Genomic DNA, 278,929 nt, shown 5'->3' on the forward strand with positions numbered 1-278,929 from the left:
TTCATTGCTGTTAGTGCACTATCTGAAGAGAATTCTAGGTTACTTATTTGTAATTAGGATTCAGACAAATGCCCATTTCTAAACACCACACAAAAACTAGCACAAGTGGCAGAGACTGATTCTACTTCCTGTCTTCAAAAGACAATGATCGCTACAAAAAGTCAATGTGAACCACAGGATTTTGCTTTCTACCTTGCCTGAACAAATTTCATAAATTCAAGAAAGATCCTTGAGCTTTAAGCAGTTCTCACTCTTTGGGGAAAGGCAAAGGTTAGCAGCTCCTCTGCGGTAAGGACATAAGGCAGTTGTCAGGAGACCTGGGCTAAAACCCTGGCTCAACCCAAGTGCCCCTGTGACCTTACTTGACCTCCTTGATTCTACAAATTAGTTTGATCTAAATTCTCCCCAATGCTAATCTGCAGTTCACAAGTCCTATGATTCTCAGGAAGGTGTGAGGCTGGAAGAGCATATTGGATTATACTAGTGATTCTCAAAGTGTGGCTCTGCAGCATCACCACCTGGGAATTTGCAAGGAATGCAGATTCTTGGACCTCCACCCCGATCTACATAATCAGCAATCTGTGTCTTCAGAAGATTTGCAGAAGATTCTGATGCACATCACAACGTGAGAACCAGTGGACTAGACCAAAACTACATTTAAGAGATTCAAAGTTCCAAATGCAAGGTAAAGGAAATAAATCTAAACTCCATCATCAGACTCAGTTTATCAGATCCCATCACTGCTGCACAACGCAGATAATTAATTTTCAGGACTATGGCATTGAAGACATCTAAACCACAATTTAAATACTGAATAATCTGAGAAAGAAATGAGGCCACAGAAGTAAAAATAAGGGCATTTTTAGCTATTAATAGTCAACAAAACTTAATTATATTTCTAACTAGGCATGTTAGGATTTTGATTTTATTTATTCTTTTTTGAGACAGTCTTGCTTTGTCGCCCCAGCTGGAGTGCAGTGGCTCGGATCTTGGCTCACTGCGGCAACATTTGCCTCCCAGGTTCAAGTGAGTCTTATGCCACAGCCACCCAAGTAGCTAGGATTACAGGTGCATGCCACCATGCCTGGCTAATTTTTGTATTTTTTCGTGGAGGTGGAGCTTCGCCATGTTGGCCACGCGGATCTCGAACTCCTGACCTCAAGTGATCCACCCACCTCAGCCTCTCAGAGTGCTGGGATTACAGGGGTGAGCCTCCGCACCCAGCCCTAAATTATTGGCGTGAACCCGGGAGGCGGAGCTTGCAGTGAGCTGAGATCTGGCCACTGCACTCCAGCCTGGGTGACAGAGCGAGACTCCGTCTCAAAAAAAAAAAATATATTTTTTTATATTTTCAAAGCTATTTATTGTTTATGAAAAAATCATTTCCTAACTATAAAGAATTTCTCCTTCAATCTTGTGAATATTTAATAAAAAGTTTTATTCAGGCTCATAATGTATGCTAAAGTACTTCATTAATATAAAATATAATAATATGTGGTTAGGAATTTTTACACTGCTAACATAATAAATTGAAACATTTGAGTCATTCGGCACATTATAGTAACTGTAGTTACTTTTTACACATGACTATCTTGGCGTTTAATTTCTAATTTTGTAAAAGCCAAAAACAAATTCATATACAGCCAGTCCTCTATATCTATAGGTTCCATATCCACAGAGTAAGCCAATCTCAGGTAGAAAATATTCAGTAAATAATGAACAATTTTTAAAAAGGCAAATTTAAAAAACTGCCAGGCACAGTGGTGAGTACCTGTAGTCCTAGCTACTTGGGATGCTGAAGTGGGAGGACTGTGTAAGCCCAGGAGTTCGAGACCAGCCTGGTCAAAGTGTCCCATTGTGAGTCCTCATCTCCTAGAACACACACACAAACACATACACTATATAGTATAACTGTTTACACAGCATTTATATTTATATTGTATTAGGTATTATAAGTAATCTAGAGATGATTTCAAGTATACAGGAGGATGTCTACAGGTTAAATGCAAATACTACCCCATTTTATACCAGAGATCACAGCATCTGTGGATTTGGGTATCTGTGCAGGGTCCTGGAACCAATCCAAGAATACCAAGGAACAACTAACTGTATGGACATAATCTACTGTATGGCTCCATAATCTACTCTCTGAAGAAGTGTAACTATAATAAAATATGTAATTGTTTTATACATAAAATATACAAAACAAAAAATAATAGTTTATAATTTTATAATTATAAATAATTAAATAAATGATTAAATACTTTCCTTGCTAAGTTATCCTGATCTTTCCTAAATTTGGTTACCACACGAAGAGGACTAGGTCTACTTCACAGTCTATTTGATCTTTGTTTTCTGAGATTAGGAAGAATTAGGCTAGTGAAAAAGACCCCTTTTCAATTGCTCCATACTACGTTTTTAAACATGGCTCCCCAAACATCAAAAAGAATTGACACTGTTAATGAAATACTTTAAATATTACAAAGAAAAACCATTGATTTGGAAAACGCAAAACTCTGAAATCCATCTCTATCATTTCTTTTCAATTGTAACAGGTTAAAAACACTTTAGGAAAAAGTGAGGAGGATATGTGCCAAAACCTAAGCCCCTGAATCCTGGCGAAAATCTGCAATGAGGTATCTTTTGGAGGTTGTTTTATTATATCAGAAACTTAGTTCTTAAAACACTTAGCCAAAGTCAATGGATTTGCTTTATTTTATTTAAAAATAAAGTCATTCCTGCAGTAAGAAGGCTAAAACCCAGGTAGGTATCACTACAAGAAAGGGTTTGGCCGGGCGCGGTGGCGCACGCCTGTAATCCCAGCACTTTGGGAGGCCAAGGCGGGCGGATCATGAGCTCAAGAGATCAAGACCATCCTGGCCAACATGGTGAAACCCTGTCTCTACCAAAAATACAAAAATAAGCTGGGCGTGGTGACGGGCGCCCATAATCCCAGCTACTTGGGAGGCTGAGGCAGGAGAATTGCTTGAACCCGGGAGGCAGAGGTTGCAGTGAGCCGAGATCATGCCATCGCACTCCAGCCTGGGTGACACAGTGAGACTCTGTCTCAAAACAAAACAAAAACAAAAACAAAAACAAAAAAAGAAAGGATTTAAATGTACTGCAGTCATCTAGGATTCTGATACCAGCATCAGCACGCCCTAAATCAATTCACTTCAGTAAGTCTAATAACACAGCACAGCTCACGAGATGCTGAATAAGCTCAACAGACAAATGCACATTTAACATCAGATCATCTCCTCACTGCATTTTGCAAGCTTCTTAACAAACTATTCAACTGCAGTGATACACTTTAGGTATATCCATGAGGCAAAGTATTAGAGAAATGGGCTTTCAGATATATCTCTTATGATAGGTGTGGGTATACCTCTATCATAACAAAATTTAAGACTAGCATATTCAGCTTTTTTTTTTCCTTTTAATGAGACAGTCTCACTCTGTCGCCCAGGCTGGAGTGCAGTGGCGCTATCTCCTGGGTTCAAGTGATTCTCCTGCCTCAGCCTCCTGAGTAGCTGGGATTACAGGCACGTGCCACCACTCCTGGCTAATTTTTGTATTTTTAGTAGACAGGGTTTCACCATGTTGACCAGGCTCAAACTCCTGACCTCAAGTGACCCACTCACCTCAGCCTTCCAAAGTGCTGGGATTACAGGCATGAGCCACCATGCCCAGCTAACTTTCTTAAAAGCAACTTTTTATCACTGTGTCCAATTCTGGGTTTTTATCACATTCTCACAAAGTTCTATACATCAAATAATCTGAGCTGGTTAAAGAAGATGACAAAATGAATGCAACATTTAATACAGTTTTATTTGTTTAATTTGGTAAATGTAGAATGTAATGGTTTCAAGGCAAACCCTGGATTACTTCAGTCACAACCCAATAGTTAACATGATTCTGAAGAACAGTCTTATCTTCAATATCTACCCACTTCTAAACAAACACATCTATAGAAATCCATGTACATATATATTAGTTTTCAACAACTCAGGATTTTCAACAACTCTAAAATTTCAATTTTATATTCTGAACACACTTCAAAATTATCCATTTGATGCAGGATATAACCATAGGGAGATAAAAATTCATGCAATGATACTCAGGTTTTTTAAAGGTAAATCCAATATTTGATCATTCAATGCTACATAAAGTGCACTGAATATCTAAAATAAAACAAGTGCCAATTTTATCATTAATTAATAACATATTTATTGTCTTGAAACCAAACTGGCCCAAGTTACTTTTTGTCTTTTTGAGTCAGCTCTGTATAAACTCATTTCTCTCAAGTTTCCTGTGAAATAAAAACCAAGATATTCCATTTCTTCTTTGCGGTTAACAGGAGATGGTAGCGGGCTCAAGGTAGGTATGTTCTTGATAATTCAGAGTCAGAAAGCACTTCTTCTTGAGCAGAAGGTTCATAATCTCCTACATTTTCAGCCAACTCAATATCTAACTCATCATTACTTTCTGCACTGTAATCAACTTCTTCAAGGAATCGAGGTTCATCTTCATCCAAAACGTAAGTGGTAGGGCTGCAGCCAAAACACACAGACCATACAAGACTTTGTTAGGTCTTAAGGTCCTAATGTAAGATTATTTCACCATACTGGACTAACTCTTTGATTCCAACATGATATAAGCTGCATTAACTTTAAAAATCTTATCCAAATGAACAAGTTGAGATTTATAATAGGTGAAAGTTCCTTGTATTGACAATAAGCAGTGAAATGTGAATTATTAATTATATTACAAGAGTATCGACATATATCCTAACATTAGATAGCTTAAAAAAACAGTGAACTCTCTCATCAGGTTATTTCTTTGAAAGACTTCACCAATTTGCAAGCTAAGATTTATTTTTAAATTCTACTTTAGTCACTGTAAATCAGGCAAAAATAATTGCAACAGTCCTTACAAGAAACTGTGAGCATTTAATTGGCTTCTCGAGCAATGCACTAAAACCACTCACTCTAAGTCTATAAAGTGATTAGCTGCCATAAAAACAGCCCATGTACCCACCCCCCGAGTTTCTGTAGGTCAAGAATAAAAATGAAAAACAAGTGAACACTCTATACCCAGATTAATACTTTCCCTAAGGACACAGAATAAGACATTTGCTTAAAAGCACTAAGTGCTTCTAAATATTTCATGAAGTAAGTCGTTTGGGACTGAGACAACTTTTCTACTAGGTTCTGTAACGTATTCTTTCCTAGAAAATTATCACATCATTCTGATATCTCCCTATTTGTGAGATACACCCCCCCACACACAGTATCAAAGAAACACTACAGAAACATTTCAAAATCTCTAAAGTAGTGCCCAAAACTACCTTAATTTCATATAGATGTATGTTTATTTATTTCCCACCTGTTTCCAAAAAGGATTTCCTATAACTGATGCATTTAAAACCTATAAAATCAGACAATGAAAAGGGAACAATAATCTGTTAAAATAAGAGAGAAGCAGATGTCATTAGGCACCTAAAATGAGAGAATTCATGCAACTGAGTATGAAATTCAGTCCAGATATCTGGAAGTTAAGGTGGGATGGGAAAGTTAATAGATTACATGGTTCTAATTTTCGGAGAAGTTTGCAAGACTTTATCTGGCAAGAGTACCTTTTTTCCTATACTGGCTTTAATCTTGCTCATTAAAGAGAAAAATACATTGCAAAACCACCTTGATTTAATGTAGCAAACTTCCTCTTAAAAGTTCAGAGCTTGCAATATGATAGAGTAGTCCAAATAAATCAGGCTAAGTGGCTTGGAGGATTGTGTGAGACTCAACAACATACCTAACCCTCACAAGAACAATTTTAGTTTTTAATTTGCAACTAAAATATTTAGTATGAATCTGTTAGGTCTTTAGAGAAACAAGTTAGGTTAAAAGAAATGATTATTTGTGTTTTTTGTTTTTGTTTTGTTTTTTTTGAGATGGAGTCTTTCTCTGTTGCCCAGGCTGGAGTGCAGTGGTGTGATCTCGACACACTGCAACATCTGCCTCTGGGTTCAAGCAATTCTCCCGCCTCAGTCTCCTGAGTAGCTGGGACTAAAGGCTCCCGCCACCACACCTGGCTAATTTTTGTATTTTTAGTAGAGATGAGGTTTCACCATGTTGGTCAGGCTGGTCTCGAACTCCTGACCTCAAGTGATCTGCCTGCCTTGGCCTCCCAAAGTGCTGGGATTACAGGTGTGAGCCACCGCGCCTGACCTTATTTGGCCTTTTAAAATGACTTACCATGTTTCTTTTGAAATACAATAATTCATTCTTCCTCCTTGAGTTTGTATTTCAAATTCTCAGAGGAGTCCCAGGTGATTCTTAGAATAAATGGAAAACTAACTGAAGCAAAGAAGGGGAAAAGAGGGAAGGGAGAAAAGACAAACCTTCTCTTGCCACATACTTATTTTCTTCCTGGAGACAGTCATAACAAGAAGAAATGATAATGGAAATGTGAGGAAGAGACACATACTAAAAAGTTATGCACTGTGCCAGCACAGGGGCTGGGGGCACCCAGAACTACAGAGGCTGCTTCCAGATAGACAAGAGTGGCCAGCGTCTCCCCACAGGTGGGAAGAATACAAAACCCACGTGTTGGGTAGGTGGGCAGGGAAGCACGCACTGTTCAAGAGATCTATGGACAGCGGAATTCCAGCCTACCTTTCCCATCTGAAAACAGACTTGGCATAAGTGAAACTGGCTGCTGGGAGCCCAGCCACTGCACTGGAATCAGAGTAAGGATCTCGTTCTCCATGGGAAACTGAATATTAGAGAGTTAATCAATTCGAACAAAAGGAAAGCGTTTACAGAAAAAGCCTACTCTTATAAGCTGAAGTCAGTGAGGAAACAGAATGACAGAAGTATGATTTAGGAGCAAGAAGGATGTCCAGGATGGAGCTAAATAAGCTCCTTGACAGTATGGAATCGTACAGCAATGTTTGTATCAGATGTTGATGTGCACTTTTAAGACAAAGTAGCACAACCTGGAAGGCAAGCACCTGGAAAATTAAAAGAAGCATCTTCACAAGAAATGCTCAGGAAAATAATCTGATCCTGTCAGTTCTTGATCTTGGCTCATCCATCATGTTGACTATGAGAAGAACTCTATTCATTTATTGAAATCACCCATTCTCGTAAGGGTATGGAACTGGTCCATTCCTCTGATTCCACTCCTATAACCCACAATGGCCCTAACATTTGACTCTTGTTTCTCCAGGTGCTAATAAAATAATGTTCCTAGCCACAGCTTCATTAAGGTCTACATTAGAGCTGAAGTATACAGCACACGTCGAGTTATTGTGATGGGCCGACCAGTGCTAGCTCAGGCACATCAGTCAGGCTGAGTGTGCAAAGAGGAGGAAGTTCATGGTGGAAAGAGGTATGCACAAGTGTGTGTAAGAGTGAGTATGTGTGAGAAGGGGAGAGAGAGAGAGAGAGAGATATTGGGGGATCTCGAAGGAGCTAGGGAAATAAATACTGAGACAGGGGAAAGAGAAAAACAGAAGATTATAACCCCCAACGTTTCACTAAAACCAGCATTCAGACTGCTATTCCAATCACCATTTTCCAGTCCATTTTTACTAGCTCTTTCCACTGTGCTTCATGGTGGTGAAAATTCTGATACCCTTCTATTCTAGTTTGCTTAATTCCTTTCTGTCCCTTCTCAATGGTGATCACGTGCTCCTCATCCTCTATGTATTCCTCAAACCTAGGCACTGTATTTATAAAAATGCTTTCTTAACCAACAGCTCTTATAAGTATCCCGTCTTTGAACAAGTTCATCTATTTTAATCTGTATTCTGATTACTTCCAAATCCAAATTTCTAACCCCAACTTCTCCACTGAATTTCTGTAGATGCATAGACTTGCCAGTTGCATGACTGTCTCACGTGCACCTCAAATGTAGCATCTGGAGAACTCACTGTTCTCCCCAAGCCCAATCCTCTTCCAGTATGCTTGGTATCAGTCACTCTGAGAGTCATGCAAACCAGTTTACTATAAGCAAGTCTTGCCACTCAATATCCTGACCACTCCATGCCTCACATTTCATATTGCAAGCCTTCACCAGCACTGTTTCCTCTGCATAAGGTATTGATAGGGTTTGGATGTGTGTCCCCTCCAAATCTCATGTTGAAATGTAATGCCCAGTGTCAGAGGTGGGGCCTGGTGGGAGGTGCTTGGGTCATGAGTGGCTTGGTGCCTCTCATGGTAATGAGTTCTCACTCTGTGTTCATGCAAGATCTGGTTATTTAAAAGAGTGTGGCACTTCCCCCTCTCACCATGTGACATGTCTGCCCCTGCTTTGCCTTCCACCATGAGTAAAAGCTCCCTGAGGCCTTCCCAAAAGCCAAGCATACTGTGGCACCATGCTTCCAGTACAGCCTGCAGAACCATGAGTCAATTAAACCTCTTTTCTTCATTAATTACCCAGTCTCAGTTTATAAGTACCCAGTTGCTACAAAGGAATATCTTTATAATGGACAAATCCAGGTATACTTCACATCTTTCTTCCCCTAAATACTCTTATTTTTTCAAAACACAGCTCAGTCTCATCTTCAGATGTTCATCCTTTAAGCTCATCTTGGGATATGTGTACTTTTCCTGTATCCCCTTTGTACCTTGCACATTCTATCTGATCACTTTATATATGCAATTGAAACCACTCATTTGTGTGCCTATCTTCTCAGTGTTAAATCACAAGCACCTGTAAGATCAAGAACTGTGACTTACCCATCTGAGTACCTCCTGTCAGCTTCCAGAAGGGCATGACACATTGCAGGCACCTCAATAAATGTCTGCTAAACTCTTTATGAAAAGCCTTGAGGTTGACAAGATCCTCAGTTTTAATCCCACAGATTTTATTTAGTGAGCAAACTTCAAGGCACAAGACCAATCACAGCAATTCATCTTTGCTTTTATTAATAATTTCAACGTATGTTTTGAGCACTTTACAACATAGGAAATGCTTTCATAGACATTATTTCCTATGATTCTCACAAAACCTTCACTTAAGAAAAAGACTTCAAGGTCACTTGCCCTATGTTTATAAAATAATCGCTTAAATAAGCAGATACGAGTCCAAAAATTCTTACAATCATAAGAAAAAAAAAGTCTAACCAGTACTTAATTATTTCCCATCATGATTACTTTGTTTTAACGCCACCATTTCCTTGCGTCCCCCATTTTCTTCACATAAGTTTACTCCTTTTGGCTTGTTCTGCTTCATTCTCTGACAGCTGCCCTGTGTACACCTGCCTTAATATCCATCCTTCTACTCTGAATAGACTAAGCCAAAAGCAATTAAGAAATATTTCATCTTAAGGAAAACAGCATTTTAGTCCAAAACCAAATACTGTCATGCTGCTTCAAGAAAAACATCGTAACTTTCACCCAAAGAGCCTTCCTCACAGGATGAATGCATTGAAATTCTCCGCTGTATGGTGTCATTATGATGCAGAAAAGGTTTATAATTTCAACTGATTTCTAAAGAGAACAGAAAAAAATTTTACTTCATGCAGATTCAGAAATTTTTCTGGCTACCCTCACATTAAGCTATTAAGTGTAACCCAAAACTAAACCTAAAAAATTCACCATCTCCCTCAAATATACGCCATCTCCTTCCACGAGAGCTGATTTGACATGCAAGACACCAGAATGTAGACCCTCAGCTCCATCACCTACAACAGGCACAGCGAAAGCAAAACACTGCCCATGGAGTTGGAAATTCTGGGTTGTGCCTCTACTGTATTTACCAGTTGTGTGACCCCAAGCAAGCCATTTCCCTTCTCCGAGCACAGGTTTCTCAGTGTAAAGCAGAGATAACAATATCAGTCCTACCCATCTTACAAAGTTGCTGTGTTCATAGTATGACAATAATAAAACCTATCTTGTTCAAGAAAACAATAAATCAACCTTTCTCAATTCCTAAAGAACCCAGACAATGGCCTGTCTCAAGCCAACAGGATGAAAAATACTCCATCTACCTTTGCACCTCAGAACTCTGCACTCTGAACTCTTGAGCATAACCCACCTGTTTTAAGATAGCATAATAAAATATCACGGGGGAAAATTCTTGAAAATGATGCACAAGCAGAAAACTATGCCATTGCCTAAATTATCAGCATTTGTGACTTGCTGAGTGTGTCTGATTTTCTTGTATTGAAATGTCAGATTTAGTGTGAAAGAAAATCTTTCTATTTGCACAAATACCAGAGGATGTTTCATTTATAGAATTTATAAAATTTTATTCCTATCTTGTGAAAGATAAATACAGCATCTCCTAAAAATATCACAAAGTAAACAAAGTTATCCATAGAAAATGCAAGTAACAATTTCTGTCAGGCTTAAATAGCTACAGCATATAGACACACATGCATACACACAGAACTAGCGTACCGAATATCCAATGAGAGAGTATGTCTATTTGAAAAAAAAAATTGCTAATTCATTTGTACTTTTGTTGAAAAGAACAATACAGTCCCTGACTTGTAGTAGTTCAACTTAATTTTTTTTGACTTTACAATGTTGCGAAATCATTGTTTTTTTACTTTCTGTATAATACTCAATAAATTACTTGAGATATCCAACAGTTTATTATAAAACAGGCTTTGCCTTAGATAATTTTGCCTGACTGCAGGCTCCTGTTTAAGTGTTCTGAGTATGTTTAATGTAGGCTAGGCTAAGCTATGACGTTTGGTAGTTAGGTGTAGGAAATGGTCTTTTAACTTCCGGTATTTTCAACTTACGATGAGTTTATCGGGACATAATCCCACTGTAAGTCAAGGAGCAGCTGTATCACTAAACTGGCTTTGGGAAGCGGCAATTAACTATGTCACTAAGCTCCAACTTATTTTGCCATTGATTTAAAATATTACTTACACATAATGAAAGTGTTAAATGATTAAATTATCCAAATTATACAACAGTATTTCAAAAATTGAAACCATTATATTCTAGTAATTTTGGTTATACACTTGGGGGACAGAAGATACAATAAAGGAACATGAATTTTAGAGTTAGACCTCAATCCAATTCCTAATTCTGACAGGAATTTCTAGATGGATGGCCTCAGGTAAATTTCCTTCTCTGAGCCTCAGCTGCACACATCCATAAAAGGATCACAAAACCATCTGTCTCTGATCATTCTCAGTAGAACATTAGAACCTCTGGGATAACCAACCTTTACAGAAATGGAGAATGAACATGCTCATCAGGGGTCCCAAGACCACCTTAGGGTTAGTGATTTGCTAGGACGACTCACAGGACTCAGCACACAGTCAAATTCAGTTATGACTTATTACAGTGAAAGGATACAAAGCAAAATCAGCAAAGAAAAAAAGGTGCGTGGGGCAAAGTCCAGTGGAACCCAGGCCAAGCAAGGGCAGCTGTTAGAGGCAGAGAAGTCATCAGAGCTTTCAGCAATTTCAAAGGATTGGAGGCAAAAACTGAAGTTCAGAGCTGCCAAGGTTCCTGAAAGAAGGGAGGTGCAGACATGTGACCTCAACACTTGACAGTTTTCCCTTAAAGACATTTGACAAATTTTTAAATTACATAGCAGAAGAGGCTAAAAACCAATGCATAAAGCAGCAAAACAACTAAAACAAAAAATAAAAAAGTGAGCAACAGAAATTTCTGGTAGTCCTGTGGTGCTGGGGAGAGGAGGAGCCTAGACCTTCAGTTGTGACCTCTGGAGGGCTACAGCTTTCAAGAGTGAACCAAGAGTTAAAAGAGGTTTCACACATTTTGCAACCCTACCTTAAGGCAACTCAGTGGCTCTCTGGACTGAGGCAATCTGCCCTACTCTAAAAGCCTACCAGAAGATAAAATGAATCTTCCGTGAGGGAAGATATCCAGAGCCTCTGAAGTTTTTATACATAATACCTGGCATTTGACCTAATATTACCAGACATATTAAGAAACAGAAACAGGAAAAGTATTTCAACAGAAACAGACCCAAAGGTAGTTCAGTATGGGGTTTCTCAGGCAGGAACTTTAAATGATAACTGTAATTAATATGTCCAAACAGATGATGAAATGAAGAATTTCACCATCTATTATCTATTTAAAGCGAATCAAATGGAAAGCCTAGAAGTGAAAAATATTTAACTGAAATTAAGAACTCAATTTTTTTGGACAGAGCTGGAAAGAGAATTAGTGAAGAAGAGATAGGTAAGTAGAAAATGTCCAAACTGAAGGGAAGAAAGCAAAAAAGGATAGAAAACTTAAATCTCCACATAAATTAAGCCTGCTGAGGAGAACTGAATGTGGCAGATGTAACATTTGAAGAACTAAGGGCTGGGAATTTTCCAAAAACAATGACAGACTCAAATCACACATTTAGGAGGGGCTACAAATCCCAAGTAGGATAAATATAAAGAAAACCAACTCTCAGCACTCATAGCAAAATTGCTAAAAACCAGAGACAGAAAAACCTAAAAGCATCCAGACAAGACTCATTACCTTCAAAGGAGTAAAAAATAAGACAGTAGGCCAGGCGCAGTGGCTCCCGACTGTAATCCCAGCACTTTGGGAGGCTGAGGCGGGCAGATCTTGAGGTCAGGAAATCGAGACCATCCTGTACAACATGGTGAAACCCCGTCTCTACTAAAAATACAGCAATTAGCTGGTTGTGCTGGCACGTGCCTGTAATCCCAACTACTCGGGAGGCTGAGGCAGGAGAATCACTTGAACCTGGGAGGCAGAGATTGCAGTGAGCCGAGATCGTGCCACTGCACTCCAGCCTGGCGACAGAGCAAGGCTCCATCTCAAAAAAAGACAGTTGATTTCTCAGCATAAACAATGGAAGCTCAAATTTAATGCAGTGGTCTCTTTAAAGTGCCAGTGAGGGGGGCGAGGTGGCACTAGGGGGAAGACCCACTTAGAATTCTATACTGGAGATACAGTCTTCAAGAGTGAAGGTGAAATAATAAGAACATTTTCAAATAAATAAAAATGGAAATAATTTGTTGTAAGCAGACATGCACTAAAAGAAAAATAATCTTAAACCGAAACACAGAAATAGAGGAAGAAATGAAGAACAACGGAAAAGTAAATATAAGTGAATATGACTAACTAAAACATTAATAATGTGTAATTAGATTTAAAATATATGGAGTTCAGTTTAACAAACCCTAGGGCATACTTTAGCGTGGAAAGTGGGAGAACAGAAAGGATCAGAAAAAAATAACTATTAGTCTTAGTACCCGGGTGAGGAAATAATCTGTACAACAAACCCCCGTGACATGGATTTACCTATGTAACAAGCCTGCATATGTACCGCTGAACCTAAAAGTTTAAAAAATACTAATAAAAAATAATAAAATAAAATATATAGAGTTCAATTAAAATATATGACAATAACACAAATGGTGAAAAGGTGAGTAGAATACATCCCAAGGTCCTAGCATTGTCTGTGAAGAGGCAAGAAGAGTACTTTTTATTATACGCTAATAAACCAAATATCCATGTTGTCATCTCTAGAGCACCAGTAAAAGAATAGTAAAAGAGAATGGAACAAGCTTATAGAGAGACAAAACTGGAATAACAATAAAATGTTTTGAATTAATCTCAAAGAAGGTGAGAAAAAAAACATAAAACAAGTGAAACCAATAGAAAACAAATATAGTAACTTACAAGCTTAACTGTATTAGTAATTCATTAAATGGAAATGGAGTAAATATTTCAATTAAAAGACAAAGATGACTAACTGGATTATAAAATACAATTACATGATACATACAAGATTCCTATCTTAAATATAAAGAGAAAACTGGGACTAAAAGGATGGAAAAGATATATTATGCAAAAACTAACCAACCAAAACTAGGACAGCTACACTAATGCAAACCAAAGCAGGCTTTTAAGCAAGAAGCATTACCAAAGAAGAGACGTTTCATGATAAAGGGATCAATCCACCAGAATGATGTAATGATTCAAAAGCTCTACACATCTACTATAATAATACATAAAGCAAAAATTGACAGAACTAAAAGGAAAAGTGGACACATTCACAGTGATAGGGGAAACTTGAAAACATCTCTCTTAATACCTAATAGAACAAACAGACCCAAAAACCATTACAATGTGAAAAATCTGAACCACAGATTTAAAAACTTGATCTTATCAGGAATATATAGAATGCTACAATCAGCAACAATGAAAGAATATACATTATTTTCTAATATGAATAACACTATGTATTCTTCCTTATGCTGGTATATTCTTATTTTGAAGTCTTACTTATTGTGAGAGAAATAACTTCTTCTTCCAAGAGGCTACCAAAAATATAAATATCCATAAATCTTTACAATCATCAAATTCCTTATACAGCTAAGTCTTACAGACTAACAATCACTAATTTGAAAGCTATTTACATCTGTTTAATCGTTCAGATAACAGATAAAATAAAAATTCCTTTTGCTAAGCACAAAAATACTATAGCTATTTGCTTTTATGAGTCCTACCAGTATTTCCAGCTTTGACCTGAAAGAGAAACACCTACCCCAGGAAAAACGTAATGCAGACTTAGTGTTGCATCAGATGGAATTTTTATTATACAACACAAATGGGTAAAATTAAAATGACTTTTGTTTGGTAATTACCAATAAATGCCCTGGGAATATATAACGTAATGAATATTCAACAATGAACATTATTGAAAAGAAAGTTCTATAACTTTTGGTAAACACAGAGGATCTAACATAAGCATTTATTTCTGATCCCTTCTTAATTACTACTATGATGACAGTAAAAAATAAATAAATAACTTTTTTTTTTAAGGATAAATTCATAGGGAGAAAACAAATTTTCTATTTTCTATATTCTATTCCTGTCTCATTGTTAGAATGAGACAGGAATAATACAGGGTGGTCACAAAAGAATAGAAAATTCCAGGCAGCAGTTTCACATGACTAGCAAAAAGAAACTGCTGAAATGGCTGCAGAAACTAGGGACTGATAAGACCCTGAAAAACCAGGGTGTGGACCTGGCTAAGACCAACTGGACCCAACACAGCACTGGAATTGACCTAGGTTTTACCTAGGACCCCATCATATGCTTATTAACATACTAAGTCACACACCCACCAGTGTCATGACAGTTCCAGGTACACCCATATTTGGTGTAAAAGTGGGTGGCACAGCAGTTCTGAGAAATCTCCACCTTTTTCCAGTTATCTTCACAAATATTCCACCTTTTGATTAAAGAAAAGATAAAAGATAAAAATCCCAGACCCCACTGTGGGACTGTCTCTTGAGTATGCCTACAGTCCCCTTTCTTGAATGTATACTTTTGTTTTGCAATACATCTCTGTATTTTCACTATTTTCTGACTCATCCTTCAATTCCTTGGCATGCTGGTGTCAACAGCCTGGACACAGACACTGGCTGGGGTCAAGGTCCCATCAGCATTTGGAGACCCCCTCCAGCATACCAGTATCAAAAGCAAACAAGAGATATCAACAAAATGTTGGAAGATGGAGGCAGGTGGAGGCAGATGGATGAAACTAATGGTCTTGAGTTCCAACTTCCTTCACTTTGCTAAGTACCTACAGTAGGGAGAGAAATCAAGGGGAAAAAATGCTGACTTACATTACAAAGCCCTAGAAAAGTTCAGCAATTGGAGACGGTGGTTATTTTTAACAAATGGGTTTTAGGGTGGAATTGAAAACAAGAACCACCTAAAAGATTTATAAAGAGGAGTCAGACCTTCAAATTCCCTTCATCAGCCCATCTCCTATTTCACTAAGATGGGAAGTTGGCTTTCAAAAGATGCTTCAGAGAGGCTACGCACATAGGGCCAAAAGGGAGAAGTAGCAGAAGTACAATCCAGAAAATGGGGGTGCAAGTGGGGAGCGCAAGTCAAAGTCTGCTCGAAAGTAAAACCTATCGAGCTCCCCAAATGCTGGCTTATGCCCCAAAGGCAATATTTCTCAAAAAAAAAAAAAAATTCCCCTAGGGAGTCTTTGTAGATAGATGTTTTTCCTAACTCCCACCCCTTAATTAATTACATCAAGTATTAAAAAGATAAATTTAATGTCAGCTAACACCCAGCTAAACAAAGAATGGGTAAATCAGAAGGTGGGTTAGGAAAAACATCCAGAAGAAAGCACAAAGAGATAGAAATCTATTTTCTATAAATAGAAAGGACAGAAATTTATTCATAAGAGAATAAAAGACACAGAGGATATAGTGAAAAGATCTAATGTAAACATAAGTGGAGTCCCAGAAGGAGAGGTAATGAAGGCAGGAACAATGTTTGAAGAGAATATAGCTAAGAATTTCCCAAAACTGATAGAAGACATGAAGCTCCAAATTTAAGAAACTTCGGGAACCTCAAGCAAAAATAAAAAGAAAATCCTATCTATGTATAAAGCTCCTAAATATGAAAGACTAAGAGAAATTCCTAAAAGCAACTTAGCCTTAAAAGACAGACCATTTTCAGCCAGGCATGGTGACTCACGCCCAGCACTTTCAGAGGTGGGGGCGGGCAGATCACGAGGTCAGGAGTTCAAGACCAACCTGGCTAACATGGTGAAACCCAATCTCTACTAAAAATACAAAAACTAGCCAGGTGTGGTGGTGCGCGCCTGCAGTCCCAGCTACTTGGGAGGCTGAGGCAGAAGAATTGCTTGAACCCAGGAGGCAGAGATTGCAGTAAGCCAAGATCGTGCCACTGTACTCCAGTCTGGCGACAGAGCAAGGCTCCATCTCAAAAAAAAAAGACCATTTTCAAAAGGGCAACAATAAGACGAACAGCTAACTGGACATCCCAACAGTGGAGATGGAAGACAACAGAATCATGTCTTTGATGTATTGAAAGAGAGTAAATGTCACCTGGATTCTCCAGCCAGTGAAAATATCCCTCACAAGTAAAGGTGAAGAGATAACAGTGTTCTTTGGGAAAAAGAAAAATGATCTCAGATAAAACCCAAAATGTAGGGGAAAAATGAAGAGAAAAAAGATCAGGGGGTGGAATGTGTAGTGAGAGCTAATGGCTACATTAAACAATAATATCTATAAAGTTAAAAATACTCACAGTACCTGAAAGTATCTAACAACAGCAACAGGTATGTTGAGGGGGGTTCAATGGACTTAACATGCTCTAAGAGTCCTGTATTGTCTAAAAAAAGATAAAAGTACATTTTTTTTTCTTTGAGAAGGAGTTCTCGCTCTGTCACCCAAGCTGGAGTGTAGTGGTGCAATCTCAGCTCACTGCAACCTCAGCCTCCCGGGTTCAAGCAATTCTCTGCCTCAGCCTCCCAAGTAGCTAGGTGGCACCTGCCACCACGCCCAGCTAATTTTCATATTTTTAGTAGAGACGGGGTTTCACCATCTTGGCCAGGCTGCTCTTGAACTCCTGACCTCCTGATCCACCCGCCTCGGCCTCCCAAAACTACAATTTTATGTTAAGAGTTTGATAAAGTGAGACTGCATGAAGTAATGCCAAGTGTCCATTAAAATCAGTTAAGAAAATAAAACCAATATAAATCTAAAATCAACCAATCTAAAAGAAAGAAAAAAAAATAGAACAGATGGAACAAATAGAAAGCAAATAATAATCTGGTAGATTTAAACCTAAATATGTCAATAATTAAAATAAATGTAAGTGAACGAAATGCTCCGATTGATAAAGAATAACTATATTCTGCTTACAAGACACATTTAAATTTAAAGACACAAAAGGCTAGAAACAAATAATAAAAAGATAGCTTACATACATAGTAACACTAGCAGGGTTAAGATTCTGTCAACTTTGTTAACTCACACACTCAGAAGTTTCAAGCTTTTCCAATTAAAATAATTTTACAGATTAGTAGTTTTAAGCTCTGTTTAATTTACACCTAATTTTTAAATCTCCATTGTTATTTAAAAGACTAAACTTATCTTTCACCAAATAAAGCAATGGTGTAGAAACTAAATGGAATGACTGGTGACTTATTTTTCATAATTATCACAGATTCACTTTGAATAAGTCTGTTACCTTTTTCTTAGTTTATTTAAACAAACTTAAATGTTACATGCCAAAAACCTGATGGTTCAGTGTTGTAAAGAATAATTACATAATATCTGAAATTGGGCAAATATTTACATCCCCCTTCCCACCCCAATTCATATGTTGAAACCCTAATTCCCAAGGTGATGGTGTTAGGAGGTGGGCCTTTGGGGGGTGATTAGGTCACGACAGCAGAGCCCTCTTGAATGGGATTAGTGCCCTTATGAAAGAGACCCCATAAAGATCCCTCACCCCTTCTGCCATATGAGGTTACAGTGAGATGACCACTGTCCATCAAAGAAGCAGGCCCTCCCCAGACACTGAATCTGCTGATGCCCTGATCCTGAAATTCTCTGTCTCCAGAACTGTGAGAAATAGATTTCCGTTCTTCATAAGGTACCCAGTATATGGTATTTTGTCACAGGAGCTCAAACAAACCAAGGCAGAAATTGACACCAAGAATTGGGGGTGCTATTGTAACAAACATGTAAAAATGTGGAAGCAGTTTTGGAAGTGGGTAGTGAGTAAAAGCTGTAAGAGTATGGAGGTGCATGCTACAAAAGGGATACATGGCTGTGAATGCCCATAAAGAGTGATTCTGATGAGGCTCAGAAAGAAAACAGGAAAGCTACAGAGAAAGCTTCAGACTTCTTAAAGAATACTTAATAATCCTGATAGAATGTTGGTAGAAATGTGACAGTAAAGGCCATTCTGGTGAGGTCTCAGATGAAAATGAGGATATTTGGCCAAGGAATTTCTAAGCAAACTGTTGAAAGTATGGCTTGGCTTCTCTTGATTGCTTATAGTAAAATGCAAGACTAGAGAAATTAAAGATGGAATTGTTCATGAGAGAGGAAGCAGAACTTAAAAATTTGGAAAACTCTCACCCTGTCTATATTGTAACAAACGAGAAAGAGAGTTTGGGAGAGAATACCAAGAGTGTAGCCAAAGGACCAACTGATAAGGCATAAAGTCAGTCAAATAAACAGTGCCAGGAGCTACTGTCCAAGACAAGAAAAGAATGACCACCCTCCCCAACAGGCAATTCAGAGATCATTAGAGTGGTTTCAAAAGAGGAGCTGCCTGTGCCTGTAGGCTCGCAGACTCCACTCCCTGCAATCTGGCACCCTGCTCCTCAGCAGCACAAGGTGAGGCTCTGGAAGGTCCAGGTGTGGTACACACGCAGTGGTCACCACTGCAGAGGGCACAGGCATTTGGCAGCATTCATGTGTGCTGTCTCTGCTGAGCCCCAGAATTCACCAGCCTGGGGAGCATGGCTACCTCCACCTAGATAGCGAAGGATGGAGCCATAGGCACACAACCCAGGCAAGGAACCACAAGGGCAAGGCCACTGCAAAGAGCTGCTACCAGGGCAAGGCCCAGCAAAGCCGTGGGGACAGGACTGCCTGGAGGCTTAGGGATCCAACCACTGGCCAGCAAAACTATAGGGATGGAGCCCCCACTCGAGCGTGTCCAGAAGGTGGAACGGCAGCCCCAGTGGGCCTGAAGAGCAGAGAATGCAGCTAAAGATCATTTTCAAACCTTCAGGTTTTGGACATGCTCAAGAATTGTCACTCCTTTTTCTTTTTGGAATAAAAATGTCTGTCCTGTTCTTGTCCTCCCATTGTATTTTAGAAGCACCTAACTTGGTTGATTCCACAGGCTCACAGCTAAAGGAAAATTTGCCTCAGGACAAATTATATCTTGAATCTCACCCATATCTGATTTAGATGACACAGTTATATGCTCCAATGATGTTTCAGTCAACAATGTCATGCATACATGACAGTGGTCCCAATTATAATACCATATTTTTACTGTGCTTTTTCTATATTCAAATATGTTCAAATTCAGAAATACTTCCAATTGTGTTACAATTATATATAGTATTCCATACGGTCCCATGCTGTACAGGCTTGTAGCCTAGGAGCAATAGGCTAGACCATATAGTCGAGGTGTGTGATGGGCTATACCATCTAGGTTACTGCAAATACACTATATGATAGTCATACGATGGTGAAATCACCTAACAACACATTTCTCAGAATGTATTCCTATTGTTAAATGATTCATGACTGTACTCACATGAGTCTTTGGACTTTAAACTTTTGAGTTAATGTTGGAATAAGCGAACGCTTTGGGACTATTGAGATGGAAATGACGTATTTTGCTTGTGAGAAGGACATGAATTTTGGGATAAGAACAGAGATGAAAGGTAATGAACTGAATGTTTATGTCACGTGAGGTTACAGTGAGAAGAAGGCCACCTATGAGGAAGCAGGCCCTCACCAAACACCAAATCTGCTGTTGCCTTGCTCTTGGACTTCACCACCTCCAGAACTGTGAGACATGAATTTCTGTCATTTATAAGCCATCCAGCCTATTGTACTTCATTATAGCAGTCTGAGCGGACTAGGATAACATCTGTCAATGAGTTACTACTTATGTTGAAAAAGACATTTAATGTAAACATTTATTCTTATTGCTGCAATGATCAAGCATATTTGATATACATTGCCTATAAATGAAAATAAATTAATTTATAACAGATACAGTATCTCGGGAAATAGTTAAAACCAAGAAGGATAAAACTGAATTGAGGGCTCATTTGTGGAATAACACGATCCACACTGCATACAGGTTGAATAAAGCAAAATTCTGGCAGGGAAAGATGGATTTGAAAGATTATAAAAGGGTGAACTCAACTAAAAAAAAAGTTGGGGGAACTTGTATTCATTAACTTGATACCTCAGTTTCACATTAGGACCACGAAATAGATTAAAAATTATAAGGACAAAGAAGGGATCCAGAAGAGCACAGACAATAAAGAGAAAAGGACAGGAGGGTGATCTTAGTAAAAGTTAAGTGGTCTCCTAGTTCCATCTCTAATACTGTCATTTACCCTTTTCACTTACACTTGGAAATGTGGCTTCCCCTACTCTGATTCCATATTCCTCATTACGACCCTCCAATGCTACCTAATACTACCTCCTCAAGCAATCATTGCCCCTTATCCTCACTATTCTTTTTTTTGTTTTGTTTTGCTTTTTTTTTTTTTTTTTTGTTTTAAATTGCTTTACTCTTTACCAAACATAATTATTTCATGAAGATTGTGTCTTTTTTTTTAAATTTATTTATTATTATTATACTTTAAGTTCTAGGGTACATGTGCATAACGTGCAGGCTTGTTACATATGTATACCTGTGCCATGTTACTGTGCTGCACCCATCAACTCGTCAGCACCCATCAACTCGTCATTTACATCAGGTATAACTCCCAATGCAATCCCTCCCCCCTCCCCCCTCCCCATGACAGGCCCCGGTGTGTGATGTCCCCCTTCCCGAGTCCAAGTGATTTCATCGTTCAGTTCCCACCTATGAGTGAGAACATGCGGTGTTTGGTTTTCTGTTCTTGTGATAGTTTGCTAAGAATGATGGTTTCCAGCTGCATCCATGTCCCTACAAAGGACACAAACTCATCCTTTTTTTATGGCTGCATAGTATTCCATGGTGTATATGTGCCACATTTTCTTAATCCAGTCTGTCTAGGAATCCAACTTACAAGGGATGTAAAGGACATCTTCAAGGAGAACTACAAACCACTGCTCAGTGAAATAAAAGAGGACACAAACAAATAGAAGAACATACCATGCTCATGGATAGGAAGAATCAATATCGTGAAAATGGCCATACTGCCCAAGGTTATTTATAGATTCAATGCCATCCCCATCAAGCTACCAATGACTTTCTTCACAGAATTGGAAAAAACTCCTTTAAAGTTCATATGGAACCAAAAAAGAGCCTGCATCTCCAAGATAATCCTAAGTCAAAAGAACAAAGCTGGAGGCATCACGCTACCTGACTTCAAACTATACTGCAAGGCTACAATAACCAAAACAGCATAGTACTGGTACCAAAACAGAGATATAGACCAATGGAACAGAACAGAGTCCTCAGAAATAATACCACACATCTACAGCCATCTGATCTTTGACAAACATGACAAAAACAAGAAATGGGGAAAGGATTCCCTATTTAATAAATGGTGCTGGGAAAATTGGCTAGCCATAAGTAGAAAGCTGAAACTGGATCCTTTCCTTACTCCTTATACAAAAATTAATTCAAGATGGATTAGAGACTTAAATGTTAGACCTAATACCATAAAAACCCTAGAAGAAAATCTAGGTAGTACCATTCAGGACATAGGCATGGGCAAAGACTTCATGTCTAAAACACCAAAAGCAATGGCAACAAAAGCCAAAATTGACAAATGGGATCTAATTAAACTAAAGAGCTTCTGCACAGCAAAAGAAACTACTATCAGAGTGAACAGGAAACCTACAGAATGGGAGAAAATTTTTGCAATCTACTCATCTGACAAAGGGCTAATATCCAGAACCTACAAAGAACTCAAACAAATTTACAAGAAAAAAATCAAACAACCCCATCAAAAAGTGGGCAAAGGATATGAACAGACATTTCTCAAAAGAAGACATTCATACAGCCAACAGACACATGAAAAAATGCTCATCATCACTGGCCATCAGAGAAATACAAATCAAAACCACAATGAGATACCGTCTCACACCAGTTAGAATGGCAATCATTAAAAAGTCAGGAAACAACAGGTGCTGGAGAGGGTGTGGAGAAATAGGAACACTTTTACATTGTTGGTGGGATTGTAAACTAGTTCAACCATTATGGAAAACAGTATGGCGATTCCTCAAGGATCTAGAACTAGATGTACCATATGACCCAGCCATCCCACTACTGGGTATATACCCTAAGGATTATAAATCATGCTGCTATAAAGACACATGCACACGTATGTTTATTGCGGCACTATTCACAATAGCAAAGACTTGGAATCAACCCAAATGTCCATCAGTATCCTCACTATTCTTATTGAAGCACTCATCCTCCTCTCAAATATAAATAATTCCAAACACTTTCCTTAAGAATTTTCTTGCCTCTACCTTGCCAGTTTCAAAAAAATGCATACACTTCTTTCAGGTAAAATGGCATACTTTGTCAGTGGCTTTAAAACTCCCAAATGACTAAAGGATAAAGTCTAATGTGCTTACATGATTAATTAGGGCATATAAGACAGTGCTATTCCCAGAAATCTAATTCCATTGAATTTTTAAATCTTACATAGCTACCTACCTCTTATTCGAATAACTCAATATGTGACTGGCACACATTGCAAGGTACCAGGAATGGCACATTATGCAGTACTAAAGAGCGCAGATACAGTCTCTGGGGTTAACTAAGAGTTAGCCAGGCAAAGTGTGAGCAAAAGGCTTCTCTTAAAAGTTGGTATTAAAGCCAGGCACAGTGGCTCATGCCTGTAATCCCAGCAGTCTGGGAGGCCGAGGTGGGAAGACTGCTTGAGCCCAGGAGTTCAAAACCAGCCTGGGCAACATAGGGAGGGGCTCCCTCTCCACAAAAAAAAAAAAAAAAAAAAAAAATTAGCATGTGTCTATAGTCCCAGCTACTCAGGAGGCTGAGATGGGAGGACTGCTTGAGCCCAGGAGGTTGAGGCTGCAGTGAACTATGATCATGCCACTGCATTCCAGCATGGGCAACAGAGCAAGACCTTGTCTCAAAAAAAAAAGAAAAAAAAAACTGGTATAGAAAAGTACATGCTTTCAGGTTCCTGTTATCCCCGTCCCAAAGACAGAGCAATGATTAGGTAAAATACAAAACAGGATGACAAAAATGACACATATGCATATAGAAATAAGATATACATCTCCTTGGACTGGAAAAAGAACAGAATCACGAAGTCAGGTCATGGGTGTGCCACCAGGTCCAAAAGCAGACAGCAGTAGCTCCTTCAAGGCAACAGAGAGGCTGAGAAAGTGCCCTACAGGCAGGGAGCTAAATTCAGACTTGTGAATGCAGCAGCTGGAGTTAGGCTTCCCACTTTAGAAAGGAGGCTGAGAAAATAAGGCTGAGACTTCTGCCTAAAGCTAAAGCCTTTATAGCATTGCAATTATAAAGTCAGAAAGACAGACAGAGGGAATCACAGCCAGAACTTTCATGAACTCAGTGACTTGTCCTGGAAAATCCCCAATCACTAAAGGATGGGACGTCTGAAATGTCAGTATCATGCTACCATAAACTTGTGCCAGAGCCCTGAGAGGGCCAGGTAGAAGGAATCACAAAATCATTAAAAGGTTACGGGGAGAGGCTTGAAAGGCCTGGGAGTGGGGGACTCTTACTCAAAGTGAGCCTGCAAACTATAGGATCATGAGAAATAATGGATGAATTTACCAACACAATAAAAATAAACAGCACAATCTACAAATGACTTTGAAAGTGCTTAGGGTCCTCAAAGAAGGAAAGAATAACGGTCATAAGATAAACAAGAAAATGCAAGGGCTGGGGTGCTGGCTCAGGCCTGTAATCCCAGCACTCTGGGAGGCTGAGGCAGGTGAATCATTTGAAGTCAGGAGTTCAAGACCAGCCTGGCCTACACGGTGAAGCCCCGTCTCTACTAAAAATACAAAAGTTAGTCAGGCGGTGGCACCTGCCTGTAATTCCAGCTACTCAGGAGGCTGAAGCAGAAGAATCGTTTGAGCCTGGGAGGTGGAGGTTGCAGTGAGTCGAGATTGTGCCACTGTATTCCAGTCTGGGTGACAGGATGAGACCCTGTCTCAAAAAAAAAGAAGAAAGAAAATGTGAAATAAATGCAGAAACAAAACAGAGCAAATTAGATGTGAAATACATAGTCATTAAAATAAAAATCTCCCAGGAGATAAATTCTGGAACTAGTTGGTGAATTATAAAATGCTACTGAAGAATTTACCTAGACTGTAGCAGGAAAAGGAAACATGAAAAAGTGGTTAAGAGATATGCATGGAGAACAGACTGAGAAATTCCAGTACAGGAATTCTAAAAGAACAGAATAAAGGGAATGATAAAGAAGCAATTTTCAAAGAGAAAGTGGTTGAGAACTTCAAAACTGAAGTCAAGAGTCCTCAAATTAAAAGTACTTATTAAGTGTCAAGCAAGATATATTAAAAATAAGTCTACTCCTAAACACAATGTACTGACACTGAACCAGACTGAGGATAATAATACAATCTTAAAGAAGTGGAGAGACAGACATTTTGGTAGAGAAAACCAAAAATGCAAAGACCCTAGAGTGACAAAGAGATTGATCTGTTCTAAAATAAGGCTACTCAAGGTGTGGTCCACTGACCAGTATGGTCTACAAACTCTTTGTTACTGGCCCATGGTGACAAAAGTACAGAAACTGAAATGAAGTGTTCAGAAACCCTTATAACAATTTGACACAGAAATTATAGGTATGGTGAATCTAATAATAATAAATTAGAGCTCATATTTGTATTCTTTGGGGTCCTCTCTTCCATTTTCATAGTATTTCATTCTCATCGCATTTTTACTCAAGTATCAGTACAGAAAAAGTCGTAAAACAGAAACTGGTCCTTTGCCATAGCTGGTTTAGAAGCACTGTTCTGCAAATTCAAGGGTGGTCAGTGCAGTTAGAATGATAAGGATACAAAGTGAGAGTAGGACAAGCTGAAAGAGAAGAGGAAGGTGTAGGTGGCTTATGCTGGACCTCAGAGACTCTGACAATGGATATATTCCATTACACACCTGGGACACTGATAATGGTTTCTAAGCATGAGAGTGACCAGTGCATGCAAAGAAGGTGGAGGATACCAGAAGTAAAGTACATGGGGCAAGACCAGTCAGAAGGTTACTGGAGTCATCCAGGCAAAGGGTAATGGCAGCCTGGACTACTGTAATGGTAAAGGAGATGGAGAGAAATGAATGCTCTGAGAAATATCTTAGAAGATAAATCGAAAAGTTCTGGGTGATGGATTGGGTTAAGGGTAAGAGAGAAAGAGGAAAATGCCAAGAATAAGACATGAGCATCTGGGTGGACAGGGATGGCTAAGAATGAACAGGTTTGTTCTGGGAGCAGCAGTCACAAGCTGAGTTCTAGACCAGTTAATTTTGTGTCCAGGTGTACATAAGCAAGTTGGAAGATGGATCCACAGGTCTGGGAGATTGTAACTATTTTGCAGTTGTCAACATACAGGTAGAATGTGAAGTCACAGGAATGAATATCACCCACAGAAAGCAGGTAAGTTGAGATGTGGAGGAGGAGAAAAAGCAAAAGAAGATGAAGGAAAAAATGCTCAAAGGAAAGTTTATGAACACACCACCCCTGTTTCCCGCTCAACAAATAAACCCAAGTGACCTGTGTTAATTAACTATGGCTGTTGTTACCAAAGTAAGTTTTATTAGTGATCACTGATGCAGAGTACGACTAAAGGATGAATATCAACAGCTAAGAGAAGGAGGTAAGGATAAGAAATATGTACAACATCCCCCACATCACATTACCAATAATGTAAATAATGACAAGAATTTGCACTTATTCCTGAGAAGTTTCCAAGAGCAAGAAAAAGAACAGCTGAATGAATAAGCAATTACTATAAAATAAGATATTAAAATAATAAATAGCAGTAACTAAGGAAAAAAGCTTTGCCAACCTGTATTGGGTGGGGGAAAGCAGGCTTAAAAGCAACAAGTATATACCAAAGATCTGATCTGAAATTATAAAGCTGGCTAGTTTCATCTTCATCCCATAGTCAGAACCTCCTCATCCCCCTTATTTACTCTATCTGTATTACATGAAAAACAAAACAATAACAACAACAAATTTACATTTAAGAAGCAGCGTAAACTGAATAGCAGTACGCTAGTAATGTGTCATATCACACCGGAAGTATCCACCTCAAAAAACAACTCCAGATCGCTCTGCAGCCGCCACTCTCCTCAGAGTACCACATTAGCTGGTGCTTACGTCACAGAAGTACCAGGCTACTATAAGCTTCTAAATGTTTTGAATTAATACATTTTTCATATAGGATGGATCATTTATCATTCCCTACTTAAAGACACACACAATTACTATTTCCTCTTCTGTAAAATCTATACTCATTAGCAAAGAACTGAACACTTGCTCCTCTGATGTTTTCTTCAGTCTTAACTTTTCTAAGCTCCAGATAAGTCTTTCCACCTTACCTAGTCTAGAGTAGTCCCCTATTACCTGCAGAGGACAAGATCAAGACCCCTCTGTTCATGCCTGAAACTGTGGACGGTACCAACCCCATATATCTGGTTTTTTCCATCTGATAACTGAGACAGCTACTAAGTGACTAAGGGGTGCAGGGGGTGGGTAGAGTGTGTCTATAGTGTGGCTACGCTGGACAAAAACAATGACTCATGTCCCAGGTGGAATGGAGTGGGATGGCAGGAGACGTCACCACGTTACTGAGAACAACATGCGATTTACAATTTATGAATTGTTTATTTCGGGAATTTTCCATTTAATGTTTTTGGACTGCGTTTGACCACAGGTAAATGAAACCATGGAAAGTGAAACCAAGGATAAGGGGGCCTACTGTATTTTCCATTGCTAACTTTGTTTCCTTCACGTTCAGCTGCTATTTTTTTTTACCAAACCTCATCTACTATTATCTTTCAAGCCCTACTCTAAAACCTAATGACTTGGGAAAAACTCTCTCAGATAAACCCAGACTTCACTCAGTCACTCTTTTTCTCCAAATGTCTATGTAATTTTTAACTGTTATTTCTGTACTCTTTTATAACACCATCATGCCACTTCACAAACATAAACTGTGCTTTCTCCATTATACTACTGGCTCCCCTCAGGACATGAGCTCTCATTTCCCATTTCTCCTACTTTTGCAGAGATTCTAGCTCAACACTGCCCATAATAGGTTTGCAATAAACATCTAAACATAACGACTCATTAATAGGTCGTTGACAATTATGTCAATTATTCATTGACATAATTGGTCAATGAATAGCTACTACATGACAGATACTGAGATTACAAAAATAATTTTTAAAAAGCTCCCTCCCTTTGGATTGTTGGAGCCTAAGCAGGGTGAGGAAGGCATCCGAGAGAGCAGTGAGATAGAAGATTAGTTACACACAGGCAGGTTGATCAAATAAGTAAAAAATATTCAAGATAATGACAGCCAGGTTTCTCACTGTTAAGGAAGGGAATTAGACATTTAAAATTTTAAAACTAGACTTAACCCTTAGGTGTAGAATCAGAATTGAACATATCACTGTGAACTCAGAATTTTCAGGTTATGTCTGTCTTTATTTGAGCACGCATGTATATGCATGTGTGCACATACATATAAATTCATGTATGTAAATACTTAAATATATTCTATAGCTCTGTCCACTGAGAGGACTTCAGAGCAGTAACATCACAAAAGCAATAAATAACAACTAGCACCGAGGCTTACATATAAATACTGTTTTCCACCAAAAGGAATCAGGGAGCATTGAAGAAATGACTGATTCCAACACTGAGATAAATAACATGCAATGACGGCCTGGGAAATCCTGTTCTGCCAAAAAGCAAGGAAATCCTCAAAGACTGATGGGGACATATAAAAAACATACAGAAGTTTGAAGGGGCCAAATCAGGAAAATTTTGAGCATCAAAATAAACAATGACAGCAATAGATTAAAACTCACTGAATTAAAATTATAAATCATAAACTCAATACATACAAATATAAGATGAATAAATTAAAAGTAGGATGATAAAATGGAATACTGACAGTTTCAAAGTACGTGCCCATAAAAATATTTATTAATTATAAAAGAGGAAAAAACTAACTTCATAATGGAGAAGTTTGGCAGATACCATCTTAATTAAATGATCAAAGGGAACATCTTGAGTAATGGAATAAATTAAAACTGCGTTCTATGATAAGATGCAATGAGAAGCGCACAGTATCCGTGATAGTCTCGCCAAAGATGCATAATCTGAATATAATCATGCAACACAGACAAATGCAGATTGAGAACCTTTAATCCTCAAAAGTGTCAGGATACAGAAGTCAAGGAAAAGTCAGAAGTATGTAAAAAATTCATCTGAGATAGACAAAGAGGAATGGTAGCATGGAGGAAAAAGTGACTAGTTTCCTACATCAATAAACAGGAGAAAGAGCTACAGTAAAATCTCAAAAGAAAACTGAATTTGTAATTGGCCATTATTAGTTGTTGTTGTCGTTATTTTATTTTATTTTATTTTTTGAGGCACGGTTTCACTCTGTCACCCAGACTGGAGTGCAGTGGCAGGATCTCAGCTTACTACAACCTCTGCCTCCTGGGTTCAAGCGATTCTCCTGCCTCAGCCTCCTGAGTAGCTAGGACTACAGGCACACACCACCATGCTTGGCTAATTTTCGTATTTTTAGTAGAGATGGGGTTTTGCCATGTTGGCCAAGCTGGTCTGGAACTCCTGACCTGACCTCAAGTGACCCGCCCACCTTGGCCTTGCAAAGTGCTGGGATTACAGGTGTGAGCCACCGTGCCTGGCTTGGTTTGTATTTTTTTATATATGCAATGATAAGGATGAGGAGCTCTTAACCGTTTTTATGCCACAGTTCCCTTAAAGAGTATGGTGAGGCCTCGCCCATGGAGCCTTACTCACTGCTAGCACATCAGTCTGAGATCAAATTCTGAGGCAGCAGCGAGGCTAGGGGAGGGGTGCCCACCATTGCTGAGGCTTCAGTAGGTAAACAAAGCAGCTGGGAAGCTCAAACTGGGTGGAGCCCACCACAGCTCAAGGAGGCCTGCCTGCCTCTGTAGACTTCACTTCTGGGGGCAGGGCATAGCTGAACAAAAGGCAGCAGAAACTTCTGCAGACTTAAGTGTCCCTGTCTGACAGCTTTGAAGAGAGTAGTGGTTCTCCCAGCACCGAGTTTGAGATCTGAGAACCGACAGGCCATCCACACCAAAAACCCATCGATACGTCACCATCATCAAAGACCAAAGGTAAATAAAACCACAAAGATGGGGAGAAACCAGAGCAGAAAAGCTGAAAATTCTAAAAATCAGAGCGCTTCTTCTCCTCCAAAGGAACGCAGCTCCTCACTAGCAATGGAACAAAGCTGGACGGAGAATGACTTTGATGAGTTGAGAGAAGAAGCCTTCAGACAATCGGTAATAACAAACTTCTCCAAGCTGAAGGAGGATGTTCGAACCCATTGCAAAGAAGCTAAAAACCTTGAAAAATGATTAGACGAATGGCTAACTAGAATAACCACTTTAGAGAAGTCTTTAAATGACGTGATGGAGCTGAAAACCATGGCACGAGAACTACGTGATGTATGCAGAAGCTTCAGTAGCCGATTTGATCAAGTGGAAGAAACGGTATCAGTGACCAAAGGTCAAATGAATGAAACGAAGCAAGAAGAGAAGCTTAGAGAAAAAAGAGTAAAAAGAAATGAACAAAGTCTCCAAGAAATATGGGACTATGTGAAAAGACCAAATCTACATCTCATTGGTATACCTGACAATATACACCTGACAGGGAGAATGGAACCAAGTTGGAAAACACTCTTCAGGATATTTTCCAGGAGAACTTCCCCAACCTAGCAAGGCAGGCCAACATTCAAACTCAGGAAATACAGAGAACACCACAAAGATACTCCTTGAGAAGAGCAACTCCAACACACATAACTGTCAGATTCACTAAAGTTGAAATGAAGGAAAAAGTGTTAATGGCAGCCAGAGAGAAAGGTTGGGTTACCCACAAAGGGAAGCCCATCAGACTAACAGTGGATCTCTTGGCAGAAACTTTACAAGCCAGAAGAGACTGGGGACAAATATTCAACATTCTTAAAAGAATTTTCAACCCAGAATTTCATATCCAGCCAAATTAAGCTTCATAAGTGAAGGAGAAATAAAATCCTTTATAGACAAACAAATGCTGAGAGATTTTGTCACCACCAGGCCTGCCTTACAAGAGCTCCTGAAGAAAGCACTAAACATGAAAAGGAACTACTGGGTGCCAGCCACTGCAAAAACATCCCAAATTGTAAAGACCACCGATGCTAGGAAGAAACTGCATCAACTAACGAGCAAAATAACCAGCTAACATCATAAAGACAGATCAAATTCACACATAACAGTATTAACCTTAAATGTAAATGGGCTAAATGCTCCAATTAAAAGACACAGACTGGCAAATTGGATAAAGAGTCAAGACCCATCCGTGTGCTGTATTCAGGAGACCCATCTCATGTGCAGAGACACACAAAGGCTCAAAATAAAGGGATGGAGGAAGATCTACCAAGCAAATGGAAAGCAAAAAAAAAAAAAAAAAAAAAAAAAGGCAGGGGTTGCAATCCTAGTCCCTGATAAAACAGACTTTAAACCAACAAAGATCAGAAGAGACAAAAAAGGCCATTACATAATGGTAAAGGGGTCAATTCAACAAGAAGAACTATCTTAAATATGTATGCACTCAATACAGAAGCACCCAGATTCATAAGGCAAGTCCTTAGAGACCTACAAAGAGACTTAGACTCCCACACAATAATAATGGTAGACTTCAACACCCCATTGTCAACATTAGACAGATCAACGAGACAGAAAGTTAGCAAGGATATCCAGGAATTGAACTCAGCTCTGCACCAAGCAGACCTAATAGACATCTACAGAACTCTCCACCCCAAATCAACAGAATATACATTCTTCTCAGCACCACATCACACTTACTCCAAAATTGACCACATAGTTGGAAGTAAAGCACTCCTCAGCAAATGTACAAGAACAGAAATTAAAACAAACTATCTCTCAGACCACAGTGCAATCAAACTAGAACTCAAGACTAAGAAACTCACTCAAAACTTCTCAACTACGTGGAAACTGAACAAACTGCTCCTGAATGACTACTGGGTACATAACGAAATGAAGGCAGAAATAAAGATGTTCTTTGAAACCAATGAGAACAAAGACACAACATACCAGAATCTCTGGGACACATTTAAAGCAGTGTGTAGAGGGAAATTTATAGCACTAAATGCCCACAAGAGAAAGCAGGAAAGATCTAAAATTGACACCCTAACAACACAATTAAAAGAACTAGAGAAGCAAGAGCAAACACATTCAAAAGCCAGCAGAAAGCAAAAAATAACTAAGATTAGAGCAGAACTGAAGGAGAGAGAGACACAAAAAACCCTTCAAAAAAAATGATGAATCCAGGACCTGATTTTTTGAAAAGATCAACAAAATTGATAGACTGCTAGCAAGACTAATAAAGAAGAAAAGAGAGAAGAATCAAATAGATGCAATAAAAAAATGATAAAGGGGATATCACCACCGATCCCACAGAAACACAAACTACCATCAGAGAATACTATAAACACCTCTACGTAAATAAACTAGAAAATCTAGAAGAAATGGATAAATTATTGGACATATATATCCTCCCAAGATTAAACCAGGAAGAAGGTGAATCCCTGAATAGACCAATAACAGGCTCTGAAATTGAGGCAATGATTAATAGCCTACCAACCAAAAAAAAGTCCAGGACCAGCAGATTCACAGCCTAATTCTACCAGAGGTACAAACAGGAGCTGGTACCATTCCTTCTGAAACTATTCCAATCAATAGAAAAAGAGGGAATCCTCCCTAACTCATTTTATGAGGCCAGCATCATCCTGATACCAAAGCCTGGCAGAGACACAACAAAAAAAATATACCTGAAGAACATCGATGCAAAAATCCTCAATAAAATACTGGCAAACCGAATCCAGCAGCACATCAAAAAGCTTTTCCACCACGATCAAGATGGCTTCATCCCCAGGATGCAAGGCTGGTTCAACATAGGCAAATCAATAAACATAATCCATCATGTAAACAGAACCAAAGACAAAAACCACGTGATTATCCCAAAAGATGCAGAAAAGGCCTTTCACAAAATTCAACAGCCTTCATGCTAAAAACTCTCAATAAATTCGGTATTGGTGGGACATACCTCAAAATCATAAGAGCTACTTATGACAAACTCACAGCTAATATCATACTGAATGGGCAAAAACTGGAAGCATCCCCTTTGAAAACTGGCACAAGACAGGGATGCCCTCTCTCATCGCTCCTATTCAACATAGTGTTGGAAGTTCTGGCCAGGGCAATCAGGCAAGAGAAAGAAATATAGGATATTCAATTACAGAAAAAGGAAGTCAAATTGTCCCTGTTTGCAGATGACATGATTGTATATTTAGAAAACCCCATTGTCTCAGCCCCAAATCTCCTTAAGCTGATAAGCTACTTTAGCAAAGTCTCAGGATACAAAATTAACATGCAAAAATCACAAACATTCCTATTCACCAATTACAGACAAACAGAGAGCCAAATCATGAGTGAACTTCCATTCACAATTGCTTCAAAGAGAATAAAATACTTAGGAATACAACTTACAAGGGATGTGAAGGACCTCTTCAAAGAGAACTACAAACCACTGCTCAATGAAATAAAAGAGGATACAAACAAATGGAAGAACATTCCATGCTCACGGATAGGAAGAATCAATACTGTGAAAATGGCCATACTGCCCAAGGTAATTTATAGATTCAATGCCATCCCCATCAAGCTACCAATGACTTTCTTCACAGAATTGGAAAAAAACTAAAGTTCTTATGGAACCAAAAAAGAGCCCGCACTGCCAAGACAATCCTAAGCCAAAAGAACAAAGCTGGAGGCATCACACTACCTGACTTGAAACTATACTGCAAGGCTACAGTAACCAAAACAGCATGGTACTGGTACCAAAACAGAGATATAGACCAATGGAACAGAATAGAGCCCTCGGAAATAACACCACACATCTACAACCATCTGATCTTTCACAAACCTGACAAAAACATAAAATGAGGAAAGGATTCCCTATTTAATAAATGGTGTTGGGAAAACTGGCTAGCCATATGCAGAAAGCTGAAACTGGATCCCTTCCTTACACCTTGTACAAAAATTAATTCAAGATGGATTAAAGACTTAAATGTTAGACCTAAAACCATAAAAACCCTAGAAGAAAACCTAGGCAATACCATTCAGGACATAGGCATGGGCAAGGACTTCATGACTAAAACACCAAAAGCAATGGCAACAAAAGCCAAAATTGACAAATGAGATCTAATTAAACTAAAGAGCTTCTGCACAGCAAAAGAAACTACCATCAGAGTGAACAGGAAACCTACAGAATGGGAGAAAATTTTTACAATCTATCCATCTGACAAAGGGCTAATATCTAGAATCTACAAAGAACATAAACAAATTTACAAGAAAAAAATCAAACAACCCCATCAAAAAGTGGGCAAAGGATATGAACAGACACTTCTCAAAAGAAGACATTTATGCAGCCAACAGACACATGAAAAAATGCTCATCATCACTGGCCATCAGAGAAATACAAATCAAAACCACAATGAGATACCATCTCACACCAGTTAGAATGGCGATCATTAAAAAGTCAGGAAACAACAGGTGCTGGAGAGGATGTGGAGAAATGGGAATGCTTTTACACTGTTGGTGGGACTGTAAACTAGTTCAACCATTGTGGAAGACAGTGTGGCAATTCCTCAAGGATCTAGAACTAGAAATACCATTTGACCCAGCCATCACATTACTGGGCATATACCCAAAGGACTATAAATCATGTTGCTATAAAGACACATGCACACGTATGGTTATTGCAGCACTGTTCACAATAGCAAAGACTTGGAACCAACCCAAATGTCCATCAGTGATAGACTGGATAAAGAAAATGTAGCACATAGACACCATGGAATACTATGCAGCCATAAAAAAGGATGAGTTCATGTCCTTTGTAGGGACATGGATGAAGCTGGAAACCATCATTCTAAGCAAACTATCACAAGGAAAGAAAACCAAATACTGCATGTTCTCACTCAGGTAGGAATTGAACTTAAGAACACTTGGACACAGGGTGGGGAATGTCACACACCGGGGCCTGTCGTGGGGTCAGGGGAGTGGGGAGGGATAGCATTAGTAGATATACCTAATGTAAATGACGAATTAACAGGTGCAGCACACCAACATGATACATGTATACATATGTAACAAACCTGCACGTTGTGCACATGTACCATAGAACTTCAAGTATAATAATAAAAAGAAATTTAAAAAAAGAGTCTGATGAGGCCTATAAACTCCTTCTCATAATACTTTTAAATATATAAAACAAAATAAATATGATTACAAAGGAAATCAATTATATGGAAATACAATTATCAAAATGTTAAAACATTTGTGATATAGCAGTATATGTGATTTCTTTAAAATATGTGCTTTTCAAAATATATATACTCCCCTTAAAACAATAAGACCAGTGGAGGGTCTAATCATAACCATAGTTGTGAAGTATTAGTAAGTATAAATATATCTAAAGCACCAGTAACATGTCTGTTGACTATGTTAAGAATACATGAATTAAAACTTGAAAGGAGGCTTAAGTATCAGTGAGAACTGACAATCATTATATTCATTTCTATTCTTGTTTAGGAGGTACTTTGAAGGGTAGAGAATGCAGGTGATTATTTGTCTAAATTATCACATTTATGAAGAATTGAGTTCCAAGTAATGTTTGTCACACCTAAAACTACTATACTGACGTAACAGTGCAGAACAATAAATTAACAAATTTGATGACAAGTTAATACCTAACAACAAAAATCATGAAGGTTCTATAAAATGAGACTATTCTTACCCATATACACAAAACTATAAAATGCTAATCTCTGGCATTATGATTAAGAATTATGATATGAAATTATCTGAGCCTGTAACTTATCAAATTTGTATATACTAAATTTTAGGAGAAAAAGACTACCTATTTAGAAGTATATTTGGCAGATGCTGTTAAATTTTCAAAGGAATGCTAAATTAGCTGTTTCTACTATATATAACTAGAAGGATACTGGACAGCCATCTGATATGTGTAGACATCAACAAAATCTTCTGAAATATTCCTGACTCTAAGCCCTCTTTCTCCTTTTTTTTTTTTTTTTTTTTTTGAGATAGAGTCTCCCTCTATTGCCCAGGCTAGAGTGCAGTGGTGAAATCTCAGCTCACTGCAACCTCCACCTCCCAGGTTCAAGTGATTCTCCTGACTCAGCCTCCCAAGTAGTGCTGAGATTACAGGCATGAGCCACTGCACTCAGCTGTCTAAGCCCTCTTAACTTAGATATTAGCTAAGTACAATATTTCTCACATTGTTCATTTTGGGGTTAAAAGTAAACCAGCACAACCACTAAAAATATTTGAAATATATTTTTATTAAAATCTCATCCAAATATCAACATTAAAAGAATCAGCAGTATAATAATTTGGAATGAATATTAGATGTATTAACTTAATTATATTAATTCTAAACATGTTCTCGCCTGTCAAAATTTCCATGCCTTTTCTATGCTAAGTTATTTTAATGACGTCTAATAACATACTACAATATAATAAAAGAATAAACAATTTTGTCCTACCTAGTTACTTTGCAGCTTGATTCAATTAAATCATTTTCAAAGTCAAGCAGGCTGGAAGGCAGATTATACTCCAGTGGAGAGGTCAGTCTTTTCAAACGTAAAAGACCAACACAAAATTTTGCTCCCATCTCTTCCAGTTCTCGGGTACCAATCTGTAAACCCTTGAAATAAAGAATATTATGCATATAATTACAAAGTTTGCTATCTTCTGGATACATCTCAATGAAATTATATAAAAGGAATTTATATTAATGAAATTAAAAGGCTGGTACTTTGTATGGAAGTAGGACTCAATACGTTTAACATCTTAACAATACAAGATTATTCTAAGTCACAAATGAAACTGTCCTAAAAGACAATTTCTAAAACGTCTATTCTCTTTCACTATGATGCAAACTATTTTCACCATCACACTAGGGGGAAAAATACAGTAACACTTTGTGATTAATGTTACTTGTAGAATTCATGTGAGAAATTATATTTTAACAAGAGCTTGTTAGTATTTCTTGTAATCCACTACTTTGTATGCTAATGTTGAAATATTATAGTATTAAAATCAAGGCTCCAATATGTATACTTGAACAGTACTTTATAGATGCTTTTGTATGATAAGAGAAATTGATCAGTAAAAAGCAAATAAAGGTAACTGTCAAAAAAAAAGAATCAAATCTAAGCCAATGAAGTAGTGGTAAAATAAATTCCTATGGTCCATGTCAATTCAGAATGTTCATTTCAAATTTTGCCTACTAAAGCAAAAAGAGTATTTTATCTTAACCTCCCTATCTTTTTTAAAAAATGGTTTCCCAATAAGTAACATAAGGTTTACCAAAAGTTAAATGTTATCACATAAAACCATAAAAATGGCCTGCAAATTAATATACTCATCATTTTTTTTCAGATATAAACAAATCCCTAAAAAAGGCAAAATTCTTGCACTTATAAAAGTTGTAGCTGTAGATGACAGCTGATATCAATTAGAGAGAAAGTATTTTAAAACAGCTTTTCAGTGACCAGACTAAGTGAGTTCCTATGGCACACAGTAACTGAAGAAAATGAACTGTAACAACTGTTACTTACTCTACAGGAAGCACATGACTTTACAGTAATTTTTTAACTTTTCAACTCTTTGGTTTAAATAGTTTGGCCAACTCCCAAATATTCTAGGAAATAAGACCTAACTGACTTCATTAGAACATTCATTTGACCTTTTGATTTGTAACTTTTAGAAAGGTTATACGTGTTTCTGAATTAGTTCATAGACAATAAAAATAAAGAATACTTACATCCTAAAACTCAGTAAGATAAAAATATTGTTGAGGGTGAAAAAGACTGTTACCTAAAATATTATGAGACTCACATACTTATCAGCTAACAAGTTTAAGAGATGTTAAGTGTGTGTGGAGAGGTTGGGAATGTATGGGAGCTCTGTGTACTTTCCACTCAATTTTGCTGTGAACCTAAAATTGCTCTAAAAAATAAAGTCTATTAACTTTTTTAAAAGTATATGTTATGATCAAAATCTTGCATTTTAGACATTAAAGGAAAGCCCTGGCTTAGTAAGACACTTCTCTCAGTGAGAGTTTTAAATCAATGTATACATTATTTACTAAACAATATCAAAGAAAAATGAGTATTTATTAGGTATCCATTTTGTTTGTAAAAGTTTATATATTTATACATTAAAAACAAAAATGACTTGAAAAAATGATTTCACATTTTACATTTCAAAATATATCTTAGCTTTCTAAAAATCTGTGTTTTTAAAATGACCAAATTTATCAAAATAGAAATCAAAAAACATTTTTAAATTCAATGAAAGTCTATCAGTAGAATCCAAATAGAGTGACAAAGCACTACTATTGTATACTATGGATGATTTCAGGGGTATCCAAGTCAGGTGTCCTGACAGCTTCTTTCTCCACTGCCCAGAAGCTTGTTTCAGAGACAGTGATGCTTTAAGTCACCTTCTGAGCCCAACTGCATAAGTCAACTCTTTAAGAATTAACAGTGTTTCCATAAATCATATAGCCCAAGGTTTTTCCCTAGAAATCACCTATATTCTTATAAAAAGTGATTCTCAAGTTTCTTCCCCATCCCACACACTTATTGAGTGAGACCCTTAACAACAGTTGTCCACTGAAGCAATGATCAGGTGCAGGGGCTGCAAGCTGGAGTGGTACTAAAGCTACATTTTCTCTCTCACCACCATCATGCCCTTGGTAAAACTACACTGACTAGAAGTCACTGTTTTTACAATATTCAGGGAGATCTCATATTACACTTTGGAAGATCACATTGTGATCAACCTAAAATTCAGGGAAGAGTCACTGAACAGAAAGAACTGGAATTTCAGTAAGTTCTACTTTACTACTACTCTTCTTATTTAAGTTCTACTTTACTACAACTATACTTATTTAAGTTCTACTTTACTTAAACATCCCTTGCAAAATCAATGTAATTTTCTTCCAGTTTGTTACAGACTGAAAAAGTCATTATTTAAGCTCTCCTAAAATATTTCACATCAACCATAATATGTTTACATTTTAAATGCTAACCAGTTAGATGTTTCTTTTCAAACACGAAGTTATAACCACCTTTATGTTGAGGTATATAAAAATCATTCTCAGATTCAGTACCCTCTTTCCCCATAACAAAAGAAATGAACAAAATGGAATGAGTGGAATAATTAGCATGACACCTGAAAATCTTTCTGTGCCAAGGCGAGACACAGAAATGCCCAGTTTTGCTCATTGCTTATCTAAAGTCCAACTCATTGCACATTAAGTCTTCAATTTCTAAAATTAATAAATCCAAAATCACCTAACATTTTACTAGTATTTAATTTCAAAAGTACAGTTTAAATTCTAATTATCTCCAGTAAAAGCCTATAGTACCACGAATGAGTAGTCTTAATGAAGAAAAACGTTTACTAATGGGATATGTATTTAAAAGTCACACATAAGGCCAGATGTGGTATCTCATGCCTGTAATCCTGGCACTTTGAGAGGCCAAGGTAGGAGGAGTGCTTGAGGCCAGGAGTTTGAGACCGGTTTGGGCAATATGGTGAGACCTGTCTCTATTTTTATTTTTCAAAATATAAACAAACAAACACATAAACAATAGCTACACATACAAAAACCTAAATATAACAAACCTGCTGCTTTTTAAATAAATATGATGTGTTTATTTTAAATGCATAAAAATATACTTACACCCAATCAATTAAAACAATAGAAAATTTTTAACGTACCACTTACACAGATTAATATAAATTACTAATGAGTAAATGTGTACTCTAATATGCTTGCTTAAAAATTATGAATATAAACAGACTCAACCAAGAATTTAAGGATCCAAGCAAGCTATTTAGTTCAGAGAAGTAAATGAACCAACAAAACAAAAAATTAAAACCTATTCTTAAGACTGTATATGATTCCATTATTACAAATTACATGTAACTCAATAAAACAAACATCATTTAATATATACTTAAAAATCACAAGACATATATGAAAGGAAAGTCTTCAAATATCTTTCGTGGTTAGAAAACCTAAGATGTTTTACCTTGTATTTTCCCTGATCACAGCCACATAAAGTACTCTCCATGGTATAACTTCTTTGTACTCCTATTTCCCTCCAAACTACAACACGTGCTGTGGATTCTTTAGATTTTTCTACTACGAAGCTACAGCTGCTCATGCAAAATGCTGGGGCAATATGGCTCAGTATCTTAGGCAATGTCTGTTAAAAACAAGAATGATGATGATAAAATAAACCAAGAGGTAGTTTTTAATTTTAAATGTTTTTATTTTTAAGAAGTTTTTGATGAAAACACAGTAATCAGAGCAAAGCCATGTGGATGTTCTATTATATATCCCTTGCCATTCAAACAGCAAAACAATCCTCTTAACTAATTTCAAATTTTCTACTTTTCTAAACAAATACAGTATCCAGTTAGAAAACAATGGAAGAATCACATTCACAGTATAACCAGTAAGCAAAATAAAATTATTTGAGAAAACCATGTCTAAAAATATGAAAAAAATGTTTAAAATGTGAAATTTAGTCATAAAAGACTAATTGAGATGTTTAACACTGTAAATGCCAATCATCCCTAACTTAATTAATAAAGCTAAGACAATCACAATCAAAACTACTGCCGAAGTTTTCTGCAACTGAAATTATTCTCAATTTCATCTGAAAGCATAAATATAGAAGTATACCCTGAGAAACTGTAGGGTCGGGGGGAAGGCTGTAACTAGAGAAATAATCCAACATATCAAACTAGCTTACAGACCTAAACTAAGTTAAATTGTGATACTGACACAGGAACAGATGCATCTCTAGAAAGAAAGAGAGTTCAGAATTAGAACCAAATGTATTAAAATTATTAGTAGAGAAAAGATGGATTATTCATTAAATACTGGCACTACTGGATAGCCATTAAGAAAAACAATCTAAAGTCACTCTTCATTAAATTAAGTTCTAGGTGGATTGAGAATATAAACTTAATAAATATTTTTAAATGAAACTAGAAATAGTAAACATGGAACTGTACTTTTAAAACTTCAGAATGGGTCAGGCGTGGTGGCTCACGCCTGTAATCTCAGCACTTTGGGAGTCCAAGGCAAGTGGATCATGAGGTCAGGAGTTCAAGACCAGCTTGGCCAACGTAGTGAAACTCTGTCTTTACTAAAAATACAAAAAATTAGCCAGGCGTGGCGGCAGGCACCTGTAATCTCAGTTACTTGGGCGGCTGAGGCAAGAGAATCGCTCAAACCCGGGAGGCAAAGGTTGCGGTGAGCTGAGATCACACCATTGCACTCCAGTCCAGGCAAAGTGCAAGACTCCATCTCAAAAACAAACAAAAAAATGCTTAGAATGAAAAAAATCTTTCTAAGCCTCAAAACTCCAAAAAACAATTTATGAAATTAACAAATATGATACAATTTTAAATTACTACACATCATAAACAAAAAATTTAAAAATATACTTGTAATATATAAAAAGGTTTTTTGTTTTTGCTGTTTTTGTTTTTTTGTTTGTTTTTTTGAGATACAGTTTCACTCTTGTTGCCCATGCTGGAGTGCAATGGCGCAATCTCGGCTCACTACATCCTCTGCCTCCCAGGTTCAAGCAATTCTCCTGCCTCAGCCTCCCAAGTAGCTAGAATTACAGGCATGCGCCACCACACCCGGCTAATTTTGCATTTTTAGTAGAGACGGGGTTTCTCCATGTTGGTCAGGCTGGTCTCGAACTTCCGACCTCAGGTGATCTGCCCGTCTCGGCCTCCCAAAGTGCTGAGATCACAGGCGTGAGCCACCACTCCTGGCCTATAGAGTTCTTATTTAAAAAACAATAACAATTACATGACCTGAACAAAAGTAAGCAGAAAATATAAGAAAAGACTATTTTAAAAGACACAGATGATAATTGGCCAAAACATAGGAAAACTCAACCTTATTTATAATTATAGGTATGCTAGTTAACAATCAGGTATTATTTTCACCTGACAAAGATGATAGTACAATGTAATAAGGGTGTGGAAAAACAGTACTATCGTTCATGGTATTTGGTAGTATCAATTTGTACATTCTTTATGGAGGACAATTTAGCAATACTTATTAAATGACTATCAACAGAGACCACTAAGTAAATAAATTTGGGTACAGTTTACAAAAGTAACAAAAATGCACAATGGAAATCTTATCTGACTGTTTAAAAGACTGAGACAGATTCAGACATGATGATCTGGAAAGATGACCAATAAATACTATCATGGGAAAAAGTTACTAGGTAGTGTTTAAAATACATAAAAAGACAAAAACTGCATACGCTACTTGCATATCTATATGGATGTGCTCAGTGGCAAGTCTCACAATATACATGGTAAAACTGCCTAGTGTTAAGAGAGTGACTAGGAAAAGATAACTTTCACTCACTTCTTTATATAAATCTGGAGTGTTTCCCCATTTTTTATATAATTCTAATCATTTTATTTATTTAGGAGAGGGGAAGAAGAGAGAGGGCACCCAAAAAGAAAATGTGCTTTGAAGTTCTGCTAAGAGCTGCAGTAGGTTACCGAAAATGTTTTTTGGAAAATAACCTAGGGCGCTGGTTTAGGCATAACTGTAGGAAGAGAGGCACTGTGACAGAATGGAAAGCACACAGGACTTAAAGCAACACAGCTCATTTCAGTCCTAGGCACACCATATTTTGGCCAAGGCCTCAAGCATGTCAACTGACTCAGATGTCTTAGTGGACTTATTTGTGTAGAAGGAATGATGATCCCTACCTACATCACAGAGCATTGTGAGGCTGGCACAGAAAATTCATATGAAAGCTATAAGCACAACACTAAAAGCTGTAAGCACAATACCAATACGGTAATATAATTGTTACATGTTGGTCTATAGGTATAATTAATTCATCCATCCATTCAACAAATATTTACTTAATGCCTACTAAGAATCAGGGATACTCAGTCAACCAAATAAACAAAAGTCCTAATTTACATTATTGTTAGTCATCTCATTCAGGAATGATGATCTACTATCCATAATATTTAGCAATATTAAAACATCCCTAAAAAGCTAATAGTTTTGTTGAAGCTAAATTACATATTTCCATAGCATCATATGCTATGAAGTTCACCTTATTGGAAGGATGCTATGATGTCCCCCTTATTGGAAGCAAATATATGATTTAACTTCAATTAAAAAATCCACTATGTTCCAAATTCCAAATTTTTTTTAATGTCAACATGATGCTCAAAGGAAATGCTCGTTGGAGCATTTTGGATTTCAGATTTTGGGATTAGGAATGCTCAAACTAGCAAGTATAATACAAATATTCCAAGAAACAAAAAAAAAATCTGAAATCAAACACTTCTAGTCCCAAGCATTTTAGATAAGGGACACTTAACCTATAATAATAAATATTTGTTTTGTAAACCTTTTATTTTAAGCTAATTTTAAACTTAGAGAAAAGATGCAAAAACAGTAGAATTTTCATTTTTCTGTCACCCTTAACGTTAATATCTTGACTATAGTTCAGTATCAGAACCAAAGAATTAGAATTGATACAATACTATTGATAGACCTTATTCAAACTTCATCAGTTTTTCTAATGCCGCGTTTCAGGATCCTATCCAGAATCTCACATTGCATTTGGTTACTGTTCCTCTTTAGCCTCCTGCAGTCTGTAACAGTACCTCAGTCTTATAACTTTAATAATCCTAACACTTTTGAAGAGTATTGATTAGTTATTTTTTCAAATGACACTCAATTTAGGCTGGGCGTGGCAGCTCACACCTGTAATCCCAGTACTTTGGGAGGCCAAGGCAGGCAGATCATTTGATGTCAGGAGTTCGAGACCAGCCTGGCCAACATGGTGAAACCCGTATCTACTAAAAATACCAAAAAAAAAATTAGCTAGGAGTGGTGGTGGGCACCTGTAATCCCAGCTACTCGGGAGGCTGAAGCAGGACAATCACTTGAACCCGGGAGACCGAGGCTGCAGTGAGCTGAGATCGTACCACTACACTCTGGCCTGGGTGACAGAGTGAGACTCCATCTCAAGAAAAAAAAGACACTCCATTTATATGTCATAGTTTTTTGTATTTTCCCAAAAAACATAAACACTTGCACTAAAAGGACAAAGCAGTACTATGATCTATCATCAGAAACATAGCACATAGCATTTATGTGTATTAGTCCATCCTTTCCCAACCCATCTGCAAAAAAAAAAAAAAAAAAAGGTTCCATGGTATGGTAGTTGCCATCAAAAATGTCTTAATCACCAGAATCTAGGAATGTTACTTTACATGGCAAAAGGGGCTGTCCATATGTGATTCAGTTAAGAATCTGAGATAGTAAGATTATCCTGGATTATCTTAGTGGTCCTTGCCATCACAAGGGCTCTCATAAGGGAAAGGGGAAGGCAGCAGCAGGAGAGAAGGAGATGTAGCAATGGAAGCAGAGGTCAGATTTGATTCCTGGTTGAAAGGGACCATGACGCAAGGAACACAGACTTGTTAGGGGTGTGGAGGAGAACAAGGAAACACTTCTACCACAGGGCCTCAAAAATTAATGTAGTTGATGACACTTTGATTTTAACCCAGTGAGCCTTGCATTCGACTTCTGACCTGCAGAACTGTAAGTCAATTTGTTTTGCTGTGTTTGTGGTAGTTTGCTATAACAGCAATAGGAACTAATATGATGATAAAATTATGGGAAATACTCCACTTTCACACATGTGCACACACACCCACATACACACCTGCCCCACAATGTAAGCTTCTTACGTTTCCTAAAGAAAAGAAACAAAGTTGGCTGTGTCTAGTGCAATTACCTGATGTAACTAATTACACAACTACTGGTGAGAGGAGGTGTGTATGAAACACCTGTTAACATCTTGAGAAATGAAATTTGGGAGAAAAGTGCACTATTTACTCTAATTACAGCATCATCTTATGTTTCCTTTCACAACAAAATTCAAAAAATTAATCAAAGAAATTTGGGACGAGATAATTTTAATGAAAAAAACTGAGACCAAAGAGAGTTAATTTTATCTTTTTCTCTTTTTTTTGAGACAGAGTCTCACTCCCCCCCAGGCTGGAGTATAGTGGTGAGATCTCGGCTCACTGCAAGCTCCACCTCCTGGGTTAATGCCATTCTCCTGCCTTAGCCTCCCGAGTAGCTAGGGCTACAGGCGCCCGCCACGGCACCAGCTAATTTTTTGTATTTTTAGTAGAGACAGGGTTTCACCGTGGTCTTGATCTCCTGACCTCATGATCCGCCCGCCTCAGCCTCCCAAAATGCTGGGATTACAGACGTAAGCCACTGCGCCTGGCCAATTTTATCTCTTACAATGGAAAAACTCTTTTGCATTTACCTTCCCACATGTCTGTCTGCCATTCATCCAACAACTCACCTAACAACAAATACTTATTGAGTACGTATTATGAATAAGGTATTGTGCTATATAGTGGCAATGTTGACAAAATGAGCAAATCAGACATATTTGCTAGGCATGTGGCGCTTACTGAGAAACCTATTAATCAAATAACAGAAAACCTTACCATTATAATTCTTAAGTGTTATGAAGGAGACAGAATCCTATAGATGTCTGATCTGATTTCGTTTTGGGGACTAAGTGAGAATTCCCTGAGAAGTGAAGTATGATCCAAGCAAAAACGACTGGGTGAGGCAATGGTGGCAATGATGGTGCTGTTCCAGAGCGCAGCCTAGGGAAGGCTCTGTGCACGTGCTCTTCATCTAGCTTTCTCCCATTCTCTGGGCCTCTCACTAGTCTCATTTTCTTACTTTTTTTTTTATCTGGGTCTCAACTAAATATTCCCCTTTTCTCTATCACTGAGGTCTGCTAATGTACTTGGTTTCCTTTATTTAATGCGGTCTAACCTAATAAAACTCTATTTTCTGAAGGTCGTGTGGCAGAAATATTTGTTGACTGTTGACATGTTGGGCATTTTACATACATTCTTGGGCTCTCCCTCCACCTTTATCCTGGGCTTTGTCTCTCTCTTGAACTTAATTTCTGTATGCCTTCCTCTTTCATATATTCCTTTATTTTGGCAAGAATGTTGTCCAGCAGCTTCCAGAGAAAGGCTATTTGTGAGGTAAATTTTTGAGACTTTAGTGTCTGAGAACATCCTTTTTTATTTTCACACTTGCTGATGGTTAGAACGGGGTATGAAAATTACAGGTTGGAAATCTAGTTGAAAATTATGAAGGCTTTCCTCCACCAAGTTTTGCTTCCAGTGTTGCTACTGTGAAATGTGATGCCATGCTTACATGTAATCCTTTGTAGAAGGATCTGAAAAATTTGCAGACATTTTTTCCGAAAACACACAAAAAAATCAATAGCTTTCCTATGTACCATCAATGATCAATTGAGGGGAGGAAGATATGTGGGGAAAAAATCCAGTCCCACCTGCAACAAAATTCATAAAGTATTTGGGAATAAATCTAACAAACATTTCACACCTACGTGAAAAAATTGCATACTTTATCGAATATAAGACTTGACTAAATAGACACATAGGCAATGGTCACAGATAGCAATATTACATATTATTATAATAATTCTCTCCAACTTTAAATTCAAGGCAGCTCTAATGCAGATTCGAACAAAGTTTATCCCAAATGGATCCTAAAATTCACAAGTACAGAGAAAAAAAGTCAAAGCAATTTTTAAAAGAATAAGAAAGGAAAATTTGCCCTACATGATATCAATATTAATTACAAGCCTATAGTAATGAAAGCAACATTGTATGCAAAGAATGAAACAAGAATGGCCATAATAATAGCCTCGCAATACATCCATATTTACGAAATAAGGTATGTAACAGATGGCGTCATCAAACCAACAGAGGAAGGAGGTACAGAGGAAGGAGGTACGAGCTAGTTCATGGTGCAAGCCAACTGGTATTCACAGAGAAAACAGAAATGGATCCCCACATCTCACACAAACATTAATTCCAAACAGACAAAAAATATAAACACAAAAAAACTTTTAAAAATGAAAAATCTGAAACAAAAATGGCAAAATGTCAGTATTTATTGAATTTGAGTAGTTCATATATGTTGTTTTCTGTACTTTTACGCGTGCTTGAAATTCAAAAACTCATGACTCATTTGTAATAATTACCCTGTATCCCGTATCTTCCACAACATCACATGAAGTTGCATTATCATTGGTATGCCACACTGTCTCTTTGATGCTGCAACCATACATAAATACGTTCTTCTTTCGGGAATGGCCATGATAATCACAATAAACCTTGAAAATACGTATTTTAAAAATTAAAAGGCTCCAAGTTCATATGTTGCCAAGTAAAGGTAGTTAATATCAAGCCAATAAACATGTAGGTCTGTGTCCCTTGGTCTTTTTTATTGTAAAAGAACCACCATTTAACAATTAGAACCAATGAAAGTAATAACACCTAGTTTGGGAAAGGATCTATAATTAATTCTAGAATTGCCAAATCCTTTAAAGGTCCTATATCACCTTTGTGTTTACTATTCACGGTTTAAAAAACAATACATTCCATTATAGTTCCAATCTACAGTTGTGGTGATTGCTGCCCCAAATGGCTGTGAAAACATTTACTTAATTTGGCCTGGAGCAATGGCTCATGCCTGTAATCCCAGCACTTTGGGAGGCCAAGGCGGGCGGATCACTGGAGGTCAGGAGTTCGACATCAGTCTGACCAACATGGTAAAACCCCGTCTCTACTAAAAATACAAAAATTAGCTGGGCGTGGCTGTGGGCACCTGTAATTCCAGCTACTTGGGAGGCTAAGGCAAGAGAATTTCTTGAACCTGGGAGGCAGAGGTTGTAGTGAGCCGAAATCATGCCACTGCACTCCAGCCTGGGCAACAAGAGCAAAACTCCGTCTCAAAAGAAAATAAATAAAAATAAAAAATAAATAAAAACAAGCAACAACAAAAAACAAGAAAATGCTCCTATACGAAAACACCATTAAGAAGGGTATGGTTTTAATTTAATTTTTAAGTGCATCATTTTTAAAAAAAATTAAAAATAAAGGGCATGTCAATTTTACTCCTCTGCAAAGTTTTTCTATCTTTCCTAAAGAAAGATTAAATAATATACACACTAACAGGAACATTCTAATCAAAAGCTGGTAAGAACAGGAGGAGCATATGTATATAGTCCAGTCCAGTCATGCCTGGACTACATTTCCCATGTGTGTAGTAGAGACTTAACAGCTTCAGAGCTGACTAGAAAACTCAGAAATAAGTTTCTAGTTTGAGAATCTAGAAGATACATATTGTTACCTTAGCGTTGTTCAAACAGTGAAGTTAAATATCTAAAACTTACAACCAAGAGTTACCAATATTCATAACCAAAAAGGAAAAAAAAGAAGGCTTATGAGAATTAGAAACATTCAACCTTATAAAATTAAGACTACTAACATAATGGATTAATTTGACCTCATGATTATCACACAAGTGCTTGATAATAAAAAATGACATTTTATCTTTAACTATACCAAGTAAAAACAAGTATTGCTACTTACCAAGGGTAAACGCTTCACTGCAGCCAAGTATTGCAACAGCCCCTTAGCATGGTAAATTGTAGGATGTAAATCCGGATTTGGACTTTGCCACTGCCTATTCAAATCCTCTCCACTTAAAGAACAGCGATGACTACATGTACATACACACAAAGACAGAAAAACACTGGTACCAATAAACCCTTATATACACTTCTTAAACCCTTATATACATTTCTGGTTTAACTTTATGATTCTATTCCACTAAGCATTTCAAATAGGTATAGATGGTAAGCTCAACCAAATGCATACTATATTCATTATGTAAACATTTATTGAGTGTTTGCTATGTGCAAGCTTTTATGTCACATGCATTTAACCGTGGTAAGTTTTCAGATTCATAATCAAAATTTTGAAAATATAGAAAAAATTAATTCTTAATTCCAGGGTTTTCTTCCATATTTTATGAAAATGTATTAATAATCACATTTTCCATTCTGACTACATAATAATTTATGTTAGCATGCTATATCTTGACTTTATCAATTAAAGTGCTATCTAGGTGCTTCTTCTGAGAAAGACAAGTATATGAAAAGTATACATTGTTGTAAAAAATCAAATACCTTTTTGTTTATTTATGGGTTTTAAGTAGTAGAGCTATCATGCAAATAAGCAAATAATCATAAAGGGATGACAAATATAAATAGAATTCTAACTGGTCAATATATTTCTCAATTAAAAAGAGACATCATTTTAGTTCCATAACCATAACATATTAAGAAGAAATTCTATATTTAAAAAATTCAGTAATTTCCTAAAATATGAGAAATAGTCATGCTACTTTTATTCAAGTAAGACATGTTATCCTCATCTTTGGAGATATTCATGACAACCAGACTAAATCCCATCTTTCAGAGTGGCACTACAGAGACCTTGTCAAATCACCAGAATAAATGTACTGTACTAACTATAGGCAGCCACCTCTTACAAAGTAATTATCTTCCACTATTCCCCCGCTAAAGAACTCCTGTCAAAAACTACGCCTCATATCAGGAAGAGGTTAGCAGATGGGGCTAACATTCCAAGAGATCCCAGAAGGATCTTAATCTTAGAATAATCTAGGTTCATGCCACTAACAAAAAAAATAAAGGAATATGAGAGGTATGAGTTAATCTTTCTTACAACCTGACATTGTGATTTTTCTAAAACAATTCAAGCATTTTATGAAAGCATATTCCCATGGATACAGAATTTCTCATAATTTCATACCGCTACTAGTATCCAAAATATATTTTCATTTAAAAGTTTATCTTAATTTCCCACCAAAATTTTCTTTATTCTAGAAAAATCACTAAATTTGTTAACCTGGACACTGTTATTTCAACAAGTTTATACAGGACAACCGAAATGGTCTAGAATATATTCTATAACTATTGCTTAACTTACTTTCCATTGATGACACCATCTGGATTTAACATAGGGACAATTTTAAAAATATAAGATTCTCGTAAGCTCTGAGCAGTGGGGTTATTGCTCATGAGATATTCCAACGTTCCTTTCATAACCCAACTTGCATTAGTTTCTCCAGGATGTACCCGAGCAGACAAGAAAACGTAAGGGCGATTTCCTAAAGTACACATAAAATCTCAAATTAAAATGAACAGCTACTAAAAGTTTGTATATTTTATTCCGGGGCTTTAGAAAATGTCTCTAACTCAATTGTGAATTCTGATATAAATTAATAGAACCCAATGGTGCATCCTACAAGCACTGCACTAGGCCCTATAAAATAAACAAATATAAAAACCGATAAAACCATATCCCGAAGGAGCTCATAACAGGACATAAAACAGTAAGTAGTATTTGATCCACTTATTTACTTCCCAATGACTAATTTAACATGTAAAATTAGTTATTTAGTATAATGTTAATTTTATAAAGAACAAGTACTTGGGGGAAGTTTAAAATATAAAACTATTTTTTCATAAAATCATGGGGAAAAGAAAGAAAATATAATTTCAGCCCTGTCTTACAGTTGCTCTGATAGAGAAAAAAGTTTATCTGCTCAGAGATTTAGCCTCCAAAATTTCACTATATACATTTAGATACACAAATCTACAAAATAATCATTCAGCTCATCACTCATATTTTCATACACAATGAGCTCTGTTTCCTGAAAATACTTTGCCTTCTTATCAAACTGAAACAGTTTTATTTTTATTACTACAGCTGTACATTCGAGGCAATTTAAAAAAATATAAATGGCAGGGAAAAATGAGTAGCTATTCAGTGCCAGCTATCAAAACAATTGATAGGTTTCTGGTTGGTTTATTTACAAGTAAAATCAGTTCATTTCTAAATTGATAATATTATTACATGACCTCTTAAAATAATTTGTTGTATTCTACTTTGAATATAATTTCTAAGGATAGAACTAACAACAGCAGTAGCAAAAGAGACCTCAGAGAACATCTCATGTAGCCCCTTATTTTCAGGATAAGGAAACTGAAGCCCAGAGGTGGGCCCATGGCTAACTAAACAATAGCAAGGCCAAGACTAGAGCTCAAGTCTTCTGGTATCTGTTCCTATTATCATTTCCATTATAAAATACAGATGAAGCAAATCAAAGTGGGTGAGAATGACTGCTCTTGTGAGCTGGGAAGACAAACTTACTGAAATGACAGATATGTTCATAATAATTAGACTCTGGCATTGCTGTTATAGTCACCAAGGGGCAGCTGTTTCCGGACAGGGTTTCACATAACACATCTTTCCGAAAATAGATTTGCTGAGGATTGTGTGCTGATTCCAATTTTTGAAGATGCATCTTGATAAAAATTTTAAAACAAAGTATACAATCACTTAAAAAGTCCCCATGATATACAGAAATAACGCATCCAGATCTCCACATAACTAGAAGTGAACCAGATTCTTAACCCGTTATTCAAAACCCTCAGGGCCAGATGTAATCTAAACATCAGTGTTTGGGAAACTTGAAAAAGGCAATACATTGTTTAAATCATTAATTATGCAGCCCCACCAACAGGGTCAGGGGTAGCAATCTGTAATACACACATTATTTGTGCAGCAAAACATATGAAGAATCACCCTAAGTGGAATCAATATTCTAAATAAATTCAGGTCAGGCTTTGCCTCCAAATGAGTTCCAAAAAACCTTTTGGTTTTCAAAGCCTTCTGAATTTTGAAATTGTGAGTGATAACAGACCTGTAACAGCAACAATCTAAAATTTGAAAAATAAAAATTATGTAGCACAAATTTTAACAATTTATTTTCCTGATTTCAAGATTAATATGGGTTTATTGTAAAATGTCTGACAGTGAAAAAAACACAAAGAAAAAATTTTTTTAATGTTTTAAAAATTTAAAACATCCACAATTGCACCGCCTAGATTACCACTAACACAAGGTATGTAAGCAAAACCATGATTACACAAAGACTTTTATAATCTGATTTTATCACTTAAAAATTTATACATACACACAAACACATATATATTCATAATTATGAATACGATACCACATCATTAAACACGTTAAATGTGTATTTTTTGAAAATACAAGTTTTAATGGTCTTATGATGTGGTTATACCAAAAATAAATTGTTCAATTCCCTATTTTTAGATATTCAGTTGGTTTTCAAACTTTTGCCTATGTTCTTTCACATAATCACTATTGACTGAGTGGTCACTATTTTCCAGAAACTACAGGGCATTGGGGATATGACAATGAATAAATGAACCCTACCCTAGGGAAAATAGAGAGTGCTGTGGGAGCCTGTAATAAGGGGAGGGGACCTTAGCCAGGTCTGGGCAGTCAGGGAAGGTCTTCTAGAGAAAACTACATTTAAACTAAACTCCAAAGGATGAGTGAAGAGGGCAGAATACTGCAGGCAGAAGGAAAAATATTAGGAAGACCACAAGACAGAACAGGGCTTTTCAAAGAATTCAGTAAGATTCATTATAGCTACAAAGGTAAGAAACAAAGAATCTGACACAGAATGAAGGGCCTGGTAGACTGGTCTTTCCCAAAGCATAGTATACATACCACTGGTAATCGAGACAACTAAGTGATATTTTAGAAGTTTAATAGGTATATATTTTATGTGAATTAGAAACAAGTCTAGCACATTAAATCTTTCATGGATGTCACAGATATTAACTGAGGATGAGGATATAATTTAAATGATTTCATGGATATTAATTGAGGACAAGGATACATTTCAAAGAGTAATCTATTTTAAAGTCTATTTAAAGATAAAAAATACTTCAAATAGTATGTGGATATGGCAAAAAAAAAAAGGGGGGGATTATTAGAAAAAGGACAGGGTGAATCATGGTAAGAATTTTAGACTTCGTATACAAAGGGCAAGGGAAATCACTAAAGAGTTTTAAGCAGGGTATTTTGTGATAAGATTAGCTATAAAAGAACCCTTTGGCTACAGTCTGGGGTTTGTCGGAGCGGGTGGGGTAACTAATGAAGAGCAAAGCGGGCAAAACTGAATCCTAGGACACCAGTTACAAAGAGGCTGGCAGAAGCCCAGGTGAGAAACAATGGTCATGCCTGGAAAACATCATGGTAGGGGGACTGAAAGAAAGCAGGAGAATTCAAAACATATTAAAAGGCATAATCAGTAAAGAACAATAACATAAAACCAGGCAAATAAAAACAGTGAAAATATATTTTTATGTGCATTCTTATTTGTTTTCCTAGGATAAATTACTCAAAAGTAGAACTACTGAGCACAGAAAGATACATGAACATTGTACCTTTATGGTAGGTTGTAACCTTTATTAAAGTACAGTAAGTCTCATTTAAGGCTGTCAGCCTCATTTAGTCTTCTTAGGTTTGATCTCTCTTCTGCTCTATAGACTACGTTTTTCTTTCATTTTCTCCTCTCTAATAATTTGGGAGCTTGTTTCTAATTATAGTGTTCCAATTTCTTTATTGGTAAATTGATCACATCTTCATGATCCTTGACCATTAGAATAGATATTCTGTTCTGAGAATAAATATCAACCACAGTTGATATTTAATTACTAGACTTGTTTGTTTAGTTTTTTTAGTTTCGTTTTGCCAATATTCAAAATCTCAAAAGGTCTCACACAAAACAACTCTTATACCCCAGATTCTTAAAAATTTGGATCTAGGTCTCCATAATAAAACCATTTCCTTCAGAAAAAGATCTCAATTTTTCCTTTTAAAAAACTCAAATTGCATCCACATTTTCCTAATACTCTATTTTCTATGAGATTCTGGTTAAACATGCAGAAATCTCACCTGGTTAAAATTTGTCAATTATGGAATCTTAGCTCAGAGAACTGTGGATTTCAACAAAAGATGGGAAGTAAAAATCATGTCAAAGTTCCTTAATATTTCTATTAAAAAAAAAATCACATTCCCATTTGACTCCTCAAGAAATATTGTAGTATTTTCCAAAATCTTCAACACTAAACCCTTTTCTTATGTTATGATATTTAACTAAACTTCATTTTCCTTATGTTAGAATATTTAACTAAACTCAATTTTCTTCCATTATCTTACACATATCCAATATAATACAATTTAATTTAGAGTTCTTACCTGTAAAGTTGAATACGTATATGGATAGTGATAAGCAAAGTAGCAAACATCATCTTTATGTGGAAAACTGACAGTAAATGTAATTGTATAGTAGGATTTTCCCTTTTGCCCACCTGCAGCAACTGAACTTCTTGAGAAATGATTTCTACAATAAAAAAGCATAAAACATGTTCATTTCATCCACACAAAAACTGATTTTCCTTGTTACTTTTATTAAATAGAACTTCAGGGAAAAAAGAAAAACCCGAGTCTGTAAAAAGTGTAACTTAAATACCCTACTAAAAAAAAACTTAGTACTCATAAAGCAGTTAACTGTTATCAGCCGATGACACTACATAACTTTTCACTTCTGAATTTACTAATTAAATGAGCTAATACTCTTCACGTCAAAAAAAATTTTTAGAACCCCATTCTTTGACATCCATACACATTATTGAATCTAGAAAATGATCATCAGTGGCTGCTACAATCAAGAGAGGAAAGGCTGATGGACACCTTTACGTGGATGGATCAGGCTACAAGACCTGGGTTCACTAATCAATCTTAAGATTACAAAAAGAGAAACAATCAGAGATGATGATGTTTCCTGACATGATGCAATGGGAATTCATTGCACCACCTATTAAGTATTCTTGCCAAAAGTCAAACCTGAAGTTGATTAAGCTTCTAGATCTAACTAACAGTTTATAGGAAACTGGTGAAACAGAAGTACTTGTTAACACCACAGGGATGCAATCCAGTAAAATCCAAATGTGAAAAACCCTACATGACAATCCAGCTTCTTTAGCAAAATGAGAAATGTAAAAAAAAAGAAAAGGGAAGCCTATAAATTAACAGACTTAAGGGACATGTCAACAAAAATCAAATGTAATGTGTGATCCTTAGCTGGATTATGATTAAATAAAACTATAAAACACCACTTAGAGGCAATTGGGGAAGTTTCAACGTTGGATATTTCATCACAGTAAGAAATTTTCCTAATCTTTCTGTGTTGTGATAATGGCATTGTGGTTAGATTGTCTTAAACAGCCTTTGTCTTTTAGAAATACTTATGTAAGTATATATGGATAAAATACAGTATCTGAAAATGGCCTTAAAAATTCATTGTGGAAGTATGAGTAAAAGTTTTAATTTCCAAAATGTCAACTGGAGATGTGTTCCAAATACAGAACATCAGCTCACACCGTTCATCTTTGACTGTAAATATGTGATCTACGTATAGCAAGTTAGAAGTAAGTGCTAGAGGTCGGGTGCAGTGGCTCACGCCTGTAATCCCAGCACTTTGGGAGGCTGAGGTGGGCAGATCACCTGAGGTCAGAAGTTATTGCCAAAAATCAAACCTGAAGTTGATCAAGCTTCACCATGTGTTGATAATTGTTGAAAATGGGTGATGAATAAAAGGGGCCTCATTATCTTATTCTCTGTTTTTGTAAATGTTTGAAGATTTCCATAATAAAGTTTTTAAAACTATACATTACTTTCCAGACTCTAAATACTGCTGACATATGCTGATTTAAAGATGCTCTAACAACTTAATTTCTAAAATTCTGAATCATCTTGTATCATTTAAGTCATGAAATGAAGAAAAACCAGGGCCTATAGGTTATTTTTTCATGCACATAAATGTTCAAAGTATTTTCAAATTGATATAGTCTTCATTAACTTATGCACAGTATCTTGAATAGATACCCAATGACAGAGTGCTAAGGATTAACAAAAATGCAAAACAAGTTCAAAAACTAGTCCTTGCCAACTCTTTTCCCTCAAAAGTTTAACATTTAATTGGAGAGGTATTTATACTACCACATTATAGCTATATGGCAGTTTCTAGCTTATAAACCAGTGAAACATATATTATCTCATGTAATGGTGAAAAGCAGTTTTATTCCATTTTATAGATAAGACAAACAAGCATCACAGGACTTAGCTGACATGAAAAGTTATGGCACAATGCAAAAACAGATTTTAATCCTTATCATCTAAATGGACTTAGCTGACATGAAAAGTTACGGCACAATGCAAAAACAGATTTTAATCCTTATCATCTAAATTTCAGGCTGGGCACTTTTGTTCATGCCTGTAATCCCAGCACTTTGGGAGGCTGAAGCAGATGGAACGCAACATGGTGAAAACCCAGTCTCTACAAAAAAGACAAAATTAGCCGGTTCACAACTGTAGTCCCAGCTACTGGGGAAGCTGAGGTGGGAGGATCACTTGAGCCTGGGAATGATGATATGCTCTTGAGGCTGCAGTGAGCCGGATCGCACCACTGCTTTCCAGCCTGGGCGATAGGGCAAGACTGTGTTTCAAAAAAAAAAAATTAAAATTAAAATAAATAAACCTATCTCAGGCTTCAGGAAAACAACTAGAATAGAGTCTTACACAGAAAGTGGTTAATAAATGTTTGTTGAATTGAACTCCACTTACAGATCAGGAAGTAGTAGCCAAAAGAAAAGACAGAACCTAAACTAAAAATATAAAAATCCTTGCCATCACCCCTTACATAGAATAGAACAACTTGTCCTGCTACGATCATTCATTTTGCAATGTGAAAAAGCATTCCTTGATTAACAATTTCTAATGTGACAACATAAAGAAGCGTGAAATAAAGAATGCATTTTGAAAAACATTGTTTCATTCTTTAATAGTCTAAATAATTCTGCTAAAATCTAGCCAAGCACTGCTCAGGTAGCTTCACTCAACTTTATGAGAAACAGACAAGTGATCAAAGACTATTTTTATGTTAGTCTACCATTAAAAGAAGTACAAGATGTATTATGGTGCAGATGAATTACATATTACCTTTACTTCTGTTTCTCATTTATTCGCTATTCATTTTGGTAATAAGAGTAAGGAAGAAATCTTACTGAGATGAATCCCAAGGAAGATTTTCTTTCGCAGAAAATAAGAGTACTTAAGACCAAGTTTTTCCCAAAGCCATGTCAAAACAGTTTAATTTTAGAAGCCTTCTTCTAATTGATAAAACTAAAAAAGAGGGGCATTAGTGCCAGTTAAGCACAATCTAAAAAGTCAAAATTCCCCATACAGAAATGTCAGGATTGAACTTAGTAAGAGCAGAAACAGGGGTGCCAAGTGGAACCAGCAATGAACATTACCTGGAAACATTTGCAGACACAGAGTAAAAATGAGAAGCAAGATACATGAGAATCCTCGAGTACTTAGAGGTGGAGCTGAAGAATAACCAAACTGTTCCACAGAAGTAGGAAATGATTTCTAGCACTTAATTCTTTGTATTTTATTTTATTTTTATTTTATATTTTATTTATTTTATTTTATTTTATTTTTTTTTTTTTTTTTGAGATGGAGTCTCGCTCTGTCACCCAGGCTGGAGTGCAGTGGTGCGATCTCGGCTCACTGCAACCTCCACCTCCCAGGTTCAAGCGATTCTCTTCCCTCAGCCTCCCGAGTAGCTGGGATTACAAGCACACACTACAATGCCCGGTTAATTTTTGTATTTTTGGTAAAGACGGGGTTTCACCATGTTGGCCAGGCTGGTCTTGAACTCCTGACCTCAGGTGATCTGCCCACCTCTGCCTCCCAAAGTGCTGAGATTACAGGCGTGAGCCACCATACTCAGCCTCTAGCACTTATTTCTAACTTGCTATAAGTAGATCACATATTTACAGTCAAAGATGAACAGTGTAAGCTGATGTACTGTATTTGGAACACATCTCCAGTTAACATTTTGGAAATTACAATGAAGTAAATATTGTGTGTTAATATAAAAAGGGAAAAACTAAGAGTTATACTTGATATCATAGGAACAACAAAAAGCCACTGCAAATTACTACTCGTAATTCCTAATTTCAGTTTTATTCAATAAAGTTTCCAGAGTTTTAAAGCTGGAAAAGCTGAGGACACATAACTCTCTAAGCGGTGGAGACATGGCCTGGACCTAAGTTTATCTGCCTATACAACACATTTTATTTCGACTATATACACTCTGTAAGTGGATCTCAAGTTCAAAAGGATTTTTTAGAATTACTAAAGCATAGCACCACAATTCAAAGTATGCAATAATAACTCTACTGTTTCCTTTTACACTGAAACAGGATGTACTTAATACTGCCTTCTGTAAGCTGACGTTCTATTAATATTCTTAAAATCCTTACTTATAGTAACAAATGTCAGTCCCCATACGAATCCACCATGGTCTGGCATTTAATGCTTCCTGAACCGAATACATGAGTGGTTGCATACCTTTGAAAGACAGAAAAAAGACAGAAAATTATTTTCAGAATTTTTGAATTAAAAATTAATCTTGACTTTGTAGAAAGCACCAAACATTCAGGAAAGCAGAAATAAATTACATTTCAGTGTTTTAGTATGTATTTTAAAAATCTGATGCATTTCTTAAACATCCCAAGTCAATCAATTATATGCTTTTATTTTTTAGTTTAATAATACAGGATTGCAACTTTAGAGTGAAAAGTCATTAAACTCTTTTCTATTAAATTTTCTACATGAAATCAATTAAAGATAACATATTCCTTATAAAAATTGAAACAGTCAAAACGTACGTAAAGACATAATGTACAATCACCCCTCTAACTCTCCGTGGATTTCCACCTACACTGAAATTAATGGGAAAACGCCACCAAAATGGCATGTTTGCTTTCTTCCCCACTCTTCTCCATGAGGTATGTGTTCGTAGGACAGAAAAGGAAGAGGGACTCAAAAATATAAAGTATATTTTCTTGGGTATTCTTACAAATATGTTTTCCACATGAACTTTAAAATCATCTTACCTAATTTCTAAATGATATACTAGGTTTCTAGATTGAACTGAATTAAATTCATGTTAATTATAGAAAGGCTGACAACTTTTATTGAGATCTGGTTTGACTTGTCTTAAATTCTAACTTAAGGATAGAGTCATTTTCTTTTCCTGGTACAGAATAATTTTATAAAACTTACCTGTGAGTATTTTTATAGGATTCTTTTTTCCCTTTCCATTTCTGATTCGTTATTCCCACAATGAAGCACTATTCATTTATTTTTTATATTTATCTTAATATTCACGTTATCAAATAAACTAATTTTAACAGGTTTTTAGTTGTCTCATGAATTTTCTAGTAATATAATTAAAATATTTTATCTCCTCTTCTAGTATTTGTATCATTTATTTCATTTTCTACTCTTACTACATTTAGATAAATTAAACCTCAAAAAAATTATGCTGAATATAGCGGTAAGAACAAACAATTCTTTTTCATGACTTGAACCAAAATGTTTTCCATTCCATGAAATATTTGCCCCTTTTTTGCAAATCAACTTTGTCATGTTTAAGTAATAAAAATAGCTAACAATGAATAATTTCTGTATGTGAGACACTGCTCTAATGGTTTTTACCTGTATTAAGTAGTCAAATCCTCACAACCACTTTTAGATGGTAAATGCTATTATTAGTCCCATAACTTGAGTAGTTTCACTATAATTTTTATTATACTTCAGAGTTTTAATTACTTTACCAAATGCCTTTTCAACATCTAATAATAGAATCAAATGGCTTTTCTCCTTTAAACTGTTGATTCAATAAATTATGTTGGTAGGCTTCCTATTGTTGAACTATCTTTGCGTTCTAAGAAAATGCTACTCTTTTAACACTATGTGACTAAGTTAACTAATATTTAGAATTTTTCCATCTAAATTCTTAAGATGATCTTTCTTATTTCAATTTACTTTTACCAAGTATGGTAAAGGTTATACGAGCTTCAGAAAACTAACTTTTAAAACTTCCGAAGAATAAATAATAAAAGCACCATCTATTTTTTAAAGGATAAATATAATTCAGCTGGAATTCCATGTCAATATGGTGACTTATTAATAAACATACTTTTTAAAATTTCCTTTCAACAGCTATAGCCTCTTAAGAATCTCCCTTTTTGCTAATCGCTTTTGGTATTTCTCACGCTCTCTCTCTTTCTCTCTCTCTCCCCTGATGTCCCTAAGTTTTTGGTTTTTTTATCACGTTGTATCATTTCTTAGAATTCAGTCCACTTTTTTTAAAGTGTATTTCCAGGATACAACTAACTTTTAATTCTAATTTGGATGAGTTGCCTTCTAGGAAATCTCGGATTTCATCCTGTTACTTCTTTTCACTGGACTCCCAGATTAGTACCACTTTTTCTTGTATCTCTCACCTCCGTCTCGGGTTTCAAATGGGATCCTAGTGAATCAAAAAATCAAACTTGTTGATTATATTATTCAAATTCTCTATAGCCTTACTTATTTTTGTCTTCTTGATATGTCAAATTCTGAAAGAAGTACTTTAAATTCTCATAAATGTTTTCTAATCAAGCTGTATTTCCTGGAACTTTTTGTCCTGCTTATGTAGGTGCCATGTGGCTAGGGTTGTTGTGCTGTATAAAGGTTTACAGCATCTTCAAGGACTGCAACTTGCAAATACAAATTATCTGCCTTTATGCAAATCAGTATTTTTGACCTTGACATTTTAGTCTGACATTATTATTTATTTATTTTCCGAGATGGAGTCTCGCTCTGTTGCCCAGGCTGGAGTGCAATGGTGCAATCTCGGCTCACTGCAACTTCCACCTCCCGGGTTCAAGTGATTCTCCTGCCTCAGCCTTCCGCATGCCACCGTGCCCAGCTAATTTTTGTATTTTTGGGTGGAGACGGGGTTTCACCGCGTTGCCATGGCTGGTCTCAAACTCCTGACCTCAGGTGATCTGCCCGCCTCAGCCTCCCAGAGTCCTGAGATTACAGGTGTGAGCCACTGCACCCGGCTGACTGACACGAATATTAACCACTTTTGCTTTATTTTAATTTCATTTGCCTATTTTATCTTTGCCCATTCATTTTCAACCTTGTCACTGAATACACACACACACACACACACACACACACACACGGTGGGGAGCAGAGGAGAGAGGGAGAGAGACAGAAGAACAGAGGGATAGAGGGAGAGAGAAATAGAGAGAGACCACACTAAACTGTGTTACTTTTAATATCTGACCTTTTGAGGGTACTTCACAGTTTATTCATAGTTGATGATGATGGATATACATTTCACTGTATTCCCTACATCTTATTTTCTACTTCTGATATCAACAAATGCTTTTTTTTTCTTACCATTTTATTTTTATTGGTTTGGTTACATTGCTCCACATTTTCTTTTCTTCCTTAATCTGGAAGCTTTCTATCACGCTTTTCAGTTCTACTTTTCCACCTTCATAGTCATGATTGATATTTTTCTAACACTATATTAAATAACTAAGCCATCCCACTGAGACAAGTTAATTTTCACTTCTCCTATATTAGCCCCCTCAGAATATTTTTGGTTAATGCATTTTATAAGTTCCAATACTTCTACCTTGAGACCTTTTACTCATGTTGTTCAGAGAGAGATCAGATAGCATATCTCTGAATTACTGTTTTTGAGACAGATCTTCACTCTGTATATTTTCTCAATTCTTATAAACACTGACATGCAGTTTGCTGGCAGTGACAAACAATTTACAGATTCTTCAAAAGACATTTGGATGTCCACTGGCTTCCAGTGCCACAGACGAGCAGTCCAACACTAGTTTAATTTTTTAAATATGCAGAAAAATACAGTGATTAAGAGCATGCAATCCACAACCAAACTTCCTGGGTTTGAATTCCAGCTTCACCACATACCAGACGCATGATCCTGGCCAGACTATTAACCACTCTATGCCCCCATTTTCTTTTCTGTAAAATGAGGGTGACAACCTCACTGGGTTGTTTGTTGTGTGGATCACATGTGTTAGCACTTGGAACAAGGTCTGGCATGTGGCAAATAATCAATGAATGTTAGCTGCTGGTATTATTATTATCATTATTTCCTTTTAAGTAACCTATTCTTTTAAAGTGGAAGCATGTTAAAATTTTCTCTTTATACTTGAAACTCAGAAGTGTCACTGGTACATATAAAATAAGTCTGCCTTCCTGATCCCTTCCTGGGACGCAGCGAGCAGTGCACTTCAATCTGAAGTTTTGACTCCTTCCACCCACATAAAACTCACCGTAACACAAAACTCATTATAATAGTTTCAATAGTGACCACAGGAGACAGAGGAGGGGCTTCAAGATGGCTGACTAGAGGCATCCGGCACTTACCTCCTCCACAAAGCAGCAGCAAAACAGTGAGTAGATAATCACACTTGAAATAGATAATCTAAGACAGAACACTGAAACTCAACCGAAAACTAACCAGAACACCTAACACAAGGTAGGAGAGGGAAGGCGGGCAGGCTACTTGGCCGGGAGCCAGGGAGGCTTCCCAGTACAGGAAAAGGGTAAGTGAGATTCTCAGTGGTCCACATCCATACTACAGACTCCTCCAGTCCTAGCCAGGGGGCAGCCCCTCCATCCTCACAGGTCCTGAGACTAACACAGGGAGCTGCCTTGAGACTGCACGAAGGCATTGCTCCAGAGAGTGAGTTCACATGGGGTGTGACCTAAGCAGCAGCAGTACTGGCACAGTTTTGAGAACCCAACCCCCACTCAACTGCATCCTGCCCCCTGCCTCCCCAACCCACAGCCACCAATGCCACACGCTGCTGCCACTGAAACCTAAGCAAAAGTCACTGGCAGAGACCCCACCTCCCAGCAGCAAGCTGTCATGCATTTGCAGGTGCCCAGAGGACAGGCTCCTCTACCCGCAGCCACCACCACTGCTGACCGCTGCCACTGGGGCCAAAGCACAAGCCCCTGGCAGCAACTCCATTGCCCTTGGCAGTGTGGTCACCCTACATTAACACACGCCCTGCAAACAGGCTCCCGGGTCCCCAGCTGTCGCCTGGGGCTGAGGCATACACTCCCCAGCCTGCCACTGATAGCAGCTTAGCAATCCCTAGCAGCAGGGCTGGGGTACATTTGCAAGCTCCCTGAGGGCAGCCTTCCCCAACCCACCAGCTCTGCTACTGCCCCCACTTAAACACTCTAAGGGGAGTCTAGGGATCACCCCAGCCATCCTCGTTACAGCCAGAGCCCCTATAAATCACGTGAGGGGTTTGAGGACAGGCCTGCCTGGCCTGGCTTCCCCACCATCCCCAACACCAGAGCATACCTGGGAGCCTAGGGATCGCTCAGCCATGTCACCCATTGCTGGCACCTGAGCATTCCTCCCAGGGGTCTGAGGATGGGCCACCTCGCCTGCCACTACCTCTGCAGCTGGCACACCCTCACACACCACCTGCGGGTCTGGGGACTGGACCACCCAGCCTGTCACAGCCACCACCGACACTAGCACACACCGCTTAGGAAGCAGAGGGTGTCCCACCAATGGTCCTGCCATTGCTCATGCTATGCCTTCTGCTCAGGAGCCAAAGGACCCACCCACCTATCTGGCCCAAAGCTGCACTGCCAGCATCTGAGAAGGCTGCATGGGGGCCCAAGAACTGGCCCACTTAGACCCACTAACACCAGTCATGGTGGGTCCTAAGGACAGGAATCTGGCCTGCTGTTGCCACGCCTGGTGCTCAAGGAATGGCCAACCTGGCACCCTCATTCCCAGCAAAATTTCACCGCAGCTGCCATCAACAACCACCCCCTAAGCCACTGAAGCAATTACAGAAACCACTGACACTGTTTACAACCAAAGACATCATACAGGATGTACGTTACTGCATCCACCCAGAATCAAAGCCACAGTGCCCTACCCAGCCAATATCATAGACAGGCCTTCAGAAAAAAGTCCTCCCCATGAAAGTAAATTTAAAAAATTGGAAGATGCGACTGTTATACCAGACGTGCCAATAATAACATAAGGACACAAGAAACACGAAAAAAAAAAAAAAAAAAAAACAAGAAAATATGACACCTCCAAAGCAACCAATAATTCTCCAGCAACAGATTCCAATGAGACAGAAATACATGAAATGCTGGAAAAATAATTCAAAATAATGATATCAAAGAAGCTCAGTGAGATACAAGAGAACACAGATAAATAATACAAAGAAATCAGAAAAACAATTCAGAAGGTAAGTGAGAAGTTTAACAAAATAGATATCATTTTTTTTTAAAGCCAAACAAACACAGGAACTGAAGAATATTCACTGAATGACAGAAAAAATATATATTAGAGATCTTTGACAATAGACTAAAGCAGAGGACAGAATTTCAGAACTTAAAGACAGGTGTTTTCAAATAACCCAGTCAGACACAAATAAAGAAAAAAGGCATAAAGAAGAATGAACAAAGCCTGCATGACATATGGCACACCATAAAGCAAACACATATTCAATTTTTTGGTGTTCCAGGAAGCAAAGAGAAGATGTGAGAGAAAGTAAACCTATTTAACAAAATAAATAGCTGAGAGGCAGAACAAGGTGGCCAAATAGAAGCCTCCAGTGATTACCGCCCCCAACTCCATGCCCCACAATAGGAACACCGAATTGAACAACTATCCATGCAAGAAAGCACCTTTTCAAGAACCAAAAATCAGGTGAGCGATCATACCAAGGAAGTGCACTGAAGAGGGCAGGAAAGACAATCTGGAATTGCTCACACCACCCCCACAGTCCAGCAGCAGTGGCCACACGCAGCAGAGAATCTGTGTGCTTCAGGGAGAGAACATGCAGTGACTGTGGGACTTTGCATTGGAACTCAGTGCTGCCTATGTCACAGCAGAAAGCAACACCAGGCAGAACTCAGCCAGTGTCCACGAAGGGAGTATTCAGACTGACCTAGCCAGATGGGAAATGCCCATCCCAGCTGTCAGAACCTGAGTTCTGGTTAGCCTCACCACCGCAGGCTAAGGCACTCTGGCGTCCTAAATAAATTTGAAAGGCAGTCTAGGTCACAAGGGTTGAAATTCTGGACAAGTCCTGGTGCTGTGCTGGGCTCTGAGCCAGTGAATGTGGGATGCATGCGGCCCAGTGGGACACCAACCAGAGCAGCCAAGGGAGTACTCATACCACCCTTCCCCCAACCCCAGGAAGCACAGCTCCTAGTTCCAGGAGAGGCTCCTTTCCACTTGAGAGCGGAGAGAGGAGAACAAAAAGGTCTTTGTCTTATAACTTGGATACCAACTCAGTCACAGTAAAACTGGGTACCAGGCAGAGTCCTGAGGCCACCATGACAGGCCCTAGGCCCCAGCTGACATTTCTAAACACACCCTGGGCCAGAAGGGAACCCACTGCCTTGAAAGGAAGAGGCCAGTCCTGGCAGGATTCATTATCTGCTGGCTAAAGAGCCCTTGGGCCTTGAATAAACATCAGTGGTACCCAGGCAGTTCTCACTGCAAGACTTGGGTGAGACCCAGAGCCATGCTGGCTTCAGGGGGTGGCCACAGGGAGGTACTACTTTTGCTCAAGGAAAGGAGAGAGAACAGTAAAGGGGACTTTGTCTTGCAGCTTGGTCACCAGCTTGACAACAGTTCCAAGAAGGCTCCTCGGGTCCACGATTTCAGGTCTTGGCTTCTGGACAGCATTTCTGGACCTGTCCTGGGCCACAGAGGAGCTTGCTACCCTGAAGGGAGAGACCCAGGCCTGACAGCATTCACCACAAGCTGACTGAAGAGACCTTGTGCTTTGAGGGAACGTCAGCAGGAGCCAGGCAGTGGTCAACGCAGGCCTGGGATGGTGACGGATATGGGAAAAGACTTCTACATGAAGAAAAGAGACAGAAGAGTGGGAAGAACTTTGTCTTGCAGTTTGGATGCCAGCTTAGCTGCAGTAGAATAGAACACCAAGTAGATTCCTAACATTCCCGACTCTAGGCCCCGACTCCTGTATAGCATTCTGGAACCTGCCCTGGGCTGGGGGAAGTTCATTGCCCTGAAGGGTAGGACACAAGTCTGGCTATAAAGCCCTTGGGCCTTGAGTGAACACATCAGCAGTAGCTAGGCAGTGGTTGCCGCGGGCCTTGGGCAGAACCCAGTGCTATGCTGGCTTTGCATCTGACCTAGTATAGTACCAGTGGTGGCGGCCACAGGGTTGCTGGTATCATCTCTCGTCCAGCTCCAGGCAGCTCAGCACAAAGAGACAGACTGTGTGTTTGGGAGAAAGTAAGTGAAGAGAACAAGAGCCTCTGCCTGATAATCCAAGAAATTCTCTTGTACCTCACTGAAGGCCACAAAGGTGGTATCTCTACAAGTCTGCAAGGGTCACAGTGTTACCAGGCTTGGATCCCCCTAGTGCAGATATGGCTGCAGTGACCAAAGATTTAGACCACAACATGCAATTCCCTTTGAATATTTGGAAACCCTTCCCAAGAAAGATGGGTACAAATAAGCCCAGGCTCTGAAGACTACAATAAATACCTAGCTTTTCAATGCCCAAACACCAACGAACATCTGCAAGCATCAGGACCATCCAGGAAAACATGACCTCACCAAATGAACTAAGGCACCAGGGACCAATCCTGGAGAAACAGAGATATGTGATCTTTCAGACAGAGAATTCAAAATAGATGTTTTGAGGAAGCTCAGTGAAATTGAAGATAACACAGAGAAGGAATTCAGAATCCCATGAGATGCATTTAACCAAGAGATTGAAATAATTTTTTAAAATCAAGCAGAAATTATGGAACTGAAAAATTCAACTGACATACTGAAGAATGCATTATACATTATAGTCTCCCGGCAGCAGAACTGATCAAGTAGAAGAAAGAATTAGTGAACCTGAAGACAGGCTATTTGCAAATACACAGAGAAGACAAAAGAAAAAAAAAAGAATAAAATGAAGTATGCCTAAAATATCTAGGCATACTTCAGTTTCCTCAAAAGGACAAATTTAAGAGTTATTGGCCTTAAAGAGGAGGTAGAGAAAGAGATAAGGTAAAAAGTTTATTCAGGCTGGGCTCAGTGACTCAAGCCTGTAATCCCAGCACTTTGGGAGGCCGAGACGGGTGGATCACGAGGTCAGGAGATTAAGACCATCCTGGCTAACCTGGTGAAACCCCATCTCTACTAAAAAAATACAAAAAACTAGCCAGGTGAGATGGCGGGCGCCTGTAGTCCCAGCTACTCGGGAGGCTGAGGCAGGAGAATGGCGTAAACCCAGGAGGCGCAGCTTGCAGTGAGCTGAGATCCGGCCACTGCACTCCAGCCTGGGCCACAGAGCAAGACTCCGTCTTAAAAAAAAAAAAAAGGTTTATTCAAAGGGATAATACCAGAGAACTTTCCAAACCTAGAGAAAGATATCAACATTCAAGTACAAGAAGGCTATAGAACACCACGCAGATTTAACTCCGAGACTACTTCCAGCCATTTAATAATCAAACTACTAAAGGTCAAGGATTAAAAAAAGGATCCTAAAAGCAGCAAGACAAAAGAAACAAATAACATGCAAAGGAACTCCAATATATCTGGTAGCAGACTTCTCAGTATAAACCTTACAGGTCAGGAGAAAGTGGCATGCCACATTTAAAGCACTGAAGGAAAAAAAGCTTTGATCCTAGAATGGTAAGCACATCCATTGAAAATGTCGTTCAAACATGAAGGAGAAATAAAGACTTCCCCAGACAAATAAAAGCTGAGGGAATTCATCAACATCAGACCTGTCCTACAGGAGATGCTAAAGTGAGTTCTTCATTCTGAAAGAAAAGGACATTAATGAGCAATAAGCAATCATCAGAAAATACAAAATTCAATGGTAATAATAACTACACAGAATAATATAATACTGTAATTGTGGTGAGTAAACTACTCATATGTTGAGTAGAAATACAAAAAGATGAACCTATCAAAAATAATAATACAACTTTTCAAGACATAGAATAATAAGATATAAATAGAAACAACAAAACGTCAAAAAGTGAGGGGGAAGAAGTTAAAGGTATAGAGCCTTTATTAGTTTCATTTTTGCTTGTTTGTTAATTTGTTCGTTTTTGCAATCCATGTTAAGTTGTCATCAGTTTAAAATAATGGGTTACAAGATGTTATCTGCAGGCCTCACAGTAATCTCAAAAAACCTACGATATACAAAAAATCAAAACAGAAATTTAAAAATATCACCTGAGAAAATCACCTTCACAAAAGGGAAGATAGGAAAGAAAGAGGGGAAGAAGAGAGGACTACAAAACAATTAGGAAACAACAAAATGGCAGGAGTAAGTCCTTACCTATCAATAACAATGAATGTAACTTGACCAAACTCTCCCATCAAAGGAAACAATCGATTAACAGGGTAAAGAAACAACCTGTCAAATGGGAGAAAATATTTACAAACTATTTATCCAACAAGGGATTAGTATCCAAAATATACAAGGAACTCAAAAAACTCAATAGTAAAAAAAAAAAATCATAACAATCTCATTAAAAAGTACGCAAAGGACATAGACTTTTCTCAAAAGAAGATATACAAATGGCCAACAGGCATATGAAAAAAATGTTCTACATCACCAATCATCAGGGAAATGCAAATCAAACTACAATGAGATACCATCTTACCCCAGTTAAAATGGCTATTATTAAAAAGAGGGAAAAAAAGTAACAGATGCTAGTGAGGATGTGGAGAAAAGAGAACTCTTCCACACTGTTGGGAACATAAATTAGTGTAGTCACTATGTAAAACAGTACAGAAATTCCTCAAAAAGCTAAAAATAAAATAACATAAGGTCCAGCAATCCCACTACTGGGTATTTATCCAAAGTAAAGGAAATCAGTATACTGAAGGGATACCTACACCCAGCCCATGTTTACTGTAGCACTATTCACAATAGCAAAGACATGAATCAACCTCAGCATCCATCAATGGATGAATGAATATAGAAAATGATATATATACACAATGAAATACTACGTGGCCATAAAAAATGAAATCATGTCCTTTGCAGCAACATGGATGGAACTGGAAGTCATTATGTCAAGTGAAATAAGCCAGGCATAGAAAGACAAATCTTCATGTTCTCACTCATGTGTGGGAGGTAAAAAAGTTGATCTCATGGAAGTAGAAAGTAAAATAATAGATACAAAAACTGAGAAGGGTGTGGGGCAGGGATGGGGGGATGAAGACAGGTTGGTTAATGAGTGCAAGCATATAGTTCAAGAAAAGAATTAAGTTGTAATGTTCGATAGCAGAGTCGGTGACGATCAGAAACAATATATTGTATGAGAGGACTTAAAATATTCCTAACATAGAGAAATGATAAATTATCAAGGTGATGGATATCCTAAATACCCCGACTTGATTGTTACACATTCTATACATGTAACAAAATATCACACATACCCCATAGATATGTGCAAATATTATGTATCAATTTTTAAAAGTTAACTATATAAAGAAGTGAAAGGTTCAAGTTGAAGTCAAAGGGCACTTTAGATTTGTCTCATGTGTTCTAATGTTATAAAAAACAATTATTCTTATATTACATTTAAAACAATGTATTCTTATATCACATTTAAAGCGATCATATGAAATTTTGGTCACAGTGAAGTTAGCTATATTTGGATATTCTGACTGTAACAGAAACCATTTGGACAAAGTAAGTTGCCCCAGCAAGAATCAATCAAATGAAACAAACTCAGACTAAATAAACCAGTCTATTCAACCTGATACAGTAATACAAAGCCTATATCTGAACAAGATTTATTCATTAGCCAAAGGATAAACCTTCATATACATGAAACAAGTGTGCTTAAAATTGTCCATTTTTTGCCTCAAATATAGATAATCAAAATATTAAATTGCCAGAGTAACATCCAATGGCACTAGCCCCTAATAATATCCAAGTAAAGGCCACATTTTTATTGAGGACATGGTCAATATTATGTGCAAATACAAAGAAAGATGAGGTGTTTTAGGTCCTAATCATTAATGTACTATAAATCACAGATTTGTAAAATGTTGGAGTTGATGTTAACACCCTCATTTAACAGATGAGGAGAACAAGGAAAGTTTAAAGTGGAGCTCTAATCAACCTGAAGGCACTTATCGTAAGCTGCATGTTATCTGCACTCAGTGACTCTATGTAGAAAAAAATACATGCTTCTAACATATCTAGCATTACAGCTGCAATTTCAGATTCAGATTCAGGTGGCTGCCATTATCCTCCAGTCTCAGAATTTGGTTTTTCATCCCAACCAAAGAAGAAATAAATAAACTCAATTAGTAGCACAAACAAAACCACACATGGCCCAGGCCTTCAGCATTACTAGAAGTCAGAATATAACAAACTTTAAATTGTTTATAAATAGTAAAATGAGCGAAGATATAGAGGGCAGATGGAACAATAAAATCGGGGTTGAAATCCTTAAAGTAGATTTTAGAACAAAAAATATTTAATGAGAAAAAGGAGGAACTTTATAATGACAAAGTCACAATTCATAATGAAAATATAATACTTAATATCAATGCATCCGATAAGATCAACCTCCTACATAAAGCAGAAACTACAGGAGATACAAAGAGAAATTGACAGTGACATACTATTGATAATAGTCTTCAAAGCACCACTCTCAGAAAAAGACGGATCAATTGAACAAGAAAACAAAACATAGAAAACCCAATAACATAATCAATATGGCAATTTTTACATCTAAATGTCAAATGTCTCATCCTGATACAGACGAAAAATATATCTTCTTATGTGAAGATATATTCTTTATATCTTCTTCTCAATAGCACATGATACATTCATAAAAATTGATAATATATATGACAACATATTATCAGCAAATTTTAAGCAAAGATAACTTCTTTGCTTGGAATTTGATGATGATATATTAAGATATAAGATATAAAGAATATATCTTCTCAATAGCACAATACATTCATAAAAACTGATACTGTATTACATCACAAGGAAAACAACAGCAAATTTCACAAAATAGAAATATTACAAACTCTCTGATCACAGTGTACTAAGACTAGAAATTACAAACAAAATGAAAAAACAAATAGGGAGGGAACCCATGCAGGAGGATGGAAACAAGACTGATTTGGGATATCAGACCCTCAATAAGGTGGAGGAAGGCATCTGTCCAAATAGACAATACGGAGACTGTTACGTAAACTGGAATTGATCTCATAAGTTACATGGATAATGGGGCCCAAAATTATCTATCTTGGAGAAGAAAGTTGTAAATATGGAAAGAAAACAAGAATAAAGCCTGTGTTATTTGCTTGAAAGTTAAGGTATAAGTATAACCTCATGGCGTGTATGTGTGTTTGTGTGATTATATACACACAAATATAAACATGTACATTCAAATATGGAAACCACTACAAATGTGAATTTCTGTTTAAATATTATGTAGGTACTAAATATACTCTCTAATTGTTCATTGAGATAGTTTGGTAATAACCCAATAGCAATGTGTATACCACGTGTACAGATCTTGGTTTTCAAGAGAATTTCTTTTTTTTTTTTTTTTCTGAGACAGAGTTTCACTCTTGTTGCCCAGGCTGGAGTGCAGTGGCGCAATCTCGGCTCACTGCAACCTTTACCTACTGGGTTCAAGCGATTCTCCTGCCTCAGCCTCCCTAGTAGCTGGGATTACAGGCGCCCGCCATCATGTCCAGCTAATTTTTGTATTTTTAGTAGAGATGGGGTTTCACCATGTGACCAGGCTAGTCTTGAACTCCTGACCTGGTGATTCGCCCACCTTGGCCTCCCAAAGTGCTGGGATTACAGGCGTGAGCCACTGCGCCCAGCCAGATCTTAGGTTTTAAACACCATTCACTACTAAAGCAAAACGGCACTCTTGGGAGAAATGGCAGATTTCATTCAGGGGCAGGGAAAAGCAAGATAGGCCTTAAGCATCTTGTTGTGCCAAAAAGCAAGGGCACCCATAAGGAAAGATAGGGATATCTCAAAAGGGCACACACACCAGCATGAATGGTATCCCACTGGCCAAACCATGGACAATTTGAATATCAAAATAAATAATGATAGCAGCAAATTATAACTCGAGTCAAATAGGAAACCAAGTCTATACTGATATGAATAAATTAAAATCTTGAGAAGGAACAAGATATTTAGATAGTCTCAAAGTACCTCAATGTAAAATACTAATTACAAAGAGAAAAAGGAAATGTAGGAAAGTCACACAGCTAAATAATATTAAACTGTAAAGAGCACCCCAAAAGGTAAAAATGTATGAGGAACATTTGTCAGGGGGACTAATCCATTCTAGGGAGGCAGAGAAGTCTTGAATTAACTAACACGGGCAAAGGGTTGAGAATGTTACAGGCTAGACTTCAAAATTCTACTTTATTGCCTGGTTCCAAACATGTTCAATTTATTTAAGAAGGCAGTTGAAAATCCTCAAATATCTGAGAAAAACAAAGATGGAGAGAAAGTGAAAGAGAAGCTTGGTACTAAAATGCAAGACTGCCATCTAGTGGTAATTTCAGCAAATCCCTTCCAAGTAATGGGGGGTAAGACAGGGGTGATGGATTGAAACAGATAGCACTACTATTTATTGACATACATTCTCAAATTCAGTATTTCAAAGGCGGTATTCTCTTTACAATTAAAAATATAGTACAAAACATAAATATTTTTAAACTGCTTAACTTTAGGATCATTCACTTACGAGAAACACTAAGTATTCAATAGAATCACTTTTTAAAAGCTCAAAGAAAAGGGCAACTTGAAAGAGAAGCAACTGCCAGCCTGTTCCTTTCTGGAGACACTGCCAAAGAACAAGACCTCTATTGGACACATTTTCTAGAATCCAACACTCAAATAGTCCCCCAATCAGCACGCCCCAATAAAAAAAAATTTTTTACAGACAATAAGCTACTCTCCTAATTGATACTACTTCCTCATTTCAATCACGTATGACAATTAAACAAATACTTCCAGATGAAGACGTTTCCACTGCACATACTTTCTTTGGTCACAGCCCCCACCCTTACAATGAATTATTGCTAGTTATAATTGCTTACAATGTTAAATTATAGTTTACCAAAATATTTTGGTCCCTTTCTTTTAATTCTGTTAATGTTAAGACAAACCAAGATTTGCTTTATGTTGTACTGACCTAACAAATCTAAAGATAAGTTTAATAAAATATTACATCTACCTAAACAGCTCCATAGCTTCTACTATCTTCCTAAATACTTATGAATACATGGAAATAAAAAGAAAACTCACAATAGACAACTTCTCAGAATCCGGAAGGAATCTCTATTAAACTTAAGGCAGATGGAGCAAGACTGAAAAATCCAATGCAGAATATGCCTCGTGATCTGTATCTTGAGGTTTAGGGGCTTTTTAAATTTTTTTTTTTTTTTTTTTTTTTTTTTGCATTTTACATTTTGGATTCCACAGCTAAAATAAGTGTCACACTAAATAAAAAATAAACAATAAAGAAGCACAAAAACAGAAAGCATAAACACCCAAACACCTCAACCATAAGAATTTTAAATAGGTCAAACTTGTCTATTAAAAGACAAATGGTCAAACAACAAAATTCAACCTCTTATTTATGGAAAAAAAGGCAAATATACATCAAGCAAATTCAAACCAATATAAAAACAGAATTCAAGGCAAAAAATGCTGAATGAGATAAATGCGATAATTTTATACTATTAAAGGGATATGCAAAAGTAACATGGAAAACTTACAAAATTCTATGTGCCAAGTAACCCCACATTAAAATAGAAAAAAATATTTTTTAAATGAAGGCTTGACAGAAACACAACATAACTGAGACTGTTAAGTATTTTTAAGTCTTAGGCAGATAGAAAAGACAAAAAATAAACATATAGAAAGTTGAATAGATATATAATAAAAAATATGAAATAATATATTTTTCGGGGACAGAGTCTCACTATGTCACCCAGGCTGGAGTGCAATGGCACAATCTCAGCTCACTGGAACCTCCACCTCCCGGGTTCAAGCAATTCCCCTGCCTCAGCCTCCTGAGTAGCTGGGATTACAAGGTACGCGCCACCAAGCCCGGCTAATATTTTGTATTTTTAGTAGAGATGGGGTTTCACCATGTTGGTCAGGCTGATCTCGAACTCCTGACTTTGTGATCCACCCACCTCAGCCTCCCAAAGTGCTGGGATTACAGGCATAAGCCACCGTGCCCAGCCAAATATGAAATAAGAAATCTCTCTATACATATTGGTCTCTACCCCCCAGTTCCTGGCACAGAGCTCCTAAAACCCTTGTCAGTTCCTAAGCAATGCAGGTGCCAGGAACATCTTTTGTTCTAATATTTGGTCTTTGACCCCACTCCCTGACAGAGAGCATCTAAATCTCTTAGAACTTCCTGGGTGATAGAAACAACTTCTATTCTAATGAGGCAGCTCTTGGTGTACTCCTTGATGGGGACTGGTCATCAAAAAGAACAAGCCATGATAAGAAGCTTGGAACTTTCAGCCAAACTCCATCCTCAAGGGAAAGGAAAGGAGCTAGAAACTGAGTTAATCATATCAACATGATGAAGCCTCCATAAAAATCTCCAAAGCACGGGATTCAGAGAGCTTCTGAGTGGTGAATGCATCCACAGGCCAGAAGGGTGGTGCACTCCAACTCCATGGCGAAGAAAGCTCCTGTACCCAGGACTCTTCTGGACCTACCCGTTCATCAGGCGGTTCATCTGAATCCTTAAATCATATCCTTTATAATAAACGGGGAATCGTAATTCAGTGTTTCCCTGAGTCCTGTGAGCTGCCATAGCAAATTATCAAAGTGAGGAGGGTTATGGGAACCCCTATTTGTAACTAAGTCAGAGAGAAGTATGATAACCTGGGGACCCACTACTTTTGATTGGCATCTGAAGTGAGGGGCAGTTGTGGGAGACTGAGTCCTTAATCCTTGAGGTCTGCACTAACTCCAGGTAGTTTGTATCATAACTGAATTGTAGGAAGGACACCAGTTGGTGTGTGGAGAGTAGGAGAACTGGAATGTGTGGAGAAAATCCCCACACATTGGGCACAAAAGTGTTGGAAGTGGTGTGAGTAGTAAAAAGAAAAACATTTTTTTTCTCCTCACTAAATAATACATGTTACATTATGTTGCCTACAAAGAATGAATATTATTTTCTAAGTGCCCATGAACACAAAAACTGACCAGATATTAAGCCACAAAAAATTACTGCAAATCATAAATTCCATGCCAGTGAACAAAATGGATTAAAATTTGAAAGAATGAAAAAAGTCTTCACAAAAATAATACAACCAATTAAAATATAAACTCATGCCTAAATAATTCTAATCTAAACCAACATTGCATACAAGTAATACAAAAAATAACAAGGAGATCTTATTATTAAAATTTGGGAGGGGAATACAGAAGTTGTAATCAAGAGAAAATTTGAAACTTACTTTGATCAACTGACAAAAATAAATTTAGGTAAACCTACCAGAAGTTAGAAAAAGAAAAAAATCAACCTGCAGAGAGGTAAAGGGATAAATTAATAAGTATAAAAAATTCCAGGCCGGGCATGGTGACTCACGCCTGTAATCCTAGCACTTTGGGAGGCTGAGGCGGGTGGATTGCCTGAGTTCAGGAGTTTGAGAAGAGCCTGGGCAACATGGTGAAACCCCATCTCTACTAAAACACAAAAAATTAGCTGGGCATGGCAATGTGCGCCTGTAGTCCCAGCTACTCGGGAGGCCGAGGCAGGATAATTCCTTGCACCCGGGAGGCAGAGCTTGCAGCAAGATCACACCACTGCACTCCAGCCTGGGCGACAGATCGAGACTCCATCTCCAAAAAAAAAAAAAAAAAAAAATTCCAATAGAAATAATGAATACACCAGCTTTTTAAAATTGTAAAACAACAAATTTAAATTTTAAGTATCAAAAACTTGGAAAAAACTAAGCCAGAAAATAAGCAAATATACATATTGCAGATAGCACACAAATTTCTGCTACTGAATTTTTAAAATCTAAATGTCACGTACATAAAAATATATAATACAAATTATCAAGACTCCCTCAACAAAAAATAAAAAACTAGTCTAGACTAAGTTATAGAAAACTCTGAAAAAGTTCAAAAGCACCCCCTTTCACCCAATTAAAGGGTACAAAATTAGAGTTTTAGAGGCATATTTTTTGCAAATTTCATTAAAACATATGTTATTTCAACTGCTCCAGAACATAGGGTGGAGAAATAAAGGCCTTTACATTTAAGTGTTCAAAGTCAGATCAGCCTCCTTCCAAAACTAGACAAAGATAGTTTCCAAAAAGGAAACTGACTTGTCTAGCTTATAATGTAAAACCTTAAAACACAATTTTAACAAACAAAAATAGCTGCATCATAAAAGATCAATTCACACAGCCAAGCTGACTTATTTCTAAAATCCAAGGATGGCTTAATAAGAGGAATATTATTAACACAATACAACACATTCAAAGGTTATAGACTAATATGGTCACATTACATTTATTGATAAATGCAAAAAATTTTTTAAATCTGATTTTTAAAAAAATAGAAATTCTTCATTTCTATTTTGAGCAACAGAAAAATATGTATCTCAAAACAAGAATACGCTTAATGTAAATACTAGCAACATGCCCATTAAAGTTAAAATAAAATACAAGGATGCCCACTGTATCCCTTTTATTTTAAATATTGCCAAAATTCTATTCAAAAACAGTGAAAGATACACAATATAGCTATGAATCACAGAATTCTAGGTATTTATCAAGAAAATCCAAAGTACCAACTCAGAAACTATAAGAACTAATAAAAAGTTCAGCAAGAAGGTTGATTTTCAAGTAAATATATAAAAATCAATAGCTTTCTTAATAGAAGTAATGTTTGAAAATAGGAGTACTCTTTCACAAAACTCTTCATGACAGAAACAAAGGTAAACAGAAATATAAAACTTACAAAAAGAAAACTAAAAAACATAGGTGAAGGCATAAAAAAACTTGAATCAACAAAACAAAACATCATGTGCCTTAGTAGTAAAACTGGATATAAAAAATTCTGTCTCTCCCGAACTATTCTACAAATTTAATCCAATGGAAATTTTTGGTATTTGATAAAATTATTGTGAATCATATTCTTCAAAATCAACTATTCAGAAAAAATAGGTAGAAAAGTCTGTAAATTGTTTTTGAAAAGAACTACAGGATGTTAGACTATATTTTAAAGTCAAAATAAATTAGAAACACAGTGGTACTAGAGCAACAAGAAACCCCCAAACATAACTAGTATGTAGGACCACAGATTATGAGAACTGTGGTGTTTCAAACCAATGGGGACACATGTGTAAGAGGTCAAAATAATTGAATTCACATTCAAAAAGTGAGGAATTATAAGCAAATTATGGTGACATTTTATCAATCAGGTTCTAATCTGTTTTTACTAACCTGACCATTGTAACAGCCAAAACAAAGTAACAATGTTTAATGGCTTCTGAATGATATTTTGTACCTTTCATTAGTGGACCAGGTATGCAGTTGTAAATGTGAAATGTCTAACAATTCAATAAATTCATTGACGACACTTTAAAACTCTTTGGAGAAAGAATGAATTTAGTTGTAGCTACTTAACCACTAAGAATAGGATTAAGTTAAATCCCAATTCACAGAAAATACCAAAATAAATCTGGATGGATGCTGTTAAATATAAACACTGAAAACATACTATCAAATGCACTTCAAAAAGGCTGAACTAATTTAATACTTCACCAGCACTGTAGTACCCATTTTCCCTAGTCTTCAGCAACATATGTTCATTCTCTTTGAGAAATGCAACTTCTAGGAATTCATGACAATAATCAGACACATATATGAAAACAAATAATTAAGGGTATCTACTGCAAGACAGCTTATAATTTTGAAATGTGGAGAAAGATTTAAATCTTCAATCTGTTATCATTCAAGTCATTTATTGTACCTTACTCAATAGAACATTACACAGACATTACTAACGATGCTGCCAAATAATATTTAATGGGCATGAGGAAATTTTTTTCACAAATTATTGTATAGTTTAAAAAAATGTAGTGTTACACACAAGCTTTCATACTATAATCCCAAATCTGTAAAAGAGTAAAATGTAATTTTAAAATTATATATGTGAATGTGAATAAGTTTAAGAACAGATAACGAAATGTTAAACAATGGTTCTTTTGGATGCTCCTTTTCCAAAGATTTTCCGTTAAACTGGTTTTAATTTGCTTACTTTCCCATATTAATATCTACTGTTTTATCATCAGAAAAACATGCATGTGTACCTGGCATACAGATACTTCTCTGAATTATAAACACAAATATCTATGTATAATAATGTTTATCTCAGCAATATTTAAAATAGAAAGTAATCAGAAACAACTGTCTTACAAAGAAAGGTTTGGATAAATTACAATACTTCTATTGGATGTCTCCTAAAACAATGTTTCACAGGAATATTTAATAACCAGAAAAAAAATGCTGATAACATAAATTTTGATTAAAATACAGAATATGAAATTACATGGGTTATGAGACTTCTTTTTTAAAAATAAATGCATAACTATATGTAAGCAGAAATCATACATTGCATTATAAAAAAGGCTGGTAAGAAGCAACAAATGTTAAAGTGATTATCTCTGGATGATGCATTGTCAATGGTTTTATTTTTTTCTTAACACCATTCTGTTTTCCAAATTCACTACATAGTGAGTTTGGAAAGTGTGATATACATACAAGAATATCCAAAGGAGAAGGGGGAAGAAGGAGAGGAAATTTAAAAATAAAGCAGCCATCTGTCCCACTGCTTTGAATTAGTTTTAATTACAGAATTTTATTCATTTTAAAATTTCAAATGACACTAGAGGAATTATTTTATCTATCACATAAAGGTATAGGTTTTTTTAAGAAACAGAGAAGCATTGCTCCAAAACGTGTATTTTTAATTTAAAATATTATTTTTTTAATAAAGTTTAAAGTGCTAAGAGTTCTATTTTTAAGTGAATATAGTTAGTAAAAATGCAATCTAGTTGTAGCACTTCTGAAAATTATGTTGACTATTATGTCAGGAATAAATATGCCTTTATATTTAACTCATAAGGAGCACCCAACATACCAACAAAATTAATTTAATTAATTGTTCTTTTCTCCTCTAAAAATATTATATAGCATCATTACAAGTTAAATAGAGAAATCACTAGGTTTCTTTACTTATTTTGATAATACTTTGAATGGGTTTCAATTAAGGTAATTTTTAAAGTTAATTGAAAGTTTAAGGTTAACAAATATTCCTGAGAAATATCACATTCCATAGTTAGTAGTTTAAAATCACAAAAGAATGTGAAATAGACTGCATCAAGAATATTCCTATCATTATTCACATAAATCCATATACTCGCTGAACTTTTAGTCAAAATATACATATTTAAAAGAATAAACATTTAAACATTAATTACTTAAACCATTTAAAAATCTTAGAAAAGTGTTTATAACTAAACCAGGTATTATGCTACCAAGTCTTCCTACAATTATTTCATTAAATAAATGAATCTGATTAAAGCTTTTTTCATACATGTGAAGTAATTCTAGAGTATACAATATCCTATTTTCCACATAAATAATGACAATTGGGAACAACCTCTTCAACTGTTGAAAGCTTTAATTTTCAGAAATGTCCCCTTAAAGAGCATGATCATATTCGTGCTTTTAACAACTTAGAGGATTTAAATGAAATGGATGATAAAATATTTCATGTCTCAGTCATTAAAAGCTTTTCAATCTTTCCAACAAATGGTTGAGACCTTGGAGATTTTGTAACTTGTCATACATATGTTTCTTCTCAAGCCCCAGTGTAAGTTTTCTTGTATGCCAGAAAAAAAAAAATCTTTTCTTTTACACAAAAAGATTGTCATTACAACATTAATACTTGAAACTTGATGTTTCAATTTTAAAATGCTGATATTAAGTTCATACAAGTACGTTATTTTCCACAGGCATAATGTTTGACTACCAGGTGTCTTACAAATAATCCTTAGTTTTGTATATATTAAAGTACTAAACACAAAAACCTTGAATGAGGCTATATTTTAAAGATATTTGTGGGTACAACTCAGAGTTTTTTTAAAACGGTCTCATGAGACAAACAGTAGGGAAAACCAATGAAATGAAACACTAGTTCTTCGAAACAGTCAATAAAACTGATAAACCTCTAGAGTTAGACTGACAAAGAAAAAAAGAGAAGAAATTATCATTAGCAGGAATTAATTAGGGGCTATCACTACAGACCCTGCAGAAATCAAAAGGATAGTAAGAGAACACTACAAACAACCCTGCACATTGTTCCATTCCTAAAAAGCACCAATTCCTAAAAAGCACAAACTACCACAACTCACTCAAGATAAAAGTGATAATTTGAATACCCCTAAAACTATTCAAGAAATTACATTTCTAGCTGGGCGTGCTGGGTCACACCTGTAATCCCAGCACTTTGGGGTCAGGAGTTCGAGACCAGCCTGGCCAACATGGTGAAACCCCATCTCTACTAAAAATACAAAAATTAGCTGCGTGGTAGCACGCACTTATAGTACCAGCCACTTGGGGGTCTGAGGCAGGAGAATCACGTGAACCTGAGAGGTGGAGGTTGCAGTTGGCCACAGACACACCACTGCACTCCAGTTTGGGTGACAGAACAAGACTCCATCTCCAAAAAAAAAAAAAAAGTTACATTTCTAGTTTAAAAGACTATCAAGAAAGGAACTCTCCAGATTCAGATGGTTTCATTGCAGAATTCCGCCAAAGTTTAAGAATTAACACCAATGCTACACAAGTGCTTCCAGCAAATAAGAGGAGGGAACACTTCCCAACTCATTTCATGAGGTAATACCATACCAAAAGCAGATACAGTACCAAACCAAACAAACAAAAAAAAAAAAAAAAAGAAAGAAAGACAACTATAGACCAATATCCCTCATTAGTAGAAATGAAAAAAATATTAACAAAATATTAGCAATTTATACACAATGACCAAGTAGGGTTTATTCCATATTTTTTTTTTTTTGGAATAAATAAATCCCACTTGGGATTTGTTTATCCCAAGTTGGGTTTATTCCAAATAAAAAAGGCTCATTCAACATTCAAAAATCAATCAACATAATATACCATATTAACAGGCTAAAGAAGAAAAATTACACAATCAGATGTCACCATCGGAGTATACATAATAAACCTTTAGTTCCATTCAATTTGGATGAAATCAATCATTACACTTTAAAGGACTTGCCTATACAAGAGTAACTCTTTTTCACCAACAAAAGCTTGACCTATTTCAAATGTTGCATAATATCTGAATTTTGGGAACTAGAGAAAACAAGACACTGAAACATTTTTTAAAAGTTGATAATTTTGTTAAAAAAACTTCCCTTTTCCACAGTTAAGATGCCTGCATGCCATCTCAATTGGGAAGGAAAATTGTCTTACCATAATTAAACTGACTGTTGGACTTTTCACAGTTAATGATGTTAAACCTGTAAGCAACACCTGGCCGCATTCCACTGACTTCAAAGTAAAACCACTGATGATAATGATTGCTGTTTATATCTGAGTTCAGAATAAGATCATATTCATTTCTGAAAATAGAAGACAAAGAAATCTGATGAAAATTAGGAAAATATCTGTGCACATACAAAATGAGAAAATCTTAAGTGACTTACTTTCTAATTTGAATTACTTTGCGCAGATTCCCAGATTCAAATTTGGAGTTAAATTTCAAAATATCTCCCTCTTCTGGAATGGTGTAACTAAATAAAATTTTTAAAGTAAATATATTAAAATACATTGCATTTAACTAGATGAGCAAAAATTAAATAAAATTATAATTAAAAATACATCACTACTGCCATATCACCTTCCTCATTATTTTTAAGCTGAAGCACAAAACAAGCACAATCAATACATTAAATGTGGATAACATTTATGGACAAACTTATCATTAGAGACTTGTTCTTATGTGTATACTGATATAGTAAGAACTTTTGCCTCACTGAATGCATGCCATTTCTAAAATACTTATTTTTATACAAAAAAGAACATTTTTAAAACCGCTGTGACCTGTACTGAGCAGCCATAATTCTCATAAACCATACGGTTCTCAGGTAAAAATATTATTTTCAAATCGAAGAGCTAAATTACCTATTACGTTATTTCATTAGCATGAAGAAGCACACGTATTAATCCTCATTTTACATACTGATTATTAAACAAGCATTTACCATGTATCTACTAGGTGCCAGATCCTGTTTGAGACACGTGTCCGCTTGGTTCCCTGACTGAACGCAAACTCTTGCTCTTCTGGAGCCTACACTCTAATAAGAGAAGACTAGGACTCTAAGATGTTCAATAATTCTGTCCAATAGCACAGGTATGCCACACTCAGGGTTCCTGAGTTTCTGCTTCTACCACTCTGCCTGTCTTATCTGACAAAGAATTCTCAATGTCGAAATAATTAAATAAATAAGGTATATGTTTCTTCTCTTCTATAACAGTATTATTTCAAATGTAGTCATTAGCTTTGCTACAGCTTATACTTTTATCTAACAAAACTTTAAAAAAAAAAAAAAGTGTTTTAGCCAGGCACGGTGGTTCATGCTTGTAATCCTGGCACTTTGGGAGGCCAAGGCAGTCAGATCACCTGAGGTCAGGAGTTCGAGACCATCCTGGCCAACATGGCAAAACTCTGTCTCTACTAAAAATACAAAAATATTAGCCAGGTGTGGTGGCACTTGTCTGTAGTCCCAGCTACTCGGGAGGCTGAAGCAGGAGGATCACTTAAGCCTAAGAGGCAGAGATTGCAGTGAGCTGAGTCTGCACCACAGCACTCCAGCCTGGGCGACAGAGTGAATGAGACTCCATCTCAAAAAGAAAAAGTGCTTTTTTCCTCCAAATACGATTGGCAAGATGTGAAATTTTCCAAAAATATTAGTATGTTGAGGGAGAGAAGAAAGCCACTGAGGGCTAATTGAATTTCTCATACGAGAAGGCAGCTGACTAAATAAGAGTCAAACTCAGTATTTGTAATTTTCATTTATTTACTTATATTTAAATCCTAAAATGTGATGATATCAGTGACAATCTTAAATAGTAAATGACTAACACATCAAGGATCACAAAAAAAAAAAAAAAAATGCATTCCAAAGATTGAGCAGGCAACCTAAATGAGCCAATTATAAGCAGCGAGAGACAACAGGGTATGGGGAGGACTGTGGAGAAGGATCAAGCAGATGCTCCTTCTAAAGGGATGGTAACTTGTTATCCCAATGAAACGAAGGCTCAGTATTGCAGGACAAGCCAGCATTTCATGTAAAATACCCACTCTCCTAGTGAAAGTAATTTCAGTTCTTTAAAAATACAACATCACTGTGTAACCATTACCTTAAGCCCATTAAAAATCTACCTAAAAACAAACAAAATCTCGTGATAGAGTTAAGTAGGTAAACATGACTTACCATTACCATTACATCCCAAAGGATGAAAACCTAATTAAGTCGCAACTAGTTATAAATTAACTATTTTTTTATTATTTTAAAAACTACCAACATTTTTCACAGAATATTTTTTTAACTTTTAGAAATAATACTAAAATTTTATAGAAAAACTTAAAACGAATAAAAGTTTATTAAAATCAAGACTTACTTTGGGTTATCTAAGTCATATACCACACGATCTATGATATCACTCTGATGTATTAGCCTTTCAATATCTTGAGCAATTTTTGTCCTGAAATCATAAAGGTTTAACCAAAATGTATTATTATACACTAATGTACAACTTTCTCCAAAATAAATTTTGAATGAAAAAAGTGTATGATAAAAATTCTTAAAATAAAAATGATGAATTCCTCTATCTACATATTTTGCATACAAAAAAATTAGCGATACATAACAAGACAAAAATCAGTATCAGAATCTGAGTTCTAGAAAATAACCACATAGAATACAGCCACAAGTCCAATCATTAAAAAAAAAAAAAAAAAAAAAAAACCTTGAACGTCTATTTATGCCTTTCCTCATAGAAATGGTGTGGTTTCAGTATCTAACCCTTGGGCAAATAATTTTATATACATAATAGCAGCATTACTAGAAGGTATAAAGATCTGAAAAGCCAGAGATTATATAAGAATAATTTTTTTAAAACCCACCTGTCTGGAATTTAGCTAAAATGCAATTGGCAGTCAGCCTGCATGTTCTGTAGAATCTCTCCTCTCTTTTGTGGTGGGAAAGGAAAGGTAGAGGGAAGGGAAACATCTGTTTGAGGGAGCAGATGATGATTCCCTGAGCACGCAAAATTCTCTAGACTGGATCTCTCCCTGAATCACGCCAACAAAATAAACATTCACTAACTAGAAAATTCCTATAATCCCTGCCACCGTCCTAATAGACAGTGTCACCCATAGAACCCACAATCTTTACCCCATCAATATTTAAGCAAACGAAGACAATAATCACCAAACTGTGACAAAACAGGTGACACCAAAATATAGCCAAAACAGAACAGATTTGGTTCCTAAAGCCAGACTGTCTGGAACTCCGGGTAGACTGGCCACAAAGTCCCGCTAGTGTTAATACATGGCTACTTCTCATGTAAAACTTATTCTTAAAGAGGAAGGTGATTATATGCACTGATTTAAATTTCGAGTTTGTTCGCTTCAACTGAAGATAAGTAATGCAGATTAGAACTGTGGCTTATAGATTTATTGAGAGCAGGGTGAGAAAGTGTACCAAAATAGTTTATAACAAAATCTCAAGAATCCATTAAACACTGACAGTCTTAAACTTCAGGCAAATCTGAAACTAGTCTCCTGTACAAAGATACTTTTCCATGATTAAAGGATATTAACTCTCATATAATTTAGAAATATATGTAACAATATTACAGTATAACCTTAAATTTAAAATAAGCCAAGAACCTACGCTAATTGAAAAATTAAAAATTACCAGGAAAATATCAGAAGGTATGATAGTTAAACATATAAAAAAAAAGGGATATTAAAAAAATAAGTACAATGCAGCTGGGCATGGTGGCTCACGCCTGTAATCCCAGCACTTTGGGAGGCCGAGACGGGCGGATCACGAGGACAAAAGATCGAGACCATCCCGGCCAACGTGATGAAATCCCGTCTCTACTAAAAATACAAAAATTAGCTGGGCGTGGTGGCACATGCCTGTAGTCCCAGCTACTCAGGAGGCTGAGGCAGGAAAATCATTTGAACCCGGGAGGTGGAGGTTGCAGTGAGCCGAGATGGAGCCACTGCACTCCAGCCTGGTGACAGAGCAAGACTGCGTCTTAAAAAACAAAAACAAACAAACAAAAAAAAAGGTAAAGTGCTAAAACTAATCTTAATCTACTAAACAGTTAAGAATAATTTACTTTTAATTTTATTCTATAAAAAATAACTCATTACCGACACAGTAGTCTATCAGGAAAAAAAGATGTAGTATCAAAAAATCAAGCTGCACATTCTTGATGTAAGTTTAATGTCATAACTTTAAAATGCCAATTATAAAGAAACAAGCTTTTTTAAAAGCTCTCAATTACAGTAACACATAAATAAATTCAGAATTTACATTAACCAGACGGTCAACAGTGAACAATATGGCACTTCCACATACTCAAATATACCACATGAAAATTTAAGTGGTCAAGAATGGGTGAATGACTAAATATATCTATTTGTCAGAATAATTTATTTAATTAATAAATAAGGTTGACATATGCCACAAATATGTAAAAAATTCACAAAGGTTTGGTTTTTGATTTTTTAGCAAAATATTATCAGAAGGCTAGTTTTAACAGCTCAGTTGCACAGTGATGTTCCATAACGCAAAACAGGGTCAAAGAGCTTGGGTCCTACAGGGGCCAGTAGGTATGAGAAATGAATGAGGCTGACGGGCAGGAACTGTGGAAAACCAAGGACCACAGCCTCGGTCTAAAAACAAGCTGACTGCTGCTAGGCAGGAAACAGAGGTGAAGGCTGTTGACAACCTTCAAGAAACACCAGAAACTTGGACTTGTTTGGGAGATGTGGAAATCTCCCAAATTTTAAAGGCTGGCAATGGGTAAAAAAAAAAAAAAAAGCCCCTCTGCAAGTTAGGCCAAATCATGTGCAAGTTGAAAATAGCCTAGATACCTGTTTGTAAACCTCTAACACTGTATTTTGGGGGATATAATTGCCCATTTATATTAGACTAGATCTAAAATACTTGAGGGAAATCTTTGCCCTGCCCTAAGCCCTCTTTAATAAAGAGGAAAGGTGGGGCATGGTGGCTCACGCCTGTAATCTCAGCACTCTGGGAGGCCAAGGCAGGAGGATCACGAGGTCAGGAGTTTGAGACCAGCCTGGCCAATGTGGTGAAACCCCATCTCTACTGAAAATACAAAAATTGGCTGTGTGTGGTGGTGGGCACCTCCAATCCCAGCTACTCAGGAGGCTGAGGCAGGAGAATTGCTTGAACCTGGAATGCAGAGGTTGCAGCGAGCTGAGACTGTGCCACTGCACTCCAGCCTGGAAGACAGAGACTCCATCTCAAAAAAAAAAAAAAAAAAAAAAGGAGGGGAAACAGCTTTTCAGACATGTATTTCTGTTAAGCAGATCAACTTTTATAAAAGAATGACAACTCCTTCTTCCTTTACCCCAGCCTCCTATTGAAATACATGGCTTTCCAGTCAAAACAACAAATATTCTAGGTACTCTCAGGGACTATCACCTCAAACTTACTGCCATTCAACACTTACCAAAGACTTGGCACGGAAAGGAATAATTTATGCAGGACTGTCTGGAAAATATACAGCCTATTCAGTCCATACTGAAAAAAATATGTGATACGTGGCCACCAGCAAAATTGTACGTTGTTAGGTTTTCAACCACAGAGCAACACTACAAGAAATAATTTAGTAAATCTCATTGCTATGTTTATTGTAAGAATATTATGGGAAATGTTCATCACATAACAGTATGCTCTGAGGTTCCATATTATTATCTGTATCTGCTAGAAAGAAGATTCAAGAGCATCTTCTTTACAGAGAGTATAACATATATATGTGATCAGTACATATATATGATCAACAGGATAGGCTCATGATATAGACCAGGGTTTGGCTCTTGGCTCTGCCATTTACCAGCAGCATAACTCAACAACCTTGAGCTTCAACCTACTCTTCTGTAAAATAAGAGAAATAAGAGCACCTTCCTCATAGAGCTGTTATAGTATTAAATGGCACACTTTATATGCATATATACACTGCATATAAAATGTTTGTTACTGAATTGTGTGTCTGGCCCACAAAATGCCTTTAATAAAAGCTATCTGCTGTTTTTGCTCCTATCAATACTTCTTCCAGTACTGCCTCAATTCCAGAAGTACCTGTGTTTTCCAAGCCATTCTGAACTTCATATAAGAAATCTACAGTTTTGTTTTCCTTGTTTTGCCTTTGCCACAATTCTTTATCTACTTTTTAATTTAAAATTTCTGAAAAGGTAATATGCTGGCATTACACAAAATCAAGTATGACATAAAAGCATAAAATGACAAGTCTCACTTATTAACACAACCCGTATCTTCCATCCACATAATCAGGGAACTACTTTTCTTCCAGATTTTACTTGATGAAAACATAAATGTAGATTGCTTTTCCCTCTCTCTGATACAAAATCTAAAGTGTCATAAAACAAGCACCTTGTTTATTTCATTTCATAATACACCTTACAGCTCTATCAGGGTACAGGCAGCTTTTTGTTCAACCAGTGCACATTATTCATAAAAAGGTTACACCATAATTTATTTAACTAGTCCCTGACAGATAGGCACTTGAGTTGTATCCAATCTCAAACCAATTCTGCAATGAAAAACTTTGGATGCCACTTCACACATACACAAACTATGTGTGCACACAGACATGTGAGATTTGAGATAAACAGATCTCACAAATTCCCAGATGTGGGACTGACATGTCAACGGAAACATGCATGTTAATCTTGATAGAATCTGTCAGATCGTCCTCTACCAGTGGTATTCTCAACTGACATTCCCACCCTTAATGTACGAGAGAGGCTGTTTTTCCATAACCTCATCAATAGAATGTGATGTTCAATTAGATTTTAGCCAATTTGATACGTGGAAAATGATATCTCAGTACATCTTAATTTACATTTCTCTCATTTGGAGCGAAGTTAATCATGCTTTTGTGCTTGTCACTGTTTCCTTTCCCTTATTTTTCATTTTATTTTCATAAGCGTAAATTTTTAATACCTTGAATGTTTTTTAAAACAGGCAATACATATTATATAAAATTATAATAAATTTATAATAAAACTTTTTTTTAAATACAGTTTTGGTTTTTTTTGTTTTTGTTTTTTTTGCCGGGCACGGTGGCTCACACCTGTAATCCCAGCACTATGGGAGGCCGAAGTGGGTGGATCACAAGGGTGGGAGATCGAGACCATCCTGACTAACACGGTGAAACCCCATCTCTACTAAAAATACAAAAAATTAGCTGGACGTGATGGCACGCGCCTGTAATCCCAGCTACTCAGGAGGCTGAGGCAAGAGAATCACTTGAACTGGGAGGCAAAGGTTGCAGTGAGCCAAGATTGTGCTACTGCACTCCAGCCTGGGCGACAGAGCAAGACCCTGTCTCAATGATATATGAAAAAACAATGGAAAGAAAATAAATCAAAATGTTAATAATGGTTATCTCTGCAGGATGGGACAAAAAGTGATTTCTTCTTACTCTCTAATGTTACGGACTATAAAAGCAGGAAAAAATGCTAAGCATACTTTAAAATAAGAGATGAATTTAATTTTAAATCCAACTTAAACCAAAAATATAGGCTTAAGTAATCATCAGTATGTGTTCACAATACAATTTTTTAAATGTCAGTGTGCTACGTACATTGAGATATGAATCTTACTTATAATGGACTGTTTCTCTTCCATTTGGAGGTAAAGAGATTTTTAACCAAGTTTTATTCATTTTATACTGAACTTTCTTTAAAACAGTGATTGCACATAAGAAAACTGTACAGTAGAAATTCAAGATAACAATCAGGATATTTTCACCGAAATAATTTAAAGGAGTCTAATGCTTCCTTTTTCTGAAAGTGATAAAACAGTAATTCTTCATTAATTTTGACATCATTCATTTACAATGCATTCAGGAAGGGACTGTGATAAGTTGGCAAATAATTCACAAAATGTCATCATTTGCTCAAAAATAAGATGCAGAAGACTAGACAAATAAGCAAACAAGAATTACCATCCTCAACGTATTTTTTAAAATAAGCATTTCTGAGTACTTTGGAAATACCTTTGACCTAAATTATATTTGACATTTTATCACAAATATAGAACCATAAAGCCTTCAGAGTGGCTACAGGGGTCAGCAAACTTCTCCTACAAAGAGCCAGATAGGCTTTTCAGGCCACATGGTCTCTGTCACAGCCATTCAACTCTGCAATGGTAGCACAAAAACAGTCATAGATAATGCATTAAAAAACAAGGCATGGCTGCATTCCAACAAAATGTTATTTGTGGACACAAATATGAATTTCATATCATTTTCATGTGCCACAAAGCTTTATTTTCCTCTCAATTGTTTTAACCATTTAAACATGTGAAAACCACTTTTAGCTCATGGGCTGCACATAACCAGGCAGATCTGTTAGATTTGGGATGGATTTGGCACACGGACCACAGTATGCCAACCCTAACCTAGGCGAATGACCACCAAACTTTTTTTTACTATGACCAACAAGAAACACATTTTAAAGATCACAAGCCTACAAAAGAGAAACAGAGAGGTGAATCAAAAGAATTAAGAAACAATACGTAGCTGTACTACATGTGACACACTGTTGCGTTAATATTGGTTCCTAATGAGCATCAATCCAAATCTGACAAACACTGATCTAATCTTTGCTTTTAAAAAGTTGAGAAAATTGGTATCTAGAGAGATAAAGTTATTTGCGCGCACACACATACATACATACACACACACACACACACACACACACACACACACACACACAGAGTGGGAGAGTTAAGTCTAAAACTTGCTTTTCAGAGAGCATCCTGCCCTGCCCTGACAAGATGTCTCACCACGCATATGGTCTCACCCCTCTCATCAAGTCTAACCCAATTATCCAAGCATTTCCACTATACACATATGTTCTTCCAGTCTCACATTAGTGTTACTTGGAGGAACAAATAATTTCGAAGAGTTTCCTACCCATTATTCAAAAACAATGGGTAAAAAGGTGAAAAGGGAGAGTGAAGGCTTTGGAATATGCACCTATTAAGATCCACACTGCACTGCTCACCATAACTCCCAAATAAACACTTGAAAAACTCAGTTGACCCCTGAACAATGCTGGTTTGAACTGCACAGGCCCACTTATTTCTGGATTTTCCTTCCCCTTTGCCCCTGCTGAAACAGTAAGACCTACCCATCCTCATCTTCCTGCTCCTCAGCCAGTTACTTAACAGGAAGAGGACAAGGATGAAGACCTCTGTGGTGATCCATCTCCACTTAATGATTAGTAAACATATTTTCTGTTCCTTATGATTTTCTTAATAACATTTTCTTTAACTTACTTTATTGTAAGAACACAGTATATAATACATATAACAGACAAAGTAAGTGTGCACTGTTTACATTACTGGTAATGCTTCCGGCCAATAGTAAGCTATTAGTAGTAAAGTTTTGAGGGAATCAAAAGTTATACTTGAATTTTCGACTGCACAGCGGCTGCTGCCCCAACCTCTGCACTGTTCAGGGGTTGACTGTATTTGCAAAGAATATGTAAAATTAGGAGGGGAAAGGCAATAACTTTCAAATACCAAAGTAATATTGTCTATTATACAATCTGTAATCATTTTTAAATAAAAACACTTTACTTTTTGTAGTAGTCATGGCTAAGGTGATTAACATTATTGGGGAAGTCCTATACATCTAAGTCACATAAATAGAATCACATTGCTTTGTTGAAATATGAAATCTTCAGCCCCAATAATGCAATCATTCTCAGGACTACAACTTCGTAGTGAAATGTGGTTATACTCCCGCTGCATGTCAACTGTCTTAATACCCACAGAAATGCTGGCAAATATGGCATGAAAATGGAGGGACAAATATGATGAAAGGTGTTCTTTGAAGCACAGGGTATACAAAGCAGTCAAACTTGGTAAGAGTCACCGCCAAACAATTATATGATGATGAGACTAGCAGACAAAGGTTTTAGATTGCTTCAGAATTTATGAGTTATTTCTGCAGCAACAAATCAGAACACATCTCCATCAAGGTCATGAAAATCAAGGGGAAAACATCTCCATAGGGAAAGAAATCTTTGAAACTTCTGGAGAGACGTGGATCACTTGATTCTCAAAGGCGTTTTGGAGCCAGTCCTGCTTTTCTCATTGCAAATTTTCTAGGAGCAAATACAGGTAACAACGGAGTTGATTTTGTTTGGTGTTTTTTGTTTGTTTGTTTGTTTGTTTGTTTTGAGACGGAGTCTTGCTCTGTTGCCCAAGCTGGAGTGCAGTGGCGCGATCTCGGCTCACTGCAACCTCTGCCTCCCGCGTTCAAGTGAGTAGCTGGAACTATAGGTGCCCAAGTAGCTGGGACTACAGGCACATGCCACCACACCCGGCTAATTTTCTGTATTTTTAGTAGAGACAGGGTTTTACTGTGTTAGCCAGGATGGTCTCAATCTCCTGACCTCGTGATCCACCTGCCTCGGCCTCCCAAAGTGCTGGGATTACAAGCGTGAGCCACCGCGCCCAGCCAACAACAGAGTTTTAAATTTCCAGGTTTTTTGTGTTTGTTTCCTTGAGTTCCATCTCCTTTGCACTTTAACTTGCACACCAACATATCTATGTCTAAAGCACCTGTACCAACTGTCATCCACCTTTTGATTTCTTATCATCTACTTACCTCACACTATCAAAAATGTATCTTAAAGCTTTGTTTTGGACTCAGTAGTATATTACACTGTACACAGGCAGTACGAATGTCAGTTACTTCAGGAAAAAGTCCTACAGATGGCCTAATATATGGAAGAAGCTGGACTCTAATCTGTACATTTGCAGGACAATTCTGAGGTCCATGTTTCAGAAACAAGGTGAGAAAACTAATCATAAATATTAAGACACAGAAGGTTGGAGAAGAGTCACAGTAACTCCCAACATGTATAAATTCCTCCATCATCAGGATAGGCTCACTCAGGGAGAGAGAGGAAGTGAAGCTGGGAACCATGGATAGAACAATATTACCTGAAAGGTCAAGCAAGCCAGGCAAGGACAAAACCCAGTATCAGAAATAGCGGCTCAAAGAGGACAGAGGTCACCAGAGCTGAGGGTGGTAGTCCTCAATCTGCATACATTCACAGAGATATGACAGCTAGTCAAAGCCATCATGCATTTACCTGCAATACATCTACACTTAATTAAAACATTAAGTTTCTTTACATATTGATATATACAATCAAGTAAACAGAGTTTAGCACTGGTTATCGAATGTTGCTCAGAAGCACTGCTTGGCAGGGGTATATGTCCCTTGCTAACATAAACAGGTAAAATATCTAAATAAGTGTCTTGACCGACGAAAGCTTTCACAATATAAAGTCCAGGAGAGGAAATAAGAGGGTTTGTTGGTAGTTAAAATTAAGGCTGAGAATCAGAGGCTTATACAAAATTGTGCCTCTTTTCTAAAATCCTTCTTCCTTCTAACCTTACCTCAAATATTACAGGCTAGTAAGAGAAAATACTTTCAGTTTGAGGCAATTTAATAACAAAATTTGCTTTCAGGCCTTAAAGAGCACTTAAAATTCAGGAAGTGCCTTCTGTAGTCAAAATGACATCTTCGACTTTGGAGAGATAAAGAGCCTAAGAGATGATGCTGAAAAGAAGAAATACCAAGTTGCTGCCTGACTCTGACCCACTCCAGGTGTGTCCTTCAGATTCTTCAAAAAGCAGATGCCAAGGCACAATGAGATACGCTCCTGTGGGCCTCTCCTAAGGGGAAACTTGGAAGAGAACCAGTGAGACAGAGTTCATCCTCAATCACTGTAATTGTTCTCAGGGTTACAACCCCTCATCTCTATCCCTCACAATCGATTTACTTACTTACTTACTTACTTACTTATTTATTTTATTTATTGAGACAGAGTCTTGCTCTGTCACCCAGGCTGGAGTACAGTGGCACGATCACAGCTCACTGCAGCCTCTGACTCTTGGGTTCAAGCAATGCTCCTCCCTCAGCCTCCTGAATAGTTTGGACTACAGGTGTGTGCCACCACACCCGGCTAATTTATGTGTTTTTAGTAGAGACAGGGTTTCACCATATTGGCCAGACTGGTCTCAAACTCCTGACCTCAAGTGATCCACCCACCTTGGCCTCCCAAAGTGCTGGGATTAGAGGGGTCAGCCACCACACCCAGGCCCCAGGATTTCTTTAAATCCCTCTCACCCTCAGCTATCACCTCTGCAGGTCTTGATAACTTATCTGATTAAGCAATCCAAACTCTCATTCCTAAGCAGTGTGGCCCCCTGGGAATCATTCTCATTCCGAGGTGGCTGTAATGTGTCCATTCACAGTTAAAATTGAGGAAGGGAGTAGGCAACAGGCTAATCACTGGATTGCCTGTGTTCCACACATAGTCAACCCATCGCCACTGTGTAAACACAACCCTATCTCCATTAGCTGATCTGGGTCAATCACTTGTGTCAAGATGGTATGTTTTTCCCCTCACCTGCTGGTCTTAGACACAAGGAGTCCAGAGTACCCCACTGGCAACCAAATCTTGTTACATTGTACCCTGTGGTAAGACTGAGCCCACTTTGGGAGCAAGGACTTCTAACCCTGCAGAGCCCAGAGGTGGAGGGACAGAAAACAAAAAGTCCCTGGGTGGATACTGGATGCTACACTAAATAGGGCCACTTCTGTTCCCACCTCCTGGTTCCCAGGCTTGTGTATTCTTTCTACGGAACTATGCAAACATTTCTAATTTAGTGTATGTACTGCATGCTGCAAGATGGCAACCCAACCATGCAGAGGATTTCCTGAGTTAGAGCTTTGCATGGGCCTTTTGAAGGCCACTGTAGCACTCCATGAGGCCAGCTGCCTCTGGATGGTGCCAACTGTAACATGGTAGATGCCCTGGCACAGACCCACTCCCATACATATTTCCCAGGGAAGTAAGTCCCCCATTCTTGATGCTATGATGTGTGGGATGACACATCTGTGAATCAAGGGGCCAACCAGTGGCACTAAACATACACTAAAGTGCCAAGTAAAAATAATGAATTATATAAGATGCTACAGGTAAAAAAAAAAAAATAAGACACAGTTATTTTCTCAAAGGAACTTATAGTCTAAAGAGAATCAAATACAGCAAGTTCTTCCTTGTTCATTACATACTACGCTTGTTACAAGGGTATACTATTTTTTTTCAGATACTGATATAAGCCATTATCATAAAATCTTCACCATAATCACCAAAACCAGTCCCGATGCAACAAAAAAGGTATTTTTATAGACAAATATTCACTCGTTGGCAATATTTAATATTATTTGTAATATCTAACCTCACTCGGTAATATTTAATAACCTTAGCTACTGCTTTTATGAATCCCGTATTTTTATCTTATATATTTCCAATTAAAATTTCAAACTTTACAACAAAATAATACTGTCTATATTGCTTCATTTATAGTCTATTTTTATTTTTTCAATTTTTAATTTTTGTTAGTACATAGTAGGTACACATATATATATTTATGGGGTAAATGAGATATTTTGATACAGGCATACAATGTATAATAATCACATCAGGGTAAAAGGGATATCCCTCACTTCAAGCATTTATCCTTTCTTCCAATTATACTCTTTTATTTTTTAAATGCACAATAAATTACTGTTGATTGTAGTTACCCTATTGTGATTTATAGCCTATTTTTAAATCATATACTTAAATCAAGTTCAAATGAAAAATCACTAAGTTAACAAATATTGCTAAGGTAATATTTATTCAAAGATTATTAAATAATCTGTTGTTATATTTTGAGATTCAGTATTAACAGAAAATTTCTAAACTATCTAATGGTCAGGTTTACCATTCTGGCTTCATCTGAATAAGTAATAAGCTCAAGAAATAAAGTAAACCAACAAGGACAATTTCAAAACAATGCAAAATTTCCAAAGCAGAATTTAAAAATACAATAACTTATAGATCACAGTAATTATCTTCCTAAATGCCCGAAGTAATTTTTTTAAGACTGCCTCATATCTTGACAATAGCCTTATTTAGAAGAGGGGAAAATATGCAACTCACCTCTGTACACCGTAAGGCCTTTCTAAAATAGGCTCTTTGAATGGAGGCGGAACGTGACCAAAATAATCGGGATAAGCCACCTCTGAATATTCCGGGACAGATTTTGTATTTTTCACAATCTCAATATAGAGGTCTGGGTCATGGAGTGTTGGTCCATCAGGTACTTCAACCGATGCTTGTTCTACTGATGAATTTGACTCCGTATCTTCATCATCTTCAGTTTCAACTCCAGTGCAGCAAAGCTTCCCTAGCTGAACTGTTCTTCCCTCAAACAGAACATTTCCACAAGTGGCCATGTGTGGACACGCTTTAGCACATGTAAGGACAGTAAGAGGAAGACTGCAGTCCTTCTTCACTTCTGCAGTAAAACCTGGGGCTGTTTGAGAAGGAATATTCTGCAATGTAATTCGGTCCAAGGCCTTTACAATATCATTGTTTAAACCATGGACTGATGAAATAGTTCTATTTTGATCACCTGGCTGCTGTTGTAATGTTCTATCATTATCTTTAGTATCTTCTTTTGCTAGATCCATAAAGGTAGACTTCTTTTCATCTTCATCTTCTTTAGAAGATATGTTTTCCTTCATTACAACTTTTCTTAAATTGCCAGAATTCCCAGATGTTTCCTCTCCTGCCGTAGGAACAACAATAGGACCACGTACTTTTCCCTCAAATACAAAAGGCTTTGGTTCTTTGGAGATTAAATCATAGTCCTTTGAAAATAAAAAATATGTTTAATCTTTTAACTATAAATATTAAAACATATTAACAAAACTAATACATTCATGTTGTATATTGTTTCAGACATTTTTGAAAATTTTAAAGATAGATAAAACAGGGTTTGTTTTCATTTCACTAAAAAGACAAAATTTTTAACCATAACAAATTCATAACACCTACTTTACTTTTTCTATTATAAAAATAATGCCTACATGTCACAGAAATGTGGGAAATCTTAGAATTCTAAGTAGAAAAACATAAAGACTCCAAAATCCTATTAGGGACAACAACTAAATTGTTATTCATTAATTCAATAACATTACAGTGTCTGTTTTGTGCAATATTCATGAAGTGTCTATTTTGTGCCAAGCCTTGTTTCAAGCACTTAAGACACTTAAAAAACAACTCTTCCCTTTTGTAGCTTACATCTTTATAGGGGTAGAAGAGAGGACTGTCAATACAACAAGTAATAAATACAATATATATATTTATATATAGAACGTTAGAAGGGTAAAGCACTACAGAAAAAAAAAAAGAGGAGGAGGGAGGGCAAGGCCGGGCCCGGTGGCTCACACCTGTAAGCCTAGCACTTTGGGAGGCTGAGGCAGGCGGATCACCTGAGATCGGGAGTTCAAGACCAGCCTGGCCAACATGGTAAAATCCCGTCTCTACTAAAAACACAAAAATTAGCCGAGCATGGTGGTGGACACCTGTAATCCCAGCTACTCAGGAGGCTGAGGCATGAGAATCGCTTGAACCCAGGAGGTGGAGGTTGCAGTGAGCCGAGATCATGTCACTGCACTCTAGCCTGAGTGACAAAGTGAGATTCTGTCTTAAAAAAAAAAAAAAAAAAAAGGAGGGCAGGACAGGCAGGACGTAATGTGGATTGGGAGTACCAAGAGAGCAGAGGTAAGTGGCAACTCTAAATGTCATTGGTTAGGGAGTCTCACGAGCAGATGAAATAGAAGCAAAGACTTTAAGAAGTTGAGGGTACCACACAAGGGGCCATTCCAGGCAGAGAGGACTACAGCACATAGCTCCCAGAGTGGAAGAATGCCTGAGGTGTTCAAAGAACAGCAAGGATGGGGTGGCTGGGAAAGAATGGGCACGATGAATGCCACGATGAATGCCAAGTGCTGGAGAGCCTTACTGACTATAAGAATTTGGGTTTTTACTCTGAATGAGATTGGAAGCCATGACAGGGAAGAATGCCATGACATGAGATATTTTTGAAAGATAAGATCCTAGTGCAGGGTTTCTGAATGACAGCAGCCAACACTTTGGGCCAGATCATTATTTTTTGGATGATTTAAACAGATAAATAAGGTGTATATTTAAGTCATTTCCAAAATTTGGCTATTATACAAAACTGCAATAAAAATCTTTTTGCAAAGAGTTTTTGCTTTATTTATAATGATTTCCTAAGCACTGAAATAGAAGTACAGAATCAGATATTATAATCAATTTTAATAATGCAAACTGACCAGAACACTAAACTCTCCAAAAACACTTGTATTAATGTATATTCCCAGTAACTATACATAAGAGTATCTCTTTCAACTGCTGTCTTCTTTGCCAACATTCGATACCATAGTTTTTAAAAAAACATTTTCTAACGTGGTAGATAAGAAATATTATCTTGCTGCTATTTTACTTTGCATTTCTTTGACTACTAGGAAGCAAACACTTTTCTATACATCTGTTAACCAGCTGCAATTCTTAGGTAACTTTTTTGTTCCTGGATACAGGGTTTTCTTATTTTATGGTATAAATTTTCATGTTAAAAAATTTGTATACACATACATACACAAATCCTCCAGCTAACCCATTTTTTGAAAATTATTTTTCTGGATTTGCAATTGATCTTTTAATTTGGGTTAATTTCCTTATATACATCATGGAGTCAAAATGAATCTTTCATTGTGATTTACTCCTTGAATGTCCACTGTATACAAAGCAAGGATTCAAAGATGATTCACAGGACCCCCTGTACTATAGCTAAGCCAAGAAGACAGTGGAAGCACTAAGGAGGGAATAGGTAGTTCTGCATTAAAAGGGCTAAAGGGGTGGTAAGTTTGCATTAAAAAACACATTTTGTAGGAAACATGGTAGGCTAAGTATCCACCCCACAGAATCATTTACAATTGTTACATATATTAAAATATTTTAAGTATGTCATTAAGTGGATAAGAAAGCAAGGATAAAGGCAAAGTTTCGAATGAAGAAGGGATCCCTATGTGATAAGCTGAAGACTGAAGCTAGCTTTCACTTTGAAAACATGTGATAAATCAGGTGACCTTGGGTACGAATTTTCCCATCTCAAAGACGATGAAGGACAGGAGAAAAACCCTGAACTGGCATAAGGTAATTTTCCTCTCAAAAAGATTAAACTCCAGAACTACATCTTCAATATATAGGTCCTAGAAATACTCCCACCACAAAAGGGGGAAAAAAAAAAAACATAAAAAGAAAAGCCAACTGTCTTAAATTTTAAACCATAGCTCTAACACAGTGAAAAGTATCACTATTCACAAACTGGTATTAAAAGTCGGCCATCAAATCACACGGATTCGTAGCCTGAATTCACATCACCTTGGTGGTCCAAAAGCCCTTGAGGATTCAATCTATAATGGTGACTCTCAAAAGCAACAGCTTCTGGAGTTTCCACATACAAAATTATAAAGAAGGAAAGAATCCTAAACATACAATTCAGCAAGGTAGAAGGAAAAAGAACCAAAAGAAACATCAGATATTGAAAAAGACCTACAAGAATCTCAGACTAAGAAATGACCATATTTAGTATGTTCAAAGAAATAAAATATAGAAAACAAGAATTAAAGACTTATTAAATGCATTTTGTAAGCTTTTTTTTTTTTTTTTTTTGGAGAGGGAGTCTCACTCTGTCTCCAGGCTGGAATGCAGTGGCGCAATCTCGGCTCACCGCAACCTCCTACTCCCTGGTTCAAGCAATTTTCTCTGCCTTAGCCTCCCGAGTAGCTAGGATTACAGGCATGCACCACCACACCCAGCTACTTTTTGTATTTTTAGTAGAGCTGGGGTTTCATCATATTGGCCATAGTCTCGATCTCCTGACCTCGTGATCTCAATTTCCTGACTTTCTAATCCACCCGCCTCGGCCTCCCAAAGTGCCAGGATTATAGGCCTGAGCCACCGTGCTCAGCCCCTAGTAGACATTTCTAATGACAGATGAGACAAAGCCAAAAAGAGAATTAGTAAACTGGCAGATAGTTCTAATGAAATAACCTGAAGGCAGCATAGAGAGGCAAAGAAAAGGAAAACAGAAAAAAGAGGTTAAAAGACATGGAGGGGAGTAAAAAGGTCTACATTCAATTCGAATTGCAAAAGAGAGAGGGCGAAAACAAAATGCAGTACCTGAAGTAGAGAATGCAGTTTTTCCAAATCTTATGAGAAAACAACTCACAGAATCCAAATACAATAAATCCCAAACAGGATTTTAAAAAAGAAAATCCGCACTTAGTCAACATTACTAGGAAACTGTAGCGTTAAAGCAAAAACAGTATATGTTAAAAGCCACCAAAAATAGTTTCTTATAAAATAAAAACATACACTTACCATACATACCACCTATCAATTTCACAGATAGGTATTTACCCAAGAGAAATGAAAGCATATCTCCCCAAAAAGATTTTTGTTTTTTTTTTTGAGACAGAGTTTCGCTCTTGTTGCCCAGGCTGGAGTGCAGTGGCGCGATCTCAGCTCACTGCAACCTCCAGCTCCCGGGTTCAAGCGATTCTCCTGCCTCAGTCTCCCAAGTAGCTGGGATTACAGGTGCCTGCCACCATGCCCAGCTAATTTTTGGTTTTTCAGTAGAGACGGGGTTTCACCATGTTGGCGGCGAGAATGGTCTTGAACTCCTGACCTCAGGTGATCCACCCGCTTCAGCCTCCCAAAGTGCTGGGATTACAGTCGTGAGCCACCACACCCAGCCACCCCAAAAAATTTTGTGCACAAAATGTTATCAACTTTACTCATATTAAAGTCCAATGAAGTCTAAAACTTCAGACATTCCAACACTCATCCACAAAGAAATTGTGGTATATTTCCACAATAAAATACTGCCAAGCAATCAAAGAAAGAACCGCTGGCACGTGCAGCAACATGGATAAACCTCAAAAACACATGCTCAGCAAAAGAAGCCTGACCCTAAAAAGGAAACGCTGTATGATTCCATTTATAAGAAGTTCTAAAACAGTCAAGACTAGACACAGTGACAGACAGCAGATCAGCAGTCACCTGCACAGGAGAGAAAGAGACTTCAAGGGGCCCAAGGAGACTTTCTGGAATGACAAGAAATAATTCTGTCTCAATGGGTGGTAGTCACATAGGTGGATAAATTTGTCAAAACTCACTGAACTTAAGTGAAACTTACTGTATGTAAATTATAACTCAATAAAGTTGATTTTTAAAAAGTAGCCAGAGGAAGAGATTAATTTTAAGAATGTTTTAGGAATGTTTACAAAATAAAGAATGTTTACAAAATAAAGACACTTTCAGGGAGAGAGGGCAAGAGAGCATGTGCACAAGTGCATATCAAGTTCACGCCACTAAATGACAGGATCCCAACAGAAGGTCTGAGACACAAAAGGCAATGAAAATTTTTAAAGTGGTAAAAATGTGGGTAAGTCTACACTAAATGTTTTACATTTAGTAAAAAAAGCAAAGCAGTTACAACAAGCGGGTGGTTGTTTTATTTTCATTTTTATTTTTTTTTTGAGATGGAGTCTCGCTCTGTCGCCCAGGCTGGAGTGCAGTGGCTGGATCTCAGCTCACTGCAAGCTCCGCCTCCCGGGTTTATGCCATTCTCTTGCCTCAGCCTCCCAAGTAGCTGGGACTACAGGGGCCCACCACCGCGCCCGGCTAATTTTTTGTATTTTTTAGTAGAGATGGGGTTTCACCATGTTAGCTAGGATGGTCTCGATCTCCTGACCTTGTGATCCGCCCGTCTCGGCCTCCCAAAGTGCTGGGATTACAGGCTTGAGCCACTGCGCCCGGCTCCAAGTGGGTTTTTTAAAAGCTAGAGTTAAGATACATAAAAAACCTATCTGATGTTACTGCTTTGCTTTTTACGTTTAGTAAAAAAAAGTATATGTATATAAATATATGCATATAAAAGTTGATTTGGGAAGTCACGGTAGTTAGAATACTCGAAGTTTCCATTTATCACTGTGGGAAAGAGGAAAGGTCCTGATTTACTTTAGACTTTGATAAAGATGTTGGAAAATCTAGAGTAACTAGAATTTTTGCTTATTTGTCAATAATCAAACTAATACTTTAAATGGATACAGTTTATGTAAATTATACCTCAAAAAAGTTGATTAAAATAAAAAATAAAAAGACTATATGTACAGTTTTCAAACTAGTAATAGGTAAAGGTGGAGTGAGAGAAAGACAATCCAAATGAAGGCAAGAAAAAGAGATAAACATAAAGAGATAAAACTATTAAAAATAAGATTTCATAAATATAAATCCAAATACAGAAGTAATTACATGTAAATTATCTAAATGCTTCAGTTAAATGACAAAACTCAGATTTGGTATTTTTAAAATCCAACTATACGCTGTTCAAAAAATACACATCGAAGGATACTGAAAAGTTAAAAGTTAATATAAGTACATTAATATTTTTTAAAGTGCTTTTTGTCTTAGAATCTTAGAGGTAAAGACAGTAACTTCATAATGATAAAAAGTCCAATTCAAAAAAGGAAGAAAACTCAATCTACATGTATATACAATAAATAATAACCCTCAACAAATATATACAAAAAACCGACAGACCTGCGAAGAGAAACATACTCATAATCACAGTGAGAAATTTTTCCATTGTGAGAAATTTTTTAAATACTTTTCACAGTGATTAACAGAATAAGAATAAAGATCCATAAGGATAAAAGACAACTTAACTTCTCAACACAATTAACAATCCTTCTCCTAATAGGCAAATAGACAACTGTGACTAACAAGTGCAGAATAATTTTCAAACACATAAGAAATAGTAACAAAAGTTGATCATATCCAAGGCCATAAAACAAGTCTCAAAAATTTTAAAAGGCTATGATTAGAAATAATTTGTCCTCTTATTGTACAACTACATGCTAGAAATCAATCAAAAAGATGTAAAATTTTTTATCTTTTTTAGAAAGTCAATTTTAAAAATTATCTTTTTTAAAAAACCAATGAATCAAAAAAACGCATAAGATTCAGAGTAAAGATAATAAAAACATTAAACATCAAAATTACTGCTTTTAAGATGCAGCAAAAACAGTAATTATAGGGAAATTCATAGCCTATCTATGCATGCATACATACACACCCATGTGCATGCACGCGTGCGTGCACACACACACACAAAAAGAATAAGGCTGAAAATTACTGGATGTCTACCTTAGATGATAATGCAAAAAAAGAAAATAAAAAAGAATGAAGGCAGCAAAAGTCAAGACACAGCACTTTAAACATACTATTTAGAGATATGAGGATTAACTCAAAAACATACAAAAAGTAATTTCAGGATTTAGCATGTGGGAAAGGATTACCTATGTAAAACTATTTGACGCTTTAAACTTTTTCCATGAATAACTTTGACGAAAATTGAAAACCAAATTTAACAAGAGGAAAACAAGAAAGAAAAACAAAATATAACAAAAGTCCACATAGTAAATGTCACCATACTACTACAGATGTATGAATAAAAGAACTGTGAAAGTGCAGAATTTTGATACTTTCAATATTCTGCCATCAAGAAACAAAAGAAAATAAATCTATAATTGTCACTATGAGTAAATAAACATAGCTTTGAAAGCATGGTAAGGATGTTGATAATTACTTTAATAATACCATACGTTGCCTTCCAATGGCATTCATTTTCCATCTGGCCACTGAATAGTGGCCTTAACACATCTGGAAACAAAGTGGGCAGCATTCAAGATTGAAACAAACACATAAAGTAATCTTAAGCATTAATGGTTGATGCTGAAAATAATATACAAATGAAAGTGGAAAAAGTCATAATTGAAATTAACTTCATTTATGTTTATTATCTTATGATCTACAAGAAATGGATACAAAGATAGGTGAAGAAATTTCTTTCAAACACGTCCTACCTGGAACTAACCAATCTTTTTAATCCTTGAAAGCATGTCTTACATATCACTGCTAAAATTCAAATACACACCTCAAAAAACAGAACCTGAAGTATCAAATAATGCATTCCTTTGAAACTTAAAAATGGCAAAGATAATCAAGTGGCAACACAATTACCTTAGAAATAATTTTTTGATTATGTCAATAAAAGACAATATGCTATTTCCCATTACATATGCTACAGAAATAGAGCTACTCTATATAAAACTTTACAGCAGAATAAACAATAAATTAATAAATGTGTACTACTTGAAATATCTGAAGTACCATCTTTTGCTTAAAGAAAATAAAAAGGAGTAACTTAGTGACAAGCTCTTTCACTCAGACCTGTCTTTACAATCTGACACTGGAGAAGCCAAACTAATGGACAAGTTGGCAGGCTGTTCATAAAGTGCCATGTAGGAAATCATCAAGGTTAGCCTATTCTGGGTGACAAACTATAATTAGAAAATAAGGACTCTAAACATAGAAAGCAAGAATACTTCATCGCAACCTAAAAGAAAGAAAACTCACTTGTAAGAGAATGAGAATCAAAGTCCTGGGCTTAATACCCAAAAATAGGTTACTTTTTTCTATTCCCAAATCAAAACTACTATGTGTAATCACATGAGAGTAGTGTCCCCTTAACTAAGGTTTGGATTTCCATGGTTTCAGTTACTGGAGGTTAATCACAGTCTGAAGTATTAAACGGAAAAGTACAGAAATAAACAATTCGTAAGTTTTAAAGAGTGCTCCATTCCGACTAGCATGATATAATCTCACACCATCATGCTCCATCCCACCCAGGACATGACTCATCCTTTGTCCAGTGTATCCACAATATCTATGCTACCAACCTGTTAGTTGCTCAGTAGCCATCTGTTATCAGATCAGAAAAAACATAGTATATAAAGGGTTTGGTTTCAGGCATCCACTGGGGGTCTTGGAACCTATCTCCCATGGATAAGGGGTGCCTACTGTATATATTTCTTACATGTACAGAAAAAGTAGAATATACAGAAGAAATAGGCGATTTCTTCATACAATAATTGATTTCCTCCTCAAACCTTTTCCACAGTATTCTTCTGCCTTGATTTAGTAGTATTTGTTACTGCTGGTATTTTCAAGTGGTGCTTAGCTAGGCACAAATGTGTCACGAGAGCTAACAGATAACTGCTGTAGGTTGAATGGAAGAGAATCAACCTACACTCTTTCCCAAATGCCTCTTCCTGTCTTCTTTTTTTATTTTCTTTTGACAAATACCTTCTCCTTCATTCCTGCCTTGCTTCTATTACCCCTGATTTCAAAGTACCTTCTCAGGTACCTCAAATCTAGGGGGAATAACAAGATACCAGAGCAGGGAGTGGCAGGCAGGGCTGCAGAAGGTGGATAGTTGTTGCATCTTTTACGGCATCTAAGGCTTCTAAGTTCCCAAGGTGAAACCTGAATGATTAGAACCATGAAATGTAAACTCTAGGTGATAAATATTTCTTCTTCTTTTTTTTTTTTTTTAAGACAAAGTCTCGCTCTGTTGCCAGGCTGCTGGAATGCAGTGGTGCAATCTCAACTCACTGCAACCTCCACCTCCCAGGTTTAAGAGATTCTCCTGCCTCAGAATTCGAGTGGCTGCAACTACAGGTGCGTGTCATCACGCCCAGCTACTTTTCTTATTTTTAGTAGAAACGGAGTTTCGCCATATTGGTCAGGTTGGTCTCGAACTCCTGACCTCAAATGATCTACCCATCTTGGCCTCCCAAAGTGCTGGGCTTACAGGCATCAGCCACCACACCTGGCAAAGAGTATTTCTTTTTTATTTCTCATCTATAACCTCACAACTATAACCTCACAAGAAAGTATTTTTCTTTAAGCAACTAGAAATTAAGTGTACGAAATTTGGGGAGCAAAGGAAGGGCTAAACAAATCTTTAAGATTATCTAGTTCAAACTCTTTGACATTTTAAGATCCTGGGCGATTTCATAGATTTATCCAAGGAATCATCACAAAAGCCAGTTAAATGCCAACAATTCGATCAACTTGACTTGCCCTATAATCCAGGCTGAACAAAAAAACTATGTCCTTTTTTATCTTTTTCTTTTTGGAGACGGAGTCTTGCTCTTTCTCTAGGCTAGAGTGCAGTGGCACAATCTCGGCTCACTGCAACCTCCACCTCCCAGGTTTAAGCTATTCCCCTGCCTTAGCCTCCCGAGTAGCTGGGACTACAGGAACGTGCCACCACGCCCGGCTAATTTTGTTTGTATTTTAGTAGAGACGGGGTTTCATCCTGTTGGCCAGGACAGTCTCGATTTCCTGACCTCGTGATCCACCCACCTTGAACTCCCAAAGTGCTGGGATTACAGGCATGAGGCACTGCGCCCGGCCCATCTCCCCTCATTTTACAATTGCTTAACTGCAACTCAGGATGTTGACGTAATTATTCAATGTCACTCAGAAAAGCAATGCTAGTTTCACTTTTTAGAAATGGAAAGAGAATAAAAACAGTGATTATCGACCTAAGCGAGAAAAAATAACTTTTTATTAAAATCAGTTAAGATGCTGAATTTTCTATATTTATACCTGAAAATCATCAACAAGCTCAGGGAAAAGGTGTTCATACATTTTTAGATCTTCTATTGTTCGTCCCGGTTCTTGCTGGGGTTTTAGTTTGTTAATATCTGTTTCAATATCATCATTCTGAAATGATAAAAAGAGTATGTTACCAGGTAAAACAAAATTTTTAAAAATTACAGAATACATTTTAGATTTGAAATGTTCCAAGTTATTAATTACATGTAATTAAAGAATAATTACTGAATAAATGCTGCATTAATTTTATCTTAAATTCAAATTTCCTTATTGCTTTGGGGTTGTCGTGTTATTGTCGGGTACTTCTGTTTTGTTTTTGTTGTGGTTACTCTAATACAACAGAGTGTTTGGGCTACTGAAAACAGAAAAACTTGTGCAAAGATCAAGACTCCAGTACATCCTCCCCGTTCTCCCTTACTGCCATCATTTTGTTCATATTAAAGGGCAGTAAAACTTAAGAAGATTAAATTGGAAAACATACATATATATGATGACGGTGATAATAAAACAGCTAACATTTATTAAGCACTGAAAATAAATGAAGCACTATGCTAAGCATTTTACATATATTATTTAATCTATTCTGCATAAGAACATTATGAAATTACCCCCATTTAACTGAAGAGGAAAATGAGCTATGGAGAAGTTAAGTCATTTGCTGAAAATTACACATCTTGCAAAGAAAGGAGTCAGGATAAAAACCAGTTAGAGTGATTCTGAAGCACCACACCGTCAGCCAGCATGACACACTGCCCCAATACAGATTAATGATGACCACACACTCTTAGAGTGCATGGGAAATAAAGTTCCTTTAGAAAAGCTCGGTGTCACTATTCACTCTGTTTTCAGCGAGGGGAAAAGTTAGGAGTGGAACAAGAGCCAGAAATGATTTCCATGTCTCTCTAGGAAGAAAAGCAGGTGATGTAAAGGAAAACTATGTCCTCAGAGAAACAAGATATGTACCCAGGATCATTGCGTTCTATACGCTCTTCAGAGAAGAGCTAATGAATTCCATGATAAGAGGGCAAATGTCAGCTTATCTACTACCCAAGCTATTTTCTAGGATCCTCAATGACTCTGGCCTCACACAAACTAATTATTATCTTTGTTATGGCTAAAGAGAGATAATAATACCATTTATTAATTTTCAATTGACACTATTTTTAATTTTGTATTTACTTACTACCAGTGTAAGCTACTTATTTTTCAGCCTAATTTACAAATTTATTTTACTATACTTCAATCCTCAAAAAACTTTATATACATGTATCTGACCATACTTAACACATATTAACTACTAGTTTAAAAGAAAAAACATACTATGTATTTCTTATTATTTCATATTCAGGAATTTAGCTATTATTTACATAGTCAGTGAAAAAGATTTTCCTCATTGCTATGCATAACATTGATTTTATTCAAATATTATCATATTAATCACTGTATCATTGTATAATTATTACATGAATATGTAATCTCTTTAAATTACACATTTATGAACCAATAATGTAATAATTTTCCTGTTTAACATCTAATAGAATACATAATGTTTCTAAAATAAAAAATAATTTACAAAGGTATTCTTTTCTCTAAACTTACTAGTTCAATTATTTGATATCGTTTTGTGAAAATATGGTCTTACACAGGTGGCTCTTTATTTGGGGGAAAAAAAAAACAGACTTTACCTGTAAAACAGGCATAATGAGGAAAGAAAACTATAACACTCCAAAAGCTCAACAGCAGGGAATTTTGTGTCTTGGTTTAAGAAGAAACAGTAGTGAAGAACTACTTACAGACTCATCAGAAAAAAAACAAAACAACCTGCTACCACTCCTTAAAAGTTCTGCTAGTTAAGGAAGGAACAAAGAGTGCACTGGAACTTATATACGGTCAAGTTGTGGCTATCTGGAGATGAATCTTCTAGAAGCTACCAGTTTCTATAAAGGCTCCAAACTCTGAAAAATCCAGGGCAAAGAAAATGGAATCACAGTAAAAAAAGTTACTACCATAAGAGAACACAAATAAATAATATTCCTACTACAATGTAGCAGTTCACCTGAAGGATGAAGGAATAGGATTCAGATAAAAAGGAAAAATTGAGTAACGTCTAAATGTAAAGTCAATGAGAATAAGAGGCAGGGCAGCAGTAGGAAAGAAAAAGAAGATAATAAAGCTCAGCAGTCTCAAAAAGCCAACAATTCTTTAGTTCTTGAAGAAAAATTATCTTTTAGTACAGTATAGTGGTAAAGAAAGTGGACATTCCACTAGACTGCTTTCTGAATCCTGGCTCCACCTCTTACAAACTAGACTGAGAAGCTCTCTCTTACTCCGTTTTCTATGTGCTTATACAACCTGTACTTACCTCATAGGGTTGCTATGAGGATCTAATGGTTACTATGTATATGTAAAGAGTTTGGACTAGCACAGTTAAGTGTTCAATAACAAAATGTATTTTGTTCTTATTACTGTAACTTCTGGGTTAAGATAAAGTAGGGAAAATGTGAGCAATCACTGATAGCCTAGTGAATAATACAAGCTCACAACTACATTTTCCAAAGATGTCAATGGTATAAGACAAAGAAATCTGCAGAAACGTTCCAGATTAAAGGAGACTAAAGAGACCAGATAATTAAGAGCAGTACCTGATGCCAGGACACAGATGTAGTTTAGATTGGCTAACTTGACAGTTTCGCCAAAGCTTGCCTTGGTGATCACATTTGCTGGTTACAAAATTGGTTCTGTATCTATTAAGACAGAAATCTTCCAATATCTTAACTTCTATCTCCAAAGCGAATCAAATACTCAGTGTACCCCAATTTTGATACAGTTTTGCAAGACAAAAATGGTCCAAACAGGCAAAAGTCAAATTAATCCCTCCTTCCCCACAAAAAAAAAAAAAAAAAAAAAAAAAAACAGCAATAAGCTAAACAGCTAGCAAAAGAGACCACTTTTCTACAGATGCTAGAGTGGTCCTCTCTCAATAAATAAAGCAAAATATAGACTTTCTAGGCTTCCAGAGGTACAATGAAACTCCGAAAACTTACCTGCCTCCTTTACTTAACATCTTATGTAATATGACAATAATTTTATATTTTCTCAATAACATTTTTTCACTTCCTTGTTCAATTAACTGAAACCTCAGAAGCATTATGCAAACACTAATTCTCACAAAAACAAATCCATTATAGACTACTTTCCTACTGTTTTTGTATCCCCAAAAGATTGCTGACAAAGGGTAATAATGCATTTTGAAATAACTTGTCACAATAGAGTTTCAGATCACTTTCCTTTAATTTTGTAGATTTCAAAATCTAAGGCAGAAAGGTTCGATAAAACCTTTCTGGTCAGAGAGAGTGAAAACAAGTTACTTTAAGGTCCTTTTCAGACCAGTGGATTTAAACCAATATCATCTACCCCTTTAACTGCATAGTCATCCACGGTAAAAAGATGTGGACAAAGTAAAACCTACAATTACATATATATTTATTTACCCAATTTTTGTTTTACAACTGTAGTATATCATTTATACAGCTAACTAATTACAGAAATTTATACTAACCTTAAAATTTTGATCTAGGTCATCTTCATTCTCAGTTTCGTTTTCAGCTTCTACATCAATGTCATCGTTGTCATCACTTTCATCTACTACGTCATCCACTATGATACAAAATGTGCTATAAGTAGGTCAGAGGTAAGCATTCTACAACATGCATAGCCAACGGTAGAATGTGACTTCTATAAAGTATTTCAATCACCAAAGAAAAAGAAAATGAGATTTATTTAAAATGTCTCTAAGGCTGTCCCAGCTATTGACAAACCAATGAGACAATATGAGAAAGTGCTTTAAAATTTGGAAAGCACAGTAAAGATGAATTTTGCTAATGTCCTCGGTTTTTAAAAATAATGTCTTACGTTGCAACAGCCTGAATGAAACATCTTTTCTATTTATTATAAATTTCAATGACTCACTTCATCCCTTTATAATTGAACCCCTCTCTATTTGTTTCAATGATGGTCATGTGCCACATACTGTGCTATGTGCCGGGAATTTTTTCCAAAGATGTGTAAATCGGGGTTGTCTAATCTTCTCGTTCCCCTGGGCCACACTGGAAGAGGAAGAATTGTCCTGGGCTACACATAAAATACACTAATACCAACGATAGGTGGTATGCTTAAAAAAAAAAAAATGACACACAAAAAATCTCATATTGTTTTAAGAAAGCTTATGAATCTCTGTTGGGCCACATTCAAAGTCACTCTGGGTTGTATGTGGCCCATGGGCGCGTGTTGGAAAAGCTTGGTGTAAATATAGTTGCTTCCCTCAGGTAGCTCATGAGGTTAAAGAGCAGAAAGGAGTAAACATGTAATTATAGTACCAAAGATAAACACTAACGAAGCCATAAACTCCAAAATGCTATGGGAAAATGAGGCATGCAGTAACTAACTGTAATGCTTGGCGCCAAGGGGCTTGATGCTGACCGCTTCACAGAACAGGTGATATTTAAGCAGTATCTTGTAGAAAGTACAACAGATTTCCACGTGAATGTAATGGTGGGTGATTTTGGCTTTTAAGAAGAGGAAATAATACTACTAAAATAAGGAAGTGAAATGGTATCTTTAGAAAATAACAAAAAGTATAACTAGGATGAAGAGTATGCTTATGAAAGTAATGAAAGGAAAATAAAGAATTAAAAAATGAAGGATGTTACATAGTAGGCCAAGTGGTTTTGGCTTTCAATATTAAGAAGATAGGCACTGAGAATTTTCAAGACAAGAATGGCTTAATTCAATGTTAAGAGGTGATAGAGAGCATATGGGTGGAGGGTGACCAACAAATAGGAAAAGAAAAAAAAACAACACTGTCCAGACCATTATAGCAGTAACAGGAATGAAACAAGAATATCTCAGGGAGTAGAATGTAAAAGGACATGGGACCATGGATGTGGGGGAGACAAGGGAAGAAGAGGGAGAGTACTTGGAGGATTCTCATGTAAAAAACAGCTTCTAAACAAAGTAGAATATATTTTTAAAAGCTATTTCTCCAAACTCTTTTTCACTTCCACTTCCAATGCGACTTACAGCAGTGATTAACTGGCCCCCTTAGTATTTGTTCACCTCCCATTCCTTTTAGTAATTGAGCCCCTGAGTTTTAGCTATGGAGACTCCAGCCTCCCTTGCAGCAGTCACAGCCATATATATGACCAATTTTTGGCCAATGGTATAGGAGGCAAAGTGATAAATACAAATTCTAGGTCACATGCTTTAAAAAGAAAATTGTCTTCTCCATTTTTTCCATTCGCATCTTCCACATGAGGAAACCACACAGGAGAAGGTTAAAAACACAATAAAAACAACCTGTTTTCTTTGATAACCCAGTAGAGGTCTACTGCCTAGGACCACCTGTCTATCTTCTGGACGGATATGTGGAGGGAGAAAAATTCTATGTTGTAGCAGGATAGCACAGGGGTTCTGGAAACAAAATACTTGACTTCAAATCCTAGCTCCCCAGCTTACTAGCTATCTGACCTTGAGCAAGTTATATCAATTATTTGTCTTCGTTTCTTTGTCTATAAAATGGAGATATCTACTCATAGTATCTTTGTGAGCATTACAGGAGTTAATATATGTAAAGTGCCAGGCAAAGAGTATGTGTTACACAAATGTTTATTACTGTTGCTGCTTGAGGGACTGTGCTACTGGGTCTCTTTGTAACAGCAGTTTAGTCAACCCTAACTAATACAGGTACAAATACAAAAAACAAACCACCTCAAATTCTTAGAAACAGATAGCAAAACACAAATATTCATATTTCACATGGTAACCTGGGTTGATTTATACTTATGCCCTAACAACAGTTGGTCATGGATAAACAAGGGAAGAACTGACATTTGGAAGAAGAGAAGGAAGAAAATAACTCCTAGGAAAAAAGAAAGGGATTGCATTAAGAAAATCCTACTGCAAATAGGAAAAATGACTGCTTGGAAAGAAAGGGAGAGGAGAAAATGGAGTTCAGCATCAGAGAGAAAATATGTTTTCAATTTTTAGTCAAGCCTTTCAAATATTTTCCTTTGTATGATGTTTTCCTTTGGGTTTATACTCCAGATGTGAAATGCCATATAGCTTAGAATATCTGAGACCTTCTCTGCTATTTCAAAGATCCATTCATTATACCAGTACCAATAATTAACAATATTAATTATTGTAACTAATCAAATTAAAACCAAGGAATATAAATCAAAATTCTTACTGGTTTTCAAAATGTCCTTGGCTTATTTATAGTAAAAACAGAAATATAGAAAACAAATGTCTATCAGTAGGAAACCAGTTAAATTATACTATGACTATATGATGTAGTCATTAGAACAGTCTGCACATTCTATAAGGATTGGGAAAGTACATTACGGGAAGTTTATTTTGTTGTTGCTATTGTGCCTATAAATGTGATCTACTTTCCCTTTATGTTTTCTAAGTGGTTTTTGTTGATGCATATATACACACACAGAGGAGGGCTATTGAATTTTATTCATTTTTCTTGTAAATAGTACTTTACTGTTCTTTTGTGTAAGCCATGTTTTTACGATTGATTTGCTTGGATTTTCTATATAGATAGTAATATCCTCCACAGACACTGATAAATTTATCTCACTCTTTTAATGGTTAAGACTTTCTTTTCCCTATTTTACTGACTTAGCTAGAGTTTTCAAAACTATGGTAAATAATAATGGTTGAGAGAGGCATCCTCTAACATTTCATTACTATTTATGATATTGGCTATTGATTTGAGTTAGATAATACTTGGATTGGTCAGGAAATATTCCTGGTTTCCTTAAGAAATTTTTCTAGACTGATACGATTTTTATGAAATCTTTTCAAGGTATTTACTGAGATGATCATTTTTGTCCCTTTGATCTACTGATAATACATTTTACTAATTAAAGTCTTACTATTACAATAAACTTACTTCCTTAAAAATCATCTTTACTTGGGCAAGGTGTCCCACACGTAAACAATACTGCTCAACTAAATTTGCTAATACTTTAGGATTTTAATATTTATTTTCATGAGTGACAGTGATCTTCTGTAGGTTGTTTCAGATTAATCTTAGCAGATTATGTTTTCAGCATCATGCTAGCTTCTAAACTTTCCTTTTTTTTTTTTTTTGCTCTGGAAAATAAAGCATAGGAAAATTTCTTGAAAGTTTGGGAGAACTAATCTATGAAGTCATCACCAACTGGTGTCTTCACTAAAGAAGCTTGATTGCATATTCAATTTCAAGTTTTTTACTATTTAAGTCAATATTAGTTACTCATATTTTCCTAAAATATTGTCCATTTCAATCACACAGTGACCCTTGAACAATCTAAGTTTGAACTGTGCAGGTCTATTAATACACAGATTTGCTTCTGCCTCTGTCACTCCTCAGACAGCAAAACCAACCCCTCCTTTTCCTTCTCTTCCTCGGTCTATTCAACGTGTAGACGACAAGCATGTAAACCTTTATGAAAACCACCTCCACTTAATGAATAGTAAATATGTTTTCCCTTCCTCATGACTTTTTCAATAACATTTTCTTTTGTCTAGCTTACTTTGTTGTATAGAATATAACACATGTAACATAAAAAATATGTATTAACTGTTTATGTTATCAGTAAGGTTTCTGGTCAACAGGTTACTAGTAGTTAAGTTTTGGAAGAGTCAAAAGTTCTATGCAGATTTTCAACTGCACAGAGTCGATACTGCTAGTCCCCAAGTTGTTTTAGGGTCAAGTGTGTATTCAAATGTATTCGCAGGAGTTGCCTTTAACATCTACTTGGACTGATTTAACCACCTCTATTTACTTTGCCACCAAGGTAGAGGTATATTAAAAACAACCACCAACACTGTTTCTACCAATGTCTTTCTGTTATTCAAATGATTATAGTTTTATCCACTTTTAGTATTTGGCCCATGTGTTATCTAGCTTGCATAAAATAATCTTCACTGCCTCGTTTTAAACATTTTTTATTCTGTATTCGTGTTTTGTATTAACAGTAATACTCTCCTTCTCACCTCTTTTGGGCTAGGAAATAACACATACATATTTGCTAATCTGTTTACTTTAAAGCTTTCTATCCTGCTGTCTTAAGAGACTTCACATGTACCAGCTAGTTGGATTTTGTTTTTTAACCCAATCTGGGAGTCTCTTTCCTTTAATAGGAGTATTTCATCCATTTAGACTTATTACTGAAACTGATCTGCTTGTACTTGCTTAGCATTTAGTGCTCTCAGGATGTTGTGCACCTTTGAAATTTACTTGCTTTTACACAGCAATGATGGACCCCTATAATTTCGCATCAATTTTCAAAGTGTCCATCGTCTCCAAAGACCACCCATGTATTTTTATGGGTCAATGGACTCCTGTTTAAGGATCTCTGTTCCAATTGTTACTTCTACATTTGGAGAATATATATTTAGACTATTCATATAATTTTCATTTTAGAAATGCAAGAATAATATAATATTAGGAAATCTGTCAATACCAATTTTAGCTCATTTATGTAAACACCCACTTTATAATAATTGTATTATGTATCTTTTGCCAACAATTAGTTAACATGCTCCATAATAATACCATAACAACTATTTAGTATTATATAGTTAACAGATTATAATGTTTAATACAAATACTCTTAGGTAATGTCTACATTCTTGACATCTGTAACTCATCATTTGACTGGCTGGAGTAATATTTCACATAATTACTTCAGGAAGGGCATGTCATACTTCAGGAAGAATATGTCACCTTCACATATGGTGACAACTCATAAAGGTCCAGAAATCTTGAGTCAAAACCCTTTCCTTCGAATCTCCACAGATGCAGCATTTAACATTCAGAAGAGTAAGTATCAACATCGGCTTGATTCATTCATTCAACAAACATTAAATGTATTTATTATGTCCCACACAATCTAAAGGATGCTGAAGACAAAATGAAAAAAACAACAGCCCTATTGTGATATATATTTGATCTTTGTCCCAGGTTCCTGGCACACAGCTGCTAAATCCCTTAGAATTTCCTAGGTAGAGGAGCGTCTTTTGTTCTAATGATATGACTCTTGGTGGGCCCCTTGATAACTTCAGGATAGAGGCTGGTCACTAGAAAGATCAAGGCGTGATTAGACAGTTGGAACTTCAGCCCCACTCCTCAACCTCTGAGGAGAGAGGAGCTGGGGACTGATTTTATCAAAAATAGCCCCAAGCAATCATACCACGTAATGGAACCTCCTTGAAAACCCTAAACGATGGTATAAAAGCTCAGAGTTTTGGCCGGGGGCAGTGGCTCATGCCTGTAATTCCAGCACTTTGGGAGGCTGAAGCGGGCAGATTACGAGGTCAAGAGATTGAGATGAGCCTAGCCAACATGGTGAAATCCCGTCTCTACTAAAAAATATATAAAAATTAGCTGGGCATGGTGGCGTGTGCCTGTAGTCCCAGCTACTTGGGTGGCTGAGACAGAAGAATCACCTGAACCCAGGAAGCAGAGGTTGCAGTGAGCTGAGATCATGCCACTGCACTCCAGCCTGAAGACAGAGCAAGACTCCATCTCAAAAAAAGGAAAAAACAACATACCACTCAGAGTTTCTGAGTTGGTGAACACATCATGGTGCTGGGAGGGTGGTGTGCCTGGAGAGGGCACGGAAGCCCCACACCCCTTCTCTTATACCGGGCTCTATGCATCACTTCCATTTGCCTACTCTCGAGTTGTATCCTTTATAATAAACCCATAATCATAAGTAGAGTGTTCCTGAGTTCTATGAGCCATTCTAGCAAATTACCACACTTGAGGAACAGGTTGTGAAAACCCCCACCCCCATCAACTTTATTGCCAATAGGTCAGACATACAGGTAGTCCAGACTTGAAATTGTTATCTAAAGTGGTGGCAGTCCTATGGGACTAAACCCTTAACCTGTGGGTCTGTACTTACTCCAGGTGTTCAGTGTCAGAACTGAACTGAACTGCAGAACACCCAGCTGGGGTGTGAAGATATGGAGAATTGGTTGGTGGGAGGACAAAAGACACATATTTGGGGTCAGAAATGCTGCGAGTAAAAGAGCTCAGACCTACCCTTGTGGACTCACATTCTAGCTGAGGAAGGTAAATAATAATAAAGACTGTGAAACATATAATGAAGCCTGACGTGAGAAAATAATGAAATACAAAGCAGTGGCAAGGGTGCGTAGTCCCAGCTACTTGGGAGGATGAGGTGGGGGGATCTCTTGAGCTCAGGACTTCAAGATCAGCCTGGGAAACACAGGGGAAGGAAGGAAGAAAAGGAGGAAGGAATAATGGAAATAGAATGAGGGTATTTTCCTAGTATCTATACACTTGCTATTAGAACCCTCCTCTCCCATCTGAATCATGAAGGCTTGTCAGTCAAGGTAAATATGCATTTCTAGTCCAGTGACTCATTGGTCTGAGAAGTAGGCATAAAAGGAACCAAAAGAAAAATATAACTTCTCATTTGTTCCCATGTTTGGTGAATTTGCTGCACTAGAGGTCAGCTTCCTCTATCCATCAATCCAGACACTAAATAAAGAATTTGCGGGGGCATATCCTACCTCCTTCCTGGTGTTACTACTGGCCGCAGCACAGGGAAGCCTCACCAGCTTTCCACCAGTGAGAACCACCACTTTAACCCCCACGATCCTACACTGATATAGGAAAGAAAGGGATTCCAACTGCTTCCTGATTGTCCCCCCAAATTGGTGCTGACGGCACCTCAACTTTAGCAGAAGATAATGCATTCCTAGAAGTCTGATGCTGCTCCTGCATTTATTCACAGTTCCACCACATTTCTTGCATGTTCAGTATTTGTTCCATGCCCCTTTTACCTAGTTTTCAGATTTGGTACAGATTTTCTCCTGTAAAAGGCTGTCGGTAATTTCAAATGGAATGGAAGAAGGGTATTGGACCATTGTTTTACTTAGCTTTCTTACTCATAAGTCCTAGACTTAGTCTTAGACTTTTCAACATTTTAAAGGAGGTTTCTAAATAATCCATTTTGATATTTTGTGTCAAACTGTGTTTTGATAATTACATATTTTAAAAATAAAAACATAATAGTACCCTATGACATGTACCATTAATAAATTTATATCAAGGATAATGAAACTAATATAATTCCTTGAAAATTCTTTTAAAACACTTGCTTCAAATAAGAATTTTTATATATAAAGAAACTTCAAATTTTTTTTTCAAAAACGTAATCAACTGATAAGAAAATACTATAGAAATTCTATTAAAAGCCGGGACTACTTTCTCTTTTTCACTTTGGTAGATGTTATCAAAGAAATTCTTCTTCCCCACATAAATAAACTTAAACTCTTACTTCCTCTACTGTATACCTACAGTATAATATGGAAAATGACAAACAGTCTGCCTCAGATAATTTCATATTTTCATCCAAGTCAGTCATGTGCAAGTTTTTGTTAAGCATAAAACCATAGTAATTTTGGTGATTAATTTTTTTTTAACTTAAGAAAAAAAAATTCACTGAAAAGCTACAAATGTAAACCCAAACACAATTACCTAAACATTTAATGTTTATATTTTTACACTTTAAAAACATACATAAGTTGGGCCGGGTGTAGTGGCTCATGCCTGCAATCCCAGCACTTTGGCAGGCCAAGGCAGACAGATCACTTGAGGTCAGGAGTTTGAGAACAGCCTGGCCAACATGGCAAAAACCCGTCTCTACTAAAAACACAGAAATTACCCAGGAGTGGTGGCACATGCCTGTGATCCTGGCTACTCAGGAGGCTGAGGCAGAAGAATTGCTTGAACCCGGGAGGCAGAGGTTGCAGTGAGCCATTGCACCACTGCACTCCACCCTGGGCAACAGAGCGAGACTCTGTCTCAAAAAAAACAAAAAACAAAAAAAAGTATGTAAGCTATCAAATAATGTTCCTATGTGAAGCTTAATTATTTCACAATTCACATTTGCATATATACAACACATTCCACACCATTTCGCTTAATTATTGCCTCCAATTTCTTATATTTAAAGAAATGCTTAAATAAAATAAAATGTGAATGTTTATCATGTTCATTAAGGCCTTCCTTTGCTGAGGAGTTAGACATAAATTTAAAAAAAAAAAAAAAAAAGACAGGGTCACATAATTCTAAGAATCCACAAAAAGCAGCAGTAACCCTGTGATCCTACCTTCAGGGGGTAAGCTGTAGAGCTGAGCCACAGGACCAGTCACAGGAATAACAGGCAACTGGAAATGAAAAGAACTTTTAATTGTTGGGAGTGGCAGTCGATTTTTTGGGAAACACTTCCTCATTATCAGACTGGAGGTATTGACAAGAGGATCCAGAGTCCTGACTGCCAGACATTCCTGTTTTTTTAAAAAAAAAGAAAAAGAAAAAGAATGGTTTTGATGAATAACTGAACCAATTTTACTTTACTTCAAAAAGTAATACATTAATTTTCTAGAAACAAATATCTCAAAAACCAGTATTTTAACACAGAATAATTACAAAATAGCTTTACTATTCAGAATTATCTATCTGTAAATAAGAACCCCATGTGGCAAATTGAGAAGAACTTTTCCTTAAATATTTCACTAAGCAGAAATCAGTACCATCTTTGGAGTGACTTGGGGGGACACTTAGCAAGCCTAGGGCATAAAATAAAAAAGACAATTTAAGGGAAAAGGGGGAAAAAAGATTAAGCAAGAAAATTTAAAAGGTGTAAGAAATTAAAAAACAACAACAACAACAACAACAACAAAAAAAACATGCACTTGACTAAACCTTCCTCAGAACTGTATCAGTTAGTATGCAATAATACCTCTCACAAGTTGGCTGTTCACCTTATAAAAGGATAGCCTGAATTTCATAATATAAAGGTTTTTTGGGTTTTTTTTTTGAGACAGAGTCTCACTCTGTCACCCAGGCTGGAGTGCAGTAGCGCAATCTCGGCTCACTGCAAGCTCTGCCTTCTGGGTTCATACCATTCTCCTGCCTCAGCCTCTGGAGTAGCTGGGACTACAGGCGCCCGCCACCACGCCCAGCTAATTTTTTGTATTTTTAGTAGAAAGGGGTTTCACTGTGTTAGTCAGGATGGTCTCAATATTCTGACCTCGTGATCCACCCGCCTCGGCCTCCCAAAGTGCTGGGATTACAGGCGTGAGCAACCACACCTAGCCCACAATATAAGGTTTTAAGAGTCTGACTTGCCGTCCTGGTATCTAATCTGGAGAAGGGTTAAGGGACATGGGATATGAAACTGTCACATAACAATAGTATTATTAGTGACAATTGACATTTAGATGGTACTCTGATACACTGTAAAAGTTTCCATATACACTTTCACATCTGACCTGTCAAAACAAATGAGAAATTAAGATCAGAAATGTTAAGTGGCATAAACCAAGTCACCTAACTCTTCCTCATATATAAAATATCCATCAATGTCTATACTAGGAATAGTAAAAACAAGTGCATATGATTGACCTAGAAAAGAAAAAACTAAGGTAAACATAAAATATGTGTTCAGATATCTTAACTCTTGTCATATAAAAATAGGTTGTGTTTGTCATGTGTAAGACCAGGAGGGCACAATCAATATAACTGACTGATATTTTCAAAAAGACAGCTTTCTTTCTAATAATTATAGCTTTCTTTTAAAAAAACAGGGGAGGGGTTGCATTGCAACATCCTCATTCCCCATAGCTGACAGTCAACACAGATGCTGGAAAAGATCTCACTAAATATATTGTCAAAAATGTTTATGCTTAAAATGGCTGGCAGATCTAGCATTCCCAGTTCCAGGTTTCATTTTTATACCTTCTCTATTCAAAAAAGCCTCTATCCAGCAGGAAAACATGCACAACACTCACAGACAACAAAGCTGCTCTACAGGCTATAAAGGATCCACAGATACCTCATGAGAGGAGCATACAACACTGAGTACAGCCAACTACACATCCTAGAAAACATGGCTTCATGGAATCCCCTCTTGCTAAGTGGCTGAATTTCTACTTCTTTCTTTTGCCTTTCGAAGAAAATTTCACATTGCAGAGCTGTGCACTGACCATTTCCTCCAACTCAGCCTGAGGCCACATGTGAGAAATAATGTGTGTCTTTCACTTTTAAGATTTTCACATGTGTCTTTTACTTTTAAGATTTTCACGTGTCTTTTAAGATTTTCACGTGTCTTTTACTTTTATTTTCACATGTGTCTTTTAAGATTTTCGAAAAATGCATTTATCATGTGTATATGTTTCTGAGTATTTGTACACTAATTCAGTTTTCTTAACAACCAAATCGTATCATTAGTACATAATCAGGATAAGAAGAAGAAAATAACTCACTTGTGAAGTGTTATACAGAATTTTCATCCCATTGGCATCAATAAATGCTTTTCTTCCCAACTTGATGTTTGTAACACTTTTTAAACTCTGTAAAATTCCTTTCCGAATGAGCATGTTTCTATGCCGGTTATCATGGCGGTGCCAATCTACATAAATTGTTAAAAGCACTTGGACATATCCTCTGTCTACAGCTCTCCTGGCATTTGTTTCTTTAACAAAAGAAAATTGAGAAAGAATATTTTTTAAATGACGAGAGAGAGTGGTAGAATAAATCAAATTTAAAATATTACTTCAATAGTATGATGGATACTTATAATTTTTTTTCCACAACAAATGACAACCACATATTTAAATTTTTTCTAACAAAACAAATATGAAGTTCCAGAGAGCAAATTACAACCTCTTCCAAAATCTGCCTGTAAACTGTTTCACAATTTATAAATATCAAAATCTCTTTACTAAAATTAGAGGAACATATTTTTAAATGCTTTTGTTTACTAACAAAAGCTTCATGTATTTTAAAATTTATGAATATACTGATTTTTGTTACACCAAATGAAATGTATAAGCTTTCTACTTGCTAGTTGTGAATGTGATTTTTAGAAGATCCGCTATCATTTTTATAATTTATATTACAAACTTTATGTTCCCACTGAAATAAACCCTATTGAATTGTAGCTTCTATTGCAAACTTTGTTGCCACTAAAATTAATTGCTCTAATTACTCCACAATTATATAAATATTCATACTAAAACAATGCTCATTTAAAAATACTTACATAACTTTTTTAGTAAATGAAATTTAAGGAGCATTACATGATTAGAGAATAGTGCTTTGTGGCTTTCTAGTCATTAGATTTTTACTGCAGTAAGAACTACACTAAAGGTTTTTGTAAATACTCAATTTTATTGGAGTAGAATTAACAAATAAATCCATGTTTGACCTAATTTTATTATTTTTAAAAGTATAGTATTTAAAATTATTAACCATAGGGTGTATTTTACTCAGATAGTGGCAAGGGAATCACATCAGAGCAACATACCAACTCACCCAATGCTACTCTGGCAGGTTAATTACAAGGAGTGCAAGATCATGTGCAATACCCATCTGAGGTGGTTTAATTACAAGGAAATACTAATCTCTTCTTAATCTCAAATATACCTATAAAATAACCACTAGGTTCACAGTATGGACACTAAGATAATGCAATAGTAAGGCTCCTATGATTTTAGTTGCCTGAATTATTACAGTTTCTAAATGTGCTAGTACAAACCTAAAACACAACACTGAGATGAACTTATTAATTCCCTTTCAGAACTATGTTCTGACATTAGGCAGAAGACATTTACTAGAGCTAGAGAAAAGATTTCTTAAGTGAAGGCTTTAAACCCTCTATTGTGTCTACAATAGCTAGTGTGCTAAGGCTGTGGCTGTTTACAAAATCACTTCCATTGTTTTGACCAAGAAAAGCTTCATACATTTTACATGAATATACGCTTTGTTTATACCAGTTGGAAATAAGCCTTTAGTTTACTAGCTGTGAATGTGATTTTGTTAAAAGCCATTATGATCATTCTAATTCCTATTACAAACCTTGTGTGTTTCCACCATGATTCCCAATAGCCTAAATGGTATTTATGAGAAATATTAAAATTCTTCATGAAAGATCAAGAAAGAAACTTGCCCATAATTCAAACACAGGTGCTGAGTGCCCCTTAAAGGAAGTGAACTGAGCTACATGCAATCTGTGCTGAGCACAATTAAAACATTAGTAAAGGGAACTTTATTCATGTATTCAGTGTACCAAACTCACAATTAGCCTATGTCTCTTCTTCCCTCTCTAAAATCTAATTTATCCTTTTAAAGAAAATGATTGCTCCTCCCCGCCAAAACCAAAAAAAATTTTGAAAAATAAATGAGAATGCTCCAAAATGCCATGATTTGTTTAAAAATATGCAGTACACTACTAAATTTTATTTTGCATCATTCAATTTTCATCCTATTTAGGGCTATGTGTCATCTGAAAATATATTAAATATAAACTGAAGTCATTCTACTTGTCAGTTACATTTCTTATTCTGATGGAATAAACAGGTATGTTTGCCCACCACCCTCGTTTGAAAAAGCAGGGAGTAAAAAGGAGACTACTAAAAACTGAAAATATTAAATTACAGTCATCATGAATTAATTGATTTCTATAAAATACTTGCAACTTATGAGAATTTTAGCTTTTACTAACTTAGAATTAATGACTTTGCTATCAGTGATCCTGAAAATTAGTAAGCTTTAATAAAACTTTAGTTTTAACAGCTATTCTAATCTACTCCAAATCAAAAGTATTTGCCCATATTAAGAATTAATCTTTATACAGTTTAAACCACAAACTCAGGACCCATCAAAGCAAAGCTAAAAATATCTTCTAAAATTAATCCACATGTGATCTTGGTCTAAAGCTTACCACATCATATATGAAAATAGAGCTACACAGCTAATCTAATTGAGTGTCATATACTTCATTTGAAAAATAAAGTTGTTAAATGAGAATTATATTATTTACTACTAATACCTAAGGTGATTTTTAAAATTTAATAAATCATTACCAAATATTAGATTTTTGATCATTTCATTATTTGCTATTATTAAAAAAAAAAAGAATTCTGGTAATTCAAATGTAAGGGCAAGTTGGTCTCACCCCTGACAGACAGTTCTTGATGAGCTAGCTATTAATTATGTTTCCCTTGTGGAGGGTGGAATGTGGTGGGGACATACAAAAGTCACCCAGCCACCAACACAGATTGTTAAGACCAAATGTTACTGTGATTAAACAAAATGTTTATTTAATCAACCAATAGACCCCTGAAGCCCAATAAAAAAAATATTTAAAATAAAGATACTCAGTATCTTGGAGAGAAACAATATATATAAGTACAGACGATTACTCTCCAAAAGCATAAGACATATCTACTCCAATACTTCAATTCTGATAAGGAAAACAGTGCTTTGTTTTGTAAATGAATTAGGCTGTAAATGTATATTGTCACATTTTCTAAATGTTATGTAAACTTACATTTATGGTAGAAATAAAATTTGTAGGGTTCTAAGTTACTCACAAAATCAGAGATAGTAGTTGTTAAAGATATTTCTTATAGTAAAAGTTCAATACCATGTTAGCTTTACTTTCAAAACATGATACTTATATATTTTCCTCTACTAATGGATCGTAATGTTATCTAAATTACTTAGAAATAAGAAATCAATGTGCTTGACTAAATTATACAAATGTACTAAATAAATTATAGCTCAAAAACATAATATGGATTAGTTATGATGCATAGCAACTACGCTAAAAGGAAAAATCAATTTTGACATTAGAATATTATAAACCAGTTTTATTACTACAGTCTAAATCTACATTTCCAGTTTCTTTAACATAGTAAATAGAATTCTCAGAAAAATAGTATCTAGTATTTCTAGTATTTAAAAACTTACTTGATTTTAGCAATGCAGCAAGAGTGTCTAAAGCAACCCTGTCAACACAACAAGAAAACACAAACAACAACAAAACTAGTAAAATTAATCTACAATAGTAAATTCATACAATCTTTTTCAATAAGTCATTATTATCTATTCCAAAGTTTATTCTTTTTTAAGTTAATTATACATGGTATTTCTCTGTATGCATCTCTCTCTTCAGCTTAATATTGGATATGAAAAAGATTGAAATATCAATAGATGGGAACAAAAAAATGTTTTGAGAAAGAAAAAGAAGGAAATTAACAATGTCTAAGTTTTTGCCAGAAGTTAGATGAACGGAATCATTCATCAGCCTCTGTATCTGACCTGAGAGTTAACAAAGGAACCACGCTATTAAAAATCATACGCCGTGACTTGCAAAGGAATTAAAAACAAATCTTAACACGAATTCATAACAACAAAATTCTATAGATATTGTAACTTTCTGACTTGAAAGTTATTTCTGTTCTATCGAGGTATATATCCTCCTATTTAAGGCCATAACAAAGGAAAAATATTTTGGAACTTGAAGGTTGGGGAGAAGTATGAGCCCTTACCATTTTTCAGCTATGACGCACCAAGATGAGTAAGAAGCCTAAGTAGTATCTCAAAAACTCTTACTGTCCCTTAGAGGACAAAGCAATCACCCCCAAAATCGAAAGTATTTAAATTGTATTTGAACACAAATAGTCACACACAGTGAAATCAACTGCCATTAATCAGCTGTAAAAATACACATAATATCACCATGGAAAACCTGTAATTCAAATCGCTTATTTTTAATCAGTTACTGAAGAAATGGCACTTAATTTCAATAATTTTTAAAATGTAAGGCACATATTATGGTACCTCTTGGTAATACAGCAACAATTACAATTAATTTGCATTAAAATTGTGTATATTATGAAACAATCATTTCACTCACCATTAAGCATTTGTTGAATGCCTACTTGATAACCACAGTAGCAAGTTCTTCATGGTTATAAAATTAGAAAACAAACTTATCTCTTCCACAGATAATTTTACAATCTACATAATGTAATAAAAGAGCACACCTATGAAAAAACTGCTCAAGAAATTAAAAACAAAAAGGAAGTAATAAAGTAAAAGTTGCATACATCAGCAGTAAAAGGGAAGTAGCATGACTAGGTGTAAGTAAAGGTAAAGAGCATAACAGATTACAAGACTTAAGATGGGTAGGTAAAGTTCATAGCAAAATTTGAAACAATAATCCAGGACTAGGCACACGGTAAGTGCTTAACAAATGCCCAGTAAGAGGAAGTTCTTAACGGCTACACTTTCATTTACTGACAAAAATAAAGCAACCATGTAAATCTTTATAATAATGTTTGTAAAATAATAAATAAATTCATACCTGTAACTTCCTCAAAACAATGTGAAGTGTTGGTGAGTTAAAAGTAAACATTATAAAATTTTGTATTATATTTTCATTGCATTGAATTATCAGTAAGAAACTTTCCATACTTTTACACTTATGCAATAAAATGTACAGGAGAATACAAAACTATGAGAACAAGGATGGCTTTTAAATTGTTCAAAATTAAACACAAAACTAAATGAATGTTCCATATGAGACTGCGATTTATAAAAACTAAAATGGAAAGGAAAACTACTTCAGCAAGACCTGACAAATGCCAGACACTGTTACAGGTGCTTTATATATGTTTTCTAGTTTCCTTCTTAAAACAATTTTGTTCCACAGAACTGAAATATAACAGGCCTAGGGCCACATAAAATCTCAATGCAACAGAAAATGAAGAATGTAATTCTCTTGTTAAGAAAGGAAATTATGAAATCAGAAATGTCAGTCTCCCTTTGAGAAGGCTATCTGAACTTTCACTTCCAGACAAGATGGAGTAACAGAAACCGGATGTACCCTCTCATTTGATGTAAATTTTTTTTATGGACAAAATGGAATGGCTGTTTAAGATACTGGATATCAAGCAATGAAAGAGAGAGATCCACAGAAATGGCAAAAATGAGATGGGCCCTACAACTGCCCCAGCTTACTACACCTTGAGAAAGAGACCAACCCACAGCACAGGGAGATGGAACCTAGGTAGAGTCTGGCAGATCCCAAAAGTTGAGCAGATGAACTCCCTGACTGAGGACACAGAGGGTCCAGGGAGGTCAAGTCAATTAGAGTTCACAGGGCAGAATACCAGAAAATGAGAGCTGTACAAAAAGAATGCTCAGGGATTTTCAGCGAGTTGTGTTGGAATATTCAGCAAAGTAGTGATCAGCACATGTGTGTGAAGTAACTACTAAGGATGGGGAAAAGCCATCCAAAAGGACTGGAGAACCACATTCAGTATTCACACAGGGCTGAGAACTGTGCCTGTTCCCACCAATCGCACTGGAAATCCTCGTAATTCATTGGGTAGAGTGCTCCTAAGGATTCTGCCTCAGTAGTGGGGAATAATCAGTCCTAAACGGTGCTTTGATTCCTTCTAACAAACGTGAAACGACATTTACAGATCAAACTATTTCCAACTAACTTAACCACATCCCAGAACAAACCTCAAGAATATAGAAATACGAAAATATCCAGCACTCAACAAGGTGAAATTCACAATGACTGGCACTCAAAAATTATCAAGCATGCAAAAAGCAGGGAAAAAAAGACCCACGATTATAAAAAAAAAAAAAAAAAATTGAAACAGACCTAGATCTGACATAAACATTAGAAAACATTAAAACACTTATCACAATAGTACTCCACGTGTTCAAGCAGAGGAAAGATTTAACATACTGCAGAAAGGCAGTTTTTCTGAAAAGCTACCAATTGATCCAGCCATTCCACTCCTAGATATCTATTCAGCAGAAATAAAAAATATATGACCATAAAAAGTCTGTGAATGCTTATATATCCCAATAAACATTCACAGCAGCTTTATATATATTTGTAACAGTCAAAAACTAAAAACAACTCAAATGTCCATTAATAGGTGAATGGATAAACAAATTACAATACAGCCATATAATTGTGACTACTACTCAACAATAAAAAGGAATAAATTTTTGACACGTGCAACATAAGTGAATCTATAATCATGATACATGGAAGAAGCCAGATCCACCCCACCACGAAAAAGAGTACACACACTACGATTCCATTTATATAAAATTCCTGAACTTACATGTAACCAAATCTACAGTAATAGAAGGCACAGCCATGACCTCTAGGGCCAAAGGAGAGACGCAAGGGAAGAACTACCAAGGGGCACAATAAAGCTCTGGGGGTGATGGAGATGCTAGCTTGATGTGGTGACAGTTTTTCACAGCTTTAGCCATATATCCAGGATCACATTATGACTTTCATGGGCTCCAGACGACTTCTTTGCCTTCATAGGCCCCTTCCTTCAAAAAAGTATTTAAAATTCATATAGCATTTTACAACCATGTTGGTGTTGGTATAAAGATGAATGCACTAATATCACAAATGAAAACACTTTCTTCAGCCTAAAAGTTCATTTTTTATATGATTTTTAAAGAAATTAAAACATTTTTATGGGACCCTAGAAGTACTGTGCCTACCAAGCCTAAAGGCTTTAGCCCAGCCTATATGTTCATTCTCATCAAACTGTACACTTTGAATGTACAGATTGTATCATGTCAACTACATCTCAGAAATGTATTTTTAAAAACAAGTCAATGTAATATAAGAGAAACTAAGTAAACCCCTCTTCCTATGGTTACTGTTTAATTTCTACATGTTATAAATCTCTTCTATTTAAAAAGTGATTAAGAAAGCTGAGACAAAATATTTCCTCCCCAAGGCACTAAACAATCTGCTGATTAATCATGTTAAGAAGGTCTCAAGACTCACTGCATTACATGTATTATCTACAGTAAGTAGCAGACTCCACTTACCATTCAATGTAGTATGTTTCTTACCATTACTAAGAAGGCTTCCTTGTCAACTTTTATTAGAGACTACCATGATCCATCAAAAACATTAACTTCTACATATATACATAGAAGTCAAGTTTTGTGAAAGACTATGCAAACTATGCAAAGTTAAGACACAGCTAACATAGAACACAGTGAAAGATCACAAATTGTGCTTACTGCTAAGTACATGCAGTTAAATCACTGTTATGGGGTGAATTGTATCCAAAGAGATATGTTGAAGTCCCAATCCCCAATACTCCAAATATGACCTTATTGGAAAACATAGTCATTGCAAATGTAACTAGTTAAGGCAAGATCATACTGGAGTAGGTGGACCCTTAATACAACAGACTGGTGGTGTTACAAGGAGAGAGAAGACAATGCAAAGACAGACACAAAAGAGGAGAGTGCCACGTGATGATGGAGGCAAAAACCGAAATGCTACGGCTGCAAGCCTAGGAACACCAAAGATTGCCAGCAAACCACCAGAAGCTAGGAAGAAGCAAGAAAGGATGCTCCCTTACAGGTTTCAGAGGGAGCACGGCCCTGCTGACAAGTTGATTTTGGACTTCTAGCCTCTGGAACTATAAAACAATAAGAGTCTGTTGTTTTGAGCCACTCAGTGTGTGGACTTTGTTGTAAGAGCCCTAGAAGACTAATACAATAACTTACATGCAATCACTTACCATGAACTCACAAGACTTTCCTTTCTACAGCTGATTCTTTACTCAAAATTGTAAAAATCTTAGAGTGCTTTCAGAAACTCTCCCTACTGGCAGTTGTTACAACTGTTTAAACCAAATGAAAGTGCTTCTGACAGTTTCTAATCCTGAAATAGAACATCTTTTTCCTGTTGATGTTTATTTTTCAACACTGGAAAGCTGGGATATGAACCCAGTTCTTTCGGATGGCAATTTCTTATTTCCAGTAGATTCAAAGATATAGTCAAGTTTGGTGCAAAGTCATCTGTACATTTTTACCAAATGTTATTTAAGAGTTATTTTTAGAACTTTACCACAAAGAAATCACTGAAATTCTATAACATTCATAAGTCAGAGTAAATTAATGTTCCAAAAGAATTGTAAAATATTAGATTTATTGAAATGCATAGTTTGTATTATGTTAATTAATTAAAATTTCTCAGTATAAATAATTTATACTTCCTCATGTATTTTTCCAGTCTTCATATTTCCACAAAGAATACTACAAGCAACGATAATTCAAAAAGTAGTCTGTGGCTTAGATTTAGGAGATGTGAAGGAAAAAAGCTTAAGTCCCCAGGTACTAGTGAAGTGACATCTACTTTCAGTTGTAGGGCAGTCCTTGCAATGACTTCCAAACCTATGGGGAAACTCAAAAAGATACAGTTAAAATAACCTCCTGAGTTGCTTCCTTCTAGATTAACAGTTTTAAATCCAAAACCTAAAATTTAAAAGGAAAGGAAGCATAAGCCTTCAAATATACCTCTTCCTCAATCTCAATCTTCTTCCCATTAAATGTGGAGCATTGTTTAAAGGGAGGAAGAAATACAACAGAAAGCTCTAGATGTCTGAGGTTTTTAGTTAATTAGAGGAGAGACCCTCAGATTACTAAAAATGATAAGAGATCAAGATATAGCAAGTTTGGTCAATGAACGGCTTGTTCTTTTTAAAGTAAAAATAAAAGATTGCTTTTTCTTTTTAAAGTAGAAATAGAAAAATAATGAATAATTCATCTTTTCTCTGATGTTTTAGATCCACTGATTTCTATAAGGTTTTGGATATACCCCATGTGGTGTATTATAAAGATCCTTTTGAAATGCTCCATTTCATTTCCCCTGGGAACATTTTGTATTAGATTTGATAACTTGGTTTTAATAGAGCATGAAGTACATCTTAAGTAGGAGATCATGGACATTATACAAAAGATAAATTTTAAAATGCCATACCGATTAAGGGGGAAAACAGCATATAAATGAAAGCATAAAGAATGTACTTTTAGTGTTACCTAGGAATCATTCATACACACACTACTGCATTGCTTACCTAAACTGTATTACATTAATACAGGCATTGTGCTAATTATAGGAATCATTTCATTACAATCTTATAATAGAGGTGCTAATACTATTACCATTTTACAGACAGGAAACTGGGGCATAATAAATTAAGTAACTTACTTACATCCTAGGGCCAGTAAATGATAGAGCTAACATGCAAATCCAAGTCTGTCTGCCTGCAGAGCCCACTCTAAACCACCATAAGACGCTAATATTCTGTGTTACCGATTGTGATACAAACATTTTGTTTGCTTTGTTACATTTCATCAGATAGTCTGGGATTGTGTATAATTCTTACGCAGCTGTAACTATGCTGTCATCCCACCAAATGATATTTAATAAATAATTATATGTGCAAGTAAGTTCCCAAAATATTTTAAAATATTTGACCGTTATTAAGAAGGGGTGAAAACACTGGAAATGTCCTGAAGCCTATTTGTTTAAGAGTAAAATCTAATCAAATAGTTCATGTGGACAAGTTCTGCATTACAAAAGATTCACAGCTAATAAACACAGGACAGAAATAAAATTAGATAAGTTATTATTTTCCAACCACTAATGAAATAACAGATATAGGCAATGTCATGAATGACTGCTAAATCACTGACTGAAAAGTGGATGGGGACATTTCTAACGGATAGATCACCTCAACTCAATGATCTTAAGTGACATAAAACAAAGTTGCCAGCTCCACCTATGAAATATTTTTGACCAAAAAAAAAACAAACCAAAATCCCAAATCTAATCAAGCCACAGTTTTATCAGTATATAGAAAACGTAAGGGTATATAGAAAACGTAACTCATATGTTAAGTTATTCCAGGATATAGTCAATGTAAGCCAGAACATGGGACATTTTAAAAGACCTATCACTCAAGTCCTTCATCACATAAAACAAAACCAAAACATAGGAAGACTTTTTTTGATTTCACAAGATTATGAGACATAACAATCAAATATAATGTAGAGACTTAATTGAGACCCTGAACAAGCAAGCCAACTGCAAAAAAAAAAAAAAAGGCATTTCCTACATAATCAGAAAATATCAGATACAATGGCTGATACTTGCTTTAAAATACGCTTGGAAAAAAGAAAAACAGAAAAGGAAAATGAAATTAAAATGACAGATTTTTGACAGTAAAACTGGGTAACAGATACAACAGAGTTCATTATATTATCCTCTCTACATCTGTGTAGGTGTGGAAATTTCCTAAATATAATGAAGACTAATGCATGTATCTTGTTTGGATTCTGAGTCAAACAAACCAACTAAAAAAGGGCTATTTTGAAACAACTGAAGAAAACCAAACACAGACTAGATTTTAGATTGTATTAAGAAAGTATCAGGAGAGAGAGGTGGAGGATCACTTGAGCCTAGGAATTTGAGGCTACAGTGAGCCATGATCATGCCACTGCACTCCAGCCTGGGCAACAACTCCATTTTTCCCTAAGGATACTGAATTCACAGCTGAGAGAGGGAGAAAGAGATGCGAAATTATTTTAAGCTTTGACAACCAAAAATGTGTACACTTAGTGATACATAGCCAAACTGCATCTCAAAAAAAAAGAAATTAGTAATTTTATTGGCTATGATTGTAGTATTCTGCTTATTGTTAAGTCCTTATTTAGTAGAATTATATACTGAGGTATTTAGAAAATAAATAATATTCAAAGAAAATAATCCAAGAGAAAATATCTAGGATCTGCTTATAGAAATACACACACATTTATGTACATATAAAACACCTGAGATTTCTTAAAAGTACCCCAGGAAAAACAAACAAACAAAAGTGTGGAGTGGAAATAAATGAAACAAAAATGGTGGAATGTTCAGAATTGTTAAACACAATAAGTAATTAATATAACTCAATATAATTAGTTTAATATAATATAAACTCTATTTTATGTATATTTTTAAAATTCCACAATAAAAAAAAATTTTAAAGAAAGAACTCTAAAATGGTTTAAGAAAATATTAAACTGTAACCAATAAATGAGACATGACTTTCATTTTCTGAGGCTGAAAGGCCTAGGAATGAATAAAAATACATACATACATACATACATATGTGTATATATACACACATAATGGATGGGGAAAAAGAATGATGTGATTTTGACAAAATAGAAATATATCAATTTAAGATTGTTCAGGTATTCATAAGAATGAAGAAGTCATTACAAGATTGTAAAATTGGGTGAGAAATATAGTAGGCACTCAATAAATGTTTCTGAATGAATACTCTATAGATAATCTTTTTTCCTTTTACCGTATCTAGAAATGTTCAGTCTCAGTTACTATAAACATTATATTCAATGAATTCAAAACTGTCCAGTTTTGATATATTTGTGAAGATTAAATTTTATACTAAAGAAAATCTTTATCATGATAAAATCATTATTTAAGAACTAAGAAATGAAATAACCCTGGAGACAATTTAATTCAACCTGCTCATTGTACATCTCAAGATAATGAGGCCCAGAGTAACAAAGGCTATGCCTATGTTTATATTCAAAACATTTACTCACTTTATAAGACTGGAATTCTTCTTACTAAATGGTCCAATGATTTTAAACATCAGTTCCACAACTCCATTTTTCCCTAAGGATACTGAATTCACAGCTGAGAGAGGGAGAAAGAGATGCGAAATTATTTTAAGCTTTGACAACCAAAAATGTGTACACTTAGTGATACATAGCCAAAAACATATACAAATTGTTGAGTAATTGTCAACTCAAGCCACTCTTAAAGTCCATCTAAGCTAACCACATGAAGAAATACTGTTTTTTGTTTTTGCTTTGTTATGGAAAGTGCAGGGAAATTCTGAAACAAGTTATATGCAAAAAAAAAAAAAAAAAAAAAACTATTATAAAAAAAATTCTTCAGTTACTCCATACTTCTCTAATAAATTTAGTGAACCTCACTGAACACCAGGTTATGGGGATTCCAAAACAAGAATAGCCTCTGACCTCAAAGAACAAAGTGCAGAGAGAATGAAACAAATAATTACTAAATTACTTTCAAAATTGATTAAGAATTGTAGACTATTTGGATTACACCACTGAGAAGTTCCTAATTCAGAGTGAGACACAGACATTTCTGGAGAAAATGATGCCTAGGCTCAGTCTTTAAAAGTGAGTAGGCATTAGCTAGGACAGGAGTTGAGGTAAAGCAGTAGATGTGGCTCTGGACACAGGAATGATACAAACAACAGAACGAAGACAATGAACATCACCATGTGAGCAGTTACATATTGTTAAACACAGAGTATCAAACAAAGATACACAAATAGGAAGATGAGGTGGAAAAAGAAGTTGAGAAACAAATTATGAAAGGCCCTAGAAGTTGTTAACTCTTTTGACTATGTGGAATCACCCAAAAGGAACAACAAATCAGATGTGCATTTTAAATAAACAGGTCAGAATTCAAAGAACTCTGGGGAAGCTGGTTTTGAAAGACACATTAGGAGGCTATGGTCTAGGTAACAGGTAATGAGGACTTTAATTAAAGCAAAAGTAGCAAGGAAAAAGATGAAACAATTTCAGTGTTTAATATGGAATATGCAAATAATTACCTAATCAGAAAACTGTGCTTAACATTTTTAATTCTGAACAAATGTTATTAAATATATTGTAGAACCAGGCACAGTGGCATGTGCCTGTAGTCCCAGCTGCTTGGGAGGCTGAAGCAGGAGGACTGCTTAAGGCCAGGAGTTCAAAGCCAGTCTGAGATATATAGCAAGACCCTGTCTCTAAAAGAAAATTGTTTAATAAACAATTTTTAAATTATAGATAAGCCGTTTGCTAGCCTTCTACTGGTTAATCCAATAAAATGCCACCAAAAATGTAGCTCCTAATATTTCGTAGGATGATCTTAATTTTCTCGTATCTGTTTATTACTCCATTATCCCTTCTAACTTCATGTCTATACTGTATTCCTTTTACCTTGACTGGAGTATTTGGTAGTTTAGTTGTTTTACTTTTTACATTTTGGGGTTTTTGTTGCATTGTTTTTTTTTTGAGATAGTGTCTTGCTGTGTTGCCCAAGCTGGAGTGCAGTGGTGCAGTCTTGGCTCACTGCAGCCTCAACCTCCTGGGCTCAAGAAATCCTCCCACCTTAGCCTCCTGAGTAGCGGAGACTGCAGGCACACATCACCACAACCAGCCAATTTTTTCCATTTTTTGTAGAAATGGCACCTCACTATGTTGCCTGGGCTGGTTGCAAACTCCTGGCCTTCAGTGGTCCTTCTGCCTAGCTTCCAAAGTGCTGGGATTACAGCCATGTGCCACTGTACCAGCCTATTTTATTTTTAATCCAATACAGTTGTTCTTTTTTTTTTTTTAATCAACTGCTTTTCTATTTTCTAATGCATATTTTTCATTTTCCCTTTATTATTTCATTTCTTGACTTTCCCGGTGTTTATTTCTCTGTTCTTAACTTCATTGGTTAGGTATCTAATTCATTTATTTCCTTATGTTCTTTTTAATTACATAAGTGTTATTTAAGTGTTCTAAGCTGTTTTCCACAGAGCACACCTTTAGCCATATTTTAAAGGTACTGATATACACACACAGAGACATATACGTAAGCTTACATATGTTTATATATTACATATATGTATATATGCAATATACACACATATCTAGCACTCTATCATTATTTTACAATAATATTCTACAGTAACATATATTCTGCAATTCAATCTTAGGTTCTTTCATTAACCACTTCAATTCTGCAATCAGAGAATAGAAAAAAAATCCACACCTCATGGTGTGGAACCTCGTGTTAGTGAGAGTGTGTGTTCTGGAAGACATTTTATCTGAGTCTGTCTCTCTGTGATCCCTCTTCTCTCTAACTTCCTCAGAGGTTCCCATACTAGTTATTTTCAGTTCTGCTACTTCCCTGTTGATTGCTGAAGAGAATCAGCTCCAGGTGACCGTGCTACTGCATCCCTTCCTTTTCTGCTTTCCTCTCATCTGTGACAGTCCAAAGAGGCACAGGAGCTTTTCCAGTGGCCAATACCCTCATATTCTTCCACATACAGGCTGCCTACCCATCCTCCTCACTCCTATCCTTTATAAACTGGGGAAATTAGTTAGAATGTTCAAGGTTTTATCAACTTAATCTTCTTCTTTTGTTGTTGTTGTTGTTGTTGTTGTTGTTGAAATGGAATCTTGCTCTGTCACCCAGGCTGGAGTGCAATGGCACAATCTCGACTCATTGCAACCTCCGCTTCCCAGGTTCAAACGATTCTCCTACCTCAGCTTCCCGAATAGTCAGGATTATAGGTGCCCACCACCGTGCCTGGCTAATTTTTGTAATTTTAGTAGAGACGGGGTTTCGCCATGCTGGTCTTGAACTCCTGACCTCAGGTGATTCGCCCGCCTTGGCCTCCCAAAGTGCTAGGATTACAGGCATGAGCCACCATGCACAGCCCAACTTAACCTCACCCCACATCACTTTTGTTGTGGTTGGAGTCAAGAGTTAAAATGAGCCATATTAAATCTTCTCTTTCCTTTTTCACAAATTTCAGAGGTTTACAGAATCATAATACTTTAAAATTCTTTTTGTGTAACTTTCCAACACTGAGTCAACTAAAAGCCACTTAAATACTCACAGTTGGCAGAATATACTCGTAAAAGCTGAAGGCAAGGTAGAACCAAGCGATGATTCTGCAAATTCTGCTTGACCAAATTCAGGGTTATATTCAGAGCCCCATTAATTCTAGCCTTTACTCCAAATTTTTTATCTGTTTAAAAAAAAAAAAGACAATTAATTCACGTATAACTTTTCTTTTCTTTTTCTTTTTTTTTTTTTTTTGAGACAGAGTCTTGCTCTGTCATCCAGGCTAGAGTGCAGTGGCTCCATCTCAGCTCACTGCAACCTCTGCTTCCCAGGTTGAAGCGATTCTCCTGCCTCTGCCTCCTGAGTAGCTGGGATTACAGGCACCCACCACCACACCAGGTTAATTTTTGGATTTTTAGTAGAGACGGGCTTTTGTCACGTTGGCTAGGCTGGTCTCAAACTCCTGACCTCAAGTGATCCACCTGCCTTGGCCTCCCAAAGTGCTGAGATTACAGGCATGAGCCACTGTGCCTGGCCCACATGTAAGTTTTGAATGAAACGATGATATTATAAATCAGTGATGTAAATTTTAAATTTATATTGTGAATTAATATTATGAAATATAAAGTTGGCCTGAAAATAATAAAATTATAATCCTTATTTGTATTATTTTTAAAATAAAACATCCCTTTTATTTTAAAACATTAGTTGAAAGAACATACCAAGAAACAGACAGGGGGATAGGGCAGGAGGATGGAGGCCAGAGTAGCCCAACACTTAGACTGTCATAAAAAAAAAACTGAACTGCTCTACTACACGTATACATTTGTCCAGTTCAACACATTTCCCAGAACACCATCAGAGAGTCAAGAGGAACAAAATCTAAATGTCCATTACAGCAGTACTTACTTAATATGAACCATATTCCTTTCTGACTTGTAAAAAAATAAAAATTAATTTAAAAAATGAACAGCTTATACAGAAAATAATCTGGCAAACATTACCAAATAAATTTCTAAAGGGAAATAATTCTTAACACAGAAAGGGAAGAAAAGATGTTCTTAATTTTTATTCTTATGAAGAGATTAAAACAGTAAAAAAAAATTTAAATAAGAAAAACTTAAGAATGTTAAGATTTATAGTAGACATTGGAGATACAAACGGTGGCAGGGTGGGTCAGGGGTGAAGGTTGAAAAATCACCTGTTAGCTACAATGTTCACTATTCAGGTTATGGGTACACATTAAATGCCCAGACTTCCCCACTACACAGTACACGCATGTAAGAAATCTGCGCTTGTACTCCTTCACTATATAAAAATACAAATAAAAATGAATTTTAAAAAAGACTTAAGATTGGGTGCAGTGGCTCACGCCTGTAATCCCAGCACTTTGGGAGGCCAAGGCGGGCGGATCACGAGGTCAGGAGATCGAGACCATCCTGGCTAACATAGTGAAATCCTGTCTGTACTAAAAATACAAAAAATATTAGCCACGCATGGCGGCGGGCGCCGGCAGTCCCAGCTACTCGGGAGGCTGAGGCAGAATGGTGTGAACCCAGGAGGCGGAGCTTGCAGTGAGCCAAGATCGCGCCACTGCACTCCAGCCCGGGTGACTGAGCAAGACTCCGTCTCAAAAAAAAAAAAAAAAAAAAAAGACTTAAAGTAAATAGGACCAGCAAACAAAGAATTTTAAATCAAAATAACTCAATATTCATGAGGGAAAATTATCTTATCTCACTAGAAAAATAAAAAGAATAGAAAAAACACTCAAAAAATTACCATATAATGTCCTTGAATGACATAAACATGGGAAACTAGGGCAAACCATAAAGGAAATAGCCCAAATTTAAAAGAATATATAAAAGAAAACAAAGATGAACTAAAACTTAAAAGGGATATTAAAGAACTATTTTAAAAATCAATATCTTAATTTCATGAAAAGTAGAAGAAAACTCAGTTCTGATTAGAAGAGAAAGCACAACAATACTCATCAATAAATCAGGGGGTTTTAACAATTTTCTGCCAAATTATGGTTTTCTTATTTTTTCATTTTCCACAAAAATCTCAAAAGGGAGTCTTTAGATCTTAAATACAAGCGCTAAAGAAAAATAAGAGATAGCTAACATATTCCTTAAATAAACTAAATACATCTTTAAGTCTTAAATAAGCTTCTAATACACTTGGAAAATTAAAGTCACCTCAGGGTTCCTTTCTTTAAAACAACACCTATAAAAGCTACTAATTACTTATACAATACATAAAGACAGGCTAGAAATATGTATGTTAATAAATACACAAACTATGTACACATGCATCCTTATTTTTTCCAATAAGCATTTTAGCCAAATACTCAAAGTTTAAAACTCACATGTATGCCACAGGCAAAGGCAAAACTCTTTTTTTTCTTTTTGAGACAGAGTCTCACTCTGTCACCCAGGCTGGAGTGCAGTGGCACAATCTCAGCTCACTGCAACCTCCACCTCCCAGGTTCAAGCAATTCTCCTGCCTCAGCCTCCTGAGTAGCTGGGACTACAGGTGCGCGCCACCATGCCCGGATAATTTTTTGTATTTTTAGTAGAGATGGGGTTTCAGCATGTTGACCAGGCTGGTCTCAAACTCCTGACCTCGTGATCCACCCGCCTTGGCCTCTCAAAGTGCTGGGATTACAGGCATGAGCCACTGCGCCCAGCCAAAGGCACAATTCTAATAATTTAAGGAATTACTTTAATCTTTGTGCAAGGAGACAACTGAACTTAAGTTCTAGTCAAAGGGTGCCTTCCCTAGTTAACCTAAACTCAATCAACTTCTTCCTTTGTTCTATATCCTATTTTTCTCAATTTGCATTTTTTAATATTTCACATGTCTTACAGTTGTAATAACTGGTCTCATAATTTTTCTGTTTTTCTCTTCTTCATGGGGTGTTTTTTTTGTTGTTGTTGTTTTGGGTTTTTTTGTTTGTTTTTTTTTGTTGTTGTTGTTTTGAGACGGAGTCTCGCTCTGTCGCCCAGGCTGGAGTGCAGTGGCCGGATCTCAGCTCACTGCAAGCTCCGCCTCCCGGGTTCACGCCATTCTCCTGCCTCAGCCTGCCGAGTAACTGGGACTACAGGCGCCCGCCACCTCGCCTGGCTAGTTTTTTGTATTTTTTAGTAGAGAGGGGGTTTCACCATGTTAGCCAGGATGGTCTCGATCTCCTGACCTCGTGATCCACCCGTCTCGGCCTCCCAAAGTGCTGGGATTACAGGCTTGAGCCACCGCGCCCAGCCCTTATTTTTCTCTTCTTAAGTAAGATTGTAAGTTTCCTGAGCATTCACACTATGCAACACAAATATGACTATTAAAGAAAACAGTGACATATTTTACCTCCATGTTCTTCAAAACATTCCCATCCATACTCCTTCCTTATAGCCTCAACAATACCCATATTGCATGTATCCTTTAGAAACACATTGAGAGGGCACATACACACTCCAAGAGACATTTGTGACCCAAACATTTTTCTTTTTTCTACCACATGCAATAGAATTCCTCATAAATTTTGGATTCTCAGTTCTTGCAGGTCACTAGTTGACTATAAAAAAGCATTTCAGCCAGGTGCGGTGGCTCACGCCTGTAATCCCAACACTTTGGGAGGCCAAGGTGGGCGGATCATGAGGTCTGGAATTTGAGACCATCCAGGCCAACATGGTGAAACCCCGTCTCTACTAAAAACACAAAAAATGAGATGGGCATGGTGGCACGCGCCTGTAGTCTCAGCTACTCGGGAGGCTGAGGCAGGAGAATCGTTTGAACCCAGGAGGCGGAGCCCAGTGAGCCCAGATCACACCACTGCACTCCAGCCTGGCAATACAATGAGACTCTGTCAAAAAAAAAAAAAAAAAAAAAAAAAAAGCATTTCATTACTAAATCTAAGAAAAAGCTGTAGCATTTTAGATTTTAAAAATTAAGTACTCTCCATAAGAAAACATTGGAGAATGCTTCTGGACATTAGTCTGGGTAAAAATTTATTTAGTAAGACCTGGAAAGCATAGGTAACCAAAGCGAAAATTGACAAATGAGATTACATCAAGCTAAAAAGCTTCTGAACAGCAAAGGAAACAATCAACAAAGTGAAGAGATAACTTACAGAATGGGAGGAAATACAGACTACTCATCTGACACTAGATCAATAACCAGAATATATAAGGAGCTCAAATAACAGCAAAAAAGAAAAAAAAGAGAAAGGATTTTTTAAACGGGCAAAAGATCTGAATAAATATTCTCAAAAGAAAACATATAAATGGGCAATGGGTATAGATAAAAACGCTCAACATTACTAATCATTAGGGAAATGCAAATCAAAACCATAATGAGAGATCGTCTTATCCCAGTTAAAACAGCTGTTACCAAGAAGACAGAAAATAATAAATGCTGGTGAGGATAAGGGGCAAGGGGAACACTCATACACGGTTTGCAAGAATCTAAGTTAGTACAGCCACTATGGAAAACAGTATGGGGGTTCCCCCAAAAAACTGAAAATAGAATTACCAGATGATCTAGCAATCCTACTGTTGGGTATATATCCAAATGGAAGGAAATAAGTATACTGAAGACTATCTGCATTCCCATGTTTACTGCTGCACTATTCACAAAAGCCAAGGTATGGAATCAACCTAGGCGTCCATCAATGAATGAATATATAAAGAAAATGTGGTTTATTTACACAATGGAATATTATTCAACCATAAAAAAGAATGAAATCCTGTCATTTGCGGCAACATGAATGGAACTGGAGGACATTATGCAAGTGAAACAAGACAGGCACAGAAAGATAAATATCAATATTCTCTTTCATACGGGGAAGCTAAAAAAATTGATCTCATAAAAGGAGTGAATAGTGGTTATCAGAGGCTGCCAAGGGTAATGGGGAGCGGGAGATAAAGACGAGTTTGTTAATGGATACAAAAATACATTTCAATAGAAGGAATAACATCCAGTGGTAACACAGTAAGGCAACTATAGCTAATAATAATTTACTATATATTTCAAAATAGCTATAAAAGAAGATTTGGAATGATCCCAACACAAAGAAATAATGAATGTTTGAGGTGATGGATACCCCATGTACCCAGATTTGATCATTACAGATACATTTGTATCAAAATATCACATGTACCCCCATAAACATATACAATTACTATGTATCCATAGAAATTTAAAATAACATTTTTAAAAACTGAGTAGTTACAAGGTGAGAGAATCATGTTACAAAAATAGTTCTAGATTCAACAATCATACAAATGAAATCCCTTACCTTTCGGTCCAATCTTTGCAAGAATAGAATGAATCTGTACCATTAAGTCCTCATGTGGGGGAGATTCTTTGCTGGCATTCATAAGTAACTGCAACAGTATTTGAGAACCACCTTTGGTGACTAAGAAACTCACTCTTCTACCTCCACCTAACAATAAAAAAGAAATTGAAACAACAAATCCTCCCATATTAGGTATCATAACTTGTTAGCATTCAAGAAATGGTTAAAACTGATGACTTCTAAAATCAAACAAATACGGCCGGGCGCAGTAGCTCACTCCTGTAATCACAGCACTTAGGGAGGCCGAGGCAGGCGGATTCACCTGAGGTCAGGAGTTCAAGACCAGCCTAGCCAACATGGTGAAACCCCATCTCAGCTAAAAATACAAAAATTAGCCAGGCATCGTGGCACACACCTATAATCCCAGCTACTTGGTAGTTTGAAGCAGGAGAATCTCTTGAACCAAGGAGGCAGAGATGGCAGTGGGCAGAGATCGCACCACTGCAGTCAAGCCTGGGCAACAAAAGCAAAACTCCATCTCAAGCAATCAATCAATAAAATCAAACAAATACCGTCAACATATTTTGCTTAATCTCATTTATTTAGAAAATAGAACACAAAGGGTAAACACAAATCATGCTGAAATTCTAGGTTCAAGGCTGTGAAATACATGGCTATGGGGTAGTCTGAGGGATACTTGAAAAGATACCAAAAACAAAGCAACGACAACAAAGTATGAAATTTCAGTTTCTAAATTCCAATATTCAGAATAGCCTCTATAAGAGTATCAGAAAATTCCAAATAAAGTGAATATGATACATTGTTGATCACTGTTTAGAAACAGAAATTAGACCAAAGAAACAAAAACTTACCAGCTGACACCAGCTCAACAAGAATGCTTAAGATATTAAGTGTAGTTTGAAGATCTTTTGTGTTCTGAAATAAATAGTTTGTTTTATTAAAACATTGTAAACTTTTGATTCCCAAACTTTTGATTCCACTGGGAACTACCCATATTTTACAAATAACCTTTCCAATTTCTCTAGGAACAAATGTATTCAGGTTTTCACTATTCTTTCATCATTTCAGTCTGTTTCCTTCTGCCTTTAAGAATTTTTACAAATCATTTTTAGTTATTATATTACTTGCTTAATATCGACATTACTCCAAGAAGAATCATTCTGTCATTTGAATTCCTCATCTTTCTACCAAACAGATAATAAAAAGTAAATGAATCAAAATTATATGGCACTACAATGTATGTCTGGTGACTACTCAATCACCTAGCTGCCCTCCCAGAAGATGATCATGTTATTAATTTCTTTTGCATTCTGCCAAAGATAATATGCACATATAAAAGAAATCCATGTAAATATACATGTGCATACAGGTTTATTTCTCCAAATGGTATTGCTCTATAGGTACTACTTTGCACCTTGATATTTTACATATCAATAGATAAAGAGCTTCTTCTTCTTGAGGGCTACAGGATATATTCCATTATATGTCTATATCACCATTGTTTATTTAACCAGTCATCTACCCATGAAATATTTAGGTTGCTTTTAATATTTTGCTATTAAAAGTTTCAAATTTAACTAAGGATATATATTTACACGTGGTAAAGTACATCTGTACAGTAAGGTAAATGCCTACAATTTCAAGTTCAAAGAATATGGGCCTTTATTTTAATAGATATTACCAAGCTGCTCTCTAGGAAATAATTTATACTACCATCAGCAATGCAGAGGAGGGGCTATTTCTCCAAGTTTGGACAACCGATCTCATAAGTGAAAATGTTTAAACATTGTACTTCGGTTTTATCTTATTAAAAGTAATGCTCAATCTCAAGTGACATCTGTGTTTCTTTTTCTGAGAACTGTGCATAGCCTTTACGTGGTTTTTGAGGGTTTTGTTTTGGTTTTTTTTTCCTTCCTAAATGAAGAAGTTCTTTTTTTTTTTTTTTTTTTTTTTTTAGATGGAGTCTCACTCTGTCGCCCAGGCTGGAGTGCAGTGACCCGATCTCGGCTCACTGCAAGCTCCGCCTCCCGAGTTCAGGCCATTCTCCTGCCTCGGCCTTCTGAGTAACTGGGACTACAGGCGCCTGCCACCACGCCCGGCTAATTTTTTTTTTTTTTTTTTTTTTTTTGGTAGAGACGGGGTTTTAGTAGAGCAGGTTTTACCGGTCAGGATGGTCTCAATCTCCTGACCTTGTGATCCACCCATCTCGGCCTCCCAAAGTGCTGGCATTACAGGCGTGAGCCACCACACCCGGCCTTTAACTGAAGAAGTTCTTTACATGTCAAAGAAATTATATAAGCCAAAATACTTTTCCTCAGTTTTCCAAATATCCATGGTGTTTTTTTCTACATCCTTTTGTTAATATAGTTGAATCTATCAATCTTTTATAGTTTCTATTTTTTCATACTTAAAAAATCCTTTGTTGTAAGATTATTTTAAAATTCCTCTCTCTTTCTCTAGTATTATTATTCCATTTTCCATGCTTAAATATTTGCTTCATATGGAATTTATTTGGGTGTGGAATGCAGGAAATCAGGATTCAATGTTACATTGTTCCAGATAGTTACCACTCTATTCCTCACTGATCTGAAATGCTACCTTTAATAAATAATACTAAATTCCCATATGCATTTTGTTTTTGGATTTTCTATTCTGTTACATTATAGTAGTAGTCTATCTATTACTCATGCATAATTTCCAAACTATTTTAATTACTGAAGACTTCTAATGTTCTTTGATATTTAATGGGGATAGTCCTTTCTCATTTATCTTCATTCTCAGAAATGTGCTTTATATTTTGCTGACTATGTCTCCCCATTTGGACTTTAAAAACAAAACGGTTAGGCCGGGCACAGTGGCTCACACCTGTAATCCCAGCACTTTGGGAGGCCAAGGCAGGCGGATCATCACCTGAGGTCAGGAGTTCAAGACCAGCCTGGTCAACATGGTGAAACCCCATCTCTCCTAAAACTACAAAAATCAGCCAGGCATGGTGGTGTGCACCTATAATCCCAGCTACTTGGGATGCTGAGGCAGGAGAATCACTCGAACCTGGGAGGCGGAGGTTGCATTGAGCCGAGATCACGCCACTGCACTCCAGCTTGGGCGACAGAGTGAGACTCCATCTCAAAAAAAAAGAAAAGAAAAAAAATTTGGTAAAATTTTGGTTAAAAAATTTGGTAAAAGAAAGAAAAAACATGTTGGTAACTTTTATTGAGATTGCTCTGAAGTAACAGATCAGTCTAGGGAGAAGTGACATCTTCATGATGCTAAGACCTCCTATTGAAGAACATGAATTCATTTCTTGTTCTTAACATTGCAACTGAACAAAATACAGAATCCTGATTCTGAATACATCCTGTTGGTTCACCCAAAACTTTACACTGGCATAGAAATTCAATTATCATCAATATAATATAGTTAACCAATATGTGTAGTAAAATCACAAATGTATATCAGCTAAAACAATAAACGATAATTTTCAATGTCAACCATTTGTTTTAAGCTAAAGATTTATTTCCAGCTAATGCTTTATTTTCTATTACCAACTAGAATGGCATGTTAGGATTACAATTTAGTTATCATTATAATTGTAAAAGGGAAATATACTTCAACAGTCACCTAACACATATTAGAATATTTATACCACCATTCCAAATAGTATTTTAAAAACCTAAAACAAACTTTCATTCACTGGCTTTACCTCTAAAATAAAAATTGTTACATATATATATACACACACGTGTGTATATGTATGTGTATGTGTATATATGTACGTGTGTATGTGTTTCTGTGTGTATTTATACACACACATAGGCTTTTTTTCTTCAGTATCGCTTGGCATTAGTAGTTACATAATTAAAGTGTGTCACTGATTTACCTCTAATGTTGACAGCAGAATTTCCATTCCTGTAGAACCTTTGGCTGTCATTTCTCTCCTTGTTTTTTCTGAAAAGTAGCAAACAATTTTTTTCTCAAATATACATTTTTAACAGTATGTATAGTTTGGTTGCATATAGCTAATAAAAATTCAACAAGCCTCCACTGGTACAGTAAACACTCTGACTTGGTTCACAGACATTCTTCCCTGTGATGTTGCTAATTCTACCGCATGTGGACTTCGAGATTTCAGTTAACACAGCATTCTTCACATTTCATCACAGCTCCTGTCATGAATTAGGTGATCCCTATTCATTCATTTAGAATCTTAAAATCGATAATATAGTACAGGTGCCAGAACTAGGGAAGGTAGGAGTCTTGCCTCATCTTCATGAGTAGAACTAGAAAACTGTTCATCAAAATGGGTGAAAATAAAAACCTACTACCATTTTCCAATGTTTTGATCGCATTAATACCTTTTTTTTTTTGGAGATGGAGTCTCACTCTGTCACCCAGGCTGGAGTGCAATGGCGCAATCTCCACTCACAACCACCTCCACCTCCAAGGTTTAAGCAATTCTCCTGCCTCAGCCTCCTGAGCAGCTGGGATTACAGGTGTGTGTCACCACGTCCGGCTAACTTTTGTATTTTTTTTTAATTATACTTTAAGTTCTAGGGTACATGTGCACAACGTGCAGGTTTGTTACATATCTATACATGTGCCATGTTGGTGTGCTGCACCCATTAACTCGTCATTTATATTAGGTATATCTCCTAATGCTATCCCTCACCCCCCGCCTTCCCACAATAGGACCCAGTGTGTGATGATCCCCTTCCTGTGTCCAAGTGATCTCATTGTTCAAGGCAGCCCTGCTGCCTCCACCAAAAAATATTGAGTTGTAAAATAAAACACTGTTTCAAATATCTAATGTATCCTTGATATAATATTTTAAAGGCCCCCGATTTAATATTAAAGCCAAATTATTTTTCAATATTAACATCACCACTAACAAGCCATTACATTTTCACCTCCATGAAGGGTAAAAAAACTCTCTTCCTTTGAAGACAGTATAATGCAGCCTCCCCTTGTTAACATTCACCACTGTTTTGTTTACGCCTCACACTAAATGAGAATTAGGTGTTCATACTAACTGTTTTCTACTCTACTCCAAATTCTGCCATGATCTTGGGAGACTTCAATGCCAATGTAGAAAATTCATTCAAATACCTAGTTCCATAGTTTCTTGACCTCATAACAAAATCCTTCCCTCTGTGCTCCAATTCATCAACATTCTGGATGGCCATTCTCAGGACCTCAAACTGCTCTGCCTCTGATATCTTAACCTCTAATCTTTTAATTATGGACCATAACCTCCTAACATTTCTATTCATCTTTCCTTTATAAAGACTATATAAACCTCACTGTCATCTTTGTTGAAACTTCTTATCCAGTGCGAGGTAGCACTGTTTTCCCACAGTATCAGTCCCCTCCATGCTTAACTTGGATTCCAAGCACATCCACCCCCACCAACTTTCCCACCACAAACCCTGATACAGAAGTGAATCCCAAAAAGCTAAGTTCCCTACTCCTACATCAGAGTTAAAATAACACCACAATTTAAGACTGTTAATACCATAAAATTAATGAATTCCAACCTCACTTGGGAACACAAAACTGCTCCTTTCACTTATCTTAGCTCACATCCATCACCATGGGCCCTGCCATAGCCTATAGCTATTCCAACATTTATAGTAGCCCTCAATCTTTCCTCTCATTCTCTGGACTTCTCAGAACCTAAATTTTTCCTCATTAAAATGAAGCAAAGTAATAGTTAACAAAACATTTTACTAATAATAACCAAACTGTATATGCTCCTGTACCAAAATCCTTGACAGTCTTGCATTCCTTCTGCCAATAAATGGCAGAGAGGAGCAGGGAAGTGGAGGTTAGGAAGAAATGTCCCTTCATCTATGTTCTGAATTCCATCCTTTCTATGTTCTTATGAACCTTTATCTTCAACCTCTACCAACTATCGGTTGTTCCTCCTCAACCAATAAATACACTTTTTATTATTCCACATGCTTACCAAATCTTATTTTACCCTGCCTCCCCCTCTATTTCCCTCTTTTCTTTCTCAATGAAGCTCCTCAAACAAGTACTCTATATTCCCTGTGATTATTTCATTTGCCACTCACATTATAACATACTGTAATCTTCCATCTAATCCTATCACTTGAAAAGTGCTTTTGTTGTGATCAATAATTTGTTAATAATCCAACCAAAAAGAACTTTAACTAACCTTCCTAACACTTAGTACTGTTGACTACTGCATCTTCCTTTGGCTTCTTTAAATATAATCCTTCCCAGTTATTATAATGCTGTATTCTTTCTTCAACAACTTCAATTATCTGAATGTTAGATTTAGATTTACAGACAAGAATTTTAAAGCAGCTATTATAATAAATGACATTAAAGAAGTACACAATGAATGAAAAGACGGGAAAACACTGCAGAGAAATAGAAACTACAAAAGCAAAAGAACCAAGTGCACCCTTGAGAATAAAGAAAATAACACCTGAAATAAATTATCAGACAGCTAACTGGAAGAATGCATAGGAAAGAGGCAGTGAAACTGACAAGAGAACAACAGAAATTATCCAACCCCAATAACAGAGAATTAAACTTAAAAGATACAAGCCTCAACAATAGCTGAAAAAAATACCAAAAATCTAATATATGTATAATCATACTTCCACAAGACAAATAGAGAAAATAAGGGAGAAAAAAATTGAGCAACCAAAAATGTCCCAAATTTGGCTAAAGATAGAAACTTACAGATTCAAGAATATCAGTGAATTACAAGCAGGATAACTATGAAGAAAACTACAGCCAGTCAAACTTGAAAAGCAAAACCAAAAAAAAAAAAAAAAAAAAAAATCCTGAAATCAGCTAGAAAAAAATCACATATAACATTCAGGAAAACAAAGATTCAAATGACAACAGAGTTCTCATTTGAAATTATGGAGGCCATAAAATGGTGGAAACACAATTTTAAGCACACTTTAAAATGCTAAAAGATGATGACAATGATGAAACTGCCAACCCAGAATTCTATATCCAGTAAAAATATCCTTCAAAAATGGTGAAATAAATTCACTGTCAGATTAAGAAAAAAAAAAAAATCTTCCACAGCCAATCTGAACTACCGGAAATGACAAAATTCTGTAGGCTAAAGAGAAATGGCACCAGACCAAACTCACATCTTAGAAAATAATAAAGAGCTTTCAAAATGGTAAATATCTCTGCAAATGTAAATTCTACCTTTTTTCTTCTTAATGTCTTTAAAACATACATGACTGGATAAAGCAAAAATTGTGTTGTAATGTATATAGATGTAGATATATGTGACAATTACAGCTGAAGAACGGCAGAAAAAATTTAAGATTCTAAATTTATATGAAGTAACAATAATAATTCTAAGCAAACTGTGAAAAGTTAATGACATTTACTGCAATCTTCAAAGAAATTACTTCTTAAAAATGAAAAGAGGTATAACTAAAAAGCCAATAGGTAAATTAAAACAAAATTCTAAAAAAAACCAAATAATCCAAAATAGGGTAGGACAGGAAGAAAAGGAATAAAAAACATAAAAGACAAAGAGAAAATAAAATTGCAGACCTAAATCCAATCAACAACTACATTCAATGTTAACAGACCAAATGCTCAAATGAAACACTCAGACTGTCAAACTGGTTAAGTATTTTTTTAAAAAAGATCCAACTATATGCTATCTACAGAAATCATACTTTGGATTCAATGACACAAAAAGGTTGGGAGTAAAAGAATGGAAAAGACTGTATCATGCAAAACAACAACTGCAGGAAAGCTTGAAGGGTTATACTAATATCAGACAAAATAAACTTCAGACAAAGAACACTACCAGAGATAAAGAGAAACTTTCCGTAATGATAAAGGGGTAAAACATCAAAGACATAAAATCATGTGAACGCACTTGATTATCTTCACAAGACCCCCTTAGAGCCCTATCTAAATGTGCACAGTTCCCAGGACACAAGCCTCAGCTTTTTCACTCTACATCTTCTTCTAAGGAAACTTAATTCCACCCCTGTTACTTTAACTATCAATATGTTGGCTCTTAATCCTGCTCTTCATTCAGAACTTCTTTATAAAGCATAAGATGTGTAAGCAATAATTATAACACTGTATTGCTGGGATTCTAGTATGTATAAACATAACATGTAAATCAATAACAGCATAAGGAGTGAGAAGGAAATGAAGCTATATGGGGAGTTTTGATACTGACTGGAATTAAGTGCACCACAGTACACTGTAAAAAGATGCACATTTTAATCCTTACAGGAACCACTAAGAAAAGACCTACAATGTCTTAAAGTTAGATAACACAAAAGCAGTGAAAGAATGAGAAGAATGGAAAACACATGAAACAAAACAAATAGCAAAACGGCAGATGTAAATCCAATCATATTAATAAATGCATTAAATTGGAAGCACTAAAACACTCAGACTAGTTAAGAAGCAAGATCCAACAATATGTTATCTTCAAGAAACACACTTTAGATTTGAAGGTACAAACAGGTTCAAAGTAAAAGGAACGAAAAAAGGTACGATACGCAATGAGTAATCATTAGGCAGCTGGAGTGGTGATATTACCATTAGACAAAATGAACTTTAAGTCTAGAACTATAATGAGACAAAAAGCAATATTTCACAATGATGGAAGAGGCAAACTATCAGGAAAATGAAACAACTATAAATGTACACACAGCTAACAACAGGGCCTCAAAATACATTAACCAAAACCTGCCAAAATTAAAAAAATAATACACAATTTAATAACATTTTAACACCTCTTAATAATTAACAGAGCACCTGAATAGAAAGATCAACAGTGTATAAGAGATCTGAACAACACTATCAACTAACCTGACCTAATTGATATGTATAGAACACTTCGCCCAACAACAGCAGAATATACATTCTTTTCAAGTAGGCACGGAACATTTTTCAGGAGAAACCATAAACTAGGTCATAAAACAAGTCTCAAGCAATTCCAAGAATTGAAATAATTCAAAGTATATTCTCTGGCCACAACAGAATTAAATTAGAAATCAACAGAAGGAAATTTAAGAATTCCTGAAATATTGGGAAATTAAACAACACACTTCTAAAAAACCTATGGGTCAAAGAAAAAAATCACAAAGAAAATCAGAACATATTGTCAACTGAATTAAAACAAAAATACAATATATCAAAATTTGTAGAATGTAGCTAAGGCAGTGTTTACAGGAAAATCTATGGCTTTGAATGCCTCCAGTGGAAAAAAAGGTCTCAAAATAAATAATCTAGACATCCACTGTAAGAAAATGGCGTCCAGGCGCGGTGGCTCATGCCTGTAATTCCAGCACTCTGGAAGGCTGAGGTGGGTGGATCACCTGAGGTCAGGAGTTCAAGACCAGCCTGGCCAACATGTTGAAACCCCGTCTCTACTAAAAATACAAAAAATTAGCCAGGTGTGGTGAGAGGTGCCCGTAATCCCAGCTACTCGGGGGTGCTGAGGCAGGAAAATCACTTGAACCTAGGAGACAGAGGTTGCAGTGAGCCGAGATCTTACCATTGCACTCCAGTCTGGGCAATAAGAATGAAACAGTCTCAAAATTTAAAAAAAAAAAAGGCGAAGAAAGAGCAAATTAAACTCAAAACAAGTAGAAGGAAGAAAGCAATAAACAAAAGAAGGAAATCAATGAAACAAAAGGGAAAATCAATTAAACCAGAAGTTGGTTCTTTAACAATATCAACAAAATTGATAAACTTTTAGCTAGCCTAGGGTTTCCTAACCTCAGCACTCTTGACATTTTGGGACAGATAATTCTTTCTTGTGGGGGGTTGATCTATATATTACAGAATATTCAGCAACATCTCTGGCTTCTATCCAACAGATTCCAGTAAGCCCCACTAAAAAAAAATTTACAACTAAAAATGTCACCAAACATTGCCAATGCCCCTGGGGGGAAAAGTGGGGCAAACGCAATCACTCCTGGTTGAGAACTAATGAGCTGACCGAGAAAAAAGAGAGGGCACCACCAAAATCAGGAATGACATTCCCTACTCTATAGAAACTAAAAGGATTATAAGGAAAGATTAGCAACAACCATGGGCCAACAAATTAACCATTTGCATGAAAATAGATAATATAAATGTTTCTAAAAAAAAAGCTAAAGGGAAATTGCAAGAGATAACCATGTTCACTGTACATAAGTAGTTAACGAGAGGCAAATTATGGAAATGTGTAAGTTCATAGTGTGAATAAAATGTGTTGTAGGGGTTGGTTTTTTATATCATTTAAATACATAAGTAGTATATGCTTGTTGCAACAATTTAAAAGTGTTTGAAACAAAATTAGCTTACCTTATTCTCCTCCATTCCTATCCCATCAATATAGCTACTGCTAACAATTTGATATGCATCCTTCCTTTTATCTTTTGGCCTGGCTCATACAAATATTACATACAAATATAATGGTTTATTTTATACAAAAAATGAGACTACACATATTTTATACAAAAATGAGACTATATACATTTACAGTCATATGAACTAAAGAATCTTGCTGTACGTAATATACTAAATTTAAGCCTCCAAGAGAGTGCATATAGTTACACATTTGAACTGTATGTTTCAATTATAATTTTTTTTTCAGTGTCTACAATAAAGTTTATAGGAACTCAGCCATGCCTGTTTCTTTATATATCATCTGTGGCTGTTTTTGTGCTACAGGGCAGAGACTGTATGGCCCACAAAGCCTAAAATATGTCTATCTGGCCCTTCCCAGAAAACACTAGCCATTCCCTGTCTACAGCAGTAGCTCTCAATTTTAGAACCATCTGAAAAGCTTTAACAATAAGATTTAATTAGTTTGGGGTAAGCCTGGGTGTGGGGGTTACAAGAGTCCCCATCGTAAATAATGTATTATTCATAATAGCTGCATAATATGACTATAAATTTCCAGTTTGGCTATATCAAAAATTATTCACACATTCTCTTAATGATAAACATTTAAGTTGTTTCTTGACCTTTGATATTACAAATAATGCCACAATGAATATCTCTATACTCTCTCTAACTAGCATTTTTATTTCAGTTAAAATATATTTCTTGGCCGGGCACGGTGGCTCACACCTGTAATCCCAGCACTTTGGGAGGCTGAGGTGGGCAGATCACCTGAGGTTAAGAGTTGGAGACCAGCCTTGCCAACACGGTGAAATTCCATCTCTACCAAAAATATAAAAAATTAGCCAGGTGTTGTGGCATACGCCTAGGTGGCGTAATCCCACCTACTCAGGGGACTGAGACAGAAGAATGGCTTGAACCAGGGAAGTGGAGGTTGCAGTGAGTCGAGACTGCACCACTGCAATCCAGCCCGGGCAACAGAGTGAGAGAGACTGTCTCAAAAATAAATAAAATAAAAATAAAAATTATACATACATACATACATATATATATATATATATATATTTCTTAAAGTAAAAATCAAATACCAGGTGCTGGGTCAAACACCGGGTGCAAGTTGTTTTAGCACACATTGCCAAATTATTTTCTCCAAGTTTGTAATAATTACTACACCTCCAACAGTATATGAGAGTACCCTCTCCCTGTGCCTTCAACAGCACCAGATGTCATTCTAATTGCTGTCAATCTGACTAGTGAAAGATATCTTGGTTGTTTTCATTAGCAGTTCCTGAACTGTAAGGGAGTAAAGAAAATTTCTGTACATTTCTTGGTTGTTTGCATTTCTTTTTTCAACTACAAATTCCAAACTTTTTCTCCCAAATGGGTAGCTAACTGGATTATCCTATAAAGGTTGGGACAATCTTTCACTACCAACTTATACTGTGTTGGTTGGCTAATTCTAGGCACCATAAACAGAGTCACGAGATTACACACCCCAAGGGACAGTATTCAGGAGTTAGACTCCAGTGGTGGCTGAAAAGGTGGGAAGAGGGTCATTCTCTGACAGAGGTATGGTTAGGAGTATTTTCAGTGGTAATGCTGGAGTAGGGGTTTTTAGGTTGTGACACAAAGGAGAGTCTACAGTGGTAGGAGCAATGGACAAAAGTGTTTATCTATAGGTCTGAAGGATTCATTTTCTTTTGTTTTTGTTGGGTTTTTTGTTTGGTTTTTTTGAGAAGGAGGTATTTCACATGACAATGTAGTGAATATACCTGGCACATTTAATTTTACACTGATACAATGAACATCCTTGTTCATTAGTTGCCTTAGTTAATAAGTACAATATTTCCAGAGCCTGGAATCCAATACAGTGGCTTTCTTAATTCAAAGGTACAAGTATTTTAAATTACGTGAGAAACAATGGGGTGGTGTCAACTATCCCCCAAATGCATGGGCTACATGGGAGGAAGTGATCAAAATATATATAAGTGTCTATGAACAAGAAGAAGGGTTAATAGATACCAAGCCCTTGAAACAGTAAATGCCTGCCAAACATCTTACATGAATGACCTAAGCCTCCAGAATAATTAAGTTTTTAAAAATTAAATAAAGATTATAATTATTGAACCTTAATTCTAACAGAAATACCTTTTATGTGCACTGTTAAGTATTAAAGTAGCTGCTGGTTTTCTCTTATTTAAATCATGCACAGTTTTTAGTCTTACCAAAGTCCTTTTTACTATCTATTAAGATAATTACATGGATTTTATTTGACCTGTTCAGATAATGTTATACTGACACATTTCCTGATATTAAACCATCTTGCATTACTGAAATGTGTTCTTTTTATTTTTTATTTTTTATTTTAGATGGAGTCTTGCTCTGTCGCCCAGGCTGGAATGCAGTGGGGCAATCTTGGCTCACTGCAAGCTCCGCCTTCCGGGTTCACACCATTCTCCTGCCTCAGCCTCCCGAGTAGCTGGGACTACAGGCGCCCGTCACCATGCCTGGCTAATTTTTTCTATTTTTTAGTAGAGATGGGGTTTCACAGTGTTAGTCAGGATGGTCTCAATCTCCTGACCTCATGATCCACCCACCTCGGCCCCCCAAAGTGCTGAGATTACAGGCTTGAGCCACCGCGCCCAGCGAAATGTGTTCTTTAACAATGATATTCATATTTCCATGTATAGACTTAATTCCCTAATGTTTTATTTGAGCCTTTTCACATTATGTTCCTAAGTACAAAGTCAATACTATTTGTGTACTCCGTCAGGTTTTTGAAATCCATTTAGTACTATTACCATCATAAAATATAAAAATAATGTCTAATTACAGAGGACGTTTATAGAACATTTTAAACATTCTTTTTATATGCTTCTCATGTAAATCTCATGACAATCCCATGATATTTGTGACCTCTACTTCAGAGATGGTATAGCTACTATACATCCTAGAAATTCAATAACTTCGCTAAGGTACCCAACCACTAAATGGTAGAGCTTGAATTTCAAAGTGAGGAGCACAAAATAACCAATATTCTATGCTACTTGATATCTGTTTGCCAAAAATCTATATCAAGTAGCACTGGAATTCGGTACTGTCTGTAAATTGGAGGGTGGCAATCATATACAAGTAAAATTGTAATCATTATTAGAAACAATGCTTTGAAGATCAATTTCCTCCAGAGTTATTCAGTTTTCCATTCTTGAGTCAATTTGAGAAAGTTTGATTCTTTTTTTTTTTTTTTGAGACGGAGTCTCGCTCTGTCACCCAGGCTGGTCTCAGTTTACTGCTGAGACCTCCGCCTCCCAGGTTCCAGCGTTTCTCCTGCCTCAGTCTCCCGAGTAGCTGGGACTGTAAGCGCATGCCACCACACCCAGCTACTTTTTGTATTTTTCAGTACAGATGGGGTTTCACCACATTGGCCAGGCTGGTCTCGAACTACTGACTTCGTGATCTGCCCACCTCGGCCTCCCAAAGTGCTGGGATTACAGGTGTGAGCCACGGGGTCCAGCCTGAAAGTTCAATTTTTGTGGAAAATCAACCATTCATTAGAAGTTTGAATATTTTTAGCATCCACTTTTAAAGAATTAAAATAACATTTCAAAAACAAAGAAGAGATCAATGTTTACCTTGACTCTGAGCCAGATGAAGAATTTTTGATGTAACATATCGGGCAGTGTCTGATTCTGAAGGTTCAGCATTGATCTTCTCCAGCTGAGCCAGGAGTCCCACGATCCTAGAATTATTGGTAAGGCTAAAAAGAATATAGGGTGTTAGGGCACATTCTAAATCAATGATGTAAATTCAATACTATAATGATCACTGTTTAAAAAATAATTCTATTCTTTTAAAAACAGTAAGCATTTACACGTTGCACTTCCTTACTCTGTTCTATACTTTAATATTGTTAAAATTCTACTGACTTAAGTGAGAAACACATTCTATTTCAGAAAATCACAAATCACAAATATCCCTTCAACCCTGTTCAGTAACCTTACATCACACCTGGAAAGTTCACCTTTCCACTCTCAAAGACTTTTTACACTTATTCTGCTCTCCTCAAAACTCTGATAATCCTTCTTCCCATCCCACTCCATTCTCAATTAGTGCCCTGCTTCATAACTGGTATAAATCTAGCAAGAATACACTCACTTTCCTGTCACCAAATCCTTAAGCCTACCTATCCTCCACCTATGTTCTTTCTTCCTTGTTTCTATTTATCATACAAATATTTGTACATAGGCTGGGCGCCGTGGCTCACACCTGTAATCCCAGCACTTTGGGAGGCCGAGACGGGTGGATCACTTGAGGTCAGTTCGAGACCAGCCTGGCCAACATGGTGAAACCCCATCTCTACTAAAAATACAAAAAAAATTAGCCAGGCGTGTGGCATATGCCTGTCATCCCAGTTACTTGGGAGGCTGAGACTGGAGAATTGCTTGAATCCAAGAGGCGGAGGTTGCAGTGAGCTGAGATTGTGCCATTGCACTCCAGCCTGGACGACAGAGCAAGACTTCATCTCAAAAAAAAAAAAAAAAAAAAAAAACAAAAACTGTACATATGGTACTGATCTTGGTATTGTCAATATAGTGTAAACAAAACAAGCAAAAATTCCTACCCCGCATAGAGTGTACATTCTTATGGTGAGAAACAAGTCAAATAAGTAAATATGTACATTTTATATGTCAGGTGATGGGAAGTACTATGGAGAAAAAGCACATTGGGGGAATAAAAAGTGCAGGGAGAGAGAGACAGTTTTAGACAGCATGGTCAGAGAAGACCACTGAAAAAGTACCATTTAAGAAAAGGCCTGAAAGAAGTAAGTGAGTAAGCCATGCAGATACCGGCAAAAGGAGCTGTCCAGAAAAACGGAGGCGCGAGCTCCAGGATCCCCAGGCAGGAGCAAACCTGCTAAGTTCTATGAACAATGAGGTGGCCAGTGTGGCTGGAGGAGACAGTAAGGAACAAGGTCAGAGCTGGGGGTAGGCATGGGAGAGAACAGAGAAAAATAGCAGATTGCTTAGAGGCTTGTAGGCCATTTTAAGGGCTTTGGCTTGTACAATGAGTGAGATGGGAAATTTCTGAGCAGAAGAGTTACATGTTCTCACTTTTAACGGGCTCTATTTGGCTGGTACATTGCGATTCAAAGAACAATCCACTCATACACTTGCTCCCAGTCCCTTTCATTCTCAAAGTACTTGCTTTGTCTTTCAATTATACTTTCTCTGATCCCTCATCTATCTTTCCCCTTCAATTAATCAGATTTGTAGGTACACAAGTATGATCTAGGAGCTCCTACCAGCGGTTTCTCTGATATTCCTCCAAAGAGAAGTATGTACTGCTCTCTCCGTTTCCCCACATATTGTTCACTTTTCAAACCACCAGGTTGCCTTCTGAACTCTTGAGATCTCCCAAAGCCTCCTGTGGTCACTTCTAATCCCAACATATTCACATCTCTGCACCACACAAACCAGTTATCTCCTCTTTTCTTAACACACTTTCTTCTTTGGGATTCAATGACTCTATACTCGCCTGATTTTCCTCCTCTTGCCCCTTCTTTGAGATCCCCTCTGACACACCTCTAGACACTGACATCTCCCCCAGCAGCTCTGTCCCAGGCCACTTCTCTTTACTCACTACACTTTTGCCTTGAGTGATCCCATCTAATCCCACAGCTCTAATTATTATCTGTATGCTGCTTGGCTCCTACGTTCAACAGCAGCCTCAACCTCTGATAGCTTCACCAACCTAACGAGCCCAATGTAAAACTTCTGTTCCTCCTCTCAACCTACTCCTCCTCCAATCCTAACCTTCTCAAATTCACATGAATTCAGTTGCTCAACATAAATATCTAGACTCCCTTTTCCACACTGCAACGTAATACAAGCACTATCTCTAAAACACCTCAAATCCATTCACTTCTCTCCATTTCTACTATTACTACCCACATCCAAGCAATCATCATCTCTCACAATCTCGTGACTAGTCTGCTTACCTTCTTGTGCCCAATAATCCATTTCCACACAGTAATTTTTTTAACTTTTTATTTTGAAGTAATTATAGATTCACAGGAAGTTGCAAAAATAGTAGACTGGTCCTTTGTAACCTTCACTGAGTTTCCCCAATGGTTACATATCACATAACTATAGGACAATATCAAAACCAGGAAAACTGACACAGTTGCTTTCCTGTGAGGGCCTTATGGGCAGCCTGTACTGGCCCTTGGGTGCTCAGGAGCCCCTTGTTTTATCTGATTCTTAAATGTTTGTTACCACAGAAAATAAAACAGAGATACAAAAAAAAAAAAACACTAAGGGTACCTGAAACCCTTTCAGAAAATGTGCAAGGCCAAAGACAATTTTCATTAAAATACTAACATATTATTTACCTTTGACATTGTGTTGACATTTGCACCGATGGTCCAAAGGCAATGATGGGTAAAGAGTTGGCATTGCAGCAAAATGAGGGCAGTGACACCAAACTGTTCTAATAGTGCATTTTTCACTGACCAAAGTTTTCACTGACTATTTTCACAAATTCACCATGAATTTGTAGTTTAAAGAGAATGCCAGCTTCACCCATGAGTGTACATCATCTTAATATTCTGTGTGCATAAAAACATTTCTGCTGCATATTGAAATATGACGGTTATCTTGGAAGAAAATACATGCAACTGTCTCAATGACAAGCTAAACCAGCCACTTTTTTCCACAGAACATCATTTTTACTTCAAAAACACGATGGACAAACAATGATTATTCAGACTGGGATATTTTGCCAGACATTTTCTTTTTCTTTTTCTTTTTTTTTTTTTTGAGACAGAGTCTCACTCTGTCACCCAGGTTAGAGTGCAGTAGTGCAATCTCGGCTCACTGAAACCTCCGCCTCCCAAGTTCAAGCGATTCTCCTGCCTCAGCCTCCCGAGTAGCTGGGATTACAGGCATGAGCCATTACACCCAGCTAATTTTTGTATTTTTAGTAGAGAAGGGGTTTCACCACGTTTGCCAGGCTGGTCTCGAACTTGTGACCTCAAGTGATCCACCCACCTTGGCCTCCCAAAGTGCTGGGATTACAAGCATGAGCCACCATGCCTGGCCTTTGCCATTTTCTTTTCATGGAGATAAGCAAAGTGAGCCTGTCACTTCAAAGGAAACAACTAATAGATTTGTTGCTGATGATAAAATTTGAGCTTTCAAGCAAAAATTGGAATTTTGGAAAACACTGATCTACCATAATGACCTTGACAGTGTCTCAATATTTAAAGAATTTTCTCATAAAATCAATGGTGATATTAACAAATATAATTTTTTAATATTGTGTAAAAAAATGTGTCAACCCAGTTCGGCACAGTGGCTCATGCCTGTAATTCCAACACTTTTGGGAGGCCGAGGTAGGCAGATCGCTGGAGGTCAAGAGTTCGAGACCACCCTGGTCAACACAGTGAAACCCTGTCTCTACTAAAAATACCAAACTTAGCCAGGCGTGGAGGCACACATTTGTAATCCCAGCTACTTGGGAGGCTGAGGCAGGAGAATCGCTTGAACTCAGGAGATGTAGGCTACAGTGAGCTGAGATTGTGCCACTGGACTCCAGCCTGGGTGATAGAGCAAGACTCCATCTCAAAAAAAAAAAAAAAAAAAAAAAGTATCAATCAACATTTACGAGATTTGCATAACTAAATCAGTACCGAATGACCAATGCATGGTGTTACAAAATCAGACATGGGTAAAAGAACTATTTTAAGTGCAAGATAGACCAACGGATTTTAATGTAACAGAGTACAAAAGTTCACTAATATGGTTTCAGATTCCACATCGTAACTAACATTTCAGACACTACCACTTACCAAGTTTTAGTGTAATATCAAGGAATATCAATTTCAATTTGAATTTCAAATAATATGGCTTTATTTCCAAAGCACATTTTCATTTAAAACTGTTTGTTCTGCATTTTAACTATTATTTTTGCTTTGATCACATTTTTACTGCTTTTCTCCAAATAGTTAACACACAATTTTATTTTTCTCCACCATAAATCGAAGGACAACAATCTAAAAAGGCCACAAAAGTACTCCTTCCTTTACTATATATTTCTGTGTGAACCCAGACATGTTTCTTTGTATCCTTCAACAATACAATACACACAAAAAATATGTACATGTATATATATTTACATATAACATGTAAACTCAGAAGCAGATAAGAGAATCTGTTTTCTATTAAGCCATACATTAATAAGGTCTGCAAAAATGTAATAAAATATGCCACTCTTCTTACCAAATCTATTTTGTTTAGGAAACCACAGTTATTTTTAATGCAAAAACATTATATGTTATGCAATGGGTTTATTATTTTTAAATGAATTGATAAATATTTGTAATATGATAAATTATGGGTTTTAATTTGTTATATAACTATCAACAGATAAAATAATCCGCATGAACAAAAGTTTTTTGGAGTATCATTAATTTATAATAGAAAAAGGGTCTAAAGCCAAAAAGTTTGAGAACTGCTCTCTTAGGCTTATCTTGTACATTCAGCGATCTTGATCTGGTTCTTTTTGGTGAGAAACGGTATACAAGTCACCACAATCTGTGTACTAGAGAGCAAACACATCTTCTTAAAAATTTCTGTAACCCAGATTTGAGAGAAATTCGCATTCACAGAAACCAACATTCTAAAATTTAATAACTGACCATTTTGTTTTTCATTATTTTTCTTTTAAAAGATCATGTTATTTTTTTCAGCAGTTAATAAAACGTCTATTTAAAAAAATTCAACATAAAAGAATTCACAAACATACAAAACACACTGAATAGAATACAGGTCCTAAAATTAAGAGCTTGCTTTGCCAGTAACCCTGACCAGTTAAAATTAATTACACCAATTAAAATAAATTTACCACTATAAAAAAACGACTTGCATCTTAGTGATTCCTCTGTGAAAATCATGCTTTTCCAAATGATGGATCAATTTTTTAAAGGCAAATAAATGGAAATAAACAGTTAAATCAATTTATTTTTATTTTTATCTACGGAAGGAAAGTGGAACAAAATTATATTCTAAGCTACTTCCCAACTCAGTTCTAAAATTTGTAAGACTGTTGGTTGACACTAACGTTGAGAGTCAGAGGGTGAACACCAGAGGGCAGCTCTGCCATTTGACTACATTTTGGGTTTAGAAAATCTGAGGGTGGTGGGATGCAAACGAAAGAAAGCTACTAATGAGCAATTTAAGATACTACACTGCAAAGCAGAAGAATGTTAAATAAAGACACTTAGCGGGGGAAATGTATCTTCCCCACCTAACCCTTTCTTTTTTTTTTTTTTTGAGACTGACTCTGGCTCTGTCGCCCAGACTGGAGTGCCGCGGCGCGATCTCTGCTCACTGCAAGCTCCGCCTCCCGGATTCACGCCATTCTCCTGCCTCAGCCTCCTGAGTAGCTGGGACTACAGGCGCCCGCAACCACGCCCAGCTCATTTCTTTGTATTCTTAGTAGAGATGGGGTTTCACCGTGTTAGCCAGGATGGTCTTGATCTCCTGACCTCCTGGATCCCCCACCTCGGTCTCCCAAAGTGCTGGGATTACACACCTAACCCTATTTTTAGATGCATCAAAATAAGGCTGAGACCAACTTTGGGAGGTTCCATTTGTAATTGTTAATGTTATGTATGTAACAGTGAGAAAATTATGGAATTGAAAAAATGATCAATGTGAAACACATCAAATCAAGTTAACTTCAAATGCATATTTTTAAAAATAATTTCATGTATTTATTTTTAAGAGACAGGGTCTCACTATATGCTGCCCAGGATGGTCAAACTTCTGGGCTGAAGCAATCCTCCCACATCAGCCTCCCAAAGAGTTGAAACCATAGGCACATGCCACCACACCCAGCCCAAATAAATATTTTAAGAACATTATCACTCAAGTACTTGTTTCATTGTATTGGTCTCATGCTGCTTTTGATTCTTTGAGTTTATATTCAATCTTGGAGCTATTTTCCTAAAAATATGAATTTTCTTGAATATTGCAAAAGTCCTAATGATAAGCAGATATTGTCTCTGCAACAAATAATTTCTTAAGTAAGGGCAAGGGATATAAAACCTATATTCACATTATAAATAAATTGCACTACCTTTTTCACCTTACAATGTAAATCAAATGCAGGTAATAAAGACTTCCTCATAAATACAGTTTTAAAAAAGCAGCAAAAAAAAAAAACCCATAAAAATATACAAAACTTTTAGAATTACGCAGGATGCATGGTAGTAAAACAATTTCAAACAATATGGCTTTATTTTCAAAATGCACCTTATCTTTCAGAAATTTCTGCTCAATTATAACTATTACTCTGGCTTTAATCACATTTTTACGTTTCTCTCCAAATATTAAACACATAACTTTGTTTTCCTCTACTTTATGTGGAATAGATTTTTTTTTACCATAATACAAATTAAAACTGAACAAATGTTAAAGTACTCATTCATCATTAAATCACTTAAAATAATAATATCGGTTACATAACATTTTTATAAATGGTATCTGTATTTTACCAAAAAAGAAAAAATTTAGAGAGAAGAGCGGCAGTGTTTTACATTACTACAAATCTCTTTTAATGTCTGGCTCAGTAGAAGACACAGTCTCATACCTACTTCTGCATTCAATCTGTTACAGTATCACACATCATGAGGCCTCTGGAAAACAGCATTATACTCATGAGAAAATGAGCGCGAATAAAGCAAATCATCTCTCAGTACTACTATTAAAACGGCTGTGACCGCATTCCTCTAAGGTCCACAGCTAACACCTTGAGAACTTCTGGGCTAGGTTATACTGCCAAAACGAACAACTCCACAATCCCCTTGGCTTATTCAACACAACGAAAGTGTAATTCCTGCTCACATCACACGTACAGCGCAAGTCAGCAGGAGACTCATTCAACGACGTAGGCTGCCAGAGATGTTTGCATATTCGCAAAACCAAGAGGGAAAAAAAAAGAGAGAAAGATGTGGCAAATAGTGCACTAGCTCTTAAAGCTCTCACCTGGAAATGACAAATATCACTTCGGTTCGTTTCACTGGCTAAAGCAAGTCACACAGCCACAGATTAACCTCAAAAACAATACAATACAACCCTGCCAGGTGCCCAAAAGGAGAACTAAAATATATGTGACCAGCCCTTGTGACTACCACACTAGGCATAGCCGTGTATCCAAGTCCTGGCAAGTGACATATAGGCAGATAAGATGTAAGCCACTTTGCAAGTTTTGCTTTTAAGAATAAGATGTGCATCCTTTCTGCATTCCCACTGGCTATGATAGAGTGAGACCAAGAGAAAACACCTGGGACCCAGAGATAGAAGTCACATAATCAGGAAAAGCAGAGCCATTCTGCCACCCTTGAACAACCACCTCTAGGTTAATAAAATAGAAATAAGCTTGACTATTTAGCCATTGTATTCTTGTATTCTGAGGTATCTATTACATCAGCTTAGCCTATATGTAAACTAATACATTGCTATATATATTAAGCACACTATATTTTTTTTTTCTTTTTTGAGACAAGGTCTTGTTCTGTCGCCCAGGCTGGAGTTCAGTGGCACAGTCTCAGCTCACTGCAACCTCTACCTCCCAGGTTCAATGGATTCTCATGCCTCAGCCTCCAGGGTAGCTGGGATTACAGGCATGTGCCACCATGCCAAGTTAAGTTTTGTATTAGAGATGGGGTTTTACCATGTTGGCCAGGCTCGTCTTGAACTCCTGGCCTCAAGTGATCCACCCGCCTTGGCCTCCCAAAGTGCTGGGATTACAGGCACAAGCCACCATGCGTGGCTTGTTTTTTGTTTTTTGTTTTTGTTTTTTTTTGAGATGGAGTCTTGCTCTGTCACCCACGCTGGAGGACAGTGGTGCGATCTCGGCTCACCGCAACCTCCGCCTCCCTGGTTCAAGAGATTCTCCTGCCTCAGCCTCCCGAGTAGCTGGGATTACAGGCGCCCACCACCATGCCCAGCTACTTTTTGTATTTTTAGTAGAGACAGGGTTTCACCATGTTAGCCAGGCTGGTCTTAAACTCCTGACCTCAGGTAATTCACCCACCTCGGCCTCCCAAAGTGCTGGGATTACAGGCATGAGCCACTGCGTCCAGCCAACTTTTTATCTGAACCAAAATATATGTTTATAAAGAATTACATCAATTGCTATATTGTAGGGGTGATCAAACAGTCCACATCAGGAACACCATGAACACAACACAATGTAAAAACACCGTAACACAGGACAAAAACAGACTCTGACAGATTGCTTTATAAATAGGGAAAACAACCTCTCCAAGTCCCCATAACCACTATTCCACTCTCTACTTCTACGCGATCAACTTACATATACTACCTTTTACCTGTCTTTACCAATAGGTCAATTAGGAAAGGAAAAAATGTGAATTCCTTTACGGGAACTGCTTCACCTGTTTCCAAAGGTTAACGTCTGCTTTCATGACTGTATTCCAGATATTCTCATATGTCTGTTTTTATTTCCTCTTTGACTCGGGTTGTTCAAGAGAGTTTTAAATTCAAGGTGAACAGGCTTTGTTGTTAGAAGCAGCCTGATTCTTTTTGCCCCATATAATTTTATCTGTTTACCTAGCTACCCAAAAGACTACCTTTAAGGTCCAAAACTTCTCTAGAATATGTTCTGCTATCTAGCATATGTCCTACTCTGCGCAGTTTTCTCTGACACAGCCTGTGTGTTTTAAGTCATCATTCTTCCTTCTCCCTCCCAGCACTCAACCAGAAGTTTTCTTGATACATTTCTAAAAACATAACTTTTAAATAACACATTCTATTCCACTGTTTCCATTCCTTCCTTGGAAATTACAGTTACAAGTATACTGGACTTCTTTTGCCAGTCTTCCACATCTAACCTTTTATCTCTAATCCCTTTAATCATTTTGTTGACATCTATTAAATTGTGTTCACTTTTTCCATTACTATTCTTCGTGTGTTTTACTGTGCTTTTATAGCATCTATCTACTTTCGTACTGCTGCTAATTTGTCCTTTCTGTGATATTTTCTCTTCTGTTTTAAGTATTGCCAGTTCACATTTCATCTCTTCCTGCTGACTCACAATATCCTCTCTCAATGTATCTGTTTCTGTTTTATGATCTTCACAGAGGTTACTGCATCATCAGTTTTGTTATTTTTTAATTTGTAGTGAAATATTTCATAAGAATTTTCACCTGCTTCCTAAAAATGTTATTTCTGGTAACAACTCTCTGTTTCTCCTTTTTTTTTTTTTTTAAACAGTACCTTTTAATTACTCATGGAATGAGCTGAATTTTCCTTGATCGGTAACTTGTGTAAGTTCCTATAAAAAGATGGGAGGTGAAGGAAGACCAGGGTAGCATTTCAAATTAATTAGGTCTCACAGTTGAATGGCTCTCTCCTTCGCTGCCACAGAGACAGACTGCTTTGGGTACATGCTGTTGGTTTACATAATTGTTGAATAGCCTGTCTGATCTGCTTCTCTGAACCAGTCCCATCCATGAAATACTGTTCTCCCATCTCTGCACAACCCAGATACAGTGAGTTGTCAAATTGCTGCAAAACAATTTAGGGTCCACCCTAAGCCTTCAACAAGTATATTTTTGCTGGAGCTTTCTGAGATCTGCTATTCTGAGCCCTCTGGTCCCTACGTGTACTTATCTTCACTTCCTCCCAAGTGGCTTCTGCCCAATGTCCCAGTTGCATTTGGCAGCCTTTACATGTATTGCTGAGTCTGCAGCTAATGTTTCCTAATCTTGCCAAAAACTGAATTTTCAAAGAATCAGGCTGTTTAGTCCTCCTAGTTTTCTGAGTATTTTAAATAATTTCCAGGAAAAGATGGGGAAGATAGAATTATTCAATGATATTCAAACTGGAAGTTTAGATATACAATTCTTAAAGGCCTCCTGGCTCTTGTGAAGTGAACGGATTACATAAAGGAATCAAGAGTAGAGGCAGAGAAGGAGACTATTACAGTGGTCTTAGAAAGGGATGATAAAAGCCTAGTCAAGGTAGCAACAGTGGGCATGGAGAAGTACATAGACAAGTGATTTACTTTTAGTGATAGATACAAAACATAGTATTCATGATAGCCTGGATGATGAGTCCTAAACGAAAAGATTGTCAAGGATGACTCCTAGATTTACGGCTTACACTTGTGCATGGTTAGAATGTCATTTCACCGAGTCAAGAGTAACACTAGAGGATGAAAAGATCTGCAGAGGCTCAATTTGGGGGAACACATATTATGTGGGAGACAACTATTAAACTCCCAGGTGGCAATACTTAACAGGCATGGAGATACAGAGGGACTGGTCTCCACTACAGATGACATCTAAATCAACAGGACTCAAATAAGATTGTCTAAGAACACTGTATAGGTTAAAAGGAGAAAAAGTTTAGGATGAGTCCTGAGGACTATTTAGAGGTCCTACAGAGTAAAAAGTCCCATAAGTAGGTTTAGAAGCAGTGGCGAATGAAGTGGGAAGAAAAACAAGAGACAATGGTACCACGGAAACCAACTGAAATACGTTTCAAATAGGAGGGACAACATCTAAAAGAAATGTCAATTTCTGATTAGAAGTTAAATAAGACAGAAGCAAAAATAAAATAAAACAAATCCACTAACTTACCACCTGAAAACTAAAGGTGGCCTTGGGCTTCCATATCCTACCAATATGGAAAGACAGGAAATAAATGAGGTAAACCAAGTACTTGCCCCAGCTTACAGCCTTGACAGTTTCAGGCAATGTAAGAAGGCAGAACCCAGACAGCCCAACAGACTTCTTTAGTTAAGGAGGTAACGCTAAGAGGCCAGGAAAACCATCGTGGCTAGAATTCCAAAGAGAGACGACCAGAGGAGAGACAGCTGCACAGAAAAAACTCCAGAGACCTGCAGAAAGCCTCCCTCAAATATACAGCTGAATATAGATCAGTGCAGGAGTGTGAGGAAACTACCCAAGACTAGGAAAAAAAATCATCAGAAAGGATTCAAAGTAATACTGCTAGGTGATCACAGGACAGGGAATTGTGTCTGTTTCCACCAATCAAAATTTTAAAATCTCATGATTAGCAGAGCACTGGATAGAGTACACACAGGGGTCTAACCTCAGTAGTAAGGAATAATTTAGTCAGATGGACTGAGAATAGCTCCAGTCCCATCTAACAAACATTAAAACAAAGACTCAAAAGATTCACACTTTTTTGAAGTAACTTAACTGCATCCCAGAATAAGGCTCAAGAATATTTAAAGAATACAAAAATGTCCAGGACAGCAGAAGGTAAAATTCACCAATCAAAAGTTACCAGGCATGCACAGAAACAGATAAGTACAATCTATAATGTGAACAATCAAAATGAACAAAGAATAGATACAAACATTATAATAAGAATATCAAAATAAGTGTTGTAACTATATTACATGTGTGCAAAACTAGTCACTTAAAAAATATTAAAAAGACCCAAATCAGACTACAATGTCTGAAATGAAATATACTTTGTATGAGAAAAACAGCAAATTTTATGTGTCAGAAAAAAAGATGAGTGAACTTGAGGATACAGCAATAAAAAGTATCCAAAATAAAAGAGAGAGAAAAAAGAAGAGAAAAAATTTGACAGGGCAGTGATGTGTGGACCGACTTCAAGGAAAGATACATACATTTAACTGAAGTTCCCGAAGAGAGACAGAAAAGAACAGAAATATGTAATAAAATTATGGCCAAAATTTTTCCAGTTTTGATAAGCTACATACCCAAGAAGCTCGATAAACTAAAGGCACAAGAAACATTAAAAAAAAAACAACAAAAAAAAACTTATATTGAGGGACATCATAATCAAACCTTCCAAAATCAGTGATTTTTAAAAAACGGGAAAAGCAGCCACACAGCAAAAGACAGGTTATACACAGAAGAACAAAGATAAGTATGACAACAGAATTATCTCCAGAAAAAAAGCAAGCAGCCAGGAAGCCAGGAGCAGTGGCTCAGACCTGTAATCCCAGCACTTTGGGAGGCTGAGGCAAGAGGACAGCTTGAAACCAGTAGTTCCAGACCAGCCTGGGCAACATAGCAAGACCCTATCTCTGTTCTTTAAAAAAGAAAAAAAAGAAGTAGAAAATGAGTGATAAGACAACGATACTACATATTATTTAAATTTCTCTAAAAGATAATTATTTAAACTAAAACGAAGTACTGTGCTGAGTCCATAACATATGTAATAGTAAGCATATGACAAACAGCACAAACACTCTGTCGCCCAGGCTGGAGTGCAGAGGCGCGGTCTCGGCTCACTGCAAGCTCCGCCTCCCGGGTTCACGCCATTCTCCTGCCTCAGCCTCCCGAGTAGCTGGGACTACAGGTGCCTGCCACCACGCCCGGCTAATTTTTTGTATTTTTAGTAGAGATGGGGTTTCACCATGTTAGCCAGGATGGTCTCTGTCTCCCGACCTCGTGATCCGCCCGCGTCGGCCTCCCAAAGTGCTGGGATTACAGGCGTGAGCCACCGCGCCCAGCCTATGGAAGGTTTTTATCCTATGTAGGAAGTGATGTATCACTAAAAGATGGACTATGATAAGTATACTAGATGTATAGTATAAACCCTATAAAAGTCACTAAAACAAAACGGAGTTCTAGCTAATAAGGAGCTAAGCCAACCAGAAGATGAAATGGAAACAGGAAGAAATACTCATTAATCTAAGAAAAGGAAGAAAAGGAGGAAGAAGAGAATAAGAAATGAAATACATAGAAAATAAATAGGCCAGGCACGATGGCTCACACCTGTAATCCCAGCACTCTGGGAACCAAGGCGGGTGGATCACAAAGTCAGGAGTTCAAGACCAGCCTGGCCAAGATGGCGAAACCCCGTCTCTACTAAAAATACAAAAAATTAGCCAGGCGTCGTGGCAGGCACCTATAATCCCAGCTACTCGGGAAGCTGAGGCAGAGAATTGCTTGAACCCGGTAAGCGGAGGTTGCAGTAAGCCAACATTGCGCCACTGCACTCCAGCCTGGGTTACATGGCAAGACTCTGTCTCCAAAAAACAAAAAAGAAAAGAAAAGAAATAGTAAGATGATATTTTTTAACACATTAAATATAGAGGATCCAGGGCCAGGCACCGTGGCTCACGCCTGTAATCCCAGCACTTTGGGAGGCTGAGGCGGGCGGATCACGAGGTGAGGAGATTGAGACCATCCTGGCTAACACAGTGAAACACCGTCTCTACTAAAAATACAAAAAAAAAATTAGCTGGGTGTGGTGGCAGGCGCCTGCAATCCCAGCTACTCAAGAGGCTGAGACACGAGAATGGCGTGAACCCGGGAGGCAGAGTTTGCAGTGAGCCGAGATCGCCCCACTACACTCCAGCCTGGGTGACAGAGCAAGACTCTGTCTCAAAAATAAATAAATAAATAAATAAATAAATAGGATCTAAAATCCTCAATTAAAAGACAGAGAAGGGTAGACTGTATATTAAAAAAAAAAAAAAGCAGACACATACACCATGCCTACAAGAAATGCACTTTAAATATAAAGATAGAAATAGGCTAAAAGTAAAAGAACAGAAAAAATACATCATGCTAATAACTAACCAAGTCAACTATGGAACTAATGTCAGTAAAAACCTTTAGAAACCCCTCATATATTTGGAAAGTAAATAACAAGCTTCTAAATAACCCATGGATCGAAGAAAAATCAAAAGGGAAATCAGAAGTTATTTCGAACTGAATGAAAATACAGTATATCAGAATTAGCAGGATATCACCAAAACAGTACTTAGGGTGAAATTTACAGTAATAAATGTCCACAGTAGAACAGAAATGTCTAAAATCAATGACCTTAGCTTTCAATGTAAAAAATAAGAAAAAAAGAGCACATGAAACTCAAAAGTAAGCACAAGTCAGGAAATAATAAAAATTAAAATAGAAATCAAAGAAACATGCAAAACCATAGGAAAATCAACGAAACCAAAAGCTTCTTCTTTGAGAATATCAGTAGAACTGATAAACTTCCAACCAGGCTGATCAAGAAAAAAGACAAAACACTAATTCCCAATATTAGGAATGGAAAAGTAACATCACTATAAATGCTAGGCAGTAAAAAGATAAAAAAATACTTCAACAACTTTATGCCTACTAAATTGGACAACATAGAAGAAATGAACAAATTCCTTGAAAGACATTAGCTTCCTAATACTTTCATATGAAAGTATTTGTTTCCTACTACTGCTGTAACCAATTACCACTAACCTCACTGCTTAAAAACAACATGCACTTATTATTGTATTACAGGCTAGAGATCAAAAATCCAAAACCAGTTTCACTGGGCTAAAACCAAGGTGTAAGAAGAAATGGTTTGTAACATGTTCTCACTCATAAGTGGGAGTTGAACAATAAGAACACATGGATACAAGGAGGGAAACATCACACACTGGGGCCTGTTGGGGTGTGGGGGGGTAGGGGTGGGATAACATTAGGAGAAATACCTAATGTAGGTGATGAGTTGATGGGTGCAGCAAACCACCATGGCACATGTATACTTATGTAACAAAACTGCACGTTCTACACATGTAATGCAAAACTCAAAGTATAATTTTAAAAAAATAATAATTTTTTAAAAAGAAGAAGAAGAAATGGTTTTTCTAGAGGCTGTAAGGGAGAATCCATTTCCTTGCCTTTTCTAGTTTCTAGAGGTCACCTGTATTCCTTGGCTCATGGCCTCTTTTTTACATCACCCTAATCTTTTGCTTCCATCCTCACATCTCCTACTACTGACTCTGATCCTCTTGCCTTCCCCTTAATAAAGACCCTTATGATTACACTGGGCCCACACAGATAATCTAGGATCATCTCTCCATATCAAGAAGCCCAATTTATTTATATCTACAAAGTCCCTTTTATCAAGTAATGTAACACATTCACTGGATCCAGGGATTAAGGCATGGACATCTCCTAAGGGACCATTATTCAGACTATCATAGACACAAATTACCAAAACTCACTCAATAAGAAATAGAAAAACCTTAATAGTGCTATCTCTATCTATTAAAGAAAGTGAATTTATACTTTATTGTTTGTTTGTTTGTTTTTTGAGACAGAGTCTCACTCTGTCGCAGAAGCTGGAACGCAGTGGCACTGTGTCGGCTCACTGCAACTTCTGTCTCCTGGGTTCAAATAATTCTCCCGACTCAGCCTCTCAAGTAGCTGGGATTACAGGCATCCACCACCACGCCCGGCTAGTTTTTATACTTTTAGTAGAGACGGGGTTTTACCATGTTGGCCAGGCTGGTCTTGAACTCCTGACCTCAGGTGATCTGCCCGCCTCAGCCTCCCAAAGTGCTGGGATTACAGGCATGAGCCACCGTGCCCAGCCATGAATTTATACTTTAAAAACTTGCCACAAAGAAAATTCCAAGTCAAGGTGCCTTAACTGATGAATATTACCAAACATACAAAGAAATAATACCAATTATATACAAACTCTTCCAAAAAAACTGAAAAGGAGGAAATGCTTCCTGATTCCAAAATTCTGTGGCTAGTACCTAATACCAAAACCAGATAAAAACATTACAAGAAAAGGAAAAAGCAGCCCAATATGCTTCATGAACATAGATGCAGAAGTTCTAAACAACACTTTAGCAAATCAAATTCAATAATATATGAAAAGGATAATAACAATATATCATGATGAAGTAAGATCAATCACAGGAATGCAAGGTTGGTTTAATATTTGAACATCATTCAATATAATTCACCTATTAATAAACTAAAAGAAAAACCTTGTAGCCATCTCAACAGACAGAAGAAGTATTTCACAAAATCAGACATTCATACTGGATAAAAAATTCTCAGCATACTAGAATATAAGAGAATTTTTTCAACCTGATAAAAAGCATCTACAGAAACTTGGTTAACAAAATGCTTAAAGGTAAAAGAATGCTTTTCTCCAATGATCAGAAAACAAGATAAGGATATGCACTGTCACCATTTTTTTAGTGATACCTACTAAATGAGTTCATCCTCCAATGTCATTCAGCTGTTCAATAAAGGTTATCCAGGGTAAGGACTTCATCTCTTGGATGTGATGGAAAAATTTAAAGTGAGGTAAAGACATCTCAGGTATCAGCAAGAATGTGTAATAATGGACAACAGATTCTATACTAATAAAAGAGGAGGAGGAAGAGATGAATGAGAGAAAATAAAAGTGAACAGAGTAGAGCTCTGGGAGAGATAGAACTCTTAGAGAACAGATATTTGAGCAAGTGAGCTAGAAAGATAACAGATTATAGTTGGAGAATGAAAAGAATAAATTAGTATTTTGAAATGAGAGTTTTTCTAATGATAAGATTTAGGGCATGACCACAATGGTAGAGAGTGAAGTGTAGAGAATATTTCTGCTGCTTATATTTCACTAGATGTGCTTCTTTGATTTAAATCGCCACTTACTGCCATCTGCCATGGTCTTTAAATCTGCCAATCTAATCTAACTAATTAGAATATTTGTTTAAATTCAGCAACTCTGAATATTCCACTAACCCTCAAGCTACCCTTGCTTCTTCAAGCCCCTATCACACAATAAACACCTGTTTATGAGTACCTTATTTTCAAATTCTATACACCTCAAAATTTAACACTTCACTACACACTGGTTAAGTCACCATACTGCATTTGTTCAGATATTCTTTATCAGCTTACAGGCTTTGCGTAAAAAGAGAATAGGGCTTTTTTTTTTTAGAACATATTCAACACTCATTTTCTTCAATACACTGTATTGTGTTATATTCATGTTTTTTTTCTACTGTCACAGATTTAGTACCAAGCTAGGTACATAAAATTTCTCATAATTGAGAAATAAATCAAAAAGAGGCAAAGGAAAAAAAAAGAAATCAAAGAGTATCTACAGAAGCCTCTAGAGACATGAAAGTACACAAAAGATGACATGAAAGTACACAAAAGATTTTCTGTGAAAATTGGTGAGCTCTCATCAAATTTGAAGAAAAAAATTCAAAACAAAACCTGGAAGTATTATTTCTCCCCATTTTTCAGACCCTTAGAAGACATTCTTGTAAGTTCTCTGACACAGTCTCAATATGCCATACTATGGGAAGGGAGCTTTGACCCTTTTCTATCTATGGCAGTTTGCCTTATTGCATTCAGCTTTCTTCACACAGCAATATGACAAGTTTTACTAGAAATTGTAATTGCCTTTAGACAAAGACTATTTGCAGTGATTCCAAATTAGTTACCCTACAACAAAAACAAAAACAAAACAAAAAATATCCAATAAAATATACTTCAGGAGAAAAAAATTTTAAATGACCTTAGGAGCCAGAGGCTTTCAAACTAAAAGTAATTTCACATTTTTATGCACAACGATCTAGTAACTTTAGATACTTTAGCTAATCAATAGAAATAGCATTATTTGTTTGACCTGATGCAAAAAGTAAGGCATTTTTTAAAAAGATCCTTTTAAAAATACAAATAATGCCTAATTCCTTTCCTATAGAAATTACACAAGTATGTGACTAAAATGAAATTTGGTATGATGTATTACATAGTTAATAATTGCAAAACCTAGCCATTTAAGGAATAAATCTAACCTAAACAGTGTGTATACTATTCATTATAAAACAAATATAAAGCATACCTATGAATGTAAAGTTGTATACACGTAACCATAAGAACATTGCGACAAAGCAGAAACTTTCACTACCAATATTAATACACTGTTAATTATACCGAGCCAAATACCATCTAATCTTCACAGCCTTATGATAATAGCATTATCATTAAAATAACTGTACAGATGAGAAAACTGAGGCTTCACAAAGTTACACATTTTGCTCATGGCTGTATAGCCAAGACAATTTCAAATACAATCAATCAGAATTGTCTTTCAACTGAAAGAAATAAAACCAACATTAAGACAATTTCTTGATATTTAAGAACTTTAACAGAGATGATACAGTGTGCTTTAACTCAGGAATCAGTTAAACTTTTTCCTTTTTCTTTTCTTTTTTTTTTTTTTTTTGTTTGAGAGTCTTGCTGTGCTGCCCAGGCTGGAGTGCAGTGGCGAGATCCGGGCTCACTGCAACCTCTGACTCTCGGGTTCAAGCAATACTCTAGCCTCAGCCTCCCAGGTAGCCGGGATTACAGGTGCCCACCTCCACACCCGGCTAATTCTTATATTCTTTATAGAGACAGGGTTTCTCCATGTTGGCCAGACTGGTCTCGAACTCCTGACCTCAGATGACCCACCCGCCTCAGCCTCCCAAAGTGCTGGGATTACAGGCGTGAGCCACCGCACCCGGCCTAAACTTTCCCTGTAAAGGGCCAAGTAGTATATATTTTAGGCACTGTGGGCTATCCAGTCCTGGTCATAACTACTCAAATTTACCATTTTAATGCAAAAGTGGCCACAGACAATATGTAAATGAATTAGCATGGCTGTGTTCCAAAAAACACTTTATTTATAGATGCTGAAATGCAAATTGTATATAATGTTCATGTATCACAAAATACTGTTTTCTTTAACCATTTAAAAATGTAAAGACTGGCCTGGCACGGAGGCTCACACCTGTAATCCCAGCACTTTGGGAGGCTGAGGCAGGTGGATCACCCGAGGTTAGGAGTTCGAGACCAGCCTGGAGAACATGGTGAAACCCTGTCTCTACTAAAAGTACAAAAAATTAGTTGGGTGTGGTGTTGGGTGCCTATAACCCCAGCTACTCAGGAGGCTGAGGCAGCAGAATCACTTGAACCCGGGAGGCAAAGGTTGTAGTAAGCTGAGACTGTGCCACTGCACTCTAGCCTGGGCAACAAGAATGAAACTATGTCTCAAAAAAAAAAAAAATGTAAAAACCATTCTGAGCTCACAGGCCATACAAAAACAGGAGGTGGTCATAGTTTGCTGACTCCTATTTTAACTGAAAAGTTAAACATTAGTAAATATTTTTAATTACATAAATGTACTATCTACTTAAACACAAATAATACTTTGTCAAGTATTGAGTTTCAAATAATTCTGTCATACATTATTTCTGTAACTTATGCATACTGATATTTAGAATTACAGTACCTTTTCTCTGGTATCACTTTTAACTTGCTCATCTTGAGTTATTTCATTTCATAATTGCAGATAATCTAAAAGAAAAATGTTAATGACATTAAAAACTTATAACTCTTTTTTCTATACATTAGATATCACAGAAGCCATACAATGGAAAGTTTTCATTATGGGCAACACAAGATAACACCAGAAACAAAAAGAGAACATTTGAGTTCTATGCACTTCTGCTGGGTCACTTAAGAATGCAATGTATGACTATTAAAATACCTATCATCAGCCAGGAAACTGTTATCAAATACCTAAAATCAGCCAGGAAACTGTTAATAAAATCAATTTTTTTTTATTGATTTTGATAACAGTTTCTGCTACAAAACACAGAAACTCTAGGTTTCTGCTACAAAAACACAGAAACCTAACATAATGTCATTTGCAACCTAATGTTAAGATCTTTTGAGACAGTTCAAATTATCCTTCCTGTTCTAATACTCTTCCTTAAAATACATAAACCAATCACAGCATCCTGTGATTAGTGTACTTACTGTACACCATTCACACAGTAGTCAAATACTAGTAAATATGTGGTATTTCCATATAAGAATATTTTCAAATTAGTAAAAGCTTCTATGCACATCTTCCCTCAAACAATAGGTTTCATTTTTAGACATCATACATGTTAAAACAACCTTAAATCTCAATTCACACAATTTTCATAAATCTTCAAGTTTATTTTGCAACTATTAACCCAAAAATACTCTAAATATCTTTTAAATACCAATGCTTACTGAAGCAGAATTTTTTGGCATCACTAAAAAGTAGAATAACTACTGTGAATTCAAAAAGTTAATCACAGCTGGGCGTGGTGGCTCCCGCCTGTTATCCCAGCACTGTGGGGGACCAAGGCGGGTGGATCACCTGAGGACAGGAGTTCGAGACCAGCCTGGCCAACATGGTGAAACCCCATCTCTACTAAAACTACAAAAATTATCTGGGTATGGTGGCAGGTGCCTGTAATCCCAGCTACTCAGGAGGCTGAGGCAGGAGAATCACTTGAACCCAGGAGGTGGAGGTTGCAGTGAGCCAAGATCATGCCATTGTACTCCAGCCAGGGCGACAAGAACAAAACTCTATCTAAAAAAAAAAAAAAAAAACAAACAAAAAAAAAAAAAACAGTTAATCACATACTTATGAAATATTTAGTAATGTCATATTTAAAGAGACCACACACACACAAAAAGGGTAAACTTCAAATTGTTTAACTTAATACATTTAGAAGATACTCTGATAAAGTAGAAAATATTCTGGATGTTTTTCTTCAATAACAGAACTTTTCAACAAGACATACATAATTTTTTTTTCATTTTCTTAACTAAAAAAAGGAAATATTTAGAATTGTGTACAAAAAATACATCAATTGTTTTTAAAGTCAATGAGAAATTCTAAATTGTAATTTTTTTTTACTCTTTTTTAAGACACACCTACAAAATCAAAGTAACTTTTTTCTATTTCTAAATTAAGTAAAAATCACTATATATCCACAGGGAGAAAAAAATCTTATGTGATTTCAAAAGCACTGTTGCTGCCACAAACAGAAGACACTATGAATACACTAACAGCACATCTCATGAGAAGTTCCCTGTGGATTTTATTAGAGGTGATAGAGTTGAAAAGAATAATGGTGAGCACTATTATCACAGCCAACTCTATTTCAACAGATAAGAAATGATTTGAACTTGCAGTTCACAGTAAAATAAACCACAGGCATTTCTCTCCTCTTCCTCTTGGGACTAGATTACAGTAAAAGTAAAGAAATAAAGTTGGTTCCTCTCAAGTCCTTCTGGCATTACCAAAGTGAACAGACCCTGAAGGGGGTCCATAGGTGGGAAGTGAAGTCAGTGCCTCAGTTGCCTGTGTGTGTTTTGTGCCTTATTCTTTTATCATGCAAAAAAGGAGAATACTGCAGTGAATGAAGTGCATTTTAGCACTGCTTTTTCTACTGTAGTTGGTATTTGAATGAGATGACAATGGAAGAGATGAAGAATGAAGCTGAGGCCATTTCCATGTTTTATATGCCCTTCTATGCAGTCATGTATCCTGTGTCTAATGAGCTAGAAGGAGTAAATCTGCCTGCAGCTCTAGAATGAGTAAATCTGTCTGCAGCTAGACACCGAGACCATTTTCATTATGGCTGAAAAAGACAATGGTAAAATGTAGCTTCATCATAATCTCACACTGAAGACTTTTTGCATCATTTTTGCTATTATCATTCTAAGAATTACAAGTCAAAAGAATCTATACCTTAATGTGTCATTATATAACATTCCTTAAAATAATTGTAGATATTGGTGTTGTTTCTGGCATTTTAACTTGAAAGTGATATACTGCAAGATAACATTTAAGAATATTTGATGGCAAATATTCAATATATGGTATATATCTGTTAAACATCTCTTGAAAAAATGCATATATATGTGTGCATATATGATCAGAATATCAAGACAACATGGTGTAATGTCTTAAAAAAACTTCTAACAGGAGCTTATTATAGCAGTTTATCAAAAATAAGGGGCCTGGTGCAGTAGCTCACACCTGTAATCCCAGCACTTTGGGAGGCCAAGGCGGGCGACCTGAGGTTGGGAGTTCAAGACCAGCCTAGTCAACATGGTGAAACTCCATCTCTACCAAAAATACAAAAATTAGCTTGGCCTGGTGGTGCAAGCCTGTAATCCCAGCTACTCAGGAGGCTGAGGCAGGAGAATCACTTGAACTGGGAGGCGGAGGTTGCTGTGAGCCAAGATCGCACCACTGCACTCCAGCCTGGGTGACAGAGCGAGACTCTGTCTCAAAAAAAAAAAAGAAAAATGAAAATAAAGCAACAAGAATTCTGAAGAAGGGAGAGAGGAAGGAAGGAAGGTTGGTTATGTTTAAGCCTACAGCGACAGAAAAGAAAACTAAGGGGGAAGAAGGAACAGGTATTCTGCTAAGAGGAACCCAGGAAACTAGTAACCTAGCACTCGGAAACAAGGACGACAGAGGAAGACTACGAAACGGGGCTAACTAAAACTTTGGAACTGCAAATAGTAACTTCTTACCTCTTCCATATCTTCCATGCCCTACCACTGTGGAACATGCTCAGCAGTAACAAGCATCTAACCCCTGGCAAATAATCTTCACTAAAGAAACAGACAACTTCAAAGAATTCTGCTTTCTAGGCTTAAGAGTCCCCTATGAAAAAGGTCAGCTCTCAACCCTATTATCCTAAGGCAGGCCAGTGTATCCCTTACAGTTCACTTTTTATTACCGAAGCCTGAAGCCAGAACACTTCAGAATAAATGAAAAATCTTGCGAAAGCTTGTGCTGATTACAATATGGTGTAATAGAAAGTGCAGGCACCTAGAAGCAGAAGTGTTGCATTTCACCAAGTTTGTGGCTTTGCCAAGCAAGAGTGATAAAGCAAGAGAGGGGCAGAGGAACTGAGAATGTACGAAAAAAAGTGATTATAAAAACAGAGCTCGGAATTTAGGTATAATCTCCTCTTTCCTCTTTATTGAATCATTTTCAAGATATTTCTGTGTCTTAGGAAAAAAACTTTCTCACTCCTATTCCCCCAATCCAACTACTGTCCCATTTCTCTCCTTCTGAAAGCAAAGACTTGTTTATGCACGCTGTCAACAAGCCTCTCTTCCAATCCTCTCTGAAACACATTCCAATCAGACTTTCCCCACCCCACTCCACCAACACCATTCTTCTCAATAACCAATGATCTCCATGTTACTAAACCCAATTGTCAATTCTCAGTCCTCATCTTATTTGTCCTATCAACAGCATTTGATAAAGCTGGCCACATCCTCTTCTTGGAAATGCTTTCTTCATTTGGCTATATACTTTGTTTCCTCCCAACCTCACTGACCACTTCTAAGTTCACTTTAATGGAATGCCCAGGGCTTAGTCCTTTCCCTGTCCTCGCCTAACTACAGTCACTTCCTTGGTGATCTCATCTAGATTTGTAATTACTCAACATTTCCACTTCAATCTCTAATAATATTACCAACTCAACACATACAAAACGGATCTGACCTTCCCTTCCAAGTGTGCTCTACCCTGGCTTTCCCATCTAAGTTAAAAACAATTCTATGTCTCCAGTTGCTCAATCCAACTTAGCTTCATCCTTGTCTCTTATCCCACATCCAATACAACGGGAAGTCTTGATAATTCTACTTTCAAAATATATCCAGAATCTGATCACTTTACCACATCTACCATGGTCAAGTAAACAACGTCACTAGTCTCCCTTCTACCTCTGACGCCCCCTACAGTTTATTCTCAACACAACATGCTTAGTGATCCTTTAAATACACTGGGGGATAGAAGAAGGAAAAAACACCTTAGGTAGATTTTTGTCACCACTCTGCTCAAAGCCCTGTGCGGCTACCCATTTCAATGACATAAAGGACCCTAGGGGAATACCCCCAGTCCCTACCTCCCTGTCTTCATATCCTACCTACAAGTCTTCTCACTCACTCTGCTCTGGACACACTGCACTGAGTGGGCCTCCTTGCTTTCCTCCAACATGCCAGGATCTCACTTTAGTGCCTTTGTATAAGCCGTTTCTTTTGCCTGGAATGTGCTTCTGCCAGATATCTCAATAACGAACTCCATCACTTCCTTTGCTGAAGTAACACCTTTTCAATACAACCCATCCCAACCATCCTATTTAATATTGCAAACTACCTCCAGACCCTAGCATACCCATTGCCCTTGCTGGAATCTACTTTGTCTTCTTCCAAAGCACTTACTGCCTTCTAAAACACGATGATTCAAAAATAACTGAACAGGCTGGGTGCAGTGACTCACATCTGCAATCCCAGCACTTTCGGAGGCCAAGGTGGGAGGACTGCTTGAGCCCAGGAGTTCAAGACCAGCCTGTGCAACATAGCAAGAGCCCTTTTCTACAAAAATAAAAAAATAACCAGGCATGGCGGCATACACCCGTAGTCCCAGCTACTCAAGAAACTGAGGTGTGAGGACCACTTGAGCACAGGAGGTTAATGGTGCAGTGAGTTGTGTTCACACCACTGCACTTCAGCCTGGCAGACAGAGAAAGACCCTGTCTCAAAAAATAAATAAAATAAAAATAACTGAACATTTTTGCTATGGTCTGAATGTTCATGTGCCTCCCAATATCCATATGTTGAAATGCTAACCCCCAAGTGACAATAATGAGAAGTTGGGGCCTTTGGGAGATAATTAGGTCATAAGGGTGGAGGCTTCATGAATGGGTTGAGTGTCCTTTTTTTTTTTTTTAATATACTTTAAGTTCTAGGGTACATGTGCACAACGTGCAGGTTTGTTCCATAGGTATACATTGCCATGTTGGTTTGCCACACCCATCGACTCATCATTTACATTAGGTATTTCTCCTAATGCTATCCCTCCCACAGCCCCCCACCCCCGACAGGCCATGGTTTGTGATGTTCCCCACCCTGTGTCCACGTGTTCTCATTGTTCAACTCCCACTTATGAGTGAGAAGATACAGTGTTTGGTTTTCTGTCCTTATGATAGTTTGCTGAGAATGATGGTATCCAGCTTCATCCATGTTGCTACAAAGAACATGAACTCATCCCTTTCTATGGCTGCATAGTATTCCACGGTATATATGTGCCATATTTCCTTAATCCAGTCTATCACTGATGGATATGTGGATTGGTTCCAAGTCTTTGCTATTATGAATAATGTCACAATAAACATACGTGTGCAAGTTATTGCCTCAATTCAGAACCTGTTATTGGTCTATTCAGAGATTCAACTTCTTACTGGTTTAGTCTTGGGAGGGTGTATATGTCCAGAAATTTACCCATTTCTTCTAGATTTTCTAGTTTATTTGCATAGAGGTATTTATAGTATTCTCTGATAGTAGTTTGTATTTCTGTGGGATCAGTGGTGATATCCCCTTTATCATTTTTTATTATGTCTATTTGATTCTTTTCTCATTTCTTCTTTATTAGTCTTGCTAATGGTCTATTTTGTTGATTTTTTCAAAAAACCAGCTCCTGGATTCACTGATTTTTTTAAGGGATTTTTTTGGTGTCTCTATCTCCTTCAGTTATTTCTTGCCTTCTGCTAGCTTTTCAATTTGTTTGCTCTTGCTTCTCTAGTCCTTTTAATTGTGATGTTGGGGTGTCGACTTTAGATCTTTCCTGCTTTCTCTTGTGGGCATTTAGAGATGTAAATTTCCCTCTACACACTGCTTTAAATGTTTCCCAGAGATTCTGGTACGTTGTGTCTTTGTTCTCATTGGTTTAAGGAACATCTTTATCCCTGCCTTCATTTCGTTATTTACCCAGTAGTCATTTAGGAGCACGTTGTTCACTTTCCATGTAGTTGTGCAGTTTTGAGTGAGTTTCTTAATCCTGAGTTCTAATTTGATTGCACTGTGGTCTGAAAAACAGTTTGTTGTGATTTCTGCTCTTTTGTATTTGCTGAGGAGTGTTTGACTTCCAATTATGTGGTCAATTTTAAAATAAGTGCAATGAGGTGCTGAAAAGCATGTATATTCTGTTGATTTGCAGTGGAGAGTTCTGTAGACATCTATTAGATCTACTTGATCCAGAGCTGAGTTGAAGTCCTGAATATCCTTGTTAACCTTCTGTCTTGTTGATCTAATATTCACAGTGGGGTGTTAAAGTCTCCCATTATTATTGTGTGGGAGTCTAAGTCTCTTTGTTGGTCTCTAAGGACTTGCTTTATGAATTTGGGTGCTCCTGCATTCAGTGCATATATATTTAGGATAATTAGCTCTTCTTGTTGAATTGATCCCTTTGCCATTATGTAATGGCCTTCTTGGTCCCTTTTGATCTTTGTTCGTTTAAAGTCTGTTTTATCAGAGTCTACAATTGCAATCTCTGCTTTTTTTGCTTTCCATTTGCTTGGGAAATCTTCCTCCCTCCCTTTATTTTTAGCCTATGTGTGTCTTTGCATGTGAGATGGGTCTCCTGAATACAGCACACTGATGGGTCTTGACTCTTTATCCTACTTTCCAGTCTGTGTCTTTTAATTGGGGCATTTAGCCCATTTACATTTAAGGTTAATATTGTTATGTATGAATTTGATCCTGTCTTTATGATATTAGTTGGTTATTTTGCCCATTAATTCATGCAGTTTCTTCATAGTGTCGATGGTCTTTACAATTTGGCATGTTTTTTGCAGTGGCTGGTACCGGTTGTTCCTTTCCATTGCTTTCTTCAGGAGCTCTTGTAAGGCAGGCCTTCTGGTGACAAAATCTCTCAGCATTTGCTTGTCTGTAAAGGATTTTATTTCTCCTTCACTTACAATGTTTAGTTTGGCTAGATGAGAAATTCTGGGTTGCAAATTCTTTTCTTTAAGAATGTTGAATGTTAGTCCCCACTCTCTTCTGGCTTGTAGTGTTTCTGCGAGAGAACTGCTGTTAGTCTGATGGGCTTCCCTTTGTGGGTAACCCGACCTTTCTCTCTGGCTGCCCTTAATATTTTTTCCTTCATTTCAACCTTGGTGAATCTGACAATTATGTGTCCTGGAGTTGCTCTTCTCGAAGAGTATCTTTGTGTTGTTCTCTGTATTTCCTGAATTTGAATGTTGGCCTGCCTTGCTAGGTTGGGGAAGTTCTCCTGGATAATATCCTGAAGATTGTTTTTTAACTTGGATCCATTCTCCCCGTCACTTTCAGGAACACCAGTCAAACGCAGACTTGGTCTTTTCACATAGTCACATATTTCTTGGAGGCTCTCTTCATTTCTTTTCACTCTTTTTTCTCTAATCTTGTCTTCTTGCTTTATTTCATTAATTTGATCTTCAAACACTAATGTCCTTCCTTCCACTTGATCGAATCTGCTGTTGAAGTTTGTGCATGCATCATGAAGTTCTCGTACTGTGGTTTTCAGCTCTATGAGGTCATTGAAGGTCTTCTTTATACTGTTTATTCTAGTTGGCCATTCATCTAACCTTTTTTCAAGGTTTTTAGCTTCCTTGAGATAGGTTAGAACATGCTTCTTCAGCTCAGAGAAGTTTGTTATTACCAACCTTTCTGAAGCCTACTTCTGTCAACTCATCAAACTCATTCTCAATCCAGTTTTGTTCCTTTGCTGGCAAGGAACTGCAATCCTTTGGAGGAGAAGAGGCACTCTGGTTTTTGGAATTTTCAGTTTTTCTGCTCTGGTTTCTCCCTATCTTTGTGGTTTTTATCTACCTTTGGTCTTTGATGTTGGTGACCTACAGGTGGAGTTTTCATGTGGATGTGCTTTTTGTTGATGTTGATGCTATTCCTTTCTGTTTGTTAGTTTTCCTTCTAACAGTCAGGCCCCTCAGCTGCAGGTCTGTTGGAGTTTGCTGGAGGTCCACTCCAGACCCTGTTTGCCTGGGTATCACCAGCAGAGGCTGCAGAACAGCAAATATTGCTGCTTGATCCTTCCTCTGGAAACTTCATCCCAGAGGGGCACTCGCCTGGATGAGGTGTCTGTCAGCCCCTACTGGGAGGTGTCTCCCAGTCAGGCTACATGGGGGCTTGGGACCCACTTGAGAAGGCAGTCTGTTCGTTGTCAGAGCTCAAATGCCATGCTGGGAGAACCACTGCTCTCTTCAGAGCTGTTAGACAGGGATGTTTAGGTCTGCTGAAGCTGTCTGCTGCCTTTTGTTCTGGTATGCACTGCCCAAAGAGATGGAATCTAGAGAGGCAGTAGGGCTTGCTGAGCTGCGGTGGGCTCTGCCCAGTTCAAGCTTCCTGGCCTCTTTATTTACACTGTGAGCACAAAATCACCTATTCAAGCCTCAGCAATGGTGGATGCCCCTCCCCCTGCCAAGCTGCAGCATCGCAGGTCGATCTCAGACTGCTGCACTAGCAGTGAGCAAGCCTCCATGGGTGGGGGACCCACCGAGCCAGGTACAGGAGGGAATTTCCTGGTCTGCCGGTTCCAAAGACTATGGGAAAAATGCAGTAATTGGGCAGGAGTGTACCGTTTCTCCAGGTACAGACTGTCATGGATTCCCTTGGCTAGAAAAGGGAAATCTCCCAACCCCTCGTGCTTCCCGGGTGAGGCGACGCCCCGTCCTGCTTTGGCTCACCCTCCATGGGCTGCACCCACCATCCAACCAGTCCCATTGAGATGAACCAGATACCTCAGTTGGAAATGCAGAAATCACCCGTCTTCTGCGTCAATCTCACTGGGAGCTGCAGACCAGAGCTGTTCCTATTTGGCCATTTTGGAAGCTTCCTCTGGGTTGAGTGTCCTTCTAAAAGAAACCCTAGAGAATAAGCTCTTCCCTCCCACCATGTGAGCACACAGTGAAAAGGCACCATCTATGAACCATGAAACAGATCCTCACCAGATATGAACCTGCCAGTGCCTTCATCTTAAACTTCCCAGCCACCAGAACTGTTAGAAATACACATCTGGCCAGGTACGGTGGCTCACACCTGTAATGCCAGCACTTTGGGAGGCTAAGGCAGGTGGATCACCTGAGGTCAGAAGTTCAAGACCAGCCTGGCCAAGATGGAGAAACCTGAACTCTACTATAAATACAAAAATTAGCCGGGTGTGGTGGTGGACACTTGTAATCCCAGCTACTCAGGAGGCTGAGGCAAAAGAATTATTTGAACCTGGCAGGCAGAAGAATTATTTGAACCTGGGAGGCAGAAGTTGCAGTGAGCCGAGGTCACACCATCAACACAGTGAGACTTTGTCTCAAAAAAAAAAGAAAAGGAAAAAAAAGAAATAAACATCTATTCTTTATAAGCTACCTACTCTATGGTATTTTGTTATAGTACTGCAGACTAAGACAACTTTGAAAATTGTCATTAATGAATAACCAGTGATACATGAACCTGTGTCAAAACCAATTTGTGAGAGAACAGTTTATTTTTATAAACTTACAAATGCTCAACATATGCCACATCATAACACATACATTAACGCCACGATCTACTTTATCCCAGACCCTTATCCATTAATCACCATTGTTTACTGCAAAAGCAACCAAAATAGATTATTTCCTCAAGGTTGTGGGGAAAATGTGGTAAAAGTCCAAGGTTCTTGACATAGCCGCATAAATACTCACATGGTATAATATCTAAGATTTCACTGGCCACTACTTGACTCTTTTTATTCACACAATAACACAGAAAACTTATTTAACAATGTGTTATGTCTATTATCTTATCTCTTTCCACTGGAATTAAAGCTCCATGAGGACATGGATCTTTGTTTTGCTCACTAAATGCCGCCCAAGTGTCTAGAAGAATGCCAGCACACTGCAGGTGCTAAATAAAATTTTTAATTAATGAATGCTTTTAAGTTTCCTTTTGAAAAAAATTTTACTACACAAACAAGCAAGAAAGTCTTCCTTTTTAAAAATCCAGTAATATGGCAGATATGGTATACTGGCACAGAGTATCTATCCCAATTTCCCTCTACTATGCCTTCCTATACCACAGGAACTTGAAAGTTTAAAAACTAAAAAGCATTTCCCAGACTCCCCTGCACCCTGCAGCTACACTTCCAGATGTAACTGAAGTCTACCAAATTCGTCACTTGTGAGAGATGTAGAAGATGAGCAAAAGCTGCCTGATTATAGAGGAAAGCACAGACACAGGCATGTTCAGTTTTTCTACGACAATGTATTCCAAGAGGTCCCAGAGTACAAGGCAGGGATTCTCAACCTGGAGTCCACAAGATATTGAAGATACCGCTTGAGTTCTTTGAAAAATCAGAAATTTAACAAAAAAAATTTTTAAAAATTTTTTAACTTTTGTGCATCAAGCAATGAAAGTATTGACAGTAAATGAACAACCTCATTAACAACTGTGTTAGAAATTAGCCATATGTGGTAGTGCACAGTAAGACCATGTTTATTGGGATACAGTTGTCCTTGATAACTGGAGGTTGCTACGCATAGGGGGAGGATGGTAGGGGGCTAATGAACATCAGCCTCTCCCTCTCGAATTACCTCCCTAAACCTCCCTCTAGGCACTGCCAACTGCCTGATATGAGCAAAAAAGTTCTACAAGTGTAATGGAAAACTGGAGAGAAATTTTGATTCTGATGAAAAGGCCAGCCACAGTGGCTTACACCTGTAATTCCAGCACTTTGGGAGGCCAAGGTGGGAGGGCTGCTTGAGCCCAGGAGTTCGAAACTAGCCTGCACAATATAGTAAGATCCCGTTTCTACAAAAAATTAAAAAATTAGGCCAGGAGCAGTGGCTCACACCTGTATTCCTAGCACTTTGGGAGGCCAAGGCGGGCGAATCACCTGAAGTCAGGAGTTCGAGACTAGCCTGGCCAACATGGCGAAATCCTGTCTCTACTAAAAATACAAAAAAAAAAAATTAGCCAGGAATGGTGGCACATGCCTGTAATCCCCGCTACTCGGGAGGCTGAGGCAGGAGAATTGCTTGAGCCCAGGAGGCAGAAGTTGCAGTGAGCCAAGATCATGCTACTTGCACTCCAGCCTGGGAGACACAGCAAGAGTCTGTCTCAAAAAAAAAAAAAGAAAAAGAAAAAAATTAGCCAGTGTGGTGGCATGCACCTACAGTCCCAGCTGCATGGGAGGTTGAGGTAGAAGGATCACTTGAGCCTGGAAGGTTGAGGCTACAGTGAGTCGTATTCACGCCACCGCACTCCAGTCTGAGTAACAGAACAAGACTCTGTCTCAAAAAAAAAAAAAAAAAAAAAAAAGTTTACACCTTGCAACTCAGTTACCCCCAATGTTTTGCTATTTGGTACAAGCTTTGTAAAACATGGACAAAATTACAATGGAATTATATCATGAAAATTTAGTTTTGTGATTTTTCTCAAATAGTTTTTTGTTACGGTCTGTGTCTTATGCATTAACATCTGCATTTTGCAAATGCCCGATAATCCAACGTGGTAATTTCTGAGGATGAAGTGTGAGAATAGGGCCAACGGAAAATTCCAGCAAGGTTGGTAAAGAACGGTATCTAGTGAGTCATTTCATGGCACTAGTACATCAAGAAACACATGAAACAAGTCCCTCTTTACAATGCAAACTACGTATCAATGGATGTACACAGGGCTGCACTAAGTTTTCCCATACCATTTTGTGGTGCCTGTGGAAAACAACTTTACAAATACAGCAATAGTTTCAGCAAAGTTCAACAGACACTTAAATACAAATTACATTCATTTGACAAGTTAAATGTCAAATGTAATGGAATCCCAAAACACACTGAATATTTTGTTTAAAACACAAAAATCAGTGAAAAGGCTGAGGCAGCAAGTTACATAGTAGTAGAATGTATTGCCCAGCAATGGGAAAGTCACACAATTGGTGGTGAGAATCTACTATAATTATAATAAAAAATGTAAAATTACACTGAGTAAAAGATCAGTAAAATGTTTATATGAGATACAGAAAAGAAACTGAAAAAAGTTCTACAGTACATGTTGAACATCCCAAATCTGAAAATCTGAAATCCAAAGTGCTCCAAAATTCGGCCAGGTGTGGTGGCTCACGCCTGTAATCCCAGCACTCCAGCAGGATGAGGCAGTCAGATAACCTGAGGTCAGGAGTTCGAAACCAGCCTGGCCAATATGGTCAAACTCCATCTCTACCAAAAATACAAAAATTAGCTGGGCGTGGTGGCACGCACCTGTAATCCCAGCTACTCAGGAGGCTGAGGCAGGAGAATCGCTTGAACGCAGGAGGTGGAGGTTGAAATGAGCCGAGATTGCACCACTGCACTCCAGTCTGGGCAACAGAGGGGGACTTCGTCTCAAAAAAATAAAAGCAAACCCCACTTCACAACACAGTGTTTTCTTCACAGAGAGATGCTGGTGTCAAAAGCCCTAGGAAAGGAAATTTTTAAAGTTCTAATTGAAGTTCCAGAAAAGTATTAACTTATATAAAAACCTATTCATTCAAAAATGTTTAAAGAACTGTGTAAAAATATGGATGAAGAGCACATAAATCTACTATATACAGAAATACAGTGGCTTAGCAGAAGAATTCTCAACAGGTGTCTAAGCTGAAAGATGAATTCCAGGAGTACTTTCGCAAACACAGCGGGCCAGATTTTGCCAAGTATTTTGAGAATGAAGAATGGCCCAATCTGCAAACATTTGTTATCACATGAAGTAACTGAACAACTCTCCGCGAGACCTTAGAGAAAATATTTTTAAGGCCAGTTGTGGTGGTTCACACTTGTAATACCAAGTGCTTTGGGAAGACCAAGGCAAGAGGATCACTTGAGGCCAGGAGTTCTGTACCAGCCTGGGTAACACAGTGATACCTCCATCTCTACAAAAAACAAAAAAAAAATTTAAAAAATCAGCTGGGCATGGTAGCATATGGCTGTAATCCCAGCTACTTGGGAGGTTGAAGCAAGAGGAATCCCTGAGCCCAGGAGTTCAAGGTTGCAGTGAGCTATGACTGTATCACTATACTCCAGCAAGACCGTGTCTCAAAATACACATTATATATATATATATAAAATATGTAATATATATTTTACATATTATATATGTTTACTTCAAGTGACAAGATTCTTGGGGAAAAAAATCCTGTGATCAAAAAAAGGAAATCTTGAAATGTTTCCATTGTTTCTTGGGCTTGAGAGTAAGAATGTTTATCTGCAAATCTCAAGTTTTGCTGATATAGGAGAAAAATATTAAAAAGGAAAAGTAAACAGTATTTCCCTTTTCTTTTCAAATAAGTGTAAGACTGAGGAAGGAACCCTTTCTCTGAATCTTGTGCTCAGGCTGAGAACTTAACTTTGAGGAGGAGGAATTTGCTCTTCCTCCTCATTGATGATACACTCAAGATGAGATTTATGCTCTTGATTATACACTCACGATGAGATTTACTGATCATAAAAATGTTATGGACTTCCCTGAACCAGCAATGTCCTGCCAATCATAGGAAAGTAATGAACATTTAGCTGCAAGTTTTCAACTTCTTAAGTTTTTTCTTATTTAACAAGCACCTACAGCAAGGAGGAACTGTCTCATGTCAGATAAAAATCAACACTGTGAATGCTCATTTCAAACTAAACAAAACAAAAATAGGTTTCATGTGAACAAGATGAACTTCATTCTTTCAGTTTTAAAAGGCAATTTTATTATATATGTTAAAGCCTATAAAAGATGAAAAAAAATCAACACACATACAAATATTTTGTTAACTTATGGACCTACATTTCAGCCTTACCATGCCAATCAGAAAAAAAAAAGTTGGCTTATTTCAAAATCTTACATAAATTATGACTTGGACTATATTTTTATTAGTATCATTTTGGCTTACGGTTTTTAATAGCTTTGCTATTTGATATTATCAATAATTTTCATGGTGTATTAGGTGCAAAAGTAATCACAGTTATTGCCATCACTTTTAATGTTAATTGTACTTTTAATTAAAGTAATGGTAGAAACTGAGATTACTTTTGCACCAACCTAAATAAATAACATTAATTAAAAACAGCTAGTAGTAGCATACAGACAGACATACAGACCAATGGAATGAAAGTTCAGAAATAAATTCATATATCTATGGCCAATCGATTTTTGACATGGGTGTCAAGTCCATTCAATTGGAAAAAACAGTCTCTTCAACAAATGGTGCTGGCCAAAGAATAAAGTTGGACCCCTATGTCACATAACATACAAAAATTTACTCAAAAGGGATCAGCAACCTAAATATAAATTAAAACTCTTAGACGAATATATGGGGGTAAATCTGCATGCCTTGGATTTGGCAATGAATTCTTAGTTAGGACAACAAAGGCATGAACAACAATAAAAAATAAATAAATTGGACTTCATCAAAACTAACAACTTTTGTATATCAAAGGACATTATCATAAAAATGGGGAAAAAAACAAGTGTTAGGATGTAGAGAAACTGGAACCTAGGTATGTTGCTGGTGGGTGTGTAAGAAAATACAACTATTGTGAAAAACAGTTTGATAGTTCCTCAAAAAGCTAAACGTAGAATTACGATATGACCCAGCAATTCCACTCTTAGGTATATACCCAAACGAACTAAACACAAAGACTTGAACAGATACTTTATGCCAATGTTCACTGCAGCATTATTCACAACAGTCAGAAGATAAAAACTACCTAAGTGCCCACCAATAGATAAATGAACAATATGTAGTATCAACATACAATGGAATACTATTCAGCCATAAAAAGCAATGAAGTTCAACATATGCTACAACATAAATGAACCTGAAAACATTACACTAAGTGAATTAAAGGCCTAACTGTAACACCTGAACCGTAAAACTCTTAGAAGAAAACACAGTGAACAAGTTCCGTAGCACTGGTCTAGGCAATTTTTTGTATAGGATCTAAAGTATAGGCAACAAAAACAAAAACAAATGGGACTATGTCAAACTAAAAAGTTCTGCACAGCAAAGGAAATAACAAAATGAAAGACAGCCTATAGGTTGGCAGAAAATATTGTGCCAGCCATACATCTAGACATATGGCTTATCTCAAGATATGAGAGGTTAATATCTTAAATATATAAGAAACACAACTCAGTAGCAAAAAAAAAAAAAAAATGGATAACCCAATTTAAAAATCAGCAAAAGACATGAATAGATACTCTTCCAAAGAAGGTATTAAAATGGCCAGCAGGTATATAAAAAGGTGCTCCACATCACTTATCAGATAAATGAAATTCAAGACCACAATGAAATATCATCGCCTCACACCTGTTAGGATGGCTATTATCAAAAAGACAAGAGACCTAAAAGTTATTTCACAGTTCCTCCAAGATACAAAGATTTAGAAAAGTTGGGGCAGTCACTAGCAGGCAGCTGGTGCACACCAGAACGGGTCCAACATGGTTCTACAGCTAGTAAGCATAGTCCGAGGTTCCTGATCACCACAGCGTCCTAACCTCAACTGTTTCCAGATTCTGAAACAGCAGTGTGGTTCCAGAAATGAAGCTCTAGAAGCAATTTCACAATTAGACCGGAAGTTTCCTAATCACAAAAGAGATAACTCTCTTGGTTTCCCAGTTCTGTGCTAAGATGTGAGAGTTGTTCCTTAAAGCTCAACCTACTGTCTCTTTCTTCAGATCTCCCAACTTAATTCCTCCTACGTAAGCCACTTAATGCCTATGCCAGATAATGATTTATTGCCCCTCATCTCCCAATTCACCCTTTTTGTCTGCTCTGTGAAAATGGATATGTGCCCTTTAAATATTTTTTTATCTGCCAGCTGACATGACATTAAGCTCTGTCAGTAGAGGGCACCGGAAAGGCATTGCAAGGGAAAAGAATTGTGCTTCCTGGTTCCAGGGCATTCACTTGGCTCCAGTAGGCAAGACTTTTCCAGGGCCCTACTCCTTCAACAAGGATGGTTTCCCCACCACCAGGCTCCTCAGTATGTGCTCTTTTTCCAACAAGAGCCTAGGTAGTTTTGTAGTAGAGGTCTCTGATGAGATACCTCTTCATAAACAGCATTCCCTGGTACCCTAAGGGGCAGATTTCCAGCAAATTCCACTAGTGCTGTACCATAGCTTGAACTTGCCCTTTGACAGAGCCTGGACCGTGCCCTTTCCAATAAGATCTAGGTTCATCTGGAAGATGGAAACGCACTCTATCTTAGTCTTGGGATAGTCATTGCTCCTTACATCTGCTATTCCTATATTCTTTAGCATTATCTTTACTTCTCACTGGTAAATATCTTATTACTCCAATCCCCTGTTATAGTCAATAATTCCTTATATTATTCTTTCCCTGCTAAATTACTATGTGGTTTCTGTCTCCTGATTGACCCCATACTGAAACGTTCCAACAATTCTTTAAACTATTTAGCAGCCTATGGTAAACCCTCTCTTTGCTTAAGGGAGAGTGGTTCTTTCTCTACAAGTGTGTCTTCACTGTTTTATTTTTAAACGAAGGATTTGGGCTGTGGAGTGGGAAGAGAATAATACAATATCCTCAGAAATGAAATGAAGTTGTAACATCAACTTTTTTAAATTAGGAAGTGATACTAATCATGTATAGCCAGGGTCAAGAATCACTCCTAGGTCAGCCTATTCAATACTTTTAATTGGAATATTAACTTCATCTTAGAGTACTACCATTCCTGTTATGCCTAACTGCTATTTTGAAACTTAGCCTACAATGAGATACACTTCACAACCAATAGAATGGCTAAACTTTAAAAAGACAGATAATAGCAAGTGTTAGCAAGGATGTGGGAAACTGGAACCCTCACACATTGCTGACAGGGATGTAAAATGGTGCGATTACTTTGGAAGTAGTTTAGCAGGGTTTTTTGGGGGGGGGTTGTTTTGGGTTCTGTGTGTGTGTGTTTGTTTTTGAGACAGGGTCTTGCTCTGTCACTCAGGCTGCAGTACAGTGGCACAAACATGGCTTACTGCAGCCTCAACCTCCTGGGCTCAAGCAATCCTTCTGCCTCAGCTGGGACCACAGGTGCCTACCACCACCCACCTAATTGTTTTTTTCATTCTTTGCAGAGAAGAGGTCTTGCCATATTGCCCAGGCTGGTCTCAAATTCATGGGCTCAAGCAATTCTCCCACCTCAGCCTCCCAAAGTACTGAGATTACAGGTGTGAGCCACCAAGTCCAGTCCAATGATTATGTTATATTTTAGTACAATCTGCAAACAGGCAAATTGATTTCACCTATTTTATTGTCATTAATTTTATCAAAGAGTATGAGTAAGAGTAAACTTACAAAAAGCTTATATATCTTTCCTGAACATGCATTCTTATCAAAACCAAACAAATCTGTAAGGTTCACACACTACTCCACAAAAGATGTTCAGACACTTATAAAAGGTCTAATTAGTTTTGCTTTGTGACATTTCCATTTTACTATCGAAAAATGAGGTAGATTTGAAGAGCAGAATCCCATTACCCTTCAATTATTAAATGATATGTTTAAAAAAACTATTCCTCCAACTCAGATTTCAACTATTTTCAGACTTAAAGCCAAAATTTCTAAGTCTATATAGGTGATAAATGAGATTTAAAATCTTACCTTGAAACACACATTTTTCTCTGCCTCTAACCTATGACTGTGACCCATTTTTATAAAGAAACCATTATAACCCAAAGTCAGCTCCAGCTAATATCCCAATATAAATCAAAATATACAAAATATGAGGAATAAAAACAGCTATATGGCATACAAAAAACAAAGAACAGAAATAAGCCCCTAGTAAAGGGATTAAATTTGCCAACCAAAACATAAAGATTGGCAGAATAGATTTTTTTTAAATGATCCAACTGTATGTTGTCTGCAGAAGACTTACTTTAGATCCCACGGCACAAATACATGGAACGTGAAAGAATGGAAAAAGATATTCCATGCAAATAGTAACCAAAAGAGAGCAGGAAGGGCTATACTAGTATCAGACAAAACAGACTGAATCAAAAAAGTTTACAAGAGAAAAAGTATATTATATTTTAATAAAAGTTCAACAGAGCAAGAAGATAAAACAATTATAAACATTTACACACCAACAAAATATATGAAGTAATTACAAATCATCAAAATATGAGGCAAAAAGTAACATAATTAAGGGGAGAAATACTTCTATAATAAAAGGTGGAGGCTTAATACACCATTCTCAATAAGGAAAAAAATAACCGGAAAGAAGAGAGAGGCGATTTGAACAATAAAATGAATCAACTAGATCTAACATATATTTAGAACAAGGTACTCAACAACAGAATATGAATTCCTCTCAAGTGCACATAGAACATTCTCCAAAACAGGCCATATATTAGGATACAAATTAAGTCTCAATTGATTTCAAAAGATATTTATCATACAAAGTATGCTCTCCAACCTCACAACAGGAATAAGTTAGAAATCAATCTGAGAGGCCAGGCACGGTGGCTCAAGCCTGTAATCCCAGCACTTTGGGAGGCCGAGATGGGCGGATCACGAGGTCAGGAGATCGAGACCATGCTGGCTAACACGGTGAAACCCCATCTCTACTAAAAAATACAAAAAATTAGCCGGGCGTGGTGGCGGGCGCCTGTAGTCCCAGCTACTCAGGAGGCTGAGGCAGGAGAATGGCGTGAACCCAGGAGGTGGAGCTTGCAGTGAGCTGAGATCCGGCCACTGCACTCCAGCCTGGGCAACAGAGCGAGACTCCGTCTCAAAAAAAAAAAAAAAATCAATCTGAGAAAGAAAACTGGAAAATTCACAAATTTATGGAAATTAAACAACACACTCTCAACCAATGAATCAAAGAAGAAATCACTGGGTTAATCAGAAAACAGAGACAAAAGAAAGCAAAGACACGACAAACCACAACTTACAGGATATAGCAAAATCAATGCTAAGGAGAAAATTTACAGACATAAACACATTAAAAAGGAAGACAGCTCTCGAAACAACCTATCTTTATAACTAAGGAATGAGAAAAAGAAGAACTAAACCCAAAGTGAGCAGAAGGAAGAAAATAAAAAAGACCAGAGCAGAAATAATTAAAATAGAGACTAGAAAAACAATAAAGAAAATCAACAAAACCAAAAGTTGGTGCTTTGAAAAATTAACAAAACTGACAAACCTTTAGCAAGATTTAAAAGACAGAGAGAAGACTCAAATTACTAAAATCAGAAATGAAAGGGGAGACATCATGACCAATTCTACAAAGGCAAAAAGGATTATAACAGAGTACTGTGAACAACAGTATACCAATTGGGTAACGTAGATGAGATAAATTCCTAGAAACACAAAACCTACCAAGCCTGAACCACAAAGGAATAGAAAATCTAAATACCCATAACTATTGAGGAGATTTAATCAGTAATTAAAAACCTCCTTACAGGCTGGGCGCGGTGGCTCACGCCTGTAATCCCAGCACTTTGGGAGGCCAAGGTGGGTGGATCACAAGGTCAAGAGATCGAGACCAGCCTGGCCAACATGGTGAAACCCTGTCTCTACTAAAAATACAAAAATTAGCTGGGCGTGGTGGCACGTGCCTGTAATCCCAGCTACTCAGCAGGCTGAGGCAGAAGAATCACTCAAACCCATGAGGCAGAGGTTGCAATGAGCCAAGATCGCACCACTGCACTCCAGCCTGGCAACAAAGAGAGACTCCATCTAAAACAAACAAACAAAAAAACCTCCTTACAAAGCAAAGCCCTAAACCTGATGGCTTCACTGGTAAATTCTATAAAACATTAAAAAAAAAAAAAAAAGATCAGTTCTTTTCAAACTCTTCCAGAAAAGTGAAGAAGGAACACTTACTACCTCATTCTATAAGGCCAGCATTGCCCTGATACCAAAGTCAGACAGATGCTACAAGAAAATGACAGACCAATACTCTTTATGACCATTAATGCAAAACTCTTCAACAAAATACTAGCAAACCAAATACAGCAATGTGAAGGCAAATCAAAACTACAAGATACCACTTCGCAGCCATTAGGATGGCTGCTACCAAAAACAAAACAAAAACAGAAGATAGTAAGTGCTGATGTGGATAGATTAGAATCTTTGTGCACTATTGATAGGAATATAAAATGCTGCAGCCATTATGGAAAACAGTATGAAGGTTCCTTGAAAAATTAAAAATAGAATTATCATATAATTCAGCAATTCCACTTCCAGGTATATACTCAAAAGAACTGAAAGCAAGGTCTTCTTTGGGAGGCCAAGGCAAGTGGATCACAAAGTCAGGAGACAGGGACCATCCTGGCTAACATGGTAGAACCCCATCTTTACTAAAAATACAAAAAAAAATTAGCCAGGCGTGGTGGCACACACCTGTAGTCCCAGCTACTTGGGAGGCTGAGGCAGGAGATTCACCTGAACCCAGAGGCGAAGGTTGCAATGAGCCGAGATTGCACCACTGCACTCCAGCCTGGGCGGCACAGCGAGACTCCATTTCAAAAAAAAAAAAGCAAGGTCTTGAAGAGATGTTGACATACCTAGATTCAAAGCAGCATTATTCACAAGCAACTCAAGTGTCCATCCATCAATGGATGAATGCATAAACAAAATCTGGCATATGTACACAACAGATTATCCAGCCTTAAAAAGAAAGTCCTGACACACAGTACAACATGAACAAAGCTTGAAGACATTGTGCTAAATGAAATAAGCCAGTCACAAAAAGATAAACGCTGTATGATTGACTCCACTCATGTGACATACTCAGAGTTGTCAAATTCATAGCAACAGAAAATAGAACAGTGCCTGCCAAAGAATGGACTATGCGGGAGGGGAGAGTAATTGTTTAATACATAGAGTTTCAATTTGAGAAGATAAAAAAAGTTCTGTAGATGTACGGTGATGACGGCTGCACAACAATGTGAATATACTTGATACCACTAAACTACACACTTCAAAATGATTTAAATGGTAAAGTTTATGTTATATATGTTTTACCATCATTTTTTAAAATGAATATTTTTTAAAGACAGAAATATGAATCTTGTGTTAAAAACTGGGGGAAAAAGTTGTTTCAAATGTAAATAAAAGTTAAAATTAATGAGATTAAATTAAAAGGTGAGAGATTAGTTTTCACCATGCACCAAAAAGGAGTCTAGAAAGTGCGTTGACCATAAATTAATAAATCTAAAGAGTTCTTGTAAAAATAATATTTTTTAATTCACTAAATTCTATTATATGTAGGCAGTGTTCAGATTTTTATTAACATTATCTGACCATAAATCCCCCTGGCTGACTTTATTATTGTTTTTAATCCCTCTATAAACAATATCCTTATAATCTTCATAATTTTAAATCATTTTCCCCATAAGGAAAAATGTAAGGCAAAGACAGCAAGTACCTGGCATTTCTCCACAGGGCAGCTCATCCTCAGCATGAATTAAGTGAGAAATGAGCAGAGTTTAAGAAGGGAAACCAGGTCACTTTTTTTAAGCTTATGAGTTAGATATTAGTGGAGCTTTTCACATTGTGCCTTCACTGTTTAATATTTACATTCCCAAAATGTTAAATTTGAACATTTACACAGAAATGTACAACAGGTCTGACTTTTGTTTTTAGATGGTATTAAGATTACTAATACTATAATTCCATTGCATCGGCACCTGACTAAAACCATTAAGAAACTTTCTGTGAATAACCTTTACTGTACTTCATTTTGTATGTTAAAATATTCTTCTTTAAATTTTTTAATTCACACAATAATCATATGTATTTATGAGGTGCACAGTGATCTTTTGATATATGTAATGTATAGCAATCAGATCAGGGTAATTAGCAAATCCATCACCTCAAACATTTACCATTTCTTTGTGTTCAGAGCATTTGATATCCTCCTGGCTATTCGAAAGTATATATTATCAATTACAGCCATCCGATAGTGCTAGAGAACACTGTAGAGCTTATTCCTACTATCTAGCTAGAATACTTTTTTTTTTAATACGGCCTTTACCAGGTCCCAAAGCCTAAAACAAAAACAAACCAGAGATTGTCACTACCACTTCACTTCTTAATCAAAGGTTTGTGAGAAATCCTCTTTAAGATTTAAATCCAAAAGTTCTAAAAGCATGGTGCATGGGCCCCTGGGGTCCTGACACTCTTTTAGGGGACCCACAAGATGTGTGGTCCCCTATTTCTGTAACACTATTTGTATAATACTAAAATTTAAAATATTAAAATTACTGTCATCTTGGACTGAATTAAAGTCACCATCAACCACCAACAATTATAAAACAAGAAAAAGCCAGCCGTGGCTCACGCCTGTAATCCCAGTACTTTGGGAGGTGTATGCGGGTGGATCACAAGGTCAGGAGATCGAGACCATCCTGGCTAACGCAGTGAAACCCCATCTCTACTAAAACCACAAAAAATTAGCCAGGCATGGTGGTGGGCACCTGTAGTCCCAGCTACTCGGGAGGCTGAGGCAGGAGAATGGCATGAACCCAGGAGGCAGAGCTTGTAGTGAGCTGAGATTGCACCACTGCACTCCAGCCTGGGCAACACAGCAAGACTCCACCTCAAAAAAAAAAAAAAAAGACAAGAAAAAGTCAATGTCACTTAAGAATGTCCTTGAAACAGTAAAAATTATTAATTTTTACACACCTTTTTATGTGACAAAATGGGAAGTTTGCACGAACCATTTCTGCTACATACTGAATTATAATAACTGATGGTTGTCTCAAAGTAAAGTGCTTTTGTAACTGAACTGACAGCTTGAACTAGCCTCTTTTTTAATGAAAGTGACTGAAAGAATGATTGACAGACTATGGTTATTCAAATTGGAATATTTTGGCAGAGGTTTTCTCAGAAATGAATAAACTGAGCTTGCTTGTCACTTTAAGTAAACAAGTCACATTTGTTGCCAATGATAAAATTTGAGCTTTGAAGCAAAAATCCGAATTCTGGAAAATTCATATCCACCATCGTCATGTCAAGACCTAAACAGCTTCCCAATAATTTGTCTCTAACAAAATGGGTGGTGATATTAACAACCATAACTTTCTTTGACATTGCATGATGAAAGATGTCAACATTTGGAAGATCTGCATAACACTGAACCAATATTTACAAATGACCAAGGAATGATGTTACAATCTCAGGAATGGGTATAAGATCCATTCAAAGTTCAAGCCAATGGGTTTTACCAGAGCATGCAAAAATCCACTTACATGATTTCCCACTGCATCTAACCTTTAAGAAATTGCCACTTACTGAGTTTTGATATAATACCAAACAAGAATATCCACAATTATCTGAAAAGGCTATTAAAATGCTCCCTCCCCTGGCCTCTCCACCCTGTTCAGCCATTACCTGTGTGACACTGGATTTTCTCTATATGTACTTCAACCCAAACAACATACTGCAATAGACTCGATGCAGGAGCAGATATGATAATCCAGCTGTTTCCCTTAAACCAGACAGATTTACAAAAAAAGTAAAACAATGCCACTTTTCTCACTACCTTATTTTTTGTTTAAAAAAAAAGTTGTTTCCATTAAAAATATGGTGTTTATATTAACATGTAAAGAGTTTATAATTGTCATTTTAAGTGAACTGACAAAACAATTTATATTTCTCTTTTCATTTACAATACAGTAAACATAGATAAATTCACAAAAGCTTTTTGGGGATCCTCAACAACTTTTAACAGTGTAAAAGGGTTCTGAGACCAAACGTTTGAAAGCATTTAGAGTTTTAATATTAGACCTCTGCAAACCAAGAACAAGTATGTAAAATCATACTGGAGGGGGAAAAAAAAGTTCCTAGGAAAATTATATGAAAGCTGAAAATGAACACAATGTCAAATCAAAACTGACCTCACTCTATATAATATCAATAAAAAAGAAAATAAAGAATACTTAGATAAAACTGATTTTGTGTGCCCTGGAAACAACATACAATATTCTGATCAAATAAACACGTATGTACCTACCAATATTTTGACAGATTACATTTTTGATAACGGCACATTATGGTCAAAGAAACACCCAATCACAAACTCAGAAACAGATGATTAAAATATTAAAATAGCAGCCATCACTAACAGGAGGGACACAATCCAAAGTTCTGTCAGAAGGGACAAACAGGGATATATCAGCAGCTCTCCAGTAGCATCCCAGGGCACCCCGCTCAGGGTCTAGCTGTTCTATTTAAAACTGACTTACATGTTTCCAAGGCAGGACGGTGAGACTAAGCTCTCATTTAACCCCAAAGGAGCAAATGGGTCATAGTGGAATTAATCTGCACTAATACTGCTCCATCCGCCAAAAGTCCTTTTTCCGCTTACTAGATCCCTTTGAAGACTGAGGAAGAGCAACGGTAATAATAGCAACATTTCCTAGGCACCAGTTACTAAATGCCAGGCACTGTGGGCTAAGCACTGTACATATATTAATCACTTAATATTTGAGAATATCTTAAGAGTACATACTATTATTATGTCATTTTTGGAGCACAAAAAGGACAAATAACTTGCTTTAAAAAAATAAGTAAATAAAAATAACTTGCTTAAAGTAAAGCCAGGACCCAAACCGAGCCATCTGGCTCTGGGGCCCAACCGCTTAGCCACTACACTATAGTACACAGGCATAGTAATCAACGATAATATCTGAAGTTTAAAATTCAGGGCCCACCCTACACAATTTCGGTTGTTTATACTGAAACCCATTGCCTAAGGAAAGCTCCCATCTTGCAGACGGCCCTCTGACAGGTGCATCAATTGCTATTCACGCACTGTTCAATTTTCAGATAGTGGAGGACTTCAAGCAAGAAAAGCAGATTTGGGAAGATGAATACTTTGGATGAGGTTTAAAAAAACTAAGGTCAGGCCGGGCGCGGTGGCTCACGCCTGTAATCCTAGCACTTTGGGAGGCCGAGGTGGGCAGATCACCTGAGGTCAGGAGTTCAAGACCAGCTTAAGTAACATGGTGAAACCCCGTCTCTACTAAAAATACAAAAAATTAGAGCCAGGCGTGGTGGTGTGCGCCTGTAATCCCAGCTACTCGGCAGGCTGAGGCAGGAGAATCGCTTGAACCCAGGAGGCAGAGGTTGTAGTGAGCCAAGATCAGGCCACTGCACTCCAGTCTGAGCAACAAGAGCAAAACTCCGTCTCAAAAAAAAAAAAAAAAAAAAAAAAAAAAAAATTCAGGCCAGGTGCGGTGACTCATGCCTGTAATCCCTGCATTTTAGGAGGCTGAGGCCAGTGGATCACCTGAGGTTGGGAGTTCGACACCAGCCTGGCCAACATGGTGAAACCCTGTCTCTACTAAAAACACAAAAATTAGCTGGGAGTGGTGGCGCGCGCCTACAATCAAGAAGCTGAGGCGGGAGAATCGCTTGAACCCGGTAGGGGCAGGCTGCAGTGAGCCAAGATCGCACCACCGCACTCCAGCCTGGGTGACACAGTGAGACTCCGTCTCAAAAAAAAAAAAAAAGTAGAATACAAATTACAAAATTTCATAACTCTTGGACCTCTTTTCCTTCTGCTAATGGAAGTAAAACCATTATTGTATAGCAGCCTAGCTACACTTTTCTAAAGAGAACAATGCCTCAATTCAAGTCAATTGGAAAAGCTTTATAAAAATTGCTTCTACAAAAGTTTAAATTACATTAATAGATTCAAATGTTTTGCTATGTTGGCCAAATACGAGGGTAGTGTTAAGCCTATCCACTTCATTTCCAAGTTCAGAATGAGTCTGCAGTTGTAATTATGTGATGAATCAATTCAAGGCAGAGTTTCGTGATCATTAAAAATGAACCTATAACTTCACCATAGAATTTAACTCAAGAGAAGTGGAATGGGAAAATGAACAAGTCATATTAGAACTCTGCCTGCAGGATGAGAAAGAGCGGGTATGGCACGACTTATTATCTCGCAGTAATTCTACATAGGAAATACTTACAGATCTTTTAGAGTTTTGTTTGGTTCTGACATTTGGCACATGTTTTAAAATAAGCACCATTTAAAGTTCCTTAAATAAATCACTTCTTTTTTGGCCTACTGAACTAAAAACATTCCACAATACAATTACAAAAATAACTTTCTGGTTTTCCCAGACAACCAGTTTATAAGAATAATTCAGAGGTTCACAAAGGATAATTTGATTTACATAAAGCTTAAAAAACGGACATAAAAGGTAAGTGAAAATGAGTGATTAAGAAGACTGTTAAAGTCCTTTCTAACCACAAATTGTCATGAATTGTAATTAAACACAACTACAATTTTAAACACCTGAAGGAAAAAACCCAGCTAGAATTAATACTGCCAAAGAAAATTTCCGCTACTTTCAGGCACTTGAGTGAGCTATGTTAAAACGGGAAATGGGCTTTAAATTATCAACATTCACATCGATTACACTATGATGCATGAAAACTCCATTCTACAATGAGTAAACGCCCAGGAAAGGAACCCAACCAACTCCAATTGCCCTGGTGCTCATAAGAGGTTTATACGGCACAAGGGGTAAAATTACGGTAGAGTCGAGCAAGCCTTTGGGTTACAGGAGTCCTTGAACACTTGCAATTGAGAACCCGCAATTCAGGAAGGAAGACACTAAGGAAACTCTGCACTGTCATCGAGGGTGATCCGATTCAGGTTCAAACCAAATGCTCAAGGCGACAAGTTGTAAACAGAAGACACACTTCAGCTCAAACCACCCAGGGAGAGGAAGCAAACCTGCCCATCGCCGATGTCACAGCAAATCCCACCTTGCTGGCGCTCAGCCGGGAACCCTAGGATTGCCGAAGCACAGGGGCCCGCGACCCGGCGGCCGGCCACCACCGCGGAAGAGGGGCGCGGGGCTGGGCGCGCCTGCCCCGGCCCTGCAGCCCCTCGGTTAGACTCCCCGCGGCGCCGCGAGCTCGGGCCCGAGAGAAAGGGCAGAGCAGAAGGGGCGGCCTCCGCCCAGAGACCGCGCCCAATACCCTCCGCAACGACTGGGACGGGGGTCCACCGAGGGTCCAGGGACTGGGGAAGGCGTTTTCCAGACCCAGCCAAAGCCCCAGCCCGTCAGGGCTTTCCCTCAAGACCGAGTGCTTTCCCCTCACGCCCCGTGAAAGACATGCGTTACACAACCCGTCAGGTAAGGGGCGCAGGGATCCGGGGGTCACCCCTCCTACCCCCGGGCGCCGCCGCCTGCATCTCCCGCGGCCCGGGGACAGCAGAGGGACGGACGGCCGGGACGCGCGGACGGCAGCGAGGCGCTCACCGGCTCAGGATGGGGCGCTGGCGGGGACCGCGAAGAGCCGCAGCCCGGCTCGGCACCTGGATCACGGCGGATCCCTCGCCGCCCGCCGCCCGGTGTTTTCATACAAACCCCGGTGGCAGGCGAGGCGGAGGCGGCGGCGGCGGCGGCAGCTGCGGCGGCGGCGCTGGAGGCGGCGGAACCTGCCCGCATCCCGGGCAACGTCAGCGCGGCGCCCCGCCCACCGCACGCCTTGCCAGCCGGCTCCCAGCACGCGCAGGGAGTGGGGGCGGGGCGTACGAGGCCAGGAAAGGGGCGGGGCGCAGCGCACGCCCCCTTCCCGGCGCGTCCCCTGTTACCCCCGTGCGCGCTCCGCCCCGCCCCTCTGCGCGCCCGACGGGAGGGAGCGCGCGCGTGGGGGCGGAGCGTGAACGGGAGCGGGAATTAGGGGCGGGTGTTCCGCGGGCTGCCGGCGCCTTGTCCCCAGCAGCCCCGGGCACCGCCCCACCGTACCGAACTGCGAGCGACTCCCCACGTTCTTCAAGTCACCTTTCTGTACACTCCCAACGAGGGCCCCAGCCTTTTCCCGGAACTAAGCCCGCGCCCACCCCTTCCCCCGCCATCAATCAGTCACTCTTAGGAAGGGTTCTAACGCTCCCCACCTGATCCCGGGGTCGCATCAAACGCTGGGGACTGCGGTAAAACTTACACCTTTCCTGACCTCAAGGAGGGTCCGTAATAAGAGGCTGGAAGGGACATTCTGTTACTACAGTCGGGCTCCCAGAAAACAACAGGATTGCACCTTGTGGCCAAACCTCAGTAAATTGGATGCCTGGTGCTGCAGCGAACAAAATAGCATGCTGATTTACTGTTTTTTGAAAAGGTGCCTGCATATAATCAAAACGGTAATGCTAAGTTGGATACTGAAGGCAAAGGCGGAATGTTTTATCTGAGCCAGAGTAATGTGTCAGAGAAATTACTAATACACCCCCTTCTGTTTTGACTGTATTTAAGTGTACTGTAATGTATTGCAAATAAATACTGACATCATTTACTTTTTCAAGATGCACAAGATCATGTTTGCTACTGTTTATGGTAAGGAATGTAATATTACTACTAGATAAGGGAATGCATTGAGAACTGTGGGATTTTTGTTTTGTTTTATGATCTTGTTCCAATAAAATTAAGCAGGTGTGAAAGCAATTCAAAAAGTAACCCAAGGTACACCGCAATGCTTCTTACAGTTTACCCTTGGTAGATGTCTTTATTCAGATGAACAAGAAACTGCCATTTTGTAAACATCGTAGTTTCCTTCATCGTGAGCACTAAAAGATAGGTTACGGTATTTAAAATAATTTAAAAACAACCACCACCCCAAACCACCCAATCGGAAAGGTATTATCTGAAAATACCCAATAATAATGTAATAATTTTACAATAATGCTAAAAATACATGTAATATACCTGAAACTTTTCTTAAAGAACATGTTTCTAAATGAGTCAACTTGCAATATAGGAAGGTATTATGTGGATGTGTGTGTTTGTGGAATTTGAATCCCACTTTCACAAGCACTGTTAGCATAGTTTGATGACCAGGACACAGACCCAGGAGATTAACCGACACAAGATAAACAGCAGTGTTACGTTGCTTTGAAATGATTCCGATCACATAGTTTGCCACAAGAATGAGTGATTTATGTTTTGTAGTAATTAAGAACTTAGAGCTACTCCCCCACCTCCTGGGAATGTGACATCACTCTTCATCAGATCCCACATGTATGAAGTTGAAATAAACTTCACCTCCCCTAGCTAATGTGACATTACACCTTATCAAACACCATATATAAGTTACTGACTTCAACTACAGGATTTCAAAATACATATAAACTCAAGAATTTGCGAGATGCTTTGAGAGCTCAGCGGGTGGCAGATTGTAAGCTCTGTCCGCCACTTCCCTAAACACTACCGGCTCAGGCTGCAACAGGGCCACATCCTGTTAGCCTTTAAGCTTTGAAGCCTGTCCACCAACACTGGCACCACCCTGTAGCATCGTGGGACTTTGCATATCCTCACAGATCTCCTATATGTTGGACACCATCTCTCCCAAGAACCTCAACTCCAAAAGGTAAAGGTACACCTCAATTGTTTTTCTTTTCTTTTTTTTTTTTCTTTTCAAGACAAGAGTCTCACTCTGTTGCCAAGGCTGTAATACAGAAGTGCAATCATGGCTCACTGCAGTCTTGACCTCCCAGGCTTAATGAATCCTCCTACCTCAGCCTGCCACTGAGTAGCTGGGACTACAGGCACATGTCACCACATCTGACTAACTTTTTAAATTGTTTTTGTAGAGTCGGGGTCTCCCTAAGTTGCCCAGGCTGTTCTCAAACTCCTGGGCTCAGCAGTCCTCCTGCCTTAGCCTCCCAAAATGCTGGGATTACAGGCATTAATACCACACCCACCTCAATCTTTAATTAGACTTTACTTTCCACAGAGGTCTGCTTCAAACTTAATTAAACAACTAGATTTTAATAGTTTTGGAACTCACTATGTAGTTAATATACATCATCTATGGAGTGTATTCCCTGTGAAATTATTCCCTTAATTCTCTGCCTCTATACATTGTGAACCTAAGAAAACAAATTATCTTCATATGGCAATAAACCATGTTGACGTAGGATTTTTTTCTCCTTAGCTCAGCTAGATCAAGGTTCTTGTCTCAAGACCAGGAAAAATTGGGTACGCAGCCATTTGAAGAGTGAGTGGAGTAGAATTTATTAAGCAAAAGGAAAGCTCTCAGCAAAGAAAAGGGTCCTGAAAGTAGGTTCCCAGTTGCCCGCTTCACAGTTGAATACAAGGGCTTTTACATGCAAGCTCATGGGGCTGGGTTCCCTATTTGTATAAGGCGCAAATTCCTGGTGGCTCCACCCCATTCCCCCAGAGTGCATGCGGGCCCTTAGTCCACTGTAGGCATGTTTAGGCAAGACGCCTGTGTAAGTTCCCTTATCTGTACGAAACACAGATGGGAGGTTCTCTGGGGACCCTTCCCTTACTGTCTGCCTAAAGCAAGCTGGCTGACTCCTTTCAATGTAATTCAGGAAATCATACTTTTATCTCCCTACTTTGAACCATACAGAACACAGAGCTAATTTCTATTGATCACTCTTTCCACAGCGTCTTCAATAAACCTTATCATGATACATAAAACTAAATGTGAATAGCTGATATAATCAGAATTGGGCTATATAATGGAATTCATTTAACTTGGATTCCTCTATTCAGTCTAGCCTTGTAGGTACTCGATAAATGTTTGCCTGTTTCATTTTTGGACTAATCATGGGGAGAGAGAGGTGAACACTGGAGCCCAGCTATCTCTTTCTCTTCTTCTGCTGATTTCCTTATCTCCATGCCTTTCATAAGGTAACATAGAAAATGCAACACACTGTATTACAAAACTCTGTAGTCATAAGGCTTAGAACAGTCATGGACCTCTCAAAAAGTCTACAGCAATTTCCATCTAGAACATAAATGTTAGGAGAGCATGATTGATCATGAGGTTTCTGAAACATAGCTGGTCCTCTGGAGTTAGAGGATTGATTGTTGTAACTATTGAACAATCAACCATTTATTGAGCACCTCTTATGTACCAGACAGTCCTCTTGAGATCTTCTGAGGAATTAAGCAAATGATAATGCTCAACAAAAGACCTAACCACTGCCTTGTGTCAAACTAAAAGGTTTACCACAAATAGACCACAGAACAGAATGTAGTACCAACAACCAGAGCTGAATCTAAATGAATGCAGCAAAACTGGGAAATAGAGGGAAGCAATCTGGGATTTCACACAATGAATGGTTCTGATGCAAAATCTTTTACAGTGGCAAATGGTTTCCATGGTAAACTGTGAATGATATGTAATTCAGGGTCAGAAAAATTGAACTTAAAGGCCAGGCGTGGTGGCTCATGCCTGTAATCCCAGCATTTTGGGAGGCCAAAGCAGGAGGATCACTTGGTGATATAGGAGTTAAGAAGAAATCATTTAGGCAGATAATGAGAGTATGGGAGCCCTTGGTAAGGCTTTTCTCTTTAATGAAAAGCAGCCCCAAATCATTTTCTAACAAAGAGCAGCCTGTAAGGTCGAGCTGCAGACATAGACAAGCAAGCTGGGAGCTTGCACTGCTGAATGCCAGCAGAAACTCGGGGATAGACATGTTCAAGATGGCAGCCCCACCCTCCCTTCTCTTTGTCAGCCACGTGTACAGTAAGAAGCAGACAACATGGTGCAGATCAACAGGAAAGCCCATTTGCAGAATAAGATTACGGTGGGGAGACAAGCCTTCCTTTTCCCCCACCCTCACACAGTGTGTAGACGTCATACCTGATGGAACCAATGTGTGAGCCCTATGTAAATCAGATACTGCCTTCTCCAACCTGATGCCTATAAAATCTACTGCGAGCCACCTCCTCACCCCCTCTTCAGACATCTCTCTTTCCCAAGAAGCTGCTCTCCTCTCTCCTTTCTTCTGTCTATCAAACTTTCCACTACTTAACCCACCCACACGTGTCTGTGTCCTGAATTCTTTCTTGGCGCACAACAACGAACCCCAGGGTATATACCCCAGACAGTATAGGCATATTATTGGAACCAGGAGTTCAAGACCACCCTGGACAACATAGCGAGACCCCCCAACTCTACAAAAAATAAAAATTAAAATTAACTGGGTGTGGTGGTGCATGCCTGTAGTCCTAACTACTTGGGAGGCTGAGGCAGGAGGATAGCTTGAGCCCAAGAGTTCAAGGCTACAGTAAACTGTAATCACACCACTGCACACCAGCCTAGGCAACAGAGCAAGATTATGCCTCTAACAAAAAGAAAGAGAGGGAGAGAGAGAGAGAAGCAAAATTGAGTTTAAAGATCCATACGTGTAAACCACTACACCCTCACTCACATTCTTCTTTTTTTCTTTTTGTTTTGTCAGATGAAGTTTCACTCTTGTTGCCCAGGCTGGAGTGCAATGGTACGATCTCGGCTCACTGCAACCTCCGCCTCCCAGGTCCAAGCATTATCCTGCCTCAGCCTCCCAAGTAGCTGGGATTACCAGGCATGCACCACCACGTCCAACTAATTTTGTATTCTTAACATAGATGGGGTTTCACCATGTTGGCCAGGTTGGTCTCGAACTCCCGACCTCAGGTTATCCACCCACCTCAGCCTACCAAAGTGCTGGGATTACAGGTGTGAGCCATTGTGCCTGGCCACCCTCACATTCTTCATTTGTGAAGTGGAACTTAAATATTCCTGCCAAATCTAAAGCTTTAAAATTTGGCATACCCTTTGATTCTCTTACAGGAATTTATCCTAAAGAATGTATCCAAGTGGCATCATATTACCCAACTTCAAACCGTACTACAAAGCTATAGTCACCAAAACAGCATGATATTGGTATAAAAATAGGCACATAGACCAATGGAACAGCATAGAGAACCCAGAAATAAAGCCAAATACTTACAGCCAATGGATCTTCAACAAAGCATACGAAAACATACAGTGGGGAAAGGACAACCTATTCAACAAATGGTGCTGGGATAATTGGCAAGCCATGTATAGGAGAATGAAACTGGATCCTCATCTCTCATGTTATGCAAAAATCAACTCAAGATGGATCAAAGACTTAAAATTAAGATCTGAAACCATAAAAATTCCAGAAGATAACATTGGAAAAATTCTTTTAGACATTGAGTTAGGCAAAAACTTTCATTACAAGAACCCGAAAGCAAATGCAATAAAAAACAAAGAAAAATAAATAGATGGGACTTAATTACACCAAAAAGCTTCTGCACAGAGAAAGAAACAATCAGCAGAGTAAACAGACAACCCAGAGCGGGAGAAAATCTTCACAATCTATACCTCCAACAAAAGACTAATATCTAGAATCTACAGAGAGCTCAAACAAATCAGCAAGAAAAAAACAAATAATCCCATCAAAAAATGGGCTAAGGACATGAATAGACAATTCTCAAAAGAAGATATACAAATGACCAACAAACATGTGGGAAAATGCTCAACATCACTAATTATCAGGGAAATGCAAATCAAAACCACAATGTAATATCACCTTACTCCTGCAAGAATGTCTGTAATTTTAAAAATCAAAAAATAATAGATGTTGGTGTGGATGTGGTGAAAAGGGAACACTTTTACACTGCTGTTGGCAATAGAAGTTAGTATAACCACTATGGAAAAGAGTATGGAGATTCCTTAAAGAACTAAAAGTAGATATACCATTTGATCCAGCAGTCTCACTACTGGGTATCTACCAGAGGAAAATAAGTCATTATATGAAAAAGACACTTACACGTTACACATGCATGTTTATAGCAGCACAATTCACAGTTGCAAAAACATGGAACCAGTCCAAACACCCATCAACCAGTGAGTGGATAAAGGAAGTGTGGTATATATATACCGTGGAATACTACTCAGCCATAAGCAGCAACCTGGATGTAGTTGGAGACTATTATGCTAAGTGAAGTAACTCAGGAGTGGAAAACCAAACCATGTATTCTCACTTATAAGTGGGTACAGCATACACTGCTAGGGTGATGATGGGTGCACCAAAATCTCATAAATCACCACTAAAGAACTTATCCATGTAACCAAACACCACCAGTTCCCCAAAAACCTACTGAAATGAAAAGGAAGGAAGGAAGGAAGGGAGTTGGGGGGGGGGCGGCGGGAAGGGGAGGGGGAGGGAGAGAAAGAGAAAGACAAAGAAAGAGAAAAAGAGAGAGAGAAAGAAAGAAAAGGAAAGAAAGAGGGATGGAGAAATGGAGGGAGGGAGGCAGAAAGAGAAAATGTGTCTGAATTCAGTGGCTCACGCCTCTAATCCTAGCACTTTGGAGGCTAAGACAGGATGATCCCTTGAGTCCAGGAGTCTGAGACCAGCCTAGGCAACATAGCAATACCCTGTCTCTACAAAATTTTTTAAAAAAATAGCTGGGTGTGGTGGCATGCACCTGTAGTCCCAGCTAATCAAGAAGATTAGGCAGGAGGGTCCCTTGAGCCCAGGAGTTTGAGGCTGCAGTGAGTTATGATCACCACTGCACTCCAACCTGGCCAGTGGAATGAGACCCTGTCTCAACCAAATAAATAAATAAACAAATAAATAAGAAAGAAAGGAAGAAAATACTTGAGTCCTACTTCTACATATAAACCAGAAATCTTTTCTTATTCATCACTGCAATTCATATGCATGCTTGGATATGCACAGAATATCATTGAAAGCTAAATAAGGAACTGATATAGTGGCTGCCTCTGAAGAGAACTGGTAAGCTATCTGGTGAAGGTGAGAGGGAGACTTATGTTTATTGAATACTATATCATGACTTTAGATTATGTCATGTGTACATAGTACCTGCTTGACTTTTTAAAAATTTACTTGATTATATTTAAATTTGAAACTTTTAGTTTAGCTTTTTTTTTTTTTTTTTTTTTTGAGATGGAGTTTCACTCTTGCTGCCCAGGCTGGAGTGCAACGGCGTGATCTCCACTCACTGCAACTTCCACCTCCGGGTTCAAACGATTTTCCTGCCTCAGCCTCCTGAGTAGCTGGGATTACAAGCATGGGCCACCATGCCCAGCTAATTTTTTTGTATTTTTAGTAGAGACGGGGTTTCTCCATGTTGGTCAGGCTGGTTTTGAGCTCCCAACCTCAGGTGATCCACCCGCCTCAGCCTCCCAAAAGTGATGGGATTACAGGTGTGAGCCACCGTGCCTGGCCATGATTTAGCTTTTATTCAGCATTTTATATAGGGGAAAAGCTTTTCATGTATAGATTAATCCACAGTCATTTCATATGGTTTGGCTCTGTGTCCCCACCCAAATCTCATCTCAAATTGTAACCCCCGTAATCCCCGCATGTCACTTGAGGGACCTTGTGGGAGGTGCTTGGATCATGGGGGTGGTTTCCCCCATAGTGTTCTTCTGACAGTGAGTGAGTTCTCAGGAGATCTGATGGTTTCTGTAAGTGGGAGTTTTTTCCTGCATGCTCTCTCTTTTCTCTCTCACGCCATCATGTAAGATGTGCTTTGCTTCCCCTTCATCTTCTGCCATGATTGTAAGTTTCCTGAGATCTCCCAGTCATGCAGAACTGTGAATCAATTAAACCTCTTTCCTTTCTGAATTACCCAGTCTCAGGTAGTATCTTTATAGTAGCGTGAGAATGGACTAATAACACATGTACACAGATGAGGAAACTGTTAAAAACCGTCAAGAGTGGCATTACATTGTGCACTCAAGTTAAAAACAGAAATTCCTTTTGAAAAAGTCATGCGTAGGCCAGGCACAGTGGCTCATACCTGTAATCCCAGCACTTTGGGAAGCGAAGGTGGGCGGGTCACCTGAGGTCAGGAGTTCAAGACCAGCCTGGCCAACATAGTGAAACCTCGTCTCTACTGAAAATACAAAAAATTAGCTGGGTGTGGTGGCAGGCGCCTGTAACCCCAGCTACTTGGGAGGCTGAGGCAGGAGAATCACTTGAACCTGGGAGGCGGAGGTTGCAGTGAGCCGAGATCATGATATTGCACTCCAGCCTGGGCAACAAGAGCGAAACTTCGTCTCAAAAAAAAAAGAAGTCATGTGTATATGTATGAATATATATATTTGAATAAACAGCTAGCATATATACCAAAAATAATAACAACTATCTCTGAATGTGGATAAGCGATTTTTTATTTTCTCCCTTTTACTTTCTTAATTTTCTAAATTTTTATAAGGAACATAGGTCACTTTTGTAATTAGAAGGGAAGCCAATTTAAAAGATGAAATCTTCCCATGAGTTAAGCCCAGCTGTCCTGATTGATTTATTTTCCCATTTCCTTGCAGCAAAAAGAATGTTTCCAGCTGCTACAGTTAAGAGAGAGCTGGCCGGGCGCGGTGGCTCACGCCTGTAATCCCAGCACTTTGGGAGGCCAAGGCGGGCGGATCACAAGGTCAGGAGATAGAAACCATCCTGGCTAAGACGGTGAAACCCCATCTCTACTAAAAATACAAAAACACAATTAGTCGGACGTGGTGGCGGGTGCCTGTAATCCCAGCTGCTAGGGAGACTGAGGTGGGAGAATGGAGTGAACCGGGGAGGCGGAGCTTGCAGTGAGCTGAGATTATTCCACTGCACTCCAAGCTGGGCTACAGAGCTAGACTCCGTCTGAAAACAAAAACAAAAACAAAAAGCTACCAGAGAGTTTGGCTTGCTGATTACACTAATAAAAATCCCAGACGAGCAATTCTTCTTGTCTTCAATATGGTTAGACAATAAATTTGGCTTTTTTCAGTAGGTGCATCTGAACATTATCAGTTGATTGAAAACTAATTGATGTTAACTGAACTCATGAATGGCTGAATTATACCCAGGTTAATAACGTATTAAAATAAGGGATGTGCTTTTCTGGTGAACAAACAGCTCTGGCCCATCTTCAAAAGTTATTTGTTATTGCTTTATTTATTTAGCAGCGGTATGCTTTCTTCAAGCAACTGTGTTTTGTTTTGTTTTTATGGACAACCAATATATAACAGAAAATGAAGCTGCTCTGATTGAAGACAGACGAAAGACCTGCCCAGTCTCAAGTTCTCCTTCCTTTCCCTTCCCCAAGATGTTCCCTAAGAGGGCTCCTCAGAATCCCCAAGACTTCAAAGAATGAAGTTTAACACCAGCTCATCTGATGATACCAAATGGATAAGCAGAAGGTTGTTTGGTGAACATAGACCTGAAGCAAACAAAATTAGAGGAATACTAAAATCCAGATTCTGGGAGATGGCTGATGAGTTTTTCCAGTTCCACAACAGTGCATGCCTCTCTGAGAGATAGGAATATACATTCCTGATAGAAAGAATCACTCTGACTTCAACAGTGCTAAACAATAGTGGGCTAGTAAACCAGCTTGCTGAAAACAAACAAAATAACCCAAAAATCCCTGGTCTACAGCAATTTGGCCTTTTCTGTGGTATAAACACTCCCATAGTGGTCTATCAACAGAATTTAACAATGGCTTGCAAAATTCCCGAATATTTATCAGTTCTTGTAAACCCCTACTAGCTGACTTTAGCACACACTGGCAGAAAACCCCTAACCAACTCTTATTATATGTGTCCTCCACACAGAACCCAACCTGCTGTTTCTTCTTTATTTCTTCATACACTTGGGTTATAACATTGCTTATCAGGCTACAGCTTTCTTTGGGGATGTACTTGCCTCGGTAATAAATCTGGATCAACTTTATAGGATTTAGGAGTTTCCTGAAACTCTAGCAATCACATATCTACAAACCATCTCTGGATGGTTTCTGTAAAAGGCAAATTGATTTGTCATGTGTTAATTGTTACCGGCTTTGTTCAGAGAGCAGCCAGATAATGAAAGCCCCATTATTTATTGACAGCAGTGATTTCTTACAAATTATAGACATCCCTCAAGCATTGTGATTATTTCATACCTAAATGTCTTTTCTTCCCTTATGAATCATGCTGCTGTTTCTTCCTGGAAGCCAGATGGACTTTTTTTTTTTTTTTTGAGATAGTCTCACTCTGTCCCCCAGGCAGGAAGGGCGATCTTGGCTCACTGAAGCCTCCTCCTCCCAGGTTCCAACAATTCTCCTGCTTCAGCCTCCCAGGTAGCTGGAATTACAGGCACGCACCACCATGCCCAGCTAATTTTTGTATTTTTAGTAGAGATGGGAGTTTCACCATGTTGGCCAGGCTGGTCTCAAACTCCTGACCTCAGGTGATATGCCCACCTCAACCCTCCCAAAGTGCTAGGATTACAGGTGTGAGCCACCGCACCTGGCTGACAATTTTTAATAAATGTTTTGTCCACATGGCTCTGGAAGAGCTGGACCTGGACAAATAACTGGGTTAGTCTAGTTTTACTGTTTTTCATTCAGTGCCCTAGTTTATACTGAAGACCAGGACGACCACTTCTGCTTTCAATAATAAAGCAGCTCCTGGTTCAGTTTTTTGAAGAGTTGTGTAAGATCAATTCACATTTTGTGCAGAATCACAGACATTGTAAAACATTTCTACTTATCTTCTAGGCAATACTAGCTAGCACTAGTGGCTGATATGCTTTAAAAAAAAAAAAAAAAAACCTTAACTGCCTCCCAAAATATCTTCACTACAGTTATATCAAGTTGCCTAAAATCCTCAGCCTAGCAGTCTCTTGTTTGAGGTAAATTACAGTTCTCCGGGAGATTTTATAGCTATGAAATATTTAACCTATGAGGGAAATACCTTTGCAGCTAAAAACACAATTTTCAGATATTTATGAATTCAATGAAAAGGAAATAAGCCACAAAATATAGATTATCATGAATGAATGGTTTAGAGTTTGAAAGAACAATATGTTCGGGCTCTGGGCCAAATGAGGCACAGAGAGGCAACGAGCTTCGAAAGTATCAGAAGCAGTAATGGGAGGTGAGGGAGTGGAAGACAGATTTTAATTCTGTGACTTTTTTCCTACTGCTGGCTTTGGTTCTAGCACATATGTGATTCTGGAAAATAAAGCATAGTGTTCTCTTTTCTAACTAAAGTGGTTTCATTTCCATTGCTATAGCAGCTGAAACTGAAAAGTGGATGGCACCACTGTGAAAACCTACCAGTCCAGTCCAGAGCCTTTTCTTCTATGAATCAGCAGCAATCAGGAGTATGAGTCAACAGAGTACTCCTGGAAAGTCACCCGTATGTAATTGGATCAGGTATCACCAATGATTACAGAAGATGAAAGGAGATAGTAGCAAAATGAAAAAGAAATTTGACCTGAGGCATGCAGCCTGAAGCAACTGGAAAGCCAAATCATAGTATGTCCAGTTAGCGCTCCAGAAAACTCCCTTATAGCCAGGACGGGTTTAATTTGATTAGCAAAGGGCTGCAAGAAAAGGGCATGTGAAACCTTGAGGCTGGCTAGGTATCCTGAGCTCCAAACCAGATTAATTTTGGGAGATTTATCATAATTCCCTTGCTTCAGCACCTAAGCCCATCCTGAATAAGCTTCCTGAAACTCAAAAGAATGCTGTGCCCCGCACCTTGTGTTTCTGCATGTACCTTTGGGTTCACTTCACTGCTGCCCCCCGTATCCCTTCCTCCCCAGCTTCCTACTGCCTGTCTACTTCACATCCTTATTTCACAGACACAATCTAATCCTTCTGTGTGTGTGTGTGTGTTTTTTTTTTTTGAAATGGAGTCTTGCTCTGTCACCCAGGCTAGAGTGGTATGGCACAATCTTGGCTCACTGCAATCTCTGCCTCCCAGGTTCAAGCGATTCTCCTGCCTCAGCTTCCCGAGTAGCTGGGATTACAGGCACCCGCAACCATGCCCAGCTAATTTTTGTATTTTTAGTAGAGACGAGATTTCACCATCTTGGCCAGGCTGGTCTCAAACTCCTGACCCCATGATCCATCCACCTCGGCCTCCCAAAGTGCTGGGATTACAGGCGTGAGCCACCACGCCTGGCCTCTAGTCTGTCTTTTGCATTCCTCCCTAAGCACTCCTCTCCCTGCATTGGCCTAGCACATCACTCCCAACAACTCTCAAATTCTACCCTCCACGGTTGAATTGACAACTGGAAGAGCATCCCCCACCAACTCCCTACGTGACTGCTAGATGACCCTCATAGTGCGTGTCAGCATTGTGGACAACATCTTGGAAATTTCTCATTTTACATATGAAGAAACTAGACTCAGAGATGTTAAGTAACGTACTCACAGTCACAGAGCTAAAAAGAACAACAGTAATAATTGTTATTATTTATTACCATTTGCTGAAACTGTGCTGAACAATTTACATACATTTTCTTAGAATGAGAAACCTAAGGTCAATTCTGGCTTTCGAATGTCACCCCAAAATACGCTGCTGCTTCAGCTTCAGTATGCTAATTAGTTAGAACTGAGGGCTTTGAAGGAAGAATAGGAAGTTACGAAGAGGGAAGAAGGAAATGGGAGTGGGAAAATGGAATGGAGGGCTTAGCAGCCAAAAGGAAGAAAATGAACAAAGGATCAGAGTTGGGACTAAGAGCTTTCTGAAGGACTTTACAGTAATAAAGAGGTGCCATCTCTAGATGTGAGGAGAAACCCAGATTCTGTATATGTCCTTGGGTAAGTCTTGTCACTTCTTTTTTTTGTTTGGTTTTTTTTTTTTTTTTGAGACAGAGTTTTGCTCTTTTTGCCCAGGCTGGAGTGCAATGGCATGATCTCAGCTCACCGCAATCTCCGCCTCCCGGGTTCAAGCAATTCTCCTGCCTCAACCTCCCAAGTAGCTGGGATTACAGGCATGTGCCACCACCCCGGCTAATTTTGTATTTTTAGTAGAGATGGGATTTCTCCATGTTGGTCAGGCTGGTCTTGAACTCCCAACCTCAGGTGATCCACCTGCCTCGGCCTCCCAAAGTGCTGGGATTACAGGCATGAGCCACCGCGCCCAGCTAAGTCTTGTCACTTTTAAGACTTTAGATCTCTCTTCTGTAAAACAAAAGATCTGAAAAATAAACAAACAGAAGGGCTGGGCTAAACAATCCCTAAGGTAGTTTTTTGTTTGTTTGTTTTGTTTGTTTGTTTGTTTTTGTTTTTTTTGTTTTTGTTTCAGATGGAGTTTCACTCTTGTTGCCCAGGCTGGAGTGCAATGGCGCGATCTCAGCTCACTGTAACCTCCACCTCCCGGGTTCAAGCGATTCTCCTGCCTTAGCCTCCCGACTAGCTGGGATTACAGACATGGGCTACCACACCTGGCTAATTTTGTGTTTTTAGTAAAGACGGGGTTTCTCCATGTTGGCCAGGCTGATCTCGAACTCCTGACCTCAGGTGATCCGCCCACCTCGGCCTTCCAAAGTGCTGGGATTACAGGCATGAGCCACTGTGCCCAGGCTTCTAAGGTAGTATTTTTAAGCAGATGGGCCAATAAACATTAATGTGACAGGAAAGACTTACGGGCAAGCTGCCAGTCATCTGGATGCCCCTGTCTGGCATCAGTGTCAATGCTCATTCTGATTGGTAGGTGCCTGTGCAGTAAAAGTTGTTAGTAATGTATTTGCTCTGGCTATAGATATGCGGAGGTATTGAGCCCTCAGCACTCATGACAGCTGGAGGTCCTGAGCCTGCTATTTCTAACTACAAACTACCCTATTCATTTTTCGTGATACGCAGACAAATACTAGCTTTTATGAGACACAATAACATCTCTTTCAGAGCTAACATTCTGTTAATCTGTAAGAGTATCATTCGCATTTTCTAGAGGGAGAGGTTTCATAACCCTCAGATGATATGTGTGGGAGGTCACGGAAAAAACAAATGGGGAGCTCTCTTTGGAGAGTCTCAGAAAAGGCAGAAAAGATGCTTATAGCAAAGGTAGAGAATTGGCAGGTAGCTGTCCGAAGATTTGGCTTTTGGGGTTGCATTAATTATTTTACACTCGAATCACAATAATAATAAAGAGATAGTTCCTCCTAAAGATCTGGTAGAAGGTATGAGGTTTAGTAGATGGTGAATGAATGAACGAATGAATGACCTATACTCAGTGTCTTTGGGCACCTAGAATTATGCCTGTAACCACACAGTTCCCTTGATATGTCCTCAGCTGGCCATTTATGTATGTCTGTTGCCTCCACTAGACTCTGAGGGCCTCTTGATCAGGGACACACAGTCTATAGTACTTCGTTTCAGCAGCCCAAAGTGACAAAACATGCCCCATGAGGGCAGAGCCCTTATTGTCTCAATTACCACTGTATAACCACTATGTTGAAATAGCCACATAGTACCTAGCACACAGTAAGCGCTCAATTAATATTTGTTGACTTAATTAATTCCATTCCATCTTTAAGTATAATAGTGTAAAATACACTAAGAAAGACAATATTAATGTTGAAAATAGAATATAAATAAGGCAAGCTGTATTTATTGAGGTCCAGGCAACAAATAAAATTAGGCTCAAATAGTTCTCTTTTTTTTTTTCTTTTTTCTTTTTTTGTCAGACAAGGTCTTGCTTTGTTGCCCAGGCTGGAGTGTAGTGGCACAATCTCAGTTAACTGCAACCTCCGCCTCCCGGGCGCAAGCAATTCTCCTGCCTCAGCCTCCTGAGTAGCTGAAATCACAGATTCACGCCACCATGCACAGCTAATTTTTTTTTATTTTCAGTAGAGGCAGGGTTTCACCATGTTGGCCAGGCTGGTCTCGAACTCCTGACCTCAGGTGATCCACCTGCCTTGGCCTCCAAAGTGCTGGGATTACAGGCAGGAGGCTCAAATATTTCAAATGATGAGTCTTTAATGAGGGAACTGCTTAAAGAGCTCCTTCATGAAAGGACCAAGCAAAGAACGTTGAGCCACCTAGAGCTTGCAACAGTGGGGCTCCATTACCATTTCTAAGGCTGAAGATGCAAGGGCAGGAAATAGTGTTACCAGAACGCAGAGAGTGCAGAGCTGGAGAGGATGGGCCATCTTGCAAGAGCTACAGCTGTGCAATGAAACTGCCACTGTCAAAACCACAGAGCCCTCTTAACATTGCTTTTGCTGCATCCCAGAGATTTTGGTATGTTGTGTCTTTGTTTTCATTTATTTCAAATAATTTTTTTATTTCTGCCTTAATTTCACTGTTTACCCTAAAGTCATTCAGGAGCAAGTTGGCTTAATTTCCATGTAATTATGTGGTTTTGAGAGATCTTCTTGGCATTTCTATTTTCCACTGTGGTCCAAGAGTATGGTTGGTACAATTTCGATTTTTCCAAAATGTATTGAGACTTGCATTATGGCTGAGCACATGGTCAATCTTTGAGTATGTCCCATGTGAAGAAAATAATGTATATCCTGTGGTTGATGGGTGGAGTATTTTCTAAATATCTATTATGTCCAATTGGTCAAATGTTCAGTTTAAGTCTAGAATTTCTTTGTTAGTAAAAGCAGTGATAAGAGGAAATTTATAATTCTAAACACCTACATCAAGAAGTTAGATCTCAAATTAATAATCTAACATCACATCTAGAGGAACTAGAAAAATGAGAACAAACTAACCTCAAAGCTATCCAAAGAAAATAAATAACTAAAATCAGAGCAGAACTGAATGAAATTGAGACCCCAAAATTCACACAAAGGATCAACAAAACCAAATATTGGTTATTTGAAAAGATAAGCAAGATGGATAGACTGCTAGCTAGATTAACAAAGAAAAAAGGAGAGAAGATAGAAATAAGCACAATCAGAAATTACAAAGGTGGCATTACAACCAATCCCAGAGAAATACAAAATATCGTCAGAGACTAATACGAACACCTCTATGCACATAAACAAGAAAATCTAGAAGAAATGGATAAATTCCTGGAAACACACAGCCTCCCAAGATTGAATCAAGAAGAAATTGAAACCCTGAACAGACCAATATTGAGTTCTGAAATTTAATCAGTAATAAAAAATTTACCAAACAAAAGTAGCCCTGGACCAGAGAGATTCATGGCTAAATTCTAACCGATTTACAAAGAAGAGGTTCTACCTATTCTACTGACACTTTTCAAAAGAATTGAAGAGGAGCAATTCCTCCTTAACTCATTCTACAAAACCAGTATCAGCCTGATACCAAAATACAACAAAGACACAATGAAAAAAGAAAACTGCAGGCCAATATCCCTGATGAACATAGACCCAAAAATCCTCAACGAAATACTAGCAAATTGAATCTAGCAGCACATTAAAAAGTTAAGGCACCACAATCAAGGTATTCCTGGCGAATAAGCTTAGTTCAACATATGCAAATCAATACATGTGATTCTTCACACAAACAGAATTAAAACAAAACCATACAATCATCTCAATAGACACAGAAAAAACTTTTGATAAAATCCAGTATCCCTTCATCATAAAAACCCTCAACAAACTAGGCATCAAAGGAACATACCTCAAAATAATAAGAGCTATCTATGACAAACCCACAACCAGCATCATACTGAATGGACAAAAGCTGGAAGCGTTCCCCTTGAGAATTGGAACAACACAAGGACTCCCACTCTCACTATTCCTATTCAACGTAATAGAAGTCCTAGCCAGAGCAGTCAGGCAAGAGAAAGAAATAAATGGCATCCAAATAGAAAAATAAAGAGTTAAACTATCTCTTTGCTGATGATATGATTCTTTACCTAGAAAACCCTGAAGACTCCACCAAAATGTTCCTCGACAGATTAATGTCCTCAGTAAAATTTCAGGTTCAAAATCAACGTATGAAAATTAGTAGCATTTCTATACACCAATAATATTCAAGCTGGGAGTCAAATCAAGAACACAATCCCTTTTACGATAGCCACACACACATACAGACACAAATAAATAGGAATACATCTAACCAAGGGTGTGAAGGATCTTCACAAGAAGAACTTCAAAACCCTGCTGAAATAAATCAGAGATGACACAAACAGAAGGAAAAACATTCCCTGCTCATGGATTGGAAGAATCAATATCATTAAAATGGCCATATTGCTTTGGCCCATACTGCCCAAAGCCATCTACAGATTCAACACTATTTCTGTAAAACTTGACCAGTGTAACTTTTCACAGAACTAGAAAAAACTATTCTAAAAGTCATATAGAACCTAAAAAGAGACCAAATAGTTAACACAATCCTAAGGAAAAAGAACAAAGTGAGAAGTATCACATTACCTGATTCCAAACCGTATTATAAGGCTACAGTAACCAAAACAGCATGATACTTCTACAAAAACAGAGCACATAGACCAATGGAACAGAATAGAAAACCCAGCAATAAAGCCACACACTTAGAACCACCTGATCTTCAACGAAGTCAACAAAAATAAGCAATGAAGAAAGGATTCCCTATTCAATAAATGGTGCTGAGGTGGATTGGTTAGTCATATGCAGAAGAATGAAATTGGATCCCTACCTTTCACTATACACAAAAATTAACTCAAGATGGATTAAGGATTTAAATGTAAGGCCCCAAACTATAAAAACCTTAAAAGAAAACCTAGGGAAAGAATTCATGAGGAAGTCCTCAAAAGTAACTGCAACAAAAACAAAAATTGACAAGTGGGACCTAATTAAACTAAAGAACTTCTGCTCAGCAAAAGAAATTATCAATAGAGTAAACAGCCTATGGAATAGAAGAAAATATATGCAAACTATCCATTCAACAAAGTTCTAGTATCCAGAATCTAGAAGGAATTTAAACAAATCAACAAGCAAAACAAATAACCCAGCTGGGCGCAGTGGCTCACATCTGTAATCCCAGCACTTTGGGAGGCTGAGGGGGGGCAGATCACCTGAGGTCAGGAGTTCAAGACCAGCCTGGCCAACACGGTGAAACCCCGTCTCTACTAAAAATACAAAAATTAGCCAGGCATGGTGATGCATGCCCGTAATCCCAGCTACTCTGGAGGCTGAGGCAGAAGAATCACTTGAACTCAGGAGGCAGAGGTTGCAGTGAGCCGAGATCGCACCACTGCACTGCAGCCTGGGTGACAGAGTGAGACTCTGTCTCAAAAAACAAAAACAAAACAAAACAAAACAAAAAATAACCCCATTAAAAGGGGGGGGTGAAGGACATGAACAGACACTTCTCAAAAGAAGACATACAAGCAGCCAACAAACATGAAAAAATGCTCAACATCACTAATAATCAGAAAAATGCAAATCAGAACCACAATGAGATACCATCTCAAACCAGTCAAAATGGTTATGATTAAAAAGTTGGAAAATAACAGATGTTGGTGATATTCTGTGGAGAACAGGGAATGCTTCTACACTGTTAGTGGGAGTATAAATTAGTTCAGTCATGGTGGAAAGCAGTTTGGAGATTTGTGAAAGAACTTAGAACAGAACTACCATTAGGCCCAGCAATCCCATTACTGGGTATATACCTGCAGAAAAATGAATAATTCTACCAAAAAGGCACATGAACTTGTATGTTCATCACAGCACCATTCACAATAGTAAAGACCTGGAATCAACCTAGGTGTCCATCAATGGTGGATTGGATAAAGAAAATGTGGTACATATACACCGTGTAATACTACATAGCCACAAAAAAGAATGAGCTCTTCAAGACCAGCCTGGCCAACAGGGTGAAACCCTGTCTCTACAAAAAAATACAAAAATTAGCCGGGCATGATGGCGGGTGCCTGTAATCCCAGCTACTCATGAGGCTGAGGTTGGAGAATCGCTTGAACCTGGAAGGTGGAGGTTGCAGTGAGCCAAGATCTTGCCATTGCATCAAGTTTGGCAACAGGGAAAGACCCCATTTCAAAAAAAAAAAAAAAAGAGCTGGGCCAGGCACAGTGGCTCACGCCTATAATCCTAGCACTTTGGAAGGCTGAGGCAGGCGGATCACCTGAGGTCAGGAGTTTGGGACCAGCCTGGCCAAGATGGTGGAAACCTGTCTCTACTAAAAAATTTAGCTGAGTGTGGTGACTCACACCTGTAATCCCAGCTACTCAAGAGGCTGAGGCATGAGAATAGCTTGAACCCAGGAGACAGAGGTTGCAGTGAGCCAAGATCTTGCCACTGAACTCCAGCCTGAGCGACAGAGCAAGACACGGTCTCAGAAAAAAAAAAAAAAAAAAAAAGGAGCTCATGTCCTTTGCAGCAACATGGATGCTGCTGGAGGCCAGTATCCTAAATTTAAAAAAAAAAAAAGCACACACACGAACAGGAAACCAAAAACTGCATGTTCTCATAAGTGGGAGGTAAATATGCGGTACTCATGGACATAAAGATGGGGAACAGTAAACACTGGGGACTACTAGAAAAAGGAGACAGAAAGGGGTGCAAGTGTTGAAAAGTGTTTATTGGATATTATTCTTACTACCCGGGTGGCGGAATCATTTTGTGCCCAAAACCTCAGCATCACACAATATACCCATGTAAAAAACCTGCACATGTACACCTGGAATCTAAAGTAAAAGTTGAAATTATAGATAAGAAAAAAAAAACACACAGAGCCCAAGTAGTGAGGCAATGGTGGAATTAATACTCTGACCGCTGTCTCCTCTACACTCCCCTGGCTAAACCCGGCCAGCAGTCAGCTGATAAGGGAACATAGGTAACACAATCCTTGGCTTCCAGGAACGTTGAGAAAGGCAAAGAATGGCAGAGAATGAATCTTGGATGGTCAAATGGAAAACAACTAGCAGGGATACAAAAGAGTGTTCCCTTGAAAGAATAAAGAAAATAGACCACAGAAAAGAAGGAAAAAGTCAAGTATGACAGGAATCTTCAAAGGGAGTATTCTGTTACCCTTCACTCTCTTAGTCTTTCTTCTTGTAGTAGGTATATTCATTATTTTTCCCCTGGAGCCTTATTATTGTCCTCATTTCTAAACGTTTTCTTTAAGTGTGAATGTTTTAACTGTCATAGATGATTTCAAACACATATAAAAGTAGAGTCATATAATAAACTCCCGTTACACCACCCAGTTTCAACAATTAAAAACGTTTGGCCAATCTTCTCTATAATTTGACTCTTTCCCACTACTCAGCTTATTTTAAAGCAAATTCCAGACTTTATACATACATATTTCATACATATAATAAAGATGACAACTCTTTAAAACACAGGTATAAGATCTTTATCAAACCTTAAAAAAGTGAACCATATTTAGCAGCTGAATATCATCAAATATGCAGTCAGCTTTTACAGGTTCCTGATTTCCTTACAGAATTTGTTTTTACACTTTATTTTGTGAATCAGAGTCTCAATGAGGTATATATATATAGTTATATATATATTTGTTGCCCAGGCTAGAGAGCAGTGGCATGATCTCGGCTTACTGCAACCTCTGCCTCCTGGGTTCAAACGATTCTCCTGCCTCAGCCTCCCAAGTAGCTAGGATTACAGTCTCCCACCACCATGCCCAGCTAATTTTTTTGTATTTTTAGTAGAGATGGGGTTTCACCATGTTGGCCAGGCTGGTCTCAAACTCCTGACCTCAGGTGATCCGCCTACTTCGGCCTCCCAAAGTGCTGGGATTACAGGTGTGAACCACTGTCCCTGGCCAAGGTCCATATATTTTAACTGGTTGATACATCTTTTAATCTTTATGTCCCCCTTCTATTTTTTTTTCCTTTTTCTTTTCTTGTTTTTTAATATGCCTTGCAACTCAACTTTTTTTGGTCAAAAACAAAACAAAACAAAAAACAAAATAAGATTGTCTTCCGCAGGCTAGATTTTCTGGTTGCATCCCTAGGGTTTTTTGTTGTTGCTGATGTTGTTTTGAGATGGGTTTTTCCTCTGTCACCTAGGCTGGAGCACAGTGGCACAATTACAGCTCACTGCAGCCTTGAACTCCTGGGCTCAAAGGATCCTCCTACCGCAGCCTCCTGAGTACCTGGGATTAGAGGCAGGTGCCACCATACCTGACTAATTTTTTAAAAGTTTTTGTAGAGACAGAGTCTCACTGTGTTGACCACACTAGTCTCAAACTCCTGGCCTCAAGCAACCCTTCTACCTCAGCTTGCCAAAGTGATGGGATTACAGGCGTGAGCCACCGCACACCAGTCATAGGGTGTCATTTAACACATTCCTCTAACCTTTTCACTGGAGTTTAATTTGAAGTCTTGATCAGATTCCCTTTTTTTTTTTTTTTTTGAGGGGGGGGTAAGACTGTTTCACAGGTGGTGCTACCTCTACCTTCTTCCCACAGGAGGCACTGTGTCTAGTTGTGTGTGTGTGTGTGTGTGTGTGTGTGTGTGTGTGTGTGTGTTAGCAGTTGATGATGACAGCTGCCTATGTTGATTAATTTATTGGGAACTGAAAAATGGTGATGCTCTAATTTTACCATTCTTCTTTATTTATTAGAGGGAATATAACTATAAAGAGAAACTTCTCATCATCAACTACTTGGTTACCCTGTGGTACCAGCAGTATAAGAAAGACAAAATAAATGCTTCATTCTTTTCCCTTTACCAGTTTTCAGCATAATGAGTTAGTTTCCTAACATCCTCCAAAAATGACCAATGGTATTTTTTTCTTTAGTGTCATTATGAACTCATGGATTTTAAACATATTTGAATATTTTAAATAACATTGAAATATTTGAGGTATTTCAATCCTTTGAAGCTATTATTATACATGTTAAAATTTCTCCTGCTTTGGCCAGTGGAAGTCTGTTAAAGTTGGTTTCAGGTTCCTTTAATGAAACCCTAATAGTCTTTGATAGCTTTGTTGTTGTCCGGTATTGTAAGATATTCCAGCCTCCTCTTTTACTTTCGCTGCCCCAAACATGGAATCAACCATTTTGCCAAGATGTCGTGGTGCGCTTTCCTAGTCAGTAGGAAAAAACCCAGAGACAGTGACCAGCTGAAGAGCAACGAACACCTGAAGTGGCCAGATTGGGGTCTTAAAATAGCATTTTTTCAGCAAATCATTGCTTCTAGGCATTGTAAAATGTGCTAGAAAATGATGGTAAGTTGCAGAAATTGCCACAAATTCCTCTCCCTCCTGCGTACCCCATGTCTCTTCGTAATGCGGTTTTGACACTTCTACCATTGAGAGGTCGAGTCTCTTTACCCCTTGAATCTGCACTTGGCCATGTGATTTGATTTGGCTGATGGAAAACAGCAAAGGTGACAAAAGCAGAGACTTGAAAAACACACGTGGCCGGGCGCGGTGGCTCAAGCCTGTAATCCCAGCACTTTGGAAGGCCGAGACAGGCGGATCACAAGGTCAGGAGATCGAGACCATCCTGGCTAACCCGGTGAAACCCCGTCTCTACTAAAAAATACAAAAAAAAAAAAAAAAAACTAGCCGGGCGAGGTGGCGGTCGCCTGTAGTCCCAGCTACTCGGGAGGCTGAGGCAGGAGAATGGCGTGAACCTGGGAGGTGGAGCTTGCAGTGAGCTGAGATCTGGCCACTGCACTCCAGCCTGGGCAGCAGAGCGAGACTCCATCTCAAAAAAAAGAAAAAAAAAAAGAAAAACACAGGTGCAATGGGGCTGGCTCAACACACTGCTGGAAACAAGCCTTGATTATGCTCCTAGAGACTAAAACACCACATGGAGAGAGGCACCTGCCATCCTAATTGTCCCAGCTGTAGCACAGATGTGAATTATGCCATCCTACACAGTCTGTCCACAAACTAGCCAGCCAAAACTATAAACTAGCCAGCTGACCCACAGAATAATGAGAAATAAAAATGTTTCTTGTTTTAAGCCATTAAGCCTTGAGGTGGTTTGTAAAACCCCAAAAAAGCAAAAGCTGACTGATATAAAAATATTTTTTCTTTATTTAAATTATTTTATTGTTGTTGTTTTTAAGTTCTGGGGTACATGTACAGGACGTGCAGGTTTGTTACATAGGTAAACCTGTGCCATGGTGGTTTACGCACCTAACAACCTATCACCTATGTGTAAAGCCCAGCATGCATTAACCCTTTTCCCTAACGCTCTTCACCCCCACTCCCTGCCTTCCCCCGGCAGACTCCAGTGTATGTTGTTCTGCTCCCTCTGCCCATGTGTTCTCATTGTTCAGCTCCCACTTGTAAGTGAGAAGGTACTGTCTTTGGTTTCCTGTTCCTGCATTAGTTTGCTGAGGATAATGGCTTCTAGCTTCATTCATGTCTCTGCAAAGGACATGATCTCATTCTTTTTTATGGCTGCATAGTATCCATGGTGTGTATGCACCACATTTTCTTTATCTAGTCTGTCATTGATGGGCATTTGAGTTGATTCCATGTCTTTGCTATTGTGAATAGTGCTGCAGTGAACATACACGTGCATGTATCTTTATCATAGAATGATTTATATTCTGGATTGCTGGGTCAAATGGTATTTCCTGTTCTAAATCTTTGAGGAATCACCACACTGTCTTCCACAATGATTGAACTAATTTACATTCCCACCAACAGTGTAAAAGCGTTCCTAAAAAATATGTATTTTAAAGATAAAATATGTGTTGACATTAACACTTTAAACTAAAACCCAAATCTATAGGGTTTTTATTTTAAGCCCTTTATTGATCTTTCACTGAAACTTCTTTCTCCTACTCTAAAAATTCCAATTGTAAACAAAATAAACAGAATAACTCATTTGTTTTATCTCAATCTACATACACAGAGGTCTCAGAATGATAATACTAATACAACCTCTGTCACAGGTTGCATTTTCTGGAGTAGACACTGAGATGGAATTTGGGGTACAACATGAGAAAGAAGGGGGGATGAGGAAGAATTGAGCAGAAGACAAATCAACATGATACCGTGTGATCAGGCCATTCAAATCTTTGGCCAACCTAGCAGGGAATTCTGGAATGATGAATACCCATCATAGATGTCTCATGTTGGGCCAAACTGCTCAGACTTTATATTCTTGTCATACTTGATCACCAGATGTGGGCCGTACCAGGAAGCTCATGACTTCACGCATGGCAACTCTGCATATGATATCAATCCTGGAGGAGCTAATAGTCTGAGGCTGTCCACTCCCAGCAGCAAGAAGCTCTTCCCCGCAGGAGGATCTGAGCAGCACTTTTCCATGTCCACCACAGTCTCCAAAATACAGTTCCCGAGAACAGGATTATTTTTATACATCTTTTTGTCCTTATGGTACATAATGCCTCTAGGTACATGCAATCAAACTATTGAACAGATGATCCTCAACTCGATGGTTCAACATACCAATTTTCAACTTTACTATGGTACAAAAGCTATACACATTCAGTAGAAACTACACCCCAAATTTTGAATTTTGATCTTTTCCCAACCAGCAATATGCGGTACAATATTCCCTGGAGATGTTAGGCAGTGGCCATGAGCCATAGCTTCCAGTCAGCCATGCCATCACGAGGGTAAACAAATTCTGCACTCTGCAGTGTACCGTATTCAATAAATTACATGAGATATTAAATATTGTAAAGCATACTTTATGTTAGATAATTTTACACAATTATATATAATGTAAGTGTTCTGAGCACTTTCTTTTTTTTTTTTTTTTGAGACGGAGTCTCACTCTGTCCCCCAGGCTGGAGTGCAGTGGCGCCATCTCCGCTCACTGCAAGCTCCGCCTCCCGGGTTCACGCCCTTCTCCTGCCTCAGCCTCCCGAGTAGCTGGGATTACAGGCGCCCGCCACCACGCCCAGCTAATTTATGTATTTTTAGTAGAGACAGGGTTTCACCATGTTAGTCAGGATGGTCTCCATCTCCTGACCTGGTGATCCGCCCACCTCCGCCTCTCAAAGTGCTGGGATTACAGGCGTGAGCCACCGCGCCCGGCTGAGCACGTTTAAGGTAGATGAGGCTAAGCTATGATGCTCAGTAGGTTAGGTGTATTAAATGCATTTCAACTTACAATGTTTTCAACTTATGATAAGTTGATCAAGATGTAACCTTGTGTTAGGCCGTTCTTGCAATTCTATAAAGGAATACCAGAGACTGGGTAATTTATAAAGAAAATAAGTGGGCTGGGCGCGGTGGCTCACGCCTGAATCCCAGCATTTTGGGAGGCCGAGGCGGGCGGATCACGAGGTCAGGAGATCGAGACCATCCTGGCTAACACGGTGAAACCCCATCTCTATTAAAAATACAAAAAATTAACCCGGCGTGGCGGCGGGCGCCTGTAGTCGCAGCTACTCGGGAAGCTGAGGCAGGAGAATGGCGTGAACCTGGGAGGCGGAGCTTGCAGTGAGTCCAGATCGCGCCCATTGCACTCCAGCCTGGGCGACAGAGCGAGGCTCCGTCTCAAAAACAAAAACAAAAAACAAAACAAAACAAAATAAAAAAAACCCAGAAAATAAGTTTAATTGGCTCACAGTGCTGCAGGCTATACAAGCATGGCACCAGTATTTCCTCAGCTTCCGGGGAGGCCTCAGGGAGCTTTTTACTAATGACAGAAGGAAAAGTGAGAGCAGCCACGTCACGTGGCAAAAGCAGGTGCAAGAGAGACAGTGGGGGAGATGCCACACACTTTTAAACAATTTGATCTTGTAAGAACTCACTTACAATAGTGATGACAGCACCACGCTATAGGGGAGGCACCCCCATGACTGAAGCCCCTCCCATCAGGCCCCACCTTCAACACTGGAGATTACAGCTCAGCATGAGATTTAGAGAGGACAAAATCCAAACTATATCAAACCCCATCATAAGTTGAGGAGCATCTGTTTTTTGTTTGTTTGGTTGGTTGGTTTGGTTTTTTTTTTTTTTTTGAGACGTAGTTTATCTCTTGTTGCCCAGGCTGGAGTGCAATGGCATGATCTCAGCTCACCGAAACCTCCACCTCCCGGATTCAAGCGATTCTCCTGCCTCAGCCTCCCAAGTAGCTGGGACTACAGGCATGCACCACCACCCTGGCTAATTTTGTACTTAGAGACGGGGTTTCTCCATGTTGGTGAGGCTGGTCTTGAACTCCCAATCTCAGGTGATCCACCCACCTCAGCCTCCCAAAGTGCTGGGATTACGGGCATGAGCCACCGCTCCCGGCCAAGGAGCATCTGTAATTTAAAGACATTCATAACAATATCTCTCTCTGTAGTTATGCCATCAATTGGATCTCTTATTTTAAGTTCATTTGTTTGCATTTTAATATTACATTTAATTTTATATTAAGATTTTTTTTTTTTTTGAGATGGAGTATTGCTCTTCTTGCCCAGGCTGGAGTACAATGGCAAGATCTCAGCTCACTGCAACCTCCGCCTCCCAGGTTCAATCTATACTTCTGCCTCAGCCTTCTGAATAGCTGGGATTATAGGCATGAGCCACCATGCCCAGCTAATTTTGTATTTTCAGTAGAGACGGGGTTTCACCATGTTGGTCAGGCTGAACTGAGGAGGCAGAGGCGGGCCTCCCAAGTTGGTCTCAAACTCCCGACCTCAGGTGATCCACCTGCCTCGGTCTCCCAAAGTGCTGGAATTACAGGTGTGAGCCACCGTGCCCAGCCATATTATGATTATTTTTTAAAAATTTATATGCTTCCAAAATCAAATATATAAACAAAATGTGTTTGAAGAAATTAGCTTTTCTCTGTCTCTGCTCTTCTCTTCCTCCCTATAGGTAACTATTTTTTAAATTTTAGTAGTTTGTCCTTCCATTTTATTGTTAATTTAAAATCATTTCACCAAGCAATTTAAAATAAAATAAATCATTTTGTTTGGTAATAAGAATATTAATCCTTACGTTTACCTAGAATTTCACAGTCTGCAGAAGTCCTCTTCAATTGACAATTGCATTGTATAAAAAGCTTCCAGAGGAAAATGTGCCACTGAGTCTCTGTATGGACCTATTCCCAAGTGAGATGTGATGCTAAAAGATGCACATTCTCCTCTTCTGAAAATTATGAAGACTTAGGAAAGTTGTGCTTTTTTGCCTCCAAGTCATCGCATAGGGGTGTGCATGCAAATGTATTGAGGTGAGCCCACTGAGAAATGAAGGTAGTGCCAGAGGTAGGATAATCAATGCTTCTTTCCAACTGTTATTTGACTCAGGTCCGTCTGTTCTTTCTTGGTTCCTCTCCAATAGCTAAATTAAATTTATAGGAATTTTAAATTCACTTCCACGATGCAGTCCATACAATTTGGAAAATGATTGCTTAGTGTTGTAGGAGATATGACAAAAGGCAAAGCCCAATGCTTGACTCTAGAAGCTCAGAATCAAGTGGATTTTTAAAAAGACATTTCAACAATCCAAACATTTGTGTTCATTGAAAACAGCTCTACTTTGCATAGAATTTATTTTCTGCAGAGCTTCATCTAATGGAAGACTTTGAACCAGGGTTTGAGAACAAATTAAGATGCTGCTGCTTTTTTGTCTTCAGATTAATTGTGGAAAAACTGTCTTCTGACTTTAGGATTGTAGCCCTGGTTCTAGAAAGAGCTTCAGCATTATTATGCAGGGTAAGAGCAATAAGGTAATGTACAGGCAGTCCCTCCAATACAGAATGTTCCTACTATGAACAGAACCTAGAGGAGAAGAAGCTAAACATACTGTCAGAAAGACGTATGTTATATTTCCACATAGCAACAACTGTTTTCTCTTTGAGGTTTTTAACTAGACTCTCCAGAGAACCCCCTATAGAACAAAGATGGTTGGAACAGTTTCATGAATGATCGCTTAAAAATATACAAATTCACTAAATAATTTTTTATATCACAATTTACTTCTAAAGTAGCATAATTAGGAAAGAAACTTTAGAAAAGGCAAAATGATTTCACTGTTTTTTCAATGTTGTTAACTCTTTAGCAAGTGAAGGTTGCAAAGATCTGTCATTGTAACACATGGTTTATGAATAGGAAGATGTTGGTTCGGTATTTTTAAAGGAGCTCATTGTAAATATACAGTTAAAATTTATGAAGCAAAATTACATGACCTTGAAAACGTTTACCTTCGAGCTGCTACAAACGTAGTGATACTACTAATGCTATTTCCATACCACAAAATACTTTTTGAGTTTAGTGAATACTTACCTTGTACAAGACAGGGCGTTAGCAAACTATGACCTGCAGGCTAAATCCAGCCCACTGTCTGGATTTAGGATCTTCAAAAAGTAATGTCCTCATTACTATTCAGTCTCTTCATAGTCAGCTAATTTATTTTTCTTTTTCTAGCAATTTAAAGAGCTTAACTTTCTGGCTAGCTAACTTTTTTTTTTTTTTTTTTTTTTTAAGACTGAGTCTCCGTCTGTTGCCCAGCCTGGAGTGTAGTGGTGCGATCTCAGCTCACAGCAACCTCTGCCGCCCAGGTTCAAGTGATTCTCCTGCCTCAGCCTCCTGAGTAGCTGGGATTACAGGTGCACACCACCACGCCTGGTTGATTTTATTTTAATATTTATATATTTTTTAGATGGAGTCTCTGTCACCCAGGCTGGAGTGCAGTGGCCCAATCGCGGCTCACTGCAACCTCCGCCTCCTGGGTTCAAGCGATTCTCCTGCCTTAGCCTCCCAAGTAGCTGGGATTACAGGCATGTGCCACCGCCACCACGCCCGGCTAATTTTTGTACTTTTAGTAGAGACGGGCTTTCACCGTGCTGACCAGGCTGGTCTTGAACACCTGACCTCAGATGATTCATTCACCTTGGCCTCCCAAAGTGCTGAGATTACAGGCGTGAGTCACCGTGCCCAGCCTTTTAAAAATATTTTTAGTAGAGATGAGGTTTCAACATGCTGGTCAGGCTGGTCTGGAACTCTTGAGGTCAAGTGATCGGCCCACCAAAAGTGCTGGGATTACAGGCCTAAGCCACCGTGACTGGCCCTGACTGACCAACTTTGATATGTATTAGGCATGGGGTCTGGAGTGAGCTTCAGATCCTGCCTATCAATGGCTTTACATTTTGAAATGATTGGGAGAAAAAAAATCAAAGGAAGGATGATATTTCATGGCACATGAAAATTATATATGAGATTCAAATGTCAGTGTTTGTAAAGTTTAATTGGAAATTTACCATGCCCATTCATTTACCTATTGTCTTTGCTTTTGCACTGTAACAGCAGAATTGAATTGTTGCAGCAGAGACCATATAGCTAACAAATCCTAGATATTTACCACCTGGACCTTTACAGAAAAAATTTCCAACCCCTGTACTAGGCAGAACAGGTGTGAAACATATACTGATGAGTCACAACAGACAAGATCCCTTGCTTCAAGGAATCTACCAACAAGACATTATCTCACTTTGACCAGGCGCGGTGGCTCACGCCTGTAAACCCAGCACTTTGGGAGGCCGAGGTGGGTGGGTCACCTAAGGTCGGGAGTTCAAGACCAGCCTGGTTAACACAGTGAAATCCTATCTCTACTAAAAATACAAAAAAAAAAAAAAAATACAAAAAAAAAACTGGGCATGGTGGCATGTGCCTGTAATCCCAGCTACTCGGGAGGCTGAGGCAGGAGAATCACTTGAACCCAGGGGATGAAGGTTGCAGTGAGCCAAGATCAAGCCACTGCACTCCAGCCTCGGCAACAAGAGCAAAAACTCCATCTGAAAAAAAAAAAAAAAAAAAAAAGACATTTCGCTTAAATCTCATAACAAGTCTGGAGATAGAGGTACAATTTTATCATTATCTTCATGAGGCAACTGAGGCATGTAATTATTGTACCCACAGGCAACTGAGGTACAGAGGTTAAAAAATCTTGTCAAAATCCACACAGATCACTGAGGGAGGCAGGATCCACAGCTCACTCCAGACCCCATGCATATGTATTCCCATTGATCAGCATTAGCCAGCTAAGAAGTTAAGCTCTTTAAATTGCCAAAGGAAAAAAAAAATAGATGCTGACTATGAAGTAAGTGAAATAGTAATAAAGATGTTATGATTTTTCTGACAGTTTTAGATTTACAGAAAAATTGAGCAGAGTCTACAGAGAGTGCTAATATGTGACCCCATCTCTGCACACAGTTGCCCCTTTTAGTAATATTTTACATTAGTATAGTGTTTTGTTACAATTAATGAGCTAATATCATTACTTTATTATTAACCAAAGTCCATAGTTCATTCAGATTTTCTTAGTTTTTCTCTAATATCCTTTTTTTTTCTTTCTTTTTTTCTTTTTCTTTTTTTTTTTTTGAGACAGAATCTTGCTCTGTCGCCCAGGTTGGAGTGCAGTGGCACAATCTTGGCTCACTGCAACCTCTGCCTCCCAGGTTCCAGCGATTCTCCTGCCTCAGCCTCCCAAGTAGCTGGAACTGCAGGTGTGCACCACCACGCCCAGATAATTTTTTTTTTTTTTTAAATAGAGATGGGGTTTCACCATGTTGGCCAGGCTGGTCTTGAACTCCTGACCTCAGATGATCCACCCACCTCGGCCTTCCAAAGTGCTCTGATTACAGGCATGAGTCACCGTTCCCGACCTCTAATACCCATTTTCTGTTCCAGAATCTCATCCAGGATACCGCATTACATTTAGTTGTCCTATCTCCTTAGGTTCCTCTTGGCTGTGATGGTTTCTTAGACTTTCCTTGTCTTCAATGATTTTGACAGCTTTAAGCAGTACTGGTCAGCTACTTTTTAAAGCATGTTCCTCAATTTAAATTTAAATGGAATGTTTTTACAATGATGAGACTAAGGCTATGGGTGTGGGGATGGAAGACGACAGAGGTAAAGTGTCACTCTCCTTACATCATGTCAATGGTACAGACTGTCTGTGTGATTTGTGACTGCTGGTGTTGACCTTCATCACCTGGCTGAAAGAGGTTTGTCAGGTTTCTCCACTGGGAAGTTATTCTCTTTCCCCCCTTTTCCATGATGTATTATTGAAAGGAAGTAAAAATGTGCAGCCCACACTTAAAAGGCAAGAAATTATGCTCCCAGTCTTTAGAGTGAAGTATCTACTTACATGATTTTGAATTCTTCTTTACAGGACATTTGTCTCTTCTCTCCCATTTATTAATGTAGCCAATCATTTATTTAGATCAGTAGGAATTGCTGGGTATTTTTTGTACTTGGGTTATAATTCAATACTACTTCTTTTTTTCTCTAATTCTTCCAGCTTTGGCCATTGAGAACTCTTCCAGTTGGCTCCTGGGCCCCTTTGAAATGCCTTTTTTATTTTTTTGAGACAGAGTCTAGCTCTGCCGCCCAGGCTGGAGTATAGTGGCACAATCTTGGCTCACTGCAATCTCTGCCTCCTAGGTTCAAGCGATTTTCCTGCCTCAGCTCCCCAAGTAGCTGGGATTACAGGTGCATGCCACTACACCTAGCAATTTTCGTATTTTTTAGTAGAGATAGGGTTTCATTTGTTCATTTTTGAGAAATTCCTGTTTCTAGCACTACAAGATGCCCTAGGCTATTCATGTGTATATCCTGCCCAGTACTAGAATCAGCCATTTCTCCAAGTAGCCTGGTTTCTTCTACTAGAGAATGGTATTATAATAGAAACCAAGATCTGAACAGGCACTGTGTGCTACCTTGTTTCGTTTTAGGCCCTCTCAGCTGACAGAGCAAATAAATATATGTGTATATACTAATCTGTATGTGGTAGGCCAAGAACAGCCCCCTGAAAGATATCTACCTCAAATTCCTAGGAACCTGTGAATGTTACATTATTTGGAAAAATTGTCTTTGCAGTTGTGATTAAGGATTCACACTCAGCAACGTTTCCGTTTTCCTTCCACTCACTATGCATTGTTGATTATGAACTCAGCAATATATAGTTAGACACAGCCTGTCTGACTTCTCTCCCAACCACAAGAAGGCCAACCCTGCACCTGTGGTCACTGACTTGTTGAACTTCAGATGCCTGAGCTAGCAGCCTTCCACAAAGATTGAATGAACCAGAAAGTTTCTGGGAAAGTAGAGAAGCTTTGAAAAATGAGAGAAATGATGTGAGATTAGTGAAAAGTGAGATATGGTAGATCTTTAAAGGTCTTGCAGCCAGGGAAAGAGAGAAACTTATAGTAGAGCAGGAAAGTTGAGACCGAGTTTAGATGGAGACCAGCTTCCATCCCAACTGAGGCTAGCCACCATGGAAGGCTCAACCATCTCAGAAGCAGACTGGTTGACTCCTTGTAGCAAATTCAGTGGCTGACCTTGCCAATGCACAGCTAGATGACTGCCCCGATCCCAGCCCACTTCCGAAGCCCTGGAGCTCAGATTCCATTCTGAAGAGGAAAGTGACAAGTAATGTATTTCAGGGCTTCTCAAATTTTAATGTGCATATAAATCACTTGGAAATCTTGTTAAACTACTGATTCTGATTTAGGGATTTTTAAATACAAATCTTGATTCGGACTCAGAAGATCTGCAGTGGGCACCAAGATTCTACATTTCTAAAAAGCTCCCAGATGCTTCTGATGCTGCTGGGCCCATGGACCCCAACTCGAATAGCAAGGATGTGTTTGACTGAATGTCAAAATGCATAAGAAATCTCAATATTTGGCTGAGTTTATCTGGAAATGCCTAGATTAAGTTTTGCCATAGCAGGCAGAAATGGAGACTTGAGATAGAAATTAAGTTCAGTTTTAGAAAAATTTAAAAGTCAAATTTTTATGTACTGATTTTATGACTTGAGACATCTGGGCATATAGTGATCACTATCATCCTTCGGCGTCCAGTTCAAATATACCCTCCTCCTGAAGTCTTTCTGGATATTTCTCTGGTTGGAATTAACTATTTATTATTGAGAACCCGTATATCATGTTTCTTTAAAAGCTCATTTTTTTCCATGAATCACAAATATTTACTGTAAATGTAGAGATGTGACTGTCTCTTCTTTTTCCCCAAACATAGTGACTCATAGAAATTACTTAATAATTGCTTCTTGATGAAAATGCTGATTTTAAAATAGACTGCCTGTAGAATGAGAATAGTATCTCAAAAGTTAAGTACATCATGAAATCAAGCAGCCAGCCCAAAAGCATTTGAAAAGACAAAATGAAAACAGTGATTGCCGGTTGGGAACTTCTCTAAGCAACAGAAGGAAATGTTCTCACACTTTGGGAGACAAGGGTAATTCAGCAGAACCAAGTCCAGACTTCTTTAGGTAATTAAGTATTTAACCTTTAAGATTGTTAAAAGACTTTATCTTTACTAAATCTAAAATTAGTAAAATTACAGTAAAGACTGTAAAGCTAATAATAGTTGTCATGCACAAACTTTAAAAAATATTATCAAAGTTAGCCTACCCCTTAGGGAAGGTTGCCAAACTTCAGTTTTCTTTTGATAATGGTATTTTCTTTTTCTTTTTTTTTTTTTTTTTTTTGAGACAGAATCTCGCTGTGTCACCCAGTTTGGAGTGCAGTGGCACAACCTTGGCTCACTGCAACCTCCACCTCCCGGGTTCAAGCGATTCTCCTGCCTCAGCCTCCCGAGTAGCTGGGACTACAGGCGCATGCCACCACTCCCAGCTACCTTTTTTTTTTTTTTTTTTTTGGTAGAGATGGGGTTTCACCATCTTAGCCAGGATGATCTTGATCTCCTGATCTCATGATCCGCCCGCTTCGGCCTCCCAAAGCACTGGGATTATAGGCGTGAGCCACCGCACCCAGCTGGTAATGGTATTTTCAAAAATTAGGTACTGTAGAATTGTTTCATACCTGCAAGTTAGGTTCCAATATTAAAAAAGATTGAATTTAGTAAAAACTATTCTTAAAAAAATCTGTTAAGACATCAACAAAATATTTGTAATTTATATATATATATATATATACACATATTTGTAATTTGTTTTCTTTTTTCATCAATATGTATATCTAAATTTTTATAATTTAAATCCATGTGGTATGCTAGACTTCCACTCTGGAGAACTGGGAAAATTCAAATGTTAAAAATATATTTTATTAATATCTATTTACAATTTTTTCTAGTTTTGTTCAATTAGCAGATAACTGTTACTTATTTGACAAATAAATGCAGCATACAAACAAAGAAGAAAAGCTCTTATGAGTCAGAAAAAAGCACTCCTCTATTCCCCCAAATTAAGATCACTTGTACTGGGGCATGAAAGTAGGTATATCTCCAACGATCTTAGTCTACAGCAATAATATTGCACAAATACATGCACTCACTTAGAAGGGAGAAATAAATGAGCTCGGAAAATGATCATTAAAAAGCTGGAAACTGTTTTGTTGACCATGAAAGCCTGCCATAATAACCACATTCCTTATATAAAGATGAAATATGAATTTAATGACTTAATAGACTCATCAAAGTCAAGAATAAAATTTCATTTTGCCTTCCAGATTTCATGCTGTCCACCAGCAAGCATCTGAAGTGTTGCTCAGTCTGCAATCATTATGGAACAAGTACACCTATCAGACCACAGTCAAGAAGCCGGAGTGAGACTGGGTGCTATGGCTCATGCCTATAATCCCAGCACTTTGAAAGGCTGAGGCCGGTAGATCACCTGAGGTCAGGAGTTCAAGACCAGCCTGACTAACATGGTGAAACCCCGTCTCTAATAAAAATACAAAAATTAGCTGGGTGTGGTTGCGTGCACCTGTAATCCCAGCTACTCAGAAGGCTGAGGCAAAAGAATCACTTGAACCTGGGAGACAGAAGTTGTGGCGAGCTGAGATTGTGCCATTGCACTCCAGCCTGGATGACAGAGCAAGACTCTATCTAAAAAAAAACAAAAAAAAGTTGGATAGCTGGAGAGAGCTATCCAATTTTGAGCAAATAGTAAAGCCCGTTTTAATCTACTTTAAAGTACATATGAAAGTATTACTGATATAATGTAGTCCAAACAGGTTCTCTATACCTATGAAAGCCTGAGACATTTAAAATGAGGAGTGGTCATTCTTTGGGTGCCACTATGTTAGCTATAACTTTTTTGTATTACTGTCAGAGTCTTTGTAATATTTCCCTGATTACATTCAAGGCTGACGGATTTCTCTTATTTTTTTTCCCCATACATCTTTAAACAGCTGTTCATTTCAGTAATACTTGAGGTCTTTGAACACAGAAAACATCTATATATTAATTAATTAATTAATTAATTAATTTTTGAGACCGAGTCTTGCTCTATCGCCCAGGCTGGAGTGCGGTGGCGCGATCTCTGCTCACTGCAATCTCCGCCTCCTTGGTTCAAGTGATTCTCCTGCCTCAGCCTCCCAAGTAGCTGGGAGTACAGGCACCTGCCCCATGCCCAGCTAATTTTTGTAGTTTTAGTAGAGACGGGGTTTCACCATATTGATCAGAATGGTCTTGAACTCCTGACCTTGTGATCCGCCCACCTCGGCCTCCCAAAGTGCTGGGATTACAGGCGTGAGCCACCGTGCCTGGCTATACATTAATTTTTAAAATTTATTTCTGTCTTTCCATCCCCACAACTAAAAGTAGAAATTATTTAATCTTTGTTCTGTATTAAAAGGTTTATTACAATTAGGACTTTTCCATTTCTGAGACAATTATGAGTCACCCAGAAACATATATTCATATTTGTTTTTGAATGTTTTCAAATTGAATAATTTTTAAATCACTTTTTGGAACCCATCACTAATTATTTTGCTAATGTTATTTATGCATGTATCTTATTTCTTCAGTGTTGGAATATAAGCAAACCCAGAGGTAGGACCTACATTATGCCTTACAATAAATGAACGAATGTTCTTTTCTGATTAAAAACACACATTCTAGAATATTATTTGACAATATTTGGAAACCACTTTATAAAAATTGAGAGCATCCAAAGTAAAAAGGTATGTTTTACAATCCTTTTGGAAAAAAACGCTTTGCATTACATGGAAACTTAAGTATTATTTTATAGGAGAGATTAAGACAATCCAAAAGATGTCCATATTGATCACACTTATATACACAGAAGAAAATTCAGTAATATCAATCATAACATTATCTCCAGAGTAATCATTTATCAAATATAGTGTTAAGGTGGGCTAAATTGCCCTAACAAAGAAATCCCAAGATATACAATGACGCAATCACAATAGAATGAGACTCCTCACTCACATAACAGTCCTGGGCAATGGGATGTGGGTGTGTTTCCTCCAGGAGGTGACTCAGGAACCCAGGCTCTTCCATCTTGTGGCTCTAGTATAGGATCTCTTGCCTGGAACCAGATGGCAGAAGTGGAAAAGGGGGTGCATGGCATAAACTTATTTCTGTAAAGTCACCTCCACTTGCAAGCCATCAGGTAAATTCAGTCACATAGTCACATCTAACTGTAAGGGAAGCTGGGAAATGTATTCTAACTGTGCGATTAAGGAGGGGGAAATGCACTAGCTAGTAGTTTCTGCCACATCTGGTAAGACAACCACTCATAATTACAACTACTTGAGAGTTTATATTCTAGGTTTGAGAGTTGTTCAGGTTAGAATTTAAGTGATACGTGTTCTTTATACGATTTCATTCTGGAAGAGCGAGTTTGCATCCACTGTGGGTGAACTGGGATGTACATAATGAAGAGATACCCAGACACAAAACCAGAGCTGGCAAAATCACCTTTGTTTGGAAACAGGGGCTTCTGCCACCTGGAGGATAAATGCTGAGTGAAAGACTGGTTCCTGGGAAGCTCAGAACATCTATGTGAATGCATTCATTCCCTCTCGTGTTTTAAAATTTGAACTCCAGGTAAAATTGCACGTAGACAGAAAATCTTTTCCTTCTTAAACTCTACTCAAGGAACCTGAAGCTGGTTCAGGATTAATCTGTTTCTTTCCTTCACAGGAAATAGGTAAGTCTTAGAAATACAAAAGTGAACCAATCCAAGCTGTAGGGGGAAACCCAAGCATCTAGTTGTACAGGCATGCACTACCACACCCAGCTCACTTTTGTAGAGATGGGATTTCACCACATTGCCTAGGCTGGTCTTGAATTCCTGGGCTCAAGTGATCTGCCCACCTCAGCCTCCCAAAGTGCTGGGATTACAGTCATGAGTCGCTGTGCCTAGCCTACTGATGAATTCTTTTTTTTTCCTTTTTTTCTTTCTTTCCTTTTTTCTTTCTTTCTTTCTTTTTCTTTTTCTTTTTTTTTTTTTTTTTTTGAGACAAAGTCTTGCTCTATCACCCAAGCTGGAGTGCAGTGGCTTGATCTCAGCTCACTGCAACCTCTGCGTCCCGGGTTTGAAAGATTCTCCTGCCTCAGCTTCCCAAGTAGCTGGGATTACAGGTGCTGCCTGTACAAAAATTAGCCACCATGCCCGGCTAATTTTTGTACTTTTAGTAGAGACGGGGTTTTGCCACATTGGCCAGGCTCGTCTTGAACTCCTGACCTCAAGTGATCCACCCTCCTTGCCCTCCCAAAGTGCTGGAATTACAGGTGTGAGCCATCACACTCAGCCGATTTATTGTGTTTTTTAAAAAAAAATTCTACTGGAGCATTTTACCTTCTGCTATAGCTGTTATAAAATGCTGTTCCTCTGTTGTTAATAATCCAGCCATGGTTATGGCTATTTCTTGTTCTTAGACATCTTTGCTGTTCTTTGCTGTATCCTCTGGAGTTACCTGGCAATGCCAAGGTGTACTTCTCACCTTGCTCATGTAACCCGAGGAGCATGCTAGAAATAATTAGATATTACTGGGATGCTTCCATCCCTAGTTCTTTTTCTGGAATTCTCTAGTCTTGTCAAAGTCACTCTGCTTGTCTGCGAACTGAGACCAGAGGCTGGGCAACCTCATGTACTGACAACCTATTTTTGCCAGAAACCGATCAAATTTCTTTTTCATCTGGAAATAAGTCCTTTCTTGGGATCTTTTATATAATGCAGAGATTGAGTAAGATTGTTAATTCTCTCTTATATTAACAAAGAGTAAAATGTGTGTGTCAGCAATCCAGTACCCTGATATTTGCTTGATACCACAGCATTCTACCTGAATTTAATTCACAACTGTAAGATGATCAAGGTTCTCTGTCAAGGAAAGAGTAAAGTTGACCCTCTCCAAAAGATGGGGCCAGGCTGGGCGTGGTGGCTCATGCCTGTAATCCCAGCATATTGGGAGGCCGAGGCGGGTGGATCACCTGAGGTCAGGAGTTCAAGACCAGCCTGACCAACATGGAGAAACGGCATCTCTACTAAAAATACAAAATTAGCCGGGCGTGATGGCACGTGCCTGTAATCCCAGCTACTCGGGAGGCTAAGGCAGGGGAATCGCTTGAACCCAGGCAGTGGAGGTTACGGTGAGCTGAGATTGCATCATTGCACTCCAGCCTGGGCAACAAGAGTGAAACTCCATCTCAAAAAAAAAAAAAAAAAAAAAAAAAGATGGGGCCAGAACTGGTAACCATGACTATTTACACGAGTTGGTAACCTGTGAATCCAATAACATTGCATTTCTTATTGTTATATCAATGTGCAAATGTTATAAATATATCTAATTCCTATATCTGCTTTTATACTCCATTCATCACTGTGTAAGGAATCTCTCTGACGCCTTGTCTTGCACCTAGGATGGTAGGTGCGATGGCTGGGCAAAGGAAGGCAAGCATCTAGCTAAATATTGATTTGGGTACAGCAGAGTTCTAATTCTGAGTAATTGGTACTTGTCTGCTTCATCCTGTTAAGAAAAAACAGTGTTCCTGGATGGTTGTGATATAATAATGGCACCCAGCCTAGGCTGTGCTAAAAATATGACCCTTGCAAAGTAGATTTCTCTTTTGTTCTTGGGATGAAACTTGCAGCCTTATTACAACTCATAAGAGCACCTATTCTATTTGTGGAAACTATGCTTGCCTGTGTTTACCGTGCATTTGGTCCATTTCTTGCATTATAGGTAGGGTGGGTCTGGTTCGAGTCTGCACGCTACTATTTGCTCTTGTCAAATTTCAGTTTGTACCTTATATCTCAGTATAGTATAAATACTAACAGTACCTTCTGCTTCAGAAGTATCCTAGTTTGGATGAGAAATTATATGTTCATCTTACACATGTATGTTATAGTACTTCCAACACAAGTCATCTCCCAACTCTCCATATTGGAAAGGTTCACAGCTTCCATTACATAAATGAAACACTACAGTTTGGAAGAATAGAATAGTAAGTTTTCATCAAATGGAGTTTTACATTCTATTCAAGGATTGAGGACCGCGCTGGCCTTTTTGGAACAATCTGGCAATGCCTCGGCTACATCTCTAAAATCTGCTCAGTACTGATACAGTGGCCACTAGGGCCGTGGTCCTTTGGAAGTTCTTGACTCTAGATTTCACCTCAATCAATAGAGGAGTAGTGTGTGCTCTTATTGACAACGAATATGCTATCGATGTTCTTGTCAATTAGAACTTGTCTAGGATTTGCATATTCACATTCAAATAGAAACTACCACATTTCAGCAGTGGGAGAGAAGGAGCTGAGTTACATGGGCTGGTAGCCTTTCAGAAAATTGTGTAAGGCATATTAGCAATATTGTGGACTATGATAAGCCTCTATATAGTGGTAATACTGATAAAATGTTGTATATATTGTAGTCTGAAAGGAATGCATCAAAAATTTTATTGCGTAAGTATTGAAACTGTACATTATGTATTTAAGAGAAAGCAAATTTGAAGCTCAAGTAATAAGAGATCATATGCAGATTTAGGTCTTCTAACAACAAAAATGGAAGACTAGAGAAAAAAATGCTATAACTTCTTGATTTCACTGTTAGTAGGTAATATCCTGATGTCTTTTCTCCATAACTGCAAGTACATTCAATCTCCACAGGCTGTTTTTATAAAAAATGCTAATTAATTTGTGTCCTTGTAATTAACTAAGGATCTATCTTAATAGATAGATCACTACAATAAAAGTGATGTACCATCTCCCCCACAGCAACAGAAGGATTTTGCTTTGTATCATAAATCAAATTCAAAGAATATCCTTTGGTAAAATGTTAAACTGCAAACTTTTTTTTTTTTTTTTGAGACACAGTCTCGCTCTGTAGCCCAGGCTGGAGTACAGTGGCATGATCTCAGCTCACTGCAACCTCCGCCTTCTGGGTTCAAGCAATTCTTTTGCCTCAGCCCCCCAAGTATCTGGGATTACAGACGTGCACCACCACGCCTGACGAATTTTTGCATTTTTAGTAGAGACAGGGTTTCACCATGTTGGCCAGGCTGGTCTCAATCCCCCGACCGCAGGTGATCCACCCATCTTAGCCTCCCAAAGTGCTCCTCAGGTGATCCACCCATCTCAGCCTCCCAGATTACAGGCCTTAGCCACCGTGCCTGGCCGTTAAATTGCAAACTTTCACAAGAGTTACCCATCTTGTTTTCTTTGTGAGACAGATAGTCATGTGAAATTGAGTTAATGTTATCTATGCTTTGTCGTCTATTAATGTAAAAATTTCCAGGAAGTATTATTTGACCAGAGTCATTGTGAAACACATACCAGAAATTATTATTATGTCCTTCGAAAATAACCTCCAACATAATCTGTACTTTTGATTATTTTTCTTACTGGATACATTTTCTTACTTGATAAATTGTAGTTCTGGACATAATGTTGAGTTGAAGATGCAATGTGGTAGCTTCTTTTAGGATCATCTCTGTATTTCTAAAGTATAAAAATATTTATCGTATTTCTTTATCAGTACAGAAAAGAATTATTGCCAGCTTGACTCTGCTGGCACATAATTTGACAATGTGTTCTTCATTTAATTTAGATTTTAGCAAAATCTAGAGGATAGGAATCCTGGCAATTGGGGTTATTTACCTCTAGGACATTTTCCAGCTAAAAGGAGGAGTGGTTCTTTTGACAGTTGTAACATAAAAGGGGTACAAAAGTTGGAGTCCAGGTCCCACTAAGGGAAATGTCCTATTAGCACAATCCCCACCCCCCCCCACACACACTTTTATCTAAATGACAGTACCCCAACTGTAGGGAGAACTAGAAGAAAAGCAGCCCTTCCTCAGACCGCAGCCCAGCTTCCAGTGATCTGGAAGTCTAGTCTCTGAAATCAGATTGAGGTCAGCCAAGATGACAGTGCTCATAGGGACCTGATCAAAACACACGAAAATATTTTCTGGGGAGAGGTATCTCCTAGGGCTCAAATTGTGTGAACAATCTTTCAAATAAAATGTCCAACACACACTCTTGTGTACCCAAGCACATGAGGTGACAAGATAATATGAAGACTGAAAGAAACCGTAAGTAATACACCTAGATCTGTAGGGGTTCTGAATATTGGAACTAACAGATCCAGATATTAAAATAACTATGTTTACTATAGCCAAGTAAACAAATCTAAGCTAGAAAATACAGTTGAAAACTATACCGAAATAACATAGACAATTTTTTAAAAAGTACCCAGAAATATTTGAACATTAAAAAATATAACTGAAACTAAGAATTTAGCGGTTAGGTTTGACATCAGATTTAAAGAAGAATTACTATAAGAGCGGAGAGAAAAAAAAAAAAACAGAATGAAGCATGGAGAGACAAACAGATAAAAATTACATGAGAGAGAATAATAAACCCAGAGGATGTGGTGAAGGAAAAAAAATTAACATACATTTCACTGGAGTTCCAGAAAAAAAAAGGAAAGAGGAAGTGGGTCAGAATAAGTATTTGAGGAGCTTATAGCTGAAAATTTTCCAAACTGACTAAAAACATTGTCATAGCCCAGATCCTCTAAAAAGCAGAGCTTGAGGCAAAAGCTTACATGTTTACTTTACTGGTAAGTGTATTCCCACAAGCACAAGAGTGGGGTAAAATGATGTGAGATAGAGAAGGATGCAATACAGATATAGCATGTGTTATACTAACGTGGGCATACACTCATTGCAAGTCTATTACCTCGTCTTGCAACCCATCATCAGAAAAGGTATGTCAGCCACTGTTACTTCAACAATCTGGTTCTGAGAAGGAAGGGAGAGAAAACTGTCCAGGACTTTTCCTCTCCCATTGGGTAGAACCCACTACATGGCGTGATACCTCCCACACTTCAAGGTTGTGTACACGTGAGCACTGAGTGCCTCAGCCCACTGGGAAAGTCCCAGGGCAGGACATGAAAGCACATAGCAAGTGTGTGAGATAAGCCACAGGTTGTGCTCAAGTGTGACAAGGATCAGAGAACAGCCACCATAGAGGGCAGATATGAATCTGTGTCAATAAGGTTAGCACATAGATCTGGGGTAACACAAAAGTAAATCTTGTACAGACATCAGTCCAACCAATTCCAGAAGCCCTACAAGCCCAAAGCAGGATAGGAAAAGGTTTTCACCTAGGCACATTGGAGTAAAACGGCTGAAAATCCAAGGAAGACAGAAACTCTTAAAAAGCAGCGAGGGGACCGGGCGCGGTGGCCCACATCTGCAATCCCAGCACTTTGGGAGGCCGAGGAGGGCGGATCACGAGGTCAGGAGATCGAGACCATCCTGGCTAACACAGTGAAACCCCGTCTTTGAAACCCCGTCTCTACTAAGAAATATAAAAAACTAGCCGGGCGAGGTGGCGGGCGCCTGTAGTCCCAGCTACTCGGGAGGCTGAGGCCGGAGAATGGCGTGAACCCGGAAGGCAGAGCTTGCAGTGAGCTGAGATCCGGCCACTGCACTCCAGCCTGGGCTACAGAGCGAGACTCCGTCTCAAAAAAAAAAAAAAAAAAAAAAAAAAAATTCAGCTGAGCGTGATGGCGGGCGCCTGTAGCCCCAGCTACTTGGGAGGCTGAGGCAGGAGAATGGCGTGAATCCGGGAGGCGGAGCTTGCAGTGAGCCGAGATCGCGCCGCTGCACTCCATCCAGCCTGGGCAACAGTCTCAAAAAAAAAAAAAAAAAAAAAAAGCAACCAGAAAGCAACCAGGGAAGGAGAGCAGGCAGAGGAGGAGTTGCACGGTGCACGCGCGGTATATGTGGCTGGGGAATTCGTGTGAACGTCAGGGTGGAAGCAGGTGTGAGAGGGTCCAGCAGAAGACAACATAGCTGCCAAAATGTTTGAGTCCATCGACAAGTTTGGCCTGGCCTTAGCTGTTGAAGGAGGCGTGGTGAACTCTGCCTTATATATAACGTGGATGCTGGGCACACAGCTGTGGTCTTTGACCGATTCCGTGGAGTACAGGCATTGAGGTAGGGAAAGGGACTCACTTTCTCACCCCGTGGTTACAGAAACCAGTGATCTTTGACTGCCGTTCTCAACCACGTAACGTGCCAGTCATCACTGGTAGCAAAGATTTACAGAATGTCAACATCACACTGAGCATCATCTTCCGGCCCGTGGCTAGCCAGCTTCCTCGCATCCTCACCCGCATCGGAGAGGACCATGATGAGCGTGTGCTGCCGTCCATCACGACCGAGATCCTCAAGTCAGTGGTGGCTCGCTTTGGAGGTGGAGAACTAATTTCCCAGAGAGAGCTGATCTCCAGGCAGCTGAGTGATGACCTTACGGAGCGAGCAGCCTCCTTTGGGCTCATTCTGGACGACGCGTCCTTGACACATCTGACCCTCGGGAAGGAGTTCATAGGGGGAAGCCAAACGGATGGCTCAGCAGGAAGCAGAGAGGGCCAGATTTGTGGTGGAAAAGGCTGAGCAGCAGAAAAAGGCGGCCATCACCCCTGCTGAGAGCGACTGCAAGGCCGTTGAGCGGATCACCAACTCACTGGCCACCGCAGGGGACGCACTGATCGAGCTGCGCAAGCTGGAAACTGCGGAGGACATCGCCTACCAGTTTTTACACTCTCGGAACATCACCTACCTGCCGGCGGGGCAGTCTGTCCCCTGCAGCTGCCCCAATGAAGGCCCACCCTGCCTGCACTCCGTGGGCCAACTGGGCCACAGCCCGGATGATTCGATGATTTTTTTTTTTTTTTTTTTTTTTTTGAGACGGAGTCTCACTCTGTCCCCCAGGCTGGAGTGCAGTGGTGCGATCTTGGCTCACTGCAACCTCCACCTTCCGGGTTCAAGAGATTCTCCTGCCTCAGACTCCTGAGTAGCTGGGACTACAGGCCCGCACCACCACACCCAGCTAATTTTTTGTATTTTTAGTACAGAGGGGGTTTCACCATCTTGGCCAGGCTGATCTTGAACTCCTGACCTCATGGTCCACCTGCCTTGGCCTCCCAAAGTGCTGGGATTACAGGCGTGAGCCACCGTGCTCTGCCATCCCCATGATTCTTAACACCGCCTTCCTTCTGCCTCTACCTCAGAAATCACTGTGAAATTTCATAATTGGCTTAAAGTGAAGGAAATAAAGGCAAAAGCACTTCAGATCTCTAATTAGTCTAAAACAAAAAAGGCAGCCGGAGGAAAAAAGACAGATCATCCTAAAAGGAACAACAACTGAAATGATAGCTTACTTCTCAGTAGAAGCAATGGAAGCCAGCAGACAATAACATGGCATTTTCAATACACTGAAGGAAAATAGCTGCCATAGTGACTTAGCAAACATCTACAAATATTGAAAATACTCTTTAGGAATGAAGGAGAAATAAATATTTTTTCAAGAAAAAATAGAGTGAGAAGTCATCCCCAGCAAGCCCATACTACAAGTATTAAAAGGTGCTCAGGCCGGGCGCGGTGGCTCAAGCCTGTAATCCCAGCACTTTGGGAGGCCGAGACGGGTGGATCACGAGGTCAGGAGATCGAGACCATCCTGGCTGACACGGTGAAACCCCGTCTCTACTAAAAAAAAAAAAATACAAAAACTTAGCCGGGCGAGGTGGCGGGCGCCTGTAGTCCCAGCTACTCGGGAGGCTGAGGCAGGAGAATGGTGTAAACCCGGGAGGCGGAGCTTGCAGTGAGCTGAGATCCGGCCAGTGCACTCCAGCCTGGGCGACAGAGGGAGACTCCGTCTCAAAAAAAAAAAAAAAAAAAAAAAACAGGTGCTCAGGTAAAAGGAAAATGAGCCTATGCAGAAGGCCAGAAATAGAGGAAGAAACACGAAGCAATAAAAAATAATAATTATGCTAGGGTCTCCGTTCATTTGTGCTGCTGTAACAGAATATCTCAGACTAGGTAATTTATAAAGAACAGAAATTTATTTCCTCCTAACTCTGGTGGATGAGAAGTTCAAGATCAAGGCGCTGAGAGCCTTCATACTGCGCCCTCACATGGCAGAAGATGGAAGGGCAAGAGAGAGTGAACCTACTCCCACCAACCCATGAATCCATTCACCTACCTCTTCCCCAAAAGCCCCACTTTCCAAGACTGTTGAATTGAGGATTGAGTTTTCAACACAAATTATCAGGGACACATTAGAGCATAGCAACTAGTAACTCTAAATAATTTGTTAACTGTATAAAACAAAAATAATGTATTGTGCAGTTTAAAATATTTATAGATATAAGACCACAACAGTATATAATTTGGGAGGGAGGTGTATGGAGTTACAGGGCTTAAAAGCCTCCTACTGGAAAAGGGTAAAAATACCAGTTGACATTAGACTTTGTCAAGTCTAATGCTTGCTAAAATTCTGCATGCTATAGTCTCTAAGGCAACCACCAAAGGAAGAGTAAAAGCTGTATAATGTCCTAGCAAATAGAGATTAAAAGTAGAATTGTTAAAAATATCAGTTATCGGCTGGGCATAGTGATTCACTCCATAATCCCAGCACTTTGGGAGGCCGAGGTGGGCCGATCACTTGAGGCCAGGAGTTCGAGAGCAGCCTGGCCAACATGGTGAAATCCCATCTCTACTAAAAATACAAAAATTAGCTAGGTGTGATAGCAGGCGCCTGTAGTCCTAGCTACTTGGGCGGCTGAGGCAGGAGAATCACCTGATCACACCACCACACTCCAGCCTGGCCAGCAAAGCGAGACTCTGCCAAAAAATGAAAAATAAAGGAAAGAAAAGAAAAAAGATCAATATAAAAGAGACAAGAATGGAGAGACAAAGGAGCATAGAACAGGCAGAACAAGAATACATCACATAATAATTTGGTAGATGTAAAACCAAATATGTCAATAATTATAGCAAATGTAAAGCAACTAAATGCTACCATTAAAACACAAAGAATGACAGGCTAGTTTAAAAAAATAAACCCCATGGAAAGAAAGTTTAGATTTCATCTCCTCCAAGTTATCTGTAAAACAAAACTATCTACAGCCCATCAGATTTGGTTTGAATTTATAAACCATAGCAATCTCACTTATCACTATATCCTAATTCAGATAATTTTGTTTAGATGGGGTCTCACTATGTTGCCCAAGCTAGACTCAAATTCCTGGGCTCAATCAATACCACCTCAGCCTCCCAAGAAGCTGTCACTGCACCTGGCTTCAGGTAATTCTTTTCTTTTTTCTTTTTTCAGGTAATTATTTTCTTTTCCTTTGTCTTCAAATGTTAAAGAATCCCTTCATTACTGAGCCAAAAAAAATTATCTTAGACATACTTTATTGAGACATAGACAATGTCTCTCTCATTTCATATGACAGTCCATCAGATATAGGAATATGGATACCAATTTTTCTATTTATATATCCCTAGTTAAAAAAAATTTTTTTACATAATCTTCACCATATTTTTATATCATTTATGAAAACAGCTCCTTGTACAGTTGGCCCATTGATCCAGCTTGTTAAATTATTTTCAGACTTTGCTTAAGTGAACCATCATATTGTCACTTTCTTCCATTTCAAATCATAGGGAAATGATACAAAGAGCATGCTTTCTATATTTTCATCTTATTCATTGATGAAAACATTGAATAGAACATATCTGATGACCGTGCTTCAGAGCAGGCTTTGGAGAACTTTTTCTAAATTGACCTTGATCCATGAATCAACATTCTGAAGGCATGCAGTTTTAAACATAAATAAATTTGCCTGTGTAGCCAGTTCACATTCCTCCAACTTGTCCATGAGAGGCCTTGAGAAGTCTTGAGTTGGCATAAGAGTCCTTGTTAGATGCCTTGCTTAAATTCAAATACCTGGCTGTGCACGGTAGCTCATGCCTGTAACCCCAGCACTTTGGGAAGCCCAGATGGGTCTCTCAAAAATAAATAAATAAATAAATAAATAAATAAATAAATAAATAAATTCAAATACCTTAGGTCTGCTTATCAAACTAGGTGTGACAATCTCAGAAGTGAGTGCATATCTCATTTCCATTTGTTTATGGGGACAGAGAGTCAACTATAAATAATATGCAAGTCTGCAGACTTAGGTTAGAAAAGGTATGATAATCCAGTACCTCATCCATCTGCGGGCACTGAAGCTGCTAAACATCACTTTTTTTTTTTGAGACAGAGTCTCGCTCTGTTACCCAGGCTGGAGTGTAACGGCACAGTCTTGGCTCACTACAACCTCCATCTCCCAGGTTCAAGCAATTCTCCTGCCTCAGCCTCCCAAAGTAGCTCGGACTGCAGGCACGTGCCACCACTCCTGGCTAATTTTTGTATTTTTAGTAGAGATGGGGTTTCACTATGTTGGCCAGGCTGTTCTCAAACTCCTGATCTTGTAATTTGCCTTCCTTGACCTCCCAAAGTGCTAGGATTACAGGCGTGAGCCACCGCGCCTGGCCTAGACATGACTTTTTAAAGAAAATGCCACAGTGGAACACACTGGACCTTTGAACACCTGGAGAAACTCAATGGGTTCCAAAGCATGAATAACAAGTAAAACTAGTAACAGCTTTTAGAAACCCCAGGGGCCATAGTAAAGGTAGAGTGTACTTCAAAAAGTTACAAACTGGTTCATCTGAGGCTCAGAGGGCACTGGTCTCAGAGAATTGAGATGAAGATGCTCCCTGAACCTCTGATGTCCTTCTTAGTGAATTTGAATCATGACAGTGGACTTCTTTCCTAGAGGAGCTGCATGAGTTAGGGTACTTTCTGTTGTATGTAACAAAAACTGACTCAAACTGGCTTAGACAATAAACAAGTTCATTATTTCACCAAATCAAACTCCAAGAGGCAGAGCAGGCTTCAGGCTTGGTGGATTCAGTAGCACAATTCTGCCACTGGCAGCCCAGGAATATTCTTCATCATTCCAATGTGGGAGAGAAATAGAATTACTAAAATTGATTTAGACTATTTTCTGGGGTTGAATGGATGTTGGTGAGTCAACCACCAACAGAAGAGTTTTTGAACACTGAATGTAGAATAGAACTCCTAGTTCTAAGCCAGGATTTCTTTCCTGACTTTTACGGTAGTGTCAACCCTAAGGCAATAAGATTGAAGGCAAGGATATAAATTAGCTGACCTAAGAATACACCCAAAGGGATGTAGCTTTATCCCTAGAAACAAACCTCTACACAGTCCTATGATCTTCTCCAACACAGTGGTAACGCAGTTCTTGAATTCTAAACAGAGGCCTGGGATGCAGGTGGGGAAACATTCGTTCCATGAATACAATGTGTATAGAAACCTTTCTTTTCTTTTGGAAGTTTGAGGCAGAAAATCAAGATGGGAAAGACACCCAGGTACCTTTCTAGTTGGAAACCAACCTAGACTAATTTTAACAAATGGTAAAACATAAACCGAATGATTTCATTGGTTGCTCAATAATGGATTTAGTGAAGAGAAGCTGGAACTAATGAACAAACTAAGGAATGGGGTATTGCTTTCATTAATTTATGCTACCTCTACCTTCGATCAGGAAGGTATAAGAGATGGCTATGAACGATGAGCAATAATATTTTTCTTTATTTCTTAGTGATTGAAGTGTTTTTAAAAACAGGATTTTTTTTTTTTCCTTGAGACAGCGTCTCACTCTGTCGCCCCCAACTGGAGTACAATGGTGCGATCTCAGCTCACCACGACTTCCGCCTCCCAGGCTCAAGAGATTCTCCTGCCTCAGCCTCCCAAGTAGCTGGGATTACAGGCATGTGCCACTATAGACTGGCTAATTTTTGTGTTTTTAGTAGAGACGGGGTTTCACCATCTTGGCCAGGCTGGTCTGAAACTCCTGACCTCAAGAGATTCACCCGCCTCAGCCTCCCAAAATGCTGGGATTGCAGGCATGAGCCATCATGCCTGGCCAGAGAAATATTTTTGACAGCTCAATTTATCATATATACTAAATTTACAATGCATGCTAAGAACAGAAATATTAATTACCAAAAATGAAACTGATTTTTACCATAGAATGATTTCAGTATTCTTAGACATATACATTTGTCTTAGTCATATGGGTTGCCCTGTCAAAGATGAGCATTGAAAAGAGAATTCCATTTCTAGAGTAAGATGAATGTGTAACTTCTATTGACTTCAACGATTACAATTGCCTCCAGTTGAAGCAATTCTCATTCAAGCCACGTATTTTCTGTCTAGTCTCCCTACCTTTGGATAGCATATAAATTTCTAAGAAATAGGCAGGGAGAATGATGGATTTGCATGCAAATGTTGGTATTTATTCCAAATTTAGCCATCCCATGCAAGGACACTATGTCAAGAGCTGATGAAACATATTTGAATAATGGAATCTTGGGTTAGAGAAGACCACATCTCTGATGTTTGCATTGCGTTCTATAAATATTGTGCAAATTAACATTTTAATGCAAATATTTCAATAAAACTTTCAGACTCAGTCTCCTATGAATTAATTTAGCTGACTATCTCTTAGGGACTTCATAATTTATTAATTTGTTCAGAAAATTTGATATGCACCAGGTGCACTGCTTTAGGCATTGGGGGTATGGCAGTGAACAAGACGGGCACAGTCCTAGTCTTCATGGCCATTACATTCTTGGACATTACATTCAGGAAATAACCAATCAATCAAATGAACAAGATAATTTCCAATAGTGATAAGGCAGTGGGACAGGGTGATATAATAGACAGTGATGTAGAAGTGTAATATGAGCTGGTCAAAGAAAGTGTTTGAGGAGGCGATATTTGAGCAGAAACTGAAATAATGCATGGGAGGCAGCCATGTGCACAAAATCTTTATTTACTCCAAGAGAAACAGTATATGCAAAAGAACTCTGCAGCACTAGCACAATGCCTTCTTCCTTATAGCTGGTTGGTGCCCCAAACCTTGCTTACTTGAAAAACTGTCACATTTACAATAAAATACTTAGGACTGTAGAAATTAATTTGTCATGAAAAAATATGGACAAATTTAGCACCTGCTCCAGGATGCTACAGTCTGACATCTTTATTGGGGGTCACTGAGGATTTAAAGAAGAAGAAGGAATTGCTAACTTCTATTTCCTATTTTACTAGTCAATTTTTTTTTTTTTGAGATGGAGTCTCGCACTCTCACCCAGGCTGGAGTGCAGTGGTGAGATCTCGGCTCACTGCAAGCTCCGCCTCCCGGGTTCACGCCATTCTCCTGCCTCAGCCTCCCGAGTAGCTGGGACTACAGGCGCCCGCCACCATGCCCGGCTAACTTTTTGTAATTTTTAGTAGAAACGGGGTTTCACCGTGTTAGCCAGGATGGTCTCAATCTCATGACCTTGTGCCCGCCTCGGCCTCCCAAAGTGCTGGGATTACAGGCATGAGCCACCGCACCCGGCCTAGTCAATTTTAATTACTGTAGCCTCATTAGATACCCTTTGTGCAAATGTGAGTGCCTTTGCCTGCTTTCTGGTTTGATTTTAAGTTGGGATACAAGCTACTTAACAATAACAAGAGTTGGCAGTAGCTGATCTTTCCCAGGTCTCAGACACACATCCATTTGCAAAACATATCCATTTATTCCCACTATATAGGTGAACTTGGTGTACAGTCAAAAACAGAAACACACGTGCTATTGTCCAGAATATTTTCTGAACATTCACTATTTACCAGAAGTATTTTCTGAATACTTGTTATTTAACTCCTGAAGTAACAAGGTTGTGAAGGGAAGCAAAATTTATTTAAAAAAAGGAGTGAGAAGCTGGGTGTGGTGGCTCATGCCTGTAATCCCAGCACTTTGGGAGGCCGAGATGGGCAGATCACCTCAGGTCGGGAGTTTGAGACCAGCCTGGCCAACATGGGAAACCCCGTCTCTACTAAAAATACAAAAATTAGCCAGGAGTGGTGGCAGCTGCCTGTAATCCCAGCTACTCAGGAGGCTGAGGCAAGATAATCACTTGAACCTGGGAGGAGGAGGTTGCAGTGAGCTGAGATCACGCCATTGCACTCCAGCCTAGAGGACAAGAGTGAGACGTCGTCTCAAAAAAAAAAAAAAAAAAGAGAGAGAGAGAGCGAGAAAGAGGAGATACCACATGATCTGGAGTATCTAGGTCACTTAATAAATGAGGGAAAAATATAATGAGGATGATTAAGACATGAGAGGAGCTTCAAAAAGGAGTTAACTATCAAAGGACTAAGATAGGCCTCTTGAGAAATCTGATGACGTCTTTTAAGTATTTTTGCAAAAATACTTGTGCTGCAAATGTCAGTTATGAAGAATGGCATCTCCTACTATCCTGCAAAAATCGATACTTGTTTTATTCTTTATTTATTCTGTGATTTGACACTTAGTTGAAATTATAATCTTAATTTTATCCAACTAAGATAAAGTTTTTACATTCCTTAATTTTATGATTCAAGATAAACTTCCAATTGAACCTTTTTTTCACTATTTCTGTGAAAGTTTTGTTCCCATTCCAACTTGTCCCACTTCTAAAAGTGGATGGTGCATTTGCATACCTAAAGAATAATAATACCAACTCCGATTTAGGCCTATTGCTCTGTATAACATGCTGGCATCCATTAACCAAGCCAGAAAAACGTCAATGTAATGCATCAAGAGGGAAATTACGATTAAACTACAGCTAGTTTTTCTTACCCCTTCAAGGAACTGTTTGGATGAATAGCTGCTTTTCTTGTCTCTTTTTAGAGATAGGGTCTCACTATGATGCCCCGACTGACTTCTAGACTCAAGGGATTCTCCTATCTCAGCCTCCCGAGTCATTGGTACTGCAGGTACACAACACCACACAGGCTTACGGCTGCTTTTCTATGCCCCAAAGCTCTAAATCCTAGGCTTTTTCCTTCAGTGACCCTATACTCCAAAAGAATGTGGAATGGAAGACACTGAAACTGCTGGTTGTTCCAAAGCAACAAGTTTTTTTTTTTTGGAAACAGAGTCTCACTCTGTTGCCCAAGCTGGAGTGTAGTGGCGCTATCTCAACTCACTGCAACCTCCACCTGCCTCCTGGGTTCAAGCAATTCTCCCACCTCAGCATCCCCAGTAGCTGGGACTACAGGTGTGCACCATCACACCCGGCTAATTTTTTGTATTTTTAGTAGAGATGGGGTTTCACCATGTTGGCCAGGCTGGTTGCGAACTCCTCACCTCAAGTGATCCACCCACCTAGGCCTCCCAAAGTGCTAAGATTACAGGCATGAGCCACCGCTCCCGGCCAGCAGGAAGCTTTTTATCCCTGCTCCCTATCACATTCCCTTGGCACTGTTCCACACTCTAATTTTTTCCCTTTTTTACACATGCTCATAGCTGGACCTGTTGGTTTAATTATTATTTTATTATTCCTATATTCATTTAGTTTATTGACTTTCATGTTGTTGCTTTGTATATTGTCTAGTTTTTACTGTTTTATTTTATTATATAAGCAGTTTATTTTATTCTGCCTTTTACTTATCTTTGATTTTAACATTTTAAACTTATACTCATCTTTTACCATGTCTTATTTATTTCTATCTCTTCTGTTTCTTATATTTGGTTATACATCTCTTTTTTTCTTGCCATCTTGGCTTTTTAGCATGTTGAGGAGACCTACTCAGAACCCCAGAGTTTGTATGAAGATTATTTTAAGCAGAAAATATTTGAAATCCAACAAATGCAAAAAGAAGCATTCTCAGACCTTCCCTTATCTGACTAAAAGCAGCAATTTCTGGGGCTCCCAGAAATCCCCTCTCTTGCGAGGAGGCTTCCATATATCCCCTCTCTGGGAGGGAGTTTCATGGCCCTGAGGAAAACGAAAGGCTACCTGCACCTACATAAACCAACATTATCACAAATGTATCCAAGGACACATGGGTAATCAGGGTCAGACTCAAAACCAGTAGCCTTAACACTGCCTACCCTGAGGCTACCCCTGTTCCACACTTCAATTCCATTTCCCAGTCATGGGTGAGGAGCTGCACTGTGGACATCACCACAAGAACTTAATCCAGCCTGGAGCCACAGGCAAGAACAGGGTGCTTCATGGTTTCTTTCCCACTCCCACCAGCTTCAAGAACACCTGAGCTGGGGGCATCATTGTCATTTTCAAATAGAAGTGGACTTAATTCTCTTCAGCTTCAAAACATACCCAACCTGAAAATCTGCTCCCTGAGGTATGTTCCTATCGGATATACCCACCCATCCAACCCTAGTAGAGGTGTAGGACTGGGGACATGGGGAGGGTGATAATTTGGCAGTTTTTCTCTCCTTTCCCAGTGTCTTATAGCTGAAATATATATATTTTGGAGGCCCTAGAAAGTGGCTGAGGAAGAACTGGGTTTTTTTCTCTCAGGCCACTAAGTAGTGTTAAAACTCTGAGTAAGATAATTCAGCCGGGTGCGGTGGCTCATGCCTATAATCCCAGCACTTTGGGAGGCCGAGGTGGGTGGATCACTTGAGGTCAGGAGTTCAAGACCAGCCTGGCCAACATGGTGAAATCCTGTCTCTATTAAAAATACAAAAATTAGCCAGGCCTATGGTGGCGTGTGCCTGTAATCCCAGCTACTCGGGAGGCTGAGGCAGGAGAATTGCTTGAACCCAGGAGGTGGAGGTTGCGGTGAACCAAGATGGCGCCACTGCACTCCAGCCTGGGCAACAGAGTGAGACTCCATCTCAAAAAAAGCAAACAAAAAAGGTTATTCAAAGGAGGTAGAGCAGTATGTCCAACACGAAAAACTGGGATCTCATGTCATCGCTTCCCTAACATGACTTTCACCAACTGCTTCCCCTTTCATCAAGTCTGTTTTTGAGTTTTTCTCTATGCACAACCTTCCCAGTTTTCCCCTCTAGGAGCAGTGGTGAGAAGAGCTGAGCTGCAGATGAACTCTTCACCCCAGGAGGGTTTTACCATGGAAGGAGCTGCTTTTCTAGATTTCTCCTACACATAACACACAGATCTCTCATTAACCGGGTAGGGCCTATTTAGGACTCAACACTCCAGTATGAATAAAGCATTGTTCTCACTCCATGCATTAAAAAAAATCATTTATCCAATCCAGTAAGCCCGTTGATTCTTTCTGGATTTACTGAAGGAAAAAATGAGTGGCAGAGATAAGCCTTGGCCAGTCATGCTAATGTCGCTTAATTTGACTTTTGATACCTGAGATCTTGTGACTCTGTAATAGTAATATTACAATTCCCCAATGATCTTGACTCAATTCCCCAATGAATGAAAATGCTGTCAGTACTTATATCCTTCTGCTGATGTACACACAGATTTTTAGGCATCAGACCTTGATTTAAGAGTCTTTTAAGCTCTATTTTATAGGAGAAGACCTGGTAGGAGTAAAAATAAGTACATGAAAGCCAGAATGCCTGGTTGAAAATTTCTCCTCTCAATTTAGGTCCTGTTACTTAATCTCTATAAAATGGAGATAATGACACTTAATTCCGTGAATCTTAAATAAATATATGTAATAAGTGTCTGGCCTTTAACAAGCTTTAGTTTATTAAATGATTTTCACTCCTAAAATCAAATGAATTCTTGTTTTGATGATTCTATTCCCAAGCCTGCAGCCACAAATATTCTAAATTATAAGAATTATCTCCATAGGCCAGACGCAGTGGCTCACACCTGTAATCCTAGCACTTTGGGAGGCCGAGGTGGGTGGATCGCTTGTGGTCAAGAGTTTGAGACCAGCCTGGCCAACATGGAGAAACTCTGTCTCTATTAAAAATACAGAAATTATCCAGAAGTGGTAGGGCACGCCTGTCATCCCAGCTACTAGGGAGGCTGAGGCAGGAGAATGCTTGAACCCAGACGGCAGAGGGTGCAGTGAGCCCACAGCTCAGATTGCGTGACTACCCTGCAGCCTGGGTGACAAAGTAAGACTCTGTTTCAAAAAAAAAGAAAAAAGAATTATCTCCATGGGAGTCATCTTTAAGTGATATGGTAGATATATAAATTCCTGAAGAAACTAACCAGCCAATTTTATGTATAATCTTTGTATTGAGTCTACATGCCCCTCAATCAACCACTCCATTTCTCTGTTTCTTTATAGCAAAATTTCTCCAAGGGCTACCTCTACTCATTACTTCTTGTTCTTTCTTGACATCTTTTGTCTGTTGTAGAACATTCTTGGCTATGGTCTAGTTTGTTTCTTCCTCTTCACTCTTTCCTTCATCTGGACCATGAGAAAGAGCTTTTGATCTGACAGTGCTTTTTCCCGAGTCCCAGATTGGGATGGAGAAGGTGGTGGTTGTCAAACTATTAGGGCTTGTGAAAACACAAATCGCTGGCCCCACTGCCGGAGTTTCTGATTCAGTATAGCTGAGGTGGGGCCCCAATTTCTAACAAGTTCCTAGGCGAGGCTGATGATACTGGAATATATTTTGAGGACCACTAGAATAAGGAGTTCGGGACTCTCTTGCTCTCACAATAAGTGAAATTCTCCAACCTAGCTTTATCAATAACACAGATGTCATTTTGATGTTTCATCTGCTGCTTCTACCATTTTATACCCGAAATGATTCAGAATTCAGGAAAGAAAGACAGGTGCTGTATATTGAATGCCTCAAAAGCCCAACAGCTGACATTTATTACTTGCCATGTGCCATTTGATGTCCTAAGTGTTTTATGTAGTCTATCTCATTTAATCCTCACCAAAGCCCTAATATCATTTCACCTTTCAGTAAAGAAATTAAGATGGGGGTGGTAGCTCATACCTGTAATCCCAGCATTTTTGGAGGTTGAGATGGGAGGACCACTTGAACCCAAGAGTTTGAGATCAGCTTGGACAATATAAGGAGACCCCATCGCTACAGAAAAAAAAAATAATAATAATAATACCTGGTCATAGTAGCATGCACCTGTAGTCCCAGATACTTGGGAGACTGATGTGGGAGGATCACTTGAGCCCAGGAGGTCAAGGCTACAATGAACCATGATCATGCCACTGTACTCCAGCCTGGGCATGAGAGTCTCAAAAAAAGAAATTAAGACACCAAAATATTAAACAATTTTCCAGGCCACTCAGTTCTGGAGACATAATTCGAATCAAGGGAGTATGATGTCAAGGCTGTGGTTTTAACCTGTAGGATATGCTATATTGTGTGTGGAAATATGAAAGTCATCTGAGTATGTATCTATGTTCAGTACAGCCACCCATGTTCCCATGCAATGATTCATGACCTGTGTTTACCCTTGTTAATGTGGCATAAACTGCTCTCCCAAGGCATCACAGTCAGCTATAGAAGTAGCTACAAAGAATGTTAATGCCACAGTCTAAACTCCTCTAAGTTGAGCAAATTCAGAACAAATATCAGAAAAGCAATTTATATTTTTAGATTTTTCTTATTAATAAGATGCTAAATTTCTCATTCTACAAACATTTATGGAACACTACAATTTGCCATGCAGTTGGGGGATTTCAGAGCACCTGATAAACAGCACACTTCCCCATCCCCAAAGTTCTGAATCAATTGAGAAATAGGCAATATATTAGTTTGCTAGGGCTGCTGTAATTGAGACACACAAAGAAGCAAGCAAATGTGACAGTTAAAAAAAGTGGACTCACAGATGGAAAAGGTGTTGGAACTAGCAGACAAGGACTTTAAAATAACAACAGTATATATGTTTAAAAGATTGAGGTGCAGAGAGGTGAACAATATATAGGTAGGGAATTTCATTCCAGTAATAGAAACTACAGAAAAGATGCAATGGAAATGCTAGCAGTGAAAAAATACAATAGTAGAAATGAAGATGTAATCAGTTGGGCTTAATAGCTGACTTGATAAGAGTGGAAGAAATGATCAGGGAACTTGAATACAAAGTGTCTAAAATGAAATGTAAAGAGAAAAATGAATGAAAAAACTGAACAAATCCTTGAGACTTACAGGTCATAATCAAATCATCTAGTTGTAGTTGGAGCCAAAGAGGAACAGGAAAGGGAGAGTGGAGAAGGAAAAATACTTGAAGAAATAATAGCCAAGAATTTTGCAAAATTGATGGGGGGCTGAGCATAATGGTGGCAACTCAGATCTAGAATCTTAAACAGGGATATAATGACAAGAGTTTTGGCTGACTTCTCATCAGGAGGAATGGAGGTGAGCAAACAATGGAACAGCATTTTTAAATGCTGAAAGAAAAAAAGATGCTGAACCTAGAAGTCCATATACAGTGAAAATATCCTTCAAAAATTAAGGCCAAATAGATAAATTTATAAACAAAAATGGAAAGAATTTATCCCCAGACCAGTGCCATAAGACATGCTAGGGGAAGTCTTTAGGTTGAAGGACAGTGAGGTCACATGGAAGATCAAATCTGCAATAAGGAATGAAGGATATCAGAAAAAGGAAATAAGTACAAAAACATTTTAAAAACCTTTTAATTTTGGATTTAACGATATCACACTTTTTTTCATTTCTAGAAAAGATGACTGATTTTTAAAGTAAAAATAATATGAACATATCAATATATCATGGGGACTTTTAACATACAATGTATTGTGGGGTTTATAATACATGACAATAAGAGGATGAAGGATGAGGGGGAGGAAGATTAAATTATACAATTGTAAGGTTCTTACATTGTTTGTGGTCATTTAATATTATTTAAGACTGGGCGTGATGGCTCATGCCTGTAATTCCAGCTACTCCAGAGGCTGAGGCACAAGAATCGCTCGAACTCAGGAGATGGAGGTTGCAGTGAGCCGAGATCGCACCACTGCACTCCAGCCTGGGCAACAGATTGAGACTTTGTCTCAAAAAAAAGAAAGAAATATGTTATTTGAAGGTGGACGTAAGCTAAAGATGCGTATTATCTCTAAATAAATGATTATAAAAATAAAAATAAATATTTATAGATGACCCTTGAACAATTCAAAGATTGGGGGTGCCGACCCCTGTGCAGTAAAAAATCTGCACATAACTTTTGACTCACCCAAAACTTAACTACTAATAGCCTACCGTTGACTAGAAGCCTTACCATTAACATAAATAGTTGATTAACACATAGACTAGTGTCTACATATATTTTGTGCATTTGTGAGACACTTAACTTTTTCTGAATTTTTTTGGTATATAGGTTATATAGTTTGTCTGCAAGTTTTTTCAAATTGTTGCAAATCTCCAAAAATTTTTCCAATAAATTTATTTTTAAAGATCCACATATAAGTGGACCCATGCAGCTTAAACCCACATTGTTCAAGGGTCAACTATACATATACATGAAGTGGCGGTGACAAATGGAATTCTAAAAACAAAAACTGATTAGCTCAAAAGAAGACAGGAAAAAATAAAAAAGAGACAGAAGAACAAAGAACACATGAGACAAACAGAAAACAAATAGCAATGGTAGACTTAAGCCCAACCACATTCATCCTTACATTGAATGTAAAAGCTAAACCCTCCAATTGTAAGATAAAGATGAACAGACTGGATTTTTTAAAATGTTCTAACATTGTCAGGATGCAGTGGCTCACATCTATAGTCCTAGTAGTTTGGGAGACTGAGTTGGGAGGGTTACTTAAGGCCAGAAATTTGGGACTAACCTGGGCAGCATAGTGAGATCCCTTTTCTAAAAAAACAGAAACAAAATACAGGATATGAAAACCACCAGACTATATTTTCCTAAGCACGTCAATCCAATTCTTAGGTATTACTCAAGAGAAATGAAAACTTACGTCCACAGACTACTGTACAATAATGTTTGTAGCCGACTTATTCATAATAGCTAAGAACTGTGGGGAAAAAAATCCCAAATGTCCACCAAAAGGAGAAAGGATAAGGAAATTGTGGTATAGTCAGACAATCAAACAGTACTTATCAGTAAGAAAGGATTGAACTACTGGCACATGCAGAAACCTGGACGAATCTCAAAAACATGCTGAGTAAAAGCAGCCAAACAAGAAAAAGTGTATACTAAGATGATTCCTTTATATGAAGTTCTGGCGGAGGCAAATGTAATTTACTGTGATAGAAATCTGAACCTACTATTTCTGGGAGTAGGCAGGAATTGACTGAAGGAGGCACACAGGAACTCTCTGGGGTGATGGGAATATTTTGTATATTAATATGGGTATGGGTGGCATGTAAGGTTAATTGTGTTTATGCATTTGTGAAAATGCTTCAATTTTTGGGCTTAAGATTCATATATTTAACTCAATGTAAATTATTCCTCACCTAAGAAAATTAAAGGAAAACATATAAATTATAATTAATCAATATCATGTTTTTAAATAAAAATATTTTTTAAAAAAGCAGAACTTCTAATTTTTAGTTATTTAATTTTTAAAAAGCTGTACTTGGGGCATTTATGTCAGGGATGGCGTGAATTTTTTTTAACTATCTCTGCCTTTATAAAAATTGATATTGGTGTATTGATTATTGGTACATTCTGATTTTTACTTCTGAAATTTGGTAATTTACATTTCCCAGAAAAACAATTTATTGAGGGGAAAGCAATATCTGCACTTAAATCACAAGGCAATTGTTTCTCTCTCTCTCTCTTTGGGTGCCTCACAGGAAAATCAGCTGTTCCCAATTCCATTATACTTTCAGAAGAAAGTAGGGAACTGCGGACAATCTAACCCTGGAATCATATCACTTGTCAGTGGGCTCAACAGTTATCCTGTCTGGATTAGTTAATTATGGATAAGTAAGTTAACTGTCATACCAGTTTGCCTCAGATAGTCCTAATTATCATCAACCATCCTTGTAATAATTATGAAGTGAGTGCCTTTCATTCTCAAGCATGTCTTAGTTTGGATGATAAATCATGTGGTCATCTTAAGAAATCACTTAAGAAACCTTAAGTGATTTATTGCTCTTACATGCTATTAGGTAGAAAAAATAGATACTGTGGCTCATGCCTAAAAAGGCGCATTTTTGAGACAGAATAGACACCATGTCACTAAATTCAGTACTGAAACTCCCAGGAGACATGGATTTTAAGAAGTTTTGAAATTACTTGGTGAGAAATGCACGTCAAATATGACCTGGAAATAGGGACTGCCTCTATTGCAGATTTTTAACTTTACAAAAAAAGCAAAAGGTCTCAAATGTCTTTGTGAAAGGAGAAAAAATCCATTGGTAGATTATACCTTCAGATTTTTTCAGTTTTCATTACTGCAAACTTAAGCAGTGGTTCTCAGTCACCCAGTTGCAGTCAACACCTCAACACACTCAATGGAAAAGGCAAGGGAACAGATTCTCCCCTGGGGCCTCCAGCAGGAGTATGACCCTGTAGACGCCTTGATTTTTTAGCTCCATAGGACTTACTTTGACTTCTGGGCTCTACATGGTAAGAGAATAAGTTTCTATTGTTTTAACATTAGCTTTGTGTTAAGGTATTAACAGTGGTAATGGGAAACCCATACAAGGCAAATGTAAAAAGTTGGGGAGAGCAACATAGGAGACAGATATCAGAAAGTATGAGGTCATATTTGTGATTGCTTTATGACAACATCAAAAGAGCAAACTGTAGAGCTGAGAAGACAGAGGATCTGACCTGGCCTATCCCTCTAATATGGTTTGGTTGTGTCCCCACCCAAATCTCATCTTGAATTGTAGCTCCCATAATTCCCATGTGTTGTGGGAGGGACCTGGTGGAAGTTAATTGAATCATGGGGCCATTTCCCCCATACTGTTCTCATGGTGGTGAATACGTCTCCTGAGATCTGATGGTTTTATGAGGGGAAAACCCCTTTCGCTTGGTTCTCATTTTTCCTTTGTCTGCCACCATGTAAGACATTCCTTTTCCTTCTGCCACAATTGTGAGGCATCCCTAGCCACATGGAACTGTGAGTCTATAATAAACTGGCAGGGTGCAATGGCTCATGCCTATAATCCCAGCCCTTTGGGAGGCCAAGGTGGGCAGAACACCTGAGGCTGGGAGTTCAAAACCAGCCTGACCAACATGGGGAAACCCCGTCTCTACTAAAAATACAAACAAAATTAGCCGGGTGTAGTGGCACATGCCTGTAATCCCAGTTACTCAGGAGGCTGAGGCAGGAGAATCGCTTGAACCCGGGAGGTGGAGGTTGCAGTGAGCTGAGATCGCACCACTGCACTCCAGCCTGGGCAACAAAAGTGAAACTCCATCTCAGTAAATAAATAAATAAATAAATCTCTTTTTCTTTATAAATTACCCAGTTTCAGGTATGCCTTTATCAGTAGTGTGGAAATGGACTAATACATCCTCCCTGTCACTATTATGTGAAACCTCATTTCACTTAAAAATGAGCAACAGATTCATCAACAGATGGATAAACAAAATGTGATATAGCTATGCAATGAAATATCATTAAAGGAACGAAGGACTGATACGTGGATACTACAACATGGATGAACCACAAAAACATTATGCTAAGTGAAAGAAGCCAGACACACAAAAATCACATACTGTATGTTCCATTTATGTGAAATATCCAGAATATTCACAGAAATAGAAAGCAGATTGCTGGTTGCTAGGAGCTGTGGGAATAACTCTGGAGACAGATTTTCCTCTGGGATTAATGAAAATGTTTTGGAACTGGATAGATGTGGTAGTTGAACGACATTGTGAATATACTAAATGCCACTGAATTGTTCACTTTAAAATGATTAATTTTGTATTATGTGAATTTCATGTAAGTCAAAATAAAATAGTCCACTGCAAATATTGAAGAATATACAACAAACTTAGAAACTATTTCAACGATCCCTCCTGAGAAACCTGGGGATTAATGTGTTTCGGACAAAGAAAAAGAAGGGAAGCATAGAAATAAAGCCTGGGGTGAGCCTTAAGTGTGCCCTTTCTGTAGAACTATTAATAAAGCAAAATTATGCAGTGACTGAAGCCAGGCACAGTGGCTCATACCTGTAATCTCAGCACTTTGGGGGGCTGAGGCAGGCAGATCACCTGAGGTCAGGAGTTTGAGACCAGCCTAGCCAACATGGAGAAACTCAGTCTTTACTAAAAATACAAAAATTAGCCGGGCGTGGTGGTGTACACCTGTAGTCCCAGCTACTCGGGAGGCTGAGGCAGGAGAATCGCTTGAACCCAGGAGGTGGAGATTGCAGTGAGCCGAGATCACATCACTGTACTCCAGCCTGGGCAACAGAGTGAGACTCCGTCTTAAAAAAAAAAAAAAAAGAAAGAAAGAAAGAAAAGATGCTTATAAGGGAAATGGTGTAATGTGTAATACATAGTAGCAGTGTGCTCTGAAAATATAGACAATACAACTCTTCAAAATGAGCAGAAGCCGGCCGCGGTGGCTCACGCCTGCAATCCCAGCACTTTGGAAGGCCAAGGCAGGCAGATCACTTGAGGTCAGAAGTTTGAGACTAGCTTGGCCAACATGGAGAAACCCCATCTCTACTAATAATACAAAAATTAGTTGGGCGTGGTGGCAGGTGCCTGTAATCCCAGCTACTCAGAGGGCTGAGGCAGGAGAATCTCTTGAACCCAGGAGGCAGAGGTTGCAGTGAGCCGAGATGGTGCCACTGCACTCCAGCCTAGGTGGCAAAGCAAAAGTCCATCTCTGAAAAAAAATTTAAAAATTAAAAATTGAGCAGAGAATGCAGAACCTATATGGAAAGTAAACCAAGTCATTGATTATATTATTGGCATTAACATTTTTAAAAGGTCATAGTATAAGAGTTTGCCATTTGGAGAAAATATATGGGACCTTGTCAGTGTCCAGTTAGAGCTGACATGGACTCTAGGTGTCCGCTAAGGTTCTTTAGATATTCTTGTGTGATCTTAAAAATTCCAGTTTAAACTGGACTTACGTGTTCTGTGAATACTGCAGATTGCCTGATTCAACAGCTCGATCACCATACTCCCTGAGTGCCTTCCATGTAGAAGCTGGAAGAGAGGCTCTTTTATTCATTCCCAACAATTGCTGGTCACCCCTAACAATGCTGCAATGAACATCCTTGTACATTATCCCCTTTGGGACCCGTGTGCATGTTCCTCTGGGCGTACCGAACATGGATTGTTTGGTCGTAGGGGATATGTCGTACACATATCCAAACAAGTACTCTCAGGCTACTCTCCAAAATGGGTGTGGCTGGATGATGCTCCCTGCAGAGTAGGAGGGTTCCATTTTCCTACATTCGCACCAATATTTAGCATTATCTGATATTCTAAGTTTTTCTGATCTGATGGGTGTAAAACTTAGAATATCAGTAATGCAAAATATTGGTAAAATATTTAGGGAAACTAGAAACACTTGATTCAAAGAATGTAATCAGAAAACACCTTCCCTTCTTTCTTTCTTTCCTTCTTTCCTTCCTCCCTCCTCCACTTCTTTCTTTCCTTCCTTCTCTTTAATTCTTTCTTGACTTCTACTCCCTTTAAATTTATTTAGTGGGAAAGTACTTTCTGTTCCAACTTGAAAATGTACGCATTCCCATGACATTTCTCTTACTTTCAGGAAATAAAAATATCTTGGTGACATTGAATAAAAACACAGTCTCATTTCAGTAACTAAAAGTACATTATGTTAAGTTATTATAAAGTATTTGCATTTAAATTAAGTTAGAATCTTTCTCCTTCCTTTGATGGAACCTTCTACAGGCAGGAACCAGGGGAGGGACTGTGATTTTTCTTCTCTCTGTGCTCACCTTCCACTCCATCTATGTTGCTAAGTATCCTCTAAGAATGGGGAGGGAGAGGAGGTAAAAAGGGTTAGGAACATGATGACTGGTATTGTAAGAGGGTGTTTTCTGGACCTAATAAGTGTTTAGAGCTGACAATGTTCAGGGTGGGAGTATTCAGAGGATTCCGTTGGGAATGCTCAATGATGTTTTCCACGACAGGGCAACTGGAGTTTCCTCTGACTTGCTGCTCCCACCTCGGCCCCTAGTGTGTTCCTTTGACAGACTCTACTCGGGAGGCACTCACAGACTTTTTCTGCTAAGATCCTGTGGCTCCCCCAGGCAGCCCTTCTTGGGGCTTAAAAGGCACCAGATTAGCTCTTTCTTCTTAGTGGTCATTTTGCAAAGGTAGCATGAATACATACACTTCATCAATGCCACATGGTACAAAGATAAAATAACATTTATTGGGAGAAATGAATAAGCAGAAATGTGCATAGGTGACAGCTCCTACTGTCGTGAGTCCTCCAGGAAGGATGCTTGGACCAATTGTGGGTGGACTGGACTCAGCGTGGCCGTGGTCCCATAGTGAAGAGCTCCACTTCCACATACATTCCATATTCATAGGAAAATAGAGACAAGGATCATCTACATGCCTTTGTAGCAATGGACAACCTCTGGGTGGAAACAGGCTTTATTAGAAAGAAGCAACTTCTGAGATTAATTGTCATGTTTTAGCCTGTTTTCCTGTTGAGTGAACTCAGATCTGGTGAGCCAGCTCTTTACGAGGCTACTGAAAGGTCATAGGGAATCAGTCTCCAGGGCCGTCCTGAGCAGTTGGCGTAGGCATCCGTTGCCCTGAACAACTGGAAGTACAGGCCCATCCCAAAGCAACTAACTTCTTGCTTTCCAGCACTGGAGTAGTTAGTGAGTCTACTTCTGCCTTCACAATTTTCCAGGGGTCAGATATCAGTCCACTGTGTCTCCCTGGCTAGTAGAATGAATATAAAACTCTCTAAGTAGTACTGCTGATGCCTCTCTCTTACCTAAGGTAAAGGAGCAGATATTCTGTCTCTCTCCATTCTAGGGATGAGAGTCAAAGAACAACTGTTTCCAAAGAAACCTTCCTAACAAATTCTCTTTTGACGCTTTTATAGCCTCAATATGAGGATGATTTTGAACACCTACTTAGAAATTTTTGAATAGTGGAATAATGAATTCTTTGAAATAAAATCTTTTTTTTTTTCTTCATAGAAACTGAGCATGGGATATTTATAAAGACTTTGACAGTTGGTTCTCAACTTTGGCTGGATATGAGAATCACTGGAGGAGCTTATGCCTTGCCTGCACCCTGACCAGTTAAATCAGAGTCTCTGGAGGTGGGCTCTCTAGGTGATTCCAATCTACAATCAAGGTTGAGAACCACTGCTTATATAGAAACAAAGGCTTTGAAGGGGGAAACAATTACATTGGGTGATTAAACATGATTTCCAGGCCGGGCGCGGTGGCTTACACCTGTAGTCCCCGCACTTTGGGAGGCCAAAGTGGGTGGATCACAAGGTCAGGAGATCGAGACCATCCTGGCTAACATGGTGAAACCCTGTCTCTACTAAAAATACAAAAAATTAGCCAGGCGTGGTGGCACGTGCCTGTATTCCTAGCTACTCAGGAGGCTGAGTCAGGAGAATCACTTGAACCCGGGAGGTGGTGGTTGCAGTGAGCTGAGATCGTGCCACTGTACTCCAGCCTGGGCAACAGAGCGAGACTATCTCAAAAAACAAAAACAAAAAAACGCAAAGAACATAATTTCCACCAGTTCCCCCTCTCGATTATGGATCTATTCAGTTCATGTGGTGTATACCTTTTTTTTCCTTTTTTCTTTTTTGACAATATCGAGTCTTACTCTGTCACCCAGGCTGGAGTACCAGGGTGCATCATGGCTCACTGCAACCTCAACCTCCTGGGCTCAAGCAATGCACCCATCTCAGCTTCACAAGTAGCCGGGACTACAGGCTTGTGCCGCCATGCCCCAACTAATTTTTGTATTTTTTGTAGAGACAGGGTTTTGCCACATTGCCCAAGCTGGTCTCAAACTCCTGTGCTCAAGCAATCTGTCTGCCTCAACCTCCCAAAGTGCTGGGATTACAGGTGTGAGCCACCTTGCCTGATTTGGTGCATGGCTTTTAAAAGCAGGCAACCCAGTGCCATTCCAATTTGCATTTGGTGCACAGGAATAGGCTGCAGTTAGCATTGTTTCCAGGAGTTGTCCAGAATACATATTTTGCTTTTGTTTTGTGTTTTTCTGTTTTCTTTTGTCTGCTAAGTTTTGTGGCTGAATTTTCGAGTTGTGCTTTCCACCTCTTTCTTTGAGGAACTCTTTATACCCCTGTCTGACACAGTGCATTTTGTCCCCTTATCCACTTGCCATTGTGGACATCAGTGAGTACATCCACAGCCTCAGGTAGGTGGCTATTTATTTATATTATTATTATTATTGTGTTTTGAGACAGGGTCTCACTCTGTCGCCTAGGCTGGAATGCAGTGGCACAATCTCCAGTCACTGCAACCTCCACCTCCCAGGTTCAAGCAATTCTCATGGCTCAGCCTCCCAAGTAACTGGGATTACAGGCACACGCCACCACGCCTGGCTAATTTCTGTATTTTTAGTAGAGATGGGGTTTTGCCATGTTAGCCAGGCTAATCTCGAACTTCTGACCTCAAGTGATCTGCCCACCCCCGCCTCCCAATGTTCTAGGATTACAGGCGTGAGCCACTGCACCTGGCCAAGTGATTCTTTAGGATTCCACCAGCAGCTATAATCTCTTGCTTCCCCTTTCCCATACAATCAGCTCCAAGTGCTAAGATTTAGGCATCTATTATGTGCCAGACATTGTTAAAAATAAATTCTTTATATTTCAAGCTTTCTATATATGATCTTATTTAATCTTTCCAATTATGTAAAAAAGAATGGGTGCTATTATTATCTTCCCCATAATATTACCTTTCCCTAAATGGAAGAAACTGAAATTCTTTCCATTTCAATCATATCTCAAAATAAGGAAAGAGACTCCATGGTTCCTGGTTATAAACGACAGAAACTGACCCTTGCTGATGTAAGCAGGGAGCACATTTATTCAAAATGTCTTGGGTTTGGATGCGAATGTCTTCTTGGTGTCAAAATTCTATTGATTTTATAGTTCATCTTTATCCTATTTGAGTTTTCTAATATGTTTAAGGTTGACAAAAGGCAGAAATTCTTTACATTTTTGCTTCTACAAGACTACGAACCTGTTAAAAACCAATAGTATTCCTTCTTATCAAGTAGCTAGTGGAGGGTCTTGAATATGTTGTGCACTGATTAAATATGTAACTCGTTGAGACATAGGTGGATTCTGCCTTCTAGCATAGGGGTGAGGTGTGGTCTGAAGCAAGCCATTGCCTAGGAGCTCGTTAGAAGTGCAAAGTCATGGGCCTCGCCCTGGACCTGCTGAATGAGGATCTGGGAAAGAAGGAGCAGGACATGTTAACAAGCCATTCAGATGATTCTGATGCACTCTCGTGTTTGAAAAGCTCTGCTTTCATGGCTCCTAGTCTAGTAGACTCATGGAAAAATTCATTTATAAACAAATATTCACTATTTAATCTGCTAAAATCCATAGTAATAAGTAATGCCTCCTTACTAAAATGAAACAGGTATGAGTTCACCTTAGAACTGTGATGTCTTTCTCATCTTCTCCTGCCCTAAGCTGCTTCATCCCTTCCTTTTTCATTTGTGTGCTGTTCAGAAATCAAGGTAGAAGTCAAGTGATGTTTGCTTACTTGTGTGACACACCGAGTCACACCCGATCCACACTGATCAGGATAGGAAATTGTTTCTTCCATCTAATGACTTGAAAGAGAAGGGAGCATCAGTTTGAGTGAATGTGTGTCAGCCTAGAGAGATAGATAAGAACATCTACCTCTCTGTATCTATCAATCATCTATCTATCTGTCTGTCTGTCTGTCTATCTATCTATCTATCAATCATCTATCTATCTGTCTGTCTGTCTCTGTCTGTCTGTCTGTCTATCTATCTATCTATCTATCTATCTATCTATCTATCTATCTATCTATCTGTCTATCTGTCTGTCTATCTATTGAACTCACTCATTACCATGAAGATGGCACCAAGCCATCTCATGAGGGACTTGCCTCCATGACCCAGACACCTCCCACCAGGCTCCACCTCTAACACTGGGGATTACATTTCAACATGAAATTTTGAGGGAACAAACCTCCAAACCATATCAGCCAGCTTTCTCTAGAGAAGTGATTCTCAACTTTGGCTTCACATTAGAATCACCTGGAGGGTTTCCACAAACTTTCATTACCCCGTGCTCTGGAGATTCAGGTGGAGCCAGGAGAAATGTGGATCTTCCCAAGTTGCCCATTCTTTGCCACTTACCCACTTTGAAATCAACATATGACTGGTTAACTGCAACTTATGAGATACTATTGCTAGCAGCTCTTTGGTCCTTGTGGATGGCCACAAATCCCTCCAATGGTACCAGGTTGGCCATAAAATATGCTGCCCTCCAGACCTTCCGCTTCTGGAACTATTCCAGGAGTTTGGGTTCTAACCAAAAGTGTTTCTTGCCTCTCTGAACTGGAATCCCAAGCCCTCTGGGAGCTTAATTAAAAAAAAAAAAATGTTGTATTGCTGTATAAAGCATATACCATAGCTACAGTTAAATGATTTTTAGTAAATTTACAAAGTTGTAAAGCTCTCACCACCCCAGAAAGATGCCTCATGACCCCTTACAGTCACTCCTCATTCCCACTCCCCACTATGCTCAAATTCTTTTTTTTTTTTTTTTTTTTTTTGAGACAGGGTCTTTCTTTCCCTGTTGCCCAGGCTGGAGTTCAGTGGCATGATCATGGCTCACTGCTGCCTCAACCTTTTTGGCTCAAGCAATCCTTCCCACTCAGCTTCCCAAAGTGCTGGGACTATAGGCATGAGCCATCGCACCTGGTCAAATTCTTTTTTTAAAGAGCTGTATTGAGATATAACTCACAAACCATACAAATCACCTATTGAAGGTGTACAATTCAAGGGCTGGTAGTATTTTCAGAGTTGTCGGCCCATCACCACAATCTATTTTACAGCATTTTCATTACCTCAAAAAGAAATCCTGTACCCCTTGGCCATCACTCCCGACCTTCTATCTCCCCTAGCCCTAGGCAACCACTGATCTCCTTTTTGTCTCTAGAGGTTTGCCTTCTCTAGATATTTGACATCAATGCAATCATATAATGATGTGGTCTTTTGTGACTGGCTTCTCCTTTGAACATGATAGTTTCAAAGTTCATCACCCATGTTATAGCATGTATCAATACTTCATTTTTATTGCTGAATAGTATTCCATTGTATGAATATATCACATTTTATTTATCCAGTCATCAATTGATGGACATTTGGGTTGTGTTCACTTTTTGGCTCTTAGGAATAAAGGGACTGTAACCTACTGTTGTAACAAGTAGCAGAGAGCCAATCACAGAAGCTGAGTTTCAGCCAATCACAAGCAGCCAACTGTTTAAACCCCATTCCAATAAGGCAAATGCGGAGCTGTAACCAATCCACCTGTTTTCTGACCTCACTTCTGTTTTCTGTATATCATTTCTTTTTCTGTCCATAAATGTCATGTGACCATGTGGCAGCCCCAGAGCCTGATTTGTTAATTGTTCTTTGCTCAATTAAACTCTAAGTTTGTCTAAAGTGTTTCTTTTAACAGGACATTCATGTACACATTGTGTGGAAATAAGTTTTTATTTCTCTCAGGTATATACCTAGGAGTAGAATAGCTGGGTTATAGGGTAGCGTATGTTTAGCTTTCTGTTCTTTTCTTTTTTTTATCTTGAGACAGGGTCTCACTTTGCTGCCCAGGCTGGAGTACAGTGGTGGGATCATAGCCTTGTAGCCTTGAACTCCTGGATTAAAGTGATCTTATGCCCTCAGCGTCCTTAATAGTTAGGACTACAGATGTGCACCACCATGCCTGGCTAATTTTTTAAAATGTTTTTGTAGAGACTAGGTCTCACTTTGTTGCTCTGAATGGTCTTGAACTCCTGGCTTCAAGTGATCTACTTGCCTTGGCCTTCCAAGACGGTGGGATTACAGGTGTAAGCCAGTGTGTCTGACCTGTTTTAGCCTTCTGAGGAACTGCTACTCTTTTCAAAGCAGCCGTGCTATTTGACATTCCTATCAGCAACGTATGCGGGTTCCAATTTCTTCACATCCTTACCAAGAATTGTTATTACGGATCTCTTTTAGGGTGTGAAGTGGTATCTCATTTGTATTTTCCTGATGGCTAATGTCGAGTATCTTTTCATGTGTATACTGGCCATTTGTAGTTCTTATTTGGAGAATAGCCTCTTCAGATCCTTTGCTTATTTTTAGATTGGATTACTTGTTTATTTATTATTGAGTTGTAATAGTTCTTTATATGTCCTATATACAAGTCTTGTATCAGATATACGAATTGCAAAAATTATCTTCCATTCCTTGGGTTGTCTTTGGACTTTTTTAAAAGCTTCTGCCACTCTTGTGATACTCTGCTTCATGCTGGCTCATGTTATAGTGAGTTGTTAACATGTACCACTCTTCTTTGAAATCAGAAGCTAATTGAGGTGCATACCTTTGTTTTTGTATACCACCAGAAACCTAGATTGCTTTCTGCACATGAATAGTGCATTTGGGATTTGAGGCCTGCATGCCAGATCCTATTGTATGAACTATTTCAAATGTTTCTAAAGCCAGAGATTTTGTTTTCCACATCAACACAACCCAGCTGCCTTGTATCTGGATAAAATAAATGGGCGAACATAATTGATTCTATCCATTAACAATTGTTCCCTTTACCAAGAAAAAAATAGCATTGCTATGTGAGTCACCATTTCATAAATAAGCTGTATTCCGAAAATTCACTTGTATGGCCGTTATTTGTAATGCTGAACATATTTTCACCTAGTACCAATGTGATAACAATGGCTCAGTTTACGATTCTGGGACTGAAAGTCAACTGCATTTCTGAAGAAGTTTACTGTAAGCTGTACATCATAGGCCAAAAGAGCCCTTCATGATCTGGTCTGGTCTGGGAATGGAAGCATAACTCATCGTGTGATCTCCACGGGGAAGTGTGTTAGGGCATCAAGCAGCTGCATAAACATGTGTCTCCTCTTTGGGTGCGTGTGTTGTAGACCCAGTGACCTCTGGTCAGCAAGCCTGAAGCTAAAAGAGGATTTGGGAATATAAGGAGCATCCCTAACAAACCCTTGTGGAGACCAGTTATTCCTAGGGATGGGATGCGTGAATTTAAGTCAGGGGTCCTACTCAAATACCAATCTCAAAGAAAAGTGAATGTTTGAATATTATGCCATATCAAAATGATGGCCATGAAGATTATGCTGTTACATAGGCACATGTTTATAAGCAGAAGAACGTAGAATCTCAGATGTTAAACAGAACCCCCTCAACATACACACTCAACAAAGGAAAGCAACAAAATAAAAACAAAAGTCCTGGCAGAGGAAAAAAAATAACTAGAAACAAAGAAACCAAAATCCTAACGATAATTTATGCATGTGGAATTATTTTTTTCTGCTTTTCTTTTTTCTGAATTACCTCCAATTTGCTTAGATTTATTTTAATAGTAAAATCCAGGACAATTTCTCTGCCTATGTTTAATTTCTACAAGATCAGGGGTCTTGTTTGTCCTCTGTACAGAGACATCACCACTGCATAGAAGAGTTCTTGGTGCAAAAAGGGGTTTAATAAATATTTGTTGAGTTAGATAAGTGATCAATAAAAAAAGCATCAGAATGGAAAAATAAGGAGAGTGTGGAATGCAGTTACGGACTTCAGAGTTAAAGAGGTTATATTGTTATCTATTTTTCTCATATGGAGGAAAGTCCAGCACCATGTAAAGATTCGAGGAATCATTTTTTGAGGTCTATGCTGTGGAGAAAGTTTATGAAACATAAATGTAGTTGGCCATCAGCAGAACAAAGATAATATGCAGAAGTAACAGTTCCAGACCAAAATCCTAAGAAATAGGCATTCAATGTCTTCTCCAGTCTTCTTTAATTTCCAGAAAGGTTGCGCTGCAAATGTTTGGCAGATGTCTCTAAGTTGTCTCTGTTTTCATTGTAATATGTGCATGGAAGGGTATGTCTTGATTAACTTAGATTCTAGTGGAATCTAGAAGTTATGATGTTTCTTGGAATTCTTTAGTATAACTCCAGATATTCTAACACTCATGTGATGCTATTATAATTTCCGTTAATTCTAAATTTCATGTATTGGCATATCTGCTGCAATCCTACTTCTCGAACATCCCTAAGGAGGAAAAGGCTGAGAAGCGCCGGAAATGTTATTAATCATAATTTGTAACAGAGGATCTTTTTGCTCCCTTACCACTTCCCAAAATATTTTATCTGGATTATTTTCAAATTATTTTGGCAATCCTTTGATAGGAAAGATTGTTACAGTAGGTTTCATTTTGGATCCTTATATAGCTACTCCTTCCAGTTTTGAATGAGTCATATTTAGTCTTAATTTCACATAATACATTCCCACTTAATAATACCAATGAATATAAATCTCATTTGTTTTCAAATATATTTTAAGGATAACTGGCACAGAAGGATAGAAATATACCATTCTATAAATAACAAAATTATCTTCATAAATTTTTACTTTTTTTTAACGTTGACAAAGTTCTCCAGAGATTTAAGATGAATAGAGATTGCATAGATTAAGGTGGCATTTCATATTTCCTTTCTAAAAGGTAAACATGATTTTTATAGCTTCTAGAAAAGCATGTCTAAAGGATAAAGAGAGAAATTTAAAAGATTATGTCTCATGCAAGCATTTATACTTTTATTTCCACTTATTTTAGAATAAAAGTGATTTTACATTTTATCTCAGGGCTGACAATCATCAGACGCAATATAAATCTTTAAGTATCTGAAAGGCTGCTTTTCAGGCAACCTGAAATGATTTTTTCTTCGAGTACTTGTAAAGTACACACTCTGAAGCAGGAGCGCCTTAATAGTTTTATAAACTCAATCAATGGAATGCATTTTTTCTTTTCTCTCTTTCTTTCTCTCTCTCTCCTTTTTTCCTGCCTTTCTTTCTCCCTCTCCCTTCTCCTCTCCTCCTCTCCCCTCCTCTCGCTCCCTCTCCTCCTCCTTCTTTCCTCCCTCCCTCCTTTCCTTCCCACCTTTCTTTCTCTTTCCCTCCCCCATCTCTTCCTGCCTCCCTCCTCCATCCCTCCCCCCCTCCCCTCCCATCCCTCCTCCCTCCACCATCCCATCCCTCCTTCCTCCCGCCCTCCCTCCCTTCCTTCCTTCCCTCCTTTCTTTCTCTTTCCTTCCCTCCCTCCCTCTGTTCCTCCCTCCCTTCCTTCGTTCCTTCTTGGTCTTGCCGTGTAATCCAGGCTGGAGTGCAATAGCAAAATCATAGCTCACTGTAACCTCAAACTCCTGGGCTCAAGGAATCCTCTGGAATGCATTTTCAAAGAGATGGTAGTAGGTCTTCTCCTCAAAGATGTTTTAAAATGGGATCAGGCTGGGTGCGCTGGCTCATGCTTGTAATCCCAGCACTTTGGGAGGCCGAGGCGGGCGGATAACCTGAGGTCGGGAGTTCAAGACCAGCCTGACCAACATGGAGAAACCCTGCCTCCACTGAAAATACAAAATTAGCCAGGCGTGGTAGCGCATGTCTGTAATCTCAGCTATTTGGGAGGCTGAGGCAGGAGAATCGTTTGAACCCAGGAGGTGGAGGTTGCGGTGAGCTGAGATCACACCATTACACCCCAGCCTGGGCAACAAGAGTGAAACTCCATCTCCACAAGAAAAAAAAAAAAGGGGTGGCCGGGCGCGGTGGCTCACGCCTGTAATCCCAGCACTTTGGGAGGCTGAGGCGGGTGGATCATGAGGTCAGGAGATCGAGACCATCCTGGCTAACACGGTGAAACCCTGTCTCTACTAAAAATACAAAAAAAAAAAAAAAAAGAAAGAAAGAAAGAAAAAAAAATTAGCTGGGCGTGGTGACAGGCAGCTACTCAGGGAGGCTGAGGCAGGAGAATGGTGTGAACCCGGGAGGCGGAGCTTGCTGTGAGCCGAGATCGTGCCACTGCACTCCATCCAGCCTGGGTGACAGAGTGAGACTCTGTCTCAAAAAAAAAAAAGAAAATGGGATCAAGTTTGGCATGGTAGCCTGAGCCTATGGTCCTAGCTACTGCGGAAGCCGAGTGAGGAGGATGGCTTGAGCTCAGGAGTTCAAGACTGCAGTGAGCTATGACCACACCTGTGAATAGCCACTGTACTCCAGCTCAGGTGACAGAGTGAGACCCTGTCTCTAAAAAAAAATTAAATTTAAAAATAAAAAAATTAAAAATGGTATCAGCAGCCATGAATGTGACAAAAGTAAAGTACTGGAACTTACCTTTCAGTACCAAGATAAATAGCCTCTAGATAATGTGGTCAAGTGGAACGGAATAACTGAGATATCAGAAAATTGAAAATTATTACATTATGTAATTTTATATAGGTTCATGAAAGTCTCTGATTCTCGAACTTTAAGTAACACAGTCTGTTTCACAAATGAGGACACTGGGATTTATCATCTTCAGGACACTTGCTCAAGATCCTTAGCCAGTTAAATATGGAGAGCTGAACAAAGGTATTAGTCTCTATAAAAGACACAAGGACAGAATGAATGGGTGAAGAAAAACCAAACCTTTGGAAGTATGAGACAGATGGAAGGGGACAATGACTTAGCCATTCAGGAAGGTTGACTCATGGACCATTGGTGGGAAATCTGGGCAACCACCTCTTTTGTACCACAGAACTGCCCAGAAGACTCAGGAACTGATGGAGCCAGGTACCCCTAGAGGCAGAGTGTAGGGTGAAGTTGAAACAAGAGAGTGTATTTAAGAAGCACCAGGACCTGACATCTCCCTGATTCCATATGGCTTATGACTGCCCCTCCTCAATGTCTGTAGACGACCAGCAAGTATGAAGAGAAAATCTCTGGCAAGGAGAGGTTAGTGAGGGCTAGGGAGGAGACACTAGAACAGGTGAGAGTTGGAGTACCTTACAAAAAAGAGAATTAAGTAAAAAAATAAAAATATATATTTATATTAATATATTATATATAATAAAATTATAATAAGCACTAAAAGAGAATTTAAGTCACTGAACAGTAACTGTTTGATGTAACATTTAAGGCAAGATTACTTTAAATTCCCCAATTTACTTTGCACTTTCCACGCCAACATGTTTTATTTTGCAGCAACATACCTGTTGCAATGTTTCATGTTACTCATATTGCTGGGACAATGGTAATACAGCAGAGTAATGATTATTTTCTCCTTCAATGAGATAAAGTCAATAGAAACTGAAATTTGATTATTATTTTCTCTTTTAGAAAACTTTTTTCTTTTTTTGAGACAGGGTCTTGCTTTGTTGCCCAGGCTGGGGTGTGATCATAGCTCACTGCTGCCTAGAATTCCTGGGCTCAAGGGATCCTCTCGCCTCAGTCTCCTGAGTAGCTGGGACTATAGGCCACACCACCATGCCCGGCTAACTTTTAAAATTCGTAGAGACAGGATCTCATTATGTTGCTCAGTCTGGTCTTGAATTCCTGGTCTCAGTCAGTCCCCTTACCTCACCCTCCCAAAGTGCTGGGATTATAGGTGTGAGCTACTCTGCCCAGTTTAGAAAACTCTTATTATGAAAATATTAAATATGTACAAAAGTAGAGAGAATAGTAAAATGAACTCTTATATTCATCACCATCTTCCACAATTATCAACAAATCTTATTCCCTCTCTCCATTCATCCCCAGCCCCACTGAATGATTTTGAGGCAAATATCAAGCATCATATATTTTCATTCATAAGTATTTCAGTATGGCTCTCCAAAAGACACACATTTTTTAAAAAGGTTACTACAATGTCATTATCCCACCTGAAAATTTTGATTTCTTTTTTATTTTATTTATTTATTTATTTTGAGACAGAGTCTCACTCTGTTGCCCAGGCTGAAGTGCAGTGGCATGATCTCAGCTCACTGCAACCTCTGCCCTCCAAGTTCAAGCTATTCTGCTGCCTCAGCCTCCCGAGTAGCTGGGATTACAGGCGCCTACCACCACGTCCAGGTAATTTTTTTTGTATTTTTAGTAGAGGTGGGGTTTCACCATCTTGGCCAGGCTGGTCTTGAACTCCTGACCTTGTGATCCACCTGCCTCGGTCTCCCAAAGTGCTGGGGTTACAGGCGTAAGCCACGGTGCCTTGCCAATTTTAATTTCTTAATAACATCAAATATCTGGTCAGTGTTCACATTTATTCAATGGCTTCAAATTGTTTACAGTTTATTTTAAATAGGACCTAAAGTTTATCTAATTCATAAGTCCTTTCAATATTTATTATTTCTACTTTTAAATTTATTTTTATTTTTATTTATTTATCCATTTTTGAGACAGGGTTTCAATGTTGCCTAGGCTGGAGTGCAGTGGTGCAATCTCAGCTCACTGCAGCCTTGACCTCCTGTGCTCAGGTGATCCTCCCGCCTCAGCCTCCCAAGTAGCGGGGACTACAGGCATGTGCCACCATGCCTGGACAATTATTTTTGTGGAGTTTTTTTGTTTGCTTGCTTGCTTTTTGTAGAGACATTGTTTTCCCATGTTGCCCAGGCTGGTCTTGAACTCCTGGGCTCAAGCGATCCTCCCTGCCTCAGCCTTCCAAAGTGCTGGGCTTACAGGCATGAGCCAACCGCACCCAGCCTAAGTTTATTAATTTTATATTATATCTGCAATTGGTTGATGTGTCTTATGTTTACTTCCCTTTTGACAGAAACTTAAGAGTTTCAATATCTACGCATTAGGCAATTCATTGATGAAATGTAAGAAATCTACAAATGTAGTTAATTTTTTTAGTAAAAAATTCACATACTGATAGACCCCAGGAAACTGCTTGAAAATTAATTATTAATGTAAAAGTGATTTGAGAAAGAATTTTAAAAGAAAAACATATATTAAATATTATGTTATGTATGTATATTGTTATTAGGGTAATAATTGGGAGTTAATGTCTCTCTCAGATTCAGTGAAGCACACTCTTCTGGTTTTTCTTCTGCTGTTTACTCTGAATCCTTTATTAGGTCCTCTTCCTCTACCTGACCTCTAAATGTTGGGGTCACTCAGTAGGCCATTTGAAGCTCACTTCTTTTGCATCTTTTTTTTATGAGATCACAGTAATACCTCTAGTTGTAAATGATGTCTTTCTTGGTAAAATTGACCAAAAATAGTCTCACATAGCAAATACAAAGACAAAGTAAAAAGGACAAATGACACACTGGCTTACAAAAATTGCAGCTTCAATCAAGAGTTAATATATAGAGCTTCTTAAAAACAGAAAATAAAATAATTGGCCAGGCGTGGTGGCTCACACCCATAATCCCAGCACTTTGGGAGGCCGAGGTGGGCAGATCACCTGAGGTCAGGAGTTCGAGACCAGCTTGGCTAACATG

At 38.1% G+C, this 278,929-nt stretch overlaps 1 protein-coding gene and 1 pseudogene across 4 annotated transcripts; one reads left to right on the forward strand and one right to left on the reverse strand.

Annotated features, from left to right (window-relative positions):
* Nucleotides 1–3,810: 3,810 nt before the first annotated feature.
* On the reverse strand, nucleotides 3,811–201,687 carry AGTPBP1 (ATP/GTP binding carboxypeptidase 1). 4 transcript variants are annotated; one of them, XM_077966285.1, is made up of 27 exons: nucleotides 201,507–201,687; nucleotides 173,875–173,939; nucleotides 154,399–154,523; nucleotides 144,279–144,346; nucleotides 141,250–141,313; nucleotides 140,378–140,524; nucleotides 135,140–135,271; nucleotides 132,051–132,144; nucleotides 123,546–123,583; nucleotides 120,056–120,264; nucleotides 117,898–118,075; nucleotides 109,254–109,351; nucleotides 105,686–105,802; nucleotides 95,231–95,943; nucleotides 83,539–83,622; nucleotides 81,561–81,647; nucleotides 81,328–81,476; nucleotides 58,166–58,253; nucleotides 54,033–54,177; nucleotides 51,105–51,258; nucleotides 49,878–50,058; nucleotides 48,456–48,585; nucleotides 47,063–47,194; nucleotides 39,956–40,132; nucleotides 36,392–36,552; nucleotides 24,548–24,665; nucleotides 3,811–4,553 (listed from the first exon to the last, which is right to left on the reverse strand). In XM_077966285.1, exons 2-26 carry the CDS (start codon nucleotides 173,904–173,906, stop codon nucleotides 24,560–24,562), a joined length of 3,609 nt encoding a protein of 1,202 aa, XP_077822411.1. In that variant the 5' UTR covers nucleotides 173,907–173,939; nucleotides 201,507–201,687; the 3' UTR covers nucleotides 3,811–4,553; nucleotides 24,548–24,559. The 4 variants fall into 4 exon arrangements, with proteins under 4 accessions (XP_077822411.1, XP_077822412.1, XP_077822410.1 ...); XM_077966286.1 differs by having other exon boundaries at nucleotides 24,548–24,669; XM_077966284.1 differs by lacking the exon at nucleotides 24,548–24,665.
* A 30,809-nt stretch (nucleotides 201,688–232,496) lies between these two features.
* Nucleotides 232,497–254,492, forward strand: LOC114672649 (prohibitin 1-like; annotated as a pseudogene).
* The last annotated feature ends 24,437 nt before the right edge of the window (nucleotides 254,493–278,929 follow it).

Source organism: Macaca mulatta, chromosome 15 (assembly GCF_049350105.2).
Source record: "Macaca mulatta isolate MMU2019108-1 chromosome 15, T2T-MMU8v2.0, whole genome shotgun sequence".
Taxonomy (NCBI): Eukaryota; Metazoa; Chordata; class Mammalia; order Primates; family Cercopithecidae; genus Macaca; species Macaca mulatta.

Excerpts from the sequence above, each read along its gene's own strand:
- AGTPBP1 (XM_077966284.1), bottom strand. The coding sequence starts at position 173,906 with ATGAGCAAGTTAAAAGTGATACCAGAGAAAAG. Across the intron at positions 58,254-81,327 it reads CAACAGTCAGTTTAATTATG|GTATGCAACCACTCATGTAT; the intron begins GTAAGACAATTT and ends TGTCTTTCAAAG. Across the intron at positions 48,586-49,877 it reads GATGGTGTCATCAATGGAAA|TCATCGCTGTTCTTTAAGTG; the intron begins GTAAGTTAAGCA and ends ATGTACATGTAG.